Below are 228,317 nucleotides of genomic sequence, written 5' to 3'. Positions count from 1 at the left end.
GCAAGCTTAGATCATGTGGATGATGTTTGTCTTCATCACTGGCAACCAAAGAAGCTGGAGCACTGAATGCTTGATGGACGTCTTTCATTGGCTTGATCATGTGACGCAAGGCAACCTAAATTAAAATATTAATTATAACTAATTAGAATACTAATTAGAATGATAGTGATTATTGACACAATATATCAAAGTTAATATTAATAATAATTTTAGACAAGTGACTTTCTACTTACATTTGTTGGCTGTTCTTCACAGGCTTTTGGTTGATCAAGAGGGGTAAGTGGAGTGCTCTTTCCCAGTCTTGGCACCTTCTTGCCTTCAGCAACCATCCGTAGAATGTGCCTACTTCCCTCCTTTAAGGGTGGCAGAAATGTTGGGCTGTAGACAATCGGAAAAGCACAGTTCTTGTCAATCGGTTCATGCTCTGCACTTTGTGCTTCAGACTTGAGTAAAACCTTGCGTTGTCGTTGAGGTTTTGGAGTTTTAGGTGGAGTCGGCATAAGGATATCTGCTGCGTCTTTCGATGCATCCATGATTGAGATACCCTTGATGATGGGAGGCAAGATTGGTGATCGAATTCTACGTCCGAATCGTTGCGGAGTGTTCTTGCCACTCTTTGTGGCAGATGGTGGTCGTGGTATTTTGCGTGGTGGTGAAACTTGGAAGACCTTATGTCCATTCATCTTCAGTAGGTTATTACGTGCATCAGTTCGACGTGTTGTCGGACATGTTTCAGGTGAGTCGGGTTGACCAGTCATAGATTGTTTTATTTTTGATATGTCCTCTACTAGAACCTTGTCATCTTGGTTCTCACTCTCTTGCAAATCAAATCTAAAATTAAACAAGATTTTAAATTTTACTTACTGTTATAATATTTACAATAACTACCATCTTTTGAAGATCAAGTACTAATTTATATTTAAATTTAATCTTACATAATTATATAAATAAATAAAAAAAATATATATATAAATAGTAGGCATATGCCTCATATATTATTCTAAATACGTATATATTGTTTATTGCCCTTTTTAATTCAAAACCATTTACTGTTGAAATAACAAAAGAATAAATAAAAAAGAAGTTATAAATACAAAAAAAAGGAAATGGAAAGTTACTTTTTGATAGCTTCTATGAGATTTGGTTTTGACAGTTCTGGTTGGTCAAGTTGTTGGTCACCTCTATCGTCACCAGGCCATTCAAAGTTGCGTCCTTGGACAGCAGTCTTGGACAATGCAAACTCCTCTTGTTGGCACATGGCACTCCTGGACTTGGACTTCTTTGAGTTTGTTTGTTTAGCCATTATTAATTATGAAATCTGAAACAAAGTTTGGGGTTTTTCTCTTATGTTAAACCTAGGCTACTAGTACTAGGACTTTTAAAAATTGGGTAGCCTATGGACTACCTAAATAAAAATTGATTAATGGAATGATTGATCAACAAAAAATATATTGACATTGATTATTTATTATTAATTAATGCTTTTGCTTTTTTGTTTGCAACACTGACACAATTTCTTTTTCTCCCACTTATTAAGACAAAAAAAACAACAAAAGGCAAATGAACATTGACATCCTAGCCAGTAGGGAGGTGGCCATAGCCTACTAGGGCTAGCCTAGTCTCACTATTCGCGAGCCACACACGCGCACGTAGCGCACAGGAGGGGGGGGGGGGGGCGGCAGCACGATGCCCGCGAACCTTCACTAAAACGGAGGCAGTCTTATTTACAATTTCTTTATTAAATGTTATCTCTAAATTTCGTTTGCGTTTGCATAGAAATATTTTTCTTATGCAATATAAAAATGGCTTCTAAACAGATTGGTATGTTGCGCTACAAATAAAACCATGAAGAAACTTACATATTAACAGTTTTCTGTGGCAAAAAAAAATCTTTGTTTTGTGGCAATCGGCCAGTTCACAAAATGTTGCCAAAACAAAAGGTGTAACCAAGCAACTTACAACATTTGCGATCGAAACCACCCGCGTTTTTATTGCTCACGCGCGCGTCCGCGCATGACCGCCGTCGACCCGAAAACCGGAAAAGGAAAGAAGAGGGCGGCGGGGAAGAATACACAAAAAGTGAATAAAAAAAGTATATAAATTAGATTAATTAAATTAAAACGATCTTCTGAAATTATCTTAACGATGTATTTTATTGTTTTATCGCTGCTAGTTGGTACCAAACTACTAAAATAACTTACATTTTTAGACTTTTCTTCAACAGAAAACTTTGAACTTGCGCTTTCACATCGATACCAGGCAAAGTGTGTGACGTAAACAAGCACAAGACACATAGCAACACGTTTACGCGCACAACATATACAGAAACACTGCACATGCGCAGTTTTTGTTTTTATTGCTATGACGCGTGCGCGCATGATCGTCGACGACTATCGGAAAACTGGGAGGGAGGAAGGGGAATTGAATATACAAAAGTGTAAAAAAAGTATACCTAAATTACTATTTTTTTTTCGAATAGCCCTTCCGAAATTATCTTAACGTTGTATTTTATTGTTTTATCCCCGCTAGTTGGTACTAAACTACATAAAGCACTTACGTTTTTAAAAAGTTTCTTCTCCTGAAAACTTGAACTTGCGCTTCCACAGCGAGAGCGGCATGCAAAATGTGCAAAAACGAGGAAAACACACATAGCAACACGTTTACGCGTAAACATAGAAACATGTGCACTTGCGCAGATTGTATAAAACTACACTCGGTTTTTGTTTTTATGCTATGACGCGGCGCACAATCGTCGACGACTAGACTATCGGAAAACTGGCAAGTGAGAGGGAGGGAGGGGAATTGAATACACAAAAGTGTTAAAAAAGTATACTTAAATTACATTTTCTTTCGAATAGCCCTTCCGAAATTATCTTAACGATGTTTTTTATTGATTAAATACTGCTAGTTGGTCCTAAACTACATAAATCACTTACATTTTTAAACTTTTCTTCTCCTGAAAAACGTGAACTTGCGCTTTCACGGCGAGTGGCAGGCAAATGTGCAAAAACCAGGAAAACACATAGCAACACATTTACATAAACAAAAAGCGCATAGAAACACGTGCACATGCGCAAAAGTAGATACATCGACATCAATCTGCGCACGTGATTGGATGAATAAAAAAACAAAAATGGTTTATATTTTCTACTTTACGACGGAAATGTCAGACTTGTATTGATTTGATGGATATTTTTATTTTTATTTATTCGTACATGATTGTATTATTAAGTGTGACAAAAATGTGAAATAAAAACGAACGAATTTTGTTTTTAAAAAACACCAATAGGGCCTACGTCTAGAAAAACGTATTCCTATTATTCTCATGCCATTCGGTTCTTTTCTAACGAATCCTATAAAAAATATTTTGAATATTTTAAAAGTATGATTTTACTCCAAGAATGTAGTACATGCGACACACCAGCTTATACGAAGTCTTGTACTTTTGCTTTTAGCAACTTCTAATTCTGATTTTTTTTTACGAATCCTACAAAAATAAAAGAAAACTAGATTGAAAATTTCAAAGCATGATTTACTCCAAGGAGTTGCTGCATGTGTGTCGACAGTGCTCTTTCCGAATTGAATAAAATAAAACATTAAAAGCAATCACAAAATAATAGCACATGAAACGCTATGTCAGATATAAATAATTCCATTGATTTTATTGTGACGATAATGGTACTGGGCTGGACATTTTCCTTTATACAACACAAGCCTAATTCAATAATGAGAGCTTAGAATCTGGCGGTTCACTGAACATGATGGTAAAGAAATTATAGTTTGTATTTTAAAGTTTTAAACGGTATCAACGTTACAATGTCGTATCCAGAGGCGGTTAGTAGTTTGGTGGAACTTGGAAGGTTAGTTTAGCGTGCATACTCGAGCATATTGCCTTTCTCCCTCCCCAAATAATCTCGTCTTAAGCTCGGTCTACACTATCAAACTTTATGTGACAAAAAAATGTGCTGTGCCCATATATGGACATGATGATGTTATATCACTACCATATTTGGCCACATTACAGTTTTTTTTTTTGTCGAACTAGTTTGATAGCGTAGACAGAGCTTTAGAACAAAATGTTCATCAAAAAGTATTGACCAATGTTCAATGCAGGAGGAGCGTCTAGAAAAATGTACCAACGCGCACCCCACAAAGATATAGTGGGCGTGGTTGTATTATCGTCAGAACACACCCATAACTGTTTACATTGGATTGCCATGGATACGACACTGTGTTAATGAACGAATTTCGAAGAAAAAAATATACAGTATTCTTCGTATTGTATTACTGTATATAGTCAAACACCTCATTTACAAAATGCTAAATTACAAGCATATATTGAAGATTAATAGGTTTTTAAAGGTCTATTTTATTTTTACAATTACAATTAAAAATATTACAATGATAATAATTTTTATAATAAATTACATTTCTACCATGTAAATGTTGGCACCAATAGTAAATTCAATTAGTCAACATTTACAGAAAATTTGTTCAAATTTTATATAAACAATTTATATATGCTTTAAACGCATGTAAATGAGGGGTTTGACCACACAAGCACTTTGTGTTATTATATAAAATAATTATACATAATATATTTAATTATATAATTAAGAAGGATTTGATAGTGATCCGTGTTTAAATATCACTCACATATAAAAAAAAAACAATCAGCCACAAAAAGCATTTCGCTCCTCATCAGCAATAATACAAACATAACATATCTAGGCCTACAATTATTTTATATAATGTACAATGTATTATTATTATTAAGAACAATAATTTGTTTGTCAATAGAATTGCTGTGTTTTTAACAACATTGTTGGGCAGCGCTTACATTTTCTAGGCCAGCAAATACACGCAAATAAAGGCAATTTTAAGCTCGATACGATCAAGGAATACAGTATTGTAATTTTTTTTATAGAAAGTTTTCACATCTATCTATCTAGTAAGTTTGTTCTTGTATAAATAGACATAACAATCTTAACTTCATTTTTTATCACAATTAATCAAACAATTTATAATTGTACTACTTATTGTCATAGTCCTGGGGGCTAAGAGGAAATATATAAACGGCGACTAAGTTACTTTTTTCTAGTACAACCTGGACACAACAAGTGCTCCCTGAGTTTTAAACTTCCATCGACTAATAAAAGACTGTACCATTTTGTAATGAGGGGGTTTCAAATGAAGGAGTATTCAGTAACTATAAATCACATATAATGTAATAGTGTATTACCAATAAACAATGATTAAATGGTATATTTCGGAGTACAGTACACGAAAATTCCAATACGATAATTATTGAATATAATAAATAATACGGTCAGAAATGAATTACACTGCATACACAATTTACATAATAATGTAATTATACATGGTTGGTAACATAATATTATAAATCATGTAATAACTGATTCCTGTATTTATTAAGTAAATATTAACATTTTAATTTCAATATATTAAAAGTTGTGTAATGTTACTTTGGTAATTGATCGTTCCCGAAAGATTCGGTTTCTGACAAATATAACTGCTTAAAATCAGTTATTCTGTTAATTGTGCATTTTTGGTTACTGGAACTTGTTCAATTTACTGCCCAAAAGAATATATTAATTTATATGAAAAACAAAAATAATTATGGTTTTTCTCGCCCAGTGATTTTGCAGGACTACTGATAGCAAATCATGAAGTAAAAATTGATAACTTATTCATAATTCATGGAAAATTATTATACTACCCAAGTTATTTAAAGTTAACTATTGACCATTGATGTTTACATGTGAAACAGTAACTAAATTTAGAGCCAGATATGAATTACCATTGCCCAACATCTATTGAACAACAACTTTTGGATGGGTAATATTTTTGGTCATAAATTCACCCGCACAGACCTGTCACTACCCTTTACTCATAAATATCATTATACCAATATAGAAAGTTATAATCATAATAACAATAGTTTCCGTGAAGTGCCCTCGTTTGTAAATAAATGGTGATTATTTGTGTAAGGAGTAAAAAGGTTAAGTCTCTTATTCATTTCTGAACGTAGGGGAATGAGCTGTTGGGAATTCATTTTACTAAGCCTCAGCATTATGTGGTAGGGTGGCCATTTCCTTTCCTTGCCTCCTTATCCTCCTAGTATTTTCAACCAGGTTTACAGCTGAGTAGACTGGGAGTTGTCAGGAATTGAACCCACGTCTCTCTGTATGGCAGTCTGATCAAGTGTCCTTAACCACTTGGCTACCCAACTAATATCCTGTGTGAGGAGTACGGTATTAATAAATGAAAGCTGTTAGATTTAGTCACACACTTATCCATGTGCTCAAAGATGAGTCTGCTGTTTGTACAAATTATATATGGTATTCATTGAGCACACAAGAGTCATAGTTTACAAATTGAAAAATGTACACATCATTATTATCTAACAAAACTGAAATAAGTAATACTGTATATAAACATGATTGGCAAATTCATTTTTACTGAAGAAAAGAAATTTGATTGTTTTACGGGCGAGGAAATTATGAAAGCACTTTATTATTATGATATTAATTTTTTATCATCAATATTGATTTTTAAAGTGAAATATTATATTATACACTTTTGTCTTTAATATTAACATATTATAGTACATCAATACAACATATAAATAAATATGTCTGTGATAGTTGATGGTACACAACGAAAAATGGCATAAAATAAAACAACCTAAATGTACATTGTTGCATAAACAGACACATAAAAAAAACCATCAATATAAATACTATAAGATAATCTAATGTTAACACATCAAATATTCTAGCCATCAACTGACTGTAATCGTTCAAACATAATAGTTGCTGTATTCATTCAAGCATAACAAAAAGTAAGTTGCTACATTTAATAAAGCAAATGAGCGCTGCATTTGTAGCATAACCAATGAGTGCTGCATCCATTCAAGCATAACCAAGTAGTGCTGCATCCATTCAAGCATAACCAATGAGTGCTGCATCCATTCAAGCATAACCAATTAGTGCTGCATCTATTCAAGCATAACCATGAGTGCTGCATCCATTCAAGCATAACCAATGAGTGCTGCATCCGTTCAAGCATAACAAATGATTGCTGAATCCGTTTAAGCATAAATGAGCACTGCATCCATTGAGGCGGCATAACCAACGAGTGCTGCATCCATTCAAGCATGACAAATTAGTGCTGCATTCGTTCAAGCATAACCAATGAGTGCTGCATTCGTTCAAGCATAACCAATGAGTGCTTCATCCGTTCAAATATAGCCAATGTGCTTTTTAAATTCATTGAAGCATAGCCAATTTTGTTGATCAATTACAAACAAGACATATTATTCATAAAAGCTACGTACAGGATGGATTAAGCATTATACACAATAAACACTCACAAAATGTTTTAATAGTATTAAATAGAGGGATAGTCACACAAAGGAGCGGAAGAAAAAGGAAGGTGGTCGAGATAGTATCAAAATACTCAAGATTTATAGGTAAAGTTTCCATATTATTCATTTAAACTGCTACAAAATGAAAATAATACAGCAATTTTATTTATATACCAAAGTTGTATTCCATTTATAGGTGGGCCATAAATACTTAAAGGCCATTTACAATGTTAGTTACTGGAAGGTATGTTTAAAATTGTATTACATGCTTATTCCAAGAACATGGAAAGTCCATTACTTGCGACCCTTACGCTGGCAGACAATGGCATGCTACATTTTTTTTGTAAACGCTTTTTCCTTAAATAGGATAGTCACTTAACAGTCATACAATACTACATGTTTTATTGACAGTATTCACAATTGTTTCTTCTGCACCAAACGTCTACCTTTCTGGTATAATAATATTAATTATATAACTATCATCATCTTTATTACATCATCACCATCATACTCATTTATACCAGACGCACATCCGTATTACTTTATTAAGCACAACGTTGTGTATTTCTACTACTACTGACTCTTCCTGAATATGATGACATCTGTTCTCTAATCGTTGTAACCACCGGATAGCGGGTCACTGTTGAAACTTGTCTACAGTTGTATATTCAATGTATACATTCATCTGACTAATGAGATATTTTCTACAAGTTCACTATGTCCTCTGCATCATTCCTCTTGGTCCAAAAATCCTATGTTTTTTCCTGTAAACAAATATGAAACAGTCATGATCAAAATGTACTAGAAAGATCATATAAAACATATACAATATATATTTACAAATATAAATACAGTTTCATGAAAAAGCATAGAAATATGATAAATTAAATATATTAAATAAAGATCATCCAGTTATCTGTGGTCATGTTACAAATTGAGTTAGGAGTTGTCAAAACAATATATACCATCTGATAACTGAAACCATGGAGGAAAAAATCCTCCATGCTTAAACACATAAAACTCCTAGAAAGTAGCTTTTGCCATTTTCCCCCTGACTGCATCTTTAAAACAACCTCTTCATCCCCAGTGCACTAATTATTGTTAAAAATTATTTACCTGTATTCTATTGAGATTATTTTAGCATGCATATTTTTGTTTCATTAACTCCGGGTTTCATAATGGCAAAAAACGCGATTTTCTTGAATTTTAACTCCGGGTTTCATAATGGCAAAAAACGCGATTTTCTTGAATTTCTTCTTCTTGAAGAGGTGATGAATCAATGTGCAAAGTTGAAAGTGAACAATAACGTTTTAGGCTATTTGTTATGTTATTTATAATTTAACTAGCCTAGATTTTACACTGATTTTTCACCCTGTGAAACCACAAAGGAATACAACTGTCAGGCTGTCTGTGACTGAGCCTGGCTACAAATATGATGCAACAATGTAGAGCCTACAATTTCACTGAGGTTATTCTCCATGATATTTAGTATATTATTACATTTACTAATCTAAAATAAATATGCAATATCTATTAAATTAGCTAACAATTAGTACAAACTACGTAAGCGTTAAAATGTTATACTATTTTTACTACTGAAGTTGAAAACTATTCCAAAAAATTCATTCCACAAATTCTTAAAAATAGTAAAAAATCACATATAAATAGGTCATATACGGTAGAACGCCTTTTAAGGGGCACCTTCAGGACCCAACAAGGTTACCCCTACCCCCCCCCCCCAGGTGGCTGTAGCATTAAAACCTATATTATTTCATGAAAAGTGTCCTCATATCAGGGTGTCCCAAAGAAGAGGTTCTACTGTATTAGAAATGTTAAAGATGTATTGTCCCCCAAAAACATGAAAAATGAAGATTAATTAAATCAGACTTTGAATGGGTTATTTTTAATCAAGTTAATCACTTCCGTAGAAAAAAAAAGAAAAAAATCAATGTTTTCACTTATAAAATGACAAAATAAATTTAACCAAAAATTCATTGGCTGGCAGCCAATTTGACTATTTTTGCTTTAGTTTAAATTACAGTTTTTTCAGGTAAATATATTTTTTTTCGATCTAATTTTTGGTCAAAGTGGATAACTATTATGTGACATTAAAATGGTATATTTAAAAAAAAATGTTTTAATAATTATTTTTTCAGGGGGACAATACATCTTTAAGTAGTTATTCATCACAACACAACATGCAACCACCACCTATAAATTTCCCATCACCTTAACTTGCTGTCAGCATGAGTAGTTATTAATATTCCCCGTGGAAGAACTCATCTTAGGGCTAGCTTCCGCTGAGCCCAGTGCAGGAATGGAGGTGGAACGTACACTGGCCATCCTGTTTGTGATTGGTAACGTTGCTGCATGGTATGCTTCGTAGGCTTCTAACTGTTGGGTCGGAGATGCACTGATATCTAATGGAGCACGTTCTTTGCCTTTCTGTCCGGGAGGATCCTTTGGTTTCAATTTCTTACGCCATGATGGTCCTCTTCGAAATTTTGCACTATCTCCCTAAAATAAATAATAAAACAATTGTTACAAAAAAAACTAAAGAAAACAAATTAAATTAATTACAGCATCAAATGTCTCAAACACACAAACAATTTTTAAAAGAAATAAATGTGTGTACGTGAAGAACTCACTAATGACAAAAACAAAATTGTAAGAATTAAATCTTTACTTACTTCTTCTATCCTACGATCTGTACCCAAGGACAATAAGTTATTAAATTCACGCTCTAATATTTGTCGCGCTTGACTCGAGACCGGTATCTGTAGCGCAAGAGCCAAGGTGCTGTGGTCAAATGTGTCATCTAGAGCAATTAACGCTCCGTGCACCCCGCTTTCAATTAAATGATTTGCAAAATCCCGTAAACCAATTGAAATAATCCATTTGATAAGTCGATCATTACTCCATACTAGTACATCTTTAAAACAGAAAAATAAATCAAATTTAATTCGATAAATATAGTCACAGTTTTAAAATTCAACTGCACAAGATAATTACAATTATTTAACACTTTTCAGTTTAGATTACTAATTAAAGTACACAGTGCGAGACAAAACTGTAAATGTACCCTAAATTAAATGAATAAAACAAAGTATAACAATTTATAGAAGATAATAACCTCTAATTTCACCAGCACTTTCTTCTCTTCTCCTTTCAAGATCTTTCCGGTCATAGTTCAATTTTTTCAAACACATAATTCCATATGAAAAACTTGCCCTGTTAAATAAATAATAGAAAATAAGAATTTAAAATAATGTCTAAAAAGGTTTAAGCAGTTAAAAACCACACAATTACTAGTTACTCAGTATTGTGGTTGAAGTCTTCTTATACAGACAGTTATTGTATGATAAATCTTTTTTTTTTCAAGTAATATTTTTCTGATATATGCATCTAAAGCTCTGTCTAAACTATAAAACGAGTATGGTAGTGATATGACATCATCATCTTGTCCATATATGGGCACATCACATTTTTGTGTCACATTAAGTTTGATAGTGTAGACAGAGCTTTAGATGAATATATCAAAACAAATATTGCACTGCAATTTTTGCATAGGGCCTAGCTGGATGTTCTGACAGTCTTCAAGAAATGGAAACTGAGAAATTAATAATAAAAAATTAAAAAAATGTAATACCTATGAAAACTGTCTACCATTTTAAGTTGACCTCTTAATTCCTTCTTTGTTAGATGATCTAACATACGTGCATCCACGAGACATTCCATAAACGTACTACGATATTGCGGTAGACCTATAGAGGGCAGCCATTCATTACCTATCCACTCGTGATTCATGTCACCAAATGCTAAAGACTGTGAAATAGAAAGACATAATGTTTAAATATTTGTTTTTATTTTTCCATGGTTTTTTGTTGTAAGGCTTATTTAGTTTTTAGATACAAGGATAAGTAAATACCACTTTAAGCAAAATCACAAATGTACTTAAGTGAGATACTTTTGAGGGAAATAGTTTGCTTACCTGTAAGTGTGATTGGTTAATAAAACATTTATAACTATATTAAACAAAATGTTTAAACAAAAGGTATTGATTTATTTTAATTTTTATTAGGAAATATGTTATGAAACAGATATAAAGTGAAAGGACTAATGAAATAAAAATTTTAATTTTAAAGACATTTTATTGTCTTTAACTTTATTTTCTGTACACGTAGAAACAAAGGCATGATTGAAACATTACAAATATTTCACACTTGATGAATTTCAGCTAATGAAATATATTAGTGTGCATTGATATTTTATTGAAAAATATGATATTAATTCTGTAATTTATTATGAATAGATATGTTTATTATTATGAGAAAGCTGTAGATAAACAAGAAAACAACCCATTGTGCAACCCACACTGTTGAAACCCACTGCTGTGATATCTCAAGATAATAGAAGATTCAAAGGAATTGGACATTTGGAGGTGTGCTGTGAAACGTAAAGCTATGAATGTGCAGTCAGTGCTTGAATTTTTTATGAGTTAAAAGCAAAAAAATCATTGAAAAAACCTTCCTAAAATAAATGGAAGAACAGAGTTACCCACAACCCTAATCTTGGCAGTTGTTCAGAAACAGGCTTGATGTGAACTCAGAATGTACTGAAAAAGGAGTGAGTGGCCTAGCGGTTAAGAGAGTGAAACCCTAATACGCAGCCATAACATCGACAAGGGTTCGAGCTTCACGCGCTCCATGGTTCTGGTAGTAAAACAAGTCTTCTCGGATAAGGACTATATAAACCGTAGGTCCAGTGTACACATCTAACTCATATGCAAACCCAGTATATCTTTTGAGACTAGTAGGGGGTTACTAGTAAACACACACACAGCCACTCATTATAACGTTCCCTCTGGGAGACTAGTCTTTGACTGACGAGGTCAACTAGTATAAAGAAATAATAATAAAGAATAAATAAATAAAAATTAAAAGAGAACACTGAAATATTAATTTTGCTGAGCTGTGTGAATGAACCCTTACCTTCAAATGCTTATATTACACACCGCAAACCTCAAATTATGTTGTGTGAAAAGTGGTTGAATTATGACAAAGATAATGAATAATAGTTCTTGGAAAAGATGGATATTAAAAATTAAGAAAAGACAAAAAAAACCTGTGCGCCCAAATTTACCTCCTGACTGTCTGATTTTAATTTAGACATGTAGACAGTAATGGGTACATTCTGAGGATAAACATGAATTAAAAATCATAAAACATAAATTTCAATTTAGATAGAGAGACGTTGCATATAGCAAAGTAAAGGAAGAATAGAAAATGCATTTTCATGTTTGCTTATGTCATTGTTTATAGTACCCTGTGCTGAAGGCATAGGGGATTGGACTTGTTGATGTGGATAGTGTTAAACCTGGTAAACCACACTAGGGACATCCTGTGCAATGAAAAGGTTAATTTCGATAATTACCAAAAGTTTAAGTACCAATTTCAACCATGTGTGCACTAGACTTTAGAGAATTCCTTTAAGAACAATGTTGATGTCAATGATGAAAATGTTGATAGTGACAAACATTGATACTTACTGTTCTAGAGGTGGGAGGAGCTGACGGACTTGTTAGGCTAACCATCTCCTGAATGGCCAGTCTAAGCTTCAGACGATGTAAGGGATTGCTAATACCGATCTCCCTCTGGATCTCTGTGTCTGACAATGCAGACATTATTGCGCCACTCTTCACGTTAGCCCTACAAGCGGCAACGTACCAAGCTGGCATACCAACCCACAACTCTAACCACGCCACTACAGTTGGACCGTTCCATAATGCAAAAGGGGTGCCTGCTTTCATTGCCTCTGCTAATAATTCATGCCTGTGGAAAGAAAAAATATGTATGTCATACATGATTTAATCTGTCTGACATAAAAATGAGTTTGCATTGGGTTCACAAAGCATATCAGGGATGAGAACTTTTAGTTTTAACTGTATAAATAAAATGACAAGCTATTACATATCTTCTTATGAGGTAATAGCCCCAATTTCCCAAGAAAATGAAAAATGTAGAATTTTAAGTACACCCCCAAAAATTGTTCAATAACTAATAATGCAGATCTATTACAGTTAGGTTTCAGATTACAATCTCATATTTCTAAAATCTTCTTAAGCTTTCATTTTCAGTACCAGCTACAAATCTACACAGACATTTTGTATACTGCAATGCACATGCCTTTAATCATTTTGTAGTAAACACTGATATAGCATATTGCACTTACTTCTTTTTCTTCCTACGATCAAAGTCTTGTTGCCTAGTACCAAGTCCTATCCCTACGCCATGCTGGTCTTGTGCCGAACTTTCAGCCTCTAAATAATGAGCTAAAATCAAGTCAAGAGTATCATAGCATACTTTTTATTTTATTTTTTATTTCATTCACATCCAACAGTGAGTAACTCGCCAATTACAGGATGGATAAACTATTTTAAAATGTATTGTTCTTATAACCTAAGTCTTATTTGAGTCTTAGGGAGTGGAGTTGAAAGCGTAGGGAGTCACAACCCTGGCACTAGGTCAGAATTAAACCCTGAACATTGGGATTGGAAGGTAAGCATGTTAACCACCAAGCTACAACTTCACTACTTTGCGGTTGCCATATTGGATGAGTTTTAAATTTGGATTTCTCCTTATTACACCTTTAAATTAAACAAATATGTATAAAATGTATTGTAATTTAAATAGTATGTATGTATTGCTATAATATTAATATTGAACTATGTACTGCTTATATTTATTATATCATTTTTTTTTGTTAGGCATGTTTTGCTTAAATGTAATTTATATCTTTTACACACATAACATAAGATATGTATTCTATGCGCAATGAATAAAATGTGATATATTGTCGATAATAAATATTGATTTGAGATTCATTTATCAATGAAAAAATAACATAATGCTGTAACATACGCAACCTTTTATATTGTTTGCGTCAACTAGTTATGTTTTGTTCTAAGACATTGCACATTGCATTCAGTCATGTTGTATAATTACATGTCATTACTAATTGTATGTATTTATTCATGTATAGGGGAGTAATTGAATTCACCCTTTAATGAAAATACTGTTATGAACTTTGTATATTAGTGTTGTACATTCAACCAAATGTGGTATTCTTATGTAACAATATTAATATGAAGATGAAAGAGGCTACAGGTACATTCTCTTTAAACTATATTCTCCCATTTTACATAAAACTCCCCACATATAGTAAGATTATTGTTTTGATATTTTTCTTGTTGATTTTATGAATGTTGAATGTGCAATATTATCTTTGTGAAAATGTAAGTGAGTAGCTAGCAGATACAGACACTCCCAACCATACTAATGGAAAAGTTTGGACAAATTAAACAATGGCTACCTGATAACTGTGAACCATGAGGTTCCTAATGGAAAAGTTTGGACAAATTAAACAATGGCTACCTGATAACTGTGAACCATGAGGTTCCCAATGGAAAAGTTGCAAATAGACAAGATATGTGACCAGGAAATATATTTGAGCTGTATTCCAAATGGAAAAAGTGGAATTAAACTATGGTTAAACTAAGGACCAATTATCTTCCCAATGGAAAAGGTTGAAAATTGAGTGGATCATGTTTTTCAAATACGGATAAAGTGTATTCCCAATGAAAAAGTAACCTCGGATAAAGTAGCTCGAATAACCCATAGACCTATAAATTAGATAGGTCAATGGAAAAACTATAGACCAACTATGTCCCCAATGGAAAAGGTTGAAAAAAAATGGAATAGACCATGTTTTGTAGATACAGATACACCAATGAAAATGCTGTAATCATGGATAGCAAAGATACAGTATACTATTGACCAACTGTGTTCCCAATGGAAATGGTTGAAAAATGGAATGGAACCATACCCCATGGATTAAAAAATCATGAAATCTGGAAAAGGAGATAAACCTGTACACATCTAACTATGAAACATGCACATAAAGGTGGTGAAAACAGGGAAATATCCTAGTTATTTATCTATAGGAATAGAATAATATACCATATTTAAATATATAAAAATACTTGAAATTCTTAATTCACCTATACATAAAAAATATATAACATACTTTACACAGTAAAAGCTTGGAAACTCAAAACAGTGAAAAATTAACATTGAATAAATTGATGTATGAAAAAAAAATTGATAAAAAGCCTACTATTAATAACAAGAATTAGTTTATAATATGCATTTTACACAATGTACGGTGTGAAGCATCTAGAATGCGAACAAAGCTATTGTTAGCAGAAATACAACAAGGCAATGTCATTTTGTTCTAAGAATGCGAGTTATAAAGTATGGGATGGAAATCATGCTATAATTCTTCTAGTTCTGTACAATACAATTGTTTTTAAGAAATCTACATATGGTACTGTACCTTTAAAGGGTGAAATTATAATAATGTAATTAACTTCTAACGTTAAGAACTAATATATTGGATTATATCCAGACAAAGAAATAATGTAATGAACATATTACAGACTTGCTAAATATATTTATTTTGTAATGGGCTAATTGATTGATTTAGCGATTGGTTGATTGCTATGGAAAACAAATCCACTATACAAAAAATATACAAGTTTTATTTTAAAACAACTTGACAGCCTATCTTCAATATTTGTTATCCGTAATGATGTTAGTTTTTAAGGATATGTCTGCCACCATTTTAAACATAAGCTGGCTTTTTTTTCTTTCTTTTAATTACTCTTTCTTCTTTTAGCGCTTAGAAGTTTCACTAAATTCCGAATATTATTATAAATATCTATAAATGGTGGTAAGTTGTTCATATACTCTAAAGGTTTCTTTCAGTTTCAAGTATTATTCACATCCCTTCTTTTCTTAAAATCTGTTACAGTGGTTGGGTATAAACTATTTCTATAACATTAATACAATCCACAACTGTTGTTATTTTAGAAGCAAGTATGTATAATATTATACTATGGCTATATTTCACCAGAACTTTTTTTTAAAATTAGCCTTGTTTTAATGACATTTTGTTTGTAGACTTGTAACTTACAATATGGGAAACTAAACCATGCTCTCTAAACCATGTACTAGGCTTAGGTGGTGGCACTGTTTTGATAGTAAACCCTGTATCACAGGTATTGTTTCACAGCCAGGACATTGCCTAGATCAAGTTTAAATACAAAGGTTAAATGGGCTATAAAAGGGATACCGCTAGGTTACAACAGTCATATCTATTATGCTATAATTACTCTATAATATATGAGGCTTATGTGGCACTGTGTGACGAGTTAAAACCCCATGGTCCTGTGTCAGACCCAGCACTTATGCCTATAGTCCAGTTAAATATACTATACATAGTTAATGTTAAATGCTATACTGTAAGGGATAGGATACAGGCATCTATCAACTACACTATTACTCTTAACATCTTCCAGTAATACTGTACAGTATATGAGGCTTAGGAGGCACTGTTTTGACAAGTTAAAAACCCTTGGTCCTATACCAGAACCAGGACTTATGCCTATACATTAGCTTTTAAATTAACATAGTTAAAATAATATGAAATGCTATATTGTGTGGGGTGGGGGGCGGGGGAGGAGGATACAGGCATATATCTATCTAAACAATCTTAGTATAGAACTATTTCAAAATATTCTGTTTTACTACCTTCAATCCCAAGTGCAAACTAATGGCTTTCTGTAATTTTTTCAAACCCGTGCTGTGTTTATAAAATAAAAATGCAACATAGAACAATAACACTAGAGCTAGAATTTTATGTCCATCGTTTATGGGGAAAATTTGAAAAAGGAAAGCTTAGGAAAAACGTGATGAAAAATTGAAAAGCAAGGTACGAAAGAGGAAAGAAACAAAAAAAAAAAAGAAAAAATTTGTGAAGGTTTGGGCGTCGACAAATCTACCTTGAAATTGGTGCCATAGCCTATTTGCTGTAAAAAACAAAGTGGAATAAATAATAAGTTCAAACACGCATTAAACAAAAGAATTGTAATATTTATCATTAGTCTAAGATATTATCAAATTCAATTATTTCCAATTAAGAAAAGTTTAATAAAATTTAAAGAATCAATTTGTAGTTACCAATGTATTATAAAGATTTAAATTGAATCATCAAAATACTATATATCGAAAAATTGCCAAAATATAATAATTTGATTTATAACAATTCTATTGGTCTTAAATTAAAAATAAAAAGTTGATAATCATAATCTCTAAACTGGTTTAGCATTAAAATCTTTACAAAATTTAATTGAAAACATTTTTTTTAGACCTAAATTCTTTTTATATTATTACATATGTAATTAATATCACATAAACGACAAACTATTAACATTTGAAAAGAAACAAACAGAACAGACCTGTCTTGCAACCAGCAAGAAACGACATACAGGCAGAGAGAAAGAGACGGGTCAGGGATGGCTGAGGAGGAGAGACCCAATCTGATCTGCTAGCATACCCAAGTTGTATCCCTTGTGCAGCTATCATGTGAAACTATGCCATGTAAAAGTGGATACTATCTTAAAATGCAATGTTTTTGTTATTTTTTTTTTGTAATGGAATGAATTTTTTTTTTTATAAATATCATCATCTGCCACCCGCATGTAGAAAAAGAACCAAGCATGAGAATAAATCAAAATTAATGAAATAAAAATGAAAGGAATTGTTTGCTTTCATGCAATCATAGAAAAATCTATTACGATGGTAGATTATTACCTAATACAGGGTCTTTACGATTACTTGGCGTAACGCCAAAGACAAGACGAGCCACAGGCACTTTTAGAACGGGTTGCCAGGGAAGGAATTGTGTTGTTGACATGCAAATATTATCTTTCTTAACGATCTATTGCTTTGCTTCGTCATCTTTGTCGTCGTGCCATGCAAATCAAAATTCCCTAATAATTTCATGCAAGAAAGCGTTTTTTTAAGCAAGGAATTTAAAAAAAAAGGATTTATAAGAGTCAATAATAATAATAATATGCCAAGTTCTTTTGCTACATAGAGGATGGTACAGGTGTGGTTTCTGTTGGTTACCTTGTCCCACGGAATCTTTACCGGCATCTCTGACTCTCCGCAGGGTTTTCTCCTTTTTGCCGAAGAACCTACCGAGGGAACCCTTGAGACCTGAAGGCTTCTTTGGATGTTTAGTTAGCGAGTCTTGACTACTGTTTGTACTACTGTGTGGACTTGGTGTGTTTGTATCACTCCCAAACGAGTCCCTTTAAAAAAAAGCAAGCAAAAGTATTACAAATTAGAAAAAAATAGTAGTAAATGTAATGTATTAACCTTTAGTTGAATGATACATGTTTTGTAGGTTTGTTCATATGTTTGTATATGGTTGCGTCTAAAGCTCTGTCTACACTATCAAACGTTATGTGACAAAAAAATGTGATGTGCCAATATATGGACATGATGATGTTATGTCACCACTATATTTGGGCATACTACTACCATATTTGGGCACATCACACTTTCTTGTCAAACTGGTTTGATAGTGTAGAGAGATAGCTTAATATACAAAGTGGTTCAAGATTCACGAAATTTTATTGGTCCACTTAAAATAGAAATTCATTTTCCTTGGTATGATTAAGACAATAAACATACAAAGAAAAATACATCTGTCGCTAAGGAAGTATTTATAATATTGCTATGGCCCTGTAAATTGATGTGAATGTGTTGATGCTAAAAAGTGATAAGAAATGTAAGGAAATATTGTAAGGAGTGAATGGTAATTTATCTGAAATAAGTGAAATTTAGAATCTATATCAATAATAAATGATAAAAAGACTGAAACCGAATAAATTCAAAAGATCATTAAATAATAAAATAGTATTACTGTATTAGAAATGTAATTAAACTCTTTTATGAATTGAATGAATTGTAAGGATAAACAAATATCAAGATAAATAAACATTTAAATGATATCAATGTTAAAACAACGAATATTCTTTCCAAGATAACTGAAACTATAAATCAAATGTGATTTATTTATTCATGCAATCTGAAGCTCTGTCTACACATCAAACTTTATGTGACAAAAAAATGTCATGTGCCCATATACGGACATGATGATGTCATATCACTGCCATATTTGGGCACACACACTAGCTTGATAGTGTAGACAGAGCTTTACATGATACTGTAAGTTAATAATGATAAATTGAAAGATTAATAAAGTGGTAAAACTTGCAAAGTACAATTGGGTAAAAAAAGTAAATAATAAATTATATAAATATTGATGAAATTAATAAATGCTATAAGAATCAAAATATAAACCAAACAATTGTAGACTCATGTGTTAAGACAACAAAATATGCGACCTTTAGATGGAATGTGCCGCAAACTCGACAAACTTCAATTTTTAATCCCGGTAACCACTTAGTCACCACATGCTCGGTGTTTACGTTAAATTTCATGACAATTTGCAACACATTGCGTAAATATGACCAACAAATACTCGAATGCTACACAAACTCGTGCAATTTTGCTGTGCTGTCTGCCGTCCGTTGAACTGGGCGAAATTACTATTATTACAGTGGTAGTGGCCCATGATTAATATTTACAGTTATAACCAAAATGAAAAAATGGATATAAAACTTCTATACAAACTTGTCAATCAATAAATAATTAATTTACATAGTTTAAATTAATGATAATTATTAAAAAAAAATATTTGTATAATTATAACTTATATTGATCACTTTATTTTTTGTATATTATAAGTTTAAATATTTGTTCACTTTGAATAGCTTCCAAATAAATTATTATTATTATTATTACTATCTATAGACTAATAGCATATATTTAATTTCTATGGGATATAATTATTATTTAAATATTAAGATATTGTAAATAATTTATTGATTTTTTTAAACTTTATTATATAAGTGTGTATCAAACTTTTCCGATAAAAAATAACAAGTTAACATTTGATAATAAAAATATTATATTATTTAGTTTCTCGACACATTTGAGCTTCAAAACAAGGAGAGAAAAAAAAAACAGGAAAAAACAATAAAGTAAATAAAGTTTTCTACAGGAAAAAACTGAGGTGATTGATTATTATTGATTACCATTGATTATTGATTGACAAGTGAACAGATGCACATCGAGTGTTAGTGTTAGATGGAGTAATAATATTTACCATGGAGATCCATGATCTGTAATATGATTGGGCAACACTGGCTTTAAAATGCTACAAAATATAACATGGTTGATCTAACATTACTTTTGAAGAAAAAGAAATGTAACAACCAAACTAAAATATAAAATCTCTCATGTTGTTACACTAATTCTTCAAACTGCTCGTTCTGAATCAGTATCACAAAATAAATGATAAGAAATAGTTATCCCACTAAATATAATGTTTCTGAGGACGATCAAAGTATATTGATTGAAACATCGAGAAACTCTTTTCAGAACTATACATATGTGATACTTCTTGTTCTTGTTAATTTAGCCATTCTCGAATGGGGACATCATGCCGTCATTGACTCAAGTTGACATATGCATTGCCTTTGCGTGAGAGGCCACCAACTTATTTGCATTGTACTGTATATGTACAGTATATCTATTTATTTATTTGTTTAATCTATTTATTTGCTTTTTTATTTATTTACTATAAACTTTATACCAGCATATAATGTTTATAATGAAATAGGGCATAAAATAACTATGTAACTTGAGTTTTTTCCAGTACGATGGTAACTTCGTTGGAAGATGTATTTCTTTAAACCCATGGGCGACTGTTTTACCCCCAGCTGCTAAACTTTCCAGTTGTACATCTTGAAATAACTGGAACAAGTATCGACGTATCTGACAAAACTATTGATCCTATTGTCGGTGTTCTATTCTCAATAAATTTAGAGCAGATGGTGCAGACATTGTGATTGCGGTACAAGACACGTGGGTTCAAGATTGATTGTAAGCTGGAAACAGTGTACTATTTTATGCCTTCACACGTACATAGAAAGGACAAATATTTTCACACAGGAGTACCAGTGGGTACCCACAACACACAATAACAATGATTCTGGTATTTGTGTCTGGTTTATAGACTCAGATAGAACAAATTTTTTCACACAGGAGTACCATTCTGATTGTCATAGATTTACAGTACCGTAGCCACACAAAATAAACCTTACCAACCAACCCTGTTTTTTTTATTGTATGCTACTATCAACTGGTGTTTGTGTGGTAAAAACTCTTTTATCTCTCACACAGAAATACTATATGTAACAAGAAATTTGGTACCTTGTCACTTAGTCACTCTAGTGTTATGTTCATTATGTGTCTGTGGGTATCAGCGCCAAACTATGCATCATAACTTGATTACCCACTGGGGCTTAGGCCTAGTATGTTGGTGCTACAGTTTGTGGAGATGACTAGTAAATAATCACTTTCTATCTAACAATATACCAAACTCAATATTCAAATCCCAATAAGAGAAATCCCTATAAATAGACAAAAGTAAATTTCATCTTATTTTATAGTAATCATAATGATAATATAAAAAATAGATGTAAAAATGTAGGTGTAAATAGACATACAAGTTCTGGCATGTGTGAAATAGGAATGTATACTCCTACGTCACATGCAGAATATCTAAAATAATATGACATAGTTATTTCAATAAAATATACTATGGATTGTAGTACACTGAAAGTATTTTTATTTCATCGTTTTTGTTTTTATTTATTATTTTATGTAGTAAATTGTATTAGTTTAAATGTATGTGTATTGTTTCTGGGGTCTTTCTCGAGACAAGAAACTTGTTTTCTTCTAGAGAAGACCCCAAATGATGGCTTATTACTATGTTTTCATTTATGTACACACCTATAATTATATTATTGTATAATGCCATTGTTGAATAAATAAATGTTTTTTGAACTTGAACTTGAACTTGAAGAAGGCATTTAATAGAACATACCAATAGAAATGTTAACATTCATTCTAAATTTATAATTACTCTACAATTGAAGTGAATATGATTGTTTGTCACAGTTTTCGTAGACAACAATAAACAAACCAGAGATTTATTGCATCAAGAAAATGGATTAATTACATGCAGGGAAATTTCCCCCAATATCTGGTTTAATGAAGTAAATAATGTAACAATAAATCGTTGTGCTTAATTAGAATGTTCCTTGAACTCTATTTTATCAAATTGGACTGGACCATTTATGGAGAGGGTGTTCAATGAATTTTCTACTTTTCGAGTATAGCTCACTCTTCAAGGAGAATATGGCATTTTTTGGTTTATCTAGGTAAGCTAAGCACGAAATAGACTACTGTACCCAATTGAGAAACAGGCTAGATACTTTAATTTCAAAGTAAGGAATTAAAAGTAAGTTATAAAATACCACATACCTTCGTTGCTCCTCGTCAACGTCAACCGTTAACGTTGCACCTTTTTCTGGATGGTCTTGTTTTGGCGAAACGGGAGGACTAGATTCACAACGAATCGGCCTAAATTCCTCTTGGCTTTCTCCTCTATAATTGCCCTGGGAATTTCAAACGTAATAAATCATATTATCACAATGATTAATACAACAAAGGGGCATATTACTCCTCAGTCTGGGTCTTAAAAGGCTTTAGACGTATTATGAATTTGTCGGGTTTATCTATTCCAATGCATACATGTACACTCGGTTAATAACCAGCATGCCTATATACCCATTTCTCCCCTTCATTTAAAAAACAATGTAATATTCTTTTTTAGTTGTGTTAGTAAAAATGCATTTTCTAGTTAATAAAATGTCACATTTTGAATAAGAACAAATACTATTACATTATATAATTTCACTAATATAAATATTTGGTAATTATATACAGATGACACTTTATTTAGTTATTATTAGACCAAAAGAATTTCAATGAATGATAAGTAGAGTTAATTGTTATTGTCATTATATTATTGTCATTAAAGCACCTAAACTACCACCATTCGTTAGTCAAGTATTCATAATACAAACATAATCAATGCAAACATATAGTACAAACATTTATGTAAACACACACATATAAACATACTGTATTTACGTATAGTAAACACAGTCACTGCCACAGTATGCTTACATATCTTGTGACGCAAGCTTCTTAAATGATTCAACTTGTTTTAAGACAGATTTTAATAGAGGGAGAAAATATATTGTAAATGACCGAGTCCCAAAGGTATGAAATTTGGGAAAAGATAGAGTGTGTGATTATACTTGAATTATTTATTTACAAAAACTCTTGTGCCAGAATTTAGCCTAAATTAAGGGGGTCCAAATTGGGTGGGATTATACTTGGATTGTTTATACAAAACTCTTGTGCCAGAATTAAGCCTAAATTTAGGGGGTTGGATGGGATAATACTTGGATTGTTTATACAAAACTCTTATGCCAGAATTACGCCTAAATTTAGGGGGTTGGGTGGGATAATACTTGGATTGTTTATACAAAACTCTTGCGCCAGAATTTAGCCTAAATTAAGTGGGTGGGATTATACTCGAACATGGGATTATATTCAGCCATAAACAATAAGTGCATTGGTATGTTTACATTACATTAAAATTTCATATAACATGTGACGGAACAGCTGTTTGTTCAGAATAAAATTACGCAGTTGGTTGAAAATTCTGTCATTTTAATGCACATCTATAATAAGTTTAATCGCATCTTCGTGAGTGACTGGGCTTAATTAGTCTATGAACTATTTTGAGAACATTTTTTACCTACGTGCCACCGTAATGATGTACGCAACATGATCATAATAACAAAACAATGATATCTCACGGGAGAAAATTTACTTTGTATCGTAATTAATGTTGTCAGAAATGTTTACAAAGATGGCACTGAATGTGTTAATAATACATAAACATCAGATAACTACAGGCAATATTATTATGTTATCACACATGAATATTATGTGTATTAAGCTCTGCCTACACTATCAAACTAGTTTGAAAAAAAAAAAATTTGATGTACCCAAATACGGTAGTGATATCCCCAAATATGGTAGTGATATGACATCAACATGTCCATAATGGGCACATCACATTTTTTTGTTACATAAAGTTTGATAGTATAGACAGGGCTTTAGACACAAACATACACACACACACACATGTACAAGCATATAAACAAACCTACAAAACGTGTATCATTCATCTAAAGGTTGATACATCTATTCTACTAATACATAATGTACTTCTTATATTATTTGTTGTCAAATTTTTACTAGAAATGTAAACAATAACTTGCAACAAGTTAGTAATTTATTTTATCACATCCTCAAAAGGGGGTTATGTTTTAACCAAGTTTGTTTATCCGTTCGACCTTGTAAAGCTTGGTTGCCACTTGGACGCAACGCAATGGCGTATGCACAACACACAGCACAATGGCATACAGGGCATACAGTATGCGCATCGCAAGTGAGTTTACCAATCACAATTGACCTATCTTATCATGATTGGTCCAATTACTTGCGGAACGTTTACGTCCTTTCGTCCAAGTGAGAATCAAGCTTTAAAGATATCTCAGAAGGTTCTTTGACAGCTCTGCCCTGGCATATGGATGCATATTATCCATTATTTATAACAAACAAATATGGTTAACTATGTTTCAGGGGTATGCTCTTTCTATAGGGTTGGATAGGTTTGGCAAGTATGCGCACCTTTTTATGGCTAGTGGGCGACCCGGATAGAGAAAAATATGGCCAGCGGGTGTCCAATTATGAGCGTATTATTTTTCAATGGCAGAGTCTCTGTATGAAATATGTACAATGCGACATTGTTTCAGGGGTATGCTCTTTCACAGTGCTGCCTTGTTAATTATAATGGTAACATGCAAGTATGGTACACACACTATGCTATGGCATCTTACAGGTTGCATTACATTATATCCATATATCTCATAAACAGAATGCAACATTTTGCAAGCAAATAAAACTGATTCACTTTAAGAACGAGAAATATCAGCAAATATGTTTTCTCCTCCCCTATCTCCCACCTCCTTTAAGAGCTATCAAAATTAATATACAGAGATTTTGTAACTCTCAAGTCGAGTTACTGTATCTTTTAGCCTATTTGTACAAACTCCTATTATAGGGATTACAATAAAAGTTCTTGCTGTTTTGAGGTATAAACTCCAATATATCTATGTTATATTATTACACAATGTAGTTCTACATATAAAACAGATTTTGTTCTTCTTTATGCAACTGAATATTAAACCGAATTCAATTTTATGCTCAATGTATTGTAAGCTTCACATGTTTTTGATTGGTATTATAAAAAGTGAAATAATGTCCCTTTACACTATAATCATCACAATTATTAATAAAACATAGTTACTTATTTCTACTAGAAAGCTATGTTTCAACTAGTTTAAAATAAACACAACATATGATTGAAAATCAAGTTGAATGATTAGTATTTGATTGTACAACAACAACCATAAATAGCAATCAATTTGGTAAATCTAGGTGTGAAGAGAGGTTAACATTTGACCTTTATTTCCTAATCACATTTCAAGAAATAGGTTAATCAATATATCTGTGCAGTATATAAAAATGATGTGTGCAAAAAATGACAGTATTATATGTTATTTTAGCTTATTTTTACAATTTATTTCTTCTATATATATTATAATAGCATATCATAAATAAAAGTGCAAGCTATATGCATTCAAACAAAATATGGAAGTATAAAATATAGTTATATAGTTTTTTTATTCCTGGAATATTTGGTGATCATGCAATAGGTAATAGGCCAAGCAACACTTTAGAATCATGCTATACAGTAATAACAGCTGGCTCTACCTTTTGCCAATAACGAAGCTGAGATTCAGAGAGGGACATGGAGCGTACAGGAAAACCGTCAGGCGAAGAGGGCGGTGTTGACGTATCGGACTAAGAAGACAACACAACCAATCAGCATCAAGCATTTCAGCCATGCGAGAAACATAATAAGAGGTAGGTATAGAGGAAAGATCAATTAAATAAAGCCTAAACTATTTATAACAATCTGTATGTAGATATGTATCTAATAACATACATGGTAAGACTATACTAAACTACTCAGTAATAGATATTTAATAATTTGGATAAGTGAGAAAAAATGTAGAATTTGTTGTAGAATGTACTGATGGTTAGGATGAGAAAACAATGAAAGATAATGATGATATGAAGAAATTAAAAAACAAAATAACAAATTAGTATCATGTTTAATCAGTAAAAAATATTTTTAGAAAAAATATTAATAAAAAAAAAAATAAATAAAAACAAAATTAAGGACTAGATTGGCAAACATCAAAATAAGACAGAAATGATTAAATTTGTTTATCAATTTCTTTAAAACCACTTGAAATTCATGTAGAAAGCATTGCTAAAAATAGATAACCCCATTTCAAGATGTGTAAAAAACTGGAGATTAATTAAAATTGTGTAAACAGACTCAGATTGACTTGACTAATTGGCCAAATGCCGAGTGTTAACTAAATATAATCATTTTGTAAACAAACTTGACGGAACTAATCAGTAATGTTTAGATTTTAACTAAAATATTGTAGATAAGTCTGTTTTCCACGAGATACATTCAAAGTTCCATTTGCCAAATTTAAATTTCTACAACAAATTTTTAGTTTCAGAATAATTAGTTGTTTCAAAAGTTTTTTACGCTGCGAACAAATTCACAACCAATTTTAAGAATCTCACAGATTTGTGAGCACTCATGCAAATCAAACAACTCAGTAAATACCCAATAGAATGAAAATTGCAGCTATTTGCTCTTGTAGTGGGAAATAATAGATTAGCGAACATTTTTTCCCTTAAAAATGTCTGTTGTTGATAAAAATAAATTAATGTATTGGAAAACAGTCTTTATACAGATAATATCATTGGTATTTAAGGGCTGTCAATAAATAACATACATAGACTTACAGTACAACTGTGTGTATCAAAGAAGAAATTCGTTTAGTCTTTGACAGTGTAAGGTGAATAAATTTATATTTTAAAGACAGAAACATATTCTCAGATGTGTGAAAAGTGTAAGTAAACGCATTAAAAACAAAGTATAAAAAGGAAAAAAAAAACATAACATGAGCATACTATGGTGTTCACAAGTCAACAAAGGATCGCCATTAAGTAGCAAGGCACGAGATATAAAAAGAAATAACTGAGGGGTCAAATGTAAAACCACTTCAAAAAATATACAAAAACAGGGTTTAAATATGAATTATATTTAGATTTTCTCACCTTATCAACTGTAAGAGAAATTTGGGGCTGACTAGCACTGTGTTTATTTCCAAGAAAATCATGTCGATTAGCCTTTGGCGTCGATGCCCCGCTCCCTGGCGGCGACCTTACCTCCCTATCCAGGTTAATTAACATGCTACCTGGGAGAGAGCGGGTCAGCATCTGTGGCTCTGACCTCCAGGAGCTGGATCGGTTCGTGCCAAACACACCAACATTGTCGATGCTACCTACACGATGTTCAATCTCTTCTGCACGCTGTTCCGTCGTGAATTTCTCTTCTTGTATGAGCCTACAATATCATTTGTTTGAAGAACAATTATTTAAATAACAACTATCGGTAATACTTCCATTTATTTAAAATCTAATTGTACTTTAATTTATTAGTTATTCAAGTATTGAAAATGTGGGTAAAGCCAGTTCTACAGAGGCCAAATTAGCCCCAACAGTGTACAACCTAGTTCCTCAAGATTTTCACTAAAATTGCTACAAACAAGAAAAAAAACAGTACTTACATAATTTCTTTATTGATTGCATCCAGTTGTTCCTGTAACATAGCCGCTAGCGTCTGTGCATCGGTATGACCCTGTGGAGATAACATATCAACAGCACCAAACACAGTCTCGCTTTCGTCCCTCGCTATACCGCCATCGTCACTCTCAAAAGCTTGAGCTATGTTTGCGAGAACATTCGCTTGCTCTGCCTTCTCCCATTCCTGCTCATTTAATGTGTTTACCTAAAATGTAACAACAAAAAACAAAAAAGTGGTTCTTAAAAAAATTTCTCTGAAAGATGTATTTCTTGTGTGGGTGCACACAACCCACACAGAGAAGACAGATTGTTTGACTATGGTTTGTGGAATCAAACGCCAATGTTTTGTTTTTACGAGATTACACACTTATTGATTGGCATCATGAAAATGAAACAATGGCGTTTGATTTGATTTGCAGGCGCCGGACCGGATTCGTGCCGGAACACGTGTGAAAGACCACTCGAATTGATGCTATTCCGATTTCAATTTACGCCATATTATAACTCTCTCTATAATACATTTTAAGACTTGGGGTTTATTATGTGTAATGTATGTATATCCTTTTATTGAATGTATACTTTAATTTATCAATTTTGAAGGAAACAAAATTTCCTGTTGCGTTTGGTTTTTTGTTGTCAAATTTGATTGATAAGTTTGACAGTAAACAAAGATGATCAAACGCAATCTTCAGTAAGTGCTACTGTATACAATTTTTTTTATAAATGTATTAAAGTCAGTTATATTTTATTTCATAAATTGATAAGTTCTACTATTAAGTATTAAGTAAATGCTTTTTTAAAAGTCAAATATTAACAGAATCATTTTAAGAGACTATGATAGAAAAACTAGACATGTTAGATTTGTATCCTCAAGCAATGGAAGAAAAGTTTTTTTTTATTAAATTAATTTCAAATTTTGAACCATCATTTCTTATTACAATCATTTCTAAATAGTTTTTACATTTTTTTCTTATTTCGAAATGAGTTGATTGAAGTTACAAGAATTACTAATAGAATAAATCTGATAGCCTTGATAAATTCAAAATATTAGAGATGATATAATCATGATGAGGTTGATATTGATAGAATGATGGTAATTATGGTAACAATGATTGTGGTGATGATTGGTGGTGGTCATGACATTCATTAGGAAAGTTTTTATTTTTGACAATTGATGACCGACGACCAAGCTATATCATGTTAGTTCATGGTGATCATGTGAAGATATTGGGAGGCGTATTCTCACTCCTCATCTCGACACAGGATTGCTGGTTTCTAGGTCCAGACGATGACCGACGAACATCAATTGATCTGACCTAGGTCGGTTCTCTGTCGTCATAAATCGAAAGCACCCTAATATCATAGTGGTTTGGTGTCAAAGATCATGGTGTTGGTGATATCATGGTTGTCACTGCGTGGTGATGACATCATATCATGTCAATAATAATGATGTCATCACCATGGAGGTAGTGGAGATGATCATAAGAAAATGAATAATGATGATGATTCAGATAAAGTAAGAGTAGATGATGAATATGACAAGATAGAGAAAATGAAGTATGTTAATACTGATTACAAAACCGCATCTCACCCTAGACGGATCATCTTGCAGAGCCTGTAGCCGGCCCTTTTGCGGACGTCTAATTACTCCACCAGTCATCCCGCTTATATCCATATCTACTTCCTGAGTTGCGTTCCCTATAACCACATCCGGCACAGTGGGCATGACATCTGAAGACATTGGCCGATTTAATGACTTATGCTCGATACGATAACGATCGTAATCTTCTTCTAACCGTTCCTTTTCAAGCTGGATTTCGTCGAGAGCTTTACGGGTACGGTCTAACTCTTGAGTCAGTGCATTCTTATTTTTGTTTTAAAAAAGAGAAATATTTTAAAATAACTGTATTAATTTAATAACACAATTTGTGGTAAATTTCATTCTACTCTTTGAGAAAGGTATTCAACTTCATAGTAAAATTTCTTTTTTCAATCAAGAATTTAGAATTTTTTTTTTTTTTTAAAGGTAGAGAAAAATACAAAAGAACATTTAATTGGAAAGCCTTTTAGTCGTATCTGGAGTAATGAAATTAGTTTGGTAATTTACAAAGCTTTTAAGATAAAAAGCGATTAAAGATAATTAATATAAACATTATGTCAAAGATACGGATAAACCAAGATTAATAGAATAAGGTACAATAAAAGGTAAAATAACAAAGTCTCTAATATACGTAAATTTGGATCTGCAGCAAAAATAATCAACACTTAATATGGATTCAGTCTTGAATGTTATCACACAATTAAAGGGTCACCGTAAGGTCAAACATAAAAGAACATGATTGCTTATTTTTAATTTACGAGGAGGAGAATATATTAACTGGGTCAACGAACTAAGGTTTGTGGAAAAATGATGTGGAACATGAAAAGAAAATATCTTTTCTCATTATGAAATATTGCAAAATATTTATAAAACCTCAGAAAGAAAAAATTAACATAAATGTGCATATAATTGAATGAGTACATAAGAAATTAACTGGGTCGGCAAACTAAAGCTCTGTCTACACTATCAAACTACAGTTTGACAAAAAAAGTGTGATGTGCCCAAATATGGTAGTGATATGACATCATCAGAGTTTAGTGTTTGTGGAACATAGATTTATAATGGAAATATTATTAATTATACAAAATAAGCTATAATAAGCTTATAGCCTATGATACAGGCACCACATATGATGTGATACTGTATTACAGATTTTACCTTGATACTGGGCAAATTATATAGACACAGATAATGAGAACCTGCTACAAAACTAGATCAATACAATTTTGGTTGGATTCTTGAAATTATTTCCTTAAAGCATCACGAAATATCATATAAAATTATGAATGATATATTTACTAAAAGTAAATTTCAATAAATAATGTTTGACAGTTCATGGAATAGTAAGGAGTACAAAGGTCAAATGAATAAATTAGATTAAGTTATGCTTGAACAACTCCCATCCCATACCCCTTTAACCGATTTCCTGAATTTAACACAAATATGGACGATTAGTTAAAAATCAAAATATTGTGTGAAGATTTTAAGATAATTCTTCCGTTTATATTATCAGTTAATTTGTAAGGCAAATGCAAAGAGATGTGATAAATGAAACGATGTGATTGGATTAACTCGGTTGTTGATTAGCGGTGCATTCAACCGTGACAATTTTAATCGTTTCTATATAAAGTTCTGACAGCAGTACAGGAGATCTACTTTAGTAAAAGGTTACTGTCCTGTGTTCCGAACATTGTGAATTTAAATTGAGCAAAAATAGAAATCAACTTCTTTTAGCTTTGTACCAAAATATTATTGCAAAGTTCCTCAACCCTGTAATTTTTTTAAGGAATATGGCAATGACTCCAGCCAACTATGATATTGAATATGGGATAAAATTATATAAACTAATTTGAGAACGGATTTAGAAATAAATTAATATTTATTGACAACAAATTGTTGAAACTTTGACCATATAAATGGCAAAATATAGTTTTAAAGGTCATAAACTTTATTGCAATTCCACTACAAAAAGTAATATATTTATCATTGTAATACAGCATATAAATAAATCATCCATGCAATACCAATTACAATAGAACACATGGCCCTATTAAGGGTACATGTTCCTGTTTAACAAAGGGCATATGTCATAATGCTATGGCCAACGCCCATTAAGGGGACACTTTATTGGGTCTCTAAAGCTCTGTCTACACTATCAAACGTTATGGGACAAAAAATGTGATGTGCCCATATATGGACATGATGATGTCATATCACTACCATATTTGAGTATATCACTACAATATTTGGGCACATCACACACTAGTTTGATAGTGTAGACAGAGCTTTACATGATACTGTAAGTTAATAATGATAAATTGAAAGATTAATAAAGTGGTAAAACTTGTGCTATTGGGTAAAAAAAGTAAATAAAATTATATAAATATTGATGAAATTAATAAATGCTATAATCACACTAGTTTGATAGTGTAGACAGAGCTTTTAAGCTTAAAAGGTGTCCTTTTAATAAAAAGGTTGTACTGTATATAGCTTGAAGGGATAAATATTAACAGCCAATATTAAATAAATCTCAAATATGTAAAACATTTTTTAAGATCGAATTAAAGCTTATTAGAATTAATCCATCTTATGCAACAGAGATGATTATCTACTACCTGAAATATTCATAGGTAAAAATTGTAATATGTTAAGTAGGCATATCAAGAACAGAGAGATTACAGTATGAAGCCATGGTACTTACCTTATCATCTAATGCAGCCATACGTTCCTTCAGATGGATTTGTAGCCTCTCATTAGACTCGGATAATAACTTGTCTACTGTATTAGATAGCCTCTTGTTGTGTTCTTCATTCATTCGTTCTCTCTCACGAGCCTAAATTATGTTTGATATAAGTATTAATAAATCAATTATTTTATCAATCCATTAATTGATTGATTGATCCATAAAGCTCATCAATCAATCATTTGATCAATTGATAAATAATAATTTAATCAATTGAAATCATTTAATCACTCAATCGTTTAAGCAATCAATATATCAATTATTTTATTAATCATTCATTCAATCCATTAATTGATCCATAAAGCTCATCAATCAATCATTTGATCAATTGATAAATAATAATTTAATCAATTGAAATCATTTAATCACTCAATCGTTTAAGCAATCAATATATCAATTATTTTATTAATCATTCATTCAATCCATTAATTGATCCATAACGCTCATCAATCAATCATTTGATCAATTGATAAATACTCATTTAATCAATTGAAATCATTATCAATGAATCAATAAATCCTTTAAGCAATCATTAAATCATATATCACTTATTTTATCAATCATTCATTTATTCAATTAATTGATTGATTGATCAATAAAGCTCATCAATCAATCAATCATTTGACCAATCGATAAATAATAATTTAATCAATTCAAATCATTTAATCAATGAATCAATTCAAATCATTTAATCAATGAATCAATTCAAATCATTTAATCAATGAATCAATTGGTAAATCATAAATCAATTATTTCATGATTTGTTCAAACAATCTCCCACTCAATCAATGTCAATCAATCAATATGTCATTGTCTGTCAATCAATCAATCAATCAATCAATCAATAGGTCAATTCAATCAATAGGTCAATAAATCAATCAATAAGTCAATAAATCAATCTATCAATTGCATCCTAAATAAATTGTAATTTCTAAAGCCTTTCCACAACCAATTTTTGTTGCTATACTATTAAATGAATTAAGAAAATCGGAAAAATACAAAACAGAAATTAACAAAAAAATTTCAGGAGAGAAAAAACAGAGATGTTTTACTTACCCTGTCTAATTCTTGTTTACATTCTTCTAGTTCTGATTTGAGTTGATTTAGATTTTCCTCGGCTGTTCCCTGCCTCTCTTCAGCCTGAAAGTAAAAACATTTGAAGTAGATGAGCCTTCGAGATGCACTCAAGCAAAAACATTATCCTTTAAAAAAATGACGCTTGGAGAGATTAATTAAATATTTTGAGAAGATAATGGACATTTGTTAACACTTTGTATATTATTTAACAATTTTCTGTTTAAGAGAACGGTACATTAATTATTTGTCTGTTGTTACATCAAATGTCACAAAAACATCATTTGAACTATATACAGTAAATACTATATACAATATCAATACTAAATGACACAGTTTTAAACACAATTTGAGATGCTAAAGTTAGTATACATTAAAATGTTTTTTTCACAATTTTTGAAACTAGGAAAGAATTTTAAAATACAGTATAAAGCTTTGTGGGCACTATCAAATTTTATGTGACAAAAAATGTGATATGCCCATACATGATGATGTCATATAACTACCATACCATTTTCTTTGTCAAACTAGTTTTATTGGGTAGACAGAGCTTAAAAAAAAATGTGTTTTTTCACAATGAATTTTTTAAACTAGGAAAGAATTTGAGACTACAGTATAAGGTCTGCATTTTGGAAAGTATGACTAAATATATTTCTTTAAAATAGAAATGATTTGAACATAATTACATAATAATCAATTATCTTTTCATAATTGGATACACTGGTCATTAACAGGCTCTGATGAATGATGATTAAAGTTCTGTCTACACTATCAAAATAGTTTCAAAAAGTATGTGCCCAACTATGGTATTGATATGGTATTGATATGGTATTAATATGCCCAAATATGGTAGTGATATGATATTATTGTGTCCATATATGGGCAAATCACATTTTTTGTCTCATAAAGTTTTATAGTGTAGACAGAGCTTAAGTAGGTAGCACTAGCAGTGATAACATAGTTCATACCTGGGAGAGAGCAGCCATTCTCTCGGCTAGTTCCGCTTCCACACTTGGCAACGCCTCCGCTTTCTGTATCGAATGCGTCAACTTCTGTTCAGCGACTTCCAAGCGCTCCATAAGCTGCCGTGTGCGATCTTCCCCTTGTTTTAGAAGACCCTCTTTATTAGACAATTCAGATTCTAACTTATCGTTCAGGTCATGTAATGACGCAGACTCCCTCTGGGCGCTGAGGTAACGCTTCTCTAACGTGGCTATCCTGTCATCCACTTCATCTTTGTGTTGAATTGCCTAGTTTAAACATTGGTAGGAAAGACAGACATTAAAATCAACTTCATTTTCTACAAATCCATTAAGAGGCTTATAACTAATTGGCCATTTATATGAACAGTGTTCACCGAGAGCTAAATTTCACAATTAATTTCATCAACCCACTTGCTTAGAACATTACATGTACTGTAAATACCATCTACTTTATATTAAACGGACACAACAAAATATAATATAATGTTTATCTCATATTCCAATCTGTTAGTCTATGAATGATGTTACCATGAAGACAATTTGTTGTCATGTCATTCTCTTGTTTAGTACCTGTACATTCAATATCGTCAAAAGAACAGAAAAGGTTTGAATATACTGTAACATATTGCTGTCAATCAGATGAATTAAATATGAATAAAGATTTTTTTGAAGCGATTACTTATTAAAATGAAAAGTACTTTGTTATGGGTTGCAATTTTACACAAGATCAAATCTAATCAAACATAGTTGGTAACCTCCACATTAAAAATGTTTTTACCAGAGTGGTAACAATTTTAGCAATAAAAACAAATTCATAGATCAACTTCCATATTGCCCTGTAGAATGTAGGCAAAAATATAAAAGCTATAGAAAGATTGAGTGGATAATTGGAAGCACACATCCCACTATCTTTCTTTATACATTTGCAAACTTATGCTGATTGTATCATATTTATACGCTTACTATCGTTCATAAATTACTTTATGCTACATAAGAAAAGCACAATAATAATCTTTTAAATTATTTATTACTTTTTTATAGTCTAAAATTCAAAGGAAAGTAAAATATACATTAAAAATAAATTAGATCAAGATAAACCATATATACAAAAGTGATATTGATATCTGGATAGAAAGCAGCCAAAATTAAATAATATTTATTAAACACCCCTATAAGTAAATGGTATGAGCCAGATAAAAAAAAACCATTTTTTTCTGTGTTTATTTACGACTAATAAATTGCATTGATAGTTCACTGTTCATGTTTTTTAAAGAACAAAGTCCAACAGAAAATCTGTTTGTCAAATTTATTAGCATTCTTTTAAGGTCCATTTATGATAAGAATTTGATTATAAAAAATTTTCTTTGGATAACGTAAAAATGTATGGATTGTTAATTGTGTCTACAAGAACCAAAAAAAAAAGGTGTTGGAAAATAAAGCCTGTCAGTTTAACTAAAGCAAAGTTTGCTAAAACATGTATTTTTAGAGGATTCTACATCAAGAATATAGATAGTCACTGGTGTACATAATAAGGTGAGGATGATGAAAATGATAAGGATGAATAGGGCACACGATGTGGGTAGATGATGATGAGAAGAGGTTCAAATTTATTATTAGACAATAGTTTTACCATGCTAAAGACAAACAGGTTTGTTAAAGCTATGGTTAAAACTCCCACTACCTTAAAAAGATATATTTTTCCTAATTTTCTTAATTTGTTTTTAATATGCCATTTTAATGTTACATAATATTATTCAATTTGATAAAAATTGGATTGTTAAAAAAAATTTACCTGAAAAAACTGTAATTGTAAAGCAAAAATACTCGAATTGACTGGAAGTTTTAGGTTGAATTAACTATTTATTTGTCTTTTTAAAAATGAAATCGTTATTTGTTTACAGTTTTGTTTTCTACGGAAATGAATAACTTTACTAAAACTGCAAAATGACATATTCAGTCTTTTTTCATTAATCTTTCCAAAAATTTTTTGTCTTAATATTGTCTTGTAATCTTATGTTGAAACCGAATAAAATAAAATCAAATCAAATATCTTTAACCCCTCGGCCATTTAACCCTCCTACAAGGCTACGAAAACAAAACTTACTTCTCGGAGTTCTTTTTGATACTTCCCACTAGCATCTTGTGATTTAAACAGGTCTTTTTGCATAATTTCTAGCTTGTCTTCCAATTCATTAATTCTATCTGAGAATTCTGACACCCTATCTCGAGACATCCTCAGCTCATGGTTCTGCTTCTCTAGTGTGTCTTGTAGTTCGATGACCCTGTTCACGTCGTCATCTGGATCGATCGAGCCGTTGGACAACCGCTGCAAGAGGAACACAATCGTGTTTACATAAAAATTAGTCACACCTTCTTATTGAAAATTATTTAGTTACAGGTCTAATATTATATCCAGGAGTCTGGTTTTGTAGATCATTTACTGTATCCAACAAATGTAATGTTCATCTGACCCCCTAGAAATGGTGGTCGGAGAAAGTTGGTAAATGAAAGAAGAAACTTTACATTAAATACTAATTTCTTAACATTATTTTATTAAACTTAAATTTAATTATTTAAAACTGAAAAGAAAACTTAAATTAAGACTTTAGTATTTTTTGAAAAATGTACACTATTTACATATTTGACAGGCATTGTACAAATTGAATATCTTCTAGTAATATTCAAGAAATTAATCGGTAAAATATGAGAAAATCTGTGAGACTGAGAAAAAGCTGACCCAAGTGAGACCTTATAATAAAATATGACATGTTTTTCATTTATTAGTAAATCAACTTAATAGTATTAATACCTTAGACATTCTAATTCCTGTTGGTATATCTTCATGACTAGAATTTGTGGAAGATATTTTGCGTTCTTTTTCCTGATTCGTTAAGCGTACATGTTGTTCCCGTAGAATTTGATTCTCCGTTTGCGTTTGTATAAGTTCATCTTCAAGCGATGCTACCCGGTCCATTGCTATCCTTAACTTCTCGCGCACCTTTTCGTCGAGCGCTTTATGATGTTCAAATAATGATTTCAACGCTTTTAGTACTTCTACTTCTGAAGAGACGCCAGCGGGAGAGGAGGCTTGACGTTTAACCACCGTCATTCTGAGTGATCGCTCGTGCCGGGATACTAAACACTCTAGATGTTCCAAAAGCAACTAAAAAAAACAGAAATGATAATAATTTGATGATTATAAATCTACTTTTATTTGCAATTATGTTAAATATGAATCTCTATAAAGAAAGTATTACAACAAAGTATATGAATTCTTTATTTGGTTAAAGGAAAGGGATTTATAAAAGTGTGATGTGCCCAAATATGGTAGTGATATGCCCATATGTGGTAGTGATATGACATCACCATTTCCATATATGTGCACATCACATATTTTTGACAGAGCTAATGCTTATAAAAGTCTATTGTTATTAAATAGAGCAAACAAGATGTCAAAATCAAACTCTCCCTCTTAGAGAACTTCTGTGTGTTTTCTCCAGCATGTTTATTAGCTACAAACTATCAGCTGCAGACATGGGAAATGTACATGCCTTCCTATTGGTTGTTGATACTGAAGGAAATTGGCTACAAATGCTTCAAAAAGCTGTTGTGATTTAGAAGTGTTTTTTATTTTGTTGATGTTTCACATTTATTTGCTACATTCTTTTCAGTGGTGAATACATTTCTTATTATATAATATTTTACATTTGCTCTACAGTATATTAGAATAGAACAGTTCTATAATTTATTTGTTGTATTTAATGGCTTTCTTCTCGATAAAAAAAATGTGTAGTGTTTATGTATTAGCCTTTGGTCCGTACTGTAATCTTGTTTTTTTTTTCCCAACAATAAATCCCCAATTAAGATTTTACAGTATGGTTAATTCATAGGCAATACTACATTAAACTGTAGCTTTGTTAAGTGTATTAATTAGGGTTCTTGTGGGTGGAAAAAACACCCACGAGGTGGTCTCTTACTGGAAATACTATAGTGTGCTTCCTTATATGATATCAAAATAGACTATTATCAGTACAAAGTATCAACACTAGTAAGATCAACTTATTATTGAGAATTAGATTACAATTGCTACATTGCTGGAGAATGGAGCGGTTTAAATGGTTTTCCTGCTTCTTCATTTTTTGGTTATCTTGGGATATTTGATGGATCATTTTTATGTGTAAAGAAATTAGAAACATTGTATTAGGTGCTAAAGACTAAGAGTAATAACAGAATTTTTTGGAAATAAATGTTTATTACACTAGTACTTTCAACTGTTATTCACCTTTGTTGATTGCACCCACTCTTAATAGTTACTGATAAACAGCATCTTATGTTTAAAAAATATATTGCAACATCAACTTACAATTACAAAGTACAACGACCTCTACTTTGAATATAAATGGTTGTTAAACTTATCCGTCAGCTTTTACTTAAATACATTTCTCTACCTTTGGTAAATGTAGGAAATAAACTATATTCCTTTACACTAATTCAATTCTCTGGTTTTCAATTTGAATTTATAGCGTCGCTTGCTAACTATAACGGAATGATTCTATTCTAGCATTAGATTTTATTACCTACTAACCAGCTTTAATACTATTCCAAGATCATTTCAACAAGTTCAATAGAGTACAATATATGCATGAATGTATAGTTTATTATGTCCTTCAAATTTTTGTAAAGTATTATTTTTTCTAAATAATCCTATTGTGGTTTCTTTGTTATTATCTTATCCTGTTGCATTTTTTATGTATTTTTATAGTGTTCTTTGTAATATATTATTTACCATACACAATAGACATTAATTCACACAATATCCAAATTACACAACTGTTATATCTCCATGACTCTACTATCTCGAAACCGAAGTCAATGAAAAACTGTAAAATCTCTAAAAAAACATACTTTTTTTTTTCTAAATAAATTTCTACTATAGTAACAGTACAGTCTGTACTTTAATGCAATTGAAAATTTCTGTACCTTCCTTGTAACATCCTCTGAAAAGGGGACACCTCTATTTCATTTCCCATGAAATGAATGATGATCAGTTGTTTTAACACTATAGCTAACCCTTATCCAAGGCCCTTTGTTGGGTCCTGAAGGTGTCCAGTTAATATGGGTTCTGCTGTACAAAAATACAATCGTACAATCTGACAAGTAGTCTGTACAGAACCCACAAACATTAACAACGCAATTAAAGTAGATAAAACATTTTATTTAGCATTTTTTATAATTACACTAATGCACTTATATACTCATATATTTTAAATAACTTTTCCATTTCTAAGGGAATACAATTTATAATAATGAAATACAATGCATCATTTTTACATTAAGACTATGTTTTTTAAAGCATTGTAGTAGAAGTTCAGTTCTATTAGGGAGAGAACAATCTAAAATTCATTATATTTATCACATTATAAAATATAACTGCCTAAAAATGGTAATGTTTTATATGAAACGAGACTATGTTTTCACATTAATTGCATTATTATATGCAAGCCTTGAACTTGGAATCTTTTTTCTTTACATCTCAATTGAAAGTTGCACATCTTTTAGTGCCATATCTTTATAATGATATATCAATGTGTTCTGACATAATATTTTATAAATCTATCCATTAGTTTTTTCTTTCATTAATAAATTGATGTTCTGCTGTTTAAAAAATAATGACTATTTTAAACTAGATAAAGGCTTTTGTTAAAGGTGATTTTCATACAGTACATTGCAGCAAAGCTATCAACAGAAGTGAAGAACTAAAAAATGTTTTGTTTAAATTATGATAGAACTCTGCCTTTGGGACAACTTTATTCAGGAGACACCCATGTTCATAGGAGACACTAACCAAGGAGCAATATATTGTGTATATTGTCTACTACGGCAAACCCATATTCAACGGACACCCCTATTAAGAGGACATGTTTTTTTTTAGAAAGGCCTTCTTACAAAAATTGTGTTTATCTATATACAGTAATACTGTATCAAGTTTATTGTACAAAAGCTGCTTTTTATCATTTATAATTGAAAAGTGTAACATAATATCACTGTTGATAATAGGATTATATATTGGCATAAAATGACTTGTGCTGCTCATATTATTGGCCAAAATCTTATTTTTGGATATTTAGCATATGTACGGATAGTTAGCATATGTACAGACAGTTACATAGGATAACAAAAATAGGAGATATCAGTGTGTAACTATTATATAATTTTTATTTTTAGAGATTTATTTTTCTATGATAGACAGTCAACTCGTATTAGATCAAGACTATGTCCAATTGGGACATTTAAAATTAGTTTCAACATCAAAATAGAAATAATTATACCTCGATGGAAAGAATAAATTTGTCTGATATCAGAATCATAACTGAAACGCAATAGTCAATACCAGCAGGACGATCCTACCCATTCATCCGTGGCACGTCCTCATTAGAGGATCTTTATAGGAATGGGTAGTTCATTTGCCAAGTAAATTACCAAGCTTGTGTAAAGTAAGTTTATTTGTACAATAATGCCCACAATTTTTAAATTATCCAATTTAAATTTTTTTTTGCAAATAAACCAACGGACCAGGCAAAAGCTTATTAAAATCTTAGAGTTATTTATTGTATATTTAACATTGCTCGAAATAGTAAAAGCACATTATGTCGGTATCTGCATTTAAATTTCTCTCAGTTTTTGAGCGCTTAATTTTTTAATTGAACAAGCATTTAAAAAAAAATCAATACAAGTGATGTATCTCAAGCATTGGTTTATCTAATTTTTCTAGCTCAAAATTTAACCTTTTAAAATGAGAAACTACAAAAAAAGTATATTTAATTTAACGCAATACATTGCACTGTGCATATATATGTGTCTCTTTTTCTTGTTTACTTGAAGGCTTTAATTAAGGTATGATGTATTCTCAAGATATCTGGCTCCTGCTATTCAATCGTAGTATGACCTCTATTTATATTCATCAAATTATTAGTTAGGAAATGGTTCTGTTTTAAGTAATTCTTTCCCAATTATTTATGTCTTTATTCTACCTGTCAAAACCCATATTGATAGTATATAACAATGTGTCAAAATATCAATAGGGACTTTTAGATTTGAATAAACGTGAACAAAGTACATGTCCACATGGGTGGTAGTCGACTGTTTCTCGTCGACAGACATATGAACTTTTAGAATAAAGTGGACATTTACGTTGACGTGCCAGTGAATGTATGTTCACATGGGTGGTAGTCGACTGTTTCTCGTCGACAGATATATGAACTTTTAGATTAAAGTGGACATTTACGTTGACGTGCCAGTGAATGTGTGATGTAATGTAATTTGGTGTCAACTGGTATTCATGTCAGAAAGCGAACGCCAACATTGAACAAGTGCTCAAATTTGTCGTCGGTGTGCGAGTCGTCTAGCGTATGCGGGCATATCATAGAAATGACGTAATAGGTGGGCAGTCAACATATAGTCAACGCGAAAATCTAGTCTCAATGAAAGACTGCAGACAGCAACCACCTCTTTTGGAATTTTGTAGTATCAGGATTTAAAGAAATTGTTATTGGTATACAAACCCTTGTGTTGTTCCTTTCTGCTTTCAGTTCAGCAATCTCTTCCTCTCGGTCTAATATCTGCTCCCTTGCATGGTTTAGCTCTTTGGTTAACGTTGCAAACTCCTACAAACACACACAAAAAAAAACAAACAAAAGAATTATTATTTTGCTTACAGATTTTATATACTAAACACACACACAATTGGCGTTACGAAAAGTAATGACAACAATGGTATAGAGTCCTTAGAATGAATTATCAGACGATTCTTATAGGGGTGTTTCTTGAAGACTGATTTTTTGTTTTGTAATGTACAGTATTTTTTATTCATAGAGAGGGATAGGCTATTGTCAGTTTATCTAGGTATTAGCTTGGCAAGAAATAGATTAAAGCTCTGTCTACACTATTAAACCTTATGTGACAAAACAATGTGAGGTGCCCATAATATGGATAGCAAGTTACTACCATATTTGGGAATATCACTACCATATTTTGGCACATCACACTTTTTTTGTCAAACTAGTTTGATAGAGTAGACATCTTAAATTTTACAAGATTATAGTCACTGTAATAGTACAGTAGATTCACTCTACTGTAATTACTGTAGGGTTAATATTGCACTTCAATACTTTTTTTGTCATGAAGTCATCCCTTTATTATAGGGTTCTTCTGTCGGTGTCATGATTTAAAAGCAAATCAAATGTTTTAAAATCTAATTGCAAAAAAAAAAAGTATAAAATTCTTCATTTCAAAACTAAAGATAAAAAATATTTTAAAATAACAGCTGGTAAACTTTTAATATTTTTAACGGAAATGAAATCAGACTGTACTAAAGATTGCTATTAGAATAACATTTTAAAATTTTAATTTCTCTGCAACTAACATCCACTCAAATGTCACTCAAAATACCCAAAAATTTCACTCAAAATACCCTCAAATGTCACTCAAAATACTGAGTGTAAAATGATTTGATTATTTTATTATAATACATAAAAAGAGCATTTTAACCGGATTTATTTTTGTCAAACATACAGATCAGTACAATAAAATAAAGTATAGGATTTCATGTTCAGGATTTAATACATGTAAACTTTAATGTACAACTAAAACATTGCACTAAAAACAAGATCGTTTTAAATTCAGTGTATGGTATTTCAGCTTTTAACTGTCAAAATAGGCTGGTAGGCACCACTAGTCTTTTAGTATGTATCTATTTTTGTTATTCATTTTATGCACCAGTGGAGAAACCAATATGTATTCATGTGATGTATATATTCAAATATATAGCGCGCATATTAATGAGCATATATTATATCACAACAACTGCTCATCATAAATATCAACTGTTTCACATCCAACGATAATTTTACACCACATAAAAGTACATACTTTTATAACGTAAAGTAGAAATACTATTAAGTCTGAGTACTGTATGTATGGTATTTTTAAAAGACATTTTTATGCAAATTTATTATTAAATATTCATGAGAAAGAAAATTATTATTATTATTATTATCCTGGAAAGGATGGAAAGGATACCTTTAGGACCAAAGTGTCCCCTTTAGCGTGTGCCCCCTAAATAGGGGTTGGCTATAAATACATTTATCATCCTTTGTTCAATTCATGAGAAAGTGTCCCCTGAATAGGGTTGGCTGTAATGTTGCATATTTCTTCTCGTTTGGTACACCAGAAAGTGTCCTCTTATTTACTTACTGTAAGAGTGTCCCCTGAATAGGGGTGTCCCAAAGGAGGGAGTTCTACTGAACTGTATGTGAACATTCAAGACCTTTATGTCAACTTGTTTTTGTTATTGGGCAAGATACTTTACAGTACTTTAGTTTCCTCATCCTTATCAGACGGAACATATTGGATTAAAAGAAACGTAGAGGATGTCCGAATAAAGAACTTTGCTGTTGTAATGTTGGTAATGATGTTCAATGAATAGCTTACTACAGTAGTATATCTTTATACTCTTTTTGGTTCAATCCTGTTCAACCTAGGCAAGAAATAGGCTAAATAAAAATAAATATTTTTATTTGTGTGATGTCGATGATCATGCTTTTTGTCATTATAAAACATTTATTTTGATTTTAAGCTCCGTCTACACCATCATTGAAATAGTTTGACAAAAAGTGTGATGTGCCCAAATATGGTATTGATATACCTAAATATGGTAGTGATATGACATCATCATATCCATATATGGGCACATTTTTTGTCACATAAAGTTTGATAGTGTAGACATTGCTTTACACAGGATATTGCTATAGGTTATTGCTAAATATTAAGAATAATTTTATATCCTATTCCTATCAACATTATACATTTACAAATATATTAATTTATCAGTCATGTCATGTACATGTTTTTACAGAGTCTGAAAGCTAATTTTCTAGGATGTTCTGTTTATACCCTGACCTTCAAAAACATCAACACATAAAACCTACAAACTAACAAATGGAAAGGTTATTTTTAACATCAAGTACAATTCTATCTTGAGCATGTTTACTGCTGAGAGGAAATCACTGCTTAATATACTGGGTGAATAAAATTACCTCAATTTCTTTTAAATAATGATTTTAAATGGAGTTTTCAAAACAACTGTTAAGACTTCCCAATCAAAGGTAGCTATAGAAAATAGATGAGAAACATTTTAAAACAATGTCTACACTCAAACTAGTTTGACAAAAAAGTGTGATGTGCCCAAATATGGTAGTGATATGTCCAAATATGACATCATCATGTACATATATATTTTGACAGTGTAAACAGAGCATTATACTTTATTACATAATATATTAACTATATAAAAGAAAACAATGTTAAGAGTTTTCTTTCGATTGGGGACAATAGATAAATGAGAATATTTTAACTAATAAGACCGCATGTTCAGTCGATATTCCGAAACATTTGAAAATGACAGAAATTACCGTCTAACTGTCCTCCTTTTCTTTTTTATGTGTGTCTTCATTTAAAATAATACATACAGTATTGTACCAGATATTTATTGAACTAGAATTATATAACTTACAATATACTCGTTATATTGTATTGGACTCAACTGACCATACAGATCTTTATTATAATGAACTGAGTGTAATTACCTGCAACAGGACTATACTATTTTCTTCATGGTTGAGATATCTTTTCATTCTATTTAATCTAGAATTTGATCATATCTGATTCCTCTACAGATTTAATACATTATAAAGTAATTCACATACCAACACATATTTCTATACACATACATTGATAATAAACGATGCCATATGCAAATGATTTAGAATCCAAATTCACCAATCACAACACCTAATACTAAGCTCCTAAATACTCTCTGAAAAAGTACAACAAATTAAACCTATGTCAATCAAAGAATACGCTACCAAATTTCAGACAGTTTATCAGAGAATTTAAACAGAAAGAAAACAAGTAAATAAATACTACAAATAGATTATAATTTACCTCCATCCTATAAAGAATCTGTGAAACTAATACATGATCGGTTTAGTTGGCGTGTTTTTGGCTGAAGGCGTTACAAGCGAGTATTTTATCCAAAAGATTAGTCCACCGGCGAGTGGCAAGTGTAAAGTGCAATTGCTCTTGATGAATCAGATCCTTTGTTGGTTTCCATATGGAAGAAGGCGACGACATGTTAAAAATAAACTTCCATTTAACGAAAAGTCATTGACCAATTTGATACAAGTATAATTAATGAATGTAGACTATACTACAACGTCTAAAGAACTGAACAGCAGAAATTAATGTGCTTTAACTCGCAACCAATATTTTTTTTATTGATTGATTGATCATTTCCAAAATTTGCTTTGTTCTTAACTATTAAAACTGTTAGTGAAACTAACATTCAGTTTCGAAATCACAAGTAAAATTTTGCATATATTGTTCACATTGAATAATTTCTGTATTGGTTGTTAATAAGTAAAATAGCGTAACCGGATTATCATTACTGTAGCTTTTATGATGCAAGACCACCCAATGTTTCAACTGTGTTGACAACAAATGAACTTTATAATATTAAAATAATTATTTTATCAAAATTATTTTAATTGATAAATAATATATTAAAAAGATCATCATTGAACTATGTTTCATATTTTTTTGTTGATGATTTTTCTTAAGCTCTGTCTACACTATTAAACTATTTTGCAAAAAAAAAAAATGCGATGTGCCTAAATATGGTAGAGAATACCCAAATATGGTAGTGGTATGACATCATGTCCATATACAGCATGGGCACATTATTTTGTGACATAAAGAATAGTGTCAGACACGGCTTTACAGTTTGTAACATTAACAAGTGGTCCCTTAAAATAAAAATAGTCTGAACAAAGACAAGAATTCAACATACAGTATTTCATCTGCAATATTTAATAATGAAATACACTACTGTATCAACAATAATATTAATAACAATAATTTTACTTGCCGGAGAAAATTATAATTTTTTTTGTCGGGAGAAGAAAGAACAAGATATTTTTGCAATAAAATTTAGTGAAAAAGACACAATTGTTATTTATGTATAGCTATTGTTGTTATTATCAGCATAAATATTTCTAAAATAATTGGAATATGCATGCCTTCACCACCTATGACATCAGATAATAATAAATTACCATAAAAACTGTAATAGCTTGTGTGGTGTTGCGAGCAGAATATTATCGTGTTTAACAGTGCAGAACCGATGGAAAAATATATTTATTTGCCAGAATATGATAGTTACACTACAGGTTATAAAAGCCGTTGATGTGGCAACCATTTTTGGAAATATACTGTCATGGCCCCTGATAAGACTTTAATTGTACTTGTTGGGCATTTTAGTTTACAGTACATCATTAATACTGTTTTATAGAATAGATTGGTTCATTTTCTAAGAATTAAATAGAGAAAGCGTGTATAATTTATAATCTTTAAAACATTCCTTAAAGGTGAAATAAATTGATGTATTATGTGAAAAGTAATGGTACTTCATTTACATAAAATGCAGATTTAAGAGTAAAAGATGATATACATTTAGTTGATTTATATTTTGTAAAAAATAAACATTTTTCTGTTTAAATATTAATTCAAACATTCTGGATTCTGAATTTTCAATTTTGATTGAACTGGAACTATCATGATTAAATAATTTAATAACCAGAAAAAGATTTTACAGATTTTACGAGAAAAAAAAATTAACACTTAAAAAGAATAACATTGTTCAAATGTAAATGGCATGAACAGATGGGTGGGGTCATATTTTATTTTATTAAAACCTCAAAACACATCGATAAACAAGAAAAAAAAAACATAATTTATGATTTAATAATAATACTGAATTTTATACCAAAATAATGTAAACATGTATGGTAGACTTCAGTAGGAAGTTGACATTCAAGCATCACATGATATTTGCCATCATCAAGTGTATGGTCTTTTAAGTAGGTTCATATCACATACTTCATAATGCATTGGGATAGTTGATGAGCGGTATTAAGTATGCCTGCTCATTTTTAAAATGACTGATTTTGAAATTGCCGAAGACATAATGAATTGATTTGATTTTGATTTGTATGCATTACGGTAGTGAAACTGGTATTTCGAAAAAGGAAAGTTCACTACAGTATGGATAGGAAATGTCTTTTAGTAAAGGCCACTGCCTGGTTTAGTGTGAACATAGCTTTTACTTAAAGCTTCGTTCACACTGAGCTCGGCAGTGTCCTTTATTAAAGACCACCGCCTGGTTCAGTATGAAAATAGCTTTAACTTAAAGCTTACAGTAGTTCACACTGAGCCCAGCAGTGTTCTTTATTAAAGGCCACTGCCTGGCTCAATGTGAACATATCTTTAACTTAAAGCCTTTGTTCACACTGAGCCCAGCAGACGTTAGAGAAAATATTATGAAATAGTGTAGTACTGTGGTATAGAACCATTCATACTAACACATTCCGGATTCTGTGAAAAACATACTAGTATGACCAAAAAAAACGTAATGTAGTTTTCTCTGGCCACTGGACTGAATTTGAGAATCCGAACATGCCACTGGCAAAAATAAAAATTTATTAACAAAGCTACACATTTTTAAACAATCAAATTGGCAAATGATTTTTAATTGGAGTCCTATACAATCATTGTATTGCTTAATACTATATTATAATTTATATATTAAAAAACACAAAATTGAGAATACTAATGCATTATTCTATGGATAACTTCTTAATATCTACCACGTTTCAATGGTCAAACAATGATGACCAATTGAAAGGAGTCTCAACTGTTGGAAGAATAATTATGCATTGCTTTTAGGAGGAATATACCTAAATCAATAGAGCAGTTGATTAGAGAGGCTTTAATACCGGCACAGTTTAAATGCAAGCCTTGCATGTGCTAGTTCTACAGGCTAACGTATTGATTTTGCTATGCGTAATTGCTTTATTATAAGCTTGTACTCAGATAAAGAAATGTGAAGTTATTTTTGGTTACTGTGGTCTTTCTTTCTTTTGCATTATTATATGAATACATAGAATTAACTCAAGGAATTAATTTAAGTTTAGTTGTTATAAAACAATCATTTTTGATGATGAGTATTACAACCCTATAAAGGGGACCCCTTCAGGATCCAACAACTGCTTAAAGGGTCTTTCACACCTGTTCCGGCACGGTTCCGGTCCGGCGAATCGAACATCAATGTTTCGTTTTCACGCGGCTATGCGCCAATCGATATGTGCGTAGCTGCGTGAAAACGAAACATTGGCGTTCGATTGGATTTTCCGGCGCCGGATCGGAACCGTGCCGGAACAGGTGTGAAAGACCCTTTATACTAGGGGTGTCCCCTGAAGTATAGGAGTGAGTTCTATTGTATTATTAATCTAATTAGGTATTTTTCAGTACTATAGTATTAGCATGCTTTTGCTATGCTTTTTAGTAAAGCCACCATCGCACTTTCACATAAGTATTTTTAGCCCAGCGATTTTTATATATTATATTATTCAGTTTCTGTATTACTATTAATAAAACAACCAGTGCATTAATGATTTAAATATGTCTGCAGCGGTCAAGCTTGCACTGGTCAAGTTACCAACAGTAATTACATTATTAAGTACTGACTCTTGTCCACTGAACATAGTAAACAATTACCATACATATTTTATGCACATTAATTTTGTAAAGGATTAAAAGACGGCGAAAATGAGGTTCTCTTGTTTATTTAATTTGATATAAATTACAGTTATAATACCTATCTATCTCTCTAAAGTCAACATGTGATATATGGTCATCATCTGAAACTTATGTACAACCACTCAATAGAGAAAATACAAAAGACGTATACAATACACCATAACAATTAAATTTAAAAACAATAATAAACTACCAGACCAAACCACAATGAAATAGATAAATCAATTAACAAAAGTCTGGGAGGAGCCTACAACTTCATAACTAATTAATACTGCAAAACAGTGGTGAATAATTAATTCACGCAATTAATTAGTTAGCACTCTTGGTTCTTGGCTAATATTAGATTGTGCCAGGCTGTCTAGTGGCTTATTGTCTCTGTGGAAGATTGCAATCAAGCATATCAAGGCTTGACATTTAAAACAAAACCTATACTCAAGTTCAATGGAAAACAGATACTGATCTACAAATGATCCACGCTATTAACGCTAAATTGGACGAATTTCTAAAATTGATGCCGAAAAAAGCGTATTTAACCAAATAATTACCCGATATAATCATAATTAAAAACTCCTTAAATTAGGTTATGAGTTGAAGACCCACATCATCACAATTTATACATCCTCATTCAGTTGACTTGATTAAAAGTTGAGCATCAACTTTGTACAGAATTGTATTGTGGGGGGAAAGAAAGCCATGAATAGAACAAGCGTACAAAGTATGGATAAACAATGTGTTCAAATACACAAATCAAATCAAAAGTGGTGTTAGTAACCTATTACTCTCTGTGCCACTTTACCTTGAAATCTCCCTCCTCACTGTCTCCTTGAGGAAAGCCTTGAGGAATGATGATGGTGCTTGGTTACTTGGGAAGTTCCCAATTTTTGTGAACAATATCATTTTCTAGCTATATTGCTCTTCAAGAATGATAGTGAAAATTGGAATGTGGCCATGTGAAGTTGTGGTTGGTACAGTAGATTAGCCCATTCCCTGTAGAGGGGTTTTTAAAGAACTTATTATAATTTGCTCCTCCTTGTAAACCATGGGCTATTGTTAGTTTATCTAGGTAAACTAGGCACGAACCAGAACATTTTTTCATATTTAATTTAATTATTTATCATACTAGCTTGGTTGAATCAACAGATAGTAATTTAAATAAAAACCTCTCAATTGTCAACTGAAACTGCTTGTTTACAACATAATAAAAATTGATTGAAGTAGGCCAGGAAACCTAAAGGTGTTTGGACGACAGAGTTCAACCACGAACATCGATACATGTCTGTGGCAATTATTCATGTCAATGATACACTTTTGAAAGAACTTCATTCACTGCATTTCCCACGCACTATTTAAATCTATAAATATAACATGGCAAGTGTTTAAAACTATTTAGTTGAATTTACTTACACTTACAGTATATTATTAAAATTAATCTGAAATAAATGCAGATGTTACGCCTTTGGGTGTTTCCATGTGTGAGGTCAGGGTTCAAATCTTCGGATACCCACTTTCATGTCCTTGGGAATTACTTGCTATTATGACAATACTTACACATGGTTAGTATAGTACTTAATAACATTGCCTAGGACCACAAAGGGATATTACGAGTTCCACTGAGGATGTACAGTACTATTGTTACATTGTCTGATCAGGGAGTTGTCTAATAACAACTCCCTGGTCTGATGAATGAAATACCTAGAGGAAATTACTGTACATATATGTTCAAGATTATAATAAACTGGAAACCAGGTGAAAAAAAGGAAAATACAATTACTGTTTACTACTTTAATAAAATATTAACGGTGAAAACAAAATAAACAATAAGAATACTTGAATTAAATCCAACTGTCTTGGAAAAGCGATTTAGAAAATAATTAGGCTCAGTGTTCAATATGGTACGCAATGATATTAAATTGAACTAGTTAGATTCAATTTTCAAATTTATTACGGAATATTACCTTAGATTTTTCAATCAAGTCTAATACAATTATCTCAATCAAAGGTCAAATGAAGGTCACATTAAGCTCATATACACAGCCCACTAATGAATTGAGTTGGTACAGAATGTAAATCAGATAGAATATTGAAATTAAATTGTTGAAATTAGACCTTTAATATTGGACTAATCTCGATAAAATATAGATAATCAATTGAATGTTCTAATGTACTGTAATTCTGAGGAATATTTAAATTATTACTATGCACAATTTTAATTGGAAAACTACATAACTTTGATCATATAAGCAACTAAAAATGTGACTATATAAAAATGCATCAAATACATTTTCATATCAAATATTTTATGTTTGATGACAAATAAAAATATGCATTTAGAGAATAACCTATGAATATTCATTAATGGCCATTATGACACCTATTTACTAGGAATAGAGTGTCTCTGTATATAGGCATCCATTGAATTTAGAGTCTTTTCATCTTTGTTCATTGGCTACAATAGTACTTTCACAATAAATGTATTGGTAACCAATTAGTCTTGAGATTTATTTAGCATTATTAATATTATGACAAAAATATAGCACTCCCTATTTTAAATATTAATATTATTTAACAATAACATATCATCAAAATTTGCATTCTTTTATTCCATTACCATAAAGTATCACTATGTTAAGTAGATGTGAATATTTGAGACTGTAATTGTCATACCCGATCATAGTACCAGGCAATAAATAAGGAATTAGTATAAAAATATTATATAACAAACCTTATTTACTCTTTGCAAAAGCCATCCACTTTTCGCATGACACTTATGAGACGTAAGATAAGACAGAATGACCGTAGAACCATTACAAGAACACATATTACAACATCCCGATGCTTTATTATTATTCTGATCATAGAACACCATTGTGGCGGCTGATATTACTGAAAATCTGGTTAGTTCTATAATCCACCTGGCGAGGAGTACATAAAATGTCCATTTATGCTACGCCAACTTCAATTCTCTTTTATGACCTATTTCTGTACGATTCAACTTCTTATCTAGGCTTTGATTGCAGAGATGAGGTAACTGAATACAAATGGGTAACTTTAGAAAGATCCAACTACTACGTAAGTAGCAATAAACTGGATCAGTAAATCCAAGAGGATCGGTAATGTCCAAGTGAGTTGCTCATCAAAAAAATCTAAATTCTTATTTTCAATGCTTAATTTTCCAAATCAACAATGATCATTACTACTGCAACTTTTCAACAAACTTTTCAGCAACCTTTTTCAAGAGAGTACAATAAAAAAAACCAGAATCATATTTAACATTAATAATATTATGTACTTTCTCAATGAGCACTTTAATATTGGTAACATTATCCGCAAACGAAATGATGAAGCTATATGATGACACAGAAATCCAATTTCACCAATATCAAAAGTACAGCATTCATGCATACCCGATATCCTACACAACCACAGTATCTACTTAGCAGGACATCGAAAAAATAATTATAGTTTATTCTCTGTATACCCAGTACACGATATCAAAATGGTAATATTAAGTGTTATATTTTCTTATCTTCAGGTTTGTAAAAATCCTTGAATGGCAAGAAGTGGATGGAAGTATGAAAGAGTCATTAAGGTACGCACGGTTGACAGACCTGTGAAGTGTTCTACGACATGAGATGGAGGATCGTATCGTAAACCATTCCTCTACTACGATTCAATTTGGATGTGCTCGCTTAATGAGCTGGTTGCAGTTTAGTGGAGGCATTTAGAGTACTATAATTCAATTCAGTGGGGTTATTTGGGGACATATGGCGTAATGTATACCCAATTTAGCACTCTGTGTAAAATATTTAAATCCTTTCAACAAGATCAACATTAACAAGATGTTTCTACATTTGGAACAATTCATTATACTGCGGGGTAGAATACAGTAGTAGCAGAATTTCTTTGGCCCATCTTTAAAATAAAAATGCCAATTGCACACCATAAGGACTATTTTTATTGACCTGGGAAAGTTGGTTTCATGTGCACAATAATTGCCAACTTTGGTAGTACTGTACGAACCAACTTTCAGGGTAAATATTAAACCAAGCTTGAATGTTTCCATATTTTGTACTACTTTATTTTCATCAACTAACAAACAATTTTAAAAACTGCACTTGACTACTGAACACTGGTTTAAACAAGTTCACCCTCTCTAAATCTAATCAATCAGTAACTAATTAACCAGAAGGGAGCATGTATAAACTCAAGTCGTGTACCAAGTTGAAATAATACAGCTTTTCTAAAAGCTGAAAAGTATACAAAAACACACACTAATCTTTATTCACACTACTGTACATTGAATTGTTGAAACAAAAGAATTTACTGTTTAGTGTCAAATGTATTGTTCCTTTGTTTTGTTGTTGTTAATTTGGCTTTAGGAACTCATTGTATACCTTTGTTTGCCATGGTAGTTTATTGGAAACATTAGTTTGTAAAGAAACTAAATTAATACAGTAATATACAGTAACTACTGTATTGTCTTAAATTTAGAATGTATTATACTACTATATTGTTTCAAAGACATTTATTTTCCACCATAGCAAAACAAAACAAAATAGTATTGTATACAGAAATGATATGGTAAAAAATATGGATATTGTTATTTTGTACTAGGCTACAAAAAATCAAAACTAAAACGGAATTGAAAAATTCATTTAATGTGCGACTTAGTGATGTATCTGAAGGTCAATGGCTTCATTTTATTTTAATAATGACAAGAACAAGAGGCTGCAAAAGATCAAAGCGATAGGTGTGATCAGATGTTAACGTTTTCTATAGGTTAAACATGATGATTTGTCAAATCATAGAGATATTATACAGTAGTGATATCATCTTAAAATCTCTCGTATTTTAAGTATGGAAATCAGGCAAGCCAAAGCCATTACACAATCAAAAAAAATTCTTAACGAACACCTTAGTAGGCTATTTGGTGCTGAATAGGTTTTCGACTGCAGTTCTACGACGTAGAAGACAAGGATCCCATATGTATGTATGTATGTATGATTAATATCTCTATGGTCAAATAGAAAGAAATACTTTATTATTATTGATAAAGATGATAAGATAAAAAATTATAAAACTTGCAACATGCTCAATCAATGTCAAAGAACTCAATGTTTTCTGTGTTCTCCTAAATCAGGTTCTTGGCAGGAAGATTTTCCAGACTAAATTGGCTTCAATTCAACTGGTATTAAAAATGGTGTAAGAAAAAAATTATACATAAAATAAACACTTATCTAGTAGTGGTAGGTTAGGCCTACTGTAGCCATTAAAAACAGACCAAGAGAAATTGAAGCTGATATTTGTCAAATGGATAGACAAAGTACAAAATTATTTGACTATTTTGTATTTAGTAGATTAGTTACATCTTATAGTACATCAATAATTTGGTACTGAATTTTCCGGACTTAATTTCTATATAATTAGCAGAACAGTGGTTTTGTTCATAATACTGAATGTTTGATGGAAATGTAGTGACTAAGACCAGTCAAACCAGTAGGAAATGCACCAATTTGCTATTTAACGATTGAGTTTTTAACTTAATTGGGTCACTTTACATTCAAGAGAAAATGCCAATGTCTCTGTATAATCTATCCCTTAGTATTTTAAGTAGAACCTTAAATAGAACATACAGAACATCACTTTTAATCTACCAGGCAAAAGTGATGTATCAGGTTCTCGGTTATAAACTATTTCAGTGATAATATTGTAGTATGGTCCTTCGTGAGAAGAATTGGTAAAATTATAGCTTATCTGTAGTACAACTAAAGCATTACTATTTAACTTCAATTGGATGGATTATATTATATACAATATAAATGTTGTGTATTCTTTTTATAATCATTTTTTAACCTACAGTAAATACTGCAAACTACGGTCTAGATATTATAGATACTAGGTCAATTTACAATTTAAATTGTTTTCTGCTTCTTGATGATGTAATCTTTCTGATTATTGTAGTTTTATTATTTTCTTAATAACACTTGATTTTTCGAACTATCAATGTTTTTGCCTTGAGATATACTGTTACAGGTTTAATTTCGGGCATGGTACTTCAGCTTTTGATTAAATATCCATTTGAACTCGCTCATTGCAAATTAAGGTGACAAAATAATGTATGTTCATTACTTTGAACTAACGTAATTAGAAAATATTTATGACATGTAATCTCACATTCCTAAAAAAACATGTTATTCAATTCAAATACTGTATCCTAGTAGAGAGCAAAAAAATGCGATGTTCCAAAATATGGTAGTGATACGTCAAAATATGGTAGTGGTATGGCATCACCATTATTTGGACACATCAGGGAAAAATTTCATTTCGAAATTCTGTTTAGCAATATTGCTAATCAAACTGATTTTTGATTCGAGAAACATAGTTTTGTATTGTATTTTTTGCTACACAATTGTACAAATGTGTAGCAATAAGGTTGTTTTGTATAGCTTTTTGCTATGCTACGCTGGCGAAATTATTCCCTGCACATCACATTTTTTGTTATCAATTACAGTTTGATAGTGGAGACAGAGCTTCTACAGTATCAAACTTTGACAAAAACAATGTGATGTGCCCAAATGGTGGCGATATGCCCAAATATGGTAGTGATATGACATCATCATGTCTATATATGGGCACATCACATGTTTTTTTCACATAAAGTTTGATAGAATGACAAGCTGGAAAGCTTCATTCAACAGAAGTTTCTGAATTTACAGTACACTATTTCAAATCTTCTTGTGAAGTCTACTCATTAGTTATTATTTTAATAAATTTAAATAAATAAATAGAAAACAATTGTGATTATTAACCTTGTCAAATCAAAATATGTAAAATTGAAATGAACGATGCGAAACATTTCTTCTCCGATGATGAGCATTCATTGGATAGCTCACCTTAGCAGGTGGTAGGTAGTTGTGTTTAGTTCCATCTCTACACCATCAGGTGAATCCAACTAATTAATCCAGAGATGTTCAGCATGGGGGATAATCTATCAAATTCTTAATACTTTACTAACCCTCTGACGTATCGTCATGCGTATCATCATCAACTCTGTCAGGCTTACTAGGCCAAAAGATAGCTCTTTGCAGCCTAGCCACGTACAGTAAAGCCTAGTTATATCATCAGCTATATCGACACATCTGCTGCTGTCCATCAGCCGAGAAATCATGATGTGGAATCATTAAAACAAATACAAACAATTACCTACAGTAATAAAATTCCACATTGTTTGAATTAAACAATACTGTAGAAAAACAGTAATAAAATACTAAATACTGTATAGTAGATGATGTACTGTATGCATAAAGTGCTCTCATTTAATATCTGGCCTAAAAGTTCATAGTTAAATATGGAACTACAATACTGATCTGAAATATAGCCTAAATTAGAAATTGGCATTAATATTGGGCATAGGTTTATACTCGGGTTAAGTAGAGTAATTTGATAAATAACCTAATAAACATTGAAGTTGCTGTTACACCTTTTATATTGAAACACAGTAGTTCTGTCTGAGTACGGCAAAAGCAACTAATTTTACATAGTTTTAAATAGTTTATTACGTGTCCGCAGGAGATAATATGAGTTATGTTTAGCGCAGAAAATCTGGAACTATGTCATAAATCTAAAGGTCACGACCTTGTTTTCGGAGCATGTTGGATCTTTTGTATTTATTTACATTAAACTTGTCATACTCGGCGTGTATTCTGCAACTAATATCACAAACATTTCCTGAACTAGGAAAAATATTTCCAGTATGACGTGTTGTCTTAAATTTGACATGTTTTAAATTGAGGGAATTACCAAAAGGTACATGTATTTAATTATTGTGTATCCTGTGTAATAATTAACTTGAATTTGTTATGCTACAAATCAATGACATGAACACAAATATGTTTTTGTTGCTTACTACACCTACAGTACTGTTAGGATAACATATAAAACAAGTATTGAGTAATGAGTAAACTAAACTATTTTCCTCTTTAAATAAAAATCATTTTTCAACTACGATCAAGTTCTATAAATAAAATGTGGTATTCAATTGCTAAAAATATAAAATTACATTGTGTGATTTGAATTTGTTTTATTTATTTTAATGTCTATAGGCACATGAGGCCAAGGATTACCAATATTAAGTTAGTCACTGTCCTATCAAATAGGGAAGGTGGTAATCCCCCTGATACAGGGTCTATTTTGTAAATCCGTTCACCGGGGTAACCCCCTACTTGAATGATGAACTAGGTTCTTTGAAGTGCACACAGCCTGTAACACTTTTCCTACGGTTTAAAGTCCTTATTCCGAGAACTAGAAGCAAGTCGGCCTCAAACCCATGCAGATATTGTTGCCAGTTTGGATGGTAAATGGCGCCGTGACTTAACTGCTCGATCATTTGCAATAAGTGTACAGTACAGGACAGAATTATTGCAAAAATCCCAACGCATTCAACACGTTGTCGTTGCGTTGTGTTTGCGTTGCGTTGAACGGCTTTCAACGTTTAGTTGTTTATTCAACGAAAGTCATTATCAGCATGTCAAGTAAACAATTAGTTATTTCAACGCTAGCTGCTGCAGCGCTAGACTGGCCGATTGCACGCCTGAACGATCAGTAACAACAACAGGCAAAATACCTATCGGCAGTCACTACCAGATATTTTAATATAAATAAAAAATATATATGAAGCTTAGATATATTTTTAAGTATTGAACGGACAGTTACCAAGTAAAACACACAGTGATATTTCCCAGTGTTTAGTGAAGGAAAACATCGAATAATAAGGTCGATGCCAAGTCTAACAGTTAACACTGTACTGTAGGCCTTCCGGGGGAAAACACGATCTCACGTCGTAAAATCAAACAACGTGGAAATTACTGACATCAACACACGAGGCCGCCACCCTGGTTTCCTCAAGAAAAACACCACGTGTGTTATGACGTATTTAACGATCGTTAATGACGACGAAGTAATTAATTTTATTTAGGCCTACATTTTTTAGCTGTTCGAGATTCAAGAGATAAAGTTAAAATATTGTTTCTCTATTTTGGTTTTTATTTTATAATTGTCCCATTGTTTGTTGTAATGTAATTTGAAAGAACTAAAAAATTTGACGTGTCCGACACCCATGAACCAATTTAAATCTTTATAAATCGAACAACATTACATTTTTAAGTACAAAAAGCGTTTTGAATACGTTAACAATAGAGCGTGTTGAATGTGTTGAACCCGTTGACCGTTCATTGACGACGTTAAACAATTGAATCCCATAGCGTTGAACGCGTTGAAAACGTTGCGCGTTTTGAAAAGCATCACACTGTAAACTGATTTAAATGTTGGCTGTTCGCTCGCATATTCTCGCAACTCCCATCCCATTCATACAGTTTCAGGGGAGGAGGCCAATATAATTATATTAAGAAACAAAACAATAGTATGTTACAGAGAAAACGCCTAAACCTCGCCTGTAATAATATATTGTCTTGCATCAGAATAAAGTGGTTCTTTATTCTGAATTGTTTGGTTATTCAAATATTTGTGGGTTACACCTTGGCGTGAATAATATGGTATGGCACAGGTTTTGATTTTAAAGAAAACGCCTAAAAGTAAAATTGCCTATTGTCATCAAATTGGTCATTCCTATTTCTTGGTTATTATATTTAACGCTTTTCTCTGCATGGGTTACGTTAGGCATCACAATAATTAATTTATAATATAATACATGATAATGATATATTTATGGATAATAATAAAACTAAACGATTTTTTCCCTTTTAATTACGCGTTATTTCATAATGAATGAACTCTTCACCTTTCGATCAGTTCGTCCCTCACGTCTCGAAAAGCATGCGTGAAAAAGACAACGACCATGCTGGATCGTTATGTTGGTGGTGTATTGTTGCCTTCCATGGCGGCGGGTGTAGGCTACGTTGTTTTTATAAATAATCGAGAAAAATGTAGTACAGTACTGCGAAGTTTTTAGTTTGGAAATAATTAATTACGATGTGACCTAGCCTCCAAGATTCACCGCCGCCTTAACTTTGGTATTTAATACTCCAGTTAATATAGGCACACAGTAATTAAGGACATGACCACTACTTTTAACTGCGATGGCAGACGCGGCTCATATACACACGGGGCCTACTCGTTAGTAGTAGGCCTAGCCTAGTGTAATATATTAAGCTAGGTTTCCGCGGAAAAATACACATTATGTTTGTTTTCTTAAATATTTGTAATACTGTATTTTATACTATTACTACTACTACTAATACACACTGGCAATCTGTAAATACCATACGAATCCGATTGTTCGTTATTTCAACGCAAACTCAACGCAACACATTGTGTTGGTTGAATAAACAGTTCAACGAACTCAACACTTTCAACGCCAACGGACAACGCAGTTTCAACGAGTTGTCAACACTTTAACAATGCGTTGAATGCGTTCAAAATCTGCAATAATTCTGTCCGGTACTGTACAAACAAATTCTGTACAAGTCTATATAGGCCATTGATCAATGGTACTGTGCTCTCTTTAGATGAACAACTGATGCGTAATGCATTGTCTATATAAATCAGTCAATTTCTATCAGTTTCTGCAAGGTCCAGCAGCAAGCCAATTTTGAAGTCCGTTAGCAGAGGACGCACTCTATGCCCTTGGGATACTATGTAATTCCGGCATTAACCTGCTTTCTTGAATTTAGTTAGGGTCAGGCAGAGGACGCACTCTATCCCCTTAAGATACTTATGCAATTCTGCCATTAACCTTATTTATTGAGTTTAGTTAGGGTCAGACAAAGTACACTGGACAAAGCCTTTTATGTTATCAAACTGTCAAAAAGCTCAAAGCGAGTTGGTTTGAATTTCATGTTTAAATAAAGAAATGTGCAAGAGGTGAGAACAAAATGCAAATTCTATCACTTTTGGATACAATTAGTAATTCACTAAACGCGCCTCCATAGAAAATTAATGCAATACCGTATGTCCATGTTTGGTTCTATTTGTAATCATCACATCAGTAATCAAATTATACAAAGGGCATGTTATTAAATACTTAATCTACTTTGTTGAGTTCATTGAGAACTAAAGCTCTGTCTACACTATCAAATTTGTTTGACAGAAAAAGTGTAATGTGTGCCCAAATATGGTAGTGATACAGTATGCTTAAATATGGTAGTGATATGACATCACCATCATGTCCATATATGGGCACATCACATTTTTTTGTCACATTAAGTTTGATAGTGTAGACAGAGCTTTAAGGAAACAAAGAGTGGCTGTGGTTGACTAAGTTCGAGTCACAGTTTTGTATAAATTGGGTGATACTGTAAGTGATTTATTTATACCTTCATCGTCGTAAGTTCTATAATCAACATCGGATCATTGCGGAACTAGGAGGGCTACTTTTAAAATCTTCTATTCGTCTTGTGGTTAAAGGCTCCCATCCTACTATAGCTACAGTACAGCATGGATGCAATTATGATAGGAAGAGGTCGGCAGTAACAGTAACACCTATCGCCAAAGTCTTCACCATATCCAAAAAACTTGCTTTAAATGTCTTCCAGTATAATTTCAATAATTTCTGGAAAACTAATTATTTAAATTTGTTTCCACCAATCTGTACCTTTCACATCCCATAGGTAATCCTACTCGGGTCACTGTTCTCTCAAACGAGGTTTTTATCATAAGAAAACTGATTTCACATCAAATTCAAATTAAACATTAAATAAAACGATCAAATCCAAAATTATTACCAAATTTTAACATTGAATTGCAATTTGTGTAACCTTTTGAAAAATTATAGTACTAAAATAAGACATAAATGTCCTGAAGCAAATTTAAAAAAATAACATTCACCAAAAATCAATGTTCGTTAAATTATTTAATACAAACCATGTGTTGAGAACCGTATGTCTGAGCACTTTAAATAATTAAATATAGCAGAAATGACTTTACATTGGCAGGTATTAAATAATAGATTACAATATATCAAGTGGATTTCTATCAGATTTGATAATAAGATATTAATAACAATTCTCCTTCGATTATTAAAATCAACTGATGGTGTTCACTAATGAGAATAAAACAAAATAATGTTTATCCTAGGTTTACCTATTGAAAAGTATGGAATATAGCATTGTACAATTTATAATAATTTAAACATAATAAAATATAATGATAAATAAAATAATACAAATGGATCAACCGATCATACTATACTAAGCAGTGTGTGCGTGTGGAAATATTGGGACGCGTGTCCTCACTCTTCACCTCGACATACTGTACTGTAGGTGTGATGGTTTTAAGGTCCAGACAATGACCAACTTTAAAACGATTGACACTGACCTAGGTTGGTCTTCGGTCCTTGGTCGTCTCAAATCGCAAGCTCCCTATTGGTGCCATCTTGGAACCATGCACTTTGGTGGGAATCATTTCTTGTAAGGGCGTGTGGCGCAGTGTGTTGGACGTTGGACTACCGATCGTCAGACCTAGGTTCGAATCCAACTCTTGCCGCATTGCTTGTATCCGTAGGCAAGATACTTTACTTACGTTGCCTCTCTCCACCCAGGTGTATAAATGGGTACCCAGTTAGATCTAGACACAACTTTGCGCTGGTTACCGGCTGCATAATGGGAGTACTGTATGTTTCCATACGTGTTTGATCCCAAAAAATACTGGGGTAATAATGCTTGTAAAGCGCCTTTGAGCATGATTACTCATGAAAAGGGCGCTCTATAAATGTGGTATTATTATATTATTATTATTTCTTAAGCTCTATCTACACTATCAGTATCAAACAATAAATGTGATGTAATGTGATGTGCCCATATATGGACATGATGTTGTCATATTTGGGCATAATATCACTAGCATGTTTGGGCACAAACTAGTTTGATAGTGTAGACAGCGCGTTACATAATTTGTCACTTGGGCTTATTACATGTCAATTGTCAATATAAATGAATTTTTCAACAAAATAATTAAATTTACAGTCCTGATGAGGCTGAATCCTTAGCATGTAAAAATTAAATTCTATTTTGTTGTCGTAAACAGCTCACTTACAGTAATAGTGAGATTATAAAATCAAGGAGACACTAAATACTTCGGCATTGTTATCTATTTATGTAATAAGCACATCCACATAATATTAATAACATGTTTGTTGCTCAATGCTAGATAAGACGACTTAATGTCTGAATGATTATGATAAATTAATTCTCAGTTTTCTTTGTACGAGACGATAAAACAAGAATGCTGTTAAATTTAAAAAACTAGCTTTCCTAAAATTACGAGGAAATGATATAGGCCAGAACATATGATGCTTAGGAAAAAACTTTTAATAGTGTATTTTACTTTACTATAGTGTAATTTACTAGACGACCAGCAATTTCTAGGTACTGTATATTAAAATATTTTTTACAGTATCGTTGGTGATGGCCTCCAGTTTCTATGTAAAAAAATGAACATATAGGGCCCGAAAAAATATATGTAGTAGTATTATTATTATCTTTTTTTAAATAGTTACATATTTTTTTGCGGAGGAAGAAAGGGAAGGCTTTGGGAGAGGCTATAGATGGTTGGTTGTATTCCTGAAACCAAAATTAAATCCTTTTTTTTCTTTAACTTTACTGTTATTGTTGTATTTTGTGTATTGTTTAAGCTCTGAAAACTCCAAAATGACCAATCCTGCGCTTTACTCGATTTTATAAGGGTGGCAGAGACATAACGTATTATCGAAAATGATTGAAAATAACAAAATACTCAAAACCAAAATTCTAAAACCAATTATAGAATTTGATTGAAGGCAACTAGAAAGAAAAATCAACAAAATGTTAATTTGCATGAATTTCATTACATCCATTTAAAAGGCTCCAATAAGACTTCAATTCCATCTGGCAACTGTAGCCAGCTTATGTTACAATGTAAACAGAATGTTCAGAATGTAAACATTAAGAAAGTGTGTCCTATAAAAACATACATCATGCACATTTCAAAGCCTAGTTCACAGAAAAAAATCATGATTTAGATTGTCTTAAATTTAAGCATTGGTTTAAAGTAGGTTAATGACTACAGTAATCTAATTAATTAATATTTAATTAACAGGATTTAAAAGATGTATTTAAAAATTTTATTTAAAAATCAAATTCTGACATGGTCTACAGTACATTCAATATGTTAGACCTTTTTTTTATTTAATTTTTCATTACATTCTAACGTCTACAGTGTAGGCTCAGTAGACAGTTAGTAGGATTTAATAAGAATTCCAAAAATAACTTCTCAGCATTGACATTCCATTTTATAGTAGAGGCTTGGTGATATGTTTGTTTTCCATTGATCAATCTAGGGAATTTTCCATTTGCGACACCTTCTTGTGGGCCCTACGCATTTTGTATCGTTGGTCTTTGTCTGGCCTACTATAAAATCTGCAAAAACCATGAAAGGAGGAGAGAAACATGGCGCAGTGTCCCTGCATAGGCAGACTGTACTAGTTTCTACCACAAACCAAAAAGCTGCCTACTATAGTATAAAGCTTTGTCTACATTATCAAACTAGTTTGACAAAAAAAGTGTGATGTGCTAAAATATGGTAGAAATACGCCCAAATATGGTGGTCATATTTTTTTTGTCATATATACTGTACATGTGACAAAAATGTAAATGTTTGATAGTGTACTGTAGAACAGAACGTCAGTATAGGATACATGTACACCTCTTAGATGCCAGTTATCAGTTCAAAAAAAATGTGTACAATAATGTGCAGTTTCCTCAGGGATGAAGAGCTGTAAGGAATTGTAAACCTAACTAGGGCAAACCAGCTGCCTCTGTATACTATTCTATCCTGCAGTACATTTTTTGAATGTGTACTGTATGCTTGTATTCTACAAGTTTTATGAGCAAACTGCTCAACATAAAGTTGATTGTGTTTCAGTAATCAATCCACTTATAATAATATTCTGCTTCCAGAAAAATGAGTCACTGTGGCATAATTTTGAAATTTATTGTTCTGTATTTCATAAACTCATTTACATGAGGCCCCATAACAGAATTTTGCACTGGAGTGTACAGTACAGTAGGACTGTCAGTATTTGTGGTGGGCGTGGAATGGTTTCAATGAGGACTAAGTTTTGGGGAGTGTTCAGCTTCTACTTAATAGTCTTCATATAATACAGGTCAGATTTCCCAACCAAATACTGTACAAGCAATTAATTAGGGAATGGGATTAAACTGGGATGATATACAGAAGATACACAACATTTTATATTATTAAAGCTTTGCTACTGTACTATGGATTTGTGGTGCAGGTTTTACTGTATTGGTACAGTACAGTATTCAGGATACCCATACAAAATGTATGTATTTACACTGTATAAATATTACTTATTAATTATTATTAGCATAATCATTAGAAACGAACGTGTTCAAGTTCAAGTTCAAATTTATTGTCAAATACACAGTAAATGAAATTTGCCTTCCAAGGTTCAAATTACAATAAAAATAACAACAGTTAAAAACATACAATACTATACAATGGATAAGATAATATACAGTCAACTCTCCCAATACCGGACTCTCCCAAAACCGGAATTCACGGAAAACCGGACTTTTTTGGATGGCCCAATTTGTCCCTATTCTAAATGTACTGTAATTTATTATGAAAACCGGAATACCCAATTCCGGAATCCGGACAAATTATGAAGTCCAAAACACGAAAATTAGCTTCTGAAAACCGGACTGGCAGTTAAAAAACTCCAAATATTTACGAAATAACAACGTAACATCGTCGTCGCTGACTCAGATTCAATACATTCACAACGTACAAAAGCTTTTAACCACACCCTGACCATGCATGAAGTGCGCGACGTTTCGCGGTACGATCAAATAATGTTGCCATGGAGCGCTAGACTGTGATTGACAGGTCAGTTCATTGTTAACCCACGAGGCGGCAATTGCTTTGTTGCGTATCGAACTGCGGTGGGCTTTCTCACATCGAAGCGCTATGTCTTAATGTCTATTGTTTTTAGCAGTTGTTAAAACAACTCCCTGGTTTTTAGCATATGAATTGTTTTTAATAAAGTTCAATTTACATTTCACTTTGTGTCTTTGTTTTGTTTAAGTTATTGTTAAATTCACAATTGCAATAAGACTTTAAAAGTTTAACTAAAAATGTGCATCATTATAAATTTGGAAATCATCATGGCAAAACGTAAACGAAATGAACTTGACTTAACTACGAAAATTAGATTGATAGCAGATGTAGAAGGTGGAATGAAAGTAATGGAAGCAACGAAAAAGTATGGGCTTGGAAAATCAACGATCTATGACATTATGAAAGCTAAGGATAAATATCGGAGCAAGAAGGAAGTCAGCAAAGGTACAAAATTCAGAGTGATCAAAACTAAGTTTTCGGACATCGACCAGCTTATGTTAGTTTGGTTTAGAACTGCTAGGGATAAACATATCCCCATTAGTGGACCCTTAATAAAGGCAAAGGCAGAGCAATTTGCAGAGGAATTGAACATTGTGGACTTCAAAGCATCTGATGGATGGTTAACCAAATGGAAAAGGAGACATGACATAAAACAATTGGTTATCTGCGGAGAAAGAGGGGATGTTAATCAGGAAGTTGTAACACAGTGGAAAGAACAGATTGCCGAACTGTGCGTTGGTTATGAACCAAAGGACATTTTTAACTGTGATGAAACTGGTCTGTTTTTCCGTGCATTACCGGACAGGACACTAGCTGAAAAGCATGATGACGTTAAAGGAGTGAAATCTTCTAAAGAAAGACTAACAGTGATGTTCACATGCAGTATGACTGGTGAAAAGGTACGTTTTTCGTTTTATTTTTAATCATTTATTTTGTCTATCCGCATCACATCATGCAATCAGTCATGTGCGCATCGTTTATGCGTTGTTTTTTTTCTTTATTGTTTTTCATGTAAATCTTGTCAGATTTTAGAGCCATGTTATTTATTTTTTGTACATCATAAGATTTTGTTATTTTCGTCTGTCTTATGTCCATATGAAACCTTTGAAAACAGCAGCACCATCCGCTTTTAAATATCTTAAATAAAAAGCATCAATAAAAAGATCTCGTTTCCTCTTAAAATTCAAATGTTGTTTTTTCTGTATTTTTTAATCATGTTCGTTATTTATTTTTTCAGCTTAAACCAATGATTATCGGACGTGCTGAAAACCCAAGATGCTTTAAAACCATAAAGAAAGATCGACTTCCCGTAGTGTGGAAAGCTAACAGAAAAGCCTGGATGACTGGTGCGTTGTTTGATGATTATTTGACGGACTTAAACAATCAAATGAGGTTTCAGGGTAGAAATATTTTATTATTTCTTGATAACGCCTCCTCTCATGTTGGATTAGAGAAGAGCAACATCAAGCTTGCGTTCCTACCACCAAACACAACGTCTGTTTTACAACCGCTTGACCAAGGAATAATTAAAGCGTTTAAAAGTCGCTACAGAGCAAAGTTGTTGCGGAGTGTTTTAGCGAAAGTTGATGATGCACAATCAGCAAGCAACATCACAAAACAAACTAACGTTCTGGATGCAGTAAACTGGACAGCAACATCATGGAGAGAGACATCAGAAACTACAATAATTAAATGCTTTAACCGTTGTGGATTTAACTGTTTGAACAATACCCAGATTGACGACAATAATGTAGACATGGTGGAAGGAGAGATTCGAGAATTGGTTAGAGAGATAGACACTAATTTAGACGTAGAAACATACATAAACATTGATAATTTAATTCCGGTAGAAGAAATTAGCGATGAATGGGAACATGAACTAATCAGGATCTATAATGGTGACAAGGAACCAGTGATTGCTGATGATGAACCAGAAGGCGAAGAGGATGAAAACACTGATGATTTTAGAACTTTATCTTTTAGCGAAATGTTATCTATGATTGGTCAAATTAGGCACGGTGTTCGTTCAAAGGCACATCATTTTGAAATTATTGATCAACAACTTCAGGAATTAACGGAAATTATGGAGAAAGAAATTTTAATTAAATGCAGAAACTCCAAACAGGCGTCTTTAGATGATTGGTTTAAAATCTGATAAAATGTAAATGTCTGCCATAATTTGTTAATTTTAAATTTATAGTGTAAATAAACTTTGAAATGTTACCAATTAATTATTGTGTCATTATTGCTTGGCTCGTTTACCTAATCAATTTTCATCATTGCTATCAAATTACGTCAAAATAAAGGAGCTTAAAAAACATGTGGTCTAGATGTGGGCGTTTTTATTTGATTATGACACCGCTGCACATGCGCATCAATCAAATCCGCGCTCTCCTATTTTTATCAAACATGCTGCATGCTGCTGCTGCTATCTCTAGAGCTCGCGAACGAAAAACAATAAACAGACCGAAATTATGTTCACCGTACGTACGTAGGCCTAGGCCTATTTGCCGTTAAAAACACATTGAGAAACAATAATTTACTACTGTAACATGTTTTATGGGTACATAATGTAACTTTTAAAAAAGGTAAATTAAATTAGCTTAATATTAATAAAGTAGGCCTAGGCCTACTGTATCAGTATTTATTTAATTCAAACTACAGTAGCTTGACACAATCATAGCCTAGGCCTAGGCCTCCCCTACGCTAGACCGCGTACCGGGCAGCATTCGGACCGGTGATTCAAGCATTTTCAGTGACAACGTGATAACTTCAAAAATATGTTTTCAGGAAACCGGAATTTCGAAAAACCGGAAAATATATGCCCGCCCAAGGGTGTCCGGTATTGGGAGAGTTGACTGTATAAGAAAATATGCTATGTTCACGTTTGTTTACTTAATTAACAAGATAGTCATATCGTCTCATAACCTAAGATACTCTTCCTCAAAGACTTTACTTATTGTTTGGATGTTGTGTTAATATAATGTAATTATTAATGTAATGACAACTATATATCATAAATTCTTTATTCATACCGACAAACAGCTGTATAATCATTGTTTCATTTCAGGAATTTTTATAGGTAATTTGTTTCTGTATCAACCTGTTTAATTACTGTATGTACCTATATTTTAAAATGAGTACAGCATGTGCAGTAGTACTACTTCTAATCGGTATGTACCAGCGAGAATTACTGCCCCTTTTTGGACGCGACGGACGCGTCGAGTGTCCGTCCAATTTGCGTCCACGACGCGTCCATTCATAAACTAAACCAATGATTTGGACGCGCTTTCGTCGGGCGGGCCGTGACCTCGCTACCTGAGTCTGTTTTTGTTATTGTTCGCGACCGACCGTATTCATATTCAAATGACATCGGAAAACTAAGCCTGACTGTTGAGCAGGGTCGGCTGTATTGGTGTTTGTTTATAAAATACTTTCACATTCACAAACAATATAATTTAAAAATAAATAAAGTTAGCCTACGACTTGTGTGTGTTGTGTTTATTTCCATCTGCCGAATAATTCGTCCAAAAAGCCAGTTTCGTGCGAAACTGTGTCTATATCCATCGCTAGCCCGCCGTGTGATCTAGCCGGCCGGTTCACTGTCTAGCACGTACACCACCGCCTGAGATCGGCCTAGCGTACTCGATCAATAATCATCGTCATGATACAGTATATTTTGTTCATATGAATCATTTTATGGAAGAATATTTTTTTAATAACGAGGCCTCTATTTCATGTTGAATTATTGATATGATCATAGAGAAATAAGTTATATTTAAATGTAATATGATGAGTTAAAACTGTGGAAGAAGGCTCAACAAAATCATGTAGCCTACAGTATGTACTGTACACTGTCAATTTATATCTCCATGGTCGTCATAGCGCGCAACAAAGAGCACGTGATATTTTTCTACTCCATTGGATCCCAGCAATATTGCAATCATGTTCTACCGCTGCTGAAAAGCGGGTTGATGACCCTGTTGATGACGTACAGTACAACACTAGGCATTCTGTGTACGCTTTGCTTATAAATATTAAGAAATATTTTTTTTTACGCTATAATGATGTTCCTCTCTGATCATGTTAAGATTACAGTGTTTGTATAATTGTAATAATGACTGTAATAATATTTTTTTAGTTAATGTTATTTTGTACCAATTTTGGGGTCTAAGAGATATTATAGTGTTCAAGTTCACTATAATATCTCTATGCTTAGACCCCAAAATTGGTACAAAAAAACAAGGGCGGGTGTTACAATTTGATACACTGAATAGAAAAAGACAATAGGATACGGAACAACACAAAGGCATTAAGGCTTGGTACAAAAGCGATTTAAAACAAAAAAGCAAAGGGCGGGTGCTAGAATTTAATTTTAAAAATAGATTGAGGATATTATATAGTGTTACAAAACTACATGTACTGCACCATTTTTGTCCATTACAATGTGTCAATTTTTTAATTAGTATATAAAATTCATTGCTACGCTCGGACAGCGAAAGCAAACTATTTTTCACACATTCGGGTCGCCGAACGGTCGAGTTAGGTAAATATGCTATCACGTGGTTTTACTGCATGGCAGGCACACGTGGTTTCAGCACTGCATTTCCCGCAAGTCTCGTTCGGCGGTTTCTTTTTAGGCGGCGTGCCAAAGAAGTTTTTTGACATTCGATACTCACAATTCATTGCTTCGCTCGGACAGCGAAAGCACATATTTTCACACACTCGGGTCTAGTCGCCGAACGTTCGAGTTTGGTAAATATGCTATCACGTGGTTTTACTGCATGGCAGGCACACGTGGTTTTAGCACTGCATTTCCCGCAAGTCTCATTCAGCGGTTTCTTTTTAGGCGGCGTGCCAAAGAAGTTTTTTGACATCCGATAATAATTTTACTCACAAAAAATCAGTCTTTCTTGCCCATATAGTAAGCTGTAGTACTAATGAACTGGTATCTACAGTATACGCACTTATTCATTAATTCGTTTTTTAGAGGTTTTTTTTGCATGTTATTAACTACTGTAGTATAAAATACATTTCGTTTAATACAGGTTTTCACGGGTTTAGAAACATCGTACAGAATATAACTGTAGTACAGTAACAATGCGGAGCTTTTGTTTACGTTAACACCGGCATGGTTAGCTCCCGGTTAGCTCAAACACAAAGGACGTTGGTCTAAGGTCAAATCACGTCAGACGCGTCGATATAATGGACGCGAAGTGGACGCGTCATGGACGTATTCATGCCGCGTCCGAATTGGGCAGTAATTCTCGCTGGTACTGTATATTTTAAAATGAGTACAGCATGTGCAGTAGTACTACTTCTAATCGGTATAATTTTCTAAAAGAAAAAATAAATAATACACATTAATATGTACATGCAATATACATGCAAAATATCAAATCAGTATTAAGTCAATTATTATTAGAAACAAATTTTAATTTTAATACTTGTAGGTCAGAGTTCACATTAATTTTTTTGTCCAAATGAAATATATTTCAGTTAATGCCTTACTATATTGATTTTAACTAAGAAGTTTGGTAGGTGTCATAATAGTACATGATTTCTTTTAATAATAATTTAAATAAGCAAAAGAAATGAAGTTCTAGCAACAGTAAAATTAAAATCAGTGAGAGCTCATTAATATTCATTTATAGCGCTGTATAAAATAATACAGTAGATAGTGAACAGTGACAGCCCTAGCATTATACTGTAATTTATGGTAATTCTCACCACAGGCAAATATTTTGCCTGATTATCAACATAATTTGATCTAATGACTTAAGTTGTAGGTCGATTAGTAATTCATTTTAATGTATCAAAAAAATTTGAATTTCTCTGTTATTTACATAAATATAATATCAATTTGTAATGAATTAAAACTATTTGTTTAAAAATTATTATTTCACAGTCACACTGAGAACACATTACTAAAGTTCCCACTCTGGGGTATAAAATATATTTACACACATTTTTATCACTTTTTTACACTAGTACATTTAGTAGTAGTAACATGATAATAAATATTATTAATTTTTTTTAAATAATTAGCACCCTACAGTGTATTTTATTAATATTATTAGTAGTAGTTTTTTAGTAGTACTATAGTACAGTATGTATATTATTTTTATGAATAAAATGAATTTCTCAAATCCAGTCCATTCATGAATAACTCATGCCTTCCAAATGTTTTGCCCAATGTATTGTAATGAAACTTTTGGAAAATAAATGAAAAAAATAACATGTTATAATTGTTATAAAATGTAATTAAAACATACAATGCTTTTATTTTAAGTTTAGAAAATTAGTAATTTGTGTTCCAAGACATAGCAATGTAATCATATGGTGCTGTATATAAATCAAGAATCATTGTAATATCATATCAATATTTTCTTAGCAATGTCTTGTTGAGAACGGTGATCGATAATATGCGATGAAGCATGGTAAAACTATGCCTCGCTAAGCATTACAGCTTTTTAGCTACGGCCTTCAAATCAATCTTTGGAGCGATTCCCTCTGACAATTATTCGTATCATGAAATACTGTATAACAACTATAATATTTAAATTGTCTAGATAAATTTTATAACATTGGAATAGGATGAATTACGTCAGCGAGTTGAGTGCAGGAATGAGGACAATTTCTTGGTGCACGCAACCGGAAATAATTATAATTTCATATCTCTATAAAATGCAAACTTCTTATTATCATTGGATCAATTCTTTTTATATAATCATAAATATTGAGTTCTTTTGTATAATTTCTCATAAAAAAAATACTGTTAAGAACACAATGAATAAATTTAATGAACCTATAGATCATCAAGATGTAGGCTAATATATTAACGGCCGTGCAAGGATTTTTTTTTAAATTTTTCAACACATTCTTCTTTGCCACTACAATACAGTATTATAGGCCTACAGTGTAATGTACTGTAGGCATAGTCTTATACAACAATACACTTTTATTAATCAAAAACAAATACAGTACAAATACTGTATATTTTGTTGTTTTTTTTACAGTTTCTAGATCTGTTATTTGATGATTTTTGACTAGTACACATGATAATTTTGGAAGTACAATTCATTCAACTTGTGCTGATTTTTCTAAAATACTTAATTTGTTATATGAAGTTGAAATGAAACATGCTGTGATAAGATCTACTGAAGTTTGTCTATATTATGATATTAAACGATTACATCAGTATAATGTAATCCAGTGACAAAGAGAAATAACATGTCTGCTTCGGGCAAACTACAGTAGGTCACGAGTTTAAGCTTATTTTTACGTCAGATAAAATAATGTCATCTGTATGTTGAAGAAAACACATAACAAATTACTGACAAATCTGAAGTGAGAATCTAAGAGTTTTATAGCGTACTGCATTAATAATTTATAATAATACAGTAGCACGTAAATGATCAACAACACAATAAAAATATATGCCAAATCGATGGTATATATATTTTTTTTTTTTGTGTAAAAATGTGAATGCATTGCAAATTATACACAAACAAAATACAGTCTAGTTTTAGAAATAAGATTAGTACAGGTTTACATCAAGTGGTAGAAATTGTACCGGTATGTGAAACTTGGCAGGGTGATTCACCTACAGTAGCTCCGCCCATCTTAATACAGTATATTGATCATGACACACCCAGTAATTAACATAATTAACTTATGTCTTCTTCACATCTGTTCATTGTAAAAAACACTATCAATGGAGGATTGTTTCTTCTGAATTGGTGAAAGTTGGATGGTCTACAGTACAGATAAAAACTATTGCAACATTTGCCACGCGTAGGTAACGTAGTCTACGCGTGGCGGGTGCGTGGCGGTTGCGTGGCGTAGCATTCGTAGTGCGTAGGCTACGCGTAGCATTCGTAGCTTACGTTGTGATCAACTGTGTGTGGGAATTCCCCAAACTCAACTGTGTACAAGTACATCGTCGACGGCTTAGCAGGCTACGAACAGTTCGAATAAATAGAAATGATACGATTGTTTCGCCAATACAATAATATCATCATCATTATTAAACATGCTTGAAATTCAAATTTTTCTAAAGAAAATAGCAATTAAAATTGCTCAAAGCCTAGGCTAGACGCGAAAAGTCTAATTAACTAGGCCTACTGCTGACTGCTGTACATTCACCATCGGCATCGGCGGCCAGGCTAGTGTACAAAATGAATTGATGACGGGCCGTTATTATGACTACCTTCCATAGTAATAGTATTAGTAGTAGGCCTAAAATTGCAAGTTAATTTTTTATAAGTAATTAATACAGTACTCAGTATGTTTCATTTAAACAAAAAAATATACAGGTTTGAAACTGTCGCAACTGTACGTCATCAAACTCCATTATTAGCTATTGTAACAAACTGCAGCAGAGGATCGGTGAAGGGTCAAGTTACAGGTCGTTTAGACCATCGTCATCAGCAGAGAGGAGGAGGATCGGAGGACACATAACATGTGCTTGCCTGATCTTGTTGTTTTGTTTTTTTTAGTCATGCGCGATAATAAATAAGATAGTATTTAAATAAATGTTATTTTAGTTATAAATAAAAATAAATTATAATTAACATTTTAGGGTTAGGAAATATGCAAGACTTTATTTAATAAAAGTTGAACTTCACTAACTTGAAGGTTAAAATCAAAACATAAAAGTACAGTTCAGAGAGAGTATCCATCCGCGGATCATAAACACGTGGATATAAACACACTGGGCGAATGAATTACGAATGGAGTGATCCGTCTCGATTTCCGTTGGAACAAAAATAATACGCAAATAATATCGTATTTGTATTCTATTATTTTGACATTTACAGTATTTAAACAATTCATATTATCCCATCATAGTACTAAATAAGCGTAATATGTCATTTAAACGCATTTTTAAAACGAAACATCGTTCATTATAGCCTAGTAAACAAACATAGTTCAGACAGTAGAGTTGTACTGCGCGATACACACACGTGGGTAAACAGCAGCTTCACGGCGAAAACTGTCGTATCGAGGAAATATCCTTCTGTCACCTAGGCTATACCACATTATTTCACATTTTCACGCCATGTACATCGTATTTAACGCTTGTACACAGTATGGATTATCATACAATACTACTACTAAGTAGGCCTATAAGTACTATAGGCGTACCACATATTTTAAAATTAAACTGTCGGTAGGTACGCCGGTAACCCTACCTTTTTAGCTAGCTAGCTAGGCCTAGCCGGAGGCCATTTCACACAAACATACGACGACCGCCGTACGTTGGCCGATCGGTGATAGATGTACACTTCTTGTACACACTTCTTTCATAAAAATAAATGTCCCATTTTAACACAACCAACACACAGTAATTAATACTAATATTAATACATTTATTATTACTTCACAGTAATTAACACGCATTTTAAATTTGATGAAAACTAGTATTCAAATTCGTTAACCAATTCCGTGTGTGGTGCAGCAGCACAGTACACAATAATCTGAACATTGGAATTTCCCCTCCTAGCTCTCGCTTCGTAGGCTACGCGTAGACTACGCGTAGCATGTTAGCTTGCGTAGATTACGCCACGCGAAACCTACGAAGTTGCCACGCGTACGAAACGTAGTCTACGCGTCCAAATGTTGCAGTATTTATTATCTGTACTGTATATCATGGAATAGCTTAATAATAAATCAAACATTTTCTATCATTTGTCTTTACAGTATAACATTGTTTACCACCTGCCAGGGATCTACTGATAGCCAGTGAATAGGGAGCTTTTATACAGTACTTTGTGGCAGTAGACAAATGGCAAGCAAGTGTACAGTATAACCCGGTATACTGTTGTTCTGTCCATCAGGACTGTACTACGTACTAGCTACCATATTAAACATACACTGTTTGAATGAAAGTTTTCTATATAAACTACACTGGACCGTATTGTAAAGTAAGCATAACAGTGGAAGAATTTCGTCAGTGTACTGTAGCATAGCAAAAAGCTATATCAAAAAAATACACATACCGGTAGTATGCTATTAAATAGCACAAACTATACAAAAAAAATACAGAACTATCTTTCAAAACTATTCATTTGATATCAATATTGCTAAAAAATTAATTTAACAAAAAATGTTTTCTCTGTACGGACTGTATACTGTAGGCATACAATATTTGCAGTAAGTAAAAAAGAAGACAATTTGGGTGATTCACTCTGACTGATAATGATTAATGCTTGATGAGTGTAGGCTCAACAAAGAAGCACACGGTTCTATGATGAAAGCCATGACTCCAGGAATAACAAAAAAGAGCTTAAACAAGTCTAAGAAAACAGTATCAAAGTACTGTAGGTACAGTATAAATATACAACTTTAAACTGAGTTTCTTTAAAATATAATAAAGTCAAGTATCATTTATTGTCATTTGTTTTAAGAAAAAAACATAGAAATTCTGTTTGCTCTGTTGGCAGAACTAACACAACACATACTTAACACAACACATACTTAAAACCTTGACTGCCAAACACGAAGATCTTCGTTTTTGGAAACACAACACTTGACTGCCAAACGCGAATATCTCGACTTTCTTGCGCGAAACTACGAAAAACTAAAAAAGTGGGTTACTTTCATTTTACTATTACGATTTACATATTGCGATTTGAAAATCATTCTTGGTACCATTGTAAAGCTAAAATCTTTATGATTATTTTAGTCTAAATTACATGTAAATCAGATCACATACATAGTTTCAATCAGCTTTAATAAAAACATCGAATTGGGCTATAAACGCTGGCGGTGGCAGTTTCTAACTGGAAAAACCTCTGGCAGTCAAAGTGTTAAAACAAAGACATTTCAAAAAGTGTCCTACATGATGTTCAAGGCTCTAATAGCTCTTGGAAAGAAACTATTTGTAAATAAATAAAGTTCAGATACTTAGGAACAAGTATCTAAAAGACTAACTGTATTTTAAACCATAGTGAAACATTTATAGACATATATAGATAGTGGTGTAAAAAGATAACTCAACCACTACAAAAATGATTCTATTATTCGACATACATAAAAAAGTGGTTTATCAAGTTTCACATATTCATGAGGCATTCTCAAGGTCAATGGAAAAATCCATATTCATGATAACACTATCACCAGTATACTTCAATTTCTAATTTATGAGGATGAAAATAGATTTGTCAAATTTCTCTTTACTACAATGAGTGAGTGTGTATTGTCTTTACTTTCACTTTTTAAGTGTCCCTGAAGTCGAATGATCAATATAGTACACATTCCCACAGTACTAATTTTGTTCACAGACTATTGTCATGAAATTTAGAAAATGTTTCAATTTATACTATCACTTTTATCAGTCTCCAAGTTTGAATCTACTGCAGTAAATTTAAGGTCACTTACCTGTGGCAGATTTGAGGTCAGCTGCTTCTGTATCATGTCACGTTCACGTTCAACATCGCTCAAACGATTCTCACAATTTCCGAGAGCTTCTTGAGTTTCTTGCAAGGTTTCCATAAGTTTATCTCTCTCGTCAAGCATATTGACCATCAGCTGCTCAAAGTTGGCGTCGTCCCCATACATTGAGCCCCGCTGACTTGTTGCGTCTTCAGAAATAGTTGGCATCACATCGCACATCATAGTTCCCACTTGGTTGAATTATATATATCCACAGACAAATCTTGATATCAAATAGATTAGTCTACGGGGACTAATACACGCTTTTCTTTATCCTATTGCTTCCTACTACCAGTATTGCGCCAAATATGGTTAAAACCGAGAATTTTGTGGCGGAAACACCATCTTCCACAATTTCGCTAATTACAAGTATGCTGCTGTTAAAAAGAAATAATTTAAATTTTATTATTTTGTATATGTAAATAACTTCCAAAAATTGTAAGCCCCTATACAAAATAAATATGTAATGTACAGTACAAACACAATTCCTCAACAAATTCTATGAATTCTTCTGGTCGATGAGGTATTCTTATAAAATAAGTTAAATCAATCCTTTTAATTACTACAAATACAACTGTATTTTATTCCTGTGTTGTCTCGATCCATTCATTATTATCCAAATTTTGCATGTTTGTATATTCAACTGAAATTACCATTATAACTATAGAAGCCAAAGCGAAAAAGCTACAAATTGTAAGCTAGGCCTGTCCTTTATTTTATTATTTATAGCCTGCTGTAGTGTTGTTGTGTACTCTCTCTGCAATTGCTTTTTTCTAGATCAATTTTAATCACAAAAACTGTGTTAAATTTCGATATTAAACACAAACAAAACAGACATTTGAAATCCCCGAAAAATGTAATGAAAAAATATCAAATATTTCTTGTGATGTTATATTCTCTTAAAAAACCAGTACCATCAGTTGACACAACAAAGCGGTGATGGAGTTGGCTGCCCTGTCGTCTTCTGTGCTCTAAAATTTTAGTCGACTTCAAACCGGGAGACAGGCGAGACTTCGCAGGCTTATTTCATAAACTACGTCTGAAAAACGTATTTAAAAAGTAGCTGCAAAAAATTAACACTCTCATCTTTTAAAATTGTACCTTCACTACATCCTGTGCCATTTATAACCGCATTAATATCAAAATGTTCATTACACATTCATATTTTTGTAGCGAAATCTACTCAATACAAGTAGCGGCCATTGTTTTTTCCCATAATCCTTTGTAATTATTTTCTGGGTGCGAGGATAGAGGCCGCCCCCACCGGAAATAAAGAGAACTTTCAAAACAGAAAAAAGGGAAATCCCCAATTTAAAATACAGTAGCGCATATTTTTTTGGGAGTAGTCCTACTAATACTATACTATACAGTATATAACGCACTACATACTATTATGATTCAAATTAATAAAAAAAAAAAACAGAAAAAAGAAAAAACATATTTTAAACAGAATAATTATAATGCTGAAACATTTTTCTATAGGAAAACTTAAAAAAGATATTTAATTTAGACAATTCATGGAACGATGTGTAGGTTTATTTGGAAATGATTGTTTTTTTTCTGATGAAACACTTCATTACAAAACAATAGCAACAGACAATGTATGCGATAGTGAAACTAATCATATTCGATTATAATAGAGCTTTACGGTAAGTAAATTAGTTTTGTACTTAATAAAATTGGAGTTTCGTTTTTCCCTAAATGAATAATTGGTAAATAAATGACTGTAGGTAGATATAGGTGGTATTGTTGTGGACGTATACTACACAGAACATCAAGAACTTCTCATAAACGAAATTAATACATATAAATATGAAAATACCTTTTTCTTATAGGCCACAATATTATATAATTAAATGAAATAAGGTACCATGCTAACATATTATATTGATTAATACTGTATTACCGAGGCCCTAATCGCTTTATGAGCGTCAACTTCTTCGATATATTGAAGATGTTGACGAGTCATGCGTTATACATTAGAGAGGGCGGCATTCATTTTAAAAAGTTAGTTCCAAAATCTCCTCTTACATCATTGTGGATAAAACGAAGACTTCATGTAGGCGCTACATGCTTTACATATGGATATTAGAATGTAATACTTGACCACTTATCGTTTAAGCACAGACACTGTTGGTCAAGATAATGTAATAAATATATTATATGCCTAATATACTATCATTGATCGCAAAAAAAACCTAAAACAAAAAACACAATAAAACGGATAGGCCTACTTCAAGTTTTGGGGATTTTTGTTCTCGAAACATTTAGTCATATGCCTATTTTTTCTCTCTTTGTACTATGCTTAGTTATGTATGTTTATCAAAGTGTATGCTGAATGGAATGAAATGATTTCCGAAAAAAAAACTTCTAAGATTACTGTATCCAGTTGGAACAATTCGTTTAAAGTGGATGTATTTTTTTTAATGTATAATTTTTAAATACCATTAATTGTACGAATGTATGATGAAAACCAAAACTCAAATTTAACTCAATCCTTGAGTATCACACTATTACTTATAGAGACCATTATTAAATGAGAACCGTATTCGTCGAGGCATGGCGCGCGTGGGCACGCGTCCACGTGTAATACGCCAGGACTAAACTTATTTTATGATTTATGTATCTAAACTTGCACTTAAGCACCCAAATTTAATTCAATCTCGCGAGTAGGTCTATCGCATTATTCTACCGAACGTGATCGTGTTACCTTTGTTTGTGTATCATTGTCCCTCTCTTTGATTGTACTTCAAAAGGCGCTATTCTTCTTCGTCTTCAAAGTACATTAAACGACCCGGATCGATACGATTTGTTTTCGGACAATAAAACGTATAGTAACTTCAAATTGACGCAAGAATTCTGTATAACAGAAAGGACCACTTAAGTGAATTGGCTATAAAATGTTATAGGATAGGACTGAATTCCACTAGAATGTCTAGCACCAAAAACAGAAGTCGTTGTCAGAGTCATGATAAGGAATTAGTCGGTAGTTTTAACGGAGTCAGTAAAAGACCGAAAAGTGGAAGAAGGGGTCAAAGAAAGAAGACCCGTAGCGACATCTTAGCCCAGGATACGTTAGGTCATAATGGGTCTAGGCCTATGTCTTGTGATGATAAAAGTGGCGACGACGAACCGTCAATTTTTGATGAACTCTCTGCTGATATATGCACTGATCTTGATAAAGATTATAGAGATAACTCAAGCTCTCATAGCTCAGATTCTCAGACGTCTTCTCGGGATATGGATCGTGTAAATGGAGATACTTTGAGTCTGACTGATTATGTGCACATATTAAATGATGCGAGTGAACGTCTAGAAAGTGAACATCAAGAAGACAATGCTGATGACTATGGCGAATTATTTAGAGATATATGTAATGTTCTGGACTCAAGAAAAACTCAAACAATGGAACTTTGTCAAAAACTGGAAAAAGTGAGAACGGCTATGTCAGAGGTAAAAGGAAAACTCACCCGTCAGTCTGAAGGTAGGTCGAAATCCATTGCTTTGGTTTTGTCTACTTTTGGTAATTGCTAAACATAGATTACAGTATATGAATAGGACGGTATATTTTAGGCCATTCGTATCCACAGAATTCAAACATAATTATTGTTTTGCATTGCGTATAAGGATTGACTAGGAAGTTGGTTACCTCTTACAACAAAATGTACGGATGTCGGATACTGATGTCTACTTTGTAGGGCAGGGTGGGGATCAAACATTGTAGGGTGGGACTGGGACAGAGTTGTCTATGATACTCAATTTATTTCAACATGTAACTTGGGCAACTCTGTGCCAATTACTGCTTGAGCATACAACCCGATTGATATACACGCTCTTTCCATCACAATTTCAGGTTACGTTAGGCCTGGTTTGCCGGGTATAGGGAACAGAAATACCCATGACATCATTGTCGTCATCACCCGCATTTTCTTGCTTATAGGCATACATGACATACATGATGTCAATCGAATTTAAACTTATTAGGGCCATGTTTTGTAAAAGAGTTGCCGCTCCATTCGCTAGTAGGCCTACAGTATATATTAGAGAGAAAGTATTGCAACACTTCCACCACAACACAACATTACAACAATTAAGCCTCAGGTAAGAAAATAGTTAAATGGCGCACTGCTTAGGGTGTGTTGGTACATTGATATCACCGAGTGGATTATGGATTTGACGACTAATTTAGAGGAAACATCTACCATTTACCATAACATTTAACACGTTTGCTACACATAAACATTCGGTGTTGACCAGTAGTAAGTTAAGTGTTGATCAACGTTCTGCTTGTATGTTCGTTCGTGTCGTTTCGGAATATCACTGGATCTCACACCGTCTGGTAACATTTTTCTTGGTTCTTTACATTTATTTAGAATTTTTGTTTTAAAGCTGGTCCAGTCCCAATTGGACGCAATGCAACGACGTATACGCAACACAATGGTTGACCAATCACAAGAGATAGTTCGGATGTAATGCAATGATCTATCGTGTCGTAATTGGTCAAAATACTTGCTCTGTGCGCTTACGTCCTTGCGTTGCGTCCGTTTCTGTCTTTCTTTGTATGGGTTTATTCACTGGTCACTGGTATTTTCTTTTTAAAAATGCCTGCTTCTTTAATGTCTTGGTTACCATTTGTATTATTGCCGTACCATTACAAATGTTAATAGAGAAATGATAAATGCCACGTCTTTCTCTTCCCATACAGGTAATTGAATCACCTCATAAACAGCACAATAGAATCAACAAGCATTTACGTCATGGTCACGGTTTTGATAATTTTCCTTTTATTCTGTATTTTATCTCGCCATGACAACTATTAGTTTTAAACAACACTGCGACACCGTTTTGTTGTTGAGTGTTATTTTATTTTACTAGTACGGTTTGTGTTTCACGTTTACCATTTTGACGTAATTCCGTCTTATTCGTGTTCTTACCACGATTGAATCGGTGTAGCACTGAGTGATAAATAGGCCTACCGTCCATAACAAAGTAAGTGATAGGTTTCACGACGATACGAGACACCGTTTTGTCGTTTAGTTTGTAGGTTTCACCAAGGCAATCAAACAACTAGGTTGCTGAGCTCCGGGGATCAAAGGGTTTATCTGTGACTGCGATACGTCGCGCGGACAGTATAGTATGTATATTAGCTTATACAGTACTGTTGGTATTTGTCGCAGCCAGACATAAAGCGTGGTTCCCACTAGCGACGCAACGTAACGCAACCTACGCAACGTAAGAAAATGCCCTTCAAATAATTGTGTTTGCCCCCGCCTGCGTAAAACCTGCGATGTTTGCAGCATTATTGCGTTGCGTCTTAGTGGGATCAGAAATAAGATCAAAGGAATTCCTATTGCTTTGGTTTCACGTACAATATTACGTACGAAGACGTAATACCGTCGTTTCATTCCATATCAGTATTAAAACGGTGTAGTATAGGCCTACTGAATAAAACAGTAATTATTAACGACAACATTGCAATAGAGTAAGATATGATTTTTGTTTGTAACAATTAGGTGGCCTACATGACTAGCGGTAAATATTCCAGTACCAGTACGTGAATGTTTAAAAGAAGACCGGTAACTAGTTAATCTTTAGGCGTCTGATCATAGAGAGAGAACCTTTACCGATATTACTATAACTGCGCTTTACACAAAAACGAATAAATTGTGACAAGCATACCCTTTACAGGAAGTACTTTGTTTGATGTAACCATGGAAGCACTACCTATTTCAAAGGTATTTACCGACACGCGTTCTTTTTGTGTGTATTGTAATCGATTGTTATTTACACAATACCGAGTCATGGCACTCACATATATTTATGAATTTACTTACGTTCATAAGGTTACATGATTAGTTTGTTATCAACAAACCTGTCGATCTTCAGTTACTTGCCCATATCGATCCACAACCGTAGGATATACTTAACATTGTTACATTGGAACATGTTATTATATAGTGATGATTAAGTTTAATAATATTCTATACTATACTTAACTAGAGTCTCAAATAAGTTACATTAATATCATTTAGGACTAGTTCACTTTGAATGGAGGGTGTATCTAAGGAAAGACTTGGAAATGAATGGTTCCCCACTCACTCTAACGCTCTGTCTACACTATCAAACAGTATGATAATGGTAGTGATATGTTTAAATATGGTAGTAATATGACATCATCTTGTCCATATTTGGGCACAGCACATTTCTTGTCACATAAAGTTTGATAGTGCAGACAGAGCTTTGGTTTCCTGCTAAATCTAAGGGTTGCGTATAATGCAATTTTAGAAATTGTATAAAGGGGTACCGTACCTTTTCAAGAGAATGTGTTGTATGCAGTTTGCACTTAAAATCAAATAAGATGGGACATTAACAAGAAACAGAAATTATGTTTGAATATTAATATCCGGTTCTGATTCCTGATGTTGCAATATGATTTGTTTTTATTTGCTTGCATTGTTTAATCTAACACTAACGCTCTGTTAATTAACTCTATTAATCTATCTATTTCTCTAGTATGCCTAGGCTTTATTGTATACAATGTTTCTTAACATTAATTTTCAAATAAATCCTTATCATCCATATACCAGTCAACCATGTAATCACGAATAGGAAGTCTTAATATGTATCTCTTTGGACGGATGAATGGTTAAATTAATTATATTTATAGATTTTACTCGTCACATGTTCATTGAGACATCACGAAATCATGATATCGAATAGTTCATCCGGTTTTTCGACATAGCAACGGTAAACTGAGTCTGATTGCCAACGACCATGACGAAATGTGTACTTTGTCACGGAGACTAAAAGGACTACTGTTTGATTACAACTCATTCGTCAACCTGTTATGTGGAGCCTGGATTTTAATACTGTGCCCTCAAAAGTATAGCTTAATTTTATAGCTACCCGAAGTTGAAAATATTGGATATAGTGTGGGAATTTTGTATACGCAGGATTTCGACGTTGTATAGGCCTACTAGGTTAAATTCTTGCGCAGCATGTTACAAGGATACTTAGTGTAATTTGGTACTTGAAGTATTATTCGAGGTAGGCAGAAGTGAATATGTTATTTTATGTATTTATATCGAATTTAGGAATTAGTGTGGCATTTTTGGTTAAAAAGGAATACACCGTAGGCTTGCATCATTGGTGTAGATATCCATATATCTCTCCTCTCTCTTTGTTGCCTCATTTTGTCGTGCAACGTTAGAAACACATCGTGTGGCAAATCGTTGACACACTTTCGAATTTGACACTATAAGACAAGTTAGTTTTTTTTAACACGACTGGGTATATTTCTGATTAGAGATAAAATAGTGTACCAATAGGTTAATTTTGTTTAAGTTTAAGCTTGTCTCTTAATTTCTCTTGCAATTCGTATAAACAGTTTGTCTCATCATAGAGATTTCATTAATATCTCTATGGTCTCACGTAGGCCAAAATAAAATCATTCGAAGCGTTATGATACGATAACAAATTTTACAGAATTGTACTTCGATCGACCATTATACTTGATCACCCGAGTGTTTGCACTAGACAGGTAAACTGAAACTAATAGGATTGAAAACCATTTACATTGCTATTCCCTGTTTATTTGGATACATGAGTTTTGTTAGCAACAGCAATTTTAACTCTACAAAAACAACCATAACAAAACTACGTTTTAATATTTCTGCACACTCCTGTAGATAATTATATTATTCATGTCTCTTGGTCTACAGTATAGCCTCATTCTCATTATTAGTATTTTTATTCCGTTCCTTTTTATGAGATTAATTATTTAAGGATAATGTTTACGACGGTTTAATGATGTACATTATATTGAAAGTTCTTAATACTATATCGATTGAATCGTCTGATATTCGTTCGTATAGTCACGTAGTAGGAATACAATTTAGTTAATCAATGATTAACCAATTAAAACATTACATTTTATTGTAGTAGTAGCTATGGAAACGAACATTCCTAATGTAACAAAGTAATATTTATGTTTTAAGGCTGCTGATGATCTATACAATAAAGTCTTTCTCTGATAATCAATGTCATTTTGCGAGTTTAATTGTTATCGGTTGGTTATAGTAAGTGTATATATACATTTAAACATTCTGGATTTATTTTACAGATAACGAGTCGGATCTTTCGCTTAAAAAGGCTTTGGACGACCTAGCAAAAGCATCAAACCTAGCGTCAGAAACTGAAACGCTTGCCTGTGAAGCAGTAATGGAAACGGAAAAGGCAACGGAAGAAGCAGCTGATGTACAAGAGGTAGAAGATATTGGTGACGTGGGAGAGACGACAGAAGACTCCACCGAAGATAGATCCGCACAAGTTGGTAAAGATAAAGGTGAAGAAGCAACAGAAAATGAAGATTCTGCGGCTAAGAATGATGTCGCGATTGCAGACGGAAATGACGCGGCGGTAGATGATGTTGCCGAAGATGTTACGGCGGCAGGTAACGATAAAGAGGCGCCAACTGAAGAAGGTACAGGAGATGTTAAAACAGATGACGTAACGACTGATAATGATTCAAAGAATAATGTGTCAATTCAGAACGAAGATGCATTGGTTAATGATAAAGAAAACCCAACGCCAGTTGAACAGAACAAAGAACCCGAGTTGTCCACGACCGATGGTAATGTTCAGAATAAAGAAGAACAAGAAGACTCAAAAGAAGAAGACAACGCAGCTAAACGGGAGGAGACCCCTAGACCAAAATCTCCAAATTTGAACAACAATGATAAGCCGTTGGAGTGGCCTCATTTTACGTAAGTGATATTAGTTTCTATTATCTCTCTCTGTCTTTCTGTCTGACTTTCTGTTTTTCTTTCTTTTTTTCTTTTTTTCCTTCTGTATTTATTCTTACTATCGTCATCAAAGTACGTACTTATAACTGCCTTGCTTCCTCAACGATAGTTAATATTTATGAATGATTTCCTATCTTCACAGAATGCATCTACCATCTGATGATGAGATCTCGTGTTTCTTGAGATGTCGAGACGGCGAGTTTTCATCTTCTTCTCTAAGCTGTTACCCAGATGACATCAGTGGTGACGCGATAGAGGACAGTGAAGAGGTGATAAGCAACTGTATTAAACTGAGAGATAGCCGTGTAGGAGAAGGAGGCGACGACTACGAGGTTGGTAGGAGGAGTACTGTAGACTAAATACAAGGATCATAGGAATTGTACTAAGGTGTCTACTAAATAGCTTTAAATGTATTGACTTGGATTGTATCTAGATTTCTCCAGTATCATAGGAATATTTGGTAATACAATATCACATGTGTTTCAGATGTTTCTCCTAGTATCATAACTTTAATTATGCAGGCACCACAAATGAGATGCTGTATTACCAAATACTCCTATGATAACTGGGCACATATTGTAGTATGTGTTATGAGAGAATCGGGTACAGAACGACTACATCATAACCAAATACAAAAACAGTGGACATCTCATATAATGTCCATCCTCTAATCATTTCGCTTAATTTGCCCTCAATGTGTATGTTGTAACTTAAGCGTGGTTCCCACTAGCGACGCAACGTAACGCAACCAACGCAACGTAAGAAAATGCCCTTCCAATAAATGTGTTTGCCCCCGCCTGCGTGAAATCAAACCTGCGATGTTTGCAGCACTATTGCGTCGTCGGTTCCCACTTGTGATTACGCAATACAGCACTTTGCGTCAATACGTCGCTGCGTTACGTTGCGTTGCGTTCTAGTGGGAACCACGCTTTATAAGCTCTGTCTACTAGTTTGACAAAAATGTGTGATGTGCGCAAATATGGTAATAATATGACGGCCTCATGCATATAGGCCTATGGGGCATCACATTTTTTGTCACACAAAATTAGATAATGTAATCAGAGCTTTAAACAATACAAATATTAATAAAACAATCAATTTATTTGTTTAATAATATTAGCTTCTGTCATACCCAATCGTGGTCGCAATACCGTATCAAATAAACGCCCGATTGGCAAACACAAAAGAGATTGTCGTCAAACAAAAAGTGGTCAAGGAAGAGCAACTATCGGACGATAATCCGGAGGTTGTGAAAACGGTATATTGGAAAGTTTTGCAACCGTTGGCTACTGATTCTAGCATAGCAGACTATAAGGTAAAATCAAACACAAAATAGAAATATGTACAAAGCTTGGTTCCCACTAGAACGCAACGCAAGGACGTTGACGCAACGCAAGCGAGTTGACCAATGACGAGCGACAGTTCGAATAATCCATCGCCAGTGATTGCTCAGATCACTTACGTACGTTGCGTTAGAAAGAAATATTTCTCTGTATGCAATCGGACCTAGAGTTTAAGGATTAGAGAGGGGTTCGTTTGAGGATCAGTGTAAAGTGGTCGATTTTTTTGACGACGGAATCTAAATGTTTGGTGGACAAGAAGATACTTTTAATTCTATCTATCTGTATTGTGATTTATCCATTAAATTATGTAATGATTAAGAAGGGTAATTATAATATCTTATTGATTGTGTTTTATATCAGGGTCAGTTTGTCGAAGTGGCAATAACTCGACTGACGTCATTTGCAGTTGTAGCACGTATGGTCAAAGATAAGATGACCATCGGTAAGAAAGGAGGCGTTGTCAAGTCCACAGCTGATCACCGTGTGGCCATCACATATCCACAGGGCGCATGTACGTTAGTAAACTTATCACTGCAGGTAAGTAATAAAAACGATATGATTTGAGAATAATTGCCAGACGATTACTGTACCGTGTCATGCCTAATAACAAGAAACTGTGAGACTGTTTATTGTCGCTAGACGTGAATCTGGTGTTGATAAAGCTGGTGGTAACAAATGCCAATATTGATGAAATAGTATTGATAAGCTGGTGACAGTGACGATGATATTGAGGATAGGTGGTTATTTTAAGTGTAGTAGGACTAGAGGATTGGGGTGGGGTGAATAGTGAAAATGATCTACAAACTATCTGTTACGATATTCAAATATCGAATATTTATTCTGAAATAAAGTTATCAATTCAATTCAATATCCCTTTCTTTAGATTCAACCGGCCGAGTCGGTTGCCACTGATCTGAAAGCACGTTTTCGGCACTGTTCGGATTTAATCGGAGCCAGTCCTATACTACACATGACGCACACACCGAATAAGAAGTTTGAAAAGCCGATATCGGTGGCTATGCCTTGCCCTCCAAATCCAAATAAGGGAAACACACCAGGTAACAAGGCCTCCAAGTCAGAGAGAAAAGAGATACCACCAATGGTACCAGAAGGTATGTTAGAAAAACATGTAGAACGGTTTAGATGTTCAATTCTCTGGTTATAAATCTATGATGTTTATCATGTCTCTCCCCGGATCCCACTCTATCGCCTTTCTAACACCGGTTGAAGATGAGCTTTACCTTTTGTTAAATTATAGTCATTATGACGAAATACATTTCAAACTAAATAATAATCTAAATGTTGCCATAATACTTATTACTGATAATAACCTAAACTTGGTAAACATTTTCAGCTCTCCTGCATCCAGATTTTATTTATGACGCGTTCGTTTCGTTTACGCATAGGGACTGGACTATGATTTTGGTTGGCTTTTCATATCTTTTTTTTTTTTATTTTCTATTTTGTTTTCTTCTGTGTTTCATTTGTTTACAATGAGTTATATATGACAATACTGTAACGTACGATGAATGTCAAAAAATACCTGAAATGTTGAAATGGAATATTTGTATATTATGTATTTAGGTGCAATAATAATTCGGAAGACGAAGAAGAGCAGTTATGGCGGAGACTCAGACGATTTTCTTCACGCTTTGTACAAACAAACAGAAAATGGCGCATGGAACGATTTGGAGAAAGTGGAAATAAAACAAGTTCGGAAAGATGTTGTTTCGTTAGATTTAAAAAGACCAGTTGAAAGGTAAGACAGCTTCAACATTTTTTATTTTTTTTTTAAACTTTTAACTTTTTAATGTTGTAAATTTTGATGTTTGAAAGCTTGTACCAATTTTATATGTAAATCTCTCGCAATTCAGTTTTATTTTATATATACTGCAAAGAGAAATTTTGAATAAAAGCAGAATGAATGAAAATATGCGATCCTTTTCATTCACTAAATCATCAAATACCGATTATTGCATGCTCAAACGTATTTTACACAAATCGATTCGACTGATCGATTGATGATTCATACTAATCGATAAACCGCTTATAAGACGTCATGTTGATCGATTAATCGATTTTCCTGGTATTTATCAATAAACCGCTTAGAAGTTTATAGGATTGATTAATCGAATCGACTGATTCATTAAAATTATTCGATACTGTTGAGCTGTAATTTTATAATCTCTATTGTATATATAGATTCGTATCAAACGTGTATTGCACGTTAAGTAGGTCGGTTAGATTATAGGCATATGTCCGCATATCTATGTTATAGACAATGACAATGACTCTATAGTTTGGTGGTGGTCCTGTACCGTACTTAAACGGTTGGTATAGTGGAAACTAAGTTGTACGAAAATATAATATATATTTTGATATATTACTTATGTTTCGAGCACTTTTGTTCATCAACTGGATCAAGCCAAACACAAAACGTAAATGGTAGTTTTTTCTTTTCATAAAATAAAACAGTTTGCTAGTTCTACGAATGGGCGTTGAAACCAAGTACACACCCAAACAGATTGCCACCACGTTCGAGCAGGCCTTACAGGTGAAATACGCAAACATTATTCTTTATCACAAAGTTGATTCGCCTGAGAAAATCATAGTTCAGATTGTACCGACGCGCCAACTTGAAAACGTACGCAGACGACTGAATAATGACGATTATGATGGGCCTCCGGAACCAAGTCCAGATATACCGATGACAGAGGGCCAAGAAATTACATTGAGGTAGGCCTACAGTTCGGTTTATTATATATTGTCTACATGGACATGGGTTATTAAGTTTCCCGCTTAAGTTTGTTTCATGGGCACAGTGAACTTAACGCTTACCGTTAACGTATATTTACCCGCTAAAATTGTCTTCATAGATCAATTATCGCTAACTTCGATTGGTCACAAACTTACTCGGGTAAATAAAGGGCACACAGATTACGACTCTTAACCTCTGTCTACAAAAACTAGTAGAACAAAAAAGTTTGATGTGCGTAAATATGGCAGCGATATGACATCATCGTGTCAATATATTGGCACACCACACTTTTTGTCACATCAAGTTTGGTACCGGTAGTGTAGACAGAGCTTTAAAAAGTTGGTGTATATCACATGACCGTATTTTAACTTTCATTTCTATATTTTAGGCTTACGGGAAATGTAAAAATTGTAGATCACGAGGAACTCAAACTAACATTCCACACTCAGCGAACCAACACAGTAGAATTTACCATCAAAGAACGCAATTCATTCGGAAACTATAGTTCGTCGGAATACCGAGGAGTTGCCGAATTCTACGGACAGTCACGAGTGTTGATCGACGAACCAGACGATCCGGAAGAAATCCTTCTACGCGAATCGGAGGCAAAGGCGGCAGAAAAGAAAAATAAGTCGTCTGATTTCGGAGGGGCTAAGGGTCAGAAGGAACAGAAAGCAAAAGAAAAAATTGAGACGAGCGTATCAAAAATGCCAAAGGATCTATTATGTAAATTAGCAGTCTCCATACCAAAAGTAAATGCTGTTTGTTATTTTAGCTTTGCCAAGATAGGAACTTGTAACAGTCCTTTGATCTTATTTCTGGCTGCGAAAAATACAATGTACATATTCTCAGCGGGTGTCTGTTAAACCATAGAGCTATACAATATTATAGCTCCATGGATCGTGTCGCAGCCACAGATAAACCAGCAGCTCAGCATCCTGTTCCAATAATAAACGCTTTGTTAAACGCAATAAACATTTTCATCATATCATGGTTTACAAAAACAATAACGTTATATTTCGTTCTTTTTCTGTTTTTTGATATAGTCGGAACCGGATCCACTGATGCCTGCCAGTTGTTTCAGGACAACCGCGCTTGATGGTGAAGGTAGGACAGCTCTTTTGTTGTTTAAACGTAAACGCCCTGGTGAAAAGTAGAACAATATAACAAATTTGTTAAAAAAGAATCCAGAGAATTATAATATAATTGTCACAAAGATAAGTGGAGTAGTGGAGTTGTAGCTTGGTGGTTAACATGCTTGCCTTCCCATCCCATGGTCCAGGGTTCAATCCTGACCTAATTCCAAGGTTGTAACTCACCACGTGCACTCTTTCAACTCCACTCCCTCAGCCTCAAATGAGACTTAGTTTATAAGCACGATTATAAATTATAAAATAGTTATCCATCCTGTAATTGGCGAGTTACTCGCTGTTGGATTGGATGCGTCTGTACATGGTTCTTGGTATTTAATACTTACCGTATTTATTCTTCTATAGGCCCATACGAACAATTTACTAACAAACTATATTTTTCATCTACTATTAGGAATGGTTTCTAACGAAAACTTACGATGGCTTTCCAAGGAACTAGTAGGACGCGGGTGGGAGAAACTCGCGACGAGTCTCGGTATCAAAAGGAACCGAATGCAGAGCATCAAGAGAAGGAACCCTTCGAAAACGGAAGAAGCTCAGGTGCTGGATATGTTGATAACGTGGAGGTGTATGATGCCGAAGGCTTACAACAAGGAAAAGAAATTGGCCGCAGCTCTTGTGAATTGCGGATGCTATGACCTATCGGAAGAACTAAAGGACAGAAAAATGGATATGGAATCTGAAGGAACGAGAGATGAAGAAGAGTGATACATTCATAGGATAGAAGAATAGCAAGAGCGCATGAGCAATCGGATCACATATTACTGAGTGTATAAAGCTCTGTCCACACTATTAAACTTTGTGTGACAACAAATTGTGATGTGTCCATATTAGGACACGAAGACGTCACTTCCAAATTTGGGCACATCACACAATTTAAAAAAAAAAATAGTTTGATAGTGTAGACAGAGTTTTAAGCTCTATCTACACTATCAAACTCTATGTTACAAAAAATGTGATGTGTCCATATATAGACACGATGACGTCATATCACTACCATATTAAGACACATCACACTTTTTTGTCAAAGTTTGATAGTGTAAACAGAGCTTAGGACTATTGGTTAGACGGCTCAATCAAATCTTAACTGAAGTTTCTAGGTTCATTCCAAATGGAGACGCTCATGTTTTTTAACAATTGATTTTATTTTAAGCATTTATTTTCTTGGAGGACTGCCAATGCTGTAAATTAAAATTCATCTGTCTGTTAAGGACTTAAACAATCTTTTTATATTTAATATTGATATATCACATGATTTGTTTACTGCTCTATGTTGGGACCAAAGATACAGATGCCAATTTGCGAACTTTTTAATGAAGCGCTTAACCCAGAATAATTGTATAATGTGATAAATAAATAATGTGATAACAATCATGTAAATAATGTACAAAAATAATTGAATAGCTTCGTAATTTAATAAAGGGAAAATACATGTACACCAAAACTTTAAATTATAATATGTATTTTGAAAAATAAAAACTATGAGTCGAGATGTATAATGTGTATTATGTTATGTATTATTATCGCGATATATGGCCTTACCGAGTTTAAACAACAGTTCTCGTCAGATCACCGAAGAAACGTTAGGTGGCCGGGAGAGCTTGGATGGGAGAGCATCTGGGAATATCGGGTGATGTATATATGGAGTTAGAGTCCCATTAAGCATTTGAAATCAGCACTGGCAGCCCTGTATTATCTACATCTATAATGGCTTATGCTTCTTTGGTGGGGGCATTGTGGGCATTGGACGAGAGAAGCCCTTGGTCAATGACAGGACGAACCAATGTGATTTAAACAGTCCTGGTTTAGTTTCATCCATCATTATTCAGATGAATGCAAGACTAATTGACATAGTTGTTCACGACAGACGTCGACCATATTGATAATTATTGTGGATGTGTTTTAGGGAGAGCGAGAAAAACCAGAACATTTATCATGTGACTTTGAGATTACAAGGCATTGTTTGCAGCTGTTACTGGTGTGACAGGTTACAAAATTATTAAGCTTTTCAAAATCATCTACATTACCTTTATTCAAGATTTCAAAATCAATAACAACAGTATACTTATACAATGATGTTGATTCAGTCTACACTATCAACCTAGTTTGTGACCAAATATGGTAGTGATATGACATCATCATGTTCATATATGGGCACATTACATTTTTTTTATCACACAAAGTTTGATAGTGTAGATAGAGCTTTAAACCATCAAGCTATATATAAACTGTGATATTTTTCCATCAAAACTTAAATTGAGAAAATGTTATTGTAGATCAATCAATCAAATTTCAGTATTGAATGTTTGTTTCATTGCAGGTTTAATTTAATGATGTCAGTCCTGCCAAAATGTTGCAAGTAGGACATTCTCTTCCTCTCTATTGTTTGTGTTTTCATTATAATTTTTAATTCAAAAGAAGGTAATATCATGAATCCTGATGTTGATTCCTAGTTGTGAATTCTGTTCAATAAATAATCAATTTGACAGTATTTTGTTGCATGTGGTTAACGAAATTCCATAGTATAAACTGCAAAACATTATCAATCATTCCTTCTTTGAATCAACTTTAAATTTCTTCCATTAATATCTATTGGTAATTCTCCATCTGTTAAACTACACAGTATTCCAACATTTTTAACAGCTGTTTGAATGAATTATATTTGTAACTGTACTGTTCAGTACACAAAAACAGCACCACATCCGTGCCGCCATAACTAATATAACACACAATATATTTAAAGTTTTTAGGATGTAGTCTTTAGTTACAATCTGAGGTTACGTGGTGGTTTTGCTGTACCTGCTTTATAGGCAGCTTCACGCTTAGTCTGTAACAAAATTCATAAAATTATGATTTTCATCAATTAAATTTCCTGGATCATTATTCATAATAATTCTCAATATTTCTTTTAAATACTTATTGTCCCACAAAACATGAAAACTAAAGATGAATAAAAAAAAAAAAGTTCTAAATAAACACAAAATATAATGAACTTTTGAAAGATAAATATTTCATTTATAAACAAATAACTTGTTAACTATAACAACAAATCACCCCCCGTGGTCTGTTTTTTTAAATCAAATTTTTTATAAAAAGTGAATATCTATTACTGTATGTAACATTAAAAATAAAAATGGCATATTTAACCAAAACAATTGTTTTAATCTGTTTAACTTTACCACTAGCACATAAATTATTGGTACAGTATATAAAGTAGTATAATAATTGTTATTACTGCACCTAGAAAATATTTGAATTACCTTTGCAGTTGTTACATAATACATTATTAAAGCTGGTGGGATGAGTCCAAAAACTATACCCAATAAAGTTGTTTTTGTTGTTGCCCTGTAGAACATGTATGAATTGACCCGGGCATAGTTCCATCGTTTGACTGCAGGATCAAGCTGTGAGAAAGATATTATTCTTGATCAAAACTACAGAGAGTACTAACTATACACACTCACAATTAAACTTTTACACATGGTCTTCCTATAGAGGTATTATAAAATACTAACTGACAGGCGACCATGGAGGCACCAGGACAGACATAGAGAGATAGGCCTATATAATAATTCTTAGTGATTTTATTATATTATTCAAATCATGAAATTTAAATTATTAATAATATAATAAATAATATTAATAATCTTATTTTGTTTAAATAAATTATTTTTTACTTTTATTTTATATCATAAAACCCTGTGGATGGTCCACCTAGATTGAATCCTCTCCACCACACACCCCTGGTTCTACATTTGTAGGAGGTCCTAGAGGGCTAGGCCTAGCCCTGAATTGTAGTACGCCGGGTTGTTTACTCAGCAGCCAAACAGAACGTGGTTTTGTTGACACGATTACCGGTTAAATGTGAAACCTCCTCCCGCAAGCGGCCTAGGCTACCCTACCTAAAAAGGGCCAGGCTTTATTACCTGGTCTTTTAAAGGTTATAACTATTTTTTAAATTTACCAAATAACCCTTATGACTTGGATTTTGAATATTTCGTTGATATTCTCTCCTGTAAACATCTCGTAAGGCAGCTCGTTCTAATTCAGCTGCCTTTTCTTCGGCTGGTACTCCTCTGAAGGCATCCATTTTTGTTTCTTCCTACAAAAATTACAGATAGTATTATTGTAATATCTATATTCATTTCAATTGAGTAAAATAAATTAAAATAATAATCCTAAATTATTTAGTGGTAAATTTATGTTTTAAATGTTAATTAATTTATATATATAAAAAAGAAAAATATGCAGTAAATGGTTCCAATAATATAAAGTTTTATGACTTTTTTGATGATGGCGCTTGTTGGATAAATAGAGGGCGGCAATTAAGAAAATAAAAACATCGGAGATCGGAAAATCAAGAGAGCGTGAAAACGGTAGGTAACGAAAATTGTGAGAACGTTTATCTTGTTATTTTAACAGTATAATGCTGATGTATTTGTAATATTATATAGAATAGCATACATTTATTAATATACTTAATTAGTTAGAATGTTTGAAATTAGTTAGTTAATCATTATCTCGTATAAATCATGATACACTCTGCATGTGTGTTTGTTGATCTGTCAACATCAGTCAAGCCTAGCAAGTGGAGTGGAGTGTAGGCGTATCGGTGTGGCCTCGCCTCCTGCTCTAGGCTCAACAGCAAAACAGATGATGTGTAAGGGCTAAATCTCCCTTATGGTCTTTTTAAAAAAGACACGGATAGTAAATATTAATAATTATGAAGCTAGGTCTAGATTTAGTGCAGTGTGTGTCCTCTAGTTTTAGGCTTCTACAGTACCATCTAACCTTGTTGTACTACTTCTTGACTAATTTATGATTAGTAATAGACTAATAGTATAAATAGACTCATGGAGGCCTACCCTACCTGTAGTTCTGTAGTTCTGTATTTTATTGATGTTTTTAATTTATCAACCAAAGTCTTAATGATGATTATTTGTATCCATGTTTATTCATTCAGTCTAACATTAACAAATATTGTGAAAGAAGTCGGAAATTGCGGTTCAATGGTTACTTTTTTTATTCAGAGTAATCACCACATCATTTTTAAAACAAATTTGTTTTTAATAACATTGTAAATTGTTATAGAATCAAAGACACCCCAGTTGCTGATAATTGACAGCTCTTGTCTCTCCCTAGTGCTTTTTATTGTGTTTTGCTAAAACGAATATATCCAAAAAATAAGATTTGTTCTTAATATAATACTCACAGTATAATGTATCAAACAATGTTTAGACTTGTTTTTTAGTTATTGATTAGATGCCCCCCTCCGCCTTCAGTTGCCCCTAGCTACCAACCAATACTATTCAAGTATGAGTTTTAAATTAATAATTTTAACTTTTATTCGTGACTTTACTTTTTTACTGATTTTTTAAGTGAAATGTGTAATCCAAATTTACTACAGTAATTTAGAATTATTTCTTAAAGAAATAACTCAAGAAATACAATGTAATTATTTATCTGTAAAACAGGTGCAATATCTATACCAGATAAGTCTTTATGTTTTTTTTAAATCCTGTATAAATACAGTATGTTTTTCAATAAAAAAAAATAAATTTTTAATTTGTTTCAGACTGTGGGTTAAACAATGAGGTAATAGAAGTTGTCTAATTTACTTAGTCAGTCAAACATGCAGAAAACGTTTTACACAGGTAAATTTCTTATATACTGTAAGTGTAATAAGGCTCAGTGTAATTTTTTATACTGTAATATCTTTCTTACGTTTTAATTATTTCACCATACTTTGTTATGTTCGATGGAGAGACAAAAACAAAGACAAAAGCATACATCTTCATACAGTGTATCATATTTGACACACAACATGTATTTATAGGTCATCTGATACAGTATATTAATGTTAATATCTTTAATTCCTAATTTCCTGAATGTTGCAGCAAGTAAATGTCACGTTGATTGAAGCTTTCATGTCATTTCTTTCCATTATTGAAATGATTACTTTTTAAGATGGATAGAGTTAGAGAAACATTTCTATTGTTTTATTTCTGCCATCTTTATTTAAATTGAGATTTTTGTTTCTCATCCGTCCCTTTTTTTATTTGAACTTGCAATAAAAAATGAATACAAACATGCATCTTAATGGACATCTCACTTAAATAGAATAATTCTTTATTAAATTATTTTGTTTATTTTTCTAAAAACTACATACTGTTCTGTAACTATATTAGTTATTTTCCTACTTGCATGCTGAATATTTTAATATAAATTATGAATTTCTATTTTAATATCTTATTTAATATTCTTATGTTGCTTATTATCTTATCTCAATTGGGAAATCTTAACTTGAAATTTATGTAATTAATTTAGGCTCAAAATAATGAGGGTGGTTTTATTGTTTAAAAAAGTGTATATTGATGTTTTATGAATTATTATTATGAGTATATAGTAGGGTAGCCTACTGACTTGAAAGCAAATGTCTAAACAAAATTACCTCTTGAAAAAACAGCTCAAGGAAACGCCACATGTAATTATTTAAAATAATATTTTTAAAATAGTGGGTCACAGGTGTAATAATCTCCTTATGGTTTTAATTGACTTTTTACTGAATTCACTTTAGTTACTGTACATGACCTCCAGGTCAGCTTCAGGTCATGTTTCCATGGTTAATGTGACCTTGAAGGCCATGAAGAATTCCTATAATGACCTAGTTTACAATACTTTATCTTCCTTTTATTGCCTAAAGGGTGTCTAGTCAAGTGCACACTCTTCTGCTATCTGACCTTGGTGGTTCCTTGGGTTTATCACTCTAAAGGTTTGACTATTTGCAGAGAGCATTTTCTTACTACCAGTAAACATTTTTATTGAGAGTAAGTTATTGTATGTATTGTATTAGTAGAACTAGAATAATAAAACTTAATGTTCTTGTTTGTATAAGGATTTATTTAGCTCTTGTTGTGTTATTCAAACTAGAATTTAAAGCTGGCCAAAGATTGTGGAAAAATTTCATCTGGTTTTGCAATAGATAACGAAGATTTCTTTTTGTAAAAACTTCCAAATTTATAAACGAACTTACAGAACGTTTCAAAACCTGACAGGTTTCATTCTCAAGTGGCGTTTCATTGTTGTTTATCCTATGACGACGATGGTGGCACCATACCGACCTGTTGTAAGTTTGCATATAATAAAAAAGAAATCTTTGTTTGATTGTTGTTGATTACTCTTTATAATAATAAAATAAATACTACTGTGTTACTGAATATTCTATGCTGCTGTTATTGTTAACTCCAGTGTATCATTTTTATATGGACATTTGAATAGAGTAATCAATATACTACGGTAGTTTATAAAGCCCAGCTATTATTATGCTTCTATTGATATTTAATAGGTTTCAGTATCTGGAATTTCCATATTTTCAGTACCATAACTGTATTAATTACTATATTAGTGAAAAACTGTTTTAAAAATAATTTTTTTATAATACTTTTTATGTATTTTTGTTTATTTCTATTGGTGTTAATGATAGAGTTAAGGGTAGCGTTTTTGCTCATTGCCATATTTAGCAATGCTTTCATTTTGTTATCATTTGTTATATAATTTACAGTATATAGCCTGTAATAAATATAAGCCTACAGTTTGTAAAATTTCCAAAATACATATTGTAAACAAACTGTTATTGTAGTGTAGTGTTTTTATCTTAGTACCTATCAATCCATAGAGATTTTACTTAAGATACAGATGGATAAAACCTGATGTTTTCAGCAGAGAATTGTTGATAGACAAAAATATAGTTTCTCAGGGTTCAGTAATAATAAAAGATTAACACAACAACAGTATTATTTTGACTTGATATCAAACAATTCTCCAAAATATCATGTAGAATGACTTTCAATTTCAAGATTTATTTAAAGAGAAATTGAAATCAAACAATTCAGTAATTCGATTATCACAATGTCATATCACATGGATCAGAAAACATTTTTTTGTAAATATAAGATAGTGAAAGATATACTTTTTATCTATAAAATATTATTTAAATGATACTGTACAATAGACAGTCAATATATCAGTTTGTTCATATAGCAATATAGTCAACTCTCCCAATACTGGACTCTCTATTAACCAGAAACTCTTTCAAGACCAGATTTTTCTGGAAGTCCCCCAAAAGGTCTTAACTTCCTCTTTACCATTAAAAACTCATTCTGAATACTGTACCAGAGTCAATATATCAGTTTGTTCATATAGCAATATAGTCAACTCTCCCAATACTGGACTCTCTATTAACCAGAAACTCTTTCAAGACCAGATTTTTCTGGAAGTCCCCCAAAAGGTCTTAACTTCCTCTTTACCATTAAAAACTCATTCTGAATACTGTACCAGAGTCAATAGATCAGTTTGTTCATATAGCAATACAGTCAACTCTCCCAATACTGGACTCTCTATTAACCAGAAACTCTTCCAAGACCAGATTTTTCTGGAAGTCCTCCAAAAGGTCTTAACTTCCTCTTTACCATTAAAAACTCATTCTGAATACTGTACCAGAGTCAATAGATCAGTTTGTTCATATAGCAATACAGTCAACTCTCCCAATACTGGACTCTCTATTAACCAGAAACTCTTTCAAGACCAGATTTTTCTGGAAGTCCCCCAAAAGGTCTTAACTTCCTCTTTACCATTAAAAACTCATTCTGAATACTGTACCAGAGTCAATAGATCAGTTTTTTCATATAGCAATACAGTCAACTCTCCCAATACTGGACTCTCTATTAACCAGAAACTCTTTCAAGACAAGATTTTTCTGGAAGTCCCCCAAAATGTCTTAACTTCCTCTTTACCATTAGAAACTCATTCTGAATACTGTACCAGAGTCAATAGATCAGTTTGTTCATATAGCAATATAGTCAACTCTCCCAATACTGGACTCTCTATTAACCAGAAACTCTTTCAAGACAAGATTTTATCTGGAAGTCCCCCAAAAGGTCTTAACTTCCTCTTTACCATTAAAAACTCATTCTGAATACTGTACCAGAGTCAATAGATCAGTTTGTTCATATAGCAATACAGTCTTCTCTCAATACTGGACTCTCTATTAACCAGAAACTCTTTCAAGACCAGATTTTTCTGGAAGTCCCCCAAAAGGTCTTAACTTCCTCTTTACCATTAAAAACTCATTCTGAATACTGTACCAGAGTCAATAGATCAGTTTGTTCATATAGCAATACAGTCAACTCTCCCAATACTGGACTCTCTATTAACCAGAAACTCTTCCAAGACCAGATTTTTCTGGAAGTCCTCCAAAATGTCTTAACTTCCTCTTTACCATTAAAAACTCATTCTGAATACTGTACCAGAGTCAATAGATCAGTTTGTTCATATAGCAATATAGTCAACTCTCCCAATACTGGACTCTCTATTAACCAGAAACTCTTTCAAGACCAGATTTTTCTGGAAGTCCTCCAAAAGGTCTTAACCTTCTCTTTACCATTAAAAACACATTCTGAATACCACAGTCAGAAGATCAGTTTGTTCATATAGTACTAATACAGTCAAATCTCCCAATACTGGACTCTCTATTAACCAGAAACTCTTCCAAGACCAGATTTTTCTGGAAGTCCTCCAAAAGATCTTAACCTTCTCTTTACCATTAAAAACACATTCTGAATACCACAGTCAGAAGATCAGTTTGTTCATATAGTACTAATACAGTCAAATCTCCCAATACTGTACTGGACTCTCTGAAAACCAGAAACTCTCACAAATTTAGATTTTCCTGAGTCCTCCAAAAGGTCCCAACTTCATCTTTACCATTAAAAACACTTTCCGAATATCAGACTTTCCAGAGAACCAGACTAATTGGCCAGCCCAAAGGAGAAGTTGACTCTATTTGTTTTTCAAAACTTGTTGTCTTATGGTTTTTATTAAGTTTAGTGAGTTCATCTGAATCAGGGGATCTATTTTTAAATTATATACAAACCAGAGATCTGGAACCAACTTCCTCGTTCTATCCCCTTTTCAATTCAAATCTCTCCTGAAAACTGACCTATTTCAATAGCTATTCTTTTCATGTTGTGCTGTGAGACTCCGGTAAGGAACGCTTTATAAATGTTGGATGATATTATTTATTATTATATAACATTTTGGAATTTTTGTTCAAGTGAGCATTATGAGCGCTCACTGGTTGAACCCAGGGATTTGGAACTTATGGGGGCTCCTGAGCAGGAACCTGAGGAAGAATACGGGCATCAAGATATGACGTAAAAGACCTCCATCATTGGAGCACCACTAAGGGTCCATAAACCAGGAACCTCAGTCACTGTTCAATTACCTATATTGATTTTATGTATTATATGTTGCCATTTTACACCTTTGATTTGTGAAAATATCTGGAAAATGCTTTGACATTTAGGTTGAATACAAAATTTGTTAAAACAATTTCATTTAATAGATTTGTTTCGTTTACAGATAATTTTGATTGGGATGATGATATGATGAAGTTAGCTGCACCGCAAGCATTCTTTAAACAGGTAAGGGAGCTGTATAAACACAGCCATACTAGTAAGCGTGTAAAGTAAGAACAAAGCAATAGTGAGCGTGTAAAATAAAAACAAAGCCATAGTAAGCATGTAAAGTAAATCTCTCTGTATACTGTCTACAAACTAGTTTGACAAAAAAAGTGTGATGTGCCACCCAAATATGGTAGTAATATGTTAAAATATGGTAGTGATATAATAATAATAATAATAATAGTAATTGAGGCTCGTTCACAACAAAATGTTCCATGAGGCTGTATGAAATCATCATACTGGTATCCATATATGGGCACATCACATTTTTTCTCACGTCAAGTTTGATAGTGTAGACAGAGCTTAAAGATGTATTGTCCCTTGAAACACAAAAAAATGAACGTCAAAATATTCTAAATTTAAATTGGCCATATCAAAGTAATATTAAGGTTATTCACCTTAAGTCGAAAATTCGAGCCAAAAACAACAATTTTACGTAATTAACAGCTAAATTAATTTGATTACATTTCATCTGGATAATCGTCCGGAGTGAAAGTAAACAAAGATTTCAAACCATGAGTATACATTATGCATGATGCTAATTAGGATTGTTTACAACTCGTCACAGATGAGAAGATGTTTTCACACAGATCGCGAGGAAGTTTTATGATTATGCATACAGAGTAGCCAAATAAGCGCGTTGCATTATGAGATATGTTTTGATAGAAAAAGTAATTTTTTTAACCAAAAAACGTCTGTATTTCAGTTAAATGATTTCTTTTTCAACTAAGTTTTGGTGAAAATTAATAACTAATATGATACTTCAAAATGACCCACTTTTTTTCGAAATCTTTTTTTTTTTTTAAGAAGATCTTTAAGAAGAGTGCCTTTTTTGGCTTGTATTGAAAGTAGAACATCTCCTACAGCAGTGAATCACAGAAACCACATGATAGATAATTATTATGTACTCTATAGTTGTAATATGACATGACTGGGTACAAACTGTACAGATGTATTCATTTCCTGTATATTTAACTCAATACAATCAGAACATTTTTTATTTTTCATTTTTCTGTGACTGACCTGATTAGATAAAAGTTTGTACAGCTGTAATATTTTATTAAGCCCAATTAAACACAATAAACTTGTTTATCAGAATGTGTGGGATTTTTTTTTTCTTTATCATTTTTGTACTGGTAATCAATAAAAATGTATTCATACTAAAAACAGGTGTCACCTGAATGGCTGAAATGTTAAAACATTATTACAGGATAACTCCTATAAGGAGGTACAGTACATTATGGACCCAACAATAAAGTGTTCCTTTTACAGTGGTTTCCCCTGAATAGAGTTGGCCATAGTCTTAAAACACATTATTTTACCCTCATTTGGTTTTAGGGAGTTGTCTCCAAATGCGAGTTTCACCTAGACTAAAGACTCTGTCTACACTATCAAACTAGTTTGACAAAAAGGTGTGATGTGCACAAATATGGTAGTGATATGACATCATCGTTTCCATATGGACAGCACACACACCACATTTTTTGGTCACATGAAATTTGATAGTGTAGACAGAGCTTTATATATAAATAAATGATTTGAATTTGACTGAACCTAGATAGGCAATTTAACATTACCTCTCTCCTACTAATGTATGTTTCAAAGATTTTTTACATAATGTATGTTATTCATTGTACATCTGCCTATATTTATATTGAAACCTGGACACAATTAGTCGAATAATGTTTCCTTCCGTTTTATGAAAATTGGCTTGCCGTTTAGTTTAGTTAGGAAAATAGAATTCACTTTTTGTCTATAATAAATGCAGGTATTGTAATCAGCATAATGATGGGTAAAAATAAACTGCTGTATACTAAAAGTCATTGTTATCACATATGTGTCTGAATATGAAAAACATTTATTCAATTTAGTAAGGTGGATTTAGTAGATAATCTTCAGTAATTCAGGTGTAGGTTTTTGATATATCTTTTGTTTATTATGTTCATTTCCAAATGATCTTTTGGTCTACAGTACAGTAAAATGGTTAAAATAACAATAAATTCATCGTTAAATGGTAAAGCCTATGATCAAGTTGTTACTCTCCTAATCCTAGTATCTCACTTTAAAGTTTTTATAGATTTATCTATTTAGAAGACCTTGTCTAGTTATTATTTTTGCTGCCAAATATTTGCTTTACATTTAACATTAATAATAATACAATCAATCATTTATTTTTGGCAGGCCTTGGTTCCACCTCAGAATGATTTCAAGATTGGAATGAAACTAGAGGCACAAGATCCCAGGAACTTTACATCTGTGTGTATTGCGACTATTGTGGGACTGCAGGGGCCTAGGCTGCGGTTGAGGCTGGATGGGGGTGATGATAAGAACGATTTCTGGCGGCTGGTTGACTCATCGGATATCAAGGCTGTTGGGTATTGTGAGAAACATGATGGAATGTTACAACCACCTTTAGGTAATGTGTATTGCATTTTTTATCAGGCATAAAGGGCACGGTATCTTCAAGTTCAACATTTCCATTGTGTATATGTTAAGGGATCATGTTAATCAGTAACTACATTTTTTTACTGCAGTAACTACATTATTTTACTGCAGTAACTACATTTTTTTACTGCAGTAACTACATTATTTTACTGCAGTAACTACATTATTTTACTGCAGTAACTACATTTTTTTACTGCAATAACTACATAATTTTACTGCAATAACTACATTATTTTACTGCAGTAACTACATTTTTTTACTGCAGTAACTACATTATTTTACTGCAGTAACTACATTTTTTTCCTTACATTACTTTGAATTCATTTTTGTTTCATTGTAGGTTTTCGTATGAATGCATCATCTTGGCCAATGTTTCTTCTGAGGACATTGAGTGGAGCCGAAATGGCACCTGCCAAGTTCTTCAAAAAGGTTTCTATATTATTATTAAATTAGTTGGCTTTCTGTCTTTAACCAGCAATCAATTTTGTTTTTTATACCATGTTGTTGAAAACACAATAAAGATGACTTGAACTTGATAATTACACAGTCAATATCATTATCCATCCACAGGGACATATAAGAATTACGACTCTCAGAGGGGTAGTCATGTGATGCAGTTTCAACCAATAGTGTGCACGTATTTGCATTGCCTATGCAATAGTATACAAATAATGAATATTTATGAGTGTAATGGTACAAATAATGTCATTTGGTGAATGATGAAAAGTTAAATATCAAGGCTTCGCCTCGATGATATATAACCTTTCATCATTCACCTCATGCCATTATTTGTACCATTACACTCATAAATATTCATTATTTGTATACTATTGCATGCCATGTGACCCACATTCGTCCAATCAAATGACAGGAATTTATTTAGGTGTTATATATAATCAATTATTCATTAGCTTATATATATATATTGTATTTATTTTAGGAACCACCAACACCCAAGAATAACATGTTCAAGATTGGTATGAAGATTGAAGCTGTAGATAGAAAGAACCCACATTTAATTTGCCCTGCAACTATTGGCTCAGTTAAAGACACAACCCTGTTCATTAGCTTTGATGGATGGAGAGGTGCCTTCGACTACCACTGCGAGTATGACTCTAGAGACATCTTCCCTGTCGGTTGGTGCTCCCTCACCGGTCATCCCCTACAGATGCCAGGACATAAAGGTAGAGCAAAAGACTTTCTTTTCAACTTAAAATGTTACTTCTTCTTTTTCCCCATCCAGTTCAGTTTATTAATTTCCAGTCCTTAGACATTCCTATGGAGAGCTTATTGACTCGATCATATTCCGCAATTGCAGTCCTCTTTTTAACATTTTACTGTTTTTACATATTTTAATATGTCACATATTTGCGTGTAACAATTGTTATCGTGTTTAACCTTCGAATACAAATTTCAATTACTTTTGTATTTGACAATAAATGTTAACTTGTTTGTCTTCAATTTACCAATATAATTAATTTATTATTCACACAACCATAACCCCACTCTTTGTCGATTTCCAAATTGCTGAATTTTTTTTTATATATAGGCCAACCAAAGATGAGAAGAGCAAGTAGCAGTACCGGTAGTAATAATAACAACAACATAGAACGTTCTCTGTCTGTTAGTCCTGCTTCCACACCAACGCTGATTCCACCTCCTGTTAGTCCGGCTAGGAGCACCGGTAAACCAGAGCCAGATACCAGTACACAACCTCCACTGCCTTTAGGTACAGTTTGTTCCCTAAAGTAGGCTAATTTTAATCTTAAACACTTCTAAAGCTCTGTCTACACTACCAACTAGTTTGACAAAAAAAGTCTTATATACCCAAATATGGTAGTGATATGCCCAAATATGTTAGTGATATGACATCATCATGTCCATATATGGAAAACCTGCTCAAAATGAATTAGGTTGTCAGCCAATCCAACTCGCAAGCTCTCTCATAAACCTACTAAGTTATCTAATTTTATTCTAATTCGTTTTTTCCAGTGACCGTGTATGTAAATGGTAGTTGTAATAGCGGACCATACATAAACTCACATAAGAAAGCATTACCACCCAGGATTGGAATAGGACCCATTGATAAAGTGTATAAATGTGTACTTCAAATGTTCATTGACTGCGCTGTCCAACAGAAGAGGGTGTTCTCATTATTCAAACAGGAAACGGGAGGTAGCATACAAACCACAGGTAATGAGGAGTAATATCATATGCTCTATCTATGCTTTTAGATTGCATTGTACAGTAGAATTAATATTGGTGACCTCTGGATAGGTGTGGCCCCTAGATAGGAGTGATCCCTGGATAGGGATTACCCCTGGATAAGAGTGACCCCTGGATATGGAGTGTCCCCTGGATAGGAATTACCCCTGGATAGGAGTGACCCCTGGGATAAAAGTGACCCCTGGATATGGAGTGTCCCCTGGATAGGAATTACCCCTGGATAGGAATTACCCCAGGATAGGAGTAACCCCTGGATAGTAGTAACCCCTGGATAGGAGTAACCCCTGGATAGGAGTAACCCCTGGGATAAAAGTGATCCCTGGATGAGAGTGAACCCTGGATAGGAGTGAATCCTGGATAAGAGTGACCCCTAAATAGGAGTGACCCCTGCATATGAGTTAACCCTGTATAGGAGTAAACTCTGCATAGGAGTGACCCCTGGATAAGAGTGATACCTGAATGGGAGTGAACCCTGCATAGTAGTGACCCCTGCATAGGAGTGATAGGAGTGACCCCTGGAGTTGCTCACATCTGCTATGGTTGGCATGGAACCATATCGGGTCAAGGTGAATATTGAAAATCAAAACTTTCAGGCTAGGCACAATACCAAAATTTACCATGTTACATTACAATACTTAATATTATTATAATAATAATAATGATCTTATTTATTTCTAACCAGCGACATATGATGGTCACACACATTATGGCCATTTCAGAGCCCCAGAATCATTACATTTATTCTGGAACATGGTTGAGAAGTTGTGTGTAGATTTGCAATGTTGCGGTAATTTGTTGACAGCAAAACCACTTCAGAGCTCTTGTCCGAAATGTTCAAAACAAGGTGAGTAAAAAGAAAACGTCGTTGTTTAACCTCTTATTAGAGAGTTGTGACTTTACAACATTGCAGGCAGCTATCAAATCTAATTTATAGACAGTCTGCAAATGTTTGTTTAACAGGGCGAGTATAAAGAAAACTTTGTTGTTATCTAACCTCTTATTAGAGACTTGTAGCTATTTGTGTAAAGAAAACAATGTTATTGTTATCCAACCTCTTATTAGCGAGTTGTAACTTCACAACACAGCAGTCACCTATGCAGCTATCGAGTCTAATAGGCATTCTGCAAATTCTTGTTTTGTTTAGATATGCTTTTAGAGCCACCAAGTATTTCATTACCAGTTGGTGGAGGTAGTAGTAACAGCATTAGTACTAAAGGAACAAAGAGGAGGTGGTCTTCAGAATCCGGTCACCATCTTGAGAGAGAGTCAAACAAACTCAAAATACATAGAAAAATTATAACAGAACGTAAGTGGAACATGTGTTTTAATATGGAACCACTCCTTTAGGACAACCCTAGTAATGGGGCACTTTTCCATAAAACAAACAAGGGGAAATATATATTTTAACACTACAACCTAACTATCCAGAAAGCATTATTTTTTCTCCTTTGAGGCTATAACAGAAATCATGAATAATTCATAATCCTAATTATGACATTATAGAGGTCGCTATATATTCGCATGGACAAAGATCAAATACCTTGTGTCAACAGGTGTTGCTATGCCAAACAGTTGGTCGAGAGGTTAGGTATAGGTTTCAGACTAATGGTTTGGCGCCCTGGGTCCGATGCCCATAAACATCATCCATTTTTTTTTAATAGTTGAGAGAGATTATTTAGAGGGTTATGTTATATTAGGAAGTAGGTCAGCTATCTTGTAATCTTTATCAAAGAAAATAATTAGAGTCATGAAGTATTCATGATTTCTGCCATAACCAAATAGGAAAAGAGATAATGCATCCAGGAGACACCCTATTAAGGGCACTTTGTAGGGTCCCGAACCGAAGGTTTCCCCTCAATAGGGCTTCTGCTATAATCAGTATTCCAAAAGTGCAAATAGGAGTGTATGTGATATCCAGTTTTGTGATTAGTGTTTTAAGGAGTATTTCTATTTCTATCCAATGATGTAACACTTAATTGTCTCTTCAAATATACTTTTACTTTTATTACTAGCTGCAAGTTCAACAACTTCATTAATTCCTGAGACGAGGCTAGAACCAAAGCCGGAACCAAAACAACGCAGTACTGACCCAACACAGTGGTCCATTGATGATGTCACGCAGTACGTGTCAGAGGTCGATCCAGCCCTTGCACGCTTCAGTGAACACTTCAAGAAACATGTAAGACATAAATTAAAAATTGTTTTTATTCAATATTTTACACAGAATAATTGCACAGAATTTTTACACAGAATTATAAAACATGTAAAGCTCTGTCTACACTATCAAACTTTATGTGATGTGCCCAAATATAGTAGTGATATGCACAAATTTAGTATTGCTATGACATCATCATGTTCATATATGGGTACATCACATTTTTTTGTCACATAAAGTTTGATAGTGTAGACAGAACTTAAGACATAAATATTGACTATTTTTCAATATTTCAAACTTTATGTGACAAAAAAAATGTGATGTGCCCATATATGGACACGATGATGTCATATCACTACCATATTTAAGCATATCACTACCATATTTGGGCACATCACTACCATATTTGGGCACATCACACTTTTTTTGTCAAACTAGTTTGATAGTGTAGACAGAGCTTTACCCTCATTATGTGTATGTTTCTTTCTGATAATAGGAAATCGATGGTAAAGCATTGTTTCTCCTGAACAGCGAGATGATGATGAAGTATATGGGACTAAAACTGGGACCAGCTGTCAAACTGAGCAATTTAGTGGAAAAGCTAAGGGCTAAGAAACTTTAAGAAATCAAAATAAGGTAGCGTAGCATTGGGGGATGGAGACAGCGTGGGGGAACAATGTTGTTCCCTTTTTGCTTTATCGCAATTTTTTTTCATTGCGCAGTTTTGAAATTGATACATAACATTGAATTTATAATTATATTTAAAATTTGATCATTAAATATGATCTGCGTTACGTTACAGTATATGATAGAGTTATTCTCTTTAACATAGATCTGTAGCACCTTCTTAAATATAAAAAATGTAAACGGAAATCAAACACTGGTAAAATTGATTCTATCAATATTTACATGTCAAATTTTTGGTTTTTGAAACCTGTTTTAATAATTAATTACTGTAAAACAGTAAATTTGTAAATCTTAATTATAAAAAAAATACCAGACATGGCAATAAAGCCTATTAAAATTTGTTCATATTAAAATTTCCAAAAAATGTTTGTTGATAAAAGTTCCTAAATTTTCATTTTTATATTAATCAAATTGTTTCAAATTATTGGGTTTATATCACATGACCAGGTTTCATGATTCCCAAGTGTAGGATATTTGTCCATTGTTTTAACAATTTCATTATTACTGACCTTTTCTAAGATTATTTTTAGTTACATATTAATATGAAACTAGAAGTGTGTGATTCATGTTATTCATTTTACGTCCGCTTGTAAAAAAATATTTAAAAAAATCCTCGAATAATGAAAAAAAATTAAATCAAATTATGAACCTAGCACATTTCCTATGTACACACTCATATAGCATATTTTATGTTATAACACCTCAATTAAAAGCCCATGTGATTATTTTGTAATTAAATTTGCTGTAGAAATGATGTAAAATCCTACATTTATGTTATACAGGGTTAATAAAACATAGATTCATCATTTTATTCAATTCATTCGTAATGAAGGTACAGATAGAATGATGTGGGGTTGGGTGTGGATGGGGTAGGGGTGTGTTGTGCAGGAGTGAGTTGGGTGTATATTAATAAATCTTACAAAATAAAACATAAATTCATAACTTTATTAAATTCATTCATTCATTTAATATTACAGATGGGTTTGGGTAGGTTTTTTTTTTTGGCAGGGGTGTGTTGTGCAGGGATGTGTTGGGTGTATATTGCTTTTAATAAATTTTACAATTATACAGTACATGGTAATATAGCCTCTATGGGTATGTATATAATATTTTTTAGGGTGATCTAGCCTTGTACATCTATTGATGTGTGCTTTTTAAATAGATTGTAAGTTTTTTAAACAAAGTGTGTGTGTTGTATCTTTTTCAATTAGAAACTGTATGTATTTCACTTCATTCTGAGTTTTTACATTTTTAATGTGATTTATGTTTTGGCCAAATTTGTATAATTTTTTGTTATGTTGATAATGACCAAATTTGTTTATAATTTTAAAAACTTTTTATTAGAAACTTTTTCTTACCATGTTAAGTACATGTTAAAGAATTATTGTTAAAACATAGATATATTTTACCTACAGTATTATATTATGATATGATTTGAAAATACTATTTATTTCCTTTTTTTTTTACATTTTCCAATAAGATAAAAAGTGTTTTAACACTAGTGACATTTCTGTCACAAGAATTAAATGATTGAATTTACTGATTAGCAAATTTGTAATGTTTTTTTTGTATAGGTTGATTAATCATTTTTTCTTCTTTTCATAAGTATATTAAGCTTGTGTGCTTCATCTTGGCATAATTACCGTACCATACTCACTCACGTATCCAGTCCCGTAAATATGCTATTAATATTTTCTTAAGAATTTTAAATGATAAAAAAAAAGGTGCAGCACAGATATACTAAAAATACTATCAATTGTCTTCTAAATTCACCCACCGTGATTTTAAAAAAAGTGCCGTTGCTTTCAGATATTATAATCCAGTTAAGTTCTGTCCACAGTATCAAACTTTATGTGCCCATACATGGACATGATAACACAGCATAATTCACAGGGAATAATTTCGCCAGTGTAGCATAGCAAAAAGCTATACAAAACAACCTTATTGCTACACATTTCTAAAATTGTGTAGCAAAAAATACAATACAAAACTATGTTTCTCGACTAAAAAATCAGTTTGATTAGCAATAATTGCTAAACAAAATTTTAAAATGAAATTTTTCCCTGATTCAACATTTATTAGTTTCTATCAATGGTAAAAGCAATACAATAACAAAAAGTGGTCATTTATAATGAGACAATACAAAAATACCATTAATAGAGGATCTTGCAAGAAGAGATTTCTTGTCACGCAAGACCAATAAACGAAATGTTTGATAGTTTAGACAGAGCTTTTAATATGCATTTCTTCCTCTAATTAAAAACAGCTTTTCTTAAAATATTGTTATATAACTTAGATTTTGAATTTTTCCATAATTGCAATTGAGCTGGTAGCAAGGGGGTTTAATGTTATGATTGTAAATGTTCATCTGGTATTACTAAATGAATTGAGACATTTCTTTTAAAACAAATCAATTGGAGTTAGTTTCGTTGGTTTAGATTTGATTATGGGATGGACATTCACTATTGCCTTGTGGAAGGTGTATTTGGAAGAGACTGGGGACTTTGGCTTAATTAATTGGAGATATTTAAACAATTATTAAACACGGCCAGTATATGCTTTCTTTAATGTGTATTTTTTTGTTGCTACATAAATTCAAATAGTTGATGATGTATATAATGTATTAATTATGACGAAACTATTACAACTTGTCTTAATCGGAACAAATTTTCTTTTCGTTTTATTCAATTCACTTTAATAATTAAAAAAAAATGTTTTTAAACACAATCCTGTATAGTATGATATAACACATTTTTAAAATGTTGATTATTAATAATGTTGTAAAACAGCGTATCCAATAAAATGATAATATTTTCAAGTTTGTTTTTGTGTCGAATTTCACAACTGACGTGTCTTAAGCTCTGTGATGTGCCCAAATATGGTAGTGATATGATCAAATATGGTAGTGGTATGACATCATGTCCACATATGGGCACATTTTCTTGTCACATAAAGTTTGATAGTGTAGACAGAGCTTTAAGCTCTGTCTCTACACTATCAAGCTAGTTTGACAAAAAAAAGTGTGATGTGCCCATATATGGTAGTGATATGAAGTAATCGTTTCATACTGTAATCACATTTTTTTTGTAAAACTAGTTTGATAGTGATTGACAGAGCTTTAATCGTAATCATCATCACTCGATTTGCGTACTTTGTCGTGTCTGGAGACGATGAACGGCGGGGCTGTTTTATGCCAAGCGACAGTAACATATCCATCCATAACACATGAGTTTCACTTTCAACCCTAACCCTGTAAATAATATCTCTCAAACAAAAACATCAGTAAAAATATTCATCCTTATAAATTGTTTAGTTAATAATCAACTTGTTGTGGTTGCAGTTACATTATGCAATAAGTAAACAAGGACACCTGTATTATGCCATTCATTTCACAATACATATACACAGTACATTAGTCGGTGCCATGTCATTACGAAACTGTTGTGAAAAATGAAAAAAAAAACTTGCTGGTATTCAGGTACGGCCGGGGCACGGCTTAGCATTGCGAAAACCACTTTTAAAATAACATCCGTAGATATAGGCATATTAAGGGAATATATTTCTCCCATCACCTCAAACCAAGTTTATCCGTGGCTGACACACGATCAGTTCCACGCCCTTAACATATACCACGCTCCGGAGGAATGTATAGTAGGCCTACAATACTGTTCGTATTTGTCGCAGCTAGACATAAGATCAAAGGACTGTACGAGTTCCTATTTTGGCAAGGCGAGCTCAATGTCCTGTTGTTAGATTGCCTTGGTTCATCCTTGGAGAAGGAATTTAACTTAAGCTCTGTCTACACTATTGAATTTTATGTGACAAAAAAAATGTGATGTGCCCATACATGGACATGATCATGTCATATCACTACCATATTTGGGGATATCACTGCTATATTTGGGCACATCACACCGTTTTTTTGTGTCAAACTAGTTTGATAGTGTAGACAGAAATGGAAAATTAGTCTAATTTCATAGCGTGACCATGTGGAGTTATTTCTTTTTCATGCGTGAAGAAGACAATTTTATATATATCCTTGGTTGACCAAGCATTGTAGATTTAATTAACCACTTGATGCTTGGTTAGGAATGTTGTTTTAACAAATTACCTTTTTTTTCTCCTCCCATTATTGCGTAATCTGCATTTTAAGAATGCTACGCGCTTGTCTTATACCACCATGGAGTAAAGAATATTCTTTACTCCATGATTTAATACGCGCGCTGCGCTGTGCGGCGGCGGCGGCGGAGGGTGGTAGACTTTTGTTTTGTGCGTATTTGAAATCTGTTGAAAATTAAAGGTGTTGAGCGTACGTCCGTTGTGTGGTGGTGGTGGCTGTCTGGTGGTGGCAGGAGGCTGGTGTGATTGGTGAGTAGAGGTGTTATTATAGAATAATTCTATAAAACAATTCTACACTTAAAACCATTAATTCCTAGCCGACTTATTCATCTTCTTCACCGTTATACCATCAATCAATGAAGATTTAGTAGGCTAGCTCTGCTTAGCCAATCGGATCGCTTCATGTTATTATTACGTAATACTTCCAGCTGATCATTCATTCCGGTCATTCGAGTCTCTTCATTTTGTAGCTGGTGTGTTTCGAAGATGAGCGCTGAATTCCAACCTCCCGAGGGAGGGTGGGGATGGATAGTGTGCTTGGCATCTACATGGACAAATGGGACAGTATTTGGAATATTAAACTGCTTCGGCGTCTTATTGATTCAAATTTTGACGGAGTTAGAAGGTGCTAATTTAACAACGGCAGGTAAGAAGGCCTTAGAGAGGCGCTGTCTAAGTAAGCAAGGCCTAGCTAATGAATGTGTGTGTTTTACAATGGGTTGGTTGGTGGACCTTCGACTGGCAAACGGTCGTTGTTTATCATAATATGCCCTAATACTCCATTACTGTAGTATCCTACCAAGATATATCCTATATTTACTATTGCACAATACATAGATAGACCGTATAAAGACATGACGTCCAACAATAACCATTCAGTTTTCCCTTTGTGATGTTTATGACAACAAACTACGAACAATAGAGTTAAAGTAAACACCAATACAGCTCTATTTCCCCCATGTTACACAGTTAGGCCATTAGTCACATTATTGATCTCTTTACTAAGTATTACTATTAACTTATAACGTGGAGTTTTATCATTTCGTTTGTAGTTTTACCACGCCATATACATTACATGTTATTAACACTTTTGTTTTCATGGTTCGAGTTTTCTTTTCAGTGTGTAACCATGTGTTGAAGAAATACAACCATTTTTCTGTAATGTAACTTACTTTTTGTACACAACATGTATATAAAACTGCAATTAATAAACTTGATATTTAGACAGTTAGGCCTAATAAAAATCATATCAATTCGCATAACTGAACATGAGTTTAGATGGTTTTGCTAATAAAGATACTATGCCCTACCAAGATAATGGCCGGCCTATAATATTAGCAATTTTATAGGTTGTCATTTTGTAGACTGATAATTCTAGGTCTATTCTAAACCTTTTCATTAATGATATCATAAGCCATATGATAATTTATTTAACATAAACTCGGAGCATAATTTTACACACAAAAATATCTACTAATAAAAACATGGAAACGAATAAAATTTCACAACAAAATGGTATTAAATAATTAGTTTTCGCATTTTATAGACTTGAATTATGGATATTTTATTATCCGCTAATCAATAAATAAATGTCACAATACACTGGTGGTATTAAAGTATTTAATTTCAGCCATACCTAGATAATGCTTGTATTATCGAAAGATATTCCATTCTATCGAGATAAAAATCGGCAGCCATGATAACGCATAAATCAGTATCTGTTTGAAATAGGGAAATTACGCAATATAGGTCTACACAAGAAGTTCCGTTTAAAGAGTAATATTATACACAAAATATAACCACAATGTCTGGTGGATTCGAGGGTTTGGGTCTATTGTATTAATATGAACCTATTAAAAGTAAACATAATTCTCAGAAATTTGAATTATTGGTGTGGTAAATAGAGGATTTAACAAAAAATGAATGTTGAGAAGTAAATACTTTGTAAATTCTATTAATGTTTAGCAATTCAGGAAACTAAATACTAACTGAATGCTAATGTTTACTAATGGTATGATACTAAAGGTTAAAATTATGATATTATTAATGAGGGAAAAAACTGAAAATAATGAAAAAAAGTAGAAAATGTGTAGAAATGAATAAAAATAAAACATTGAATGAATAAAGGTGGTGGTGAACGACAAAAGAAATAAATTTCTCAACTCTGTCTAATTCGTGATTGCTTAGGCATGAATGAAAAACATATTATTTTGTCCTCCATGCTTCATAATACTCACTAAACGGTCACACACTCACGGTACAGTGTCGGGTTTCGCCTATGGACATTATGGAATTATAATAATAATACTTTTAATTGAACATACGCCTTTAAATCGGTGGCACACGTTCTTACATACATATATACATACATTATGTTAGCCTGAAGGCTAAATAAAAGTATAAATAGAAAATAAAAAGGAAAAATAAACAATTATAAGGAAACGGGTTGTACAAAAGAAACTAAAGAGCAATACTTAACTTTGTTTTATTAACCATTTTACCTTAAATTATAATCCTGATTTAATTTTTTTGAAAGTTTTGTAAATATAAATTTAAAGTCTCCATGCAGCAGTTAAATGTCGTTTACAATGATGATACAAAATACAGATATAAAAATAAAGGCCTAAAATGAACAGAAATTACATTTGCAAAATTAACAAATTACCAAAATTAACAAATTATAGTTAAACATAAGAAATAAATGAATGACAAGGCATTTTAAGATCAACTGATACAAAAAAAAAACAACAAAAAACTATACACTATGCTATGCTATACTATGAATTATAAAGACATCATTAACATAATCAGGTAGCCTTTATGCTTACAATCTTTATTCATAATTTCATTACACGTACCGGTACAACGTGTTTTATTAATAGGCCTACTATAACCTTCACCAGAGAGTTATGTTTCAACAAAGGGACTGTTAATTAGCGCTGACAATTTTTTTGATTATTTTGGCCTTGGAATAAAAGATAAAAGATCGGACTTGCGGATTGTCCTTCAACATACTTTTACAAACAAGCGTCGAGCTATGGTCAACACTGTATTTATTTTTTGCTAAAGCTCTGTATACACTATCAAACTTTTAAAAGTGTGATGTGACCAAATATGGTACAGTTAGTGGTATGACATCATCATGTCCAGAATGGGCACATCATATTTTGTTGACAGAGCTGTAAGCATAGAAAAATTAGTTGAGATTTTAAGCAAGGACTCGACATCGGGCTTGACATGCTCCAAGGTCCCGGATTATAGGCCTATGTTATTCATGGTCCACACCTGTTTACAAACCTTTCTAAATGTGGCGATGGTCAACAAAATATCAAAGCTCAAAATATGAAAGCTCAAAATATGAAAGCTCAAAATATGAAAGCTCAAAATATCAAAGCTCAAAATATGAAAGCCAAAAATATCAGAGCTCTTGATTGATTTATTATCGGTCATTAATTTTAGGGCCAGGCTATTATACTTTTGTTTTGTGAACGGACGGTGTAGGCCTACCGTTATTGAACCATGACCAATTAATATCGATCGGCACTCAAAAATAAAACCCCGACTTCATTCATTCGAACTGAAAACTACTTCTATGAACTGAAATGAAGCAGATTTGAAGTAAGTTCAAAACTAGCACTTTTTGAAGTCGAAGTTTGAAATAGGCCTACATAAGTTCGTTTTAAGAATACCGACATTTTGGTTTAACTAAATAAAATACGATGACATTATAGTTTTACAAATAATATAAATGTATTGTTAATAAAAGAAGAAATTATTTCATTTAATTTATTTTGTCTTTATAAATAATAAAAATCACAAGGTACAGAGCACTTTAGGGGGTAGACGGGATTGTCAAAAAGTGAAACAAAACACTATCGAGTGACTCTCCGACCCCCTAAAGTGTAGAAATGAAATACACTTAAATTCAGAAAAAGTAACACAAATATATACAACAGTTTAAAATAACATTTCACATTTCGATGAGTTCAAACAAGTATTTGAAGCAAGTTTTTCTTAAGTGAATATATGAATGATGACAGGGAAAAAACTATATACTATCTTTAACATTAGGAGGCAAGTTATTGAACAGACGTGGAAATGAATTCAATACATTTACATACAGTTAGGACCCCTCATTTGAGGCATATTTATTCATACTTCATATTCATACAAAAAATGTTTGTTTTAACAATTCAATTACAACAGTCCAATTGTTATATAACCGCATCCGTGGGTGTAGGAAATTGCATTACGAAATCATATTTTTCTAACTACGCGCAGCGGCAGTTTATCGTTTCTTTTAGGCCTATATCGTACGATACTGTTATATTTTGTAAGCCTAAAGTTCATTAATTGAAAGCGAAAATAGAAATATGATGAAACACAGAAGACTTGCTTAAATCATATTCACTTTTAAGGCATTTTATTTGGTTTAAAATGAAAAAAAATGTTAAAAACACATGTTCATGCTACGTAATCTTACGGCAAACATCTGTGTATAACAATTAGCGTGATAATGATACACAAGCCTCTTGTTATACTACTTGTAGGGAGTTACGTAATACACGTATTTACTATGACGTAGGCCTACTCGCATGTTGCACCACGCTAGAAAATGTATTTGATAGAAACGCGTTCAATGCGTTTTTAAAATAGTGCATGGTCACGGCGGGTTGAGAAATTCCGTTAAAATTAGAACGTTTTTTCTTTCTTGTGGCATTCGGAAAAAAAATAACCTGATCCTCTTTTCTAAACTGTGGTTCAGCTCCAAATTAAAACATTTATATGGGGTTTTCAATGATGATGTGCCTTTCAGTCTACACTATACTAGTTTGTCAACAAATGTGATGTTCCCAAATATGGTAGTGATATGCCCAAATATGGTAGTGATATGACGTCATCGTGTCCATACTGTATATGGGCAAATCACATTTTGGTGTCACATAAAGTTTGATAGTGTAGACAGAGCCTAATATATTCTGGAATCCATAAAAACGATATATTTTGGGAAACTTAACTAAAATTAAATTCTTTTTAATTTGAAATACTCCGATAAAAACACATAAAACAATAATATAAACAAAGTGATTAAACTTTGTCGGTCATTTCCTTGAAAGAGAATCTGAGAAAACAATGTTGTTTACTTAATACCAGTGAGCCTGTTGGGTGATTACAATTGTTCAGTCTAATTTACATACAATGGTAATTATTCATGCGTAGGATCGAATATTGTGCTGTATATGCCAAATGTAGTCGATTATCGGTATTTTATCAATAATTTTGCCCAAAAATAGAGTGTCACATGTGACGTTTGTTTATGTGTGTGTGACACCCCAGCCTGTATGCTATCACAAGCCATACACGGGGGCCTAACATCATACAAGCCCCGCATGTGATACATATGACGCTGTATTACAGAGAATCGAGAAATTAGAGAACGCGATCACAGTTTGCGGCAATTTTATTAGTGAGCAAACGTGTTACTCGTGCCAGCCTAGTTGGCTCAGCCGATAGTATATAGTGTGCGCCGGGATTTACGAATGGAAATCCGCAGAGCGCTTTGTACGCCGCTTGTCATTTTTAATTGTACGTCTTTATGGATTTGACGCGAATCTTTCTTACCAACCTAATCGTATCTTAACCATTAGGCTATTGACCTAGTTTCTATACACAATGGTATTGTGTAGGCTACGTAATTCCTTCAATTCAAATAAAACATATGTTTTTGTGACTTAATACAATGTCTGACGGACGTACTAGTCTTATATAAACTCAAACGTGACCCGGAACAAAATAACGATCGATTCTTCTTCATAGACAAATAATGTTTATAATTAGTTAACACCAAGGCCTATTAAAACTTACTGTAGGCCTATATTAATGATTTTCTATTGATTCATACAGATCACGTTTACGTGACATAAAACACGAACAACGTCAGGCTTCAGATCATAATCGATTCCCACAAGAAACATTTCACAATCACATTGTACAATGGACCGGAACTAAATTTACACAAACGTCATCCAAATACACCTTTTCTAAACTGTGTTCACATTGCGCATGTTTCACGGCCAGTTTCTCAAACCATAGAGATATTATGATCAAACGCACATCACCTCCAAGGTTAAGGCCAGACGACTGAATACGCGATGGTCAAACTGTGCGTCAGCAAAAATCGATCGACAAGTCTCGTTCACACAAGTTTATCATTGAGCTTTGGTTTATGGGTTCATAAATTAAATCTTATCTAGTTTTTTTCCATGTCCACACCTGTGAGATAAATAAACAATGAAACAAAATAACATTTAAACTCGGTTATCAAATGATTAAATTGTCTATAATGTGAACAGATGTTTTGACCAATGACATTAAACTCGGTTATCAAATAATTAAATTCCAAATAGTTTTTAATTCACAATTACAATTTACAATTTCAATTTTTACAATTTACAATTTTACATCCAACAGTACACCAAAAAGAAGCGAGTGCTTGTCAGTTTGGGGACTATTATTTAAATGCATACATTACATTTACAAATTGTCTATTATTAGTGTGAATAGATGTCTTGACCAACATTAGTATTTTGTCGGTCGTGCAGGGTAAAGTGAAATGACTCACTCTTCCCTGGTCGTGCGAATAATTATTTATATGGTTAATGAAGTAGGCATAAATTGAAATTATACAATAATTGATGAGAGTGCTGTAGCGTTCCATAAACATGACTTGTATTTATTTTTATCTCCTTTTCTGATAAACGGCCATCATAAAGGTCGTGCGCCAAAGGGGGTGTGTTTCTTATCTAATTCATACAATATTTGATTAATGAGATTCTGTATCTTTGACGTTTATATGTTATCTAATTTACCTATTATTGAATTGTTTACTACAAAACCTGTTATCTTGTATGACATACTTGAATTTGAATCAATGACGGAAAAAGGAGGGGGACATTAGGCCTAAAATTGTAAAATGTAGTGCTGAACTTTGGCATTGCAATTTTTAAAGAGTAGGGGGTGGTTCTGGACCGATTGGACTCCATTTTAGATCCGAAGAAGCAACTACCCCTCTCCATTACCCCCACACAAACATCTCTATGTGATATCTACTGTATAGGTAGCCTATAACACAATGGCAAAGAAATTAGGCCTAGGCTGATGATTATAATTATTATTATAAGTACTGGTTAAAGTAAACACCTAATAAAGCCCTAATACAATGTCCCCAAAAATATATCCCATACTGTAGGAGTGGTTCTACTGTGTATACAAACATGTAAACAATCATAATTTTCCTTTATTTTTCAGCTTTGATTGGATCCGTTTCAATTGGTTTAACTTTCTGTCTGTCACCATTAGCCAGTACTTTAACTGATATATTCGGATGTCGTAAAACAGCCCTTGTCGGTGGGCTGCTCGCGTCCATCGGCGTCTTCGCCAGCTCTTTCGCCACCAAAATCGGACACATGTACGTTACGTACGGAGTCATAATGGGCACGGGATTTTCGCTCGCCTACACACCGTCTCTTGTAATTCTTAGCCATTATTTTAAAAAGAAAATGGGACTCGTTAACGGACTAGTTACCACCGGGAGTGCGATATTTACCATTGTTTTACCGATGATGATGCGGATGATACAAGACAGATACGGGCTACAGAGAACGTTGCAATTTTTAGGAGTTTTAATATTTATTTTAATACCTTGTGCGTGTGTTTATACACCTCTGATTGGAGATGAGATTACAAGACAAAGTTTAGACTCAAAAAGAATGAAAAGAAGGAAGAAGATTGATTGCGGTGTTTGGCGAATCAGGGATTTTGTAATTTGGGCAATATCGACACCGATAAGTCTCTTTGGATATTTTGTGCCGTTTGTTCATCTGGTAGGTATAATACTATGTTGATTCGATTTACCCTACTTACTTACATCCATCCATCACATTTCATTTAATATGCAGACTGTTTAGTGTTAATATGGAGAATATATTGAATAAGTATAAATATAATATACACAATAGTCTATTCACATGGTTGTGTGACCATTTGAACTGATAATCGACTGACATAATCATTTAATGGTCAGCCAGTAATAGTTATGCGACATGCAGTGTAACTTTCCATAAACTCGAGGGTCAATAGTTTTTAAGGATTTAAAGTTCTAGATCCTCGTTTCCTTCTTTCTACTTTCAGAGGATTACTGTTAAACATGTAAACACGTTTCAAACGAGTGTTTTGCAAATAACAATTGTTTATGAACTCTGACCCATGTAAGTTCGGCATAATCCTTTATTGATTTTTCTTTGTGTTTCTTTGAAGGATCATGTATTTGTTTTTTTTCCAGGTAAACCACACGAACATCATCCTTCCTGATGCTAACGCAGAAGTGTTAATAGCTTTGATGGGTGCAACATCCGGGCTAGGAAGGCTGATTTTTGGACCTGTTAGTGACTTACCGTCTGTTAATCCGTTAAGACTACAACAAGTCTCATTCTTAGTCATAGGGGTCATATCAACTTTACTCCCAGTCTGTACCAAGTTCTACATGCTCGCCGCCGGCGTGTGCGTCATGGGCGTCTTCGATGGATGTTTCGTCTCCATGATGGGTCCAGTGGCGTATAATGTCGTCGGTAAAGATCGTATGGGCCAGGCCCTTGGTTATGTTTTAGGTCTAATGAGCATACCTATGATGGTAGGCCCTCCTATTGCAGGTGAGATTCAGTTAACGTGACCCATTTACCCACGGTTAATTTCATTTCATCTTATTGTAAGAAGCCTCCAAGAAAGAAAAGAAAAAAACCCAATAAAATCACAATAAAGATACAATGTAGTACATCTGGGTATAACATCCACCCCCTCCCCCTCGTCCCCTTCTTTAAGTGTAATTAGCAATTTGCGATTATCAATACCTAGAAATATACACCCCATTTTTTGTTGTTTTTCTCTTCCTTTTCCTTCATAAACAATATATCAGTCACTGTGTTCCATTTGAACTATTTGGAAAGTTTGCTGTTATTGAATCACGTAGAATTTTTGTATACCGTACCTATTTATCTAGCAGATAACACGTTAACATTTGAAATTTATAATGTTCTGCGCATATCTTGATAAATTGTGCAAAAACAACCGAAATGTTTTACCCATTAACCCCAAATCGCTGCGATAGATTTATCTTCCATCACATGAATAATTATTACGGATAATTTCCATGGGCACCTTATGACAACTATTTGCATAACCTAGTAGTGGGCCTACTGCAATATTTCCATTGACGTTTTATTTGTTTCCGCATACCATCAACTGATAACGTTTTATGTACAATATAACAACGATGATTAGGTAACTGTTTATGACATTTTTTTTATTGTTGATGAAGTCTTAATATTGATTTAATTGTGTTTGTTCTCAGGTATTATCTTCTCTCACACCGGATCGTACGAGTTTGCATTCTATTACGCTGGCGCCCCACCTATAATCGGGGCTTGTATACTCTTTCTAGTGCGTCCGTCAAGAGACGTCATTCCAGGCCGCTTAGACGACGAAGATCCGCTGGATAAATGTCGAGATTACGATAAGAAAATGAAACTTGATGGTACTATTGATAGCTCTGATAGTTCCATCTCTATCGGGAAGCATGCGTACGGCAACGAGAGCTTCGCAAGTGAGAAAATCAGAGAAGATTCGACGCTTCTACTTGTAACAGATAAAGTTTCAGTAGTATGACGAAAATAAAAACGTTTGATTTCTGAACCAGGCTCTTACCAAAGTTATTTTGAACATTCTAGGATGTTTAATGACGTATTCCTTACTGTAGGCAGAAGCTGACGTGACCAAAAAAAAATTTTAAAATTTCGCAGATAATTACCGAGTATTTCTTATGATTTCGCTCTCTCAGTGAGAAACGTTACGTCACACTCTTCGTAATTTTTTTTTCTTTTTGTGGGATCATCCCACTTTTATTTCAAACAAAAATCATATAAAAACAGTAATATATATTTATGCAATTGCAATTTTGTTATCTGTTTGATTACTAATGATTTTTGTATTTGTTTCTATACCAATTATCATTATTCACCATAGTTATTTTCTATTTTTTATACATGTCATCATCAATGCATTTCATTTCTTTTAAAATCTAATTATACTTATATTCTTGGTACGTACATACATTATCAATTAACAAACTTTTTTCTCTTTTTAACCATTTTTATCTTTTTAATTCTTGAAAATAAATACAACTTAACTGCGTTTTTATCTTTATTTTATAATCTTATATACTTTTCTTTATACCTGCGTTATCAATTAACAGTTTTTTTTTCTCTTTGAACAATTTTTTTCATAAATACAACTAAGATGCGTTTTTATCTTTAATTAATTTTTATACATGTCATCATTAATTCATTTCTTTTATAATCTTACACTTTTACACTCTTCGTAATGGGAGAATGCATAATAATAGTAAACAACTAATGTTCTATGTAATATTAAATTTAATGTTAACTTCCAGTGTTAATTTCACGTTTTTGAATTTAGTTTGCAGTTCATGTTCAAGTTTACCACTTGGCATTAATTATCGTATAGGCTATTAAAATACATGGATGCTAAAAATAATGTAATATCATAGTTGCTATTAATATTATGGGTGTTACCTTGAACCATCGATCGACGTAACATCTGTAAGATGTGTAGTAGGTGATCGTGTTAATTATGAACATAACTATTTTTTTTTATTATAAAGCTGTCAAAAATAAATTAATAATAATGATGATCCAGCACAATCGATTGATAAAGGACCTGTTAAATGCTCATTTGATGATCCTGTGATATTAATAATATAATATCAAATTCATATTAAGTGTTAAATTGATTGAAACCACTTACCCGCGTTTATGTGATATTGACGTACCTGCACTGGCACTTCATTTAGCCTATCAGGGATCCGAGTTCATTTAGCGGCGTTTTATAGTATTTGCACTCTCATTTCATAAGTCCCATCATACCAGACGATAATTTACAAATAATCCACCACGAGTCTGTGTAAATTATTATGTTTTATAAGATTGATTGTCAATTATTAGCTAACAAGCGCATATACCTTAAGTCTACACTATCAAACTAGTGTGATGTGCCCAAATATGGTAGTGATATGCTTAGATATGATATTTATAAGATATAATCATGTCCATATATAGGCACATCAAATTTGTTTGTGACATAAAGTTTGATAGTGTATACAGAACATTGTATCATCAGTACTCAACCGTCGTATTTCCATGTATACGCAGTCAAACGTATCATCAATTACCCCTTTATTTATGATTTTATGATTATTACTGTATTAAGATTGTATGATAATTAAGATTCGATGATCAGTATACCAATTATCGGTATCATAACTTGCTAAAATGGTGCTCATTTAAGATAGAGAATTTAATTTTTATTCATAAATTATTTTTAATTATTTCGATTATTTATATTGTTTCATAGCCTGTTATATTTTGGTTAATGTTAATACGCTATGTTATTGACGATAAGACAGGTTCTATTTTTGTTACCTTACACTGATGATGTGACTATCGGCTAGCTTGTTATGTGCTCTTTATCTTGTTTTCAAAAGTACGTGCGCAATATTTGACATATTCGTGCAAAGCAATATAATGATTATGTTATATAATTCGTTAAGTAAGAGAATGAATGTGTTATGTATGTACATATTTGTAATTGTATAAAGAGAGTGTATAATATATAATAGAACATTTATACGTAGAGTTAGATCAAATAAATGTTATGAGTCTGATGTTGCCTCCTTTTCTTGTTGTGTGTGTAAAACTCTGTCTACACTATCAAACTTGATTTGACAAAAATTTGCTCATATATGGACATGCTGATGTCATATCACTACCATATTTGGGGACATCACACTAGTTTGATAGTGTAGACAGAGCTTTAGGTTTAACACTTGTCAGTCAGTCATCTACATACTATTCAATATCTTGTCAGAAATTAATGTAAAGCTCTGTCTACCGTCAACAAAACTGTTATTTCGAAAGCTCTGTCTACACTATCAAACTTTATGTGACAAAATATGTGATGTTACCCATTATATGAACACGATGACGTCATATTACATATCGAATGTTTTTATCCGGTCATACTACTCTACGACCCGGTATCACCCAGTGTCGGCCGATAGGATTGTATGATCATCATCATGAATAATTCATGATATATGATAATACCAAGTAGGCCTACATATTATGACATACTCGGTAAAGTTAACTTAAATATATTTTTCTTTCCACCAACGCCACAAAACATCACTTTATCACCGACGGGGTTTTTCAGTTTCAGAATAAATTGGTATTTTGACAGTTTTTTATATTCAAAATGTATAAAACGTAAAATTAAAACGTTGTCATATGAGAACATGTAAAGTCAAACCAGCCGTTTTAAATTAATTGAATACAGGTGCATGTGACTGGTACCACAATATTTTATTATATAGTAATTAATGTAATCAATTTATTGATAATTATTGGCTTTCATGATAAATGAAAAAAAAACCAATTGTGTTAAATCTGATAGAGGGCGCACACTCCACAAACTAAGTTTCAGGTACAGTACCTGTAAAATACAAATTATATGTAGGGTAAAAAAAAACAGAATCCAACTACCAAAATACTGTATACCAGAAATAATCGCAAAGTTTTATTTAAACAAAAAATATACGAATTATGGAACAACAAATCAGAGAGGTTCAGTATACCCTAAGACAAACTTACAGATATGAAGATGTTTTTGGTTTTCCTATCTACCATTGATATTACAATCACTTTATTTTTTCCACAATAATATTCTATATTGCTATTTAAAAAAAATCGGAAAATCGGTTTTTTTTTCAATTTATTTATAATCTTTTTCATTTGGTCACCGTCAATAATCAAAGTGTTATCAAAAACATTTTCTTGTGACGATATAGAGGGCGAAATGCGCAGAATATTTCATTTTCGTAACTGGCCTGACACATAGCTTTGGAAACAACAAACGTAACATTTCATGGCGATTGACCGAGCGATCCTAGGCCTGAGCTTACTATTAAACGGATTGAATTATGACTTATGAAAAAGGATAAGTTGTAAATCTTAGGATGATATTATCTACACATTTTAACTAACTATGAAACTAAGTTATATGTTTTGTGGTTCATTACCGTTGTATTGAATTTTAAGTACTTTTATTTCGACGTCAATCATCTGACAATCAATCCACTCATTTTGAGTTTGTGTGAGGTACACCCGGCCTACCTTCCTGGCTAGCTACAGTAGCCCTGTCGTGAACCAGATTGAGCTTTAGCCTAGACCTAGGCTAGAATCGATGCCCCATAGGCCCAGGATAAAAGCGGTTTTTGTTGGAAAATCTGTCAATCTGCAGTTTACAGTTTGGCTAAATGACAGCAGCAGCATCAGGATCCATGAACACATGATGATGAGGTGGTGGTGTGGATGGAAAATTATCAATATAGCAATACAATGTCAAAATGCACCTTATTTAATAGTATTGAATAGGCCGACCTTGTGATAACAGACTTTAATGATGTTAAACACAGGTGGTGGAGCTTACTCGTATCCTTTTTAAAGTTAATCTGATAGTATAGAATAAATAATATATAACGCAAAACTTTTATTTAATAACTTAGTGTTAATTAATATTTCCATAACTGTTTAATTATCAATCAGTTCAAAGTTCAGAGCTCTGGAGAAGGACCGTCTTGATAAGATGCGGAATACAAGTCAAGTGGTGCGAGTCACAGTCCAGGACAGAGCACGCTCATTGTCACTAGAAACTAATAGGAGGAGAAGGTAACCATACTTTTTATACTCTGCAAAGTGCCAACATATCAATTGAGTCATTTTCTACAGTACTGTAGTTATTTATACCCAGATAGTTAAGCGTGGTTCCCACTAGCGACGCAACGCAAAGACGTAACGCAACGCAAGTGAATTGACCAATCACAAGTGATGGCTTATTGTCATATAACTTCGCTTGTCATTGGTTAAAACGCTTGCGTTGCGTTACGTTCTAGTGGGAACCAAGCTTTAGTGAGGTACAGTACAGTAGTAGTGCAGTGACCAATTTTTTAAATTAAATGTGACATTTTTATAATTAAAATATTATTAACATATTTATTAATGAAGAAGAGCAAGACAGTTACCATCCCATAAATGATATAACATATTTATTGCAATAAATATACAATTTGTTAATTATTCTTATATCAAAATTATATCAAAAAAGTTAAATGATATAAACATTTCTCACAATATATCTGTAAAGTGTAAAAACTATGAAATTAGAATGCATTTAACAATGAAAAAAATCATAAAATATTAAAAACACTATAATTAAGAAAAATTAATTATATATTACCCAAGTTACCAATAATAAATCCTCTCTCCCACGACCCAAAAAAAAAAAAATTATAATAAAATTCAAATTGAAGTTATTACTATAAAGGATTACTAATTGTATGTGTTGTATGTATTGTAATTATTATTTTAATTTAATCATTTTAATGTACTGCATTTTCTGATTACAGCAATTTGTTTCTGTATATTCTTTCAGTTGGTTCCTTTTTTCCCCCCATGGGACATTTATTGTTCCCCATCATAAAAATGTAATCAGTTTTTTGTATCCATGGGAACAGAGAATGTAAATGATGTCTGCTTTGCCTTATGGGAAAACATTTCAAATTGCTATTTAATCTGGCGTTATAGAGTATCTGTTGTTTAGATGGTAGAGCAATTGAAGAGTACATCTATCCAGAAAATTATGGATTTTAGTTTAACGTAGGTTAGAATTACATTTTTAAACAAAATTAATTAATTTTGCGACTTATTTTGAGTTTTACTATACAGTTAGTATCTCTATTGCATTTATTAAATAAGAAACTTGATGTTAGCATTATAACTTACTCTACGTTTACAGGTATCATTTTTCTTTTTTTGGACCTCGTTTTACTGTATTTTGCTATGTTAGGATTGGTACATTCTTAGACTGTTTGAAATATGCAATTCTAAAGATAGAACATTAGGTTATGTTCAGCACTTCATTCTAAAATGTTTAGGCCCTAGGCCCCTTCAATATTTTGGAGTCACCACTGGTTTTAAGAATGCTTAAACTTTGCGTAAAATCTTTACAGTACTGTTTGTGTTTTGTTAGATAAATATTGATTTATCCCATCTACAGTACAGTAAGCCTTTAACCAATGCTACTTACTGTATCACAATCCTTCCAGATTACGCTGTCAAGTCACAAGTTACACTTGCAGTACTTAAACTTCCATTACAGACTGCTCCAGTATATAAGAATTAAGATTATTGTAAATTGTTCATAACACATACCTTTCTTCTGTAGATTAATACTAATACACAAAGTCTATGCAAGCCCACTTATTGTTTTCTGTTTACTACAACATATTCAGTTACTCTCGGTTTTGGTTTGTACTACTACCTGTAATTTGTCTGGCTTGTTTGTTGACATACAGAAAGGATACTGTTACATATTAGTGGGAGTTTCTGTTGTAAATACCTCTTCCTGTCTGAAACTGTTCTTTTCCTGTTTTGCACCTCATGCTTCAGAGCGTCCCATACACTGTAGTACATTGTGTACAATTTGTTCCTATACTAAAATGGAAGTTTATTCAGGTTTGGAAATTAGGAAAAAGAAGTATTTTTACAAGAATTGGTAAACAAATATTTGTTATTTTTGTGTTTTTTTAAAAATTTAGTATTTATATTTTAGTATCCGTTGATTGCCTGTTTTTATATTAGGCCTACTGTATTTCAGAAAAGAAATATCACACTTATTACAGCTAGTTGAATCTCTTAGTGCTAGCCAACAAATTGAGTCAATTATCGGTCATTTATGGTGATTATAGCATTGACATTTCATAAATGCACACAAATTGAGTTAATCTATTACAAGTTACTAATACATTACTGAATGTTTCAAACAACACTATAAATACAGTATGACCTTTACTGTACATTGTATGTTGTTTGTGCTGTACACAGTGTAAAGTATGTACATTCAAAGCTTTTGATATTGAACCCTTTAAAAACTGAAAAAGTCTCCTAAAACTAGAATTTTTATAAGATCCTAACTTCTATCGTCTACTGTATGTAAAATGCATGATTACTGTAACACATTGAGAGAGGTGGAGAATTGGCTATTTAAAAAAAACGATTGAAGTATAATTGATCAAAACTCAACAGTTCTTTTCAGAACTACAATTCAATTTAATTGTTTATTTTTTATTCTCTGGTACATATACAGTATTTAAATATATATATATAATAACCATTAGAATTTATTATACTACAGAACTACTCATAGGTTACTGCAGTAATAATTATTATACACATACAGTATTTTGGTTATGCTAAGTATAAACCAATCCCTCGCCAAGTGAACATTTAAGTATTGACTGTAGATTTATTCCAAAATGAACACCAATTACTGTAAATAGAGTGGTTTCTATTTTATATTCATATGACTAGTGATGCTGTGCGATTATTTATGTATTAAAAATTATTAATATTTAGCACTATTATTACTACTACTTGCTCTGTACAGTTAATTTAAAACCACAACCAACAGCAAAATAAATCTTTAATAATAGCAGGGAGGGTGGCTAATTTAGTGTGATTTTTATGAATCAATCTGAAGCATAGTATATTATTTATTAGTGTATTGTTCTTCCTCTGTAGGGCACTTGAATTAAAGAAAAAGCTAGAAGCGCAAAAGGAAGCCAAACGCAGACAAGAGATACTAGATGATCGTAAGCAAAGGCAACATGAAGCGACGCAAAAGTATCAACGCTTGAAAAGTGGTACTACTCGACGAAACACTGAGGAAAGAATAAGAGGTACAAGAAAAAAATAATTGTCTGTTGTTTTAATTTTTGCTTTGTTTGTTTGTTTGCACGATAGCCCCTACAATAATAACATCACAAATAAAAACAAAACAAATTTGTATTCCTTTTACATGGGCCGAAATTTCAACATGTGGAAATATTTTGCCAAGTACTTCACTCAGTGCTTTCATTTGATAAGTTAGCACTTAATTTAAAAGAAATTATTAGGTGATGTATAAATCTCATCAACTGTTGATAATTCTTTATTTGTACAGGCGCCCTCTATGGAACAGCATATGAGCCTGTAAAGAAACCTTCAAGTACATGGAACAATGGTAACTAAATAAAAGGTCTTTATTGTGACAAAATACCAAGAAAATAGCATTGTTAGATAGAAGTCTGCTTAATAACAAAGGCATACAGTAGGCTGTAAATAACCCCCTTTTTCAAAAGAGCACAAGGCTTTGAAACCATAAGATATGTAGCTCGCCATGCCCAAACCATGCTACACCTTTTAATAAGGTGAGCGAAAAACTGTTAAATGTATTTCTTAATTATCATTTGATAGGAAATTCAACGTACAGCACTCCTGGTTTAGATGATGCTTTGAGAGCAGTAAGGGGATCTCCAGGCCTAGGATCTAAGCCTGAGATGCTTGTAACCTACCCCCAGCCACAAAATGGTGGCACATTACAGAACTACTCTTACTATCAGACTTCAGAACCAAGTGGTTACACACAGACCAGCAATCAACAACCTCTACAGTCAAGTAATCATTCAGCCGTGAATGGTAGTGGCAGGAGTGACTACTATCATGGATTCTCAACCACGCCAACAAAGAGCAATGGTTATTCCTCCGGTACTACCGCTAAATCGATATACGAGAAACAAATTGAGGACCAACAAAAGAACATTCTGGAACATAACCAGAAGTCTTTGCTTGAATTTAATCAAGCTGTGCTAGACGAATCAGAGAGGCCACTAAGGCGGAGCAGCAGCTGCTCAAGCGTGGACAGTCTAGAGGGTAATAATGCGAAGAAAGGAGTACCCGTATCTAAAGCGTACTCAACAAGTATACTGCCCTCTACCACTCAAACAAATCATTACACTTATTTAAAAAACGGTGTTCCAACAAATGCTACATTCAATGTGCAAAGGACGGATAGATTTGACTATAGGTCATCGAACTATGGAGCAGTGAGTAGTGACGCTGCAAGGTCCAACCAGCATGAAGTTAAGCTAGAAGAGACAAATGAAGCTGATATTGTACAAGACCAAGTAGATGTAAATCCTAGGATTTTATATACCTCTTCTGGTGGTAATAAAACGGATGTTGTCTTGAGAAATTCTGGCATTGCCAACCCATCCGCAACAAGAACTACAGTTGCATGGTCATCCCCCGTTTTGCAAAATGAGCCGTCTTTGAATAGTGTGTCTTCACCTCATTCTAGGCCGTATTCAGGCAAGACTACAGCCACTGCTTACACGGTAGAGCCTGCCCCGCGTTATCAACAGAATAAAAATGATGTGGCCAAAATGAATAAACCAGAGAACAATGGAGATTTGATTATTACGATACCAAAACCTGAATTAACTGTCACACAATATCAGGTAACATCGAATGTTTCTGGAACTAGAGATACAGTTTCTATGACTCAGACGCAGTCTCTGAGTACTTCTAACAATGTGGCTCAAGCGCCTAAAAGTATTTTGAAAAAGGGAAACGTAACAGCTAGGAACAGTTCTATGACAAGCCAAAGGTATGGTAATTACACCATGGGTCGATTAGGTGGTGCTAAAGTTATGGACAGTTTAGAACTGCGAAAAGCATCAAGTATGTCTGATATTGGACCTTCAAAGAAGGGTATACGATGGGCGGATTTGGAGTATAGTAGTGATGATGATCGACTTTCCAAAAATGAGCAGGTTCGCACTGTGTCTAGTATGGGTTCTAAGCCAAAGCTCACAGTTCAAAGGGCTAATGAGGGTCGCATATCTAGTGCTGGCTCTATACAAAGGTCATCAATCAGGTCTAAACCACCTGTTAATAAGCAGTCTACTAACGAACCAAAGTCAGAATTGCGCCATCTTGATATAAATGCAAATCAAAGTGTTCCAAGCACCAATGGAAATGCCATTTACGGATCAAATGGTCTCCGATTGGACAGAACACCAACAGACGATGAAATCAATTGGCTTTGGGATAAAGTAAGGACTTGTTTAAATGTTCGCGATGAGCAAGGGAACCCAGGCCTGGTTTACCAGAAACCGCCTACTGGTAAACAACCAACTTTATCTTCGCAATATATCGACGGGAAACGCATAGGAAATAATAATAGTCGGATAAAGCCAGCTATCCATTCTGCGCTCATACCTCAGAATAACACAACACATCCGCGACGGCGGACCAGCAGTGATACTGCCAGTAGTTTTCTACGACGGACTGCTTTGCTTCAGCATCGTCGCCAGCATGCGACATCGCTACGTGGTCAAAATACAAGAACATCTCATCACACTGAACCAGTTACTAGTGCTGATGTACCTTCGTTTACAACAAGTGATCGCCAAAATCATGGAGAGGAAGGTTGGTCAATCTTCAATTAATCAAAAACTAATTAAAACATTTTGTTTTATCTGCACTAATATATTGGATTTATTAACTGAATTGTATCATTCTTCATTCTATTGGTTTGCAGTGAGTGAAAGTTTGATGTTATTTCAAAAAGCTGAACGTTTAGCTCAAGATGATTTGAGTGAAAATGAGATTGCAGCAGCCATAGATCAGCAAAAGAAATCTACTAGGCCAGATATGAAAGGTATCAATTTACCATACTTTTCTTCAAGTATATTATTGTTTATATATATATATTTGATTTATAAGTTTATTGGCTATGTTGTTTCTTCACTACTAGCTTAAAAAATACAATCGGTTGATAGATAAGTATGTATCAGTGGCATAACGCAGATGCCTGATTCCCCAGGTTTAGAAACCCTAACTGGCCCTCCAACGCTGGTGTACTCGACACTAGATTTTTCAACATATATTAATGCCTGTTTTTTCCTCTTAGCACTGCTCAGGGGCCCCCATAAGCTCCGGGACCCTGGGTTTAGACAGTGATAGCTCATAGCAGTTACGCCACTCATATGTATGCAAATATGTATTGCTTGAGGGTTACCCGTTTCCTGTGTCCGATCTTTTTCACATTATGGACACCTCTCGTCTAGAAACTCTTAAATTGTTGCTCTCTTCGACCGAGTATTAACCTTGACATTTAAACAAATTCTCTTTAGATATTAAAAAGTGCAATAATGTAATAAACGTTAAAGCTAAATTAAACTACCCCCTCTAGAGCTTAAATATTTCCCTTAATACTTGAAACAAATTTCTATGGTGATTACTAGTAGACAAAAAATACTAAAAATATTATTCTTTTCAATGTGGTTTAGTGTCAACTGTCAATGACTAAAACACTAATGTATGCAAAAAAATTATAATAATAAGAATTTATAATTAAGACCTTTGAATACTATAAATGTTCAACAATTGTAAAGTATGAAAATTGTACTTAACCTTTTACAGTATGTAAATGTATCTGCGAAGCAATTAGACTTTGCCTCGAAGCCAAAACAATATCAATTTATTATGGAATGATATGGAAATAAATATTATTGGAGATGATTCAGTGCATTTTTCTTTTTTAATTCTTAAAAATAAAAATGTGTATGTAATATATTTAGACTTTCTCCAAGTCTTTATGTTAGTGCACCTGTTTCGATTTTTAATTGTGAGAATTATATTATATGTACAAAACGCCATATGTGCCAAAATATTATCATTACTAATTATGGGATAGAACCTAGTCTAGAATATATTGTGTAATAATAATATATCTTTTTCTTTTTAGGACCCAGTTCACTCTCTATAGAAGAGCAACGACTAATGGAGTCATTAGACCGTTTAAATGAAAGATTAAGAAGTAATTCTAACATTATTATATTAAAATTTGCTTGTACTATTTGTCTTTAAATCTTTATTAAATTTGAATTTTCCTTAAGCTATTAAGCTCTGTCTACGCTATGAAACTAATGTGATGTGTCCATATATGGTAGTTATATGCTTAAATATGGTAGTGATATGACATCATCAGATCCATATATGGACACGATTTGTTGTCGCATAAATATTCATTTTGTAGACAGAGCTTAACATTATAGTACCTTATTTATTGTGTATAACATATATGTTCCAGTATGAAATTTGTGAACATTTATGAGGTGGGATTTTTATCAGATAACATCAACAATAGAATTTACCAAAGTCTTGTATCCTTGTAACCAACATTAAGAGGTGGGACTATACTCGAGTATGCTATTGTACTAAATTTTGTTTTTTTTTCTCAGTAACATCTGAAGCAACATCACATCTGAGTGCAACATATGCTCCACTGAGTGCAACATATGCTCCACCGAGTAAGAAGGGATTATCAACTGGGGTATGTATTTGACAGATACTATACTAGTAGTAGCACTGAGCCTAGGCTTGATTCTCACTAGGCAACATAAGAAAATGCCCTCCATAATTGTGCTGTCTGCATAAAATCAAACCTGTGATATTTGCATCACTTGCATTGTCGGTTCCCACTTGTGATTGTGCACTACAGTACAGCACTTTGCGTCAATATGAAAAGAAAGCAGCGGCTACTGCACCAACATGACAATAATTATTTTACCTATAATAAATACCGTATATTTATTTGCATGAAGGAGCTAAATACTGTTACTATTAATAATCATATCCTGGATTTATAAAGCGCCGAATGTTATGAAACCTCTAAGCGTTGTACATATTATTACCCCGGTCATTTTTTTTATCAAACATGTATGGAAACATAATCACATAATGCAGATAGATAATCAGCGAAAAGTTTTGTCTTGACCTTACCAGGTAGCAATTTGTACACCATTTGACTTGTAATTATAATCATGATTCAACCAGGGAGATGTAAATAAATTTATTTTACATCTCCCTGATCCAACCAAGGCTGCTTATTAAGCATGCATGTGTAATGATACATTGTGCATAGAGAGTGAGACATTTGTGTAATATTAATTAAGATTATGCACAAATAATCCTACCATTCTGTTAATATTGTGTCCAAGATAGATTACTATTTTCCCTATTCTGACATAATTATACTGAGTTGTGAACAACCAAAGATTTGCGAATATTTCCACACATTGTTTTTATATACTAAGCATTCAGCATAATTACGTAGGGCAAACCATTTAACTTATCATACTGTTATCCTCTGTCTAAACTATCAAACTTTATGTGATAACAAAATGTGCCCTTATATGGATATGATGATCACTACCATATTTAGGCACATATCACACTTTTTTTGTCAAACTATTTGATAGTGTAGACAGAGCTTTACAATCATGCATACTGTTCTATACCATTCTGTTATCCAGATTATTAATTTTAAGCAAATATAATATTTTTGTTTTCTTTTCAGGGTGCAGGATTTAGGGGTCATCGCCCCCTCAGTTCCACAGTCAGAACGAATTGCGATATTGGCAACGTTAAATCTCGCATCAGAACGCAGTCAGCTGACAGAGCGAGTGTCCGAACAAAGTATCGTTATTGAGTCAAATGGTCCTTTTTATTGACAAAATATTTTAGAACAAAAGAACCATATTTGACGTATTTGACAAAGTATGCTCTTAATTCTACGTGCTGATTTAGTCAGGGAAAAATTTCATTTTAAAATTTTGTTTAGCAATTATTGCTAATCAAACTGATTTTTTAGTCGAGAAACATAGTTTTGTATTGTCTTTTTTGCTACACAATTTTAGAAATGTGTAGCAATAAGGTTGTTTTGTATAGCTTTTTGCTATGCTACACTGGCGAAATTATTCACTGTTAGTTACTCAGTTTTACCATGGAACTATAACAGTTCTATGGTTTTACGAACACTATTGATAATCAATAGCGCAGTTTTTGGGGCGAATTATAATTAACGTGTAGTTCGTCCACGTTCCACAACCATCACAGTCTACCGTCACGAACCAACGACTCACCAAAGACCTGAAATGGTACAACATATGTCGCATCAATAATTTAAAAGGCAGTATTAAGCTTTGTCTACACTTCCAAACTAATTTGACAAAAAATGTGTGATGTGCCCAAATATTGTACAGTAGTGATATACCCAAATATGGTAGTGATATACCCAAATATGGTAGTGCTATGACTTCATCATGTCCATATATGATAGTGTAGACAGAGCTTTTGAGTATCATCCCATCCCGGATTATTTCTATGAAGTATACTATGTCAAATACAGTAATTTTAATATATACCTTGATTTTATGAATGTTATGAATAGATTTCTGTGGTGCTTTGTGAAGAGTTTATATAGTATTTACATTTTAACTAGATTTTTTAACATTTGTACATTTTTGTCATTTTTAGTCTCAAGAATGTTTATTGAAGTGAGTAGGATGTTTTGTGTATTGAATTTTTTAGAGACCACAATGACATTTTACATTTGTTCCCAACGTAGCTTCTTGTAGCTAGGCTACACCGAGAGCTAGTAAAATAAACCAAATTGACCAGTTTGTGCTTTATGCAGAATTTTAAATAAACCTTTCATATTATTTACTTTTTAAACAATTCAATCCTATTCTGTCTTTAAGTATTGACTTTTAAAGTCAGCTCCATGTAATAAGCAATAGTTAATTTCAATCTTTCCAGATGGTAATCTTAAATTGACCACTACAGTTTGTGCTTTATGCAGAATTTTAAATAAACCTTGAGAATTATTTACTCTTTTAAAATATTCAATCCTATTCAGTCTAAAGTATTGACTTTTAAAGTTAGCCCCAGGTAATATGCAATAGTCAATTTAAATCTATCCATTGGTCAGTTTAAATTGACCAGTATATAGTTTTTGCTTTATACAGAATTTTAAATAAACCTTGAGTAGTTTTTACATTTTCAAACAGTCAATCCTATTCAGTCTAAAGTATTGACTTTTAAAGTTAGCCCCAGGTAATAAGAAATACAGTATTCAGTTTCAATCTGTCGAGATGCTGTTCTTGAATTGTCCAGTAATTTAGAATTCGATATCACAAAACAACCAGATCATTGATTATTACATGGAGTACTTTACTCCATGATTATTACCTGCTTATAAATATCTTGTCACTGTATAGTAGTAGTACTGTAAACATATTTATTCAATTTATCCATACACAGTACCATAAACTTACTAATCTGTAATCCAGAGAACATATTATCGTATTATCGTACGGTAAAGATATTTACCCCCAGGTAAAATAAAACAAATGCTCAATCTGCTTAAATATTCATCGTAAATATACCTTGTATTCATGTTCCGAATATGAGCACTGTTTGTATAATTTGACAGTATGATTTATATACCATTGTATTCATATGTCTTAGCTATTATAAAAATCCGAACAGTTGTTATGCTCCCCTTTTTCATTTATTTCACATACAGAAGGCTGTTTAAATGGAAAAAAAAACACCCAATTGGAGTAGTTTGTTTTGAATGCTATCCCATTATTTCATCACGAAGGTAACAGAGAATTTAGTCTTTAATATCGTAAACATTTCCATCTAATGTTGTTTTTTTCCACCATCGAGGCACCATGTTTTTACCGACTAATATTTGTTTTGTATAAATCGTAATGCAATTTTATTGAAGTAAAAACGATACCAATTACAGTAAATTGTGTCTAGAAATAGCATAGTAATCATTTGTCAATTTACTGTGGTCGTTACAGAGATATGATTGTATCAACTTTGTAAATGGTCATGAGAAAATTGTCGTTAAGGCATGCATGTAATGCGGATTTAGCTCGCATCTTGATTGACATTAGTCCAATTTGTGTTCCTAGGTTTGCTAAATTGTCCAGCATATGTTGTTAGAACTGTTACTATGTGTACTATTACATAATGTTAGGTTTGCGGTATCAATGCTTACAGTTTTGGCTACACTATAAACTTTATGTGATAAAAAAATGTTATGTGCCCATATACGGACACGATGATGTCATATTACTACCATAAATGGGCACAACACACTTTGTTTTTGTCAAATAACTAGTTCGATAGTGTAGACAGAACTTTAAGCTCACACTTGTTTCGTTTTACGGAACGAAAGATGGTGCCGTTATCGGCCGTGTGGACGTAGCTTTATTCTGATGCTCTAATTGTCATAATGTCACAACGTTTCAGTTTTAATAATTGTCCAAATAATACGCTTGTACAGTCGACGTCTTCAAACCCGAAAACTGTCCCTTTAATAATGTCTCCCGAGTGTCCCCATAGAGATATTATAGTGAATATCTCTATGATGTCCCAAATGAGGAGTTTAGTCTACTGTGTGGAACTTATTTTAAACATTTTAAATAATTTATTTGTATCCTTTTTTTGCCAGTAAATAATCAAATCATTTGTTACCATTCATACATTTAGTAAACCGTAATATATGTTTATGCTATATATAGTAATGTCTATATATAACCTTCTAAATTCATGCATATGCCTGTAATTTGAATAGAATGTAAATCCAGTTGGCCTACAGTATCTTAATTACCCATGTAATTTATGGATAATCAGGTGAAATTATGAATTGTAATAACATTTTGCAGTTTCCAAGGACCCCCAAGACGCTTTCTTAATTATGATTTCACACCGTTCTTTTGAGGGAATTTTGCCTAATTATACTACCGCGATATCGATGACATAACATTCTCCAAATACGCATATTTAATGGTTTTCAATATTCGATAATGAATAACGTGTTAAGAGTTAGGATTACTATAGAAGTAATCCTAGATTCACACGTACGAATTGAATTTAGATACAATTGAACTGTGTAGGCCTACTGTACAATAATGTGTTATTAAAAATGTTAATGCGGGTATTGGTACCGTATACGTTTTAGTTCAATAAATTAAAAATTTAAATAATGCATGTAATAAACTATATAAAAAATTACACCCTTTTTTTTATTTTATTTTTTTTTTATTTATTTTTATTTTATTTATTTATTTTTTTACTAGATTAGTAATACTATTAAGCCATTATTGGAAGTTTCCTTTTAAAGCTCTGTCTACACTATCAAACTTTATGTGACAAAAAATGTGCTGTGCCCATATTTGGACATGATGATGTCATATCACTACCATACCTGGGCCTATCACTACCATATTTGGGCACATCACACTTTTTTTGTCAAACTAGTTTGATGGTGTAGACAGAGCTTTAGAATATTAATTATGTGACACGTCTTCTTAGTTTGTTTCAACAATTGTGACATGATCTCTAAAAACACATAGCTCTATATTTTCATTTCGTCTTTGTAAAACATGAAGTTGCCAAGTTAATTGACTGTATGATTGTCTTGTATTATAAAAAGTGCAAAGACCATTCATTATACAATATTTTCGACTAAGAGACACTTGTACTGTACTCAGAAGATAAAGATATAACTATTTCAGTCTGCTTACTGTAAAAAAAAGTGTTATGTGGCCAAATATGGTAGTGATATGCCCAAATATGGTAGTGATATGACATCATCATGTCCATATATGGGCCCTGAATGGTTCTAGTCGCTTTCTTTTTTAAATTGCGAAATATATAGAAATATGTTTTAATATACTTGTGATAAACTTGTCTATAAGTAAGAACGTCTATTTTCATTTCAATGCTTTCAAATTATAGCTTTGATTTAATTTATTAGTTTTAAAATAATTTTAACGTATCATTTGCTTATACAGTGCCTTAATGGAAAATAATTTGTTGTAAATACCGTAATAATTTAACGTAAATATGTTATGGCTGTTAAGTCAGTGTATTACCGATAATCCGTTCAAGCTTACGTATTTTAAATTTGTACTTGCTGTGTGTGATATTTTCATTTCATATTTTAAATTCTTTCATGATAACGTACTGTATGTAGAATATATTATTTAATGTTATATGTTTTCTGCATGTGATTTGGTCATTATGCGTTGTTCCCAGTGGACACGAGTTATATTATAATGTACATGTACAATTATATATTGGTCCTAATAGGTCTATCATATTATTACGGTATTGCTAAATATTAAAGCTGTGACTGTTCGTCCATGTCTGTGCACATGTAATAAATGGAACGATTCGGATTTTCAATGAAGTAGTATCAATAACTTAATTTAAAAACTTTGATCCAAATCCAAATTGTAAATCCAAAACGGCACAACCCCCAACCCAAACCTGACTTAAGGGTCTTTCACACCTGTTCCGGCACGGTTCCGGTCCTGCGAATCGAACATCAATGTTTCGTTTTCACGCGGCGGCTATGCGCCAATCGATATGTGCGTAGCCGCGTGAAAACGAAACATTGGCGTTCGATTGGATTTTCCGGCGCCGGACCGGAACCGTGCCGGAACAGGGGTGAAAGACCCTTAAGTCTAGAAAATGACGTGTAAAGCTTTGTCCACATTATCAAACTATTGTGATGTACCCAAATATCAAGTAAAGTCAAGTATCATTTATTGTCATTTGTTTTAAGAAAAAAACATAGAAATTCTGATATGGTAGTGATATGCCCAAATACAGTTGTGATATGACATTATCGTGTCCATATATGGACACATCACTCTTTTTTTGTCACATAAAGTTTGATAGTGTAGACAAGGCTTTAGACCAACACGCCGCGTCATATTTTGTCGACGTTCGCTTGACGAAACATAAACGCGTCAAAAAAGCTTTAAATATTTAAATTTGGATCGCTTCTGGGAAACTGAATTTAAATGCATGAAACATTGTTGATTTATAAATAAGCAAAGAATGCATGAATATTAGTATTACACTGATAATAAGACTCGTATGATATTTCACAATATATCCATGGCCTGTCGGAAGCAAATTTAGAATGGTCAGGACATTTTGAAATAAAACGTGTGAGAGTTAATTAATAACTAACTAAATGCAAGTTAATAAATGTAGGCGTTACGTTTAGGGGCATTACTGAACTGTATAGACCCTTTGTTGATATCTAGGTAGTTTACATGACTATATAGGAGCTATCCGGACATTAACTTGTACGGTAAGACGTGAGAATCCTAAATGTGCTGGATCTAATAAAAGAATTCACATCATATGTTACTAGAATACTGAGAATGTTGGTAAAGCCAAGGCCTGACGGTCTTACCGCTTCCGACGGGCCTGCTATCTTCATACAAGCATATCCTGAAATTGATGTTAAAAACACCCTTCAAAAAACGTGTTTTGTGATGATTTTTAGTCTGTGCTTTTATATAAACATCACATCCTTTTAATATAAAATGATATTTAGGCCTATAGCCATGAGGACACAAAAACTATGTAACATTTTTGTTATAAAGGCCAATTTACACAGACGAGCGGGTATAAGCGGAAAACCGCGTAGTTTTTCCAATAGAATCTTACCGTTACCGCCCGTCAGTGTAAATTGGCCTTTAACCTAAATATTATAGTTACCTAGGGCACTCCATCCATGAGGACGAGGATGACACAATGGATGAGTCTAGTGGAGGACACAATATAAAGTAAAAGAATAGCATACCTTTGACAGTTTGATAGAGATGCAGGTAATTTTAAATGTCTGTATAAAATATAATTAATTATGGATATAGTTTCCGTTTTCAGACTAAAATAAATAAATAAATAAATGCTTACATTTCTATTTATTGTTTTTTATTTATCAAACGTTCAAGTTGTGTAAATATCGGTGTAAAAGTGTTTAAATAATTATAAAGATACCATCTTAAACTATGTAGTAAAATTCTAAAATACTATTTTGTTTTTCAAATGTAAAGCTCTGTCTACACTATCAATCTAAATTGACAAAAAAGTGTGAAGTGTCCAAATATGGTAGTGATATGACGTCATCGTGTCCATATATGGGCACATCATTTTTTCACATAAAGTTTGATAGTGTAGATATAACTTATATTTAATTAGTAGTATTTTTATAACAATTACCGTAACAGTGAATGATATAAATTTAAATATATTTAATTAACTATATAAAAGAAAGTAAAATTTTATTTTCTTTCTGAATAGGAATATTGACATTTACCGATTGGAATACCTATTTAATGTCTTTACGGTCTTTGAATGTATGTTTCTCATCACCAAAGAGGTTAACATTTCAATTAATTGTTTTTCTCTAAAAAAGTACATCGCAACCTCTTAATTTTCCATTGTTGCACAGTTTAGGAAAACGTCATTGCAGTGCATGAACTTAAGACAAAAACTGAAATAAATACCAAACATCAATCACTTAATCGATAATAAACATGAGGGAATGGACCTTTAAGCGTGGTTCCCACTAGCGACGCAACGCAAGGACGTAACGCAACGCAAGTGAATTGACCAATCATAAGCGATGGCTTATTCGCTTGTGACTGCTAACTGTCTATAACTTCGCTTGTCATTGGTTAAAACGCTTGCGTTGCGTTGACGTCCTTGCGTTACGTTCTAGTGGGAACCAAGCTTTAGGCATAACATGGTTATGTACACACGCTTATATCAAAACATAACAATCATGCAAATTGAAGGGAAATGATATCCCTTTAAAATAAGTATAATAACTGGTTATATTATTTTGCATTATAAATGACGTCATTGTGTAAACATGCTATGGGTCCATTTCACCTCATCGGTTCAGGTGAAATGAATTCTTCTAATTGAGAACTTTAAGCTCTGTCTACACTATCAAAGTAGTTTGATAAAAATGTGTGATGTATCCAAATATGGTAGTGATATGCCCAAATATTGTAGTGGTATGACGTCATCATGATCATATATGGGCACATCACTTTTTTTCACAAAAGGTTTGTGTTGACAGAGCTTTAGACGTACTTTGCCACAATACCTTAGAAACATAATCAGTTATTTAAGAGGAAAAACAACATAAATAAAACTGGATACATTAGTGTGAGAATAGTAGAAACACTTGCAGCTGATGTGTCGTCGTCGTCCTTGTGGCGGTCGGCGGCTGATGATACACTGTATGATAATATATCCTTGATGTTCGACAGAGAGCCATTATTGGGAGCTGCCTTCAGGTGTAATATGCTACACATTAGTTCGTACATGTCGATGGCGTTCAACGAGTCAATCGTGAAGTTAGTCTTGAACGACGGACCTTCTGCCAACATCATAGACTTCATTGACAGCTCTTGATTGTCGAACCCGTGGTCAGCAAGGTGGTCGCCCACGTCAGTGCCATTCTGAAAGAAACATCCAAGTTAACCACCTCTCGATATATTGTTAAGTACGAAGAGTTTAACAAAGGAGTATGAAGCTCTAAACACTTGTTTTTGTCAAACTAGTATAATATGGTAGACAGAGCTTTATAAAGTTTTGGCGATGGGCTTGGAATAATGTTTTAGAAAAGAAAGAGACGGCAATGCGTATCTCTTTTCGACAACAAAAACCATAAATGTTTATTTATACAGTAGTAACCCCTATTTTCCCCAACAATAGATTTTCCCTCGATAGAGGTTGGCTGTAGTGTTAAAACATATCCCCCTCATTCGAAAGTGACGCTTAACTAATAGGGCTATTCCAAAAGAGAGGTTCTACTATATAATAGATTGTCCCTCGATAGGGCTACTTAATGCAATTTGGTGAACCCGTCAAGTTTTTAAACTTGTCTTTGTTTTCCTTATTGACGAAATAAATGAAATAAAATAGGCCTAAAAAGAAAAGGTGAAACTTACTGCTAAAATCATCCAGGGCAGATCGGCGATGGCAACGATTGGAAGAATTCTGTAATGTCCACGATAATGATAGTATTCGGGAACGTCCTCTTTCTTGTAAACCTTCATATTCGGGTGAGCATTCACCAACTTACTATACATACTCTCCAAGAAGCCATCTTTCGGTAAAATCATGGCCACTGGACTGTCTGCTATGTATGCTAATGTGTCATCCAGATTAATAAAGTCACTAAGATTAATTACATTTTTATTTGATATCTCCGTTATCCCATGATCACCCGCGATAATTATGTTCAATTCATCTTGCAATTTTAACTTACGAATTTGTTCTCGTAGATAACCGATATTTCTATCAAATTCTTCACAATTATCTTTAATGTCTGTAGAGTTTGGACCCGAAAAATGCGCTATGAGATCGAGCCGTTTCCATTCTAACACTACAACATCCGTACCTTTGTTCAGCCAGTCTATTGCTATATTCATTTTTGTGCTAAGGTTTGCAAAACGGTTATCAGTGAAGTTATTTGCTCCCACACCATCGATCTCTGCAAATCCTCCAAAATAATCAACAGATCCACTTATTTTGCCTTGCTTTCGAGCCGTTACCCATATAGGCTCAGAGATCCCAGCGTTCCACCAATAACTTTCGTTTCGGTTGATTGCCATTGCATAGGAATCATGAACACTGTCATACATCGTGTTATGGACAAGACCATGACTTTCTGGATACAAACCTATTTCAGATAAAAACAAAATAATTTTTTAACCTGATTTAGAAATAAGATAGATAAAATGATAATAAATATAACAATGAAAAAACATTAAAACCGTTGAAAGACATTAGCATGATCTTAAAGTTTCACACAATACAATAGGCCTATACAATATAATACAGAACATAAATTAATCAATATAATTGTGTGAGGAGGACGCATTAAGCCAAGGCTTTAAGTTTGGTCCTACATATGATCTTCACAACACAAATGCAAAGAAAAATTTAAAAAAAAATGACAAAGTTATTTCCTCAAAGATAATATTAGAATTATACTCAAGCCTATTAGTATTGCAAATTGATTTTCGACACGAAATTGATTATGCATATTTACGCTATGACGATGATATTCATACGGAGACATAAAACAACTCAGTCAGCTGAGAGGGTAGGCCTATACTGGGAATTACCAATGCAAATTTAGTGTCATTTCTCATAATTTGCAAAAATATACTTTACTGTAAATGGTGATTTCTATACCCCAATCACACAATCTGGCACAATTAAGCGTCTCAGTAATAAATACGATATATGGAGAAACAGTTTCGTGTTTTCTAATATCATCACGTTATGCGTTATAGCGTGTGGCATTTTACTTTGTCGAGTTCTTAGACTCTATGTATACTAATAGCTACCTTTTAAACAAACATACTTGGTATTAAATTATAATTTACGAAGGAATTAAAGACCCCCTTTAGGCCTATATGTATTTATGTATTCATTCCATAACCACACTCGATTTTGATTTTGTTATTTTTATTAAACTATTTAGTGAGGGTGACCCTAAACATCATATGCTGACAATCAAGGGGCCCTCATATAAAAAAAACATAATTATATGGAAAAAGAAAAACGGATGAACTATGTTTTTAAAAATATATACATAAATACAAAAATATAGCCTACAATACTATACAAAACGTTGATACAAGCTTTTAAAAGATTGACCTACCTGTAACTAAAGATACTTTAGATGGTACCATAGTAGGGAAGACATTTGTTAAAAAATTCACCCTAACTCCTTGCTTAGCCATCTCGTCCAGGTTAGGAGTATTCGCATTGTCCATATAGTCGTATCTCAATCCATCAACTAATATGAACAGCAGCTTCTGTTCTGAGTCCACCGCCACTCCTTCAAGCTCAAAAATTAAAGAGAAAAGAAAAAGATAACGCACAACTTCCATTCCTGCCCGTTTGTTGGTGAATAAGGTAAGTAGGCCTATTAAAGATATAAAGGAGGTATTTTATATGAATCTCATTTCCGATTTCTTGGCGCAAAATTGCTATTGGCTGAATTCATACTACGCTCTTGTGCAGTAAGGCGTGACGCCGGTTAATGTATAATTACGATAAATCGAAAATATTAACGCAAAGTTATGGAATGAGACCGAGAAAATATAACATAGTATTGGAACGGACGATGCGTTTCCGCAGAATGTCATTTTGACAAACGATAAATAATGCAGTACATTTGGAGTCAGTTTTTATTTGATCGTGGCTGAATCATTGAGGAATTATTTAACTCAAATTGCGCTTTTATGATCCCATAAATTTTAAGTGTGAATCGAACTTCGTGACAGTAAATGCAAATGCGGCTAAATACAATATATAATAATACACGGGTGTTTCCGATTCAAAATATACGGCTGCATTTTACTAACATGAAATTGCCTTTGAGACCTTCCTAATTGTTGGAACCATTAGGTTCATGACGCAAAATATAGACTTTTTAAATAGAATAATACAGAGAAGCCATAAGGTTAGTGGCCTCTTGGTGACTAATTTTGTTTTAAATCACTCTAGTAGGCCTACTTAATGTAATTATAATAATCGTCACATATTTTTGTTTCAGGATGGTATAACGTATTGTACACCCTAGCTCCTCTCCATATCATTCCAGTTGCATGGAGCTTGTGATGTAACACGCAAGGACCGAGCACGCGAGGACCGAGCATGCGTCTGATCCGAGACAGGCTTGGTTCGCACTAGAGACGAAACGAAAGTACGTAGACGCAACGCAAGCGAATTGACCAATGACAAGCAACAGTTCAAATAATACATTGGTCGAACACTTACGTTGTGCTTGCATCTCTCGTATTAGTTGAATTATGAAGTAAATTGTTTATAACAATTGTAAACAAAAAGAGGCGAATATGCATAGATTCTAAATAATTTCACTTCAATTAAATTTATTCATATTTTGAAACATGATCAGTGAATAGACATATAGTATTTCTGTTTAGATTAAAATATATATCTCAGAAACACATTCTAGTTCAATCACATCAAATGAAATTGTCTTTTCTTCATAAATAGATATATACGTACATGAAGTTTTATTGTTTTATCATGTTTTTTTTTTCTCTTTTTAATTTTAGTTTTTACATTTAGGTAATCCTGCCTCATTGATTTATGTTTGTACTTATTTTAATGTTGTGTGTACAATCCTTTGGAATGGCGATATAAATATTTTAGATTATTACATAATAAGGAAGGAGAGATTAAAGAAACTATTAAGGGACATCAGCTGAATTGGTGTTGAAATCTCTCTCTGGTGAAAATTCAAGTTATTGCTGGTAATTCTTTGCCATAGTTTGTCCACAATGTACTCAGACATTTTGCTTCCTGCAAAGAAAAACAAAAAATCCACATAAAATTACTGTAAATTAAAGTAAATTTATGCTATTAAATTTGGTTAGAATCGTTTTAATAGTAAATTAACTGGTGTTAACATACATCAGGAAAGAGTGTAATTATTATTATATAATATACATCTAAACAGAGTTTTATTAACATTATTAAGAGATGATTTAACTTTTTACAGAATACAATGTCATTACAGGGGAGTAAAGTCCCATGGGCCTGGATATGGAAAATTTGGTAGTCTTAAAGATGTATTGCCCCCCCAAAAACGTGAAAATTTAAAATCAATAAAATCAGACTTTGAATAGACTATTTTGTAGTTTAATAAAGTTAATCTCTTCTGTAGAAAAAAATATGGAAACAAATAAATATTTTCACTTTTAAAATGACAAAATAAATGGTTAAATCCAACCAATGGCAGCCAATTTTTTGCTTTAAATTACAGTTTTTTATGAAAATACCTTTTTTTTAATCCAATTTTTGGTCAAAGTGGATAACTATTAGGTGACATTAAAATGACATATTCAACCAAAACAATGTTAAGAATAATTTTTTCAGGAGGGTAATAAATATGTAAGTCTTGTGTTAGAATTTAGCCAAATTTAAACCATGGGTCAAGGTTTTGAGCTCTGCCTACACTATCAAACTAGTTTGACAAAAGAACTGCGATGTGCCCAGATATGGTAGTGATATACCCAAATATGGTAGTGATATGATGTCATCATGTTCATGGGCACACTACATTTCTTTGCCGCATAAAGTTTGATAGAGTAGACAGAGCTAAACTAATGTTTTCAGGTTTACCTTTATGTCACCTTTGTCATAAACACTATCCCATGTGAGTGGTAACGGAGATACTGGTTTAGATAATTTTATATCATCTTTATATCTGTGAGAAAAATTAGATTTAAGACAATAAATTCTACATAGAAAATAAATGTTTTTATTTTATTTTACATATTTAATTTCAAATTAAATAAATTGACAAATATATTTTCTTTCTTTTTCTTTTATCTGGGTTCTATGTTACTATTATATATGCAATAAAAGTTAATAATAATAATATATGATTTACTGATGGGCTTAAAATGTCATATCGAGATAAGATACTTAATAATATTAAACATGAACTATTACTAAACTATGCATGATAAAAGATGGAAGAAGATAAATTGATGTATAATCCCACCTGTCTGTATCTGTCAGACGATATGAATGTTGAGAGCTTTTTGAACTTCTGGCACTACTCCCTCTGCTGGAGGAGGTTGCGGACCTTGCTTCACGTTCTTCACTTTCAGGATGCTCCTCAATTACACTATTGTAAAATTGTCTCGTGTCCCGTGAATGTTGGATGTCAGTTGACCAATTGATTGCTGGAAGTACCGTGTTGGATATAGGTTCTGGAGGATTACTCATGTAGTTTACAGAACTTGTCTAAAAAATTAAAACATTTACAAATTATTAAAATGTATTCAGTCAAACAGGCATTTCAGCTCCATCTAGCCATGTAAAAACCATAAATATGTACAACTCATAAAGTTGCAAACACTGAGCTATTCCTGGTAGCATTGAAGATGCAAATATAGTCTTTAGACTCTACCACAAAGGGAGGTATGCCAAACAGTGCATTTGAGGGTAGATAGCATGAAGTCGCCTAAACAGGGTTTGGGGCTAAGAACATTCAGGCCTATATGAAGCTTCAAGCAAAATCAGAGCCACACACAGTGTCAAGAAAGTTTACATCAGCCCTGGAAAAACATGTATAAAGCATTGTCTTACACTATCAAACTAGTTTAATGTGCCCAAATATGGTAGCGATATGCCCAGATATGACATCATTATGTCCATACATGGGCACCTCACATTTCTTTTATAGTGTAGACAGAGCTTAACAATGTCTAGTAAATGTTCATTCACACTCTTTCAGCACATTTAATGTGGCCATGATTCAATGAGGCCTAACAACACATTATCAGGCCTGATATTACCTTACTTAATGAGATACAACATACTGTAGGTTAATGACTCAGGCATGAACATGCATACTTTGTATTATGTTATATAATCTTTAGTGTCAAATAAAACAATATGACATGATCTTTAACGTAACAGTGACCTTTTAGTTATGTCCTGATTAAAGATATCAAGCAAGCAAGCAAGCATGACACTAAAACTTTTGGAATAAAAGCATATCTGAATAAACTTAAGAAACAAATAGAAAAGAAAGATTTCTGTCCACTATGTATATATAGTTCTGAAACGAACTATTGAGTTTGTCAATTTTTTCGATCAATATACTTTGATTCCTGAGGATTATCAGAGTATATTGATCGAAACATCCAGAAACGCAACAGTTCTTTTCAGAACTATATATTTGTGGTGTACTGCAAACTTTATATCAACATTTGATTTTGCCATGTAAAACTTCAAACAATATAAAGATTCCTTTTAACCTACCACATCATCAATGTCTGGTCCTTCAAGTCTAGCTAGAAATTTTGGATGATTCATAAAAATCCTAAGGAAAAAAGAAACAAATGAAAGTATTTTTTGTTATTAAGAAAAACATTTTCAAGTAAAATCTGAAATATGTCACACCAATATTTTGTTTACAAACCTGCTTGTGGCTGCCTGATGGGTAATTGACATCTCATGCATATCCATCATGGTTTTCCTTTTCTGGTTTCGTATTCGAGCTCTAGCACCAAACTCCTCTCTCATCTGAACAACTTCTGGGTCTTCTTTTGGCGGATCTAAATCCATGTCTAACATACGGAGATGAGGTATCTCAGTCTGAAATAAGTCAGATCAACATATGAGCATGTCAAATGCCCGGACGGTTAATGCAGGGGCGTTGTTTACCATAAATAAAAAGCCAACAATACCGGTGTTCGAGGCCAATAGGCTGCTAGTCCTGGAAGTCTTAAGCTTGGTTCCCACTAGAACGTAACGCAAGGACGTAAACGCAACGCAAGCGTTTTAACCAATGACAAGCGAAGTTATAGACAGTTAGCAATCACAAGCGCATAAACCATCGCTTCTGATTGGTCAATTCACTTGAGTTGCGTTACGTCCTTGCGTTGCGTCGCTAGTGGGAACCACGTTTTATCGGATATAAACCGTAGGTCACATATAATGAATGGCTGTAGTGTCTACCATACCTAGCTTCTCACCATCTAATCTGTCACGAATTTGCTATTATTTTAATTGAACAAACCTTACCTTTGGATATTTTTTATTAAGTTCCAGCGCCTTAGGGTGTACTTCTTGCCGTCTTCCTTTCACAGGAGCTGACAGGAATGATGCTGTGGATTTAAGCTGATGAAAAAAAAACCATTTTGGGTATTAACAAATAATTTACCTTGCATGATTCAGACATAAAACTTTTCTATTGTTTTTCTTGTAGCATGTAAACAATACATTGAGTATACTGATACCAACTAAAACAAAAAAACTCACTTTCTGCAGTTCTTTGGATGTTCCTTGTCGTTCTGACTTTGATAATTCTGTGTCTTCTCTAATAAACGATAACTCTTTTGGTAGAAGAGGTTGGTTGTCCACTGTCTGTGTTGATGGCAGTGAAGATGTATGACTTTCATGATCATTTGATCCTTCTAAAATGGAGGACAACAAAGTTATACTAATTATTGTTTGATTTTATTGGTTTAAAGTTGTTCAAAAGACAATTCTGTACTAATAATACGTCAATTAAAGTTCCTGGGTCACGCGCTTCGAATGCCTGATGACGAACCATGCAAAGAGTACGCTCTGTATGTTCCTCAACATGGAAAAAGAAAACGAGGAAGGCAGAAAACCAACTTTCTGAGATACATCCAACAGCTTTTAGGGGATGAAGGAGGCATGATTACAACTGATAAGCTGTCAGAGTTAGCCAAGGACCGTTGTGGCTGGAGAAAGCTTGTAGTCGCCTGCTCCGCAGCCGACTGATGATGATGATGAATAGATAAATTTTTTTTTTCTTTGATTCAATAAAACCCACTTGACATATGTGAAGATTCCACCTCCATACTTGGTCCAAGTGTACGGTCACTATGGATTCCTGGTCGCAAAATGTCTTCCCAGAATTTATCATAATCTTCAATTGTTTGTATTTTACCATCTTTTCTCATTTGCTCTTCAAGTATAAGCACCTAAGAAAATCAAAAATTAAATATTTATCTGATTATCTGATCTATTTGGCTGCAGTTCATGATCCCAACAAAGTTTTAAATCTGTCTTCACCCAGATATACAAATGGGTACCTGGTATAGGTCAAAACACAACCGCTGCAACATTATGTTTCCAGACGTGTTTGATCCAAAACATTACCGTGGTAATAATCTTCAGCACTCTTAATCATTATTAAGTCAATTAACTTTAAAAGAGAGTGTAATTTCTAAGCATCACATATTATAACAGTTAGCCTACAGTTCGGGAGGAAAAAAAAAATCACAAAACTCTAATTGCATAAAACTAAAGTACTTACATTATACCAGTGACTTTTAAACAGTTCCTTAATAAATGCATCATCATCTATATTCTGCGATCGTTCATGTTTTTTTCTAGAAAGCTGTGTTTGTTTTTTCTGTTGAACAAAAGATATAAATGAATCATTTAACATTACGATCATATTAACACAGAAACAACATGAAGCTTTCAATTTTTGTGATTACCTAGGACATTGTGGGCATGGGATGTGCTTCCTCACTCAATTTTTCAGAGTGACACAATATGCGCAGGTCCTAGGCCTTGGTGACACATGCGCAGGTCCTAGGCCTTGGTGACACATGCGCAGGTCCTAGGCCTTGGTGACACAATATGTGCAGGTCCTAGGTCTTGATGACATAATATGTGCAGGTCCTAGGCCTTGGTGACACAATATGCGTAGGTCCTAGGTCTTGATGACATAATATGCGCAGGTCCTAGGCCTTGGTGACACAATATGCGCAGGTCCTAGGTCTTGACGACATAATATGCGCAGTTCCTAGGCCTTGGGTCATCACAAACCCAAAGCTCCCTAATAAAAAAAAAAGTTGTTACTGACAACTCACCTTTTCCTTTTCTCTCAGTTTCTTTTCAATTTTCTCTGTTCTTTTCTTAATATTCTTTCTTTGCTTCTCAACTTTTTCTGTGAGTGCTGACAAGTAAACATCATAATAGTGATTTCTCAGTTTAGTTAAGTCATCTAACACTCGCATGTGTTTCTGAAAAAATAAAGATCAACAAACATACAGTATTGTGTGCATGGAGGTAGAAATATTTTATACCTCCTCCATGGTGTGTGTAAGTTTACATTTAGGTTGGTCCTCATTTTATGCTTTGTATTATTTGTAGGGCATTTGATGAAATAAATGTTTGTTGAATTTGAATTAGTTAATATTAAGGTTCATTTGTTTACGATTTCAAATGTGCAAAACACAAGATAAACAAAGAGATTAACAAAAATGACAGTACTCCCTCTGCAAGATTCTTTAGTGCAAGTGCAAGTTTAACATTACTTTCAATGCACAGAACAGATCTAGAAACGAGGAAGGGGTTTGGTATGGTTGATGGAAGGACCAAAGCTTTTAAGTTAGGTAAATATAGTGCATAGGAATTTCATGGGTAAGACAAGGGGTATAATTTGGGATTTTTTTTATAGGTACAGTATATTTAAATTAGAACAAATTTCGAGTTCAGTTTTCTGTGCTTTCTATTAACACCAAATCTTTTCCTTATCTCTTTTGTTCCAACTGGTGCAAAAAAACCACAGCATTCCATTCACAAAATATTTACATTTACACAAACACAATATCTTACCAAAAGCAATGTTTTTAAATTTGAATGAGCTTCCTTGTGACTGTTACTATTGATAAAGCACTAAGCAGCAGAAATAGCAAAGAATATGTGAACATTTCAACGAAGAACAGCAAATAGTATAATATAATAATAAATGGTCTGACGAAATACTACACCGAGGCACACTGAACCACATCAAACCCACGGCTTTACTCACTATTGTCCATTCTCAACATTTTTTTATAGGATTCGATCCTCAATACATTGGGGTTCGGTGTGGTTTAATGGGGTACTTCGTCAGACCCATTATAAATAATAATAGAAAATCATTATTTTACAGATTTATATATATATATAAATATATATAAATATATATAAATATATATATATATAAATATATATATATATAAATATATATAAATATATATATATATAAATATATATATATATAAATATATATAAATATATATATATATAAATCAAGCAAAAGCAACCAATATCTGTCCTGTTTTGTCCACTTGGTATTAATCTTTGTATGATACCATATATCTATGTGTTTTTCTCTGTAACCAGATATATAGTTACCACAATAAAGAAGGGTTTGTAGGTACTGAACTTACCTCTTTTATTTCATTAAGTCGTCTCTTTTCTTTTTCCTCTTCTTCAAAAGGAGTAAAACTTTCTTTATTTGTCAGTTTGTTTTTACCTTTTTTCAGTGGTTTCTCCTTCTATAAAAGAAAAGATATAAAATTCCTACCTCATCTTTTATTTATAAATTACTGAACAAAATGGATGGCTACCCTACATTTAGGTTTTCTTTTCGTGGTCAAAGTAGTGTCACTGATATTAAGAATTTGATTTCAATGTAGTTCATGATTTGTAAAACAAGATTTTAATTTTCTCAATTATTTATTATTAATATTCGTGTTTACCCCCATTATTTTTCATTCACCTTTTGTACACTTTGGTTTTCAATGATTGGAGCATTTAGAAACTTAGTTCTAGTCCTGCCGAATGACTCAGTTGATCCAGTTCTTTTGGTGTTTGAATTGGTTTGTCTGTCTATTGGTGCTGCTCGTGTCTTCTGCAAGTGAGTTTCCATCTTATTCTAAAATGGGGTGAAAAAGATTAGTTAGGAATTGTAAATAAACATTCAGAAATGTATAATTTGTCAATTTGATGATACCAAAATAAAACATTGACTGATATGTTGGCAAATGTAGTTGGTAGTGCAAATTACATTATTATTATTATTTATTATTAGCTTATCCGGAAATCACTGGCCGCTAGGTTTACCCAGATTAGATTACTGGTATATATACATAGATACTATATTACTATAGTATATAGCTAGGCTATACTAAAGCCTAGAGTGTGTAGTACCGTAATCAGTTTTCAGACAGTCAGAACAGAGAGTGCCAACCAAGAACAAGATTTGACAAGAGGAGTGAGTGGGTAGCCTACTAGATAGAGGCCTGGCCTATCTAGTAGGCTAGGCCTTATCACTCAGATCTAGATAGTAGAGACAATTCTAATAGGCCTGTGCATACCTATGCGTTAAGTTATACGTATGATTCCATTAAATAGATTTATGAGGAATTTATGATACTATCAGACACTTATTATAATATTCTATCAATTATATAAAGAAACTGTGTTTTCTTACAAATGATTTTGTTTATCGACACCAGGTAACAAGAAAACCGCCCTCATACAGCTTAGCTATGAATAATCGTGAGTAGGCTTCATCACTCTCTTCCTTCCGCTTTTTAAACGGCTGGACATCAACAACCACACAGCAGACGACACGATAATAACAACATGGCGAGTTCCGAATGGGAAGAAGTGAAACGGCTTGCAGCAGATTTTCAACGAGCACAGCTTTCTACCACAGCAGCAAAGTATGGTGTTTTGTGCATTTGTCATTTATTTGTAACTTAACAATGCAAGTTAATTAAAAATGTCGTTCCTTTAATATGGATGCCCCATTTATAGGCTAGCCTAGGCTAGGCCTTCAACCGACTCACATCATTTACACACACACAGTTAGACGGCGGCGGCTCATCATCAATCAATCAGGCTTGAACGATTTAATAACGGTACAGCTAGGCTAGGCCTTATCGATTTGAAATGATTATAGGCCTAAATAGTGTAGGCCTAAGCCCCTAAATAGACCGAGGCCTAGCCTAGGCATAGGCTAGATCTCATAAAATTGCCTTTTTAAATTATAGAATTAAAATGTCAGTATTTACCGTTTTTAATCGGTCTAATTTTTTTTCACGGCGCTCTTTGATGTACGATTTTATGTACATAGCGCCCTCTATCCCATTTCATTTTGGGGCATTTTTTAATCAATTGATTTTTTTTTTTTACAGATTGTCTGAAAGAAATTGTATCGAAATTGTGACCAAACTTGTTGAAAGTAGTGTGCTAAATGTTATCTATACAAACGACGGCAAAGAATATCTAACCCCATCCCAGCTAACCAAGGAAATAAGTGATGAATTAATTGTTCATGGGGGTAATTGAATTGATTCTTTCAAAATCATATTTATATTACTTTTCAGAGAATATAACAAGTTGAACTGAGGCTTAATATATGGAAATAAATACTGTTTTATTTTAATTTTTAAATATTTATATTTATTAATTAATTGATTGATTAAATTTACTTTGATTACAGGAAGGATTAACCTTGTGGATCTACAACAGGTATGATTTATTTAAATAGACTAATAATAATGATAAATAAAAATACATATGTTGCATGACAGTTACCAGAGCAAGAGCAGAAATACAATTACTTCAAGATAGGATTTACTATGTCCTCATGGCCTAAATTACTTCTTCAAAGGTGCGAAAAACATATAGAAGCGTTTTAAAATAAAGTTTTAATGAAGATACTGTACTATAAAGGTCAAATGTAGACCCTAACTTTATATAACAAAAAATTGTGATGTGCCCATATATGGACACAATTACCATATTTGGGCACATCACGCTTTTTTGGCAAACAAGTTTGATAGTATAGACAGAGCTTTAGAGTTAATAAAAGAATTTTTACTTTTTTTTTTACGTTTTTCTTTACCAGATTATTAATGTTGACTTTACTCATGTGGAGGTAAAGGCTAATGAAATTGTGAAGAACGACCGAAATGTAAACCTGATTTTAGGACAACTCATTAACACGTAAGTTGTTAAAAACAAAATGTCATGGCTCTTAGTTTTGATGACAAAATAGTACTGTACTGACGGTTCTTGATGATGCAGAGGTTGGTTAATTATGTCATTGTTTTCCCATAGAGAGTATCTCGAGAGGTTAGCAGAGAAAATCAATGATCAGTTACAAGAGACTGGTCAGATCTCAATAGCAGAACTAGCTACTACTTACGATTTGCCTGGTGACTACCTAACTGAGGTCAGTGAAAACTAAATAATAATAAATGAAAATGTCTATAGCGCCGGTATCCTCTACCCAAGTGGCGCTCATGGCGCTATGTACATGAGCAACTTGAAAAAACATTAGCATATAGTGAATACTGTAGGGACTGGATATATGGTAGATTTCATTTAGCTTTGTTCCTTTCGCAGCTGGTGGAGAGAGAATTAGGGCGCCGTATAGATGGTCAGATGGATGCTTATGACCGTGGGGTTGTCTTCACAGCTGCGTTTGTTGCCAGACATAGTGCTCAGATATGCGGAGTATTTAGTGCAGTTACAAAGTATATCTAGTTTTATATTCTTAACCTCTTTCCGTTGTTTTATCTGTATTTTGCATGGTGAATCACTAGTAAAGTCAGGTTTGTGGTACACCATGTGATCCAAAGGAAATGTCTAAGGAAATAAGGTATAGTTGACAGTCGAGACACATGGTGTGTCAACTGACTTTACCTAGTCTTTAAATATTTTTGCTTTAATTGTCTATTGTTGCCTGAAATGTTAATGATTATAAAGTAGGTGATTTACATATTATGAATATTCATTACAAACATGTTCTGTATTGTTTTCAGACCTGTTCAAGTTCATAATGTACTCACAGAATTTGGTTTTCAAGAGAAATTATTTTACAGTAAGTACAGATATCGAAATGTGCATTGTGTTATTGCATTCCTATGATTACTAAAGCTCTGTCTACACTATCAAACTAGTGTGACAAAAAAAGTGTGATGTGCCCATATATGGTAGTGATGTGATGTCATCGTCTCCATATATGGGCACATTTTTTTTGTTACATAAAGTTTGATAGTGTAGATAGAGCTTAAAGGATGGAGGAAATTGTACAATAGAGTGTAGATTTGAACCATGGATTCTGCTATAGACACTCTAGTTTAGAAAATATTTTTGCTTTTTCCAGCTGTTTTGAATGAATTAATAAAAAAAGGCAGACTTAGAGGTTCGTTTGTTGGAGGTAAACAAGACAAAGCAACATATGTTCCAGATATGTACTCAAAGACACAGAACAACTGGATCGATTCTTTCTACAAACAAAATGGTTACTTTGGTAAAATATATTTATTTTTAACATTTTTTTTCATTTGTTGAACTGGTTCACAAAGCCCCTGTTTCAAGGGATTTCCACCTATCTGAGAGGGCAGTGATTAATTTATTATTGGTAATCCTTGGTCACATATGCCTAAAGCCATAAAAATAAAACACTAAGGAAAAAAACTGTGGTGAAGTGTTAAAATCAATATCATCATCCCTAATACGGCAGTGCCATCCCTTCAGTTCTTTGTAGTAGTACCCATATTAATTTTTTTTTTAATATTAAGAACAATTTAAACAATCTTTTTCAGAGTATGATACCTTAACCAGATTAGGTCTTACTGATGCGAAAGGCTATATCAAAACAAGGTTCAAGTCTCAAAACCTTCTGTTTCTGTCATCAAGTTGCGCAGGTTCGGGAATCCTAGACCAGGTTGAGGGCAGCATTGAAGAGGCATTGGACACGGGATCATGGATTGATGTTGAGGTAGGTTTTAACTGGAATAATCCAATCCAAATTGTACTTGTGGCTTTAATGTTGAGAATAATCCGTTTCATTTCTTACGTTACTGCCCTAATTATAATACACAAAGAGATGTTCTACTTGTAAGCATTAACTCAATTATTGAGGATATCTTAGCCAAGGATTTTTCTTTAACGTATAATTTTAAATTTTTGAGTGAATTTTTAATTTTTTTGGGTTTGAACTTGCATCTAGGCTATACAGAAACATATGGTTATTTTTAGAAAATGAGAATCTAATTGAATTAATTTACTTGCAGCCATTACTGCCATCATGTTTTAGCACAATGGATGCCAACCAGTGCCTTAATCATGTGCTAAAATCTAAGCGCGGTGCTAAGGTGTTCAGTAATAGTATTGTGGCTAGTGATAAATTCATAACTGAGTGCAAGACATTATTTGAGAAACCAATGCTTGCAAAAGCCGACAAGGTACAGTTTAAACTTTTTTTTCCTTAGGATTTCACATTTCACTACTACTGTTAATAGTTTTTTATTATTAAGTTATGGAAATAATCCTGGATATTCCTGGTAATTTGTTGCTGTAATATTTGAATATATGTCTACACTATTAAAAAAATTGTGATGTGCCCATATATGGACATGATAATGTCATATTACTGTACTACCATATTTGGGCATATCACTATCATATTTGGGCACATCACACTAGTTTGATAGTGTAGACAAATATAGTCTTTAGTCAGTGCAATGTAATGGTTAAGTCTTTTATTTAGTTCATTTCCATGCTTTTCCAGCGCTATATATATCACTATTATATTAATATTATTATCTCAATTTGACTATAATTTCCTCTTACTTTCTATTAAACACAATGAGATAGCCTGTACTAACGAAAGCCTGTACTAACAAAAGTAGCTAGGTTTTCACTTACTATTAATGAAACAATATCAAAAAATCTATTTTATCTACAGACTGCAAAAAATTCTCCAAACATATTTCTGCAATTGGATAAGAAAGCATTTGGACCTACGGAACACGAGGGAAAGAAAGATAAAAAGGAAGAAAAAAGAAGAAAGGGTGGTGGCGGAGGAGGTGGTGGTGGTTCAAAGGGAGGAATGGGAGGAAGAGAAGTAAAAATAAGAAAGGTGAAAAAACATCATAGAGGAAAAGAGGTGGAGGAAGAGGAGGAAGATATGTCTGGAGGTACAGTAGTTAGCAAATTCTAACATAAGAACTAGTGCAAGAAATAATGTTACTAAAGCTCTGTCTACACTATCAAACTAGTTTAATGTGCCCATATATGGTAGTGATATGCCTAAATATGGTAGTGATATGACATGTTTATATATGGGCACATCACATTTCTTTTTTCACATAAAATTTGATAGTGTAGACAGAGCTTTAGTCACAGAGCATTCAAGCATGCTGCCTGTTACAAGTTTTGGTGCATTATTTTGTTCTACCATCATAATTTTCATCATCCTAGAAATATACATTAATATAATATATATTTTCTTCCCATTTCGTTTTACGTTGTCTGGTTCATAAGCATAATTTCATTTTTCTAGGGTTACAAGCAACCGAAATACCATTTATGAAAGTTGAAGAGATACAAAGTTTTCTTGAAGAACAAGACCGTTTATCAGAATGCCCTGAGAGTTTTATTGAAGAGTTAGCGCAGTACTTGCATAGGTAAGTTTTCAAACGTGTGAACCGTATTCTTGTATAAGTGTCATAAATAGACATTTAAGTCTTTTAATTATACTGTATTTTTTATGTACCATCCTTTGTTTTATTGAATTTAACTTTCTCCATAGGCCACTCACTGCAGAATACCAAGTACAATTAAAAGCAGCAATAGGCTCACTATCCGGTGCTACAGACCACACATCCAGGCGTAAAAATCATGGAGAAGTGCAAGAGAAAGTCAACGGCTTGCTTACCAGTGTCAAAATGTTTGAGAAAAATATATCTATTTTTGAAGGTTAGTACTATTGTCTACAATTGGTACAACATACAGTTTTCTTGACAATGAGGTTAAAAGTGTGATCTTATCCAGTCACCATGGTGTGCGTTTTGGAGATACATTTTATATTATCTGTGCTTGTGTTTGAACTTGCATCTAGGCTTTGTTAGCTGTGGTTCTTACTCAATATAATGCTAATGTTTAATCTTCCCCCACAGATGACCTACGAGGTCAATTGGTGAAGTATCTACTGCGTACTATATGTACTGAGATTACTAATCATCTATTCAGTTATTTAGCTGCTGAGAATAATCTAGTCAATGTGGAAGCAAGTGATGTCACACACGAAGTACGTAAATATAATTGTTTAAATCTTGTTCTCAATTATTATATTATTATAAACTACAAAAGTCAAATGACACCAGTTGTGTAATCAGAGATCAATAAAGGTATTGGTGTTATAAAGGTCTGTCTATACTCTCAAACTAGTTTTGACAATAAAAGTGTAATGTGCCCAAATATGGTATAGTATAATGGTAGTGATATGACATCATCATTTCCATATATGGGAACATCACATTTTTTGTCATATAATGTTTGAGTGTAGACAGAGGTTAAGAAGTCCCAGATATGGATAGATATCCTGTCTATATGTTGTAGTGATAACAATATATATATTTTTTTATTCTAATATATTAATTGTATTAGAATAAATTATTATATTAAAATATAATTATTTTTACAGGTGAGGTTGAAAATTCTGAGCAAGATACCTGAAGAAATGAAAGTTGAGTTTACAAAACTAAATACATCACTGAATGCCAAGGTAAAACATAAAAATAATGTTAATTAGTCAAATATTTTACATAAATAATGATGATTTCAAATAATTTTAAACAATGATAATAGTGATTCATTTTTAAAGGTAACCTTTTAGTCGATTCCTTATTAAGTCGTTCATAATATCACCTGTTAGTAAGGACGTTATTGTATTTTTAGATATTTTATCAGAAGTTATACAATAACGATGTATTTTACTATTTTTAGAGCATTTCTGATTTTCTAAAGAGTTTAGAATCAGCAGCTAATGTGTGCGATGTTCTTTTGAAAAAAGTAGACAAGAAAAAAGAAAGGTAAGTTAGTTACAACTTTGTTGTGTTTAGTACTAGAACATTTCTGGGTAATTGCAAAAATTCTCAAAATGTTTACAGAAAGCTGAACGTGCATTAGAGCCGTTCATTATCACCATTAGATAATATCACTTTTTTATGAGATAGGGCTAATTCTAAATGACACATGATGCCTAATTGACCAATCAAATTGCAAGAATACAATCAGGTGTGTTATAAAATTATTTATCGAAACCATTTGTCTGATTTAACTCATTTTATCTTTCTAGGAACATTTTATTTAATCATAAACAATCATTAATTGCACAGTTGAAAGAAGAGTCAGATCCTGCAATGGCACTGCACTTAGCAGTTGTCATTCTCATACAGAATATGTGTAACTGTTGTGTACATACTCCTGGAAGGTAAGAATGTGGGTAGAACCCCCTGAAAAAGTGTCCCCTTTATAGTGGTGTCCCCTTTATAGTGGTGTCCCCTTTATAGTGGTGTCCCCTTAATAGGGGTGTCCCCTTTATAGGGGTGTCCCCTTTATAGGGGTGTCCTCTTAATAGGGGTGTCCCCTTAATAGGGGTGTCCCCTAGTGGTGTCCTCTTTATAGTGGTGTCCCCTTTATAGTGGTGTCCCCTTTATAGTGGTGTCCCCTTTATAGTGGTGTAACCTAAATGGGATTTGGCCATAGTGTTAAAACATATATTTTCCTTTGGTCAAACAAAATCCAACAAACAAAATCCACCCTATCATGATACAGATTCCTTTTATTATCTAATATAATTGAATTTACAGCGCTCATATCTTGGCTTGCCTTAAAAAATATAAAGAATAAAAGAACTATCTAACAAATCTTTTGTTATAATTTCGTATTTTAATAGTTTAATTAAAACCGTAGTACTTCCACAATCCAACCTGTATCAGCATTTGTGCAAATTAATATTTTAGGTTGTTTATGTGAAAAATGCTATTGTTAATTTACTGGTGAAATTAGTTTTTCTTTTTTTTTGTATATGGATGTACTACCCGAAATAAAAGAAATGAATGAATGAATACATTAGTTAAACTGTATTCAACATTTTCTCTTTATAGATGTATACCTCAATTATTAGTATTCCTAGAATCACACATTACTCCAAACCATTACAAAGTGTTATCAGACTACATGGCTTTGGTTCAGAAGCAGCTCAGTGCTATTAAAGATACTACTGAAGCAAAGACTAAAGATGGAAGTGAGAAGGCAGATGCAGAGAAGTCTGGTGAAGATGTGGCGAGCACTCTGATAGAACTGCTGCCTCAAGTGAAAGAAATTGCTCTTGCAAAGAAGACTTCAAGCTCTTCTGCTCAACCTGAAGACTAAATGGCCAGATAGTTTATTTTATTTCTATGGTTTTAAAGTATATAAATCATGATTATTTCTAATTTAAGACCAGTGTGGCTGGTTTCTATAATATAATCAGGACGGTTTTTAATTTGTTCGTCTTATTAAATTTACTATGAATTTATTGAACCCATCATTAAAATGCTTCTACAAAACATGCATATTTTATTGATGCTGCTAAAGCAACAGTTCTAAACTTTTATTTTAAAAGTTATAGTGTGAACATACATATACTAATGCTGCTACGGCAACAGTCGGAAACTCATGCTACTTTAAAAGTAATAGTGTGAACATTCATGTTGTACTGATGCTGCTACAGCAACAGTCGGAAACTCATGCTACTTTAAAAGTAATAGTGTGAACACATACAGTATTATACTGATGCTGCTACAGCAACAGTCGGAAGTTTTGCTACTTTAAAAATAATACTGTGAACATTCATGTTGTACTGATAATGCTACAGCAACAGTCGGAAACTCATGCTACTTTAAAAGTAATAGTGTGAACATTCATGTTGTACTGATAATGCTACAGCAACAGTCGGAAACTCATGCTACTTTAAAAGTAATAGTGTGAACACATACAGTATTATACTGATGCTGCTACAGCAACAGTCGGAAGTTTTGCTACTTTAAAAATAATACTGTGAACATTCATGTTGTACTGACGCGATACAGCAACAGTCGGAAACTCATGCTACTTTAAAAGTAATAGTGTGAACACACATTATACTGATGCGCTACAGCAACAGTCGGAAACTCATGCTGCTTTAAAAGTAATAGTGTGAACACACATTATACTGATGCTGTTACAGCGACAACCGGAAACTCCTGCTATTTTATAAGTATAATAGTGTGAACACACATAGTATACTGCTGCTGCTACAGTGGCAACCGGAAACTGCTATAGTACTTTAAAGTTAAAGTGTGAAAATAACGTATTATACTGATACAGTCGGAAATAAGTGCCGCTGTCAAACACGTCGTTTTTTTTATAATCGCATACAGGTATAAATATTACGTTCGTCGACCGAATACATGTTATTTTGAGAAACACCAACGTAGCCTCACAATGAATACTAGTACACACATTAATAATTAAAAACAATATTTTATCGCGACTCAACAATTGTTGGCAGACATGTGTAATATACATTTTTATTTCTAAGAAACGGGGTTAATATTAACTTGAAATACATGTCTTCTTTTAGCGAGCGATCTACCATGTTTACATTTTTCAGGTTATATATACAGGTGTAAAATTGTATTATTTGTATTAGCCCGTAACACTAATAAATGTTTTATGTGATCCTGTATCATGGCATTTGCCTATAATACCAATAACTAGAATCGGTTAGAAATTGTCAATACCGTACTACTTTCGCGGAGGACGTCGATACGGTAAGAATCAGAATATTAGACTAATTTTAATTGGAAATGAAAGTGAATTAAAATCATGTCGCCCTCCATTTTAACTGACTTAATTATCATACTATCGAGGGATCTAATATAATTATTTCCGGATTGTGAAGGTGCAGCTATCATTGTGGCATTAACAATAGTTTTCAAAGGAGCTGTGTGCACGCACCCACAAATAATACTATTTTTGTTGTGAATGTGTACGAAATCGAGTATAAATCTATACAGAGAGTTTCTTGTAAGTTACCATGTTTTGCTCCAATTAAGACCATTAAGGGCCGAAGATTAGTGTTACTATTAGATAAGTGTGGTTAACACAAACAGCGCAAATTTGGATGTTAAACCACCAAAGGTGGATAAGATGTCTTCTGCTAGTTTGATCTGTATAGGCAATAGATTGACGTAAGTTGTGTTGATATAAGCAGGGAAGGGTGAAGATATAATCATGTTCATTATAATGCGCGTGAATTTACCACTAAATTGCGCTGGGCTGTAAATAGGGAGATTCTCTATTTAATTGACGTAGGCCCACAGACCTGAGAGGCCACGCATTCGGTTTTTACATCAGATATGATATTATCACTTCATTGCACTATAAAATTTTTAGAGGATGCATGATATTTCAATGTTGAGTAATCACACACTTACAACATATGGACTCGTAAAGTCCAATTTACACACGACACCGCCCATCTGCTCCGCGTGTGTGATTACATAGATTCTATATTTTGTATTACTGTTACCGCTCGTCTGTGTAAATTGGCCCTAAGGAGGTTTAGGCATAATCATTAATTTATAATTTAGTCATTATATTTCGGGTTGCACTTCTAAATAAACGTATAATATATTCAAATGTATGTTTGTTTTCGTTTACCAATTTTCAATCGGAACAAACATTTTATGAACTTGATTCGCAAACATCTAAGGATGTATGATACCTATTTATGTTTTGTATCACACACGATCTTGCAATATTCAGAAGAACAACCAACAAATTAAATTTACAACAGCGTTGATGAGATATGATATCAATGAATAATACAAGCGACGAAGCGTGTTAATTATTAATATGTAATTATGATATAGGCCTAGTATACTTTTAGATAAAATATGAAAAAACCCTTGAGTCTAGTTGACTAATGCTGTTGTGGCTTTAAAATACAAGCACCTCATTATTAACATTAACTAATGGTGATGTAGTATTAGGGATGGCATATGCTTGTTTGGCCGGATAGTACTATTTCGAAACTCTGAGCTAGGGATTTCCGCTGATCCGTTCGAGCACGGAGAAAGAAAAAAAAGTCACAACATATGCTAAGCAAAAGACTGAAAATTCTTGGAGGTCACTCTTTGTCGATTACCTTTCAATCTGAATTAGTTCAATTAATTTGATTAACTGATTTGTATATTTTGGACCAGACTTTGACCAATATGGTGCGCTTTCCGCAAAATATCATTTTTCCTAACGTGTCGCGTCGGTCTGACAAGTTGTTATTGATATGTATTACTGATGTTAATATTTATCACTTAGCACTTTAGTACACAACCAGTAAAAGTTAAAAGAGCGCGTTTAAGGACGACCATTAAGTCTATGCCATAGAGTTTCAAGTAGACACACATGACAGCAGCTATTTAGATTGTTATACATTAAGTGAATACTGTTACGCTGTAAGCTTGGTTCCCACTAGCACGTAACGCAAAGACGTAAACGCAACGCAAGCGTTTTAACCAATGACAAGCAAAGTTATAGACAGTTAGCAATCACAAGCGAATAAGCCATCGCTTGTGATTGGTCAATTCACTTGCGTTGCGTTACGTCCTTGCGTTGCGTCGCTAGTGGGAACCAAGCATAAGCAATATATACGCAACTCATTTAATTATTCGGTACCGTTTACTTTATTTCCATCGTGCACAACATCCTGCCCGAAACTCCCTACTGTACAAATACCTCGTCTATTTAAACCAACTCACAGGTGGAAAATATGCAAATACGTCATTGCGTACAAAAAGAGTAAACGACGTCACAACAATGCTAAGAATATCATCGTTGAATTAAGACTAGAATTATCGCGTTATAGGCACACGCACTTGAGTTAGCTACTCTGATAAGTCACTTTTATGCTGTGTTATTCCGGCCGGTGTAATTTTAACTCCGATAGGTTCCAGATAGACTAGGTATTTTATTTATTTTTATTTTTTGTGTGTTTTGACACAGAATAAGCTGACGTGTAAAGCCAATTAACGCCCCTGTTTAATATGTAACATTATATAGCTGATAATGTTTATAAATTAGGCCTACTGTTACGTTTCATTACAATCGTGTTGGCTATTTAGATATTACAATCACAGTGTTGTGATCAAGTGCGTGCTCCGATTTGGAAATCACAGTTGAGTATTCTACCATTTTATAAGTCAGTTTATTGACTTTTTATCACAAGATTATTGTATATCATTGTAGTGTAAACCACAGAGGTTTTATACAATAACACGACTATAAAATGCAGTGAACCGCATTATGGATTATCAAAAGAAATTATACACCGGTTGAAAGTAGACACGTACCATCATTTTGTAAAGCACTATCGAAAGAGGTAGGCCTCTTATTGTTGCCAAAATCAGTGTTTTATTATAGAATATTATTATGTAGACCCCACCGGTAGAAAAATAGCTGAATGCACTTCAAAGAGATTACGGCTTTTACTAGCCGAGACACAAATCCGGGTTAACAATGAACTTGTCAGTTTTCGACAACCTAGCCGTCCTGCACGACCTTAAAGCTCAGGTAGAGGCATAAATTTTAAATATAATATCTGATTAATTGTACATAAATCAAATATTTGTAACAGAAATCAAGACGAAAAAACATGAATTTTGCTTAATATGGTCAAATACAAAATTTTGCCAAATTCTGCCATAAAAACCAGAAAGACTTTTTTTCAGTAGGCCTAGTTAGGTAGTTTAACCTAATGTAATAACATTTCTGGTGATTCCCTAGAAGGTGAAAAAAGATGGTGGATATACGGTGGATAATTTTTGCTATAGCATGAAAATAAAAATCTGAAGTTGAATAAAAATACCAGAAATGTAAAATTCAAGTTATATTACCTATATTTAGTCATCTGATAACATTTTTTACCACACTGTTTATATTTCATAGCTTTTTAAAATGCCTCTCTAATAAAAAAAAATTAGTGTACAAAAGAATAGAGATTTTACTGTGTAATTTGAACTGATAAGAAAGTGCTTATTTTCAACAAGCTTGTGTAACACAAATAAAATCCCAAAAATTATGAAACATAGGGGAAACTATAGATCGATAATTATTGGAATGTATGATCAATAGAAATTTTTTGCCCGCAACTGGCCTTTAAGGTCGTCCTCTAGTATAGACTATAGAGATGATCAAAAGTAGGACTACTAATCGAGTGAGGACCACGTCCCAGTGTTCCGCATACAATGAATGTTCTAGGTCTGTTTCTTCTAGGTCGAAATCAAAAGCTTCATATTATTTCTTGTGTGAAATACGATAACCTATTATAATTTATATACCGGTAGATGTACTTTAATATTTAATTTATTATATAATTATATATTTATAAGTTCTGAAAATAAATAATTCACTGACCACTACAACTATAATTGTAATAGTAAGTACGACGACACAACTGACTTAACTAATATAGTTACAATTGGTGGACTGAGAGAAGTTCAGACATATTGAATTGCAACAAAAGAATAATGAATAAATTTCGACCACCTTTATTACAATTAATTTATCTTGATCAAACTTAACCCGATTTCCTGACAAAGGATTTAATTTGGTCTTTGAACTGCCAATCCTTATATCCACCAATGGTGTATCACTCTTCCCTGGTTATAAAACGAGCGAAAATTGTAATTTAAGTTGTTTTGCTGGTCCCTACCTACAAGATTGTCCTTTGACATTTTCCATTTTGTTGTTGACTTAACATAGCCTAGGTATTATTGCTTATTGCTATTGCAGTTATACTTGGGTACGTAAAAGAATAGACTACTAATACCAATACAGTACTACATTATTAACATTATTATTATTATAGAGTATCCACTCTTTGCCAATTATTAATTATGAATTAGTGTTTCTGTATTTTCAACTTAGGACAGTTTCGAATAGTTTTAAACAAGTATCAACATGGCAAGTAACGTTCAAGAGGAAGGGCCTGGTAAAAAATTAACAGGCCCGGGAGAAGTATGCTATTTTGGAAACCTGCTGCAATTGGACGAGAAGGCCCACGTTACTTACGAAAAATGGGCTAAAGAGTACGGTAGCGTGGTTGGCTTCAGTATGGGGCCGATGGGAGAGGCTATGTTGATCAATGGAGCCAAAGAATTTGAAGCAGCCTTCAAACCGGGTTCTGATAATGACGCTAACTTTAACAATAGATGGAGGCCGTATATACTGAAAAAGATCGGATATGAAGGTAAAGCCTTGTCTACACTATCAAGTGCCCATATTATGGACATGATGATGTCATATCACTACCATATTTGGACGTACCACTACCATATTTAGACACATCACACCTTTTCTGTTAAACTAGTTTGATAGTGTAGACAGAGCTTAAGACGTTCATCCCAGACACATGGATAGATTTATTATGTTGCTTGGGTATCAGATTAATATCAATGGATGTTGATCTGAAGTAAAGAACAAACTCTTGTATGGTTTGTTGAAAGATGAATTTTGTATTCTTTTGTTGATGAGTATCATCATACTCATATTGTTTAAATCAATTTTCTTTCAAGTCGAGATAAGAGTTAAGTGCACATTATTTATTTTCCTGAGACAATCTTAGATTTCATCCAACTATAGTTCTTCGTCAGCTCACATTTAAAATAAAAATTATGTACTGTAAAAACATTTGCTTAGGATGTTAAAAAACTTGAAATAAAAAAAAAAAGTTGAGATGATTTTTTGTTAAGCATGTTTGATAAATCTGAACCCCATGTGATAAAGTATCTGTATATTTTTGTTTCAGGAAGCATCACATGGGAAAACTGGCTACCACATGCTAAAGAACGAAAACATCTATTTTTCGAAGTTTTAAAAAGCATAGACATGGAAGGTGTGTTCAAACGAGAAGTGAATGCTGTCTGTGACGTCATTGAGAAAGATAAAACTGTCGACATCGTTGATCTCATTAACACAGCCAATAACAACATCCTCCTTTCGATCACGATCAACCGAAGTAATCGCTTCGAGTACGCTGACGACGAATTCAAAAAATTGTCGGAGATTATTGTTAGTAATAACACCCATAGTCTTTTCGGTCATCCGGTAAACTTTTCGCGCCTGCTCTGGTACACACCTGCTGCCAGCGCAATTCGCAGAACTGACAAGGATGTAAAGGAAGCGTTGCAACCGTACATTAAATCACATCGTGAAAACTTCGATAAAGACAACATCCGGGATCTTATAGACGGATATCTAGGACATCTTGGTGAGACGTCGTTTGATGTAGATGACGCAATCAACGGTACAACGCATCTCTACCCGTCAATATGTTCTCTGAGAAGTGCGATAGAATGGACTATTCTTTTGTTAGTGACTCACGAAGATGTCCAAAAGAAGGTGAGAGTTGCATCACTATCAATTTAACCACAAGCTACTAAAGATCGGTTTCCACTATGACACAACGTGTCGTGACGTAAACCTAACGTAATGCGTGGTTTCCGCTAGAGACACATCACGTCACACAAGGACGTGTAAGTGCAACGTAAGTGATTTGACCAATCACAAGCGATGAATTATTTAATCAAGTCGCCTGCGTTGCGTCAACGTCCTTGCGTTGCGTCTTAACGCAACACTAGGACGTGGCGCAACGTAAGTGATTTAACCATCAATCACAAGCGATAGATTATTCAAACTGTCGCTTGTGATTGGTCAACTCGCCTGCGTTGCGTTTCTAGTAATTTGAGTGTAAACATTATATTGATGAAGCTAGTTGATAACAAAGACTTATCTCGCATCGTTTTCCCTTTTTTCGATTATATATTAAATATGTTTATATTGTATATGTTTCTGTATCTGTCAGGTGCACGATGAGATAGACGAGGTTTTGGTTGACGGTGATGTTTCAGATGACATCATAACTAGCAAGATGCCATATGTGAATAGAGTTATCAAGGTTTGTTAGCAATAACATATTTATTGTTTAAAGGTTTGCATGGCGAAATCAAATGTTGATATAAAGTTTGCGGTACACCACGTATATATCAACAAATGAAATATTTATAAAGAGCCAACAATAACGGGTTAGATGACGACTCGCTCCTAGTTTTGGTGGTGGAACAAGTCTTCTCAGATAAGGACTATAAACCGTAGGTCCAGTGTACACAGTTTGCCTGTGTGCCCTTTACCACTTCTGATAGCACAGAGATTAATTTACTATTGGTAATCCTTGGCGACATTTTCATCAATTATCTCCTTCCGTCACTATTTATAAATATTCTAATCATCTATCATCATTATTGTTGTCATTAAATCATCAGTTATATTATTAATTAGTCCTAGACTTTAATTATTAAACGGATTACATTTAATTATGAAGAATCTATTTCTTTCAAATTACTTTAGGAATCTTTACGATTGGCGTCACCAGTTGGCCAGATACTGCCACACTGTCCGCACAGTGACGTCAACTTTGAGGGCTATCGTGTTAAGAAAGATACTACTGTTTTCGCAAGTATCTATGGACCGCATCACGATTCAGAAATCTGGCCTGAACCACTCCTTTTTAAACCTGATCGTTGGATAGGCAAGGAAGAATATCCACATGGTTTTATTCCATTTGGCTCAGGTAAATATACTTCATAGTTTTCGGACACGTGTAATCGAACATGGAAGGGATTCTGTCACATTCTTTTCAAATTGTTTTCTTTTCGTATTTATATGGTGTTTTTTTTATTTTGTAATATTACGAACTTGTGTAAAAAGTTGAGTTGTGCTGTACATTAGTCTTGTGAATAAATATGTCGACTTCCACAAAAGGCCGACATGATCCAAAGGTGTAAACAAACAGTGCCTAGTGGCTCTCCAGTCATTTATGGTAACATTTAACTATGGGTGAGTTGTTTTTGTTCAACGTAAATTTAGTGTGCTCCAAAAAAGATACGCTGAAATACAGTACGGTACTAAATATCTCGCGCGATATTCGTTTGATACACGCGCAATCAATCAAGTAATCTACGAAATTTGCCAACTGTGTTTTCGAGAATGTAAACCTCGAATCCTACGCGAAATAAACAACCAACTCGCGTTCATTCCATGTTAAGGCCAATGTACACAGACGAGCGGTAACGGTAAGCGGAAACCGTGTCCCGCGTTGAATCTGTATCAATCCTGAGCGGAAACCGCCCGTCTACTCCGCGTTGTGTGTAAATGGTCATAAGGAATAATATTAGATTCTATATTTTTTATTACCGTTACCACTCGTCTGTGTAAATTAGCCTTTACGCGGTAAATGTATTGTACATGGGTTTGCATGACTGTGTGGGACTGTCTGTCATAATTATGTTTGTCACGTTTGTCACATACATGTTTGTCATATTTTGTAGGTATGAGGAAATGTGCCGGATACAAGGTTGCACCGATAGCACTGCGCATGTTCACAGTGACGATTTTCAAGAAATTTCATCTTAAAGGTGTCGAAGGAGAGAAAATACCAACTTTGGATGATGTCTACATGGAGGCCGGAACAACTCATCCAAAGAACTTTAACGTTGTTGCAACACTTAGGAAATAATCTTCCCACAATGAGAATTCCAAATCAATATTTTATACTAGGTGTATTTTATTTAACATTCAGACCAAAAATAAATATGGCAGTGTTTCCCAATCACAACGCAATAATTTGTCCTTCAATCAAAAGTTAAACATTTACGCATTTTCCAGATAATTATCCGATTTGAATGAGATAATTAACGGTTAATTTTTCTCAAATGAAATTGGTTAAACCAGGGAGTTGTTCTAATAACAACTCCCTGGTTAAACCCCGTTTCCACAGGCAGTTTATCGGTTAATTTTTGGCTGCAGAAACACGGCCTATGATAAATTAAAGTGAACGCTAATGTGATAGATGATTTGATTGATGTTTACACATAGTCTATTTTATACTAACATAGTAACACAATTATTTTAAAATGATAGAGTAACAAAGTGAATAACCATGTCTACATTTTTAATATTTTCAATTCTTTTAGCTTTCTCCACTGCTTATTATTCACAATTATTTTATTGATAATTTATAATAAAGTTTTTTTTTCTATTATGTTGTTTTAATGTCTTTTACAAACAAAACATCGTCATAAATTTCATTTTATTTCCAATGATGAATTGTTATATTGCCCTATATGTCTATGCAGGCCTATTGCTAGTTTTGTTGACTGTTCAGTGGTTATACAGTGATGTTACGAAATTACGATAATGTTTCAGTCAGTTTATCCTTAAACCACTTTCAAGTTCACATTAAATATGATCTTAAAGAAAAAAACCTGAATGTCAAACGTACAATTTCATGTAGCGGCGCAAATGATGCATTATAACATATCTACTAAAACGTGCTTATAGGCCTATATACAAACAAAAATATGTCGGCCTACCAGTACCAGGAGTTTTACAACTCACTGTCGGTAAGTATCTGAAAAATATTGTAATTAAAGAATTATTTATACGATGGCCATGAAACAGCGAAGCATTAATCCATGCCATGACGATCAGTCGAACTCATCCGGCATAACAAGTCCGGAAATCAAGCATACTGTATATTAAATCAACAATGGCTACACAAAGCGAAAACGAAGACTCAAATACAAAGCCTACTAAATGTCCGGTTTCGGGAGCTTCAAAGGATTTATCAGGACCAGCACAATATTACTTAGTAGGAAATTTACCCCAAATTCGATCTGAGGGGAGAGCTCCAAGGACATGGACAAGATGGAGCAATGAATTTGGACCAGTTTTTGAAGTAGGTCTAGGCCCAATGGGAAGCGGTATCGTACTTAGCGGTGCCAGTGTACTTGAGAAGGCTTATGAATCTGACTCTGAAAATGACAATAACTTCAGAGATAGGTGGAGGCCTCCGGCACTAGAGAAAATCGGATTTGTAGGTAAGCTAATCAAATATATTTATATTATATAGGCCTACATATATTTTAAATTTGAAATTAGTTCACAACCACAGTTAAATCACAAGCCTACATAATTTTCTAATCTGACATCAAAATAACACAGATTACAGTATTTATGATCAACCAATCGGCTTTAATCTTGTTTAATATTGATATGCAGGAAGTATCTCGTGGGAAAACTGGTTAGAGGGCGCACAAGACAGAAAGCATTTTTTACAAGAGGTATTTAAACGTATGGACATAGAGGGTCTAATAAAGAAAGAGGCCAAAGAAGTCTGCACCGTTTTGTATGGTGACGAACTTGTCAACGTCAGCGATCTTCTGAACCAAGCAAACAATAATATTCTACTTGCATCCACAATCAACCGAAGTGAAAGATTTGAATATACAGATGAGCAATTTCACAAACTAGAGGAGATAATTGTGAGCAACAGTCAACACAAGTTTAAAGGATCACCAGTGAATGTTCTGCAATGGCTTTGGAGCACACCACTCTTCAACGCTATGCGATACGATCACGGCCGATTGGAGACTGCGTTGCAGCCGTATATCGACTCGCATCGGGAAACCTTCAAGAAGGATACCATCCAAGATCTGATAGACGGTTACCTAGGAGGTGTTGGGGAAACCTCTTTAGATGTGAACGAGATTGTCAACAATGTTAAGCATCTCTTTCTGTTTTTCTACTCTCTTAGCAGTGCAATACAGTGGACTATTTTGTTCATCATACAGCATAGTGATGTTCAGGATAAGGTATTACGTATAAAATCTATTATTATTATTATTCCTACGGTAAATGCGGGGGTAAATGCAATAACATCATGTTAATACGTTGTTGTGATAAATCACCTCTCTTCGTCGTATAAATTGACTAATCTTTTGTTTAAGGTGCATGAGGAGATTGACCGATATATAATGGACCTAGAGGATATCTCCGAAGATATAATAGTTAGCAAAATGCCGTATATAAACGCAGTTATCAAGGTGAATATAGTCTTTAATCATTAATCATTGTTATCAACATACGCGCGATCTTACTTTTTTTATCGACACAAGAAACTGTAAGCTTGGTTCCCACTAAACTGCGCGTATACGTCATTGTGTTGCGTCCATGTGAGAACCAACCACGAAATAACATAGGCCTACTTATATTTATTTTTACAGGAATCTTTGAGACTGGCCACCCCAATTGGTCAATTAATGGCGCATTGTCCAATTAAGGACACGCAATTTGAAGGATACACATTTAAGAAGGGTACGCCAATTTTCTCGAACCTTTGGGGACCAAATCATGACGCAAAATCTTGGCCAGAGCCGTTAGCTTTCAAACCTGAACGCTGGTTGGACATGGAAAACGATCCGCCTGGCTTTATGCCATTTGGATCAGGTAAGATTTTGATTTGAACGTTTCTCAGATTTGCCAATATAGCGTGATCTTATATTAGAAACTTTGCTTGCTCTTTTCCCATGACTTTTAATGTAAACATTGATTTTGTTTTTAATGTTTGTATACTAATATGTTGGAAATTTTCATCACCAGGTTTGAGAAAATGTCCAGCACAGGGAATGTCGATGACGGCACTACGCCTGTTCCTGGTAATGATTTTCAAGCGATTTCATCTGGCAGGCGTCGATGGAGAAAAGCTTCCTAGCCTGGACGACAGCTTCATGCTGACGGACACCATCCTTCCAAACAAGTTTAATATACTTGCTACAAACAGATTATTGTCAGAGATTAACTGAGCAAATATCTGTTTTGATCACATTTAAAATGAGACTAATTGAAACTATTTTTTTCTGTGATTTAACAGAGAACATAATGTATTTTATACGGAGACCTATATCAATAGGCTAATTTGAGCAATTGTACTGGAAAAATGTTTCTTATTTAACTTCGTATGAGATGATCAAAGATATTGGTGAGATATTAGAAGATCCTTTAGCAGGGGAGGGAGGGGGGTGTTAGGGTAAGGGAGAGATAATCCTAACCGAAGATGGATTATTCGTATCCGATGGTGGGAGGTTGAAGGTGCAGTATCCTACTTCTTTCAAACATTTGAGACGAAACAAAATGTAACTTAGGCTAGAATTCTCCTATAGTTGTAATGTTTGAACGAGTTTCATTTCTCGAATCAATATATACTAATTTATGTATATTGCTATCACCCGTGAATAAGATGTTTTCGGCTATAACATCGCTTTATATTTTTCTAGGATTTCATATTACTGTATTTATATTCATTGACTGTTGAGGTTGTGGTTATTACGTTAGATATAAATATGGTAGGCCTACTATAAATGGTATAAATACTGCACTGTTGTTTACCGTACATGCCGATTGTTATTTTATATAATCGTTTCCGTGTTACGATAATAAAAATGTTTCGTTTCACATTTGCAATTAAATAATTAATATAAATAGTTAATAAAATAAAACTAAGAACACTTAACAATGGAGAAATTCTCATCTATCGACGTACAATTAATTTCTAAATGAAAACGTTTCCATCGGAGCTTCTGTGCCTACTTTACGCTGTGTGCTTTTGGGTTGGAACCCCGCGTATGAGGTGTTTTTTTCAGTGCGAGAGACTGGTAACTATAGAAAATGTGATTTCGGCATCGCTTATCTATTACGTTTTTCCGTTTTAAATTATAAAGCGCTATGCATGATTTCATAGGTTAAATAGCGTGGTCACGTGCTCCTCTCATTGATCCTGGCTTTCCGACGAATATTTAAATTGAATAGTTGTCGGATTATTCAGATTTTCTACAGTAAGATCTGATCATTAGACATTTTGAAATCAACAACATAACATGGCTACAGAAAGCGAAGAATCGGGCAAGAAATTGCGAGGACCGCCGAAATCTTTGATATTAGGACATATACCCCAAATTAAATATGAAGGTAAACCTCCAAAGACGTATACTAGATGGAGCAAGGAATACGGACCAGTATTTAAGATAAATTTTGGCCCAGTGGGAGATGTTATCGTACTTAGCGGTGCTAGTGTACTTGAGAAGGCTTATGAACCTGGATCAGAAAATGACAATAACTTCAGCAGAGATAGGTGGAGGCCTGCGGTACTAGAGAAGATCGGATTTGCAGGTAATGTAGGCCTAATAAGTATGTTGTAGATAAGCATAGTAGATAAGATAAGACTGAGCAATCAACCAATCAATTCATGTTAATTATAAGGTTATGGTTATAACACCTACACACTTAGTTTATTTGACTTCATGGAATTTCTTAAAATTTAGTCACCATAAGTTTGCATTAATGGTATAGCATTTAACAAAAGAGTACAGTAGGCAAAAAGTAACTTTTATTATATTTGCAAGAGATTTCTTTTTATTTGAATATTTGTAGGAAGTATTTCGTGGGAAGACTGGTTAGGAGGCGCAGAAGAAAGAAAACCATTTTTACAAGAGGTATTAAAATGTATGGACATAGAGGGTCTAATAAAGAAAGAGGCTAAAGCAGTCAGTACTGTCTTTGGCAAGAACGAGCTTGTCAACGCCAGTGATCTTCTGAACCAGGCTGTCTGTAATATTCTACTAGCATCCACAATCAACCGAGGTGAACGATTCGACTATGACGATGAGAAATTTCACAAATTAGAGGAGACACTCGTGAGCAATATCAATCACAGGTTTAAGGGATCGCCAGCGAATATTGTACAATGGTTTTGGAGAACACCAATGTACACATCCATGCGCCAAGATCATGGCCGACTGGAAACCGCGTTGCAGCCGTTTATCGACTCGCATCGCGAAACCTTCAAGAAAGATACCATCCAAGATCTGATAGACGGTTACTTAGGAGGTGTTGGGGAAACCACATTGGATGTGAAAGAGATTGTTAACAATGTTAAGCATCTCTTTCCGTTTTACTATTGCCTGAGCAGTGCAATTCAGTGGACTATTGTGTTCATAATACAGCACAGTGATGTTCAAGATAAGGTATTGTAAATTTCAGTTTCAAGTCTATAGTCTTATAAATAGTAAATAAAAAATGTCTTTAAGTTAATATTTAACTAGTTAATATTTGATTTTCATGTAACTTTACGCACCCCTCCGTATTAACACATATACCGTAATTATTTCAGATACGCGAGGAGATAGACCGCTTTATATCGGATGTCGATGATGTTTCGGAAAGCGTAATTAGGAAAATGCCGTATCTGAATGCAGTTATCAAGGTTGATAATTCTTAACATTTTGAGCATCATCTTCACTATAAGTACCTCTCAATTATACATTGTAATTATGTAGTGGGCCTACTAATGCTATGTTTATGTGTATAATGTATGTTCTACGTAAACTATCTATTGTTAGTGGAAGATGGCCTCCAAGAAAATGATAAAAATAATCAAACACTAAATTATTTTTCTACAGGAATCTTTGAGACTGGCTACCCCATTTGGTCAATTATTGCCGCGTCGTTCAAGTAAGGACACACAATTTGAAGGATACACATTTAAGAAGGGTATTATCATTTTCTCAAACCTTTGGGGACCAAATCATGACGCAGAATCTTGGCCAGAGCCGTTAGCTTTCAAACCTGAACGTTGGTTGGACATGGAGAACGATCCGCCTGGCTTTATGCCATTTGGATCAGGTAAGATGTGTGGATTATACCGCATTTTGTGAGATTTTCTAGTATGATCTGACCCAGTATCAATAGAAAATTCGTTGCTCCATTTTCGGCACTTTGAATTATTATATATAAGTGTCATTACAAGTATGGGTTACAGTTTTATTTTCTCTTTTGTTCAGTAATCTACCACTTTTATTCGTTGATCATATCACAAATACATGTTAAATAATATTACCATTTTTTCCCCCATTATTTTCTTGAATTTAGGATACTCAAAGTTATAATAAATAAAAGTTTTTGTTATCGCCAGGTTTGAGAAAATGTCCAGCTGAGGAAATGTCGATGACAGCACTTGGGATGTTCCTGGTAATGATTTTCAAGCGATTTCATCTCTCAGGCGTTGAAGGAAACAAGCTTCCTAGCCTTGACGATAGTTCAATAATTATGGATGTAATCGTTCCAAACAAGTTTGATATATTAGCTAAGAAATAGACTATCGACAAGGCTCAATATGCCAAGGCCAATATATCTTTTTTCCGGTCTCTAAACATTAGGACCCCTATGTATTATTCATAATATATGACATTCTATCTATTTTTGTACAACTTTCACCATTGTAAACTTTGTATTTAACTTTGCATTTACAACGTGCAGCAATATATACTGTAAACGTTTTTTGATATTTAATGGTATGGCAAACTAACTACTTTTAACGGGTTTCTAATTTGTTCCGCAAACGTCTCTTCTTTTACACATGATCGATACATTAAAAAAAATTCCATACCTGTTTTTCAATGTTTCTATAAATACGAAGTAATAACTGTTGTGGGATTTTTCTTCGCTAATTCATTAAAAAAAATTACCAAAACAGCTGCTTATCGCCCTCTATTGAATGGCTACTTTTAGCAGCGTACATTCAATGGCTATAACCTAATTACTACAAACTATTATGTGTTACCATAGAGATATTGGTTTACTATAATATCTTTGTATTATTAATCCGGAATATAATATTGTGCATTGTAGGCTTTGTAAATTTCATAAAGTTACGTATTTTGATATTTCTCTTGCTTGTGTACTAGTATTTCCTATATAAAATCTTAAATATTAGAATAAAATAATTATATATAGGCTACATTCCTGTTTGTCTGTGATGACATTTACTTTTCATTATAGTTATATTATAATTTATAATGTTACTACTTGCTTTTGAATTGAAATAAATCAATAAGTTATTATCAATTATTCATGATAATAAATTGAATTATTTATTTAGTTTGATTTGTTTTGCATTTTTGGGTTAGTTTAGTCAAACACGTGTGATGTGTACATTTCTAAACGTTTTTTTGATCCCATCGTTTCCTTTCTTTTATTCATAATCGCAACTTTACCAAACTTGAAAAGACGTGCTACACTCGTTATAAAATCCAATTAATTCAAGAATAGGCACTACAATAACACTCAAGTGTAATCCACTTGTTCCGCGTCATCCCAGGTGTGCTAAAGTATATAGGCCTACAGTTGATTCTCTACAAAGATAATAAAAGATGCGAGGGATTTGACCAATTGAATAAGTAATCTAACTAAACGAGTAAATCCAAATGTTTTGTATGGATACCGAAATGAATACGCTGTACAATAAAATGTTATTTACATAATGTACTTCAAACTGCTTTGTTAAAACTATCAGTTTAATTACTGTTTGGTTGATATTGGCACTAGTTTACTAATTACTCAGTCAATAGCGTAACATTGTGCCTGTCCAAACATTAATTACACGGTATGTTTGAAGGAAGACTGTAAGGTAAACGTTTCGCGCCTGCTGAATGGGCTTAGCGCTTGCTCAGGTGTTGGAGAGCACACCAACGCCATAAAAGAACTGTGTATTATTATTGGTCAACATTTACCATCAACATTTAATTTAGACACTCTGTGCATGCCGATGCATTGCTTGTGCAGATTAGCCAATGTTTGGCAAACGACCTGTTTAAAAGAACAATTATTACGTTCTGGTGGTCTATTTAGGTGATGATTACGTTAAACGTTTCTTTTATTAGACAGGAGGGTTTGAGTGATCCAATTAGACGAAATTAAAAATAAAAACCTCATGTTTTATAAATTAAGATTTTGTTATACACTGTATTTGCAAAAGATAGGCCTACATAGTTATACGTACGAAATGCACTGGATTACCTGAATGCTGTTAATATTCTGAAGAAAAAAAGACGATCATGAATATTAATGTATAAAAAAAATGTATATCAAGAAATATTTTTTAAACGCATGACTTCGCATACAACAAACTTGTTAGTTTAGCTAGGTTTTAAAATACAGCAAAACACCAGATGTGAAATGAAGGGGACAAAATGTACATTGAGTTTAAACACAGTCGCCATATATATATATTGCCTATCGTTCGCTTGATTGAAGTGTCCGTTTCATAGAGATGCCTCCTTTTAGCCGGGGTTTCACGTGTTAAAAACGTATTGCTTAGGCCTATATCGTACTCATAGTTGCCATTTCTGGCATTATTATGCTTTTTGGCATTATTTAGAGGCCCACGGCATCTGGCATAATGCCGCGGCATTATTTAGCCGTTTTTAGCATAATCTGGCATAATTTTGTGTTTTTTGAACAACCAAAAAAATAATATACCACAGAACAAAAATAAAATATTTTGTTTAATCTTGCAATTTAATACATATCACCTTACACAATATCATATCGTACAAAACAGATCTGTTCGGATTTTCCGTACAATAGCTCTTCCATCCTTTTGTTTCGGACTTAAATAGACTCTTCGGATAGGAAGGCTGCTCGAAAACTACCGTGTGTGCGATATAGGCAGCACAACAAATCCGAAGAGGCTAGCTATTGGCCAATTATGTTGCTCTATTTCAGAGACCATGCAGGTTATTGGATCCCCAGATATAGAGACAATTGAACGAAAACATTATGAAAGGGGTTTTGTTGTTTCAGTTCATAATTATAAGTGGCCGCACCCCTACCCCAACCCTTGAAATGGCAATTTCCAGTAACTAATTAGAAGCTCTAATTTTAAAAAGAATTTCTTCTAGGAGAATTTGTTTTCCATATTTCAAATTATGTTCCATTTGCATCGTCGTAGCAACCCTATTTTTCCAAATGTTCTTCACCTCTCAGCCCCAGTAGTGACCATGTGGGCGAGGTAATTTTTATTTAAAATTAAGTGCCATTTCCGCCCATCGAGCAGCTCTATTTTTCCATTTTTTTGTACCTCAGCCCCAACCATGGTGGGGCTGAGGTCATGGAGACACTTAATATATATTTTTATTTCCTATTTTAAATTATAATTGCCATTTTCAAAACTATGATGGGCTAAGATCCTGGAGGTACTAATAAATATATTTTTATTTCATATTTGAAATTAAGTGCCATTTCCGCCTATTGAGCAGCTCTATTTTTCCAAATTTTCTTACCTCAGCACCAGCCACGAGCTGAGGTCCTGGAGACACTTAATATATATTTTTATTTCCTATTTTAAATTATAATTGCCATTTTCGAACTATGGTGGGCTAAGATCCTGGAGGTACTAATAAATATATTTTTATTTCATATCTGAAATTAAGTGCCCTTTCCGGCCATCGAGCAGCTCTATTTTCCAAATGTTTGTACCTCAGTCCCAACCATGGTGGGGCTGGTCCTGGAGACACTTAATATATATTTTGATTTCCTATTTTCAATTATAATTATTGCCATTTTTTAACTATGGTGGGCTAAGATCCTGGAGACACTAATAAATATATTTTTATTTCATATTTTAAATTAAGTGGCATTTCCGGCCATCAGCATTTTTCAAAATTTTCTTATCAACCATTGTGGGGCTGAGGTCCTGGAGACACTTAATATATATTTTTATTTCCTATTTTAAATTATAATTGCCATTTTCTAATTATGGTGGGCTAAGATCCTTTCATATTTGAAATTAAGTGCAAAGATCGAGCAGCTCTCATATTTCAGCTCAAAAATTCTAAATTTCCATGGCTGTAACAGGTTTTTTTGGGGGTGGGGGGGGGGGGGAGAAGGGTTCGTGGGTTGGTGTTTGTGTCATTTGCAATTACCATTTTCGCACCCCAGATATTTTTAGAATTATTAGTAAAATACAATTTTTGAACGACATAGGGATACAATTTAGGCCCTATTTTGTGTCAGTTGGGGTTTTACAAACGTTTATTAGACATACAACCGTTGGTGGCGCTCTTTAGGGCCACATTTTGGGGATCTGGCATTATTTTTCCCAATCTGGCATTATTTGAGACAGGATACGGCATAATTTAAATTTTATCGCTGGCAACGCTGATCGTACTCTTCACTCGAAAGGGTCCCTTTTAAGGGGTATTCCTAAATAACTAAATGTCCCGAGTGGTCTACTGTATTGGTAGGCCTACAAGAGGTGGGATAGAAAAGTGGTGAAAGTATATTTCTATAGTTTTTATTTAGATGTTGTTGCTAACAGGACCGTGTAAAGTTCTTCCAATTTACAGGTACTTGTCGATAGCTGTTCAAACGTAGTAAAATTGCTTTCATACAATGTTTGTCGATAAACATCATAAACTAAACCAAACTCTATTGAAAAAATGCCTTTTGCCTCAACAATATAGCGTTTAATAATATACAGGTGATTTGATCGCAATATATTTCATTATCTTGTGCTAGATAATGTATTGACCTCGACATTGAAAAACAGCGATGGACAAGAACATCAAAAACATGAAAGAATGTGTTAAGGTTGTAACAATGATTTAGTAGAAAACGAGTTTCATTTTTTATTACAATGTCCTTTATATAATAATTTAAGAAAACAATTACTTCCATTTTTTTACTTCAAATTCCCTAACTGTTGAAAAATTTATTTTATTAATGTCAAGTAAAAAAGAAAAAATATATCTTAACCTTGCTAAGTTCATTTACTTTGCTTATAAAAAAGAAAGCATTATTTAACGCACATATAACTTTATATTATTGTTATTATTTATATTGCTGTATTTGAGCCAACGGCCTATGTATAATAAAATATTTAAAAAAATGCTCCTAGAAAGTATTGTACCTATTTTTTGAATATTATTAGGCTACATGGCTATGTCTAAACGCGCCAAACCAACGCGTCTAAACGCGCCAAACCAACATCACCAAATCATTCTTAGCGATTTCAATTTCTTTTATTTCGAACATTTTATCCATATCAACAAACGTAGGCCTACAAACAGAAAAAGAAAATTCACAAACTATAAGCTTAAATATATATATTTAATATGGAGCATATGATTGCAAACACAAGCAACAAGAATATTACAACTATTCAATCATTTTTTTTTTATAGAGGTTTACTAGTACTAATTTATATTCCTATTTATAAGTTTAGCCAATACTGTTCTTACGTATGGAAAAAGGAAGACACGTTTATTCAATTGTAATGATACTTTATTTTATATATTTATGATTGTCAATTTTAATTAGATACAATTTGTATTGCAGAATTTCGAAAGGGCCAAACATGAAACAATTACTAATTATAGACTTCCTATTACGTCACAAGTGTCAGCGAACTCTATAAAATGACCATTCAGGTTTAAGTTGTTTACGAAATTCCTTAGTTTAAATCCTGGCACCAGATCACAATTATCCCACTTGTTTTTCATTTTTTATTATCTTTGAAGAATTTCACAAACAATAAAACCCATCTTGATTCGGAAACGATAACTTCTCTGCCCTATTGTCAAAAATCACAGCAATCAAATGAATGATTTCCTCAACAAAGTAAAAACACAATACTGTGATTCGTGAAACCTTAACGATCAGTCCTATACCCGTTTACACCTATATCGGCTGCCTTTGATGGCAAAAGCCGACACAGTGGTCAAGTGTGTGCATTGTTTTGTGTTATTGTTTTGTGATCACTTGGTTAATAAAATATCTTTGAAACAAGAATAACGACATAAATATGTTTACTCCATACGGTAAAGGCAGGAAGCTTCTTCAATCGGGTCTATTTTCGTTTAGGATTAGCCAATTATTTTATTTTTTAAATTTAGGCTACAATTTTGACTAATTGAACAATGAGCGTCCCACGCGCGTTGATAAAAGCATTGACCAGCAAATAATTATGTTTTTTCCTTGTAAAGACAGACGATTTTTTCTCAAAATACGACCCCTCAATCATAAACAAAATATGTTCCGAACCAGTGTTCTCATGCATTATCTTTGTGGGAAAGGGAGGGCGAGGGACAGTATTTTAGAAAAAAGTAAAACAGATTTATAACTGACATGTATTTTTGTATATTTTGTATTCAACGTTATATAAATATATTAAAATAATGGTAAAAATACATAAGCACACATGTTGCAATGAATAAAACTTTTCTTAACACAAATACTATTCATATAAGATGGTCGTGATGAAATGAATTTTAAGTAACAAATGAGATATGCTCGACGTCAGTTTGTTTCTACATTGAACATCAATGACATTGATAAAACACGGTATATAAATATATTTATAATGTATATGATAAATTATTTAATAAAAACATAAATGTTCTTTTTAAAAATAATACAGAATACGGAAATACAACAGTAATTGGTGAAACATGGATCTATACATTAAGTGTTATAGGTCCATGTGAAACAATAAGAGATGGACCAAAGCCCAAGTGCTAGCACGGTATAAAAGACATTATGGTTCGGTTCGGTTATTAAACATGATTTGGCCCTATATTTCACTAATTCAAATGGAAACCTGAAGGCATACTTTGTTGATATGAGAACTGACTGCGTAGATAACCATGCACATCGTTGAAACTGTCCTGATGATTTAGACATGGTGCATGAGGTACAGGTGTGGGTCTCGGAAGTATGGGCGACGAAAAGGTCGTCGGCGTTGACGAAATTATCGGAGATGTTCGGCGAAGAGCGGATGGTACCGGTTCAATGTTAGCTGTCACAATAGGGGCGATACTCGAGCGACTCCCTACTGATTGCCATAATGGGTATTGAGTACTGTGTGATGACGATACAGAAGGCTGAATGGTAGACCATTCACTGGGTACCGAATGCGGTGGCGAATAACTGTGTCCTAAAAAAATAACATTTCTTAGTAAATTGATGATTTTGTAAGTCTATATAAGGAATTGTATTTGTAAATGTAGTTAATAACTTAGAGCTATTTTGTGTTGTTCAATATCTTTAATAGGTTTAAATTTTGGCTAATGTTTTATGAAAATAGGTTAGGAAAAACAGTTTAGTGGAAGAAGCCAATTTACCTGTTGATGAATGTTGTCTGCATGTTGGTCGTGAATATGGCGTCGTTCTGTGATTCCTTAACCCGCTGAATGTCTCACAGGTCTGGTGCGAAAGACGTAATGCTGGCTGGAAAGGTGTTCCTGCTGTACGTATAGGGTTCGGTGCAGAGTAGAACCATCCATTCACTGAATATAAAGATGAATAAAAGTTAAGAAAAGAAAAAAAAATGTAACTTTGAAATTGGGTTTTCACAAGTCTCGAGAAACGAACGAATAGTTGTTTTGACACTACGACTAACCCCTATTCACACACGGGACGCCCACTTTGTATGTCTCGAATGTGTTCCCTAATAGGGGTAGACGTGACCTGTATAGATTTTGGAAAATAATACTCACTGTGTGGAAATGACAAAACTGTGTTTTCTTGATAGGTTTCTTCACCTCTTTCTTTGTTGTCAAGAAAGGCTTTTGCAAATGGATTGTGTTTGATTTTAAGCTGAGTTATCTATTTTAAATAAATAAAATAATAATTAGTAAAACCAGGAAACGAAGAGTAAATCTTACTCTTTCCTGGTAAAACGTTAGAATCTGTATACATGTATGGTTAGTATAATGCAGTCAAATGTTCAGTCATAGAGAAACGATTTGGTTTATGTTTTAGTCTATTGTAAAACTTTATATTCTGTAGGCCAATGCCTATATGAAATATCAGTAGTGAGGATAATGTCGTGTATAACGTGTCGAAATTAGATTAAAGTAAGGAAATAAACAAACCTATCATCGTCCTTATAAAACAAAACAAAAAATCAAAAGCACCTTACATTAAAGTAAAAAGCGTGCTGAAAATATGATGTAATTATTGAAATATGACTTTTTTGTAAGATAGTAGGTTTGAGAAGTTTTAGAATATAGTAGAGTTTATAGAGTTTTAGTATTTGTTACCTCTTCGTTTTGGTAAGCCGTGACGGCTACAAACTGCGTTTCAGGGAAAGATTGAGTTGCCAAGCGTTTCTGCTTTTCCGAACTTCCAACCTTTACAATGTGGATACGTGGACGGTATTTATGAAGCGATTGTAACATTATCTATAGAAAGAAAGTTTAAATAGAATTTCAGTCTCTGGAGTGAACAGTTATTGCATATTTGACGGTACTAAAAAGATATTTGTCGTTTTCTATAATTATTTCAACGTCACCGATTGGTATTGGGGTTAAACTATATTTTGTTTCTCTTTTGTGAGAGAAACCCACATTTGTTTTAAATTTCAAAAAGATAATAATACGATATTTTATCTTTGTCGTTAGAAAGTATTACATTGAACATAGAATAAATTAACATACAAACGTAAAAGTAACACCTCAAAATCATTACTACTAATAACAATTCAAGATATAAATTAATTAATCAGATATATCATTTTTGTTACAATTAACCAATTTTTTTGGTAAACTATAGGGCCTGTTATTGTCTTGACAATGCTAAAGATATCAAAGAAAATTTAAGATGAGATAGGCCTAACAACAAACTACAGCGTTCATTCATTCATTTCACGTAGTACAAAAGAAGTTCTTAAATTAGCATAACTACATATCTAACAAGTGGTACTGTAGGCCTATTTTCAGTAACAGTTAATTGAACTTTAACATACCTGTCCGTCACTGCTTGCCTTATTCGTCAGCTTTATTTTAGTAAATGATACCATATTTTTCATCCAATGCGCACCAAAGTTAGGGGAGTCGGGATGTACGTAGGATGAACTGGTAGATAGAGACTCCTGCTTGCCACTCGGGACCCACTCCCCGTTAAGGTACTTCCAGCGGGTATCGCTAGTTGGTTCGAAATCCACCATAACAGAGTACATAGCTTTAGGGTCTAACTCGCGTAATGAAACCGAGAGAACAGGAAACATTCTTCTAAAAATAGAAAATATAAACATATTTTTTAAACCGAAAGAACTGGGAACATTCTCCTAAAAAAATTTAAAATATAAACACATTTTGTTAAACTGAGAGGACAGGGAACCTTAAAAAATATAAATAGATATTACGTTTTATATTAAAATGTTACCGTGGTGAAAGTATGTTATTGATCTTTATGAAAACTTATATTAGTATAGTATATATATATAGTATATTAGTATCTTGTAATTTTAAAGATGGTTTAAAAAACCCCCAATAGATTATGTTTCATTTCCGATACGAAAAATTAAAATTAATTAGTGAGGAGTAGAGGATACTTGAGTGACAATGGATGATTTCCTATCTTGCAACTCGGTATAACGAGTTTCATGTATTTGATAACAATACACGGTACTTAATTAATTCGGATTAATAGGGTTATTAACTTTGATCATCTGAACTAGCGAATAGCAAATCTACTTTATTTTGTAAACAAATAGATTACATTTTTCATCTCGACGTAATTTGTACCACTATACCAGTAATTGACATTCTCAATTGTAAATTGTGTAAACATTGAAAACAAAGTTATATAGTTTTAGAAGTTTCACTTCATTTAATTTTAATGAATTTTCTAATATTAATTAGAACGGAAAACGTGAAAATAGCAATGTATTTGCATTTATTTTTCTTACAAAAAACACTTGGTTGATTGAGTTTTATTTGTCGTACAAAGAAGTATCGTATATAATGGTAGACACAGAATAAAACAACTATTTTGTTATTAACCTACAAAATGGAAATTATTTTTTAGTGTACAGTGTATTTTTTGACTGATAGTCAAAAGTTTGAAAGAAAGTGTTCATATAGATGGAATACTGTTGATACCTAAATAGTCATGCGATTCATTTTAGATTGAGACTACCGCAAGTTTTTTTCATATAAAGCTGTACGATTTGTACAATACACTGTTTTGAAGTTAAATAAAAAAAAGTATATAAACTCACCTTCCACTTTTTGTAACTATCATCTCGTTGGTAACATTGTTAAACTTACGCCACAGATGAGACTCAGCCAGAGTAATTTTTACTTTATTTTCCATTATGATTATATCCCTCGTCGTCTGTTTAAATCTATCGCTTTAGTTAATGCGGTCGTAAATATTTTAATAGATTTCGCACTTCTTGTATGTGATATTTAGCATTCAGCAAAAATGTATCGTAGAAGATATAAATTAGTTTGACTTCTTAGCAGAGATATGTTTAGTGCAAGGTCCACAAATTGAAGGTTCTATCATATATGTTAAAAAACAAGTTGTCCGTAGTTCGCCGGTCAAATGGTCAGTACACATGTGGTCAGTAGCACGATTATCTCAGTTCATCACAAGTAGAGTTTTTATAGCGACTACCTGTTACTAACTTATCTTTCTATAAATTTGTCAATCGTATTTATCGGCAAGATCAAAACAATTTAGATTAGGATATGGCTTTCAAAGGGCTTAACATCAACAAACCAAGTAGGCGTTTTTACACGTCTGTGATTGGATAGTAAAGTGCCAACGAGTGAATCCTCGTCTTCTGATTGGCTTACAGTGGTTAAGTTTTGTTTGCAACCCGATGTTTACAAAACGTTTTAATTCATAAAACTCGTTGGTGAGAACATTGAATAGGCAATTGTCATACGTATCCAAGTTTATATATGTGTTTTGTTTCTCTTCGGAGCTAGGTTGTTATTAGCTGTATTTTTGTTAAATAGTTTTCAGATGATTCACGCTTCCTGGTGCAGTATTAGTGTATTGTAGTACAGCAATTGGAACGTCCAGTCTTTTCATTGTCATTCATTCGCATTTATTTACTCATCGTTTCTAACTTTACAATTACAATATTGATGGCAAGGATCCTGCAATAACAAAGTTTACAATTTTGTTTTTACAGGACCCTTTTACATACACTGTTAGTTTCCACATTAGTCCTACCAAACTATCTACTCTACGGGCTTACCTGCCAAAACTATCTACTCTACGGGCTTACCTGCCAAAACTCTCGTTTTGGCCGAGAAACGGTCATGTTTTATTCTTTATCTCCTGACCTAACATCGTGCTCCAGGTTTTTCATGGTTGCAAGATCTTTCGCAGTGTAGTCGACAAATAGTCTTTTCTGAATTGTAGTTTTATGTTGTTAGTTTTGGCTTTTCTGGTTGATTTATAAGGAGTAGTATATCCAAGGAAATCTAATAAAAGGACACCGAGCTTGCATTGCAAAGATATGAACTCGTAACAGTCCTTTGATCTTATGTCTGGCTGCGACAAATACCAACAGTGCTGTACTATGTACATATTCTCCGCGGCGCGCGGTGTCTGTTAGGGGGCGTGGAACTGATTGTCTCACAGCCACAGATAAACCCTTTGGTCTCCGGAGCTCAGCCTCAGGTTGTTAGATTGTCTTGGTATATCACACGGTCACTTTCTATAATTCATAGATCTTCTTTAAAATTTGTTTACATAACATATTAAAAAGAAATGATTTTAAAGATTTAATTCAAACCAAAGTACAGTGATAAATATTAAGATATAATTAAGTGGCTTTCTTATACAGGCAGTGATAAAGAGCAAGCTAAATTTACATAAAATATTAGTTGTATATCAATTAATTAAAAAATGTGAAGAAACAATTACTGTTGTTAGTACATTTCCCCTGGGAAGAATAACCCTGATAAAAAGTAAATTATAATACACAATTCACTGTGGCACATCTGTAGTGTGGAATAATGTCTACCTTGCACCATTTCATAAATTTAAACTAAAAAATGTAAACTTCAATTAAAATATAACCAATAAACAATATACCGCAAACCAAATCAATATAATATTTGCATAATTACAACCAAAAATAGTTAACTACCATTAAATGTCATTTCTCAATTGTACTTAAAAATTAATAATTAAAATGTTAACTACACAACACCCACTGATTTTTGTAAATATGTGATTCCTAATAAAAGATCTATAAAATATGCAGGGTTATTATATTCACATAAAACAATATACCCTAAATATTAAATATGATTAATTTATAGTTTTCTTTAAAAAATAAATGATGAACAATAATTGTCTGTGATTGTAATTAGTCAAGCTTCTTTCTTTCTTCTATCTTTGAACACCAAATGATTTTTCTTTAACATAATTTCCAAAGGTCAAGTCGTAGGATTTAAACTGTGAAAATTGACGATCCTGACGGATATACCCATCGTGGAATGATTCTCGCAGTGCGTGGTATGACGAGACACACTTTGCTACCTAGAAAAGAGATAGAATATTCTTAAAAATGTACTGTAATTTTTTAAAATTAAAACTTGGTTGCTTAGCACCCATTTCTGGCATAGTAGTACTGTAGTAGGATCCAGTGACCCAGGGCCTAAATATTGTGAAATTAAGTAATTAATTAAGCTCTATCTACACTATCAAACTAGTTTAAAGAAGTGTGATGTGCCCAAATATGGTAGTGATATGACATCATTATGTCCATATGGGCACATCATAAAGTTTGATAGTGTAGACAGAGCTTTAAACCATTAACCTATATGCTGCATGTCCTATCTTAACCTATAGGATCCCGAGTGTGTTACTGTTGCATACCTTGTTAGCAAATACCGTCATCACAAATTTTCCAGGCTTGAACGTTTCTAGAATGCTTCTCACAAGATTATCGTAACATGGCTGGTAAAAACAAAATGATGAATTTTCATGGAAATCACAAATTGCCATTAAAAACTAAGTTGCTTTATTTCCCACTCCATCCCCGCTCTCCCTTGTCAAATGAAAGGGGGAATTTGCCAGGTGGCAGTGTTTTCATAGTTCAGTGAACAGATATAACAACCCCACGGCATAGATAGTAGCTACGCTCTGTACATATATTACTTACCATTTCAACATTAGTCTCAAAACTAACATATGACCAATCCTTCTCTGGTGTGATGTGGATTGTCGCATATTCCTCCTAATCAAAGAATATTGCACTTTTATTATTATATTTACAATTTTTGTGTATTTATTATTGCAGAAAACATACATAATATATATATATATATATATATATATATTTATATTAATATGTTTTGCTAATGGAATTAGTTGGTAACTCTAACTATAATATTTTAGGTAAAAAGTCCTTAATTTGTTTCTTACATTTCTTAATAGACCATTCATTGAGTAGCCACACGGATCGAACAAGGTAGCATCAATACTGCAACCTGGTAACAGATCAGATATACCGGATACCTGAAAAAATTATAGGATTAGATATTAAATAAGTATTTTTGTAAAGAAGTTAAACGTTCGAAATGTACTATAATGCCCAGATTTCACATCACTTTGTGCCCCAAAGGCTAATCATATTCTGGTAATATTCTGGTCATATTTAAAGTATGATGAATGCTATTTTAGGATCATTTAAAGTTCCAATAAAACTAACCTTTGTGACCTCTGTTGCGGTCTTGTTCGTCTTGTGAAAGAGCGCCATCACATCCTCATCAAGGTCAGTCATAAGGACGTACATTGGAATGTTAAGAAAAAAACGATAATAATTAAATACATTTAAATTATTTTATATAAATACCATCAATTTAATAAAAGTAACAATCTTGCATTTACTTATACAGTATTACAATTGTTTACCCAGTGACATGTGGTATTGTATGAATTAATTATTTGAAGTAGTTGAAGTACGAAAAAGGATATCTCTAGAGTTTGATCTGCTTTCATGTTGTCTTCAACAGGCAGAGTAAAAAGGTACCTATGATTAAAACAAAAAATGTGGTTTATATGCCACCCAGATAAATTTGCCAACATTAATGTTTATGTGATTGTTTGGGCTAAAAAATGGGTTGAGGGTAATGTAAATCAATCAAGGCAATCTAACAACAGGACACTGAGCTTGCCTTGCCAAGATAGGAACTTGTAACAGTCCTTTGATCTTATGTCTGGCTGCGGCAAATACCAACAGTATTTTACTATGTATATTTTCTCTGTGGTGTGCAGTGTCTGTTAAGGGTCACGGAACTGATCGTGTTTCAGCCACAGATACACCCTTTGATCTCCAGAGCTAAGCATCCTGTTGTTAAATTGCCTTGTGTAAATGAACCATTATAATTAGTAAAACACAGACAATATTATATATCATATAACACCTAAATGAATTCCTGTCACTTGATAGGACGATTGTGGGTCATATGGCAACTATTAACAATCGCTAAATAGTATTTTTATAGACAAAAAATCTTTTCACATACGGAATGAATGAATATTTGAGGAATGGTAAAAATAAGTTCATTCAGTGAATGATGAAAGGTTACATTTTTTTATTTCTATTTATGTATCCTGTTTTAAAAAATCAAAAATATATTTATACCAGCAGTCGCCATTCAGTCTACCAAGAACATATGCTGCACCATCTAAAAAAATAATGAGAGTTGGCATTATTATTTGTGGTCTAACAACCCCAATGTCCTGGGTTCAAATTCATTGACAAACACAACACTTTCAAAAGATTGTAGAATGCATTGTATTTGTATGTTATCCTGTGCACAATTACCAACCATTAGTAAAGTAATACATTTGCTATCCCAATCTTCCTAAAATGAATAACAAGGATATTTTATTCTAATATGATAATACCTGGAAAGTGGCTTTCTAGTATTTTGACCTCATCTTCAAACTTCTGGTAGGTTGAAGCCTGAAGTTCAGGTCGAATGAAGTTTTTCCTAGAGTAGAACACATCCTGTGGGTAAAAATTGTAGAAGCAAAAAACATAAATTTATTATTCTACAATATATTCTTTACCATAGAAAACAGGATTTAGAAATCTAATGGAGCTATTTTTTCTCATGTCTTTACTAAAGAAACTTTTTTATTTTTACGAATATAATTATTTATTTCATTCCAGAACAACAGCGAATCATCGCCACTATTGAGCTGGTTAAAATCTGAATAAAAACTACTTTAGATAAAAAATTTAAATCGTTCGTGAGTGAGTTCTATTATCATCTTCAATTATAAAGTATCATGTAACAGTAAGAGAATATACCTCAACTACAGTAAAAGTGCAATGTTTCTTGGCTATCCTTAGCAAGGTATCAATGCAGTTAAGAAGGGTAGTTGTACCACAAGTCTTCAGAATAAAGCGTCGTTTAGCTACAAACATGCTACTTTCACTAGAGAAAATAAAATATTTATTTTACTTATATATATTATGTATGTTATTGTATTTTTATGTGAGCGATTGTGCCTGTCATGAATTTCCACAAGGACCAATAAATCTGAATAATTTAAATAAAAAAATATGAAGTAAATAAACTTGTACAGTATTCTTTCTTTTTTCACAGGCTTGTACAACTTCAATTATTTTTATTTTTTTTACTATTATTTTTTGGGGGGATTTTTATTTTCAATTGTTTAACATTTTTTCTATTTATTCATTGTCAACTCAATATTAATTTTTGACAATTAAAAGAATAAATGAAACATTGAAAAATATTGATTAGTAATTAACAAGGAGTAGGTGAAATATTTAAATCATTAATTCATGAGTAGGGTCAATTAATAATGGAAACAGATGCCTACTGTATATACTAAGTACCTGTAAATTGATCTAAATGTATGCAATTGAACACCATAATATAATACAGTATTTATACTAAAATACATATCAAAGAGATTTCAAATAAACAAGATACATTGACCTTGAATGGATAAGTATAGGATTATTAAGCTCTTTTTTATAAACCACTGTAGCATAGTGCCGATCCAATTAAAATTCAGTATTCTTTTATATTATAAAAGCTATATGCTATCAAGGTATAATAATAATATATTATAAATGTATGCCTATTATTACCTGAGAATATAAGCACACTGGGAATCATCATGCATTTCACTGATGATTTCAGCATTAACAAGCTTCAGCATATCTTCCCACACAAACCTGGAAAAATAAATAAAACAACTTAAACAAGAAATATTTCTTACAAAAAATACTGCTTATCTCACGATAACTAAATGTCTACATGTATCTCAATGTTTATTTTCATACACTCTCTTTTTTTCGACGTACTTTGTGGTGTGCGCATGCCCAGTCCGAGTTTAGAAATAACTATTTTTTCAGCTGTAGTAAACTGTAAAAGCTTCTATATGGTAAACTGTTTCCTAATGCTTTCGTTCTTTTCAATTTATTTGCCTATAGTAGTGACGCAAAAACATGAGAATGTATAAATAAATAAATACTGTAGCAGATCAGGAATTCAAGGAAACTCCCATTAATTCCAAATACCTTGGTACAGTTCTCAAGTCACCATTTCCACTCTCTTTGAACCAAATTTCAAAGAGTTTTTCTGTGCCCTCGTAGTGTGTCACCTGGTTGGAACCAGGCATTCCATTATTAGTGGTTGCCATGATGGCATTTCCCTGTTCTCAATTTAAATCTGGTTTTGTCTTTACTACTTCATGTAGAAATCCTGAAAAAAAAATATGAAAAGGTAACACAAAATAAGGTTAACATTAGCCTTATTTATAATGTTATAAATAAAGCAGGGAGGTATAAACCTACCTACCTGGTTTCAAAGGGTAGCTCCACCAGGTCCAGGTTAAAACTGCTGTCAAACTCCACTTATTATCAGGTGCCGCTTTCGGCCACCTCGACTTATATGGACTATACCATTATTATGATAGGGGTGTTGTGTATTATGTTTTATGTAGAGAAGGGTGTCTATTGAATGGGAAGACAATACAATTGTTCTGTTATGTAACCTACAGTACAAACTACAAGGAACAATACAAAACATCAACAACTAGCAATGCATGTACTTTTTATAAGGCATGTTATTATTAGGTACTGTGTTATAGGGAATGCCAAGATTTTGTAACAATATACTATATTAACTAAAGATATTTTAAATAAAACAAATTTTATAGACAAATTTAATGAAGAACCATCTACTAACTGGATAAAGCCATTTAGGAAAAATAATAAACAAGTTGATCATAACGAGTGGTTTTCAAAGGCCCAATGCAAAACGAAATTCCATTCAAAACAACGTTAACGGAATATACTATGTATAAAGGAACTCCAAACCTTGAACAATATTTGTTAGATAAAACTAATTTTATGAGTATCAATTTAAAATTTAAAGCAAGATCAAACTCTCTAGATCTTGAGGGTCGTAGACAATCCTGGTCAAATCATAACACAGGATTATGTAAGGTGTGTAGTACTAACGAAAAAGAAACAGTAAACCATTTTTTATTTAAATGTCCCTCATTAAACTCTGTTAGACAATAATTAAGTATGTACTGGGATAATTTTAATTGTGGATCTCAGGAATTAAAACACCACTTTATGCTAGACAATTTATTCACTGAAAATGAAACATTAGGAAAAATCTTTGATTTTTATTGTAAAAAATATTTAATGAAAGCATGGGTTACTAGATCTACAATGTTATCAGCATTACCTCTCTCAACTAATTGATTAATATAGTAAACAAGCTACAGACATCTCTATGAGGATGTATCTGTACGTTTTATTTATTTATTAGGCCCATCCTGTATTTTTGTTGTTCTGTTTTTATTTTTGTAGTTATATATATTGTACAATTTACATATTATGTATTTTCATACAGATCTAATTAATTAATTAGTTTACATTTTGTTTTGATGTTATGTATTAGTATTTAGAACTTTGTGGCTTATGTTATTTGTAATTTTGTCTGTAAATTGGATGCACCATTAACTGAGATAAATGTGTGACACCGATATAAAGGTGATTCCTATGAATAAATAAATAAATAAATAAAAACTATATAAGTAGGTATACTTACTTATTATATATAAAAACTAAACTAAACACTACAGTATAATCAAAATTAAAGCATATTAAATACTAGGCCTATGTTATTCCTATCTGGATTTAAACACTTTAAAATTTAGTACAATCCGATTCGAAATTAGAAAATGTTAAATACTACAATACAATCGGATTTAAAACATCCTAAATACTACAGTACAATCGATATTAAAATATCCTAAATACTACATTACAATCGGTTAAATTACCTAAACTCTATAATGTTGTGAAATATGTAAAAGAATATTGGCAAATGCATTCTAATCGGCCAAATCTTATTGGTAGATAAATCATATTTTTTAGTTTCTTGAACTAAACACTAAACATAAATAAAAGAAAGAAATAAGGATTGATTTTCGAAAACATAATTGGTCTGACAGTATACATTAATTAAAGTAAAGGAAGTAGAGATTGTTAACAATTATAAGTATCTGGCAGTAGTGTTTGACTTAAGCTTAAATGGGTGGACATGTTGATCGTAAGTTAAGAAGTTAAATACAAGGCTGTACTGCTTGAGGAAACTCGGTTCTTTGGGGTAAAGCAGGATATTTGTACTATAGAATGTTTATGTTTTACTAATCAGTAATGTTCTATTTGGGCATATTGTATATTGGGCTAGGAATATCAGGGGAATGTAAGGGTGCGAAGGTGCTGGGTAGAGCGTGGAAAGTAATTGGTTTGTCTATGCAAATGCTTGACTCATTCTACAGCGAACGGCTTACCGATGTATTCACACCAATCATCCTCTTCATGGCGACATTATCAGCTCCGTTTTGCATTCGCTATTATAACGTTTTGATGCAAACGTTGTTCAATTAGAACATGTATTTCTACACAGAAAAGTTTAAAAACGTGTTTAAAACGTTTTAGAAAAACCAAACCTAAAAACACGCAATGTCAAACACTGTGTTTTCTGGGAACAAAATGGTACAGATTCATTGACAAAATTATAATGTTTATTTGTTTTACTGATTACCTAATAATCAGTATGTGATAGATCTTATTAAATGTACTACTGTCATCTTTATTAAATGTACTACTGTGTTATCGTTAGGTAAATTATATTTTTTATTTGTAACTGGAATAAAAACTTTCTTTATATACTTTCTGTATCTATAAATCTGTAAAAATTATATAGAAATAAAGAGCCATAATATACTGCATTAACTTGAAAACTGAAATTAATTCTACAGCATGCAGGGCATAGTTGTTTTCCCTTTGTTGCTGAAACATAATGCACTAAACAAAAGCAGCAGTATTTTAACACATTAACAAACTCAATCAATAAATGGGACACCTCTATTTTCCCATCTTTTTATAATGGTATAAGTCGATACAAAAAAATAATACTTGGCTTATTTCACAACGACCTACGATCTAGTTTTGGCCTCCTCCTACCAATCGTCCTAGGCCTCGTACTACACCACTACATACGGATCCCAACATACGTACAGCCTGAGCCTAGACTAAATAGTAGCCTCCCCTGCTGGGCACGGCCTACATACTACTACTAGTACTAGGCCTACTACTATACTACTATAGGTCCTAGCCTAGGCCTGGCCCTAGCTAGGCTAGCCTAGGGCCTAGGCCTAGGCCTAGTTTTTTATTCAATCAACTGTAAAAGGCTTAGCCTCACTAAATCAATTGCCACTGTGACCATTCATTCAGATACTGGCCATTATTATGGTAGGGCTAGCTACAGAATAAAATTGCTGAAAGTACCTTTAAAATAAAAAATTATTTAGGCCTATCACAACCAACACAGTACTGTGAGTGTGAGAGAGACGTGGTGGTGGTGTTTTTGTACAACATGCTGTTCTCTGGCTTGTGTCAAGCTAGCCAACAATAAGCCAGCCAACAATAAGCCCAGGTATAGTATGTAGTTGTTTTTTGATAACAGAGAACTATCACTTATGCCATCCTCGTATATAATTAATTTCGTACGGAAAATACATTTAATTGATTTTATCATTAGATAGAGTATCATTCTTAGAATTAATTGTCAGTAATATATATAATTTTTTAAATGTTAGGGATATATTTTAAAATAACTATAAATAGATATATAATTACACAAACTCAAGATGTTCTTTTCTGCCTGAAACCTAGGCCGAGGAGGAGGCCTCCTCCTCCTCAGCTCTCTGCTCTCACTTCGTTCGTTTCGCTACCTGATCCGTGCAGGCCTAGGCCTAGGCTAGACTGGATATTATGATTGCAAGCCAAAAAGGTAGATTTAGAAGCATATTTTATTGATTACCCATCATCAGTGTCACCCTTAAACAGATAGTTAAGCTATATTTGTAGGTCATAGCTTATTTCAGACAATATTTTAGCCTCCAAAAAGGGCAGATTAGGCCTAGCTAGTAGAGGGCAGGCCTATAGCCTATAGGCTAGCCTAGTCTAGGCCTAGCTAGCTAGCTAGGGCCTAGGCCTAGTTAGGCTAGCATCTCTCTACTCTAGCTAATAGTTTAGGCCTAAAAACTAGGTAGGCCTAGTACTACTAGGCCTACTGGCTAGCCTTGTCTAGCTAGGCCTAGAAATAGAAAGATCTAGCCTAGCTAGAGTAGTAGGCTAGGCTAGTAGGCCCACCTGGTTAGGCCCTACTAGGGAACTGGTAGGCTAGCTAGCTAGGCCTACTTACTAGCTAATAAGTAGCTAGGCCTAGGCTGCCTAACTAGCTAGCTCTATGTATTCTAGTTAGGGCCTAGACTAGTTTATTAGGCCTTAGTTTAGGCTGATTAGGCCTGCCTAGTCCTAGTTAAATAAATAGGCATATAACCAGGCTCAGTCTAAACACTCTAGCTAGGCCTATCTATATGAGACCTGTGCTATTAATTATAGGACTAGGCCTAGGGCCTTGCTAGCTAGCCAGCAGAATGGTCTAGAGAGGCATAGGCCTAGCTAGGGATAGGCTGGGGGGTCATAGACAGCCTATCTATATAAAATATTAGATAGGTAGGTAGGAGTATTAAGATTCATCAGTGTGTAAGTTGATTTCATTGCTAATGCCAAGGTATTAGGCCTGTTTATTTTCAGGTTGAAAGCAATGGATAAACAGAGATTCAATTCTACAACAAAAGAGACAAAAGTCAAACTCAAACTGATAATTAACAATGTTTCCAGTTAAATTAATGTTAATTATTTTAATAGATTGTAGTGACCCTAACTACCTTACTGTTTGTGTATGGCTGTAATATTATATTAAATGTCATCACAATTAGTAAGGTTGTGAGGCTTCACAATTTCAAACAACTCTTCTTGTGTCTCTTCTTCATGTGGATGGATTAAAAAATACTGTGAGTATTGTACACTCTTTATATGAATATATCATCAATCACAATATCAAATATGATCCGTGTAGTAACAATTTGATAACTTAGCATGCATCTTATAATATCTACATCATCAATAATTAATATTAATATAAATCTACATCACAATGTTGGATATGATCTTTGTAGTCAAAATTTGATAACTGAGCACACATCTTTTAATAACTACCTTATCAATAACTATTAATAATGTCCTATATCACAATGTAGGATATGATCAGTGTTAGTCATAATTTGATAACTGAGCACGCATCTTTTAATATCTACCTCATCAATAATTAATATTAATATCATAATATATCACATTGTTCGATATGATCAGTGTAGTCAGAATTTGATAACTGAGCACGCATCTTTTAATATATACCTTATCAATGACTATTAATAATATCCTATATCACAATGTTGGATATGATTAGTGTAGTCATAATTTGATAACTGAGCACACATCTTTCAATATCTATTTCCTTCATCAATAATTATTATTAATAATTTATATCACATTGTTGGATATGATCATTGTAGTCATAATTTGATAACTGAGCACGCATCTTTTAATATCTACCTCATCAATAATTAATATTAATAATCTATATCACATTGTTCGATATGATCAGTGTAGTCATAATTTAATAACAGCACGCATCTTTTAATATACCTTATCAATAACTATTAATAATATCCTATATCACAATGTTGGATATGATCAGTGTAGTCATAATTTTATAACTGAGCACCCATCTTTCAATATCTATTTCATCAATAATTATTATTAATAATCTATATCACATTGTTGGTTATGATCAGTGTAGTCATAATCTGATAACTGAGCAATAATCTTTTAATATCTACATCATCATTAATTAATATTAATAACCTATATCACATTGTTGGATATGATCTGTTTAGTTTTTTAATATATACCTTATCAATAACTATTAATAATATATTATATCACGTTGGATATGATCAGTGTAGTCAGAATTTGATAACTGAACACGCATCTTTTAATATCTACCTCATCAATAATTATTATTAATATCTTATATCACATTGTTCGATAATGATCAGTGTAGTCAGAATTTGATAACTGAGCACGCATCTTTTAATATCTACCTCATCAATAATTAATATTAATAATCTATATCACATTGTTCGATATGATCAGTGTAGTCATAATTTGATAACTGAGCACGCATCTTTTAATATCTACCTTTCAATAATTATTATTAATAATCTATATCACATTGTTGGATATGATCAGTGTAGTCAGAATTTGATAACTGAGCATGCATCTTTTAATATCTACCTCATCAATAATTAATATTAATAATCTATATTGCATTGTTCAATATGATCAGTGTAGTCATAATATGATAACTGAGCATGCATCTTTTAATATCTACCTTATCAATGACTATTAATAATATCCTATATCACAATGTTGGATATGATCAGTGTAGTCATAATTTGATAACTGAGCACGCATCTTTCAATATCTATTTCATCAATAATTATTATTAATAATTTATATCACATTGTTGGATATGATCATTGTAGTCATAATTTGATAACTGAGCATACATCTTTAGAATTACTTTTATTTAAGTATATAAAAGAATAATCTATAATTTACAATGTTTTATATATTGTGAATTCATCAGATATTATCTATTGAACTGATATGGTTTTGTTTATTACAGCATAGTACATACAGCACTTTATGTTATGTTATTTATTTATTACTAGCAATTATACCCGCCCCAGGGCGGGTTTCAAAATTAGTTTACAGCCTTCTCAGTACATAACACCCGACGCCAGTATCTGTCTATACTCACCAACATCCACCCCTCAATAACACCCCATACTCTTTCTTAAAAACAAAATCTTCCCAGTGATGGACAAATTCAATTCAACCTAAGCTTCGAATTGAGAGGAGTATTCATAACTACGATGGGTCTAATAATGGTTGTAGTACGTTGTAAATTGTGTAAATGAATAGGTGTCATATTGGCTGATAATTAAAATTTGTAATTTAGATACTGCGGGCACCCAGCCTTCTTTCTCCTTTCACCACCCCAGCCACTATCAACAAACCTTAACTCCTCCTCTGGACAGTTCAAATTTAGTAACTTTTCCTAGTACAATCCAATCATATAGGCTACTTCATTACGCTAGTATTTTCGCTCCTCCTCCCCCTACAAAAAACACACCCCAGATACACTGGGTGATCTGTTGAAGCCGGTTCCAGTACAATTTATATTATTATCACTCCCAACCCATAATCCCTCAGTGGCAGTTTTCAAATGTAGTTTAAAACATTCCAAATACAGTTTCGGTCATGGTGATAGGCCTACATGTACATCCCCACCCCAAACTCCCATCCGCTTCCCAGGGATGATTAAATACTTTAAAAGTTTCCAACCACAATTCTGGTGTAAGCAAAATCCCCACTCTCTCCTGAAACCAAACTCCCAAACCCTATCTCCCAACCCCACTCTCCCACAATGTACGTTTTTTTCCTTGGAGGATTGGTGATGTAGTTGAACACAGTAACAGTAAACAACATGTGTATGTTCACACAGGTATGGATGTCTGTAATGAGGCAATCCAAGAGACCAATAAATAGCTGGATATGGTTAAAGTACTTTGCTAAATGTGTAATTGAATAGGTGTCATATTGTTTAATGAATAAAATATGTATATCTATATCTATATTTCCCCAAACGCCTTGCTGAGGATAATTCAAATACTGTAAAACTTTTGTAGTATAATTTTACAATTCGATAGCCTACAACCCCGAGCCCTAGCAAAAATGACATCACAAACCACCACACAACCACCCCCCCCCCCCCACCCATTCCACAAAAACCCCAGGAGTCGGGGGAATTTTTTTAAATGTAGTTTAAAACCTTCCGGGTACAATTGCCATCATTTTGATACCCCATACGTATGGTTACGTGCAGACACAGAAATTTTTATAACGAACAAACATCGAAAGTGGGGGTTTTGACCACATTTTGGTCCCTAACTTGGATCCTAGGTGGCGGATGATGTTGAAATATAGCTTAGAACATTCCCGGTACAATTGCGGTCATTTTGATACCCCATATGTAAGATTATGTGCAGTAACAAAATTTTGTATAACGAACAAACAGACAAACAAACAAACAGACAAACTCTCTCACTTATAATATAGACTAGCAATTATACCCGCCCCAGGGCGGGTTTCAAAATTAGTTTACAGCCTTCTCAGTACATAACACCCGACGCCAGTATCTGTCTATACTCACCAACATCGACCCCTCAACAACACCCCATACTCTTTCTTAAAAACAAAATCTTCCCAGTGATGGACAAATTCAATTCAACCTAAGCTTCGAATTGAGAGGAGTATTCATAACTACGATGGGTCTAATAATGGTTGTAGTACGTTGTAAATTGTGTAAATGAATAGGTGTCATATTGGCTGATAATTAAAATTTGTAATTTAGATACTGCGGGCACCCAGCCTTCTTTCTCCTTTCACCACCCCAGCCACCATCAACAAACCTTAACTCCTCCCCTGGACAGTTCAAATTTAGTAACTTTTCCTAGTACAATCCAATCATATAGGCTACTTCATTACGCTAGTATTTTCGCTCCTCCTCCCTCTACAAAAAACACACGCCAGATACACTGGGTGATCTGTTGAAGCCGGTTCCAGTACAATTTATATTATTATCACTCCCAACCCATAATCCCTCAGTGGCAGTTAATGTGTAATTGAATAGGTGTCATATTGTTTAATGAATGAAATATGTATAGCTATATCTATATTTCCCCAAACGCCTTGCTGAGGATAATTCAAATACTGTAAAACTTTTGTAGTATAATTTTACAATTCGATAGCCTACAACCCCGAGCCCTAGCAAAAATGACATCACAAGCCACCACACAACCACCCCCCCCCCCCCCACCCATTCCACAAAAACCCCAGGAGTCGGGGGAATTTTTTAAAATGTAGTTTAAAACCTTCCGGGTACAATTGCCATCATTTTGATACCCCATACGTATGGTTACGTGCAGACACAGAAATTTTTATAACGAACAAACATCGAAAGTGGGGGTTTTGACCACATTTTGGTCCCTAACTTGGATCCTAGGTGGCGGATGATGTTGAAATATAGCTTAGAACATTCCCGGTACAATTGCGGTCATTTTGATACCCCATATGTAAGATTATGTGCAGTAACAAAATTTTGTATAACGAACAAACAGACAAACAGACAAACTCTCTCACTTATAATATAGATTCAACATTTTTTGTTTGGTTTTTGACGTTATCAAATTTTTATTTTCTTTTAAGTTCTGTTATTCATTTGTTAATTTCGTAGCTTAAGTTAGTTTAAGATAAAAGGTACCAAGCTTGATTAGCTTTGGCTATACCTTGGCTACCTTTTGTATTGAAATTGTTTTTGTTTGATACAATAAAGAAGAAGAATATCTACCTCATTAATAATTAATATTAATAATCTATATTACACTGTTGGATATGATCTGTTTGGTTTTTTAATATCTACCTTATCAATAACTATTAATAATATCCTATATCACAATGTTGGATATGATCAGTGTAGTCATAGTTTGATAACTGAGCATGCATCTTTTAATATCTACCTCATCAATAATTATTATTAATAATCTATATCACAATGTTGGATATGATTAGTGTAGTCATAATTTGATAACTGAGCATGCATCTTTCAATATCTATTTCATCAATAATTATTATTAATAATCTATATCACATAGTTGGATATGATCAGTGTAGTCATAAATTGATAACTGAGCAAAAATCTTTTAATATCTGCATCATCATTAATTAATATTAATAATCTATATCAAACTGTTGGATATGATCTGTTTAGTTTTTTAATATCTATCTTTTCCATAACTATTAATAATATTCTATATCACAATTTTGGATATGATCAGTGTAATCATAGTTTGAACTACCTCAACAATAATTAATATTAATTGTCTATATACCATCAAATATGATCAGTGTAGGCCTAGTCATTTGATAACTGAGCATGCATCATTTTATATCTGCTTCAAATATTAATATTGTCTTAATATAATAAGTGGTTTGAAGGATGATTGCAGATGGCCTTTTTTGCATTGTAAAGTTCAATTTATCCAAAAGGTCAAACTTTGACCTATTTCAATAAAATCATTTCATAAGTTGTCTTCTTTTATAGTTTTAGTGATAATCAATATTAAGTGGTTTTTTACCCCAAAAATGTCAAACCTAGAGCTATTTAATAATAAAATGATTTTATAAATTGTCTTCTTTTATATTTCTAGTAGTGGTATAATCAGTATTCAATTGTTTGAATGATGTTTGTGGGGTATTTTTTAATTAAGTTTACGCAGTTTAGATGGTAAAATCTGTCAATTATCCAAAATTGACATTTTTCACTCCTAAAAAAATCTTAGAGCCATTTCAATAAAATTATTTCATAAATTGTCCTCTTTTTATGGTTCTAATAATGATATAATCAAAGTGGTTTGGATGATGTTTGTGGGGTGTTTTTTAAAAGTTTGCACAGTTTACATGGTAAAATGTGTCAATTTATTCCTAGAGCTATTTCAATAAAATTATTTCATAATCACCCCAAAAATGTCAAACCTAGAACTATTTTAATAAAATGATTTCATAAATTGTCTTCTTTTATAGTTCTAGTAGTGGTATAATCAGTATTCAATTGTTTGAATAATGTTTGTGGGGTATTTTTTAATTAAGTTTACGCAGTTTACATGGTAAAATCTGTCAATTATCCAAAATTGACATTTTTCACTCCTAAAAAAATCTTAGAGCCATTTCAATAAAATTATTTCATAAATTGTCCTCTTTTATAGTTCTAATAATGATATAATCAATATTAAGTGGTTTGGATGATGTTTGTGGGGTGTTTTTTAAAAGTTTGCACAGTTTACATGGTAAAATGTGTCAATTTATACCTAGAACTATTTTAATAAAATGATTTCATAAATTGTCCTCTTTTATAGTTCTAGTAGTGGTATAATCAATATTAAGTTGTTTGGATGATGTTTGTGGGGTGTTTTTTTTAAAGTTTGCACAGTTTACATGGTAAAATCTGTCAATTTATCCAAAGTTTACATTTTTCACCCTAAAAAATCAAACCTAGAGCTATTTCAATGAAATTATTTCATAAATTGTCCTCTTTTATAGTTCTTGTAGTGGTATAATCAATATTAAGTTGTTTGGATGATGTTTGTGGGTGTTTTTTTAAAGTTTGCATTAAGTTTACGCAGTTTAAATGGTAAAATCTGTAAATTTATCCAAAATTGACATTTTTCACCCTAAAAAGTCAAACTTCAGAGCTATTTCAATAAATTGATTTCAAAAATTCTCTTTTTTTACAGTTCTAGTAGTGATATAATCAATATTAAGTTGTTTGAATGATGTTTGTGGGGTGTTTTTGTTAAGTTAGCATTAAGTTTACGCAGTTTACATGGCAAAATCTGTAAATTTATCCAAAATTGACATTTTTTACCCTAAAAATTCAAACCAGAGCTATTTCAATAAAATTATTTCATAAATTGTCCTCTTTTATAGTTCTAGTAGTGGTATAATCAATATTAAGTTGTTTGGATGATGTTTGTGGGTGTTTTTTAAAAGTTTGCATTAAGTTTACGCAGTTTACATGGTAAAATCTGTAAATTTATCCAAAATTGACATTTTTTACCCTAAAAATTCAAACCTAGAGCTATTTCAATAAAATTATTTCATAAATTGTCCTCTTTTATAGTTCTAGTAGTGGTATACTCAATATTAAGTGGTTTGGATGATGTTTGTGGGGTGTTTTTTTAAAGTTTGCACAGTTTACATGGCAAAATCTGTAAATTTATCCAAAATTGACATCTTTTACCCTAAAAATTCAAACCTAGAGCTATTTCAATAAAATTATTTCATAAATTGTCCTCTTTTATAGTTCTTGTAGTGGTATAATCAATATTAAGTGGTTTGGATGATGTTTGTGGGTGTTTTTTTAAAGTTTGCATTAAGTTTACGCTGTTTAAATGGTAAAATCTGTAAATTTATCCAAAATTTACATTTTTCACCCTAAAAAGTCAAACTTAGAGCTATTTCAATAAATTGATTTCATAAATTGTCTTCTTTTATAGTTCTAGTAGTGGTATAATCAATATTAAGTTGTTTGGATGATGTTTGTGGGGTGTTTTTGTTAAGTTAGCATTAAGTTTACGCAGTTTACATGGTAAAATCTGTAAATTTATCCAAAATTGACATTTTTCACCCTAAAAAGTCAAACTTAGAGCTATTTCAATAAATTGATTTCAAAAATTCTCTTTTTTTACAGTTCTAGTAGTGATATAATCAATATTAAGTTGTTTGAATGATGTTTGTGGGGTGTTTTTGTTAAGTTAGCATTAAGTTTATGCAGTTTACATGGCAAAATCTGTAAATTTATCCAAAATTGACATTTTTTACCCTAAAAATTCAAACCAGAGCTATTTCAATAAAATTATTTCATAAATTGTCCTCTTTTATAGTTCTAGTAGTGGTATAATCAATATTAAGTTGTTTGGATGATGTTTGTGGGTGTTTTTTAAAAGTTTGCATTAAGTTTACGCAGTTTACATGGTAAAATCTGTAAATTTATCCAAAATTGACATTTTTTACCCTAAAAATTCAAACCTAGAGCTATTTCAATAAAATTATTTCATAAATTGTCCTCTTTTATAGTTCTAGTAGTGGTATACTCAATATTAAGTGGTTTGGATGATGTTTGTGGGGTGTTTTTTTAAAGTTTGCACAGTTTACATGGCAAAATCTGTAAATTTATCCAAAATTGACATCTTTTACCCTAAAAATTCAAACCTAGAGCTATTTCAATAAAATTATTTCATAAATTGTCCTCTTTTATAGTTCTTGTAGTGGTATAATCAATATTAAGTGGTTTGGATGATGTTTGTGGGTGTTTTTTTAAAGTTTGCATTAAGTTTACGCTGTTTAAATGGTAAAATCTGTAAATTTATCCAAAATTGACATTTTTCACCCTAAAAAGTCAAACTTAGAGCTATTTCAATAAATTGATTTCATAAATTGTCCTCTTTTATAGTTCTAGTAGTGGTATAATCAATATTAAGTTGTTTGGATGATGTTTGTGGGGTGTTTTTGTTAAGTTAGCATTAAGTTTACGCAGTTTACATGGTAAAATCTGTAAATTTATCCAAAATTGACATTTTTCACCCTAAAAAGTCAAACTTAGAGCTATTTCAATAAATTGATTTCAAAAATTCTCTTCTTTTACAGTTCTAGTAGTGATATAATCAATATTAAGTTGTTTGAATGATGTTTGTGGGGTGTTTTTGTTAAGTTAGCATTAAGTTTACGCAGTTTACATGGCAAAATCTGTAAATTTATCCAAAATTGACATTTTTTACCCTAAAAATTCAAACCAGAGCTATTTCAATAAAATTATTTCATAAATTGTCCTCTTTTATAGTTCTAGTAGTGGTATAATCAATATTAAGTTGTTTGGATGATGTTTGTGGGTGTTTTTTAAAAGTTTGCATTAAGTTTACGCAGTTTACATGGTAAAATCTGTAAATTTATCCAAAATTGACATTTTTTACCCTAAAAATTCAAACCTAGAGCTATTTCAATAAAATTATTTCATAAATTGTCCTTTTTTATAGTTCTAGTAGTGGTATACTCAATATTAAGTGGTTTGGATGATGTTTGTGGGGTGTTTTTTTAAAGTTTGCACAGTTTACATGGCAAAATCTGTAAATTTATCCAAAATTGACATCTTTTACCCTAAAAATTCAAACCTAGAGCTATTTCAATGAAATTATTTCATAAATTGTCCTCTTTTATAGTTCTTGTAGTGGTATAATCAATATTAAGTTGTTTGGATGATGTTTGTGGGTGTTTTTTTAAAGTTAGCATTAAGTTTACGCAGTTTAAATAGTAAAATCTGTAAATTTATCCAAAATTGACATTTTAAAACACAAACTAGGTTGTAAAAAGTGAAGGAAATCATTACATTTTAATATTGTTTGGTAATAAAGATGCCTATCATAGTCAAATGGCAATAACTGATTAGCCGAGACCAATGACATTTAAAACAACTCCTACTTAAAATTCCCTACTTATACAGTACAGCAGCTTTTTGATTGGCTGCAAGTTTAGTTTTCTGTTCGTTCATCAGAAATGGTATAAATAATTATTAATCAATAAGATTACTGGATTTCTTTAGTATTTCTGACACATTTCAAATCTTAATTGAATTATTAATGTAATGGAAATTTGTCATAGGCCTATTATAGCAACATATCATTTCTGGAAGAGTATTACGGTCTGAATAGATCGATGTTAAAACACACGTCCTCATTTATCAAATTATTCATTCACTGCACATTTATTCTGTTAAGAAGAACTGGGACCCTCAATAGAAGCCAAAGCATGTCTCATGATGGCCCCTACAATACATATCAAACATAAAAAGATATGGAATATTTTTATTTTTACAACGGCACACGTTCATCATAAACGATGCGTTCTTAAAAGTATAAATTTAAACAGCAAACGGATACAAATCAATAGGGTAATTAGGAACAAAAGAATAACACATTTTCAAAATCCATCGACTCGATCTCTTGTATACAGTAAATCTAACAAAATCACACTGATCATATCCAACATTAAGTATTAATAATTATTATTGATTAGGTAGATATTAAAAGATGCGTTATAACAAATTATGAATATACAGATCATATCCAACAATGTGACATAGATTATTAATAATAATTATTGATGAGGTAGATATTTAAAGATGCGTGCTCAGTTATCAAATTATGACTACACTGATTATATCCAACAGTGTGATGTAGAGTATTAATAATATTATTGATGAAATAGATATTAAAAGATGCGTGCTCAGTTATCAAATTCTGACTACACTGATCATATCCAACAATGTGATATAAGATATTAATAACAATTATTGATGAGGTAGATATTGAAAGATGCGTGCTCAGTTATCAAATTCTGACTACACTGATCATATCCAACAATGTGATATAAGATATTAATAATAATTATTGATGAGGTAGATATTAAAAGATGCGTGCTCAGTTATCAAATTATGACTACACTGATCATATCCCACAATGTGATATAGATTATTATTAATAATTATTGATGATGTAGATATTTAAAGATGCGTGCTCAGTTATCAAATTCTGACTACACTAATCGTATCCAACATTGTGATATAAGATCTTAATAATAATTATTGATGAGGTAGATATTTAAAGATGCGTGCTCAGTTATCAAATTATGACTACACTGATCATATCCCACAATGTGATATAGATTATTATTAATAATTATTGATGATGTAGATATTTAAAGATGCGTGCTCAGTTATCAAATTATGACTACACTGATCATATCAAACAATGTGATATAAGATATTAATAATAATTATTGATGATGTAGATATTGAAAGATGCGTGCTCAGTTATCAAATTATGACTACACTAATCATATCCCAAAATGTGATATAGATTATTATTAATAATTATTGATGATGTAGATATTTAAAGATGCGTGCTCAGTTATCAAATTATGACTACACTGATTATATCCAACAATGTGATATAGATTATTAATAATAATTATTGATGAGGTAGATATTTAAAGATGCGTGCTCAGTTATCAAATTATGACTACACTGATCATATCCAACAATGTGATTTAGATTATTAACATTAATCATTGATGAGGTAGATATTAAAAGATGCGTGCTCAGTTATCAAATTATGACTACACTGATCATATCAAACAATGTGCTATAGATTATTAATAATAATTATTGATGAGGTAGATATTAAAAGATGCGTGCTCAGTTATCAAATTCTGACTACACTGATCATATCAAACAATGTGCTATAGATTATTAATAATAATTATTGATGAGGTAGATATTTAAAGATGCGTGCTCAGTTATCAAATTATGACTACACTGATCATATCAAACAATGTGCTATAGATTATTAATAATAATTATTGATGAGGTAGATATTAAAAGATGCGTGCTCAGTTATCAAATTCTGACTACACTGATCATATCCAACAATGTGATATAAGATATTAATAATTATTATTGATTAGGTAGATATTAAAAGATGCGTTATAACAAATTATGAATATACAGATCATATCCAACAATGTGACATAGATTATTAATAATAATTATTGATGAGGTAGATATTTAAAGATGCGTGCTCAGTTATCAAATTATGACTACACTGATTATATCCAACAGTGTGATGTAGAGTATTAATAATATTATTGATGAAATAGATATTAAAAGATGCGTGCTCAGTTATCAAATTCTGACTACACTGATCATATCCAACAATGTGATATAAGATATTAATAACAATTATTGATGAGGTAGATATTGAAAGATGCGTGCTCAGTTATCAAATTCTGACTACACTGATCATATCCAACAATGTGATATAAGATATTAATAATAATTATTGATGAGGTAGATATTAAAAGATGCGTGCTCAGTTATCAAATTATGACTACACTGATCATATCCCACAATGTGATATAGATTATTATTAATAATTATTGATGATGTAGATATTTAAAGATGCGTGCTCAGTTATCAAATTCTGACTACACTGATCATATCAAACAATGTGCTATAGATTATTAATAATAATTATTGATGAGGTAGATATTTAAAGATGCGTGCTCAGTTATCAAATTATGACTACACTGATCATATCAAACAATGTGCTATAGATTATTAATAATAATTATTGATGAGGTAGATATTAAAAGATGCGTGCTCAGTTATCAAATTCTGACTACACTGATCATATCCAACAATGTGATATAAGATATTAATAATAATTATTGATGAGGTAGATATTAAAAGATGCGTGCTCAGTTATCAAATTCTGACTACACTGATCATATCGAACAATGTGATATATGATATTATTAATAATTATTGATTAGGTGGATATTTAAAGATGCGTGCTCAGTTATCAAATTATGACTACACTGATCATATCCAAAAATGTGATATAGATTATTATTAATAATTATTGATGATGTAGATATTTAAAGATGCGTGCTCAGTTATCAAATTATGACTACACTGATCATATCAAACAATGTGCTATAGATTATTAATAATAATTATTGATGAGGTAGATATTAAAAGATGCGTGCTCAGTTATCAAATTATGACTACACTGATTATATCCAACAATGTGATATAGATTATTAATAATAATTATTGATGAGGTAAGATATTTAAAGATGCGTGCTCAGTTATCAAATTCTGACTACACTGATCATATCCAACAATGTGATATAAGATATTAATAATAATTATTGATGAGGTAGATATTAAAAGATGCGTGCTCAGTTATCAAATTATGACTACACTGATCATATCCCAAAATGTGATATAGATTATTATTAATAATTATTGATGATGTAGATATTTAAAGATGCGTGCTCAGTTATCAAATTATGACTACACTGATCATATCCAACAATGTGATATAAGATATTAATAATAATTATTGATGAGGTAGATATTAAAAGATGCGTGCTCAGTAATCAAATTATGACTACACTGATCATATCCAACAATGTGATTTAGATTATTAACATTAATTATTGATGAGGTAGATATTAAAAGGTGCGTGCTCAGTTATCAAATTATGACTACAATGATCATATCAAACAATGTGCTATAGATTATTAATAATAATTATTGATGAGGTAAACATTTAAAGATGCGTGCTCAGTTATCAAATTATGACTACACTGATCATATCCAACAATGTGATATAAGATATTAATAATAATTATTGATGAGGTAGATATTAAAAGATGCGTGCTCAGTTATCAAATTCTGACTACACTGATCATATCGCACAATGTGATATATTAGTAATAATTATTGATGAGGTAGATATTAAAAGATGCGTGCTCAGTTATCAAATTTTGACTACACTGATTATATCGAACAATGTGATATAGATTATTAATAATAATTATTGATGAGGTAGATATTAAAAGATGCGTGCTCAGTTATCAAATTCTGACTACACTGATCATATCGCACAATGTGATATAGATTATTAGTAATAATTATTGATGAGGTAGATATTAAAAGATGCGTGCTCAGTTATCAAATTTTGACTACACTGATTATATCGAACAATGTGATATAGATTATTAATAATAATTATTGATGAGGTAGGCCTAGATATTAAAAGATGCGTGCTCAGTTATCAAATTATGACTACACTGATCATATCCAACAATCTGATATATGATATCAATGCTAATTATTGATGAGGTAGATATTAAAAGATGCGTGCTCAGTTATCAAATTGTAACTACACTGATCATATCCAACAATCTGATATATGATATCAATGCTAATTATTGATGAGGTAGATATTAAAAGATGCGTGCTCAGTTATCAAATTGTAACTACACTGATCATAATACTGTACATAGTCCTTTATGCATTAGACATTGATTTAGTAGTACTACATATCATTTGTTATATTAAGAATGTTGTTTTAGTATTATTAAAATACTTATCGAATTTTTTTGAAAATAAAAATATTAGTATTGGTACCTATAAATTTATATATTATAATAACATGCTAGATGTTATAATAATGTGATCTTTATTACAACTAAGAAACAGTTATGTACGAGGATGATACACACTGATAGTTCTCAGTTATCAAAAAACGACTACACAATATAGCTCATAAGCCAGCCCACTTTTATTTTTTCCAGCCAACAATAACTATGAAACGCCGTTTGTGCATTCTTTACATTTTCATTGTTACTTATGGCTTTTATGGTATTAGGAATTAAATATTTGTGAGAAAAACGGCGGATTGTTCCTGGGATTCACTTGGTGGGATTATACTAGGGTACCCCCTTAGTCGTCCAGTATAAGTTAGAGTGGGACCACTGGTCCCGTTTACTCAGCCCTCATCTTTAAAATTTGAGTGTAACTCAATTACGATTTTTAAAATATAGTTAAATTTGAAACTGTATTTGTGAGAAAATGGCGGATTGTTCCTGGGAGTCACTTGGTGGGATTATACTAGGGTACCCCCTTAGTCGTTCAGTATAAGTTAGAGTGCGACCACTGGTTCCGTTTACTCAGCCCTCATCTTTTAAATTTGAGTGTAACTCAATTACGATAAAATTTTTAAAATATAGTGAAAATTGATATTGTATTTGTGAGAAAATGGCGGATTGTTCCTGGGATTCACTTGGTGGGATTATATTAGGGTACCCCATTAGTCGTCCAGTATAAGTTAGAGTGCGACCACTGGTCCCGTTTACTCAGCCCTCATCTTTTAAATTTGAGTGTAACTCAATTACGATAAAATTTTTAAAATAGAGTGAAAATTGATACTGTATTTGTGAGAAAATGGCGGATTGTTCCTTGGAGTCACTTGGTGGGATTATACTAGGGTACCTCCTTAGTTGTCCAGTATAAGTTAGAGTGGGACCACTGGTCCCGTTTACTCAGCCCTCATCTTTAACGTTTGAGTGTAACTCAATTACGATTAATATTTTAAAATATAGTGAAATTTGATACTGTATTTGTGAGAAAATGGCGGATTGTTCCTGGGAGTCACTTGGTGGGATTATACTAGGTTACCCCCTTAGTCGTCCAGTATAAGTTAGAGTGGGACCACTGGTCCGGTTTACTCAGCCCTCATCTTTAAAATTTGAGTGTAACTCATTTACGATTTTTAAAATATAGTGAAATTTGATACTGTATTTGTGAGAAAATGGCGGATTGTTCCTGGGAGTCACTTGGTGGGATTATACTAGGGTACCTCCTTAGTTGTCCAGTATAAGTTAGAGTGGGACCACTGGTCCCGTTTACTCAGCCCTCATCTTTAACGTTTGAGTGTAACTCAATTACGATTAATATTTTAAAATATAGTGAAATTTGATACTGTATTTGTGAGAAAATGGCGGATTGTTCCTGGGAGTCACTTGGTGGGATTATACTAGGTTACCCCCTTAGTCGTCCAGTATAAGTTAGAGTGGGACCACTGGTCCGGTTTACTCAGCACTCATCTTTAACATTTGAGTGTAACTCATTTACGATTTTTAAAATATAGTGAAATTTGATACTGTATTTGTGAAAAAATGGCGGATTGTTCCTGATCCTGGGAGTCACTTGGTGGGATTATACTAGGGTACCCCCTTAGTCGTCCAGTATAAGTTAGAGTGGGACCACTGGTCCCATTTACTCAGCCCTCATCTTTAAAATTTGAGTGTAACTCATTTACAATTTTTAAAATATAGTGAAATTTGAAACTGTATTTGTGAGAAAACGGCGGATTGTTCCTGAGAGTCACTTGGTGGGATTATACTAGGGTACCTCCTTAGTCGTACAGTATAAGTTAGAGTGGGACCACTGGTACTGTTTACTCAGCCCTCATCTTTTAAATTTGAGTGTAACTCATTTACGATTAAAAAAATATAGTGAAATTTGATACTGTATTTGTGAGGAAATGGCGGATTGTTCCTGGGAGTCACTTGGTGGGATTATACTAGGTTACCCCCTTAGTCGTCCAGTATAAGTTAGAGTGGGACCACTGGTCCGGTTTACTCAGCCCTCATCTTTAAAATTTGAGTGTAACTCATTTACGATTTTTAAAATATAGTGAAATTTGATACTGTATTTGTGAGAAAATGGCGGATTGTTCCTGGGAGTCACTTGGTGGGATTATACTAGGGTACCTCCTTAGTTGTCCAGTATAAGTTAGAGTGGGACCACTGGTCCCGTTTACTCAGCCCTCATCTTTAACGTTTGAGTGTAACTCAATTACGATTAATATTTTAAAATATAGTGAAATTTGATACTGTATTTGTGAGAAAATGGCGGATTGTTCCTGGGAGTCACTTGGTGGGATTATACTAGGTTACCCCCTTAGTCGTCCAGTATAAGTTAGAGTGGGACCACTGGTCCGGTTTACTCAGCCCTCATCTTTAAAATTTGAGTGTAACTCATTTACGATTTTTAAAATATAGTGAAATTTGATACTGTATTTGTGAGAAAATGGCGGATTGTTCCTGGGAGTCACTTGGTGGGATTATACTAGGGTACCTCCTTAGTTGTCCAGTATAAGTTAGAGTGGGACCACTGGTCCCGTTTACTCAGCCCTCATCTTTAACGTTTGAGTGTAACTCAATTACGATTAATATTTTAAAATATAGTGAAATTTGATACTGTATTTGTGAGAAAATGGCGGATTGTTCCTGGGAGTCACTTGGTGGGATTATACTAGGTTACCCCTTTAGTCGTCCAGTATAAGTTAGAGTGGGACCACTGGTCCGGTTTACTCAGCCCTCATCTTTAACATTTGAGTGTAACTCATTTACGATTTTTAAAATATAGTGAAATTTGATACTGTATTTGTGAAAAAATGGCGGATTGTTCCTGGGAGTCACTTGGTGGGATTATACTAGGGTACCCCCTTAGTCGTCCAGTATAAGTTAGAGTGGGACCACTGGTCCCATTTACTCAGCCCTCATCTTTAAAATTTGAGTGTAACTCATTTACAATTTTTAAAATATAGTGAAATTTGAAACTGTATTTGTGAGAAAACGGCGGATTGTTCCTGAGAGTCACTTGGTGGGATTATACTAGGGTACGTCCTTAGTCGTCCAGTATAAGTTAGAGTGGGACCACTGGTCCGGTTTACTCAGCCCTCATCTTTAAAATTTGAGTGTAACTCATTTACGATTTTTAAAATATAGTGAAATTTGATACTGTATTTGTGAGAAAATGGTGGATTGTTCCTGGGAGTCACTTGGTGGGATTATACTAGGGTACCTCCTTAGTCGTACAGTATAAGTTAGAGTGGGACCACTGGTACTGTTTACTCAGCCCTCATCTTTTAAATTTGAGTGTAACTCATTTACGATTAAAAAAATATAGTGAAATTTGATACTGTATTTGTGAGAAAATGGCGGATTGTTCCTGGGAGTCACTTGGTGGGATTATACTAGGTTACCCCCTTAGTCGTCCAGTATAAGTTAGAGTGGGACCACTGGTCCGGTTTACTCAGCCCTCATCTTTAAAATTTGAGTGTAACTCATTTACGATTTTTAAAATATAGGGAAATTTGATACTGTATTTGTGAGAAAATGGCGGATTGTTCCTGGGAGTCACTTGGTGGGATTATACTAGGGTACCTCCTTAGTTGTCCAGTATAAGTTAGAGTGGGACCACTGGTCCCGTTTACTCAGCCCTCATCTTTAACATTTGAGTGTAACTCAATTACGATTAATATTTTAAAATATAGTGAAATTTGATACTGTATTTGTGAGAAAATGGCGGATTGTTCCTGGGAGTCACTTGGTGGGATTATACTAGGTTACCCCCTTAGTCGTCCAGTATAAGTTAGAGTGGGACCACTGGTCCGGTTTACTCAGCCCTCATCTTTAAAATTTGAGTGTAACTCATTTACGATTTTTAAAATATAGTGAAATTTGATACTGTATTTGTGAAAAAATGGCGGATTGTTCCTGGGAGTCACTTGGTGGGATTATACTAGGGTACCCCCTTAGTCGTCCAGTATAAGTTAGAGTGGGACCACTAGTCCCGTTTACTCAGCCCTCATCTTTAAAATTTGAGTGTAACTCATTTACGATTTTTAAAATATAGTGAAATTTGAAACTGTATTTGTGAGAAAACGGCGGATTGTTCCTGAGAGTCACTTGGTGGGATTATACTAGGGTACCTCCTTAGTCGTACAGTATAAGTTAGAGTGGGACCACTGGTACTGTTTACTCAGCCCTCATCTTTCAAATTTGAGTGTAACTCATTTACGATTAAAAAAATATAGTGAAATTTGATACTGTATTTGTGAGAAAATGGCGGATTGTTCCTGGGAGTCACTTTGTGGGATTATACTAGGGTACCTCCTTAGTTGTCCAGTAGAAGTTAGAGTGGGACCACTGGTCCCGTTTACTCAGCCCTCATCTTTAACGTTTGAGTGTAACTCAATTACGATTAATATTTCAAAATATAGTGAAATTTGATACTGTATTTGTGAGAAAACGGCGGATTGTTCCTCGGAGTCACATGGTGGGGTTATACTAAGGTACGTCCTTAGTCGTCCAGTATAAGTTAGAGTGCGACCACTGGTCCCGTTTACTCAGCCCTCATCTTTTAATTTGCGTGTAACTCAATTACGATAAAATTTTTTAAATATAGTGAAAATTGATACTGTATTTGTGAGAAAATGGCGGATTGTTCCTGGGAGTCACTTGGTGGGATTATACTAGGGTACCTCCTCAGTTGTCCAGTATAAGTTAGAGTTGGACCACTGGTCCCGTTTACTCAGCCCTCATCTTTAACGTTTGAGTGTAACTCAATTACGATTAATATTTTAAAATATAGTGAAATTTGATACTGTATTTGTGAGAAAATGGCGGATTGTTCCTGGGAGTCACTTAGTGGGATTATACTAGGTTACCCCCTTAGTCGTCCAGTATCAGTTAGAGTGGGACCACTGGTCCGGTTTACTCAGCCCTCATCTTTAACGTTTGAGTGTAACTCAATTACGATTAATATTTTAAAATATAGTGAAATTTGATACTGTATTTGTGAGAAAACGGCGGATTGTTCCTGAGAGTCACTTGGTGGGATTATACTACGGTGCCTCCCTAGTCGTCCAGTATAAGTTAGAGTGGGACCACTGGTCCCGTTTACTAAGCCCTCATCTTTTAAATTTGAGTGTAACTCATTTACGATTTTAAAAATATAGTGAAATTTGATACTGTATTTGTAAGAAAACGGCGGATTGTTCCTCGGAGTCACATGGTGGGGTTATACTAAGGTACGTCCTTAGTCGTCCAGTATAAGTTAGAGTGCGACCACTGGTCCCGTTTACTCAGCCCTCATCTTTTAAATTTGAGTGTAACTCAATTACGATAAAATTTTTAAAATATAGTGAAATTTGATACTGTATTTGTGAGAAAATGGCGGATTGTTCCTGGGAGTCACTTGGTGGGATTATACTAGGGTACCCTCTTAGTTGTCCAGTATAAGTTAGAGTGGGACTACTGGTCCCGTTTACTCAGCCCTCATCTTTAAAATTTGAGTGTAACTCATTTACGATTTTTAAAATATAGTGAAATTTGAAACTGTATTTGTGAGAAAACGGCGGATTGTTCCTGAGAGTCACTTGGTGGGATTATACTAGGGTACACCCTTAGTCGTCCAGTATAAGTTAGAGTGGGACCACTGGTCCCGTTTACTCAGCCCTCATCTTTAAAATTTGAGTGTAACTCATTTACGATTTTTAAAATATAGTGAAATTTGATACTGTATTTGTGAGAAAACGGCGTATTGTTCCTGAGAGTCACTTGGTGGGATTATACTAGAGTACCTCTTTAGTCATCCTGTATAAGTTAGAGTGGGACCACTGGTCCCGTTTACTCAGCCCTCATCTTTAACATTTGAGTGTAACTCAATTACGATTAATATTTTAAAATATAGTGAAATTTGATACTGTATTTGTGTAAAAATGGCGGATTGTTCCTGGGAGTCACTTGGTGGGATTATACTAGGTTACCCCCTTAGTCGTCCAGTATAAGTTAGAGTGGGACCACTGGTCCGGTTTACTCAGCCCTCATCTTTAAAATTTGAGTGTAACTCATTTACGATTTTTAAAATATAGTGAAATTTGATACTGTATTTGTGAAAAATGGCGGATTGTTCCTGGGAGTCACTTGGTGGGATTATACTAGGGTACCCCCTTAGTCGTCCAGTATAAGTTAGAGTGGGACCACTAGTCCCGTTTACTCAGCCCTCATCTTTAAAATTTGAGTGTAACTCATTTACGATTTTTAAAATATAGTGAAATTTGAAACTGTATTTGTGAGAAAACGGCGGATTGTTCCTGAGAGTCACTTGGTGGGATTATACTAGGGTACCTCCTTACTCGTACAGTATAAGTTAGAGTGGGACCACTGGTACTGTTTACTCAGCCCTCATCTTTTAAATTTGAGTGTAACTCATTTACGATTAAAAAAATATAGTGAAATTTGATACTGTATTTGTGAGAAAATGGCGGATTGTTCCTGGGAGTCACTTGGTGGGATTATACTAGGGTACCTCCTTAGTTGTCCAGTATAAATTAGAGTGGGACCACTGGTCCCGTTTACTCAGCCCTCATCTTTAAAATTTGAGTTTAACTCATTTATGATCTTTAAAATATAGTGAAATGTGATACTGTATTTGTGAGAAAACGGCGGATTTTTCCTGAGAGTCACTTGGTGGGATTATACTAGGGTACCTCCTTAGTTGTCCAGTATAAGTTAGAGTGGGACTACTGGTCCCGTTTACTCAGCCCTCATCTTTAACATTTGAGTGTAACTCAATTACGATTTTAAAAATATAGTGAAATTAGATACTGTATTTGTGAGAAAACGGCGGATTGTTCCTGGGAGTCACATGGTGGGATTATACTAAGGTACGTCCTTAGTTGTCCAGTATAAGTTAGAGTGCGACCACTGGTTTCGTTTACTCAGCCCTCATCTTTTAAATTTGAGTGTAACTCAATTACGATAAAAAATTTTAAAATATAGTGAAAATTGATACTGTATTTGTGAGAAAATGGCGGATTGTTCCTGGGAGTCACTTTGTGGGATTATACTAGGGTACCTCCTCAGTTGTCCAGTATAAGTTAGAGTGGGACCACTGGTCCCGTTTACTCAGCCCTCATCTTTAACGTTTGAGTGTAACTCAATTACGATTAATATTTTAAAATATAGTGAAATTTGATACTGTATTTGTGAGAAAATGGCGGATTGTTCCTGGGAGTCACTTAGTGGGATTATACTAGGTTACCCCCTTAGTCGTCCAGTATCAGTTAGAGTGGGACCACTGGTCCGGTTTACTCAGCCCTCATCTTTAACGTTTGAGTGTAACTCAATTACGATTAATATTTTAAAATATAGTGAAATTTGATACTGTATTTGTGAGAAAACGGCGGATTGTTCCTGAGAGTCACTTGGTGGGATTATACTACGGTGCCTCCCTAGTCGTCCAGTATAAGTTAGAGTGGGACCACTGGTCCCGTTTACTAAGCCCTCATCTTTTAAATTTGAGTGTAACTCAATTACGATAAAATTTTTAAAATATAGTGAAATTTGATACTGTATTTGTGAGAAAATGGCGGATTGTTCCTGGGAGTCACTTGGTGGGATTATACTAAGGTACCCTCTTAGTTTTCCAGTATAAGTTAGAGTGGGACCACTGGTCCCGTTTACTAAGCCCTCATCTTTTAAATTTGAGTGTAACTCATTTACGATTTTAAAAATATAGTGAAATTTGATACTGTATTTGTAAGAAAACGGCGGATTGTTCCTCGGAGTCACATGGTGGGGTTATACTAAGGTACGTCCTTAGTCGTCCAGTATAAGTTAGAGTGCGACCACTGGTCCCGTTTACTCAGCCCTCATCTTTTAAATTTGAGTGTAACTCAATTACGATAAAATTTTTAAAATATAGTGAAATTTGATACTGTATTTGTGAGAAAATGGCGGATTGTTCCTGGGAGTCACTTGGTGGGATTATACTAGGGTACCCTCTTAGTTGTCCAGTATAAGTTAGAGTGGGACTACTGGTCCCGTTTACTCAGCCCTCATCTTTAAAATTTGAGTGTAACTCATTTACGATTTTTAAAATATAGTGAAATTTGAAACTGTATTTGTGAGAAAACGGCGGATTGTTCCTGAGAGTCACTTGGTGGGATTATACTAGGGTACACCCTTAGTCGTCCAGTATAAGTTAGAGTGGGACCACTGGTCCCGTTTACTCAGCCCTCATCTTTAAAATTTGAGTGTAACTCATTTACGATTTTTAAAATATAGTGAAATTTGATACTGTATTTGTGAGAAAACGGCGTATTGTTCCTGAGAGTCACTTGGTGGGATTATACTAGAGTACCTCTTTAGTCATCCTGTATAAGTTAGAGTGGGACCACTGGTCCCGTTTACTCAGCCCTCATCTTTAACATTTGAGTGTAACTCAATTACGATTAATATTTTAAAATATAGTGAAATTTGATACTGTATTTGTGTAAAAATGGCGGATTGTTCCTGGGAGTCACTTGGTGGGATTATACTAGGTTACCCCCTTAGTCGTCCAGTATAAGTTAGAGTGGGACCACTGGTCCGGTTTACTCAGCCCTCATCTTTAAAATTTGAGTGTAACTCATTTACGATTTTTAAAATATAGTGAAATTTGATACTGTATTTGTGAAAAATGGCGGATTGTTCCTGGGAGTCACTTGGTGGGATTATACTAGGGTACCCCCTTAGTCGTCCAGTATAAGTTAGAGTGGGACCACTAGTCCCGTTTACTCAGCCCTCATCTTTAAAATTTGAGTGTAACTCATTTACGATTTTTAAAATATAGTGAAATTTGAAACTGTATTTGTGAGAAAACGGCGGATTGTTCCTGAGAGTCACTTGGTGGGATTATACTAGGGTACCTCCTTACTCGTACAGTATAAGTTAGAGTGGGACCACTGGTACTGTTTACTCAGCCCTCATCTTTTAAATTTGAGTGTAACTCATTTACGATTAAAAAAATATAGTGAAATTTGATACTGTATTTGTGAGAAAATGGCGGATTGTTCCTGGGAGTCACTTGGTGGGATTATACTAGGGTACCTCCTTAGTTGTCCAGTATAAATTAGAGTGGGACCACTGGTCCCGTTTACTCAGCCCTCATCTTTAAAATTTGAGTTTAACTCATTTATGATCTTTAAAATATAGTGAAATGTGATACTGTATTTGTGAGAAAACGGCGGATTTTTCCTGAGAGTCACTTGGTGGGATTATACTAGGGTACCTCCTTAGTTGTCCAGTATAAGTTAGAGTGGGACTACTGGTCCCGTTTACTCAGCCCTCATCTTTAACATTTGAGTGTAACTCAATTACGATTTTAAAAATATAGTGAAATTAGATACTGTATTTGTGAGAAAACGGCGGATTGTTCCTGGGAGTCACATGGTGGGATTATACTAAGGTACGTCCTTAGTTGTCCAGTATAAGTTAGAGTGCGACCACTGGTTTCGTTTACTCAGCCCTCATCTTTTAAATTTGAGTGTAACTCAATTACGATAAAAAATTTTAAAATATAGTGAAAATTGATACTGTATTTGTGAGAAAATGGCGGATTGTTCCTGGGAGTCACTTTGTGGGATTATACTAGGGTACCTCCTCAGTTGTCCAGTATAAGTTAGAGTGGGACCACTGGTCCCGTTTACTCAGCCCTCATCTTTAACGTTTGAGTGTAACTCAATTACGATTAATATTTTAAAATATAGTGAAATTTGATACTGTATTTGTGAGAAAATGGCGGATTGTTCCTGGGAGTCACTTAGTGGGATTATACTAGGTTACCCCCTTAGTCGTCCAGTATCAGTTAGAGTGGGACCACTGGTCCGGTTTACTCAGCCCTCATCTTTAACGTTTGAGTGTAACTCAATTACGATTAATATTTTAAAATATAGTGAAATTTGATACTGTATTTGTGAGAAAACGGCGGATTGTTCCTGAGAGTCACTTGGTGGGATTATACTACGGTGCCTCCCTAGTCGTCCAGTATAAGTTAGAGTGGGACCACTGGTCCCGTTTACTAAGCCCTCATCTTTTAAATTTGAGTGTAACTCAATTACGATAAAATTTTTAAAATATAGTGAAATTTGATACTGTATTTGTGAGAAAATGGCGGATTGTTCCTGGGAGTCACTTGGTGGGATTATACTAAGGTACCCTCTTAGTTTTCCAGTATAAGTTAGAGTGGGACCACTGGTCCCGTTTACTCAGCCCTCATCTTTAAAATTTGAGTGTAACTCATTTACGATTTTTAAAATATAGTGAAATTTGAAACTGTATTTGTGAGAAAACGGCGGATTGTTCCTGAGAGTCACTTGGTGGGATTATACTAGGGTACACCCTTAGTCGTCCAGTATAAGTTAGAGTGGGACCACTGGTCCCGTTTACTCAGCCCTCATCTTTAAAATTTGAGTGTAACTCATTTACGATTTTTAAAATATAGTGAAATTTGATACTGTATTTGTGAGAAAACGGCGTATTGTTCCTGAGAGTCACTTGGTGGGATTATACTAGAGTACCTCTTTAGTCATCCTGTATAAGTTAGAGTGGGACCACTGGTCCCGTTTACTCAGCCCTCATCTTTAAAATATTAATCGTAATTGAGTTACACTCAAATTTTAAAGATAAGGGCTGAGTAAACGGGACCAGTGGTCCCACTCTAACTTAAACTGGACAACTAAGGAGGTACGCTAGTATAATCCCACCAAGTGACTCTCGGGAACAATCCGCCATTTTCTCACAAATACAGTATCAAATTTCACTATATTTTAAAATATTAATCGTAATTGAGTTACACTCAAACGTTAAAGATGAGGGCTGAGTAAACGGGACCAGTGGTCCAACTCTAACTTCTACTGGAGAACTAAGGAGGTACCCTAGTATAATCCCACCAAGTGACTCCTAGGAACAATCCGCCATTTTCTCACAAATACAGTATCAATTTTCACTATATTTTAAATTTTTTTACCGTAATTGAGTTACACTCAAATTTAAAAGATGAGGGCTGAGTAAATGGAACCAGTGGTCGCACTCTAACTTATACTGGACGACTAAGGACGTACCTTAGTATAATCCCACCATGTGACTCCCAGGAACAATCCGCCGTTTTCTCACAAATACAGTATCTAATTTCACTATATTTTTAAAATCGTAAATGAGTTACACTCAAATTTAAAAGATGAGGGCTGAGTAAACAGGACAAGTGGTCCCACTCTAACTTATACTGGACGACTAAGGATGCACCCTAGTATAATCCCACCAAGTGACTCTCAGGAACAATCCGCCGTTTTCTCACAAATACAGTATCAAATTTCACTATATTTTAAAAATCGTAAATGAGTTACACTCAAATTTAAAAGATGAGGGCTGAGTAAACGGGACCAGTGGTCCCACTCTAACTTATACTGGACGACTAAGGGGGTACCCTAGTATAATCCCACCAAGTGACTCTCAGGAACAATCCGCCGTTTTCTCACAAATACAGTATCAAATTTCACTATATTTTAAAAATCGTAAATGAGTTACACTCAAATTTTAAAGATGAGGGCTGAGTAAACGGGACCAGTGGTCCCACTCTAACTTATACTGGACAACTAAGGAGGTACCCTAGTATAATCCCACCAAGTGACTCCCATGAACAATCCGCCATTTTCTCACAAATACAGTATCAAATTTCACTATATTTTTTAAATCGTAAATGAGTTACATTCATATTTAAAAGATGAGGGCTGAGTAAACGGGACCAGTGGTCCCACTCTAACTTCTACTGGACAACTAAGGAGGTACCCTAGTATAATCCCACCAAGTGACTCCCAGGAACAATCCGCCATTTTCTCACAAATACAGTATCAATTTTCACTATATTTTAAATTTTTTTTACCGTAATTGAGTTACACTCAAATTTAAAAGATGAGGGCTGAGTAAACGGAACCAGTGGTCGCACTCTAACTTATACTGGACGGCTAAGGACGTACCTTAGTATAATCCCACCATGTGACTCCCAGGAACAATCCGCCGTTTTCTCACAAATACAGTATCTAATTTCACTATATTTTTTAAATCGTAAATGAGTTACATTCATATTTAAAAGATGAAGGCTGAGTAAACGGGACCAGTGGTCCCACTCTAACTTCTACTGGACAACTAAGGAGGTACCCTAGTATAATCCCACCAAGTGACTCCCAGGAACAATCCGCCATTTTCTCACAAATACAGTATCAATTTTCACTATATTTTAAAATTTTTTTACCGTAATTGAGTTACACTCAAATTTAAAAGATGAGGACTGAGTAAACGGAACCAGTGGTCGCACTCTAACTTATACTGGACGACTAAGGACGTACCTTAGTATAATCCCACCAAGTGACTCCCAGGAACAATCCGCCGTTTTCTCACAAATACAGTATCTAATTTCACTATATTTTTAAAATCGTAAATGAGTTACACTCAAATTTAAAAGATGAGGGCTGAGTAAACGGGACCAGTGGTCCCACTCTAACTTATACTCGACGACTAAGGATGCACCCTAGTATAATCCCACCAAGTGACTCCCATGAACAATCCGCCATTTTCTCACAAATACAGTATCAAATTTCACTATATTTTTTAAATCGTAAATGAGTTACATTCATATTTAAAAGATGAGGGCTGAGTAAACGGGACCAGTGGTCCCACTCTAACTTCTACTGGACAACTAAGGAGGTACCCTAGTATAATCCCACCAAGTGACTCCCAGGAACAATCCGCCATTTTCTCACAAATACAGTATCAATTTTCACTATATTTTAAAATTTTTTTACCGTAATTGAGTTACACTCAAATTTAAAAGATGAGGGCTGAGTAAACGGAACCAGTGGTCGCACTCTAACTTATACTGGACGGCTAAGGACGTACCTTAGTATAATCCCACCATGTGACTCCCAGGAACAATCCGCCGTTTTCTCACAAATACAGTATCTAATTTCACTATATTTTTTAAATCGTAAATGAGTTACATTCATATTTAAAAGATGAAGGCTGAGTAAACGGGACCAGTGGTCCCACTCTAACTTCTACTGGACAACTAAGGAGGTACCCTAGTATAATCCCACCAAGTGACTCCCAGGAACAATCCACCATTTTCTCACAAATACAGTATCAATTTTCACTATATTTTAAAATTTTTTTACCGTAATTGAGTTACACTCAAATTTAAAAGATGAGGACTGAGTAAACGGAACCAGTGGTCGCACTCTAACTTATACTGGACGACTAAGGACCTACCTTAGTATAATCCCACCATGTGACTCCCAGGAACAATCCGCCATTTTCTCACAAATACAGTATCAAATTTCACTATATTTTTTAAATCGTAAATGAGTTACATTCATATTTAAAAGATGAGGGCTGAGTAAACGGGACCAGTGGTCCCACTCTAACTTCTACTGGACAACTAAGGAGGTACCCTAGTATAATCCCACCAAGTGACTCCTAGGAACAATCCGCCATTTTCTCACAAATACAGTATCAATTTTCACTATATTTTAAATTTTTTTACCGTAATTGAGTTACACTCAAATTTAAAAGATGAGGGCTGAGTAAATGGAACCAGTGGTCGCACTCTAACTTATACTGGACGACTAAGGACGTACCTTAGTATAATCCCACCATGTGACTCCCAGGAACAATCCGCCGTTTTCTCACAAATACAGTATCTAATTTCACTATATTTTTAAAATCGTAAATGAGTTACACTCAAATTTAAAAGATGAGGGCTGAGTAAACAGGACAAGTGGTCCCACTCTAACTTATACTGGACGACTAAGGATGCACCCTAGTACAATCCCACCAAGTGACTCTCAGGAACAATCCGCCGTTTTCTCACAAATACAGTATCAAATTTCACTATATTTTAAAAATCGTAAATGAGTTACACTCAAATTTAAAAGATGAGGGCTGAGTAAACGGGACCAGTGGTCCCACTCTAACTTATACTGGACGACTAAGGGGGTACCCTAGTATAATCCCACCAAGTGACTCTCAGGAACAATCCGCCGTTTTCTCACAAATACAGTATCAAATTTCACTATATTTTAAAAATCGTAAATGAGTTACACTCAAATTTTAAAGATGAGGGCTGAGTAAACGGGACCAGTGGTCCCACTCTAACTTATACTGGACAACTAAGGAGGTACCCTAGTATAATCCCACCAAGTGACTCCCATGAACAATCCGCCATTTTCTCACAAATACAGTATCAAATTTCACTATATTTTTTAAATCGTAAATGAGTTACATTCATATTTAAAAGATGAGGGCTGAGTAAACGGGACCAGTGGTCCCACTCTAACTTCTACTGGACAACTAAGGAGGTACCCTAGTATAATCCCACCAAGTGACTCCCAGGAACAATCCGCCATTTTCTCACAAATACAGTATCAATTTTCACTATATTTTAAAAATTTTTTACCGTAATTGAGTTACACTCAAATTTAAAAGATGAGGGCTGAGTAAACGGAACCAATGGTCGCACTCTAACTTATACTGGACGGCTAAGGACGTACCTTAGTATAATCCCACCATGTGACTCCCAGGAACAATCCGCCGTTTTCTCACAAATACAGTATCTAATTTCACTATATTTTTTAAATCGTAAATGAGTTACATTCATATTTAAAAGATGAAGGCTGAGTAAACGGGACCAGTGGTCCCACTCTAACTTCTACTGGACAACTAAGGAGGTACCCTAGTATAATCCCACCAAGTGACTCCCAGGAACAATCCGCCATTTTCTCACAAATACAGTATCAATTTTCACTATATTTTAAAATTTTTTTACCGTAATTGAGTTACACTCAAATTTAAAAGATGAGGACTGAGTAAACGGAACCAGTGGTCGCACTCTAACTTATACTGGACGACTAAGGACGTACCTTAGTATAATCCCACCATGTGACTCCCAGGAACAATCCGCCGTTTTCTCACAAATACAGTATCTAATTTCACTATATTTTTAAAATCGTAAATGAGTTACACTCAAATTTAAAAGATGAGGACTGAGTAAACGGGACCAGTGGTCCCACTCTAACTTATACTCGACGACTAAGGATGCACCCTAGTATAATCCCACCAAGTGACTCTATGGAACAATCCGCCGTTTTCTCACAAATACAGTTTCAAATTTCACTATATTTTAAAAATCGTAAATGAGTTACACTCAAATTTAAAAGATGAGGGCTGAGTAAACGGGACCAGTGGTCCCACTCTAACTTATACTGGACGACTAAGGGGGTACCCTAGTATAATCCTACCAAGTGACTCTCAGGAACAATCCGCTGTTTTCTCACAAATACAGTATCAAATTTCACTATATTTTAAAAATCGTAAATGAGTTACACTCAAATTTTAAAGATGAGGGCTGAGTAAACGGGACCAGTGGTCCCACTCTAACTTATACTGGACAACTAAGGAGGTACCCTAGTATAATCCCACCAAGTGACTCCCAGGAACAATCCGCCATTTTCTCATAAATACAGTATCAAATTTCACTATATTTTTTAAATCGTAAATGAGTTACACTCAAATTTAAAAGGTGAGGGCTGAGTAAACGGTACCAGTGGTCCCACTCTAACTTATACTGTACGACTAAGGAGGTACCCTAGTATAATCCCACCAAGTGACTCCCAGGAACAATCCGCCATTTTCTCACGAATACAGTTTCAAATTTAACTATATTTTAAAAATTGTAATTGAGTTACACTCAAATTTTTAAGATGAGGGCTGAGTAAACAGGACCAGTGGTCGCACTCTAACTTATACTGGACG

The 228,317-nt window shown here is 33.3% G+C and overlaps 14 protein-coding genes across 33 annotated transcripts; 8 read left to right on the top strand and 6 right to left on the bottom strand.

Annotated features, from left to right (window-relative positions):
- Positions 1-3,643: 3,643 nt before the first annotated feature.
- Positions 3,644-77,818, bottom strand: LOC140054924 (liprin-alpha-1-like). 9 transcript variants are annotated; one of them, XM_072100047.1, is made up of 23 exons: positions 77,530-77,818; positions 76,562-76,992; positions 42,115-42,216; positions 37,362-37,715; positions 36,657-36,878; positions 34,538-34,819; positions 33,552-33,635; positions 32,454-32,585; positions 29,744-30,016; positions 28,137-28,357; positions 27,625-27,913; positions 26,191-26,280; positions 22,756-22,889; positions 20,531-20,581; positions 18,421-18,605; positions 13,622-13,721; positions 12,939-13,221; positions 12,533-12,583; positions 11,040-11,215; positions 10,524-10,621; positions 10,081-10,322; positions 9,620-9,907; positions 3,644-8,154 (listed from the first exon to the last, which is right to left on the bottom strand). In XM_072100047.1, the coding sequence occupies exons 2-22, from the start codon at positions 76,796-76,798 to the stop codon at positions 9,632-9,634; spliced, it is 3,882 nt and encodes a 1,293-aa protein (XP_071956148.1). In that variant the 5' UTR covers positions 76,799-76,992; positions 77,530-77,818; the 3' UTR covers positions 3,644-8,154; positions 9,620-9,631. The 9 variants fall into 9 exon arrangements, with proteins under 9 accessions (XP_071956148.1, XP_071956149.1, XP_071956147.1 ...); XM_072100048.1 differs by having other exon boundaries at positions 77,717-77,818; XM_072100046.1 differs by having other exon boundaries at positions 76,562-77,818.
- A 1,644-nt stretch (positions 77,819-79,462) lies between these two features.
- LOC140054215 (death domain-containing protein 1-like) lies at positions 79,463-92,161 on the top strand. Of its 4 annotated transcripts, none has more exons than XM_072099126.1 (11): positions 79,463-80,099; positions 84,738-85,380; positions 85,562-85,751; positions 86,540-86,734; positions 87,123-87,299; positions 87,646-87,874; positions 88,347-88,521; positions 89,238-89,498; positions 89,909-90,272; positions 90,567-90,627; positions 91,066-92,161. In XM_072099126.1, the coding sequence occupies exons 1-11, from the start codon at positions 79,547-79,549 to the stop codon at positions 91,377-91,379; spliced, it is 3,162 nt and encodes a 1,053-aa protein (XP_071955227.1). In that variant the 5' UTR covers positions 79,463-79,546; the 3' UTR covers positions 91,380-92,161. The 4 variants fall into 4 exon arrangements, with proteins under 4 accessions (XP_071955227.1, XP_071955231.1, XP_071955230.1 ...); XM_072099130.1 differs by lacking the exon at positions 79,463-80,099 and adding an exon at positions 80,880-80,954; XM_072099129.1 differs by lacking the exon at positions 79,463-80,099 and adding an exon at positions 81,449-81,604.
- Positions 92,162-92,685: 524 nt separating this feature from the next.
- LOC140054216 (NADH dehydrogenase [ubiquinone] 1 beta subcomplex subunit 4-like) lies at positions 92,686-94,790 on the bottom strand. The gene is made up of 3 exons (XM_072099131.1): positions 94,636-94,790; positions 93,932-94,075; positions 92,686-93,498 (listed from the first exon to the last, which is right to left on the bottom strand). The coding sequence occupies exons 1-3, from the start codon at positions 94,759-94,761 to the stop codon at positions 93,436-93,438; spliced, it is 333 nt and encodes a 110-aa protein (XP_071955232.1). The 5' UTR covers positions 94,762-94,790; the 3' UTR covers positions 92,686-93,435.
- Positions 94,791-95,029: 239 nt separating this feature from the next.
- Positions 95,030-111,497, top strand: LOC140054694 (polycomb protein SCMH1-like). The gene is made up of 12 exons (XM_072099770.1): positions 95,030-95,047; positions 96,247-96,325; positions 101,091-101,152; positions 103,373-103,607; positions 103,977-104,065; positions 104,577-104,820; positions 105,186-105,365; positions 105,629-105,829; positions 106,545-106,706; positions 107,007-107,168; positions 107,875-108,041; positions 108,514-111,497. The coding sequence occupies exons 2-12, from the start codon at positions 96,304-96,306 to the stop codon at positions 108,637-108,639; spliced, it is 1,650 nt and encodes a 549-aa protein (XP_071955871.1). The 5' UTR covers positions 95,030-95,047; positions 96,247-96,303; the 3' UTR covers positions 108,640-111,497.
- Positions 111,498-113,004: 1,507 nt separating this feature from the next.
- LOC140054202 (monocarboxylate transporter 10-like) lies at positions 113,005-124,628 on the top strand. Its single transcript, XM_072099104.1, has 5 exons — positions 113,005-113,072; positions 113,294-113,469; positions 120,132-120,706; positions 121,165-121,531; positions 122,230-124,628. The coding sequence occupies exons 2-5, from the start codon at positions 113,310-113,312 to the stop codon at positions 122,541-122,543; spliced, it is 1,416 nt and encodes a 471-aa protein (XP_071955205.1). The 5' UTR covers positions 113,005-113,072; positions 113,294-113,309; the 3' UTR covers positions 122,544-124,628.
- A 1,255-nt stretch (positions 124,629-125,883) lies between these two features.
- On the top strand, positions 125,884-135,386 carry LOC140055539 (uncharacterized). The gene is made up of 9 exons (XM_072100876.1): positions 125,884-126,442; positions 126,557-126,679; positions 129,590-129,747; positions 130,011-130,070; positions 130,304-132,319; positions 132,432-132,551; positions 133,641-133,712; positions 134,137-134,228; positions 135,255-135,386. The coding sequence occupies exons 1-9, from the start codon at positions 126,411-126,413 to the stop codon at positions 135,384-135,386; spliced, it is 2,805 nt and encodes a 934-aa protein (XP_071956977.1). The 5' UTR covers positions 125,884-126,410.
- A 6,101-nt stretch (positions 135,387-141,487) lies between these two features.
- On the bottom strand, positions 141,488-145,521 carry LOC140055106 (ectonucleotide pyrophosphatase/phosphodiesterase family member 5-like). Its single transcript, XM_072100316.1, has 3 exons — positions 145,251-145,521; positions 143,527-144,260; positions 141,488-143,034 (listed from the first exon to the last, which is right to left on the bottom strand). The coding sequence occupies exons 1-3, from the start codon at positions 145,480-145,482 to the stop codon at positions 142,690-142,692; spliced, it is 1,311 nt and encodes a 436-aa protein (XP_071956417.1). The 5' UTR covers positions 145,483-145,521; the 3' UTR covers positions 141,488-142,689.
- Positions 145,522-146,480: 959 nt separating this feature from the next.
- Positions 146,481-154,404, bottom strand: LOC140054638 (uncharacterized). 3 transcript variants are annotated; one of them, XM_072099706.1, is made up of 13 exons: positions 154,386-154,404; positions 153,672-153,827; positions 153,340-153,447; positions 151,993-152,145; positions 151,428-151,526; positions 150,942-151,092; positions 150,401-150,555; positions 150,164-150,259; positions 149,559-149,734; positions 149,399-149,459; positions 148,131-148,375; positions 147,746-147,830; positions 146,481-146,923 (listed from the first exon to the last, which is right to left on the bottom strand). In XM_072099706.1, the coding sequence occupies exons 2-13, from the start codon at positions 153,819-153,821 to the stop codon at positions 146,861-146,863; spliced, it is 1,542 nt and encodes a 513-aa protein (XP_071955807.1). In that variant the 5' UTR covers positions 153,822-153,827; positions 154,386-154,404; the 3' UTR covers positions 146,481-146,860. The 3 variants fall into 3 exon arrangements, with proteins under 3 accessions (XP_071955807.1, XP_071955809.1, XP_071955808.1); XM_072099708.1 differs by having other exon boundaries at positions 153,340-153,444; XM_072099707.1 differs by lacking the exon at positions 154,386-154,404 and adding an exon at positions 154,270-154,372.
- Positions 154,405-154,528: 124 nt separating this feature from the next.
- On the top strand, positions 154,529-162,311 carry LOC140053891 (E3 UFM1-protein ligase 1-like). The gene is made up of 18 exons (XM_072098627.1): positions 154,529-154,620; positions 155,095-155,240; positions 155,403-155,431; positions 155,811-155,908; positions 156,023-156,137; positions 156,311-156,441; positions 156,730-156,788; positions 157,074-157,220; positions 157,516-157,691; positions 157,987-158,157; positions 158,661-158,892; positions 159,258-159,381; positions 159,507-159,673; positions 159,874-160,004; positions 160,401-160,481; positions 160,703-160,788; positions 161,055-161,189; positions 161,866-162,311. Exons 1-18 carry the CDS (start codon positions 154,541-154,543, stop codon positions 162,131-162,133), a joined length of 2,376 nt encoding a protein of 791 aa, XP_071954728.1. The 5' UTR covers positions 154,529-154,540; the 3' UTR covers positions 162,134-162,311.
- A 103-nt stretch (positions 162,312-162,414) lies between these two features.
- On the top strand, positions 162,415-171,823 carry LOC140053892 (cytochrome P450 1A1-like). Of its 4 annotated transcripts, none has more exons than XM_072098630.1 (6): positions 162,415-163,810; positions 167,716-168,032; positions 168,591-169,183; positions 169,647-169,739; positions 170,189-170,411; positions 171,169-171,823. In XM_072098630.1, exons 2-6 carry the CDS (start codon positions 167,744-167,746, stop codon positions 171,354-171,356), a joined length of 1,386 nt encoding a protein of 461 aa, XP_071954731.1. In that variant the 5' UTR covers positions 162,415-163,810; positions 167,716-167,743; the 3' UTR covers positions 171,357-171,823. The 4 variants fall into 4 exon arrangements, with proteins under 4 accessions (XP_071954731.1, XP_071954729.1, XP_071954730.1 ...); XM_072098628.1 differs by having other exon boundaries at positions 162,417-163,810; positions 167,711-168,032; XM_072098629.1 differs by lacking the exon at positions 162,415-163,810 and adding an exon at positions 163,828-163,974 and having other exon boundaries at positions 167,711-168,032.
- Positions 171,824-172,308: 485 nt separating this feature from the next.
- LOC140054465 (cytochrome P450 1A1-like) lies at positions 172,309-175,132 on the top strand. Its single transcript, XM_072099465.1, has 5 exons — positions 172,309-172,719; positions 172,901-173,493; positions 173,629-173,724; positions 173,905-174,127; positions 174,281-175,132. Exons 1-5 carry the CDS (start codon positions 172,389-172,391, stop codon positions 174,481-174,483), a joined length of 1,446 nt encoding a protein of 481 aa, XP_071955566.1. The 5' UTR covers positions 172,309-172,388; the 3' UTR covers positions 174,484-175,132.
- A 391-nt stretch (positions 175,133-175,523) lies between these two features.
- Positions 175,524-178,457, top strand: LOC140054733 (cytochrome P450 1A1-like). Its single transcript, XM_072099809.1, has 5 exons — positions 175,524-175,846; positions 176,108-176,700; positions 176,847-176,939; positions 177,136-177,358; positions 177,648-178,457. The coding sequence occupies exons 1-5, from the start codon at positions 175,555-175,557 to the stop codon at positions 177,827-177,829; spliced, it is 1,383 nt and encodes a 460-aa protein (XP_071955910.1). The 5' UTR covers positions 175,524-175,554; the 3' UTR covers positions 177,830-178,457.
- Positions 178,458-184,439: 5,982 nt separating this feature from the next.
- LOC140055538 (T-box transcription factor T-A-like) lies at positions 184,440-187,612 on the bottom strand. Its single transcript, XM_072100875.1, has 5 exons — positions 187,518-187,612; positions 186,261-186,525; positions 185,557-185,697; positions 185,007-185,119; positions 184,440-184,847 (listed from the first exon to the last, which is right to left on the bottom strand). Exons 1-5 carry the CDS (start codon positions 187,610-187,612, stop codon positions 184,568-184,570), a joined length of 894 nt encoding a protein of 297 aa, XP_071956976.1. The 3' UTR covers positions 184,440-184,567.
- Positions 187,613-188,345: 733 nt separating this feature from the next.
- Positions 188,346-197,837, bottom strand: LOC140054000 (S-adenosylmethionine decarboxylase proenzyme-like). 4 transcript variants are annotated; one of them, XR_011846476.1, is made up of 13 exons: positions 197,127-197,837; positions 193,833-194,016; positions 193,401-193,487; positions 192,591-192,717; positions 192,182-192,284; positions 191,916-191,958; positions 191,246-191,300; positions 190,980-191,057; positions 190,694-190,786; positions 190,431-190,505; positions 190,145-190,225; positions 188,541-189,805; positions 188,346-188,510 (listed from the first exon to the last, which is right to left on the bottom strand). XR_011846476.1 is itself a non-coding variant. In XM_072098790.1 (12 exons), exons 2-12 carry the CDS (start codon positions 193,952-193,954, stop codon positions 189,656-189,658), a joined length of 1,014 nt encoding a protein of 337 aa, XP_071954891.1. In that variant the 5' UTR covers positions 193,955-194,016; positions 197,127-197,837; the 3' UTR covers positions 188,523-189,655. The 4 variants fall into 4 exon arrangements, 1 of the variants encoding a protein (XP_071954891.1); XR_011846478.1 differs by having other exon boundaries at positions 197,081-197,141; XR_011846477.1 differs by lacking the exon at positions 197,127-197,837 and adding an exon at positions 194,113-194,244.
- Between the last annotated feature and the right edge of the window lie 30,480 nt (positions 197,838-228,317).

Source organism: Antedon mediterranea, chromosome 7, assembly GCF_964355755.1.
Source record: "Antedon mediterranea chromosome 7, ecAntMedi1.1, whole genome shotgun sequence".
NCBI lineage: Eukaryota > Metazoa > Echinodermata > Crinoidea > Comatulida > Antedonidae > Antedon > Antedon mediterranea.
Note: the sequence above shows the minus strand (reverse complement) of the source record. Positions and strands in the feature narration are given on the sequence as shown.

What these genes read in the sequence shown, in the direction of transcription:
- LOC140054202 (XM_072099104.1), top strand. Translation starts at nt 113,310, where the DNA reads ATGAGCGCTGAATTCCAACCTCCCGAGGGAGGGTGGGGATGGATAGTG. An exon ending in TTGTGCCGTTTGTTCATCTG is followed by an intron (nt 120,707 to 121,164) that starts GTAGGTATAATA and finishes TTTTTTTTCCAG; the next exon opens with GTAAACCACACGAACATCAT. An exon ending in GGTAGGCCCTCCTATTGCAG is followed by an intron (nt 121,532 to 122,229) that starts GTGAGATTCAGT and finishes GTTTGTTCTCAG; the next exon opens with GTATTATCTTCTCTCACACC.
- LOC140054216 (XM_072099131.1), bottom strand. Translation starts at nt 94,761, where the DNA reads ATGGATGCCTTCAGAGGAGTACCAGCCGAAGAAAAGGCAGCTGAATTA. An exon ending in CAAGTCATAAGGGTTATTTG is followed by an intron (nt 94,076 to 94,635) that starts GTAAATTTAAAA and finishes TCTTTCTCACAG; the next exon opens with CTTGATCCTGCAGTCAAACG. An exon ending in ATTATGTAACAACTGCAAAG is followed by an intron (nt 93,499 to 93,931) that starts GTAATTCAAATA and finishes ATTTTGTTACAG; the next exon opens with ACTAAGCGTGAAGCTGCCTA.
- LOC140054215 (XM_072099126.1), top strand. Translation starts at nt 79,547, where the DNA reads ATGTCTAGCACCAAAAACAGAAGTCGTTGTCAGAGTCATGATAAGGAA. An exon ending in AAGGAGGCGACGACTACGAG is followed by an intron (nt 85,752 to 86,539) that starts GTTGGTAGGAGG and finishes TAATAATATTAG; the next exon opens with CTTCTGTCATACCCAATCGT. An exon ending in AACCGCGCTTGATGGTGAAG is followed by an intron (nt 90,628 to 91,065) that starts GTAGGACAGCTC and finishes ATCTACTATTAG; the next exon opens with GAATGGTTTCTAACGAAAAC.
- LOC140053892 (XM_072098630.1), top strand. Translation starts at nt 167,744, where the DNA reads ATGGCAAGTAACGTTCAAGAGGAAGGGCCTGGTAAAAAATTAACAGGC. An exon ending in ACGAAGATGTCCAAAAGAAG is followed by an intron (nt 169,184 to 169,646) that starts GTGAGAGTTGCA and finishes TGTATCTGTCAG; the next exon opens with GTGCACGATGAGATAGACGA. An exon ending in TTTTATTCCATTTGGCTCAG is followed by an intron (nt 170,412 to 171,168) that starts GTAAATATACTT and finishes CATATTTTGTAG; the next exon opens with GTATGAGGAAATGTGCCGGA.
- LOC140055538 (XM_072100875.1), bottom strand. Translation starts at nt 187,612, where the DNA reads ATGGAAAATAAAGTAAAAATTACTCTGGCTGAGTCTCATCTGTGGCGT. An exon ending in AGGCAAGCAGTGACGGACAG is followed by an intron (nt 185,698 to 186,260) that starts GTATGTTAAAGT and finishes TTCTTTCTATAG; the next exon opens with ATAATGTTACAATCGCTTCA. An exon ending in TTGTCATTTCCACACAGTGA is followed by an intron (nt 184,848 to 185,006) that starts GTATTATTTTCC and finishes CCAATTTCAAAG; the next exon opens with TTACATTTTTTTTTCTTTTC.
- LOC140055539 (XM_072100876.1), top strand. Translation starts at nt 126,411, where the DNA reads ATGATGTTAAACACAGGTGGTGGAGCTTACTC. An exon ending in GAAACTAATAGGAGGAGAAG is followed by an intron (nt 126,680 to 129,589) that starts GTAACCATACTT and finishes CTTCCTCTGTAG; the next exon opens with GGCACTTGAATTAAAGAAAA. An exon ending in CCAAAATCATGGAGAGGAAG is followed by an intron (nt 132,320 to 132,431) that starts GTTGGTCAATCT and finishes ATTGGTTTGCAG; the next exon opens with TGAGTGAAAGTTTGATGTTA.
- LOC140054000 (XM_072098790.1), bottom strand. Translation starts at nt 193,954, where the DNA reads ATGGCAACCACTAATAATGGAATGCCTGGTTCCAACCAGGTGACACAC. An exon ending in GCACTTTTACTGTAGTTGAG is followed by an intron (nt 192,285 to 192,590) that starts GTATATTCTCTT and finishes TTTTACCCACAG; the next exon opens with GATGTGTTCTACTCTAGGAA. An exon ending in AAGCAGATCAAACTCTAGAG is followed by an intron (nt 191,058 to 191,245) that starts ATATCCTTTTTC and finishes ATTCCAATGTAC; the next exon opens with GTCCTTATGACTGACCTTGA.
- LOC140054638 (XM_072099706.1), bottom strand. Translation starts at nt 153,821, where the DNA reads ATGGAAACTCACTTGCAGAAGACACGAGCAGCACCAATAGACAGACAA. An exon ending in AACTGAGAGAAAAGGAAAAG is followed by an intron (nt 151,527 to 151,992) that starts GTGAGTTGTCAG and finishes TTTGTTCAACAG; the next exon opens with AAAAAACAAACACAGCTTTC. An exon ending in GACCAGACATTGATGATGTG is followed by an intron (nt 148,376 to 149,398) that starts GTAGGTTAAAAG and finishes TTAATTTTTTAG; the next exon opens with ACAAGTTCTGTAAACTACAT.
- LOC140053891 (XM_072098627.1), top strand. Translation starts at nt 154,541, where the DNA reads ATGGCGAGTTCCGAATGGGAAGAAGTGAAACGGCTTGCAGCAGATTTT. An exon ending in TGCTTGCAAAAGCCGACAAG is followed by an intron (nt 158,158 to 158,660) that starts GTACAGTTTAAA and finishes TTTTATCTACAG; the next exon opens with ACTGCAAAAAATTCTCCAAA. An exon ending in AAATATATCTATTTTTGAAG is followed by an intron (nt 159,674 to 159,873) that starts GTTAGTACTATT and finishes CTTCCCCCACAG; the next exon opens with ATGACCTACGAGGTCAATTG.
- LOC140054694 (XM_072099770.1), top strand. Translation starts at nt 96,304, where the DNA reads ATGCAGAAAACGTTTTACACAG. An exon ending in ACAGATGCCAGGACATAAAG is followed by an intron (nt 104,821 to 105,185) that starts GTAGAGCAAAAG and finishes TTTTATATATAG; the next exon opens with GCCAACCAAAGATGAGAAGA. An exon ending in AGGTAGCATACAAACCACAG is followed by an intron (nt 105,830 to 106,544) that starts GTAATGAGGAGT and finishes ATTTCTAACCAG; the next exon opens with CGACATATGATGGTCACACA.
- LOC140055106 (XM_072100316.1), bottom strand. Translation starts at nt 145,482, where the DNA reads ATGGAAGTTGTGCGTTATCTTTTTCTTTTCTCTTTAATTTTTGAGCTT. An exon ending in TAAAGTATCTTTAGTTACAG is followed by an intron (nt 144,261 to 145,250) that starts GTAGGTCAATCT and finishes TATCTGAAATAG; the next exon opens with GTTTGTATCCAGAAAGTCAT. An exon ending in TGCCCTGGATGATTTTAGCA is followed by an intron (nt 143,035 to 143,526) that starts GTAAGTTTCACC and finishes TGTTTCTTTCAG; the next exon opens with AATGGCACTGACGTGGGCGA.
- LOC140054924 (XM_072100046.1), bottom strand. Translation starts at nt 76,798, where the DNA reads ATGATGTGCGATGTGATGCCAACTATTTCTGAAGACGCAACAAGTCAG. An exon ending in TAAAATCAGACAGTCAGGAG is followed by an intron (nt 11,216 to 12,532) that starts GTAAATTTGGGC and finishes TCTATTTCACAG; the next exon opens with TCTTTAGCATTTGGTGACAT. An exon ending in AAGTGCTGGTGAAATTAGAG is followed by an intron (nt 10,323 to 10,523) that starts GTTATTATCTTC and finishes TCTGTTTTAAAG; the next exon opens with ATGTACTAGTATGGAGTAAT.
- LOC140054733 (XM_072099809.1), top strand. Translation starts at nt 175,555, where the DNA reads ATGGCTACAGAAAGCGAAGAATCGGGCAAGAAATTGCGAGGACCGCCG. An exon ending in ATCTGAATGCAGTTATCAAG is followed by an intron (nt 176,940 to 177,135) that starts GTTGATAATTCT and finishes ATTTTTCTACAG; the next exon opens with GAATCTTTGAGACTGGCTAC. An exon ending in CTTTATGCCATTTGGATCAG is followed by an intron (nt 177,359 to 177,647) that starts GTAAGATGTGTG and finishes TGTTATCGCCAG; the next exon opens with GTTTGAGAAAATGTCCAGCT.
- LOC140054465 (XM_072099465.1), top strand. Translation starts at nt 172,389, where the DNA reads ATGGCTACACAAAGCGAAAACGAAGACTCAAATACAAAGCCTACTAAA. An exon ending in ATAGTGATGTTCAGGATAAG is followed by an intron (nt 173,494 to 173,628) that starts GTATTACGTATA and finishes CTTTTGTTTAAG; the next exon opens with GTGCATGAGGAGATTGACCG. An exon ending in CTTTATGCCATTTGGATCAG is followed by an intron (nt 174,128 to 174,280) that starts GTAAGATTTTGA and finishes TTTCATCACCAG; the next exon opens with GTTTGAGAAAATGTCCAGCA.